This window comes from Strongylocentrotus purpuratus, unplaced genomic scaffold, assembly GCF_000002235.5.
Source record: "Strongylocentrotus purpuratus isolate Spur 01 unplaced genomic scaffold, Spur_5.0 spur5_scaffold_15, whole genome shotgun sequence".
In the NCBI taxonomy this organism is placed as follows: Eukaryota; Metazoa; Echinodermata; class Echinoidea; order Camarodonta; family Strongylocentrotidae; genus Strongylocentrotus; species Strongylocentrotus purpuratus.
The window spans coordinates 28,615,508-28,903,865 of NW_022145600.1; the positions used below are offsets into that span (position 1 = coordinate 28,615,508).

At 36.9% G+C, this 288,358-nt stretch overlaps 6 protein-coding genes across 7 annotated transcripts; all 6 read right to left on the reverse strand.

Moving 5' to 3' along the window:
* Positions 1–30,333: 30,333 nt before the first annotated feature.
* On the reverse strand, positions 30,334–44,706 carry LOC752055. The gene is made up of 5 exons (XM_001175508.4): positions 44,541–44,706; positions 37,152–37,348; positions 35,765–35,905; positions 34,055–34,244; positions 30,334–33,247 (listed from the first exon to the last, which is right to left on the reverse strand). Exons 2-5 carry the CDS (start codon positions 37,299–37,301, stop codon positions 32,145–32,147), a joined length of 1,584 nt encoding a protein of 527 aa, XP_001175508.3. The 5' UTR covers positions 37,302–37,348; positions 44,541–44,706; the 3' UTR covers positions 30,334–32,144.
* Positions 44,707–49,592: 4,886 nt separating this feature from the next.
* On the reverse strand, positions 49,593–87,940 carry LOC579462 (uncoordinated protein 58). Its single transcript, XM_011674287.2, has 4 exons — positions 87,857–87,940; positions 57,012–57,276; positions 51,740–51,968; positions 49,593–50,941 (listed from the first exon to the last, which is right to left on the reverse strand). The coding sequence occupies exons 2-4, from the start codon at positions 57,216–57,218 to the stop codon at positions 49,980–49,982; spliced, it is 1,398 nt and encodes a 465-aa protein (XP_011672589.2). The 5' UTR covers positions 57,219–57,276; positions 87,857–87,940; the 3' UTR covers positions 49,593–49,979.
* An 8,240-nt stretch (positions 87,941–96,180) lies between these two features.
* Positions 96,181–135,099, reverse strand: LOC115924212 (TWiK family of potassium channels protein 7-like). 2 transcript variants are annotated; one of them, XM_030986118.1, is made up of 5 exons: positions 134,752–135,099; positions 131,450–131,631; positions 126,465–126,538; positions 124,800–125,500; positions 96,181–97,559 (listed from the first exon to the last, which is right to left on the reverse strand). In XM_030986118.1, exons 4-5 carry the CDS (start codon positions 125,404–125,406, stop codon positions 96,721–96,723), a joined length of 1,446 nt encoding a protein of 481 aa, XP_030841978.1. In that variant the 5' UTR covers positions 125,407–125,500; positions 126,465–126,538; positions 131,450–131,631; positions 134,752–135,099; the 3' UTR covers positions 96,181–96,720. The 2 variants fall into 2 exon arrangements, with proteins under 2 accessions (XP_030841978.1, XP_030841979.1); XM_030986119.1 differs by lacking the exons at positions 126,465–126,538; positions 131,450–131,631; positions 134,752–135,099 and having other exon boundaries at positions 124,800–125,677.
* Positions 135,100–138,562: 3,463 nt separating this feature from the next.
* On the reverse strand, positions 138,563–143,642 carry LOC100892939 (protease-associated domain-containing protein 1). The gene is made up of 5 exons (XM_030986120.1): positions 143,476–143,642; positions 142,312–142,412; positions 141,741–141,850; positions 140,855–141,022; positions 138,563–139,246 (listed from the first exon to the last, which is right to left on the reverse strand). The coding sequence occupies exons 1-5, from the start codon at positions 143,549–143,551 to the stop codon at positions 139,129–139,131; spliced, it is 573 nt and encodes a 190-aa protein (XP_030841980.1). The 5' UTR covers positions 143,552–143,642; the 3' UTR covers positions 138,563–139,128.
* A 2,576-nt stretch (positions 143,643–146,218) lies between these two features.
* Positions 146,219–233,822, reverse strand: LOC757340 (slit homolog 1 protein). The gene is made up of 29 exons (XM_030986121.1): positions 233,733–233,822; positions 231,611–231,682; positions 228,387–228,458; positions 225,182–225,345; positions 217,284–217,422; positions 200,993–201,064; positions 200,344–200,415; positions 194,020–194,163; positions 193,223–193,294; positions 185,323–185,489; positions 183,307–183,457; positions 182,609–182,683; positions 181,808–181,879; positions 180,242–180,313; positions 175,318–175,389; positions 172,413–172,484; positions 170,370–170,533; positions 168,672–168,804; positions 168,288–168,356; positions 166,864–166,935; positions 164,497–164,568; positions 159,234–159,305; positions 154,425–154,588; positions 153,755–153,968; positions 153,025–153,164; positions 152,477–152,570; positions 151,204–151,934; positions 150,486–150,695; positions 146,219–150,034 (listed from the first exon to the last, which is right to left on the reverse strand). Exons 2-29 carry the CDS (start codon positions 231,649–231,651, stop codon positions 149,805–149,807), a joined length of 3,822 nt encoding a protein of 1,273 aa, XP_030841981.1. The 5' UTR covers positions 231,652–231,682; positions 233,733–233,822; the 3' UTR covers positions 146,219–149,804.
* A 34,857-nt stretch (positions 233,823–268,679) lies between these two features.
* LOC115924213 (slit homolog 2 protein-like) lies at positions 268,680–286,803 on the reverse strand. The gene is made up of 4 exons (XM_030986122.1): positions 285,628–286,803; positions 276,943–277,014; positions 276,407–276,478; positions 268,680–268,770 (listed from the first exon to the last, which is right to left on the reverse strand). Exons 1-4 carry the CDS (start codon positions 285,801–285,803, stop codon positions 268,695–268,697), a joined length of 396 nt encoding a protein of 131 aa, XP_030841982.1. The 5' UTR covers positions 285,804–286,803; the 3' UTR covers positions 268,680–268,694.
* Positions 286,804–288,358: the final 1,555 nt, after the last annotated feature.

A 288,358-nucleotide genomic window follows, 5' to 3' on the forward strand; every position in this document is an offset into this window, starting at 1 on the left:
CAGCGACCGAGCAGGCTACTGATCGGTCGGTCGCTGCTCTAATTTGTGACCATAGCTTAGCTATGAGATAAGTACGTTAGTTACTGCTATCCAATTAGTAACAGTCACTGTCCTGTTTGTATAATATTTCTTTGCTACTCATTTAAGTTATATACAAACAAAATGTTGATAGATAAAGTCAACGAAGTTCAATAAATAGTAGAATACAGTATTACCCTTAATCACGATCCACACAACTTTTCGCAAATCAATTCACTGTCATTTCAATTTGCCTGCCCATCATGTTCGTCACCTTATGGAATGTGAGGACATGACTTCTAATGGAAATACAATCGGCTAATGAAAAGGCACTAGAGCTGATTTCCCCAAGTCTTTGCGATCATGCTTTTAAAACATCCCGGAAGGAACGAAAGGAAACATGGCATCATGGGAGCGTGAAAGTGACGCATCTTCATGTCTGTCCTCTTTAAAGAAAAGGTTCGGTTTTGGTAAAGGTGAGAATTTGTCTATGAGCTTTCTCATTCTGTTCATGTCAGTTTGGAAGACATTGGTAATACAAATTTACCATTAAAGGAATTGCTCTTCCGTTGTCCTCATATTCTAGCTATGACACGAAAGAGCGGACGTTTTTGGACCAAACAGGCACAGTCCACTTTGTTTTACAAGATGCACCATCATCAACTCAACATGCCTTTTCCCACTCACATTATCCCAGCTACATATCTAGGCAGAAATGATCACCCTATGAAGTATGCAGTACCCCCCAGCTTCCATTGATAGCTTCAAGTACTCCTTCTATCCTCGCACCATCTGGACGTGGAACCACCTATCAGCTGCTGCGGTAATATCTCCAACAGTGACCATCTTCCAGGAGGCTGCTCTACCCATCATCAGAGCATTGCCTCCTCCTGTTGGGTCCAAGCTACTGTAGACTCCACGTCTCGGTTTTTACTTGCACGTCCACCGTTTTATTGTAAATAATAGACATCATTCACTGTTTTGAATTAATTCATGCACTGTCACTATGCCAGCACGTTGCACGGACATCCCAGTTTAGCTGTATGATAGCTGCCATCGGGATTATCTCTACAAGTAACAAGTAACAAGTCACATTGTGTTTTTGTAGTCCCATGTACCTGTTAGGTGTGCATATGTGCTTCATTATCTTTTCAATCAGATGATTCCGTGTGCTTACCGTATACAACGATTCCTATTTTGTAATTGCTTCCAGGCCGACAACATTCTTTCAAGACTGCTTCCAGACAGGTTTTTTCACAATATGACCAGAACTCGACTTTTTCTTTAATCTTTCAGGGGGGAGGGGTGGTAGTGTCACAATCACAACAGGGGTAGAATTTCCACCCGCAAGGGATACAGAAGAAATACCCATAAAATTTATAGAAACTAATACAGATGTTTTTTTAATGTATTGACGCGCATCCGCAGATTTCCTCAAAAAGAAGATTATACAAATCTTTAAATAGGTAGATAATGGATGTTTATTGTGTTAGACCTTGAGAAATGCTTGCAACGGCGTATATGTAGGTTTATAAAGCCGTCTGGCAGTAAGGAAACGAAAATGAAGGAAATCGATAGTACTTGGAAAGAGCCTGAAAACATCCATGTCTTTTCTCTCTCAACCTCCATTTCTCTTTTTTTTTCCCTCTCTCTATCTCTTTATTTATCTCTTCCCTCTCTATCTCACTATCTTCCAAAACCAAAAGTTGGTCCAGTAATATGAACGATTTTCCCCTGTTGTTCTAAAAAAACGCCATTTAATCAAATCGATTCAATCAAATAATAGAAACAACATGAACAATGTGTTTGATTAACCAACGCAGCGACAAACGGACTATTACAAAAATTTTCATCAAACATTTTGTCCACCAAAATATGTATGTATTGTGTTTATTCATATTGGAATATAATAGACTTGATATTACTGTATTCGGATTTTGAAAAAAATTACAGCTTGTGTACAGAGCAAGGAATTTCGATTTATAATTTGATTAAAATTGGGTTTTCAATATTGTCTTAACTCTTTATGAAACAAGTGTGAACGATTGTGGAACAGGGCATAAATGACATAAAGTACTTTGTCATGACTCACTTTTTGATACTGAGTTCCTCTTTTTTCTCTCTTTTTTTATGGTGACGCAATTTTTATAGTGTTTATATTGCAATTTCACAATTGAAGTATAACGAAAAAATTAAAACATGACTACCTCGCTTAACGAATATGATTGATACCTTGATTGAATAATTTCAGGTGTCGCGGTACAGTGGTTCAGTCACTTGACTCTCAATCCAATGGTTGAGGGTTCGAATCACAGCCCAGCACTAACGTCCATTGACAAGACATTAATCCACATTTGCTACTCTCTCCACCCAGATGTAAATGAGTATTAGACAATTCCGGGTTGATAGTGATTGCAGGGCCCACAGAAAGAACATCGTTGAAGCTGATGCGGCTTTTAGTTAGTAGACAGTTCATAGATGGTCAGAGACGGTTATTGAGATTAAAGCGGACTTTGAGGTGAAATTGCTGTTATTAAATGTTTGCTTGATAAATCGGAGCATCCTCACGACAACATTGTAGCCTCTACGTCTTATTATTGGCCGAGGTCCTCTCATATTGGCTCCAATGCACCCCCTGCAACGCCTGAAGGGCGGCCATCCCATGGGCTTGGACAACCGTGAAATTACCACCCCATCTTCCTCTTCCTAAATCAACCATTTTGATAAGACCCCCTCCCTCCTGATGTCTCTATCGGTCATGTTACCGTCCCCTTATACCTCGGTCACACCGCCAAATCGACTTCACACCGACTCCAAACCGGCCGATTCTTGTCCATTCGAGGTAATGTAATTATCTGTCTCGATCTGTGGTCGGTCCGGTGTCGGCCTCACTGGTGTGCCTGGGGTCCTGATGTCCGTCGTATCGCCCTTTGAGATTGGGTTTTGGTACACCAAAATTGATTGCATTACGTGAGCAAAACGATTCTCTCTGTCGTCTGCGCTCCATTGGTTAATGAAAAACGGTACGCGAATGGCGTTTGGATAAGATTAGATTTATTCAGGAAATTACGGGAAATTTGTTCATTTCGCCAGGGCCTCGTATTGTATTTCCTCTATTTTTTTAAGAGACGGGGGACGTTTTTAGTTAATCCTGCGTGTATCTGCTGGGTACAAGAACCTTTCGGGATGTGCAGCCCGCATGCAGAAGCTTCCTTGTAATTAGAATTTGTTGTTGTCTTTGCGTTTTCCATAAGTTTGTAGTTGCAGATTCGTAAGCATCTTAAATGGAATAGCTTCGCTGTTGACGTTTCCAGTTTTGTAAAGTACCGAGTTCTACACTCGAATGTATGTCTTTCTTATCTCACCTCATCCCTCTCTCTCTCTTTCTTTCTCTCTCTCTCTCTCTCTCTCTCTCTATATATATATATATACATATCTCTCTCTCTCTCTCTCTCTCTCTAACCCCCTTCTCTTTTCTTCTCTTCTTTTCACTTCTCTTCTCTCCTTATCGCTATCTATCTCCCTTCTCTTATGCCATCGTCCTTTATCTGTATTTCGCTGTTTTGTCACTTTCTCTTTCTCTCTCTCTCTCTCCTTTTTGTTCCTCTCATGTGTTGTTTTTTCTAAAAAATCCAACGTAATTATCCTCTCGAATATAAATAAATCATTATGTAATCATCTACACTCCTTGTATCCAGCCCTTTTTCTTGTTTTTTTCACCATGTAATTACATTGTATAGCTTATGCTGTCGCCAAACTCAAGCATAATTCACTGAAAATCGAAGAATGTTCTTTTGTGATCCCAAAAGCCACTTCAGATGCCTTGGCCCTGCTCGAGGAAAAAGTGAATGTAACTCAGAGTTTCTTGAAATAAGTCGTAAATGTTAAAACAAAGGCAAAGGATATTAAAATGAAGTTTTAAGTTTTACTCATTGTTTTTATTTCTGAAGGATATCATAATAGAAATTTCAACTGAAAAGGAGTATTCTTCAAAATGTCATCATATTAAAAATATAGCGAAAATACTTAAAAGGTTTCGACCTATCACTTTTCTGTGTGTGTCATGCATATGACTGAGTCAGTTTAGGTTCATTCAAATCATTTTAGAATATCACTGTATACATAACTTCTTAAGTACTCCATGATCAACCTTTCCTAATTGCGTGCAGACAGCTTCTTGCATGACTCGTATATACTCAACGTTTTCCTTTAATGCGTGTTAGAGTAATAACACATTTTTTTTAACCTGGTTTCTAATCGCTTCAACATCCAACTGACAAGGGTCTTATTTTTGTGTAAAAGAAGGAATAGTGAAGGATGGAAGATCTATATTTGATGAAAATATGCTCAGAAAAATCAGGCATCGGAGATTGAAAATGGAACTAATTTCCTACATCACGCTCTTATTCTCGCGGTCGCACGTCCATTAGCATGCTGATTTTCACATTTTATTTTCCTTGCGGGGTCGATATATGATAGCCATGCAGTCTGGTGCCCTTTTGACTTTATGTTTCCACGATGATTCAGATGTTGAAAATGATTATTATAATATAGTTGTTACATATCAAATGTAGTGCTTTCATATTTCATTTTCCTTGCGGGATCGGCGTTTGATTGCCATGCAGTCTAATGTGTCTTTGACTAATTTTTTTTTTCGCCAGCATGGACAAGATTCTGGAAATTATCAACATAATAAAGAGGACTTCAAATTTAATTTATAATAAATTTTCACCATTGTGTCGCTAAGCAATTACATTAACGATGTTCTTAAAACCAACATAATTCTTTTTTTCCACGGCCCCTTTCATAAATTGTATTTCTCCCCCCACCCCCGAAAAAAAGAAGAGAAAAAATAGAAAAATAAACGGTGGGATGGGTTAGGAATAGCAAAATTATATTAGTGGTTAAGATATTTACTTCCTTATCTTTTGTTCTCCTATGATACTTCTGTTGACCAAGTTCCCCACTCATTTCTTATTCATGACTTCCAGTGGTCGAGTGGTTTAAGGCGCTTGACTGGAGATGCGAAGGTCGAGGGTTCGAATCCCGACACGGCACTAATATCCTTTGGCGAGATATTAACCTGCATTTGCTACTCTCCACACAGGTGTTAAATGGGTACCCGGTAGGATGCAGCCTTCATTGTTGGTCAAACAGTTTTTGAGCGTCAAGTAACGCCTGGCTGGAATGCTCCCCAGAGAGTGGAGATTGTGCACACAGTGTGTGCGGGCAATACAAATTTGCAACATTGTGACGGTATTATGCGATCTTCTCTCCAATTCGCTGTGTACAGAAAGCGTCACAAACTTTCATTTTCTTAGTTATTTATGACGGAATAGATTTTTTTTCATACAGGACTTACATAAAAACATATGATGAATGACGAAGAAGAAGAATGACGTCCCCTTTAATGTCATTAACTTCACGGTACCGACATGACCGCCAGGGTCAAACTTGACCCAGACCTAGTTTCAGTATTGATTGGAAGAAAGTCAATAGTTATGTTTCAAGAACCTGCGCGGTACTGACTCTACTTGACCTTCTATGAGGGTTCATGAAATATATCTCGGGTATATTGCGTTCTGTATTATAGGAAAGTGGGTTACTGAAAAAATCTGTGCATTGAAAAAATGCAGAAAGAGAGGTTCTTGAGTAGAGAGATATGGATTTGTTAAATTACACATATGAACACACACACACAACCACACCCGCACATGTAATTGTAAATATATAGAATAAAGTATAGATGTCTGCTCTGAGTTGAGAAAATTCGCAAAAGTACAAGAAATAATGATGCTACGTAGACGAAGAAATTGTTTTACAAATGTTCGCCCTTTGTCAAATAATTATTTTACTTTGAAAATATTATTGATATGCATCAAAATATGCGCATAAAATGCGCCAAAGCGTCATTAATTGACAAAGCTCCAAGGGCGAAAATTTCTAAAAGAATTTCTTCGTCTATGGAGCATCGTTTTTTAATGTTCTTGTGTATAAATATATATAGGCCTAGGCCTTAATGAATTTATGCATTCGAATTTTTTGTATATGCATGCCTATTTATTTTGAATGTATAATAAAACATATGAATGAATAATATAAAGTATGAATGGTGTGTGTGTGTGTGTGTGTGTGTGTGTGTGCGTGCGTGTACGTGGGTACGTGTTTGTGTGGACGAGAGTGTTTGAGTGCTTTTATATCGGAATAAAATTGGTCAACCTATACAAACACCTCTCCAGCACAGCAAATTACCTTAACTGTTTTGTTATACTAAGACGTGTAAAATAGCTAACCATTGTTTATATTTGTAATGTTTTTTTCTTAGAAAAGAAAAAAAGACTTTACAGTCTTTTTAAAACTATTATGAAAACTCCATAACGCAAAACTCTTTATGAGATTATTACCGCCTCCTGTTTTAATTTAGTTATTTATAATTCGTACACAATGAAGAAGAAAAATACTTCCTTATAATTATAACCGACACGATGAAAAATAATTACGTTTATATTTGTATTTGATTGTTATTTTCATTTCTAATCTTTTTAACTCTCGTCGTACTTGCTTACCTAATATTGGGCTAATTCAAAAACTCAATAATAATAATTGTCTGAAGCCTCAGAAACGAGAAAGAAACCAAAGAAAATCATAAACAATTCAGACGAAATCAAAGTCGGGTTACGGATTTGGTGTCTTAAGCTAACTTCAAAAGGCACATCACAATGACGTACATCCTAGGTTCATTTCCAAGAAAATACATTGGATAATATAGAATAACGATACAACCACAGAAGCCAAGTGTGTCTATAAAAATAATTATTAGAAGCAACTCAAGATGCGATACATATAATTCAATACTTACGGCAATGAAGTAAACATGATTAGTCCGAGTATTTTCTGGAGTAATTTAATAGAACATAAATGTAATTAGGTGATTTGATTAGGTAGTCTTACCCATGCATATATCTCATCGGATATGACGTTGCAAGACTATATTCGGAAGTGCCAATCAAATTCTAAGCCTGCGTGGAGAATCTGTAAAAGCACTGGCTTAAATGTCTTGTATAGTTGTATCACAGTTTAGGTTTGTGATATACCGGAAGGATTCATTGTAATTTGAATTTAATGGTTTCTATCTCAATTTTTCAAACGTCAATCTTCATAAGCATGAAATGTGCATTTGATACAATAAGGTACGGTATACGTAGAAAATTTATAAAGAAAAAAAGGTTAATAAAAAATTATTCGGAATACATAATAGATTGAAAGATATAGAAGGGCTACATTGCAGCTCATTAGTGTAATTACAAGAAATAAGTAAGAAAGGAACAAGACAAACAAAATTTCAAAAAAGGCAAACAAATTTTCAAAGACAAAATGGAAAAAGATTTCTAAATTCATTGATAGTCACACGTGTTGATATAACAGGATACAGTCTCAAAAAGATAAGAAGAATAATGTTCCTCAAAGGTTTCTTTGAAACTTTCGCTTCGCGATCTTTTTTTTTTCGGGAGCAACATATGGAAACGTTGTATCATCTGCTCAATCTGACTTGCGTGCATAGAACAAATAAGCATTTTTCCATGAAAAAGCGAAGTTTTCTAAAATGTGCGTTTCTGTCTAGCATTGGGGCGCCCGGAAGTCACTCGGGTAACATTTCATAAAGTATAATATAAAAAGACCATATGCAAATTTTCTGTACTTTTGTCGGAAAAAATACATTTATCCAGCGCAATGTCGTCTCTTTTTGCGTTGGAGAAGAGCAAATAGCGAGTTTCAATCACACTTTGGCCGCTCTCGCAAGCTCTCACTCGTTTTACTGTGTTCAAGCGACTTTGGGGCAAGTGGTTAATGAAAACACTAATCGTTAGCTTTCTTCTAGTATTAAACTTGTTTTGATTGATTGTATAATTTTGTCGGAATAAAGGAAACAAAAAAGCTTGACCAATAACTTATCAGCGTCTGAATTGACCTTTTGACCTTGAATTCCCTGATGCAAGCGCACTAATGACGTCATATTCGCTAAATCGGTGTCTTTTATCGTAAAATCCTACACTTTCACAATGTTTATACATCTTTTTTAATTATAATAGTAAGATATAACATAATTTGTCTGATATCACTAAAGTTTTGGGTTTTATTTAATGAGTAATTTTTAAATAAGAGCCATTTTACTCTTTTAATTTACTGGATCGTATTATTAAAGTCGCAGGGTAGAAAGATGCATTTTCCAACCGCGCCAAATTTAATTTACGTTTCGACATTCGTGGGTTCGTGTTGTTAAGAATCCACTGCTTTCTGCTCCACCAAACGTCCACATGCAGAGTCGTTTATCAACTAAATTATTCAAATTTATGGATGCTTCCTTCCCAGGTGTTTGTGTTGTTGAAGCATTTCATTCACCTGCTATCATTCTTTGTACTCCAATTGCCAGAACGCAAATTACATTTTGGTTTTATAGTTTCATCGGAGTCGTTTATCAACTAAATTATTCAAATTTATGAATGCTTCCTCCCCAGGTGTTTGGGGTTGTTTATGCATTTCATTCACCTGTTATTATTTTATAGTTTCATGCAATAAGTAAGTCAATAAAAGAGTATCTTCTGCACAATAAAAACACAGTGTGTCCCTATTGTACAATGTAATGTATCCCCTCATTTTGTAATAGTTAATTTACCCATTCACATAATGGAACTACCTGCATGATGAAGCCAGTGGCCCGTGACCCCTGATCACTCAACACCGTGTGGGAGACAGTTGTGGTCAACTTCTTTTATGAGACATATGCAAGCAAACGTTTCCATATGACCGTAAATATCTTTACAAATTGAGACATTCGAAGCTAAATTTCGGTTTATTGACATAATATTATGGGCAGTATTATTCTTCGGGATGACCAAGACTTCAATGAATATGCAAGAAATCATACCAGATCATGACAAGGCGTTATGTAGTAATCGGATACATGTCAAATCGCAGTACCACAAGGAAACATCCTAGACTCCTTTGTCTTCATGACTATCAACCGTATCATATTTCAGATTATGAAAGGTAAATTGATGGAAATATGATTATGGAATGAAAGCTGATGCGCTGTGAGTCCATGACATTTGATAAACTCTCTTTAACAATACGAAGAAAAACAAGTTTGCTTTTTGGTAAACAAACACTAATGTTATTAGATGGATACGCTTCTAAACCTACGCATAACATAGCTTCATATCGCCAAGTAACTTTATTGTTTAAAGTTTATTTTACTTGTTATTGTAAAACTTTAAATTTGTAACGACGCTTCAGGAAAGAACCAAATAAAATTTAACCCTGAAACTTAAACTGCCCGAAAATCCTCAAGGTTTTCTTTGAAAATATTTGTTGGTAATGTACTTAGAATATCACAGAACAAACATAACACCAACTTGCAGAAGTCGTCCATATTTCGTGTCATAGCGGCGGAAAGGTAAGGTGAAAGTAAGTGTGGGTAATCCCATATGTTAGGTGGTGTAGGGTTGTACCAGACGCGGCCCTTGACAATTATATTTTTATTGAATCGAATGCCCCACCTGCGAAAGATGGCCAATGTTTGCCACTTCTCTTTAGCCCCATCTGTCTGTCATTCTCATTTTTCTTCCTTTCTTTCTTTCTCTTTGAGACCCACTTTTGTCTCTCTTCTTTATTATCTTCCCTTCCTCATTATTTCTTTCTCCCACCACCTCCTTCCGTGTTATTATCTCTATCCCTCATTCTCTCTCCCTCATTCTCTCTCCCTTATTCTCTCCACATCTCCCTCTCTCCTTCATTCTCTCTCCCTCTCTTGTATCTCTCTATTTATTCGTATTCATGTATTTAGTTGTGTCTCTCTGTCATTTCATTTTCTTTTATAAATTTTTAGTTGTGTCTCTTTTATTTCGTATATTTTGTTTGTTTTCTTTATACTGTATGAATATTACAGATACATGTACTGCAGAACATGGCCACAAATTTCCAGGGATACCATCGTATGTAGATTATTTAAATATGTTAAAGGTTATGTTTAAATTTGCAGTATCTTCACAGTGCTTTGATGCATAGACGGAGCAAGCAGCGTGGCTCCTACATCTAGCGTGTTCACTGAAGCAGAACATGTGTATCTCACTGAGCGGCGAATGCTTACAAACGTTGCGATTTTGGATTCGCCAACTTTTCTGACGAATGTTGGCGAAAATCAGGGTTCACCTCGGCGACATTTAACGAGTCTTAGCGATGTTTAGCGACAATTAGCAACATTTGAGCAAATGTTTGCGAAAGGCAGATGGCGACTATTACCGGCTTTAAGCAAATTAATGTTTGCGACAGTTTTTTGCGAAGATTAGCAACTATTAAACAATCCTTTGCCACTATCTGTGATTGTTTGGGATCTTTCGCTAACTCCTGATATTCAATGGGTCGATTTTATATAGGTCCATATGGTCACGTGGTCGCTGGCATTGGCGAATCAAAAAGAACTTCAGCGACACCGTCTTACAACCGATTGCAAAGGCTTACGACTGTTTTGCAAACGTTTGCAACTGTTTGCAGGAAAATATTTTCGCAAAGAAAAACTGTTTGCGACAATGAAAACTGTTTGCGAACTTCTCTTGCAACCTTTAACAAACCTTTTGCAACCTTTTACAAACTCTGGCAAAACTCCAAATTCGCATTCATCGCTCAGTGAGATACCCCCTGTTACGGAGGATATTCATCGTCCTACAAAACGGTTGTCTCCCTGACGGGTCGCTTTATTTAAACCCAAGGCATATTCATGTACAAACATGCATAAAAACAAGCCTACATATTAAGATATAAAATCACTTTTCGAAGAATAAGTTTGTTTACCAGATATTTTCAAGAAATGTTGACGAGGGCTATTTTTTCTTCGCTTGTAATTGCTATGGGACACAATATCAAGTTTTGTTTGTGTACAGGGCACTTTTCTGTGTCCGTCTGTTTGTGTTTATTTATTATTAATATTTGTTTGCGTTTGTACAATTATCCTCCCCGCTCTCTCTCTCTCTCTCTCTCTCTCTCAATGTCTTTGTCTCCCTACCTTTTGTCTGTATATCTCTATCATCCCTTCCTCTGTGTTTCTCTCTGTTAGTCCGCCTCTGTTTATCCGAACTTTTTTTTAAATACAAATCTAGTTTTCCCCATTCCTCTCTCTCTCTCTCTCTCCCTCTCTCTCTCTCTCTTTCTCTTTTCCTCTCATTCCATAAATCCCCTTCCCTAGCCGCCCCCCTCTCTCTCTCTCTCTCTCCCTCACATTCTCTCCCTCTCTCTCTCCCTCTCCTTCGTTTCTCTACTCATCTATCTATCCATCTGTCAACAAGGTGCGATCCAAAAGCTAATGTTTCCCGACATCATAATCGCAACTATACGAGATCGATAGGGCCGCCCTAGGGCACGCCAGGGATTCGCTTACCCGTCCTCTCGGCGACCCAACATAGCCAGAAAGGCATGCACCTTTCCCGATGTTCTAGCATCTCAAATGATAATACCAATTAGAAGTCACATCCAATAAAAACAAGTACAGACACTTTCGGATTTATAGGCATTCAGAGGCTAACAAATTGTTTTTCTTATTTTTATACAACAGGTTCACACGACATTCCTTCAAGTTTTTTCTTTTATAAAAGTTTTGGTAAAGCACCAATATCTTAGCAATTTTTGTCACCATCAAATTTCCAATATATTTGTTGAATGATAATTATTGTATGATGTTTTGGTGAATAATGTCATTTCAACAGTGTTGCTTTAATTATAGAAAGCTAGGCTAGGGTGAGGTTGTAGTGGTAATTAATGCATGAAACATTTGAGAAGAAATGAATAAATTAGAATTGCTTTCTATTGCCAATATTTAAAGATAATCAAAAAAATTGCAATACATTGCATCTGGGGAAAATTAATTACGCTCAAGTACAAGCCGTCTAAATAAATAAATCTTCAATTTACAAATTAGATGGTTTTATTGAAACCCGAAGAATGTCTTTTTTTCTACAGAACTGACACTCAGACCGTCCGACTGCGAAGGATTAACATTATAATTACGTTGGCGCCTCATGTTTAAGTATTTTTAAATTCAATCTGGTATTAGATGTCACAACCCATAAGTCTTTAAGGTCTCAAACTTTTTATTTTTCTCTCCTTTTCTTAAGATGTTCACTCTCTGAGGTTACCTACCTCTTGCCTTCTCCAATAAGAGCCCGTCCCATGGGAATGGTAACGATAATAAAATAAATAGACCCAAATCGGTCTCCTGCGGTTTATAAGGAAAATATATTGGATATCGATGCTCTCTCTTAATACCTCATAACCATCTTATCGACTTATGTTGCTGATGATTCTTCAGCGTGAAACTGCAGGGTCAGTGACACCTCTCGCAATGGACTTCAATTTGTTCATTCCTTCTCAAATGTTTCATGCATGAATTATCACTACAGGCTAACTTTTCTATAACTAAAGCTACACTGTCGAAATGACCAAATTATACCAAAACATAATACAACTATCATTCAAGGAATATATTGGAAATTTGATGGTGATGAAATTACTTCAGAAGACCGACATGCGGACAGTACATTACGTTTAGCTATCGTGATCGTATTGAGTCACGTGGGACCCGCGATTTACTCCTCCTTCCATCGATCTTCATCTCATCGAACGTCTCCATTATCATTAATAGGGACCTTTAGATTTGCGCGAACTGATACGCGTGACGTCCATTCAAGGCAGTGCATTAAAAGGACGTCGATCGTAGCGTAGACCTATTGTCTTCGTGCGAATCTAAAAGTCCCTAATAAGCACAGAGTAGAAATTGCCCAACATGAACATGGATATGATAGAGGAAATTACATTCTTCAGTTGCCTTACAAGCAAAGCAGATATATTATAAGCCTGTAACAGCGTATTGTTTTTTGTTTGTAACGTATTAATCTCACGTGTTTAGACTGTTTGAATTCATTTCCGTGTCCTTCGTTCATAATCACACATATATATATATATATATATATATATATTCAATCTCAATTTTTGATGCAACACGACCTATCCTCATGTTTCCTGTGTATTACATTATCAGATATAATATATGCAAACATTGGTAAGGCTATCTAGGGCTACACCATTATTGAGCCTGTAGTGTAGTATAAAGAGTATTTTCGTATACTGTGTCGTCAAATAATAAACGGTATTCATTACACAAAAACAACATGTTATTTTGTTTCATTATTATCACTTCACTATATAAACAAAAAAACAATCCCAAACGAAACTCTTTCGTAATAAATCTGTTTTGATGTTGTTTTCTTCCCCTTGATGCAATTTTTTCACATGCGTGATGGTTAATTATAGTATCTTGTTTGTTGAATACATCAACGTACTTAACCCGTTGGCTACTGAATTATCTAATTCCCATAGGCTTAACACAGGGACCCCCAGGTTCCAGTAAACAATGGGTTAATTTCAGGCACTGTGGCAAAGCTGTTGTTTGGTTAAAATTCGATTTTGCCCGAAGCTGTTGATACAAAAAAAGAAATCTCAGTCGCTATCAGGACTAGAGTACCTAACCCTTTTTGGACGTTAAAGATGTTGTGACTGCGTGACCAGAAAAACACTTGAAAGGCGCAATCCCCACGTCTAGACAACTTCGGAAAGGTCATTCATCACATTTCGGAAGGTGTACCTGAGTGGGGAGTAGACAAATAGCGCCTGGAGAAAATAATCGGTGTCCCCCCGCTCCATGTACACACACCCACCTGGGTCCCGAGCGTCTCAATTTTGTCACTTTACCGTGTCAAAAAAACAGAGAGCCACCCAAGAACCGATTTATCTATTTTCATAATGGTCTCCTTTAAGAGCTAGATGGATGTTAAACACGATCTCAAATACTTTGGGAAATTCAATAGCCTTGTCCATCACCATGTAAAGCCCCACTGCACTACTTATAGCTACTTGCGCCCTCTGTATAGCAAACAATGCCTAATCGGTGCCCATTGGTACCCCATGGTCCCCTTTTTCTTTTGTTAATTGAGAGCTGATTTGATGAGATAACCACCTGTCACTGACCTTGCAGAGAGGTCTAATCCCTCCTGGCCAAGCTAGAGCAAAGTCTTTGTGTTCGTGTTGCTATCCCATTGTGACGTGATATGAGCATTTTGCCTGTAACCTTCTCGATGGAGAAGAACAAATGGATACGCAGTCGGTTCACAACTGTATGCTTTTTGAGGGCCAGAAGGGAGTTTGCTCCATATGAAGAAGAAACAAAAGTTAACTAATTTCTGGCTCTCATCATTGGATACCCTGTTTTATCAGTAGCTCTCACGAGGAAGATATAAGGCTAAAATAAGTACAACTAGGCGTTGTGACGTGCGCCCGTAATCCAGCTAACAAAGGAAGTTACAAACTGATTCAGCCGAGGACGCAGGTTCGAAACTGAGTCACGTCTTTCGGATGGTGACGTTTAAAAGTCGGTCCCCAGACGTAAATATTCATATATGATTGATACACGTCTGTAAAAACCCAAAACACACACACACGCGCGTTGGTATTGTGTACTTCACGTTTTAAATATCTATTTTCATAACTGTCTGCTAATGGCCAAAAGGAAATTCGTTCTTTAAACAAATTTAAGTGAGTTATTGCCTTTCTGGCTCATAGCATATGATACATAGTTTTATTTTATTTTTGTTAACCCACTCGAAAAAGGAAAAAACTGCATAGATTTAATAGTGAGACTTGTTTTGACATGATTTTTGTTTTACCTTCATATCCCTCTGCTTTAAATCACAAGGTCGTAACTTCTCTTCGATAATGACACACGCCCTTCCGGCTCTAAGGGTGTATCGGTAACCCTCTCTTCAAGAGGAGAAACAAACCACGGAGTTTGCTCTTGACGTTTTGATTACGTGTGTCTTTCACATTTGGCGTGATACCTCGGGGGCGAAGGTAGAGAGAGAGAGTGTGTCACGTGGGATGTTTTAATATCTACTAAAGATTAATAATACCTTTATGAAAGGAACGTGATGTATCTATTCTAGAGGCGCGAAAAATCATCCATGAAGTATAAAAGGTCGACGAGTCTCGTGTAACGGATACGTGGGAAGCGTAGAAGAGCCTGAAAGGGGGCAACATGGTCGAAAGAGCGCACCTGCAGTCAACAAATATTATCATTGCATAAAAGGGTCGAGAGTAATGAGAGTGGGCGTGTCACTGAATTGTAGATGCCCTGTAAGTTATATGTCAAGAATTTAAAACAAAGTTTTACGGGACTATATGAGAATTCAGGTTAGGCCAAATGAAATGAATTCCTAGTGTTCATTCTTGTCGTACTCCTTTTTTCGACACGCATATTTATTTGTTTGATTGCTTGCAATTATTTTTGTTCGGAAATCATTTCGTCGCAGCCAAGAAATTGTAAACAGGTGTGTTGTTATGTATCGAGATAAATAGGAATACATGTCAATAGAAATAAAGAGATAGATAGATAGATAGATAGATAGATAGATAGATAGGTACGTAGGTAGAAAGATGGTTAGATAGAGAGAATGTATAGATAGGTAAGAAGATAGAGATGCATGGTTAATAATAAGGATGACATTAATAATAATATTATTTTGTGCTTCATGGTTGACGTTTTTTTACATGACTGCTAAGAAAGTATTCTTGAAAATAACCAACCGGGTGAGCGACGGCTTTATGTCTTCTCCGAGGGACTTGATTTCGAACCCGGGACCTCTCGGTTATGAGACCATTGCTCTATCACTGAACCATCGCGCCTCCTTATTAATTATAATAGTAATAATAACAATAATAATAACGGGCTCTTATAGAGCGTTCATGTCTGTCAAACTTGACACTCCTAGTTCACTATAATTATTAGCCCAGCTTTAGAATGGCTTCCATTATGGCGCCTTAGCATATCAAGTTATTGTCCAAAATTCTGGACGGTGTTATTTTATATCGCGATTGAAATGTATCTCCTACCTGCTGCAAGCCGTAGATGGCGTGATCCACGAAATCCGTACGCATCGATAATAATGCCCATATAATGGGCGTATAGAATCATGTCAACTGCGGATTGCAGCAAGCAGGGGGAGATCGCGGTGGTGAAGATTTTTGAAAAATTAAATGGGCCAGTTTCTAGACTAATCGGGACTTATTAAATCTTGCCAGGTCCCTCATTTACCTCACCCGGGTCGAGTGTGGCAAATGTAGATTAATGCGTTGCCAAACGACGTTAGTGCTGTGCCGACAGGGATGCAAACACCGTCCCTGTGGTTCAAAGTCCGGTGATTTATCCTCTAGACCACAACACATCTACGTGATAGACAGCACACTGGTAGATAGGTAAACAGGTAGACCGGTATATAGTAAGTAGGTGGATAGATGACAAGTTGAAATAAATAAATTATTTCGTGAAACGTCTGTAAATCCGAATTTAGATATATAAATGAATATATGATGGGTTTGTAGTTGGATAGATAGGTAGGTAGGTAGTGTGCAGTAGGTATAGGTAGGTAGGTAGGTAGGAATAGCTAGGTAGGTATACAGATAGACATACATATACAGACAGACAGACAGATAGATAGATAGATAATACATAGGCGGAGACGCAGTAGAGCTACTTTTCGCACGATTTGCCGGCTTCCCTGGGCTTTTGTTTACATTTACATACGCCTTGTTCATCTATAGCTCTTTTGAAGTTGTCAATTTTAAGAGGTAAGTTAAGGATCTAGCCCTTTTAGGCAGCTAAAATTATTCTAGAGTCAAATGTCGCTCTCTTGTAATCCATTGTATAACGATTCCCTCAATTCCTTCCGTCAATTTCAGAAGCGCAGACAGATATGAAATGGACACTTTATCAACAGCCACCACAAGTGTATTGAGGTAGGGAAAGGGGCAATTTGGCCCTCCCGATATAATTATTCTCGACCAAGAAAGAAACTCGAGCTAGATAATTATGTATATACTGATAGTTAGCAGATTATGATAGTTAAAATATTGTAATATTCTACCCAGAAATGCACGAAGACAGACACATTCTGAAAGAATTACATTATAATTGTGTCACTTGGTGAATACGCCCCCGCCCCCCCCCCCAACCCCCTCTCCCCAACTGAAACGCGAAACGGAACCCTCATAAACGGGTTTACTTTACTTCAAATGATGGATCATGGTAACCTGATGTTGTTTTGTCCCTCCCAAGTCCAAGGTTTTGATACGTCACTGACAACAACCTCCTCATGTTCAATCCTTATTTTTCTTCTTGAGGAATTACACCATCCATTTAATTACCCCCTCGCATAACCGAACGATAAAACAATAATCAATTGTCTCATTTTGACGTAGCATCTATCACAATGCCGCAAGGAACTACGGAATTATAAGTCCCATCTCTTCAAGGGTCACCCAAGTAATTCAGGCGCCCATTTATTCGTTTGTCAATTTGGAGTAGACTAAAAGATTATTATTATTAGTATTAGTATTAGTATTATAAACGCGGCTTATCAAACTCAAACTCAAAGTTTACCGTTTTGCAGACTGAAAAAAAAATTGAAATCCACATAATAATAGCCATCAATCCTTTCAAACTACACAAAGTATTGTTAACTTCAACTTAGGGGTAGAATCAAGAAGGCTCTGACTAGTGGAAATTCTGTACGCCCTTAAATTTAAAGAGGACAGTTACTCAAATTTCACTCGCCAATTAATATTACTATCAACTTTGTCCGGCCTCACATTATTGCATTAAGTTTATTCGGGCGACAGATGGCGCTAGACCATGGTAAAATCATTGGCCATTGATTGGGATAGAATTGTGCATTAGATGGCTATGATGAAAAACATTGTTTGTGAAGTAAGCAGAGCAGATGGAGGGAAAGAACACGGGGAAACTCCACATGGTTAAGCAAACTGATTACAATTCCAACAATTAATTAGCCCTCTTAAAATTGGAATATCATATTATGTTGTGTGTTAGCTTACAACGGCGTCGCTATCCTTTGCACAACAACAACAACATGCAGGTGGAAGAGCACCACTTTCACCATATATTGTTTAAACCGCAACCAACACTGTGTAAAGTGTATTCGTACAACGTTCCATGCATTATCAGTTAGACCAATACGTCGACAACCCCTTGGGCTACTAACGAAAGAAAATCCCCCCCCCCTACCCGCCCCTTTGACTGACATATTATCATAACAATTTTTCACACGATATACAACCTTTTTTCCTACGTGACCTAAAGTCACGTGTGAAAACTTTAACCAATCAGGACTTTCGACCCTTAAGACACGGCTTAGTTGGTAAACGCTGGTTGAGTACATATTACAATCACAAACATATCACTATCTTAACTAAAATAAAGTAAACTAAGACAAAACAAATTATTACGCTACCGGTACATTGAAATAATTAAATAGCACTGTTTAGGAAGAGATGGGTTTTTAGAGCAATTTTGAAGTCATGGAGGGCAGTTAAGTTACGGATATTAAGTTTTCTTCATGTTGTTTTGTATCACGTTTCATAGATTTAAATATATATATATATTATATATATATATATATATATATATATATATATATATATATATATATATATATATTATGAGTATTGCATCATGTTTATGTTATGTTACGTTTCATCAACGATGTATACGTCTCACATGCTATTTTATGATTATTTTCATGCAATTTCAACTTGCCTTATCAACATTGTTCATTTTTTTAAAATCATTTTAAACTTTATAATAAACAAAATGATTTATTTAACAAACAACATTGAAAAATGTTTTTTCCCCTCCCTCCCCCCCCCCCTCCCCCATTTATTACAGTGCCAATGCCCCCTGAATGATGGGTCCCACGCTACGCCAGTGGTTGCAGCGCTATCATGGTTGGATCTTAACAACTGGAAGTCCACTGAGTAAGATCCGCCAACCACTAGTGAATTTGATCTCTAGGACTGGCGATCTTAGAAACGTATGGGTACGAAGCGGGGTGGGGGCCGTTACCCTCAACCGAGAAAATATAAAGTGTAATTTTCGGGCATTCGTCACCTCAATTTTTGGACAGTGAGGTGGTCTAAACTATTCTCATAAATCTGAAATTACATGTAGCTAAGAATAATTTGATGACAACCTTACATTATTGTGTTAGGATTATTAGCGTACCTGTAGACTGCAGTCTCCGGTGGGTTTTTCGACTATATTTGCATAGGCCCTATACCTCTATTTGTTCTTAAAGGGACTTTGTAACATTCAGATGAGAGATAGTGGTGCTAAGGCAGTGACTTCAATGCTAGATGTACAATTAAAGATAATCTGAAAATTTGAGCGAACACGGACCATTATTCATGGTACAAATTGGAAAAAACTGATCCGATCGATTCCTTAATTCTCTCAACTATATTACAACAATTTAATTACATTTTAGGTAAATGGAATCTCACAAAGCAATAAAATGGCTCCACATTCCATTCCAGACATTTAAGTGTTGACAGATTTTTTATAGCCTGTTTTTATGGGGTTTTTTCATGGAAAAACGGTTGGGAAAATTCAAAAAATGGTTGGGAGAATTTAGATTCAGAAGCGCCGCACATCGACGCCCGTTCGAAAACCCGTTGAACTTTGTTAAAAATCTTCATATTGCGTGAATTAATTTCGGATTTGGGGCATCGTAGTTGGATAATCCATACATACAAACATAATTTTACGTGTTTTGCATCCTGGTTCAACAGATTTGTGAAATCAACCATCACAATGTTACTAAGTACCTTTAATAACTGATTATTTGAAAGTGTCACTGTTAGTGGAGAGAGATAGAGAGAAGGGGTGAGAAAGAGAGGGAGAAAGAGAGAGAGAGGGGGAGAAAAATAGGGAGAAAGAGAGAGAGAAGGATATATTATATAAAGAGAGAGAGAGAGTGGGAGAGAGAGAGCGCGTCTTCGGGTAAATTGTGCAACTCCACTGTTTAATATATAAACTGAAACGTGCAACATTTTGAGACAAATTAATGTATTCTGTTTTATGAATTTTTTTTTTCTCCAATCAAAACATGAAAATACAAATTACATAATTCAGAAATTAAATTCGTACATGTTTTGCTTCATCCAAAACAGTATGCTTTTATAAATCAAATAATGCTTTGTGCATAACATTATAATGTTTTTAAATATAACACAGTACTATCCCCTGAATATAGAGAATTGTTATAAAAAAAAACTTCTAACAAACACAACAAAACTAAACAAATAACACACACAAAAAAGACACCCCTCTTTCCACCCCCACATGTATACAACACACACATAGTCGCACACAACACCTTCATACGCCCCATTCTCATTACACTCCCCCTCCACACTTGACAACAATCGGACAAAATTACAAATGTGTATGAGCTCTCTAAACATTTTAAATATCATTTGATTTATTTTTATTTCATTGATTCATATACATTATTATAGCATCATCATCATACATACATCATCGATGGCATAATTGATTTATACATACACGGGCGGCCGGTCGTAACATTAATGGAGAGATACAACAAAAAGATTTATAATAATTATACTGTGGTAATTATGAACATATAGTGAGAGAAAAGGGGGCATATTAGAGTATATAGAATCAGAGATACAATAGACAGAGATAGAATAGAATAAAGCGTTGAATTCATGAACTTTCACCCCCAGCGTACCGTTTATTGCACAGCGCCATCTCATGGTCAACTTACCAGCAATGCGTAACCCCAATACAATGGACATGGACATGGACATGAAATGGACACGGCTGATATAATGGTCGAGATTCCCACAAAATGTAGGCATGTTTTAAGTGGGCGTTTGTGTGGGTGTCTGTGCACGTGTGTGTATGTGTGTATGTAAGTATTTTTTTTTTTTCTTTTTTTTTTTTTCTTCCCTCAAATGTCTTTTTATGTCCATGCCTTCTTCATGCATGCGTGTTTCATGCTTTATTTGATGTAAATAGCAAAAGTTCATTTGTATTATTTAGATGTGAATGTAAAATCATATTCTATATAATAATATTAACATGCAGATTATTTTATGTATTGATTTTGTTATTGTTTGTGAAAAGCAATGGAGAAAATGAAATATCATTGGAGAGAAAGAAAGAAGAAAAAAACTTGTCAAATGTGGTCTAGCGCCATCTTTTGTTTAAAATATTATAGGAATATCTTCAACACTCATTGCCATTGGTCTTTTCTGTTACAATATTTTAAAGTCGCAAACCGATGCAACTTTTAAGTTCTCAAAAGTTTAGTTTAGTTATTGCGTAGTATATTGTATGTAATGTTTATACCGTGTATACATGAATTACATAGGTGCACATTTATTTTTATATTGAATAAACTTGTGATCAAATGAGTTCGTATTTCATATTCATCTGAGTTGTCCATAATGCATCCAATGAAAAAAAAGAGATTACATGGACAAAATATTAGGCAAATAGTTTTTTTAAATATTTTTTTAATGCCTTTTTATGTTCATGCCTTCTTCATGCATGCATGTTTCATGCTTTATTTGATGTAAATAGTAAAAGTTCTTTTGTATTATTAAGCTATGAATGTAAAATCATATTCTATATAATAATATTAACATGCAGATTATTTTATGTATTGATTTTGTTATTGTTTGTTATTATAATTTTTGTTATTGTTTGTGAAAAGCAATGGAGAAAATAAAATATAATTGAAAAAAGAAAAAAATACAGTTTACCTGAATGCTATAACCAACAGTGTATCAGGCAGCGAATAGACCAGTTCACGGTTAGCACCTTACTGCAATGACCCCGAATATCCACAGAACTTCAAAACATGAAGAGGTCCCACTTTGTACATTTTGAAATAATCACTCCTACAGCGATGGAGGTGCTATATAAATAGCCTTTGTTCCCCCTTTTCAAAGAATACTCCCACCTGTGCACTGAATGTGCATGAATGAATAATGTTACATAACTTTCATGAGCACGTATCCAGTATTTCGACTCCGTGTATTTCAAAATTTGTTCTGCAATGACCTTTATCTGCTCATGCTCAGACTGCATCCGTGAACTGGCTACTCACCTGAGATAACGCTAGACGGAATTTCGCGATTATAGTGCTTCTTGTACAATACAAATATTTTTTTTAAAACGTTTTTAGCCCTCCATAGGCTATTTTATTGAATCAAACAAACATTTTTACAATTCAAGGAAATTAAGTCTTTCCTTAAAGCTTATCTGCCGTAGTTTACAGGAGGGATTAAACCGCCCTACAAGGTCACTGGACAGGTGGTTATCTCATCAACTCAGCTCTCAGTTAACATAAGAAAAAGAGGATCATGGGGGACCAATGGTCACCGATTAGGCATTGTTTGTTATATAGAGGGCGCAAGTAGTTACCAGTAGTGCAGTGGGCCTTTAACTCAAACAAAACAGAATACTTTCACATTTCTCTCCCTTGTTTTTCATACAAACAAATGTTGAAGTGCCTGCCATTTAGTAAAAAATGTGTTATACATACCAGATATAGAATGGATATATCTCTCGTCTTCATAATATTGAATAATTTTCTTCTTCAAAGAACTGAAATTTGGAATGTTGTTATTAAGCTTTTGAACAAATAGTTGATGCTTAATCAAAGTCACCATGCAATTTAAAGCATCGTTTCTTTTGTCTTCAAAACCAAAAATTACATTTTCTATATTAAACTCTATCTGTAATCGAGAACCTACATTTATCCATTTCACCGTTTCATTCCAGATTGATTTAATGATTTCACAATTATAAAAGAAATGTACAATATCTTCCAGCTCTTTTTTACAAAACGAACATTTATCGTTACTCACTATTTTCATCTTATACAGTTGCTTATTCAAATACAGAATCCTATTTACTATCTTAAACTGAAAATATCTTAAACCAATATCTGGAGTAAAACGAAATATCATTCTATGATATTTCTGCATTCTCAATACAAATATGGCTTTGACAGAAGTATTAAGTGTAGAACAGGGTACTCTACATCATGAATGTTACGTTACAGATTCAAGCAACCTGACAAAAGAAAATGACTAGAACTTCTTGATTTCTTCGATTACATAATAAAGTAACCAAGGTAACAGTGTATAAGAAATGGAGAGAAAGACAAAACCATGCAGTTATTATTCCTTTTCGAATTAATAATCAGCATGAAAATTAATTCAAATGCCCTCATATTGGCAATTCGAAATTATTATGTGCGATTCAATATTCAATTAACTTTTTTCCTCGACAAATGTTGTCCATCATTATGGTTTTTTTTCAGAAACAACTAAAGGATACCGACTAAAGAAGAAGGAAATTATTGTCAATTTAGCCCGTGATTTTTGTTTAATCTAGATACAATAACAACAGGTTGGGGTACATATGTTTTTTTTACATTATACAAACATTTTTATCATAAGTTAACCATGAATAATCATTTATGACATTTGAGGTAAATCGATTTGTTTCAATACCATCTTACTTCATAACAATAAAAACATACATGCGATGCCAATATTAAAATGAAAAGTGTGATTTTTTTTCCTCCATTTTATAGCTGTTTAAAATGTAATAAGAACGATTTGTGGCATGATCTTCAAGAACTTTTCATTTGGTTATTTGTTTTGATGATTGTTTCATCTGACTGCTCAGAAAGCATTTGCACGCTTGTAAGTAAGCAACCAGGGGACCAACGGCTTTAAGTCCTATCCGAGGGACTTGGTATAACTTAAGATCAATGCCTCACTAAAGGGCACGAACGCATTGGCTTGGTTTCGAACCCGGGATCCCCCGATAACGAGACCACTGCTCTACCACTGAGCCATCGCGCCCCCTCCTTAGGATAAAGACTATAAATATGATTTCCATTGACAAGTAAATATGGCACTCTGAGGTAAATATAATTTGTTTCGTGACCTAGCCACTTCTTGTTTTACCTGGGCCCCCTCTTATAAAGAGTTGATATCAATCGCAACTTATATGCGATTGATATCAATCGCTACTATGTACATAAGAGATAGGAGAATGCAAACTTGCGATTGATTTTGAATCAATCGCAACTCTTGATAAGACGGAGCCCTGATGATAATGACGTCACTCTGTCACTTTGTCACATGATATACATCCAGGTTGTCTGCATTGATATCCAGATTAAGAGGTAGCTGATTACTCCTGATGAAGCTGTAAAAGAGAATACAAAATATACGTGTAAGTTCCAAAGTAGGAAGAAAGCCATCAGAACTCAAAGTGAATTTCTTTGAATTAAGTTACCATGGTTACTGTATTATCAACATTAATGCTCCATTTCATCTCCGTTTCATCGCAACCCCCATTTACAATTCAAGGAGAATCAGATCAAAGACGTAAGTCTCTGGTCAGATCCAGGATTCTGTAAAAAGGGACTAATTCCAATCGATATCTCACAAGCAATTAAAAAAGCTTTTAAAGTCAATAAAATGTTAATCTACTCAAGAAAAATAAGACAAGTAAGAAAAAAAGAAAACTAAAGATTATCAGAGATAAGCGGAGCGTTATGAGTCTTGAATTTAAAGCCCCACTGTCCTACTTGTAGCTACTTGCTCCCTCTATATTAGAAAAAATGCCTAATCGGTGACCATTGGTCCTCCATGATCCTCTTTTTCTTATGTTAATTGAGAGCTGAGTTGATGAGATAGCCACCTGTCATTGACCACGCTGTGTGGTCTAATCGCTCCTGGCCAAACAAGAACACGAACACGGTCAAGTTGGTCGGCTATATTTTCTCTTTTGTATACCTTCTTTATGCCGCCGAGTTCATAAGAGGGGGTAAGGACCGGTTCCCCCCCCCCCCCTTCCTTCTATATCTTTCAGTGAATACAACCTGTACAAGAACATACCTCCTCGGTTGATACCATGGTGACAGGTGATGTCCGTGCATGCAATATCAAACGATTTTTCACCTTTGACCCAAAACCCTTCGTCACTCTCGTAGATTTTGGCGCAAATGCGGGAAAATGTGGAACAGTTCAGTGAACCCAGAAGCAGGTCACCCTTTACATTGTCGAATGTCAAGGTCGATGCGGTGTCCAGGCCCAGCGCTTGCTGTCTATACGAAAGCTTTGCTGGAAACTCGACTAAAAGCAAATAGAAAATGTTAAGTGAAATTAATATTGAAGCACTTCCACAACATACAGTTGGATAAGATGCAGAGGAGGGCTACAAATCTTGTCAAAATTGTGAGACCTTTAAACTACTCAGAAAGACTCAAAGCACTGAAAATCACCACTCTACAGTTCAGACGGAAGCGATCTGATAATTATGATTCAAGTGTTCAGAATAATGCACCAGTTTGACAATCTTCAAGAACAACACTTCCTCAGAATAACAAAGTGCAGTCGCATCCTAGCTAAAATGCCGGAAGACACTAACGAAAAACTCATTCAGGCAGAGAATAATCAATGTGTGGAATGGTCTTGTTGTGGAGAGTACCACTAATAATCGCTTCAAATCTGGACTCGAAAACTGGTTGAAAGATGACCCAGATGATTATGATGACAACCCCAACCAAAGGAAACCATGGATAGGAACAACAGTCTAAAGACTGAATAATCCTGGATCAAGTGAGTTCCAAGTGAATTTATGACCCCTTCCCTCCACCCAGCCGTTTTTAGGCTGGTTTAGCATTAGGGTTAGGGTTCGAGATAGTGTTTGGTCCACGGTTGAAGTTAGAAATTTGCTTCAGTCTAGAAAATTGGCTCCGGAGCAATCGTAACACTTATAAATCCAGTATACAAACCTGACAGCCTATGGTTGGTCGAGTTGGCGGCGAAGAACGTAAAGCGCCAGTTACGATCCCCTACGACGTAACCCGTTTCGACAAAAGTGCCAATTCGGATCTTTGCTGAGATGGTGATCATGTTTTTCTTTACGTTAATCCGTTTGTCCGCAGGATCGGTGAGCGTTACGCGATCTATGGCGAGATTTACTTCAGGAACTGTCAGATAAGAAATGCAAAGATTTTGCGAATGACATATTATGCAGGCCTTCTCAACTGGCGGCGCGCGCGCCACTCGTGGCGCTTGCGGTCAGTCAGAGTGGCGCGCGGCTGTTCCAAAAAATTAATAAAAATTAAAAATTAAAAATTAGAGAAAGAACAACATTAAAAAATTATATTTTAAAATAAAAAAACTCAGAAAAATTAAAAGTCGCAGTCGAAGTTGAGCCCAAAATGTAAGCAAGCCATTTTGTTTGTTTGATTTTCACTTCATTTTGACATTTTCCGTGTTTATTGCACTAAAATAACTACATATAAATTAACTTCCAGTGTAGATTTTAGCCAGGAATTGTACTAATTATTTTACATCATTATGAAATTATGATTGATGTTTTATGGAACAAAAAGGTGTTAAAAATGCCACCTCTTGGCCTAAATAAAAGCCCTAAAATCCACTAGCTTCCGGAGGCTTTGCCCCCTGGACCCCGGCCGGTATCGGCTCGGTCGCTACGCTCCCTCGTAACACAGTCACCAAACCTACAGGTTGGCACTTCAACCTCAATTCATTTTTGGGGGGGCGCTTCTAATAAACTAGTTGAGAAGGCCTGCCTTATAGCCTTTCTAAAGTGTTGGGAGCTCCAACAAATATTGATGGCAAAATGTAACCTAAATTGTATATTGATGTGAAAGAGGATGTCACTTAGCACAAACTTTCATATTAAAGGTACTATGTCCCTTTTGCAGCCAACCTCAAATTCTGTAGAACTTTGCAGGAATTTTGAATATGTCATGTATGTCCTATCTGTGAAATTTAAACGTTAGCAGTATCCTAATATTCAAACTATATGCAAGGAAACCCGTTCACTTGCTAGACTTCACTGTCAGACACTATTGAGTGACTGACTGGCCTTTTTTCTTCTTTGGTAATAACACACATGAAAAGAGTTGTAAAGGGTACATGAGCATTTGTCTACATCAATAACCCACTTCTTGTGATGGCCAAGATTAAACTGATTGAATCTTTGTGCAGCATAAAACGTATGACCATTCGGTACAATTGTCTGAAAATCAAGACTATTACTTTTGGGCTCTATAGCCCTAAAGTCGATTTGACAACTAATAGTCATTATTTTCCCACTTGAAGACATTTTCAAGCCCCACCATTTTTAGGGAAGTTCTAAATTAGTATTATCTTTCAAATGCAGTTGGAATTTAAATTTTTCATTTTGTTGGCCTGCAAATGGGACATAGTACCTTTAATATTAATAATACTTAGTTTTTAAGCGCTTCCAAACTTAAAGGGGAAGTCCACCCTGAAATTAAGTTAGTTTTAATAGGAGTAGAAAAATGAGAGAAACAAGTCAGTGAAAGTTTGAGCAAATTACGATTAAAAATAAGGAAGTTAGGATTTTTGAAGTTGTGATCAATCAAACACAAATTGGCAACTCTATGACGTATCATGCGAGCTCAACTTCCATTTGCTCAGTACTAAAAAAATCTAAAATTTTCATTTTCCCTCAAGAAAAATTTCAACCATACATGCACCCTAAATATAATAATTGCAAATATGTTTCTATACTCCCCCTGCAAGGAACAAATATATATTCCGTCATCAATAACGAAGAAAACATGATTTTATGGAATATTATGCACAAAGCAAATGAAGGAGAGCTCGTATAATAAGTCACAGAGTTGCCAATTTGTATTTGATTGATCACAACTTCAATAATTCATAACTTTCTTATTTTCATTCAGAATTTGCTCAAACTTTCACTTACCTGATTTTCTTATTATTCTGCCTCTATCGAAACAAACTTATATTGGGGGTGGACTTTCCCTTTAACGATTATTACCCTGGCTTTAGCTGTGCTGCCAATTACGGCTCTCTAGCATTTCAAAGAATTATTTCCTGCCAGGCAGGCGCGTACGCACGGGGGGGGGGGGGGGGGGGGGTTGGGGGTTAACCCCCCCCCCCCCTCCCCTTTGGTTTTTGTACGTATGTAAACCCCCCCCCCCTAAACCCCCCCCTAAAACCTCCTTTTGTTTTTTGTGTTTTTTTTATTATAAAAAAAAATTTAAAAAATTAAAATTATGCCGATAACTGACCTAAAAAAGATGACCTTACCCCCCCCCCCCCCACGAAGAAAAATGTCAGATATTCAAATTTCGAGACCAAAAAAAAAAGTAGTGTCCACTTACCCCCCCCCCCCCCCCCCCCCCACCTTTTTCAGAACACAATCAATACAATTTCATGAAATCAATGACCTTGACAAAGGCCGGGTTTTTCCTTTTACAAGAGGAAAGAGGGAACTTTCTTTTACAAAAAAACGTTGGCAACGCATCGTAATATCTTACCTTGGGCCGTATAGGTCTCGAACTCGTAGTAAATTCCATTTTCTTCCTCAGCGTGAATTACTGCTGCATCTAAAAATCAAAGATTACCAAAAGAAAATGGATGTCAATGACATGTTTACAATGCAAATAACAATTCAAAGGATATATCTTTATATCTAGTTTAGTCTTTTGAAATTTCAATTACAATTCTATCATTCCGTAAATTCGTTGTGTTTTTTGTTATATGAAATGTAAGTTCATGTTATTTGAATAATCACTGCTGTGACAAATCACCTTTAATAATTGATCCTTTAGAATACTTACCTCCTAAGTTTACCACCAATAAGAGGAAGGAAATCATCACAATACAGGAACATTTGTTCGTCATATTGTCCACGTTATATTTTCCACAAAACAAATTTTAAACATAATTCAGAATCTGTGTATTGAACTACACGTCTTTTCCTCTTAAATTTCTTTCAACCGCCCTCAATCAGTTGTGCATGTGTTCTCCTTGGTCCTAGTAACAATGTGGAACTTATCGGCTCATTTCTGTCCGTTTTTTCTTCATTCTCAACAAACAATCAAACAAGAAAATGTTCAGATTTCTCTCTCAAACGTCGCATATACACCGATAGACCATTCGGTTGCTTTCTGTGATTAAACATTATTAAGGCAATGCCATGACAATAGAGATATTACTATGACTTTATAATATTTACCCAAAAAATCATCAAAGTGAAATATTTCATATCGTCTTCTTCGCTTCCATGGGTACAGAGGTGTGACATCTCGACCTGTTTTGTTTGATTTGAATTTGTTTATTCAAGCCTATTGTTATGATATGACAGCAGTTTACGTGACATTTACAGAAAGAGGCAGAGAAGTTTATTCTTTACACCGTGCCCCTCCAGATCAAATCATCTGTTTAGATGGAACCAGAAGGACATTAACTCATATACTTTAACACAGAGATAACGCCCTTGTGGCTCTTAATAGGTTAATAAACCAGTTACCTTTGTTGAAAAAATAAATAAGTAGTGTTTTGTTTGATTATCAAATATTCTCTACGGTCTTCTAGCCGACAAATCGTTTTCGTTATAAAATGATAATAAGTATTTTGTTTTGTAAAGGTGTACCCCGTGTGATTTTTCTCAAGTCATTTTTTAAAACCATGCTTGCTCTCTCTCTCTCTCTCTCTCTCTCTCTCTCTCTCTCTCTCTCCCTCTCTCTTCTCTTCTCTTCTCTTCCCTTTCCTTCTGTTCTCCCTTCCCGGTCTCTGTCCCCATATAGGTATATTTGTCAGTCCCCTTGATCTGTCTCTCTCGTCCTCCCCACTACTAGATCCATCGATCTTTCTCATTTTAATTTTCATCGCTCTCTCTCTCTCTCTCTCTCTCCTTCTCCTCCTCCTCTCTCTCTCTCTCTCTCTCTCTCTCTCACTGTATATCTCTTTGTCTCTTATATACTCTCTCTTACTTCTTTATTTCTCTCTCTCTCCTCCTCCTCTCTCCTTCTCTCTCTCTCACTCTCTCTCTCTCTCTCTCTCTCTCTCTCACTGTATATCTCTTTGTCTCACACATACTCTCTCTTACACTGTACTTCTTTATCTCTCTCTCTCTCTCTCTCTCTCTCTCTCTGTTCATATCTCTACTTATCTCGTTTTACCTTTCCCGTTTCTTTTGCAACCTTTCTAGGGTTTTTTCGCCATAGGGGCATACTTTTGGATTGCCTAGACCGATGGGAGACATATTTAAGTTAATGTAGAGCAGTCATTAAACACTGGCTTTCCACTAAATGTTTTGTATACCAGGTCACAGTGACCGTCAAATCTGCATGTTTCTTTTTCATGTTGAATCATGTATCCCATAATGCAGAGCGAACGATTACGTGTAATACTACTAGTTTAACAAAAATGCATTTCCAATAAAAACACAATATTGAAGAAAGAAATGAACAAACAAGAGAAAAATCGTATAATTTGTATATAAATATTTTACTAAAAGTATTTTAAAATATATTTTACCAATAGTATTATAAAATATATTCTACAGAAATACCCATATTACGTCAAAAAAAGATGGCACTTGGTTGTACTTTTGACAAACATGATCGTTAAAAAGGCGTTAACAGATACGATAGTAGTTACCAACCAATCTTCCAGGGTAGGCCAGATAATGATTTATATAACATCTTGTAAGCAAAACTAGTAAGCCTCTTTCTCAAGTACACACTTATCTATCCCGAAGAAAGATAAGTATTAAAACACCATGTAATAACTTAGAAAACCTGATAACTAAATTAAAAATTAAAAATTAAAATGGTAAAATGGGTATGATAAAATGAGTATGATAATATTATATGATACTAACAAGACTATATTCTTTATTCCACAGATAGATCATTATTCTCAGAAATACAATGAGACCTACTAAAGCCTGACCAAAATATAAAAATAAGGCAGTTATAAAATTAGTATAAAAATATTTCCTTAAATCTACATTAATGTGATAATTAAGTGTATTTTATTTCCCTCTCAATGAAGAATCATTTGATACACAAAACATGTTGTGTTCATAACTACTCGGCTCTCCGCCTGATAAGTCGAATACAAGGAGAAAGTTTTGATTTATTTTAAATTAAAACATATGATAAAGTGATCAGATCTATAAAAAAAACTTTCAAGAATATTATTAGATGCAATGATACATATTTTAAAGGTTGGCCTTTATACTCCGTAACATTTTATATATTTTACAAATGGTAACCATGATGGTGATAACGGACTTTAGCGAGGGCATGTGGAGCATGTAGAATGGACGGTCTTGTTACACTGCTATGGTAGCATTAAGGTTTAACATTTTCTGTTGCTAAAACCAGCTACCGATTAACCATTTATCAACGATCTACAGTCATAATGCAAGCTTGAATGCGAGGCAACAATTAACATGTCCAAAAACGGGTGAAGGGTATTAAACTGAAGGTGCATGAGACTAAAAGTTCATGAGGCTTTTGTACGTTTATCTTTATAATGGACCACCAGTATCGTGAGTAAGGTTCACGAGAGAGAAAAATTTGGCCTCGCAATCATTCGGTCTTATGGGAATTCGATCTCGTAGACCTTCGGAAATTAAGAACATAGATACGGTCTTTTAAATCTTCTGTTTTATTAACCATAGGCCCTGTGAATCTTTGATCTTGAGTAACTTACGTTTGCTGTTCATGAATTTTTGGCCTCGTGAACCTCGGTAAATTCGGGCTCTAGAACTTTTCACTTAGTAAACCCTCGGTCTTTCGAAACCTCGACCTATTGAACTTTTTGGTCTTGATAACCTCGGCCTCGTGAACGATCAGCCATCTGTATCTTCGGTCTCGAGAACCATTGTCCCTGTGAACCTTAGCTCTTTTGAAACGTTCAGTCAACTTGAAAATGTCTGTACAAACTGATGCTTGCGATGAACACATTCGTATGTGGGTTATCTGCATGCTCCAAATGTAATACTTATTACTTAACTGAGGTTGTCCAACCTGTTCGAAACCCCTTAAAGTTTTCAAAAATGACATTAATATGATATAGGGAATTACAATGATTAACACTAACTGAAATACAAATGTAAAAAATAGTCTAAATAACATGAAAGGCTACGTTAACGCATCTGACATTCAGTTACTTTAATTTGTTACATGTATGATTGCTAATGTAAAACTACAGGCACACGTTGTGGCAATTTTATGGCGAATAGTCTCATTGGTCCACTCATGAGCAGAATGCATACATATTCAATGCTAACGTGTGGGTTTGTCCCTTTTCCTCTTCCTTTTCCGGCAGAATAGTCCCTCCCAACATTTCACAAAGACGTTGTCGAACCACCTCTTCATATTGTTGAGCGTGAAGGATTCGACGGCGAATGAGAGGAAGGCTGAGAGCATGAGCATACCAAGGATCATCGTTGTGATGGATACCAAAGTGGCGGACGTCTTCTGCTGCTGCGTCAGGGTTTGGCCTCTCGTGTAATAGAACATGTCCCCGAACCCTACCGTCAAGATGGTGATGACGTCGAAATAGAGGGAGTCAATGAAAGACCAATTCATTGGCACAAAGTTGGAATAATAAATCATGAGGGACGTCGAGCAGAGGTACGAGACAAAGAAAAGTGCGACGAACCATATCGGTACACCCGTTTCCTTGTTCCCTGAAGCGTTATCTCCTTCATCGGAGTTACTATTGCTGTTGTTTTCGTTGATTTCATTGTCCGAGACAACCGGACCATCGTCCTCCACCCCTGTCATGGTCGTGTCGCTCCTTTCGGATCCGTGATCGCCATGATTCACGGATCCGTTTACCAGGTCTCGCATCTGAGAAATGTGAGTAACGTGTTCCATTGACGGGTGTTCCCACTCTTTCTCGCTATCACCTCCTCCAGAGCTGTCCGTTTTGTTATTACCTCCGCTCAGCTTTGCCGTAGAGCGGTTCTGCGACAGCAACAAGCCGTTTTGCCTCGGTCTAATCGCGAGCTGGTGGGCGCCATTCATTTGTATTTCCGTATCAGAGTCCGAATGTTCCACGGCTCCGTTGATAAAACTGGAATTTCGTTTGTTCTTCCCCTTTTCCGCATTGTGGTTACACTGCTTTGTGGCGTTGATCCGGGTGGCTCCGATAATGCTCAAGGTGCTGATAGAGCGCGGTGGACGCACATCGACTCGCCTTCCGCGCTTCTCTCGACATGACATGCGGAGGTTGTCGAGGGACTGGTACGTTTTTGTGATGCAGAATACGATTCCTCTCCCAACCCATCCTATAAGGGTGATGTTGAGAGGGATACCAATTATGGCATACAGGAGGCAGAGAAGACGTCCTGTATGAGTCCGAGGAACCAGTAAGCCATAACCTGTGAGACAGTGCAGAAAGAAAACATATCAACATTTAGGAACCAATATTGTACGTTTCGTAGATTGTTTTATCAAATGAGTGAAAGGGTTGATTTAAATAAGGTATCATAATAGGGTATAAAATGTATGTCAACGTTAACTAGGGTTTAAATCGTTTATCATGGTTATGTGCGCGGTTTTATCTCGACTAAACCAATAGTACGCTGCCATTCATAACATAATATAACATTGTAGCTTCAAAAGAAGAATGGAATCGAGGTTTAGAGGTTACAAATACTTTTCATCTCCCTAAAAACTTAAAATGCTCAGTTATTTAACAGCTGGCAATACTACATTGAAGTAAGATCTTCAATACGGTCAGCACAGTTGCTGTCGGTCAGTTATATTTTGTCAAACGTTGAGTCAACGTTGATCCGACGTCAATTTGTCACCGTTGAGCTAACGTTTGCAAGAGGGACGAAAATGCATTGGCCTTACATTATATCTCTAACGTTGGGCCAACGAAAGAGAACACGTTGGCCAAATGTTGGCCAAAATGAGTATAGTTGCACACATCGATGTTTCACTACAATAAAATGAATGGACCATGAATTTAGGTCGTTGTCATAGTTTCTAGCAAATTTGCAAAATAAGCGAACCTCTAAACTTCATAATTATAAAGAGGGAACTGACACTGAGACATCACCTTACACTTTTCTTTGTCGACGAAGTTATTTCATATTGCACCTTGTGGGCCTAACTTGAATATACTTCGTCCGCATTACCACGCAAACAAGCATATATCAGAGCCAACTCGCTTAGCTTACCAATTGTAGAGACCACAGTGAGGCAGAAATGAATACCACCAAGAAAGCTCCATTCAAGGCCCTTATCCTGGTGGATCTCGCGCATTATGGTGTCGGCGAGGTCGTCGATTTGGCAGTCGGTCACGTTCGAACCATTCATCGCCGCGTAATTTGCTCCGCTGATGTTGCACCTCCGTCCCCTCTCCCAGGCCTGTTGGGGGTTTAAACAAAAGTAGCATCGGGTCAAGTTGGGAGTTCTAAACTACATGTAAGTTCGAGCTAAATGGTAGACTAGTTCAGAAATGTATTCAACTTGTAGACATGGATGTCTCATAATCATTCAGAATTAAATTGCTGACAAAGTCTCCTGGGCTGTCAGTCTGTTAAAACTTAGTATGACTTACAGAAGCCCCTTGAGCTGATGACATTGAATGTAGCTCTCGTAGGCTCTAGACATTGAAATGTACGGAGCATTGGTTGAGAACCATGTTCCATTCACATTTTACTTTTTTGGGGGGGGGGGTATTACAATAGACAAGATGGAGGTTACAATTGAGTGTGCTATGTCGGACAAGCATCTGACCAACTCAAGGTGCGTTACATTTACTGCAGACGTCTTACATATGAATCTTCGATAAACATACATTGTCTTATTCGAAGAGTTAGGGGCACATCCTGCCCCTCCCCTCTCCCTTCCCCTATTTTTTCAATTCCTAATCCGGTATACCTTATGTAAAACCCGATACGTGATGGAATAAACAGGAGAAGGTTTCTTTTACCTTATCAAGTATCTGATTCTACAACGAGGTCTTTTAGAGACTTCACACATATGTATGAAAATCACCTCGAAGGCCTCAGACTCAGACATGCAGTTAATATTGGTGTCAATACAGATGTAGATTACAGTTTCGTTTACCACCATAATAATTAATGTCATTGTCATAGGGGTGAAAAGAGATACATGTATCACGTACTTTTCAACAAATTTGAAGTGCGTATGGACTGTTTCATTGAAGTCTGAATCAAGACGATGGTTGAAAAGTTCATACTATTACAGTTTAGGATGATTTGATCTTACATGCAGGCGCGTACGCAGGGGGTGTTTGGGGGTTAAACCCCCCCCCCCCCCTTTGGTATTTTTATGTGTATAAACCCCCCTAAAAAATATTTAAAAAATTTTTAAAAAAATATTCCCATGGCTGACATAAAAAGGAGACCTTACCCCCACCCCCCTCCCCCCCAACGGAGCAAAATGTCAATTTCGAGACCAAAAAAAAAAAAAAAGTGTCCTCTTATTCACCCCCCCCCCCCCCCCCCCCCCCCCCCCCCCCCCGCTTATTCAGCGGCTGGCTGAGTCGAGTGCGAAATTTTCGGCCCGATTTGAAAATGTTAAACCCCCCCCCCCCCCCTTGAAAAAAATCCTGCGTACGCGCCTGCTTACATGTATGTACCCACGGGAGCCACACCATTGCCCATCCTGTGGTCCCTGCAATTATAATTACTCCATCATTGTCAAATACCGATGTTATACACCTTGATCGAGGGCGCGGGGTGGACAAAGGATCTTGTCGAAGTGTTAAACACACGGTGCATGGATTGAAACTCGTTACCTATCGTACGAGAGTCAAGGGTGTTCATACTCCCGCTTGGTATTCAAGTGGGCTCACATAATATCCATGAGTATAGCAGGAAGAAAGGGAAAGATTGCCCAAACGGCATCATGGTAGTTACCTCGATGACAAGATTGGTGAAGTACTCCTTCTCGACTTGCCGCTGAAGCATGAGATGGGGTCCCTCGATGCTAGTGAACATCCAGGCACCGCCACAGAGGTAGAGGACCCAGACTATGGCAGGGAACACCGTGATGGCAACCTGTAATTTAATAATTCAATTAAATTCAAGATTTGTTAAATACAGTCAAACCTGCTTTAGTAACCACCTGTCTACAACAAGCACATTTTTCGTTTCCCTTGAAAAGTTTCTCATTGAAACATGTACTTAAGGAACCTGTCCACAAAGACCATCTGTCTACAAAGACCACATTTGTGTTTCACTTGGGCGGTCGCTGTAGTCAGGTTTGACTGTATATCTTCGCAGCGAGACGGCGTATCTACATGTACATGTATTTGGTATTAATTTTTCCATGATTTAAATAATTCATGAATAGCATTGAATTTAAGATTCAGAATAGGGGAAAACCAGTCTTCAGCTGACAGAGAACAGCTTATCTTCCATGAGATCCTTGATAATACAAAAATAATGCATGCAATTCACAAAATATAACAAGCAAGTAATACTATTAGTATGATAACGTAGAAAATAGCATCAATATGTCTTATATTGTCATGATTGTAAAAAAAAAATGTATTGAATGTACACCATAATAAAGACGGAATACTAGTCTCTAGTATCTAAACAATCTAAATCTACAAAGATGTACGACCACAATCATCCTACACCATGTTATAATAATGAAATGAGAAGGAAGAAGCGAGAGGTGAAAGAATTCCTTGTGCACAGTTCTACAAAATGTATGATACTTAATAATAAGTATGTAGATTGTTCTTGACAGTTTGGATGATCATCGTAAATATATGCAAAGATTCAATACAGACAAGTACACTTAAATACTTATTATGGAAAATATCAATTCATTTTAACCGTCAATTGCGATTATACTTGTGCCATTTCATTAATGTAGGTTTCGAGAGATGGTATGCAAGGGATGACACTATCAGATAAGGTAGAACAATTAAAAGCATACATGATCCATTACGTCTACCTTTCATTTTATAATTGGTTTACATATACATGTAATACTATCTGTTTCTAGAAAACCATAATAAAGACGGAATACTAGTCTCTAAATCAAAGAAGAACTGACATTTTATCTGACGATTGTTTCGGACTTTATTTCGTCAAGGATATAGGGTTGCGGTTGCGAGTTGGGTATTAGTTAGATATAGTGATGGGTCCATGGTTAAAGTTATGGATTCGGTTTGTGTTGGAATTCATCGCGAACCCGGTGTCGTAGGACTATAAGAATCGTACAACCTTACTTCAAAGATATCGTTGTCACTATAACAGGTTAAAGATGATTTCATATTTTTCAGCTCACCTTGAAGCAGCGCCCTCTGGTGGTCTTGGACGGACCTTCGCTCATGGTGATGCCTCCCTTCTCGCTGTCCAGTTTGTCCTTCATCTCTGAAGATACAGAAGAGAGGGATGGTTCGACATCACTACATGATACACGAGTATCCGTTAACATCCGCTAACTTCGGCGACAGGGGCTAAGACGACTCTCCCCTGCAGTGACTGTAAGATATAAGAAAGAATACATGTACGTCGTGTTAAATGGTTTTAAATCAATAATTTTCAGGAATCAAGTATCGACGTCATTATTCAGAGCAGATAAATGAAATGGCTGGTAACTAGGGGTTATAAAGATAAACATGCATTAATTGAAACATAATTATATAGATTAGTAAACAGATCTATTAAAATGCTTCACAATATTAATGTTCCATATGTACATGTACTAGGGTCACTCAGTACAGTAGATCCCTTCAAAAGATCGGTCGAGTCAATGCATACATAGATGATGAACATCCCGTATCAATTACATGGAACTTTATGGATTTCTTGGACTGGTACACAGATGCCGCTGTTTGCAGGATCGGCAAAACTTTCACAAACTCGCAATTAATGAGATACAAATCAAAGTACAATTGCTTCATTTATAATCTAAACAAATTACAGGTCTAGCCCTGGAATAGGCATTTTCGAAGTGTCTGCAATTGTTCCATTGTATTCTAAGTACGTTTAAAATCAAATATAAACAATTTCTGTTAAATAAGTATAATAATCAGTATTAATAGCACGGCCGACTATGACACTTTTGTAGATTCAGTTTGTTAAACTCTCTTGCTAGTGTTTTTTTAAACTCTGATTGTACATGATAGTATGATTTAGTATTCTTTGTTTTGTTCTTTTGCTCGTGTTTCTTCTTTTTTTCCTGTACATGAATATGTGTGTTTTAGGGGTAGGCTTTCATATAAGGAATCCCTCCTTTCTGCCTCTCCCAAATACTGTCATTAATTGCCATTGTTATTTGTTATCACTATCTTGTTTTTTATCATTAAATTCTGTATTTGTATATTTAAAAAAGGGTTTATGACATATGGCTCCGGTTGTCTCATTTTCGCTCGCTGGAACATTGCCAGCACAAACCACTGACCTCTACCTCCTGGACGGATCATCGCCCATTCCCATTCACTATACGTTACGTACTAAAAGACTGTATTGTCTGACCGTTCATGAATATTCATGTTTTTGCTTACCTCTGCAAAATGTTTGCTTTTACTAAATGGAAAAATTACGGTGGGGGTTGGATGAAATGAACTAAATGAACCAAGCATAAGTGATCTATGATAATTCATGCTTCTTATCCTTCGTGCAATGACGAGCTTGCAACCTATTTTGATCATTAAAAGGAAAGAAAGAGAAAAATAAATTTATAAATACACAAGTAAAAAAAAGATCTAATGCGAGGTAATGTGATTTTTTTGTAACTTGCTACCTACTGTATCTATTCATCTAAGAAGCAGCTCTCTTCAAAGTCAAATGAATTATGGATTGGAATAAATACAATACTCGCTTTGGAGGTGTTTTTTTCTTCATGAATTGGTTTCAATGTTAGGCTGCTGACTCTGACGATAGGGGGCGTTGTGAAATGAGACTAAACGGAGCAATATGAAGAGTGTTGAATAAACTTTAAAATTGAATGCACATTTAGGATAATAAAATGGCAGTTCTACCCTTGTATCAAACTCATTTGTATGGAAGCAGAAAACTAAGATAAAAACAGAAACAGCAAAAGTTAAAAATAGATCGGATCGATAATCATGAATGCTTTAAACACGAGATCAATAAGTCTATGGGAATCTTAAACTGGCAGATTGGCAAATCGGTAAATGTAAGTAGATTGTGACGTAGTCGCGGTAACTCTTCCGTTTGTGGTGCACAAAAATATAATCTATTTCTCCTAAGTGTCTTTTAACACATGTTTATGTATAGTGATTCAAACTTTCAAAAATTCGTTGCATTTTCATTTTTATGTCCGATTTCATTCAATTTTTTGCCGGTCTACTTTTCTTAGTTGTCTATATTTCTCTAGAGTAGTTTGCTATCAAGATTGGATTCCCCTTTAATAAGCAAACTGAGATAATTGGTATGAAATAAATCGAGTAAGCCTCTAATTAATGCAAATGGCACGAATCAGACCGTGATCTTATTGGCCCGAATTCACAAAGGAGGTTTGTCGACAAACCGAGGTTTATGTGCGTCATACGACGCGTTTCGACACGTTTTTACAAACCTTGGTTAGTAAAAAAAAAAAAAAAAGGAGGTTTGTCGAAACAAAAGGAGGTTTGTCGACAAACCTCCTTTGTTAATTCGGGCCATTGGGTTTGTCCTCCCTGACAAGAAATCTTTGTAAACGTATGTTTGCTGTTATAAAACTTGAAAGATATTGCAAGATATCACACATTTAGTGAGAAACACTTGGCCTTGTTATTGATATTCACTATCATTTCTTGATGGCTTCATTCGGTTTTGTAATCTTATTTTTGCTCTTCCTCCGCTACTAACGGACATCGGCATCTCCAGAATAGACTGTATGCTGCAAAAGTCCTGAACGCAAGAATGGCCGCCACATAGCCCAGATAAGTGGCAAGCCTCTCTGTTATGTTTTTTCAAACAGGGGAAGACGGTTTATTGATTATAATTCTAAAAACATCTTTTGACAATTGTTGAGAATGCAATACAATTTCTACAATTTGAAATAAATTATTAATGAAGTGATCATTTGACACCAAATTGTACCTCAGAAAAATTACCCTACACAAGAATGCACTACATGTACAGTGCTTGTACATGGAAATTTGAAATGGATAGGAATAGGATGAAATACTTTCGAGTTATTAAGATTGGAATGTATAAAGAGAATAATTGGTCTTCATATCCAGAGCGATATGGGCAGTCAAGCTTGATGAAAGGGCACATTCTGAGAGGAAAGTTACAACCCTTTCCTGATGGAAACTTAAGTCAGTTTTTATATATTGTATAACGTACAGATTTGGTCCATGTTCCATTCATGTGTTGATGATACGGCTACCTTACAGCGTTTTTGTTTCGGGGCAGTCTAACAACCCATTCCGGTGTTGTTGATTTTTCATCTTCGGTTTATGTGTTTATATGTCGAAGCTTGGTAATTCCTGCAGGCAACATTTGGTCCATTACATGTTAATGGGGTATTCGACCCAACTTTGGGGTACTGTTTCTGAGGCTCTGGGGGCGGGGAGGGGGGCTAAACCTGACGGCTATATATATCTACGATCAAGCTGACTATGGCTTAGATGGTCTAGGTAACTAGGAGGGGTCAGATCTTGTCGGTTATCATTTTTATACTTCAGTCACACCGCCAAACCGATTCAAAACCAACCGATTTTCTTTTCTTTTTTGCCATTTGGGGTAATATAATATTCGGGCTGCATGCTGTCGGTCTCGCGTCTGTCTTTTTCATGTGACTTTGGTATTAAATGGGGCAACTATTTCGGAACAGCCTCCCATACCTACTCATAATGTACATGTATTTGAACAAATAATGAGCGTTTTGTCGTTGGATATTGATATTGACACAAAGCGATCTTGGCTGACTGTGTGTTAAAATGTGAATGAGATTTTTTTTGTGTTCTTTGTTTTATTGCGGATTTTTGTCCGTATTATAAATTAATCAATAGTACTATACTCTTTTGTAATTGTTTTGGCATCGCAAAAACGGTGCTGACCTGACTATGGTTTATATTGCTTCGAAACTCTCCATATATGATCAGATCAGTGGCAGACTCGACTAGCACATGTGCTATTTCTAATTTGTGCCCTTTACATGTACATCAACTGCAATATTCTTTGACGAAAGAGATTTGTCTACCTTTTCCAATATTTTCGCTTGATATTATGTTTATTATTGCTTGTAATATTGGTGTTTGTACCATATTGTCTGTCGTATATTTTATCGTTGATGATGAATAAATAAATAAAATCAATAATCAGTTTAAATTTACATTTTTTATGAAGATCTTCCTTTAATCCTTCTCATTCCAGACGCCTTGTAACGTCATGAGTACAACAATATGTTTGTGCTGTTAATCGCACAGATTAGCCTGGGGTTGTTTCGTAAAGTTACGCATGACTTTACGAACGACTTGTATATGAAAAGCCAAATGGGATGCTCAATCAGTATTAAATACATCAACTAAAGTTGAACTGTGCAGGTGAAGTTTAACATTCTTATGATAATAAACATTTTTAATGCAAAGTATATATTTTGCCATAACTTAATTGAGGTTATTGAAAATATCAGAAAAAACTTTGGGCATCCTATCTGGCACTTCATATACAAGTCGTTCATAAAGTCATGCGTAACTTTACAAACAGCTTTATGAAACACCCCTAGGTCTCTGATTTTTCCAATATGACCTCATTTTGAAACCAATTCATGAAGAAAAAAACACTTTCAAAGCGAGAATTGTATTTATTCCAATCCATAATTCATTTGACTTTGAAGAGAGCTGCTTCTTAGATGAATAGATACAGTAGGTAGTAAGTTACAAAAAAAATCACATTACCTCGCATTAGATCTTTTTTTTACTTGTGTATTTATAACATTTATTTTTCTCTTTCTTTCCTTTTAATGATGGCACTGTTGGAAACCGTTAGGAAGTGATTACGATTTTCCTGAATTCCTTTAAAAGTACTTTTATTTTAATAAATCAATGAGATTTGTTTTCTTCTCATAGTATTCTACTACTATTCAAAAAAGTGCTTTGCTAATAAAAAAATTAAAAAAATCCTAAACAGGACATTCGAAAAGATTCATTGAGTATTAAGAATTCAAACGTACGTGTGCTTGAAAACTATAAATATTCTAAGCTGAATGTTCTAGACAAGACACATCTTAAAAGTGGATTACTTTATAGCCGTAGGTGTAATTTTTTAACTGCAAATTCAATTTGACAAAAGAGTGTACATTTTGAGAAAACGCGATGGCTTAGGGGTAAAGCAGTGATCTCAATTTATACACTACATGTAATGCTCTTTGGTAAGGCATTAATCCTCATTAGCAATTCCCTCGGAGATGACTTATATCCGTCGGTCCCTGGTTGCTCATTTACATCTTATATGTACAAGCATGATATTCCTTTTTTAGCAGTCGGGTAAAATAAAATAGATAAGATAAATATAGATGAAACTTTACTCATTGCTCATTCCTTACAATGTGAGAGATGCTGCAAACTGATACATTAAAGAAAGTATAAACCTGACATGCACATACAAAAATAAACAGCTTTTACAAGTTGTCTATTTTTATATGTATATTATTCATTTTTACACTATGTAATGCCATTTTTTGAATAGGGTGGACATGTGGATTTAAAGGGATGGCTTGAGGCTTCAAACCCTGAGTTTTTTGAAAAGTTAGATCCTTTTAATGTGTTAATTTCTTGCCTATTCCTCTTCAATCCTTAAATGACTTTACATGCTACATTGTATAATGATTGTCCAGCAAACGAAAAATCGCATATCTGAGTAGTCATCCGTCATGCTCACCATCATTTAAGTTGTTGGGATTTGTATTTTTGGTATGTAGATCACTACTTGTTTGGCTCGCTAATTCGATGAAACTGGAATAATATAAATTCATATTTGTATAAACATAAAGATAAACATGATATGCAGAATACATAAAATATGGGTACTATTGTAACCCATTTTACAATGATGATTAGTATTTAAACGCAAGGCCTTCAAAACTGTTAAATCGTGTAATTTGCAAGTTTACCTTATTCATATCTAAACATAAGGCTTTAAAAATATTAAATCGAAAGGTTTACCATGTTTTAAGATGTTTGTTTACTTTTTCGATGATAACTACATGTAGTAATGTTTGTATTTTTCAATTATTATAGCCTTTCAAACCGACTAGATCATAAAATTCGTAGGTACATGTATACAGGTGCCTATATACATTTAATAAAAATGATTATTTTTGTGTACAAAGGAATCAATAATTGTTTTAAATATCGACAGATTCTGATACATCTATACATGTAAGTCTGTTAAAAGTTTCATACAAAAATTACGTGTAGTTAAGTAGTTATGATGCAAACCAAAAACGACTAAATTTCATATGATAATAAAGTTAAGAAAATTTTAATGTAAAAGGACCAATTTTAAATAAAATTTTGAAGAGCGATACATGTAGGACTTATGCGGGTGAAATTGTGTTACATGTATCTCTTCTTTTACATTTTTAATTTGACATAGAAAATGTCTTGATTTGTTTGTCTAATGGCTCATCTAAGGCTCAAACACTTATATTTCTTCCTTCTAATTTTTCTTTTAAATATCGACAGACTCTGATACATCTATAAGTCTGTTAAAAGTTTCCTAGCAAAGGCACGTGTTGTTGAGTAGTTATAATGCAAACCCAAAACGCCTAAATTTCATGTGATAATAAAGTTAGGAAGGTTGACATGTAGACAGACCAATTTAAATTATATGTCTTCCTTGTAAATTGAAGAAAATAAAATATCTTATGCTCAATTGAAACAATTGTGTGGGGGATGTCCAAAATAGTTTTTCTCACACGTTACCCCGTCTAAGATTTTACTATATCTGCGCATCATTATTAAATTAACAGCGCTACTAAAGTTTGAATCAGACGAAATATGGACTAAAATGAAACTGTTGATATCAATTTCAGTTCAGAACTGAGCGATACTGGATGAAATCATCTTCAGTATTGAAGGAGGCAGATTATCCAGCAGAATAAGAAGAAGAAGAAGAAGAAATACCCTGGATTAGCCAACATACATGTACATATTGATACAAGGACAGACTCACGAACTTATTTAAATAAACTTTTTGCTTTTACCTTAACTTCTGATAAAAAAAACTGGTATAAACCATCATTTCAGATGGATTTCACTGGCATATCACTATTTTAATGTATCTAGAAGTTTTACACCGTTGTGTAGTTATCTGCAACATCACCTGCTGTCACAGCATATCCCATCCACTTTACCTTAGAAAAGCTGCTTCAGGGAGTATCTCATCAAGGGTCAAAAGAATGGAAAACAAACTTTAACAAATATATTCTCCAAATGATTCCCATCGATATATTTTTCTTAAAAGAATAATCCCGTTTGAGACCTCCAATGTGATGAATAAACATAATAAGCAAAACCATTATTTCACTACGCCATTCGTATACATGCGTGATATTGACATAACAGTCAACTCGTTCGACGAGGTACTGTTTACTAAGTCACTTTAAATCTAGCGAAAAAGAAGCAGAAAACGACAAAACTCGCTGCATTTAATATCATTAGAAAGTAGATTTTCTTTCAAACCGATTAAGATTGAACTCGACTGATAGGCTTACCCAGAAACAGCATGCATTGAAAGTTAATCCTAAAGTATAAGTCCAGTGTATGTATTGGGAACAAAATGGCGTCGCAGTCTTGTACCACTTTCGATACACCGTCCGAACATTCTTTCTATTTTCTTTTGTTGTTGTTGTTACCGGCCTACTTTTACCCCCCTATAGCCGTATGAGGAGTACAAACGGAAAGCTAAAAGCTCCCTATTGAGGATTATCATAGGGGGGTATTCAAGCGATACCAACCCCCTTAGCTACACGCTTTACATGACAAAAGCACTCCGGTTGACGCGCAGTCTTGATGTTTGACCATTGGATCCCACAGAAGAGGGGCTACGGGGCTCATTACTTTAGCACTACCCGAGACTGTGGTGGCTGCTTTCGATTCCTCGGATCGATACGCAGATAGTGGGAGGAGAAAGGCGTAGAGTTTTCGATGATAAGCTTCTTGTTATTGATGTATCCAGGGGCACGGCGATCTATTTGTTTCGGAAACAATTCGGTGATGTCATCGTCGTCGGGATACTACTTATTGTGATGGGCTGATTTAAAAAAACAAGGGTAATAGCATTGTATACACGGTACACGAGTGTGACGAATCAGAAAATGAAGACGTAATGAAACTGAATTATTCCCCCTCCCTCTCTCTTTCACTCTGTCTCTCCCTCTCTCTCTCTCTCTCTCTCTCTCTCTCTCTCTCACTCTCACTCTTTCTTTCTTTCCTTTACACCACCCACAAAAACAGACAGGCTTATCTTTCCTTTCCTCTGGTATTGTATTGACCAATGGGAAACCAGTGCAAATACTCTAACTAGCCATTATCCAAAAAGCTAACAGATATGCAGATCTGAAATGAATTAGAAGTTAGAAGAAAACGAAGAGAGAGGCACTGACAAGCAAGACCAATCTGCCTCCATGTACAAATATGCCACAGAACATTCAAAGACAGACATCACAGCACTGGAAATAATGTCAATCTTAAACAAAACAAACGGAACGGAGAACTTTATCCTTGGACTTATATATATATATATATTATATATATATATATATATATATATATATTTATATATTTATATTCTCATAATCTCTTTCTTTCTTTCATACCCACCCACACAAACACATAGTCAGTTTCAATGCTCTCTTCAGTTCACTTTATACTTTTTCTTTCTTTTTTATACTTACTTATTTCCTAAAATTATGGTCCTTTTTTTTCATATACAAGCAAAGTTTCTCAGCAAGTTCTGTACGTTTTCAATTGTATTTTTTTCTTCAGAACTACTGCTTTCTTTCCTTAATATCTTGTGGCCTTTTTTTCGGCGCAATCTTCAACCACCATACTACATGTATGATAAATAAACTTGAAAATGTGAGGCTAAATTTGGATGTATTAACAAAGCTTTTTTTTTAAACATATCCGCATTTTCGATTGTTATTGTTTGTTGTTGTTTTGTCATTATTGTTTGGTTGTCTTTTATATACTTATATCCTTTAACATTGGGAGGTTGGAAAGAGAGAGGAAAAGGGGGCATGTCGGCGGATGGAAACTGGGGTGATGGGCAGACTTAGGTGTAAAATATTTTAATTTGTATTGTTAAAATGTTTCAAATAATACCTCCAACTGCATATTACATCAAACCAAGCATCATCCATTAACAAATTAAAATGACAATGAAGATGAAACAAGCACCTAAATAACTCATCATGCGGACAAACATATTCACGTTTTTGGCAAAGCTGTTTTATTTAAAAAAAATGATATGAAAATGAAAAGCAAATAAGTATAGACGATTCTGCATTTATAATTTCTTCATGCACAGAGCCCTTTTTTAAAACCTTGACTAAATACAAAAAACACCATGAATATCCGTGTTTATAATGAAGCTTTTCATAAACAAGCAAGAGCTACAGGCCTATCAACTTTAAAAGTTTGAATACTCGAATGCGTGCCTTTCTCTTTTTATGTACAAAGATAATCTCGAACTTTAAATCGAGAAAGGATGTGATGCTCAAATATAAACTCATTTATAGAGCCACTGATGAATAAATCTCTTTGTATATCATCGAACAAATAAAGTTATTATTAAGAAAACGCACGATTGTGCACACAGTGTGTGCGGGCAAGCACTGAATCCAATGACCGGGGTAATAGTATATATTTGTAAAGCGCTTAGAGACATTTGTATTAAGCGCTATATCAAAATCAAATATTATTATTATTATTATTATCGTAAAGGCTTTCGGAAATTCAACCAAAGGCATTTGCAATAGCCTTCTTCGTTAACGTTACCCATAATAAAATTACGAGAATTTCGAGAATGACATATTCCGGCACTTCATCAGAAGCTCTTTGAGATATGCAATATGATAATGGTACGGTAATTGACCTTGAATAGATTTTTCGAAAGTCTTTGCGATCGTGTCGAAATTAAACTGGATAATTACAGTGACCTCCCACCTTCTTCAAAATGATGATGGTGATGGTTTGATATTGACATCCACATTCGGCTCTAATCCTTTTTTAAATTCGTCGGTATACATTGTATACAATTTTTGTACAGCATAAATCGTGCTTGACTTCTGGATATTAAGTAAAAATACATGTGGTTAAACTGCACTGACTTTTTTCCAAACTTGACTCAAAACAATCGCAAGTATTTTCGAAAAATCAACTAAGGGCGATTTCAAGACCCTATTGTATAACCAATAGAAATAATGCGCGAATAAAATAATACATTTCAATAGGTGACGAACAAAGCTATTAAAATTGCATTACATTGATTTTTCGAAAGTAGTCGCGATCGTATTACTCAAAGATTAAAGGCACTATGGTAGCTTAAAGTGAAAGAAAAAAAGATGGGAGAGTAGGAAAGAAATGATTGCATAATTACCATCTAACAAATTTTATCTCATTGATTTCAGTAGACATTTCACATAAGACACTTTTTTCACGAAGAAATTACATGATATAAAACTGAATCTTTTTAACTACAAGCCAATAGTTGTAGAATAGTTCAACCATTACCCAACGAGTATTACTGAATATATTTTCGCACTTGAAATTACTAAAGAGTATCTTTGCAGATAAAATTGCACTTAACATGTCAGCTATTAGTAAGTCTAATAGAAAGTATCATTAATATAATGATTGGTACCATACCAGAAAGCTATTTTTTTTAAATTATTATATCTGATATGATTGTTCTTGATAAATAAAATAAAACCAAATTCCCATCAAATTATTGTAAATGACTAGAGAGTAGCTATCAAAATATTTCAAAATCAATAGCAATTATTCTATACTATTACAGTTATATTTTTGCTACAACTTCATGGACTATGTTTTGGGGGAGGCATTTCGATCACATCCGCCAGTCAATAGTACTTTCAGTCATGTCGTGTGTATAGCTCAAAATAGGCGGTGTCACACAGAGGCCAAAAATCCGGATTTTAGTTATTCTCTTAATTGCTGTCTGTCATAAATTATCCCACTAAAATTCCTCTAACGAAGCAAGAAAATTACTCAGTTTTTATATAGCGCTTATTTGAATCACTAAGCGCTTCCAAACTTGGAGATTATTACCCCGGCTTTAGCTGTGCTGCCATTGCGGCGCTCTAGCATTTCAAGGAATTAATTCCTGCCAGGTATCCATTTACATCACCTGGGTTGAGTGTGGTAAATGTTGATGGATGGTTCGGCTATTGCGTCATCTACATGTCATGGAATATTATTAAAACAGAAGTTGTTTAAAACACACGTCATACATGTATATCACACGGCAATGTCGTTACTGCGAAGGCATGAGAGTCGTATAAAAAATACCCTGATTAAATACTCAACCATATTTTGCCCAGCAAAATCTATACAAAATCATCTACCATATATAAAAATATCTTTTTAAAATAGTCCAACTTTTGGTCAGCAAGACAAATGGTAAAAAAGTAGGTGCATGATTGTGGTGAATGGAATGAGGCACTTTCGTAATTCTTAAATTTGATCACTCTGTTTCAATTACAGGTTGATGATTATCTTAAGATTTATTGCCTATAAACTCGCGATTGATTTAGTTGCCTGTCTCTTATTGAATTCACACATTGAGAATACTGTCATTAATTTTTAAAAAATATATTAAAAAAAGTAAAATAACATACACGCGTTATAGCCCAGCTCGTACTTCTCAGCACTATAGCATGTAAACCCGAGAGATTTACTCTGTTAATAGGTGTATCATCCGTTTATTCTAGGATTAAAAACGACCTCGATTTTGCAGAAAATTGAAGTAATTCAACGCCCCCGCCCCCCCCCCCCCCCCCCCCCCCCCCCCCCCCCCCCAATGGTAAAAAGCTCCATTTTGAGTATTTCCAATGAGGTTCATTTTGAAAAAACCTTACTTAGGTTGTTTAATTTGCTTCCTTCCCATATCAAGCACCGCACACTTCTTGCTAATCCGATCTCATCACAAAATTATCCATTTAATACTAGATTTTGCTGTGGTCCTCGAAATAAAGGCGGATGCCCCCCCCCCCCCCCCTCCCCGCGAGAAAAGAAATGTATCGCTTGTCCGTTGATTTCAGAAAAGTGATGTGTACTCAATTTTATGTAGAGTGAACACACTGGGTATACTTGCGAACTGCTGTTCCTCCATAATCTATAAAAGGCAAGGTTTCTGGCGGGCGATTCTTCTTCCCAAAGTTTCAGCCCTTCTTTACTGTATTGTCAAATATTACCCAGGCGGTCACGCGATCCCTCTCTTGCACTTGTTGTGAATGGCGTTCAGATCTCGCGCAACCTCGAATAACCCTTGGTGCACACATGAAGGCAAGAATGCAAGAGGCATGAAGGCATTCTAACAGAGAGGTGAGCAAATGCATTGTTCTGTGTGAATTATTCGCACTTGGACTCTACTGTAGGCATAGACACTATGAATATTACGGACAAAGAAAGCGGACAAAATATACAGTTCCTCAGGTAGATAAAGGAACATTCCTTCACTGCTATTATGTAAACAGGTGAATATGCATGTGACACCTGCTCTACACATTTTTACACGATAGCAGTGAAGGGATGTTTCTTTGTCTACCTGAGGAACTGTATATTTTGTCCGCTTTCTTTGTCAGTCATGTTCATAGTGAGATATGTGTGATAAAAGAACGTATTCACCTTCAAAGCAATTGACAGACGATTTTCTTTCTTTGTGTCTTTCACCCACCCACAAGTGCTTCCGTTATACTATAATAATCAGCGCATCAAACTGCAGAGAAAAAGAAGGCAAGAGGCATGAAGGCATTCTAACAGAGAGGTGAGCAACGGCTAATAGCCACTTCGGAAGAAAAGGAAAACGTTCATGATGTCAGTAACTTCACATTATTGCTAAATTTCAGAACATACTCTTCGATAAACCCTTTTACCCTGTATATTATCCTCAAAGCGAGGAGTCCTATTCAACCCTCTTTACATCGTGCATCTCTGCTTGTGGTGACGGAGTCATTCTGTTCTTCGATGTCTTTGGAACTTCTTCTGCTGTCCAGATACCCTAACACTCTCCGCCCTGCTCTAGAAACCCTGTCCTGGATAAGGGCTATGCACATGGATGTCACGGCAAGACCGAATACTGTGAAAAGAAGGCAGAAGAAGAACCGACTGTTTTCATACTGAACCTCAGGGACAATATCACCAAAACCAACTGTCGTAAGCGTGATGAAAGTGAAATAGAAGGCTGTCCCATAGTCCCAATTTTCTACCCAACTGAAAGCCAACGCGCTTATGCAGATATAAGTGGAGAGAGTACAAAAAACAAGTAATAACGAAACTTCGTCAGCAGGGTAGTCGTCCTCGTCATCGTCGTTGGCGAATTTATCGTTTTTACGCTCTCTTTCAGGATCTACCGTGGTGTCTTTGGTCTGAAGATGTTCCTTTTTCTCATCAAAGGTAGTAGTGCTGGTGGTGACGTTGCAGTAGGGTGTCTCGTCGCAGATCGCCGGACAGGACTGGTCGAGTGCTGAGTTGTTCGTGTTCGGCGATGGTGCATCCTCATGAGTTGTACCAAGAACGGTCATACCGATGACCCTGTCGTTGATCTCTCTTCGTTCTGAGGCATCCTCATGGTCCGCGCTAACCCGAACGGACTGCAAGTGCTTCATGGTGACGATTGGCATCGCGCCTCGGAATCGCCTCATCGGGGGGTTCTTTGTGGTCTTCCGCCGTTGCGTTTGCGTTGACTTGTTCTTCGATACCCTCTTCGTGCTTCGGCAGAGGTTGAACCATCGGATGAGCCTAATGAAACCTAAAGCCAGTAATTGACCGATGTCGGCAAGGAGGAAGAACGAATAGGGGATTCCAATCGCAGAGTAGATGACGCACACTGCTTTGCCTGTTACAGTCTCTGGTACCAGATCACCATATCCTGTCAACGGGAATGAAGGAAAAAAAAGATACTTTTAATAGAAAAGAAGCTCTCTTCCAATAAATAGTTAGTGTACATACGTTACCGGAAATCATAAATAACACTTATTACATGTATTTATCTTGCTGTCCGAAAAAACACGTATTTGAGCACTACGTCTGCTTTGAACTTCTAGGCTCAAAACAGACGTTGTTTAACCCTTACCCTGTTTTAAGTATATGAGTTAACGCATTCTAAAATTTAAATTAAAATTTAAAATTAATATTCATTATATATTCGGAACTTTGGTATGAATTCTACGAATAATTCATTTACAAATAAACATAATCATAAGCGGAAACAACATGGTTTTAAAATTTGCACGGCGATAACATGATAACTATGAATGGGGTATAAGTATATAATAATCAATTCTGGGCCCAGACAAACAACAAATTTGAGTATTTATTCCTATTCAGAATGGGCAACCACGATATTAAAACCTGAGGGTTTTGCACAGTGACGCCTTCAAAGAAAACCATAGATATCTTCGTGGTTTGAGAATTTTGTCAGGGTTTTTGCATGTCAGAGGGTTAGTACAGTACAAGGAATATAATAAGTAACATTTTATACACAAATTAAGCAATTTTTTTCATCAAACTTCAACGATGTTGCCGAGTCACTTTAAACTATCAAAAATGAATCATATTATCATAATCATTTCACAAAAAGAGGTAAGAAAAATTAATTCAAACTAGATAGGCAACAGAGTACTTCCCGGCCCCGAAAAATAAATTAGCGTGGTCGACGATGACGTACCGATTGTGGTGATGGTGGTCATCGAGAAGAGCATGGCGCTCGGGAACGACCAGTTTCGACCGTCCATCAAGGTCTTCTGTCGCCCTGCCTTCCAGTCGGGATGGTTGACGGTGTCGATGAGGGAATCGAGAAGGGCGGTGATGTTGCCGTCCTCGAGTTTGACGATCCCCATGGAAGCATTGTGATAGGCCTCCAGAATGATCTGCTTCGTACGTAATGCCTCTGCCATCTGCAAAACACAAATTGATAAATCATAATTGTTGACGAATCCAGGATTTTCTGCCGGATTTGGGGGCGTAAATCTTTAAACAACTCTGAAATGTAGAAATACGATGAACGTTTTTTGATCATTCATTGTACCTCACTGTTGTATCATACAAATAAAAAAAAAATTAAAAAAAAGCATGTGTATGCTTGTACGTAGGTAAGTAACCAGGGGGTCGACAACTTTAAGTCTCCTTCGAGGGAGTTGGTAATGAGGATGAATGCCTTACCAAAGGGCACTTGCGAATCGTTTTGGTTTCGAACCTAGGTCCTCCCAGTTACGAGACCACCGCTCAACCACTGAGCCATGTCGCCTCCTCACATTTACACTAGAAAGTTTTTTTCAAACCTAAAACAAACTCTTTTACAACCGTCTACAAGCAGAAAATAAAAATCCATAATTTGTCTAATATAGGTTTTATAGGTTCTACATTAGGTGCCTTTGGGGTATAAACAAATGTGGGGGCACTATAAGAGAAAATCTTTCACTTAATGCTTGCTTAATGTATGCTAGATTAGTTCCATTTTGCCGGAGGTACATGCCCCCCTCCCCCTTGATCCACAGGGGACATATTATATATTACAATCGTCCTGTTGAATTACATATTATACAAATATACACTGCCTTGAGAGGTTCTGGTTAAAACTATGCGCAAGAGGTGACTCCAATGGTACTTTTGGAGTCACCGAGGCCTATAGTTTAACCAGTACCTCGAATAGAAGGCATGGTATATTTGTTTTATATCCTGCATCAAAAAATTATTTTAAAAAAAAAAAAAAAAAAAAATTGGGGGGGAAACAAAATTTTAGAACAAAAAAATGTCAATTTTTATCTAAAAAGATTTAAAATATTTTGTTTTCATTAAATTAAGATTTGAAAAAAAAAATTGATTCAATTAAAAAAAAAATTCAATTTTTTTTTTCAACTCCAAAATAGTAAACCAAAATAGTACTCTCATATAGTACTTTCTAAAAATAGCTCAAATATTTTTGGTCATGTGACGAGCTCTCATCCAATCAAAAACCAACAAATTTTTGATGCAGGATATAATACATATTATATTGTGCATTATATATGAATAATAATTATTTAACAAAACATATGTACTACGTGCTTGTAGTTAAGCAACTCATTGAGTCCTATCCGAGTAACTCAGTAGGGTTAACAATGACCATAAAACCATATAACAGTAGAGCGACACCGGTTCTCTGAAACCATTCGCTTGATTGATTGGCTGATACACCGGTTGCTTAGTCCACTAATTGATTCACAGACATATCGATTAGTTAATTGGTCGATTGTTTCCACTTATCTGTTTTAATGGGTTCCTTCATCCATCCATTTATTCATTCATTCGTCCATTCTTTAATCGTTCATCATATTGACGTATTTCAAATACGTCAGCAATGGCCTTGGTTTGTTTCTCAAAAGAGCAAATATTTGAATGGTATCTAAACCAGTACTGCCCTCAAGGCCAGTATTCAGAAAAGTTTTTAAAGGAAAACAGTTATCCTAAAAAGTTGCTGTCAACAAAATAGCGATAAACAAGGTTTGAGGAAAATCAAGCACCAAAGGAGGAAAACTTAGGAAAAGTTTTTTGTATCAACAACTATATATTTTATTTCATATAAAAACTTATCGAGACCAAATACCATGGCCTTGTAACACAATGAACAAACAAAACCAATGTCATCATACATCTTATTTCCCATTTAATTATCATTTCACAACTTTATTTATTTTGTTTATTCATTGTGTAGATAGTTTACAGTTGTTTGTACAGTCAGCGTAATGCGATTCAACACTTGCCACTCCATTATTAGTGAATTAATTCAAACCAGATCTGACTCCACCTTTGTGAATAAGCGTTATCAATACTGTTCAGTTCAAAATTTAATTTGGGCAACGGTTTGTATGACGTTCTGGGTTGCCTGGGAAATTATCACACCGTCAACAGTGACGATGAGGGGGTAGTAACTCCGTGGTAATATAATTTAGAAATTCCTGCTTATTATAGTTACTGGCGTTGATTTGCCAAGGTTTTTGTCGATATCAACATTTCAGACATGACTTTGAAGAAAAAACTGTTTAGATAGGTTCTATAATTATATCTGATATTGAAACTCACGAGCACTAATGCCATAATGAGGTGCTATATCAGCGTTTTCAACCCTTTCTTATAATCATTCACCACAGAAAGATTCGTTTTGCATCACTCTGGCACTCTTCAAATGATGATAAATGCTGCAAAATACATGAATTTAAACAAAATTCAAGTATTCAAACACCTTGATACATGAATAAAAGGATATATTCCGGTACTTTGTTGCCCAAATGTGAAGGTATTCAGGCACATCGTTACCTGAAACCATCTTGTTTTTAGCTAACGAAGCGATCGAGTAAAAAGACACTCTATTATTTGTTTTACATAATATTTCCCGATGAATATAATACGAGGTCTCTAAAATTTTGTTTTCACGAAATTGACGTTATTAAACTAAATATATTTTGCCGCACCCCGGTGTGCTTTACACACCGCCTGTCTGTCATAGCCCAATCGTAAATTCGGCTCGAGGCAAAAAGCATGTAAGAAATCATCAATTATCAATGGCTTCTTGAAATATTTAGTTCATTTGCATGATAGTCAACTTGAATAACAATAGCGGCGACATTGATATCAAGGAGGAGAGCAACTACAAACAAAATTAGTCCTTGCCCTTTTTCTCGGAAGAACTAGGGATGCAGAATTCGACTAACATTATTTTTTGAACCGGCTATGGAATTCCGACCTTTTTTAGTTGCGCCTCGTTATATCATGGATTGGTGTTGGTTATCTCTTTTCAAACGGAACTAAACGAGTTTCCTCTTGGTCATGAAAAGGCTTTACAATCAAAAGAATGCTGGCATGGGAATTACTTAAGAGAACCAAGGATAACCCATCTTCAAGTTATCCCATTCTCTTAAAGGCAACCGCAATAAACAACAAAAATTACGAAAATTACGATCGTGATCAGAAAGATTTTCGAAAAATTAACTTGAGTCGATTTCGATAGCCCTGTCTAAAAAACCTTTTAAAATGCACGAACATTAAAGTGATGTTTTTCGTAATTCGGACGTGATATTTAAAAATGAGGGCATTGATTTTTTTTTTATTGATTTTTTTTTTAATGCGAAAACCATCGCGTAAGGCCATCACTTCGAGTTTGTAACGGTATTTGAAGACATTCCTTGGAGTATAAGTCAATATTCTAAAAATCCATTATTATCATATTAGCTAAAAGTGTGTAGTGTATCAAATGATGTATCAAATGTCAACTATGCCGACTCCAGTCTAACTCAAGCTTATGCTTTCTCTGGCTGCAGTCGGGTGTGCAAACCATAAAGCTATGAATTGAGTCACCGACCTGTTGAATGGCCCTGTACAAGTCTTTAGACTTATTGGTCGTCATCACAGGTCATTCAGGTAATTCAGGTAATAGGCCAGTCTCCGGTTATGCAATTCCTGCTTCCTGCGATGTTCGTATTTTCTGTTCATCCAGTCATTCATGTTTGTTTACGTATGTTCATTTTTATATCATCTCATGTGACTTTAAGTATGGTATAAATTGTTGGCTTTTATCCGTAAAAAAATTGTCAAACGTCTTTGCGATCAATTATTCAACTTCATATCCTTAATGTAGAACATTCTCGGGGAATATCTCAAATCAATGCCATGTATGACTGTGAACTTCGCCCATGATTCTTCAAATATTGCTTGCTTGTTTGAATCCCATAAATGCCATGAGAGGTAACCGATCTAAAAACGAACAATATACCCGAGACATTCTTTAAAGGGATCCGGTAACTTTGTCTCAGATTCTGAAACAAAATCCTGGATTTAGCCCATGCTGCAATGATAATTATAAACCTTTAGGTCAGTCAGGAACCCCATGACTTTTACAAGCCGATCGCCTGTCTGATTATCAATATATTAATGATTGGAATTACAAATTTAAAAAAAAAACGTTTGCCAAACGGTTTTCATTAAACTGTAGTCTATTGGGGAAAACGAATATGATAAAAACCGGTCACTCAAAGATTTTTAATTTTTTTTAAGGCACTTCTTGATTAAATTAAAGCGCGATTTTTGTTTTAGGGCTTCAATATTACACCATATCACAGACACTGGTAACACGTAGGGTCGTGCATCTCAGATTTAACGTTGTTAAACGATGCCTTTAACAATGTTCAAACGCTCACTCGGAAACATCGTCAAACCATTCAATGATGGCAATCTAATCTAACTATTGCCATTGTTTTAAGTTGTGTGCAGAATTTCCGAGTACCGGAACATTGCCAAACCATCATCGTAACTATTGGCATATAAATAGTACAATCATTCCCATCAAAGTGAATACATTCTTATACCTCCATTATGACATGCTGAAATGTACTCTTGACATGATAGCAAAATGAAGAAGACTATCGTCTATCAATTATTGTCAATCAATCTACGTTAGAATGTAAAGAATAACATCCTAGACAGTTTCTCGAAAAAAATAAACGTTCGGTTATTGAAGTATATTAGGAATGATTACTGGTTTCCTAACAAAAATACTACTCGGTCTGAGAATACCTCCATATATCACCATAAATATTGCAAAGATTTTCCATTGAATAATTGTCACCACACATGATAATCTTTCTTAAAGTGTTTTACCCCAATCTGCAATTATCATCAAATGAAAAGATGGTCGATATGATTGAAAACAAGTTCGGAAAAAATCAACTGAAAGTAATTTGATAACATTGGGCCTAATTATTTTCTTTTTTTAATTAGCAAACATTACAATGTCGCATTAAATTATCTGACTATGATTTATAAAAGCAATACGTTGGCATTTCAAATTACTCATAATTAACTCTTGCTACCAATTGTACATCCAACATGGCATGTATAGACAGGTGGCCTTTATATAAAGCTGGCCGCTAAGACAGGTTCAACTGTATTTGCAAAAATCGTCTTACCTTTGCGTTTTCTTCGGCTGAGAGCTGATTATACATCGGCGACTCCAAGACCGAGAACACGACACCGCCGATGGCGAGATAGAGCAGGTAAACGCTGATCAGAATGATGTGCGGAATCACGTAGCGAAAAGACCGCACCAGCCCTGGTCGTCTCCCGGATGAACCCTTCGACGATGACGACGACGACGACGACGATGCCGAGGCCATGGTTGGGCTGCGATACAGCCCTGCCTGCTGGCTAACCAGGTTGATTTCGGAAGAAAATCTGTCCATGAAAACAGGGGATAAACAATCAGTTTAGTTGCTACTGAAATATCAACGTTACAATTTGAGGTCTTAATCGTGAGTTCGTACGCACCCTTAATTAGACGAATTAAGCACTCGCTTGTTTGCGGATGTGCCAAAAATTTACTTTGAAAGCAGCACAGCCGGCATATTTAAGAAACTTATGAACTCTTTGCTCAAAGCCGGATGAGGTAATTTTTACTATGCTTGAGTCTGGTTGTCTTAAAATTGAGAGATCCGCTTCTGAGTAAACTGTTTCTGAAGGAAAGAAGGAATCAATTCTTACTCTCTGAGAAGAATGTGTAGCACTCGGCCAACGTTAACAGAATGAGCGTGCATAAGGAGTGGCGTGAAGCCATATCTAGTATTTATACCAAACAGGTATTATCTGGAAAGTTCTTATGTCATAGTGTTCTGTTATGGTACATTTTTTCTCTACGTGTCTTGGCGGAAAATCAAGATGATAGCGTGTGAGTTTACAATAGATGCTAATCCCAATCGCTCTAGATCTCTATTTCTTAAGGCTATACTTTAGGGGAAATAGTTCTTACATTTTTCCGAGGCAAAAACAATATTTCAACTGGTGAAAATCGGGCAGAAAAGGGACCGTAAGTTTTCTTATTGTCCGGGGGGGGGGGGGAGGGGCTAACGAGTATCGGTTGGTCGACATGTTTTACTTAGTCGTGTATTGTCATATTTGTTAGGTGGGGGCACTGTGCATCCCCTAACCCCCTGGATCCGCTATATATTTGAGAAGTGTTTACTTGAATCATGTCATCATAATTCGAATTTTATGTAATTCATGTTCGAGTACATATCTTCAGATATTTATCACACCCCAACACGTGCTCCTTTTATCGAAACAACAAAGCGAGACAATGAAAGGATTATATATTCGGCAGAGAGGTATTTTATATCAACATGTTTTCTTTTCGGAAATATAATGATTTATCATCAGGTTATCTCCGGTCTTGGTTTTGCACTGATTCCGAATTTTATGTAATTCATGTTCGAGTACATATTTTCAGATATTTATCACACCCCAACACGTGCTCCTTTTATCGAAACAACAAAGCGAGACAATTAAAGGATTATATATTCGGCAGAGAGGTATTTTATATCAACATGTTTTCTTTTCGGAAGTATAATTATTTATCATCAGGTTATCTCCGGTCTTGGTTTTGCACTGATTCCGAATTTTATGTAATTCATGTTCGAGTACATATTTTCAGATATTTATCCCATCACAACACGTGCACCTTTTATCTAAACGACGAAGCAAGACAATGAAGGGATTATAATTTTCGGCGGAGAAGTATTTTTTAACAACATCCTTTCTTTTCGAAACATTTTCTGTGACATAAGCAATTTTTCATGTTATTGGTTAGAATAAAGAAATTGTGACATAATGCTTTAAAAATCATAATTGTCTTCGATCAAAAGAGTAACCTATCAAAGAAAGTATAATCCTTACATCAATAGCACATCGTTAGATATGGATATATAGCTTCCATATTCCTTTGATAAATATCATGCCTTTGAAATAGCTGATGAGTTCAGTTGACAACATTATACTTGAAAAGGAGAACAACATAGAACGACTAGCATATATATTTCCTCCGTTTGACCACTTCAAAGTCAATTTTGTTTACGATATTAAAAAATATCTTTAATTCTTTCGATTACGAATGTTTATTGTCGTATATAACACATGAATAGTATTACATCGATAAACCAGGAATAAAAAGAAACCAAATTTGGAAAGAAAAATACAAATAGTGGAAGATTCAAGAGAAGGAAAGAGGGTAATGACTATGTTGGAGGGTACTTGCTCTTCTTGTTGTTATTAATGTCGCTTCTATTGTTATTCATGCCGACCATCATCTTCACAACACGTTCTGGATTCATGCACGAAGTAGTCACGTGCGATCACACAACTATTCTAATGATGCGTAGACACAATTGTGTTTTCTTATAATAATCAGAAGCGCTGAATCATATTACCTCAGCCAATTAATTTGATGGGAAGGGATGGGAAGGGATGGGAGGTGGAGCGGAGGGGAGGGGAGGGAAGGGGAGGGAGAGGGGAGGGGAGGGGAGATTCACGAGTCCAAACCTTGCAATCACTGATAAAGACAATTGGATACATACCCCCCCCCCCCCCCCCCTCGTCGTAACAAAAGGCTGGCTACACAATGGATGCGAAATTCTAGATGAAATCTGGCATGTCCAGGTACAGATTATCAGATATCTATCCCACCCCCTCGTGTGCATCTTTTATCAAAACGACAAGACGAGACAATAAAAGGGATATATATTCGGCAGGCATTCGTTTTTACTAACATACTTTTTTGTTGAAGATATGAGGATTTATCATCAGATCATCTCCGGTGTTTATTTGCATTACTTTTGCATTCTACCATAACAGCTAGTTTTCTTTGACACCGATTATGAAACCGCAATATCGCCACAAATTACTGCAACATAAGCAATTATTCATGATACTGGTGAGAATAAGGTATTTTTGACATTTTATTTCCAACAACAACAAAAAAATCATAATTCTCGTCAATCACTCCAGTAACCTATTGAAGAAAATATGACAAGTAAAACCCCTTTCAAGCATCAACAATAGCATACCATGGACATGGATATATGGCTTTTATATTTTTTGATAAATATTATGCCTTTGACGTAGCTGATGAGTGCAGTTGACAACATTATACTTCAAAATGAAAGCAGCATAGAACGACAAACATAAATATTTCATTTAGTCTGACCTTTTCAAAATGAATTTTTGTTACCAATATTCAAAAGAATCATTTTAAAGGTAAAGACCAGTTATGGTCATGCGATTGCATTGTGAAAGAAATGTTGTGGAATCGATCAGAAAAGGTTGATCATCTAGCATCTAGCATCTGCAAGGTTCTGGAATCATCAAAATGATAAGAAATTTGGCCCATTCTTCGTAAAGTTACAAGCACTATACACAGAAAGATGTATATGGGACTAACCTATATCTCTCACAGACCATGAGAGAAACAAATTTACAAAATATATAAATAAATAGGCGGTTTCGCAGCAATTTTTTTATCATCATGTATTAGTCAAAACATATTCTTTCACATGATTGGTAATGAGAGCTTCCATTTCATTTTTTTAAATTGGGGTGTTTCCAATACTGGTCTTTACCTTTAACTTGTGTTGTTTCTATGCACACGCATGATCCATTCATGCGAAATTCAGGAAATGAAAACATACTATGACAATTATCCTGTAGGAAAAGGAATCTCACGAAAGTTTGTTTATCAATTTCTACTGCTTTTGTAATCATATAAATGAAATCGAAACCAAGATTAAAAGGAAACTGAAGGTAATTAGATCGCGTCCCCATGACCAAATTAATTTTGAACTGCTTTTTATTTTACTAAAATCGAAATTAAAATCGAAGTATACGAAACTTGATGTACACTATTCATCAGCAAGCCCTTTCCTCCGCCGTAAATCAGCATAAAGAAGACTATCCGGTAGCGTATTGGTGCAGGCTGACGACTCTCGTATGAGAGTTCACATCGGTGCGATCCTTGCTAGGTTCTTATTATCGTTTGACAAGGTGTTTTACCCAATAAGTCCATTTTTATTTCTAACGTCCACCAATATATGGCAACTTTGTCTTTCTATTTTTTAAACAGAGTTTGGTATGTCTTTAAGTGATTTATTTGTACAGTTATGCAAATAAGACTACTTACGAAGGAAAATCTTTATCATGTTAATGCCTTGAAAAAAAGATCTTTTACCCCTTTTCCTTCTCTCCTTTCTTGTACGACGTTCAATTATCTGTGATAAAAAAATACCAGATACAACTTTGAACGAATTTATCAATGCTATAAATGTTACTGATATCTAAACTACTCGATCTTATTTCCCTGTCGTGACTACTTTCATTTTACGTATACCTTGGTGATAGTTGAGGGGCGTATCTGGACCCTTGGTTGTAAAGGGGGGGTTGACGCTCTTGTTTTAATTGCTGATCCATTGTTGACTCTGTAATCATTCTTTGTATTGATCTCTCATTGCATCTACATGTATACTCTGTTTTTCTTTCCATTTTTTTTGTAAGAATTTATTTATATCATCTTTATTTCTGTTGGAGTGGGTGAGTTGCCACTTCTTTCGATCGTATTACGTAACACATGTCTAGAGCCAGATCAATAAACCAGGAATTAAAAAAAAGGAACCAGATTTAGCAAGATTATACAAACATCGGAAGATTTAAAGGTACTATGTCCCATTTGCAGCAAACATCAAATTCTGTAGAACTTTGCAGGAATTATGAATATTTCATGTATGTTCTATCTGTGAAATTTAAACGTTATCAGTGTCCTAGTATTCAAATCATGCAAGGAAATCCGTTTACTTTCTAGACTTCACTGCCAGGCACTATTGAGTGACTGACTGACTTCTTTTCTTTTTTTGATAATAACATACATAAAATGAGTTGTAGTTGCTTTCTTGCTTTTTTGTAGTTGCTTTCCTTCTTTTCATTGATGTCAATGCTGCTGTTAATTGGTGTTGACTATCATCTTTAAAACACGTTCTGGATTCATTCACGAGGTAATCTCGTGTGCGATTACATGACTATTCTAATTATGAGTATACATTTTGTATGTTTTCTTTTAGAAATAATCTGAAGCACTGAATCATACTATACCTCAGTCAATAATAAGGTGGATAGGAGGGGATGTGGATTCGACTGATGACCAGAACTTTCCATATTTTATGCTAAATTCTAAGAAGTGAGAATCATTCTTCTTCTTGTTCTTCTTCTTCTTATTCTTATTCTTCGACTTTTCCTCTTCTTTTTCTTTCCTTTTTTTTCGTTTACAAATAAGCTCAAATTCAATGTTTCTGGAAAACAAATATATGCAGTGTTTCATGTTTTTGGCAAATTGCAAAATCATTGACAATCTATCTTCTTCTTCTTCTTCTTCTTCTTTTTCTTTAGCTGTTTGGCTGTTTTTTAATTGGGCCGTGCATATACGATAAAAATACAGAGTAATCATAAGAACAAAACCATATATCATATAAAGAATAACGAAATAGTAGAAATACTGAATTTACTTTAAAATAATACTGCAATCGTACGATCATTTCCATATTAACAATAAGCAAAACTGTTCGTGTTGGGATTGTATGAGGGCTCTGAGAAGGTCTTATTAAAGACTTTTAGATTTGCACGACGAGAACGTGGACTGCTAGGTGTGGCATCCTTTCAAGGCAATGTGACGTGATTTTAAGGCACTGACAGTGCCCGGCAGTGCCTTAAACGGTCCACGTTCTCGTCGTGCAAATCTAAAAGTCCCTATTGACATTCAAACTGCAACAAATCCAACTGCATTTAAAAAAAGTACAAGTGACCTTTTGAAAAAAACATGCATGTACGAAGTGTAAATAGACCATGTTGCAGGCCTTAATATATCTGTGCTTCGATGGAGAAAAAAAAAGAAGGAAATAGCCAATATCGTGTTTTACTCTCGATGCCATAATTCCCGGATTTTAAATGTGCTTTCTGCTACAACGACGTACTCGAAATCCAAAAGATGCATTATTTCGCATCTCCTCTCAATTCTTTCATTCATTACATCGAGATTGCAAAACCTGGGGTATTTTTTCTCTTTTCCTTTTTCTACCTCATTAACCAATTAAATCTCGACACCCATTTCTTCTCCATCGTTATGTTTTATTTGCCCACAATAAACACAATTTATTTGGGGGTGGCTTGTGAGAAGAAATATAGACTGCTATAGATGCACCAGATAATATGCCAATTTCACTACTTACATGTAGAGTACCACAATGATGGTGTAAGTTTTGAAATTCGGGTGAAATTTACGAATATTTGAAAGGTGAGTTCAGAACTACGTCATGATCTCGAAATGTGCGGGATGACTTACCCACTAAAAGGAGACGATATACTGATATGATTTATTACAATAAGATTTAAAAAATTGAAATGGAAAAAATGACTTACATTACCACGAACATGAACAATTTTTGAAAGCCGAGTCCACTGATATTTTTTTCCAGGCCTTTCTCTCGACGCACACCAATTCAAGCTCTATATACACATATAACCGCGGGGATTTATGATATGTTTTCGAAAAAGTCGTGAAAGAAAATCTCAGTGTAGACAAAGAGTCTGCCTTTCCCTTTGTGTCCTATTCGCGTTCTTGTATGAACTTCTACTTACATGCATATATATATATTTATGCATGTTATTTGTTTTAAAAACAAACATGTTTCAGGATAATTACGTACGTAGCGCACTCGACACCCGACAGGGGACGGTGACTATTATTAATTCAAGTTTCGCTATCTATACCTTCACCTCATATTTCATAACATTTCTTAAGCAGGATGTTGTGGCTAAAAAAAGAAAGAAAAAAAAGGAAATTCATTAAAGAGTGGGAAGATTCAGACGGCGAGAGGCGGAAACAAGTATCTGTTTTTATCTAGATAGCGTGCCGTGCACTGATTGGTGTTGTTTGCCCCCCCCCCCCCACCCCACCCCTCCTCCTCTGAACTACAAGCGGAGCAAGGATACCGCTAAGGGGAAGGGACCCTTAAAAATATAAGTTTTACTTTCATAATAATTATGTAGAAATAGTAGACGTACTTATCCAGACAATATTAAGTGTTGAGGAGTATCGATTTTTGTGAAGAGTTCTTGATGATCTCGGACATGGACATTCATTCATACTGATAAAATTAGTTCTTAATATTAGCCCTCTTGAACATAAGTGAAGAGCGTATACAAGTATATTATTGTTGTCACATGTTACACTTATATAAGACGAGACTTCTTAATATTAGCCCTCTTGAACATATAAGTGAAGAACGTATGAAGTATATAATTATTGTCACACGTTACACTTCTATAAGACGGGTTATTCGAGTAAATATAGCCTATCCGTACGAGTGCTCATTAAAGTGATTAGCATGCAAACAATAAGCTCAGGTTATGCTTTAAAAGTGTGTATTTCCTTCAGCAATTTATTTCCTTAAACAGGAAATCACCTTTAAACGTCGGGAGAAATCCAGATATAAGTAGATTCCTGCTGTTGTGCAGCTGCATACAACTCATATTTTGTTATTCAAACATCTAAATATGTTTCCTAGATTTTGAAATATTTTTGAAAATAATTTTCTCAGACCTGCTAGGCCCAACCCTAAAAAAAAGCTCCAGATCTCATTCATCTTGTAACATTATATGTCAATCATTAGTGAACTAACAAGAGACGGTGGTATGTAACTTCCCCTCAGCTCAGCACATGCTCACAGAAGAATTGCAATCATACAATACCTCCACATTACCTTTCTTTTCCTAGTGATGCTACATCACGTCTGACATAGCATCTCCTATGTTGGCATTGTATGGTCTATTGTAAACATGTGGTCAGCTCTGGTGAAGCTACATACACTATGAATATGACGGACAAAGAAAGCGGACAAAATATACAGTTCCTCATTCTATCCTCAACAATTGATGTGGTAGACAAAGGAACATCCCTTCACTGCTATTATGTAAAAATGTGTAGAACAGGTGTCACATGCATATTCACCTGTTCTACACATTTTTACGTAATAGCAGTGAAGGGATGTTCCTTTATCTATCACAGCAATTGTTGATGGTAGAATGAGGAACTGTATATTTTGTCCGCTTTCTTTGTCCGTCATGTTCATAGTGATACCACTGTATCGTGTAAGCTCACACGAGAAATTATTTTAAAATCTATAAAATATATTCAGATGTTTGATTGACAAAATATGAGTTGTATGCAGCCCTGCATATCAACAGGAATCAATTTATATGTAGATATCCCCCGACCTTTAAGTGTATTCCTTCTTAATACCGACAATAACAATTTTTAAAAGTTTGAAATATTTGTTTAAACTTTTTTAAATATCATACGGGCATTATCATGTCCAAACTGTACGTGCGCATAAACCAAGTGTACAGAGTATAACAGCCATTCAATAATCATAATACTAGTGACTTTTAAACACTTAAAGCCCACAAGACCGCCACAACAATGAAATACATGAGGAGAGTCAGAGAGCTAGCAAACTACAAAGGCACACGAGACCTAAAGTACACGAGACCTATAGCCTACGAGACCGACAACCAATGAGACCAACAAAATAAATAAAATCTTAAGGAAATATTGAAGCTACGCTGTAGTTTGTTCCACAGGTCCACGAGACTCACAGACCATAGGTCCTAAATCTCACAAGACCTACATTAGGGACTTTTAGATTTGTACAACGACAACGTGGATTGCTACGATCGACGTCCTTTTAATGCACTGCCTTGAATGGACGTCACACGTATCAGTCCACGCAAATCTAAACGTCCCTAGTAGTAAAGCCCACGAGACCACCACAATATAAGGAGAAACAGAGAGCTAGCAAACTATGCGGATCCACGAGACTTATATTAATGAGACCAATAAAACAAAGAAGTGCATTTTTGTTTAAAGGGATCCGATAACTTTGTCTTAGAACCTTTAAAAATAATCCTTGATTTAGCTCATGCTGCAATGATAATTATAAACCTTTATGTCAGTGAGGAACTCCATAACTTTTACAAGCCGATCGCTTGTCTGATTATCAAGATATTAATGATTGGAATTACAAATTTTGAAAACCGTTCGCCGAACGGTTTTCATAACACTACAGTCTATTGGGGAAATGAGTATGGTAAAACCGGTCACTCAATTTTTTTTATTTTTTGAGGCATTTCTTGATCATTTTGAAGCGCGAACTTTTTAGGGCTTCAATATTACACCATCTCACAGACATTGGTAACATGTAGGACCGTGTATCTTAGATTTAACAATGTTAAACGATCCCTTTAATACATTTTATTTGGTTTGTAAGTCTAGTGGGTTGTAGCCCTATCTTTCATACAATGTATTGTGTGTATCTGTGTTTTATAGCGAAATGATCACATTAGCAGAACTAAAGTCGATCATATGACATGGACATTTGTAATTTCTATAGTGTCATCAACGTTGTTAATGGCTATAAGGAAGTAAATTGTTTTCTCTGGCTCATCTTTGTTGGTTTAGACAGGTTTGATGAATTAGACCGTCTTCCTTGTGATTTTATTCATAGTCTGAGGTTACTCAATAAATCATTAACATATTTTCGTGTTTTGTATGTAATACATGTATTCTTGTATGTCCGGGCTTCGATAAGATGATTGTATACTGCACGATGTGACTGTCACGTGGTGCTTTAAAACACCGCTAATCGCTGACGCAAACCTACGTCAGCATATTAGGGACTTTTAGATTCGCACGAAGACAATAGGTCTATGCTACGATCGACGTCCTTATAAAGCACTGCCTTGAATGGAAGTACCACGTATCAGTTCACGCAAATCTAAAAGTCCCTAATTACGCCTCGTGTGCAACGGACACAAAGAAAGGAGTCACGTGATGCAACATTCGCCGGTAAGCTATTGTAGAGAGAGTATACAGGTTTACTCTCTAAACCGGAGGCCAAATTATCCCGTTATAAAAACAACAGCAATAACAACAAAATGACGAAATCCGCCCTGCGTTTGAAATCGCATTTTACAAAATATCAATATTGATTTGATAATTATGATATACTCACAACACTGGAAAATCCTCACATCCCACTAACAGGGTTGAAAACAAGATATGAACGTCTCTTTTGGCTTGAACGGTAGGCATGATCACATAATATCGTCCTGATGATCTCGATCTAATTTCAGTTGACCATAAATCACTATAAACAAACATGCGACCAACCCACCCAAACGGCCGAGTCAGTATGTGAGATTTCTGGGAAAGTAGTTGTGGGATAGCCCTGATAAAGCGGGAAGCAGAAAATGTTTCAGTTCGGGTGGCAGACACGTTTGTTGTGTAAAATTTTCCGCGAGTATTCATTGCGGAAATTGTGGAAACGTCGTTTCCGACACAGTACACGCCTAAAGGATGGTCTGGAAAAATACCAAACTTCCATTCAACAATTCTCACATAGTTCATGGAAGGTACACGGAGAGACAACATTAGGTCAGATAACAAACTTTTTCAGTACTCGTGGAGGAAGGGAACATGAGAGATCACCGCGAGATAACAAAAATGGAGAGAGAGAAAGACACACACAGAGAGAGAGAGAAATAGAGAGAGAGAGGGGGGAGGGGGAGGCGGGGGGTGAGTGAGAAAGGTTTATCACGAGAAAAAGAGAGGGAGGGGAACAAAAAATGCAGATTATTATCAAGACCCTTATTGCCTTGGCTTCAATAAGCAGACACGTCCTATCTGTGAAATTTAAACGTTAGCAGTGTCCTAATATTCAAATTATGCAAGGAAACCCGTTTACTTGCTAGACTTCACTGTCAGACACTATTGAGTGACTGACTGGCTTTTTTTTTATACATTTTTTGGTAATAACATACAGCTGTAAAGGGTACATGAGCATTTGTCTACATCAATAACCCACTTCTTGTATTAATGGCCAACATTAAACTGATTGAATCTTTGCGCAGCTTAAAACGTACGACCATTCGTTACAATGGTCTGAAAAATCAGACTATTACTTACTGGCTCTAAAAGTTGAATCGACAACTAATAGTCGTTATTTTCCCGATTAAAGACATTTTCAAGCCCCCTCTTCTTTAATAATAATAATAATAATAATAATAGCTCGTTCTTATATAGCGCTTTTCAGGACCGGAGGCCCTCACAAAGCGCTTAACAGATAAGTATATCATTACCCCGGTCATTGGATTCAGGCTTACCCGCACACAATGTATGCACATTCTCCACTCCCTGGGGAGTATTCCAGCCAGGCGTCATTTTTACATGCGCACACTTGCTAATCTAACCACATTAGCTTTCGCATCCTACCGGGTACCCATTTAACACCTGGGTGGAGAGTGGCAAATGTAGATCAATGGGAAGTTCTTAATTAGTATTGTCTTTCAAATGCCGTTGGAATTTAACCTTTTCATTTTTTTGGCCTGCAAATGGGACATAGTACCTTTAACATAGCCTGTGAATGTGATTGACATTGCTTTTTCAAATGCTCTTCCGCTGTCCATGCCCTAAGAGCCGTGGCGTCTTTAGGTTGGTTCTTTTGGAAATGGGGGGGGGGGGAGAGTAGAACTCCGACGGTCATGGTAGATCATGGGTAAATTATCCGAAGTAGGTGATTTGCTGCTGCGGCTATATCCCCCACTGGGGTAGCTAGGGCACACTTCACAGTTAAGGGGTCAAATTTTCCTGTGTAATGCCAACGGTGTCTCGAAGGGCATGGGCCGGTTGAACCCCCCGGCCCCCATTTATTTGCCACTGCTAAAAGTACTATCATGTATTTGTGGAAATGAAGATGGTCTATACGTAACCACCGGAAGCTGTTCCTGACCTTACGATAGAAATAGAACAGTAATTAAAGTAGAAATGTCCTCTAAATGCTACAAAATCTTTGTTTTATCTCATCAGCGCACAACACAATCGCAACAAAAAATCACATTCTCATGACTCTATTGCAAATAGAAACCACATTTAGATTGTGTAATGTATCATTGTAACGTCCGCACATTTCAAAAGGGGGATGAACAAAGCTTTTGAAATCGTCTTTGGTTGATTTTAGAAAGTCTTTGCGATTGACTATTTACATTTTTTATACTGAATTGGAGCTAATATTTCTCTCATCCATAAAAAGCAATTATTGATCAGATGGATTTTGTAACAGGAATTAATTTCTTCAAAGAATCACAACTGCTACAATTGGCACCCCATAGACATTAATCTCTTAATTAGTATCATTATCATTATAATTACTATTATTATCATTATCAGTACTACTATTATTGTAATCATCTTAATTGTTATCATCATTATTACTAATACTATTATTATTAATTATCATGATTATTATTATCATTTCTATTACCTACTATTATAATTATTTTATTTATTATTATTAATATTATTACTACAGTATTATTATTTTTTTACTATTATAATAACAAGTAGTAATAGTAGAAGTATTAATAGAAGTATTTTTTATTTTTGTGATACACGTTATTTTTCAAAGTATAATGCCGATTCATGTAATATTTCATGGCATGAATTGAAAAGTTCTGCAAAAGGGATTCACGACCTTAAACGCTATTCTGGCTCTCCCGGGCATGGACCAAGAACGTGCATGGCTCACCTTTAACCATGGTATTTCAATTATTACTTCATTAAGACTAAATCGATCGAGTTACGTATATCAGGAATACCCTGGGTTTATCAATGTATATAACAACCGGATACAGATAGCTTATCTGGTTAAATCACATAAGCGATCAGCCAAATAATGGTATATCCGACGACTTCCGGTTTGAACGGGTATAGAGTTTGGGTAAGTCATGAATGGACTGCCCTTAAAGATAAACTTGAGTTCTGGTGAGGAAAAAGAAGAAAATGAATTCTCACAGAATCAAACGAAACTTACACTGAATTTTCAAGATTAAAAATAAATGTCATTTGCCAAACAATTTTGGTAGAAAATGTATACTGGCTGAGTAATGAGCATAGAAAGATAAGGAAATCAAGGTTAGTAGCCCCGACACCATTAGTCCCATATACATCTTTCTGTGTTCAGTGCTTGTTACTTTACCCAAACTGGGCCACATTCATTATGATTTTGATGACTCCAGAACTGTGCAATACACACCAATACTTACATGTTACATGATCAACTTTTTCTGATCCATTCCACACCTTTTCTTTCACAATGCAATCGGATGACCAGAACTCAACTTTATCTTTAATATCTGATTATCACTGATTGAGAACGTCTTTGTGCTAGATGCGGAATGTTCCAGATGTGTCTTGTATGATTGCAAGTTTTAAATTTTTCTTTCGATCTCTTATGTGACTTGTCATTATGTTCCCTACATCCATTTTGTGCAGGTCTTACAGAATATCTAGATTCATTTTAAAGCCTGACTGCACTAGTTTGGCCAGGAGGGATTATGCCTCCCTGCATTGTCACTGACAGATTGCTATCTCATCAAATCAACTATCAATTAACATAAGAAAAAGGGATCATGGGAGACCAACGGTCACCGATTAGGCATTGTTTACTATATAGAGGGCGCAGGTAGCTATATTTAGTGCAGTGGGGCTTTAAAAGAGATTGAATAGACAAAAATTAATTATGTAAAGTCGAAGTGAGGTTGTAGTCTGCCTTGGACTGTTCCCGTATGTTCCGCTTCACTGAGCAACGTACGCAATTATAGATTTGCAACAAAATAGAGAAAATGTTGGCAGAAAATTAACTTTGGTTATATAAATGTGAAATCAAATTACCGTTCTCAGTCTTTAAAGGCACACTGTCCTACTTGTAGCTACTTGCTCCCTCTATATAGAAAACTTCCCCAATCGGTGCCTGTTGGTCCCCTATGATCCTATTTTTCTTATGTTAAATGAGAGCTGAGTTAATGAGATAGCCACCTGTCACAGTGACCTCGCTGGCTCGCTGGGCGGTCTAATCCCTTCTTGCTGAAGTAGTAAAGCCTACCTTTAAGTTAGACGTTAAGTAAGTCCCTACTAAAATGTTGCCCGATCTCCTATTTTCCTACTAGCCTATTCATTTTTTTTAAAATTTAGTTCATCATCTTTATCGTCACTTTCCACCGCTGTAACTTCTACTTCTAGCATAATAATGATAGTAGTAATAATAATAATCATAACAACAATACTATTAATCATAATAATAGTAACAATGATAACAATAATGATAATAATGATGATAATAATAAGAGTCTTATATAGCGCTCATGTCTGGCGCATTGCCTGGCGCCCCATTTAATATTTGTAAAATAACTATTCGAAAAGATGCATAGATTGTGTGTTGTTGTATGAATGGGAATGCAATGGATAGGAGTTTGAACATAATATAATAATAATGTATTATACCATCTCTAAGCGCTTTATAGATATTATAACCCCAGTCATCGGATTCAGTCACAAATAATTTGCACCGTATCCACTCCCTGGGGAGTATTCCTACCATATGGTCACCATGAGGGCATATGGCAATCACTACCACAAATGCTTTCGTCATCCTGTACCAGGTCCCCGTTTCTCTTGGGTATGGAGTGGCAAATACAGACTACTGCCTTGCCAAAGGACATTAGTGCCGTGTCTGGGATCCACCCCACGACCTTTGCATTTCAAGTCAAGTGCTTAAACTAATCGACTTCGACACCTCAATAATAATAGTCTAAACTAAACTAAACTAAACATACAAAACGTTAAATCCAAATACTGATGTCAAAGTCAAGTGAAGGACATCCAAATAATGATGTCAAAGTCAAGTGAAGGACATCCAAATAATGATTTACGCTAGAACAGTCGCGAACCGTCAGTCCGCCCATCACAGGTAGGGGGCACTAGCTCATGGAACAATAATGGGGGGGGGCAAAGTCTTACTTACAAGATAGGATGCGAAAAAAATACACGGCTTCTTAAGAAAGGGGTTGGGGCAAAGAGATACCTCTTTGGTTGGGGAGGTAGTCCACACGTCTATTTTCCTCGTCCTTTTCCCTTTCTCCCTTTCTTCCTTTCCCTTTCTCTCCTTCGTGTGTAATGATAATGATAATGATAATAATGATAATACTGATGATAATACAAATAATTACCAGGATAATAATGATAATAATGATTATGTTGATGGTAATAATAATGATGTAAATAATGATCACTTTACAACAGCAATAATAATCATTGAATTTATATTTCTCCCTTTCCACAGCATACAAGGCGCTCTCTTTTAGTCTATAAGCAAGTTACGATGGACCGTAGAGACATGTGTTTAGCTGTCATGCTTTTTTTAAAGAAGTCAAGCGAATTAGCACTATATCTAGGAATGCAGGGCGTTTGTTTCTAGAAATGCAGGGCGTTATGTAATGCAATTGAAAGGAATTGAAGTCAAGCGAAGCAGTATATCTAGGAATGCAGGGCGTTTGTTTCTAGAAATGCAGGGCGTGGTGTAATGCAATTAAAAGGAATTGAAGCCATTCAGTGGGCTGGGTTCGGTAATGAGAAGGGTGGGAGATAATGAAGATCGCAGTGATTATGATTTCTCCCTTCTTTTTTTTTATAATAACAAAAAAATCGGCAGCCGATGGGGGTGCCCCCGTGCCCCGTATATCTACGCCACTGGACGTGAAGAGAATACTATTGTCCATTAGTTCAAGTGCAAGGTTCATAGACAATGAATGATGATGATGCTAGGTGTAACTCGTGACCTCATTCCCGTTTCCTCTTGGATGAAATCCAAAGAAAATAGAATTGTTTCATCGTTATGAATGGAAATATTTATGAGTTCGTGGGGGGGGGGTGATATCCACGCCAGGCGCGGATCCAGGATTTCTTAGGGGAGGGGGCCCAACTTTTTTTTTTTTTGCTCCCGAAAATTTGAAAATCGCGCTGGCCGAAAAGTCGCTCAGTGGGGGGGGGGGGGGGGGGTACAGAGCAGAGCACAATCTTTTTTTTTTTTTTTTTTTTTTTTTTTTGCTCCCGAAAATTTGAAAAACGCGCCGGCCAAAAATTCGCTCAGTGGGGGGGGGGGGGGGGGGGGGGGGGGGGGGGGGGGGGGGGGTAGTGAGCACATTTTTTTTTTTTTTGATCCTCAAAAAAATTTCAATTTTGCACCCCCCCCCCCTTGAGCGCCAGGGGGGGGGGGCCCAACCCCCAAAAAAGGTAAAAATCACGTGATTTTACATGATTTTTTTCTCAAGGGGGGGGCCCGGGCCCCCCGGGCCCCCCCCCCCCCCCCCCCTGGATCCGCCACTGATCCACGCACATTTTAACCATTAGTCTACGTGTCGGAGCATTTTGGTCCAAAATCGTTCTCTTGTTATTGAATTGGCAAGTTATTGATTGAACAAAAACAGAATTAATCAGGATGAAGCAATTCAATTCCTCATGAGGAAATGAAGCATTCTGGTAAAAGACAAAAACACAAGCGTTTACATAAGTGTAAATGTTGGGCTACTTTTATGTAACATTGATGAGAATCACTATCAATTGGCAAATTAATGATGAAAAGCGAAACAAAAATGAGGAACGCTTGTCTTTCAAGTGTTGTTGACTTAGTGTGTATTTAGACTGAGATCCAATGATGAAAGACAAGAGAATGTTTTAAAATTCATATTTTCAATAGCAAAACTAAATCAACTGCTTCGGTCAAAGCATCCGTCAACTTCGTGAACTGTATGTTTTATGCAGGTTACAGCCGAACACCCGCTGTACACGTGCGTCATATTTCTGACGCAGTACTGCGCCATTTGTTTGACGCAGGAATGCGTTATTTGTCTGACATAGGCTGCGTCAACGACTGACGTTGCTTTCGACGCGTAATATAAGAGTGATATAGTATAGAGTGTGAATGCTGTATCAACAGTGTAAAAATTGCTTCTTTTTTTTACTGGCGTAAGCTCTAAACGTCTTTAATTGATAAGCGCAGGCAAAAACGCAATCAAAGAGACGCTTCGTGGGCAACGGGCATAGCCTAAAGAGTCTAGACCCTGCATGTATTTTTACGGAGCGCGCCTTTTTCTTCCTATAATAATTGTTAAGGGAGAGTACCCTCTTATTGCGTGTCCGACCCATTACGTTGATGACTTTGTCCAACATTTTGATCGACATTACTCTCAGACCAAATCATTATATAATTGACGAATTTCCCCTTTTGAGTCTTAATTATAAGACGTAAATGGCAATCTTATGGATATAAATATACCTGAATAATTCAGTTCACATTGTGTATCATGACAACAGTACGTGTACTATTTGCAAAGAATATAATAACCTCACGCAAAACATTGGACAAATAACTACATTTTAATCGATGAATTTAAAAAAAAATGGGAAATTCCTCACCCTTATTCAAAGAGTTTGTTTTGAGACATGGCCATCACTCTCTTCAGCGAAAATTATAGCGTTGATATTGTTTTGGTTATGATACGTTAAAACCACATAGCCTCCGGTTGGAAGGAAAGATGCAACATTTCATTTGGTAGATTTCACTTTTATGCGAATAATGTATACTGCCCTCATCGTCAATATCACATACAATTACTGCATGTGCACGCAATATATTTATAAAATTGTAAGTTCCAAACCTTGCCAAATAAGTAGCATTAAACATGCTTCGAGAGAAGGAAATAAAATCCCGTTTAAGACAAAAATACATTGAGGACTTTTTTTTGTAGTATTATTGCTGTTGCTGTTTTGTTCTTGTTGTGGTTGCGGTTGAGGTTGATTAAAATCTAGCAGTAGGTAAATGCTAAAGGGATAACAGAAAATTCTCTCTAGATTGAACAAAAATGATGAAAAATACTTTGTCCAAACACTGAATACAAATACACAAACTATATATTCAACGGTTTGAAAATATACTAGATTGTCGTGTAAGACAGATTTCTGCAAAGATTTTCAAGACAAATGTGTTTGAAGTCGAACATTGATTAAAGAATACACAATTTAGGGTTTTTGCGGACAAACAGAAACCCCAAATTATGTATTTTGTTATCAATATGTGTCCTCAAATATATTTGGGGGAATCTTTGCAGAAGTGTGTCTTATAAATGACATACTCGTTCACATTATGATACAAAATGTTGCCATCAAATTTTTATCGAATTTGGGGCTCCCATCACTTTAGAGGGGCTTTAACGCTGTCGTGGATTTGGGCACATGGTACACTTATAGTGCATTTATCCATATAAATGGATAGTCTTAAGTCTCCATTTTAATAGTGAGTCTCTTTCTCAGGAGATGTGTAGACTGGGCATATTTGTTTAGTGAAGGGAAAGATTATGATACAATTTAAGTGAAATTTGTGGGACTTTAACTCTTTGTAAAATCGTTCAATATATTATGCTTCACTCATAAATAAGCATGGTACATGTATAATTTCTGACTACTTGATATAGAACAAATCGGAGTATAGGAAATTACAAAAACTATACAAACTATTTAAAAAAAAAAGTGATTTAACTTCCGTAATAATGAATGCATATTAAGTGTACCGTGCGCCCCCCCCCCCCAAAAAAAAAGGGCGACAAATCTATGTAAAATCGTTTTTGTTACAAACATAAAAGTATATACAAACATGCCACAGTATCATTTCTAAGGCTTTGATAAAGAACCAATCGGAATATAAGACACTACAAAACTACACAACTGTTTAACTATTTAGCGAACATCTATCCTACATAATATATATCAAATTGCGCCAAATCAATATCTCTTTGTAAAACAAATATGAGATGATTGGTGATCTGACACTTGCTTCGACGACGACTCGAGATTTTATTTTGCGTTCATATTACGTTTAGGGTTAGGGTTGCTGTCGGGAATGGTGTCTTGGTTGAAGTTAGATATTCGGTTCGGGTAGGTTTGTAGGAGATTGGTCGCGGAGCAATATTGTCACATAAGCATAAACATAAATATGAGGAAAAAGTAGTATTAGAAGTAGGAGGAGGAGGAGGAGGAGGAGGAATAGAAGGAATAGAAAAAGAGAAGAAGAAGAAGAAGAAGAAGAAGAAGAAGAAGAAGAAGAAGAAGAAAGAGAAGAAGAAGAAGAAGAAGAAGAAGAAGAAGAAGAAGAAGAAGGATGAGGAGGAGGAGGAGAAGGAGGAGGAGGAAGAAGAGGAGGAGGGAGAGAAGGAAAAGAAGCAAAAGCAGAAGAAGAAGAAGAAGAAGAAGAAGAAGAAGAAGAAGAAGGAGGAGGAGGAGGAGGAGGAGTAGTAGAAGCAGGAAAGGAATTTAAAAAGATTACCTAGGGAAGCCTTATAAGCTTCAATGCCGTTCTCCCTTAATATGGCCCTGCATTACCCCAGCACCTACCAGCTATCCATTTACACCTGGGTGGAGAGTGGCAAAATGTGGATTAATGTGTTTCTAAAGGACGTAAGAATCTAGCTGAGACTCGAACCCTCACCCCTTGGATTGAGAGTCATCAAGTGAACAAACCACTCTACCACGACACCTCCATGAACATGTGTCCCACATCGAGTTCATAACGCCCTTCTGGCTCTCAGTCTGGCATGATCTTGCTGAATAAATGTACGTTCTACAAATCAAACTTGACCTTAACCTAACCTCAAACTCCATTATCTAAACATTAAACCGGGCAAAGGTGGATAAAACACTTGTGTGCAGTTTGAAGAGAAGATCGGGTTCTAGGGAGAGGTGAAAAATAATTTGTGAGCTTTTTTTATAGTTATTATGCAAGTGTGGAAGAACATCAGAGAAAAAATGTGCCCTGAAAAGCATGGCACTTCAAATGCCTTCATATTCTGAATGTTATGTGTAGCAGCTCACAAATGAGGATCACATTTTGGGCCATATCTTTGTGTAGTCCGAAAACATCTTTCTGTGTACAGTGCTTCTTAGGGCCTAATTTTACCAAGACTGGGCCAAATTTCTTATAATTTTGATGATTCCAGAACCTTGCAGTACACACCAGCACTTATATGCTAGATGATCAACTTTTTCTGATCGATTCCACACCGTTTCTTTCACAATGCAATCGCATGACCAGAACTCAACTTCATCTTTAATTATCGCATTAGAAGGGGACAAAATCACATTGACTTTATTTGTATTCTTCTTCTACCAAGCACGAGATTCTTCCGTTCTTATGATATGTCAATATTTGAGCCGACTGAGGTTATGTCCCTATTTCCGCATACTTTTATGATTATGTCGAGATGTATACATCCTTCAATTACAAAGAGAGTCGGGTTAATGTGTCAATACAATGTCAAGATATTATTTTTGTAATAAAAGAATCCTTGATTATGTCTGTATTAAGAAAACAAGCACTCAAAATAATGATCAAAGTCTCGTATTTATGTCTTTTTTTCTCCCTTGCACGGGGCACTACTCAACATATATCATGGATAGCATATTATCATAAATGTAGGTCTTCTAAAAAGAAAAGGCACCCCTGAGTCATGTTGTGTGTTTGAAACAAAATACAAATTGGAAAGTTGTCCGGCACTACGTCACAATGTACGTACATAGTGGCTATAACTTTCCTTTTTTTTTTTGTCCGATTTCATTCGATCTTCCATACTGTCTGCTTCTCTGATTCTTCTGCTTACTTTTAGAGTAGTTGTCTATTGAAGTGGATTTTCCTTACGCTTTGGTTAATACGGGTCATACAATATATGATTCGGCCCATGTTGTTATGTTGCTCCAGTGGTTCAAGAAATGTAGGGTTTGTAATAGAGCATTTTCGTAATGTAACCAAATTTAATGCATAAGTCTTTGTGAAGTGCCTCAATACAAATTATTTCATTCACCTGATAAGAATAATAGTATTTCAATAGACAGAATCCGAACTGCATACATTAGTTGTTGCCAGGTTGGACAAACATTATGGCTTGACCTACCAAGCAACACTTAATATATGCAGTTGCATTTCGACTATTGAAATACTATTATTCCTATCAAGTGAATGAAATAATATGTATTGAAGCATTTCACAAAGACTTATGCATCAAATTTGGTTACATTACGAAAATGGCCTATTGTAAGCCATATCTGTATTCACCTATGTATAAAGACACGGTGATAAATGTACTGGTTCAGTGAGGTTGCGGTAAAGCTAGTCACAAAAGACTGAATATTCATAATAGAACCATATGATGACGCACGTTGACAAATACTTTTGATTGTGTATTCGATCATTGTAATTTAGTGGTATTCTAACAAGAACTAGTTTTGTATCATATTTGCTAGGTTCAGCGCAAATTCGAGAAAGGTTGAGTCAGCAGTTGTGCTGCAAGTTGTATCATGATACCACCCTCCAATACGAAGACCACTGGCCAGTCGAAACGCGGGCGAATAGATAAATAATGTAATGCCTGGTGCTAATTCCACCTGTAATGTATGTTACGTTTATTAATAATTATAGTCATGATTTATGGTTTAAAGATCAAGTTGGATCTTCAGTTCATTGTGAAAGAAACCATCAGGTAGAAAGGGTTAATCGAGTGACACATCATTGGTCTTTATACTGGGAGGCTTTCGGAATCTTGAGGATGATAATAAAAGCACACACAAATGTGTACACATGGGACATCACAAGCATGTAGCATGAACCTTTGGTCCAAACATTCAGCTATTTCTTGTCATATTTTGAATAATGTGGGCGTTTTAAAAGCCATTTCTCTTCAGCCATGTTGGTGTATAAAGGGGGATTTTTTTTTTTGCTATGAAATTCTTCAACACTAAGATGAACACAAAACAAAAGCAAAGCTCACAAATTATTTTTCACCTTTCTCAGAACTCAACCTTTTCTTTAAGTTGAATCAATTGGACTAGTTCTTCATGTCCATTGTCTAACTAAACAAAACATTGCTCTAGTACCGAACAGGATCTACCGGTTTCAAAACCATACCCCTTAAATTCTTAAATTTCTTTGTAAGTTTACAACAAAGAGATTCGAAATGAACGTGATGAATATTTAAACAATCATTCGCGAACTTGTCAGATGTTAGCAAACAGTGTTCCACCATGCACCGTCGATAAATTATGTCATAAATACTCTGGAAGTGGGCTTGAAGTTCTACAATATGGTATCGTCATATACTCATGGAACGTCTGGTAATACAGCATATATATACAAAAGAAAATGAATCTAATTCTAGTGAACATAGCTCGCTGTAATAACTCCGTGATATTCCCACTGGCGTCCATGTAACTACGGGTGGTACGGGGTATGTGCCCTTATCCCAAATCAAATGGCAACAAAAAAATAGGGGAAGAGAGAAAATAAAAGGGACATAAAGGGAAAAGGGAAAGTAACTTGAAAAGGAGATGAGAAGACCGTCAACCCCTAACTTTTAGCATTGTTTGTCCAACTTTTCTCTACCTATGATCCATGCCACCCCCAACCCCCCGCCAATATTTGATGCAAGTATTAATTCATTGGCTGAAGCATCGCTACGCCACTGATCATGTATAGAGTGTAGCAGAGGGTGGGATAGGGAAGGGGGTATATATCAAATATGTGGCACGATGAGACTTGATCAACATTATTATGTGGACACATTAGACCGTTATCATGACTATTCCTGATACCACACGTGGAATTATATCCCTTACCAAAATGTCTTCGCAGTTGGAAAATGTCTAACTCCAAGACACACATGTATGGCAGTTGTTCAATAATGGGTAGATCCAATAATAAAATCTGTTTACACTGGTGTAGAAATGGTGGCTTACGTTTAGTGCAGGAAAACGGTTAAAACAAAACACAACGCTTGAAATATTTACCTATGACGATATACTGTAGCATAAGTTAAGACACTCATAATAATATGCATGTGATTTTTTATAATTGCATTTAATTCAGTCATGCACGGTTACCATACGTTAGTTTTGATTTTGTTCCAGATTTTACATCACTTTCATTCTCGAGGTTTGGTCAACCACAAAATGATAGCTAGGTATAATTATCATGTATACCAATCTCTGTGACCATCTGCTGTTGCCTTTAGACGGGACTTTGTCTTTGGAATACATGAATATTTTCGTTCATCATTGAAACTGTTCATCATTGAAACTGTTAGTCGTTGGAAGTATATGAGCAACATTATTACAGTTGCTTGTAATTCTTCAAGAAACATAAAGCTCTATAGCATCCCCATCTTTACACTTTAACGTTATACTCTAACTTTAAACATGTAACATGCTATACAAGAGTACAAGATCTGTCAACCGTACGTATTATATATACAGTGTGTATATATATATTCCATTGAGTGGTTTGCAAGAGCTTGACATTAAGGTCAATATTCCCATTAGGTCCTAGTAAATACAATGTTCGCGACTGAAGAGGAACAGAGCGTCGCCTTTCCTTGGAAATGTTCAGGAATGTCACCCCTCCCCCAAAATTTAGAAAATCGCCCCCAAAACCGTATAAAAGGAGTTATTTCTGTCTTAATCCATTATTGTATTTATTTAGGTATATCTAACTATCTATCTATCTACCAGGAAGATTTCTTTTAGTCTCATTTGAGTGATAAACGCACAAGGAAGCGTTATTCATGTACTGATTTTCCAATTGTCCTCCAATTCTACGCAAATAAAGGAGGAGAATGTCGGGATAGTTGTAAATAAAGCAGTCAGTAAAACTTCCTATGTTGTTTGTGAAAAAGTGGAGGGCAGGTTCCAAACTGCTTGTCCATGTGTCTACCTTTGAAATTAAATGTAGACGAAAAATTGTTTTGAGAGCTCTACGAGTACGACATTATTTTATACTACTACTCATACTACTACTACTACTATTACTGCTACTACTACTACTACTACTACTACTACTACTACTACTACTACTACTACTACTACTACTACCACCACCACTACTACTACCACCATACTACTACTACTACTACTACTACTACTACTACTACTACTACTACTACTACTACTATATTATTATTACTACTACTACTACTACTACTACCACCACTACTACTACTACTACTATTACCACTACTACCATCATCAATACTACTACTACTACCACTACTACTACTACTACTACTTCTACTAATCCTACTACTACAACTACTCATAATATTAATAATAATAATAACAATAATGATAATGATAATACAATCTCGCACAATGCATCCTACTGTTGCCGAAGATGCCCTGGCTTAGGCCAAGTTGCCTTAATGAATTGAGAAGCACTTCAAACGAATTAATTCCTACCGAGCACCCATTAACTACACCTGGTTGAGATTGACAAATAGATTAATGTCTTGACAAAGGACACTGGTGTCGCAGCTGGGACTCGAACCGCTATGTGTTATCTAGTCCGGTGACGTATCCACCAGACCACGACACCTCCTTACACAATGATGTTGGTCTTCAGGAAATCAACACAATCGACACAATGACATATTCAGAGAGAGGGAGTTATAACTGCTCGTGTATAATTTATCGTGATATGTCCCAGTTGCAGGCCCAAAAATGAACAGGTTAAATTCCGACGGCAATTGACAAATACTAATTTAGAACTTCCCTCAAAAACGAGAGGCCTTCAAAATGTCTTTTTGTGAAAAATAACGACCGTTAGTTGTGGAATCGAATTAAGGGATTGCGGTCCTTTTATTAAATAGTCTGATTTTCAGAACCTTGTACCGAATGGTCGTCCGTTTTGTGCTGCGCAAACTGTTCAATTAGTTTAATGTTGGCTAATACAAGAAGTGGTTTATTGGTGTAGACAATGCTCATGTACCATTTACAGCTCATGATGTGTTATTGCCAAAGAAAAAAAGAAGTCAGTAAATCACTCAATAGTGTCTGCCAGTGAAGTCCATAAAGTAAACGGATTTCCTCGCATAATTTGAATACTAGGACACTGCTAACGTTTAAATTCACAGATAGGACATAGTGACATATTCATAATTCCTGCAAAGTTCTCCAGAATTTGATGTTGGCTGCAAAAAGGATACACTACCCTTAAATGGCGAGCGTGAGAAAGGCACTCGAAACAATCATATTTAAGTCCTGTGCAAGTGACAAGCGAAAGAGCAACGACATATATCATCTATAAGCCTGCATCTGACGATTATAAGCAAGGTGTAATGGTGTTCTCATACACTTATATCACCAAACAAAGTCGACATTTTCAAAGTAGTTACAGTCATGTACTTACAATTGTCAATAATGTTCCACGTTGATGAGATGTATCTCTTTACTGATGTAGTGCACCTCACAAACTCTTCCCCGGTTGGTCCAAAGTATTGTTAAAATGTTTTCTCTCAACCTGTTTGGCTCTTTTATACAAGTACATCCAAATCAAGGATTTTCAAACATCCAATCCCAGTTCCCGAACTGTAGGGCATGCGGATTCTGCTGTGCACAGTGGTGTACAGAAGTTTGAAGGAAAGAAAAAAGCACCAGCTGAGACGGGACGATTTAACTTAAGAAATACCATGACGACGGAACAAGTGATGAAACAGGGGTCAAGTGTCATGGCGTTCTGTCAATACCCTTTACCGAGGTAGATCATATTTGTGCGTTTAAAAAGACTTGTGTGGGGTGACTTCAAACGTTCAAACAATAAACAAAAATCTTTAAATCTGGACTTGTACAAATGAGCTTTATTATTTATATTAGTGATTAACATGGGAGTGACAACGCTGGTGTTATCTGACTAACTGGGAAATACAGCCTTGTTTAGAATTCGCATGAATTTGAATCATAAGTATCAATCAACCCTGAGTCTGATGGTGTATGAACTTAAAATTGAATTAATAATATTGTCAGCCGGTCGCCCAATCATATTCGTTATTTCACAGGAAAGGAGATTCTTCTTCTCCTCCTCCTCTCCTACTTCTTCTTCTTATTATTATTCTCCTTCTTTTTCTACTTTTTTGTCTTCTTCTTCGACTTTTTTCTTCTGCTTCTTCTTTTTTCCTTTTGTTTCTTTTACAAGTAAGCTTGTATATCAAATTCAATGTTTCTGAAAAATAAATATATGCGGTGTTTCATGTTTTTTTGCAAATTGCAAAATCATTGACAAACAATCAAGGTCTAAGAATGTGATCAATATTTGATCTTTTCAAACGAAAAAAAGAAAGAAAATTCTCTCTTAGGCAAACACAGGGAGCCTGTCAAAAAAACGTGTAAAGGAAATACAGAGATCCTCTTACTTCGAAAGGGGTGCATATATTTATGCTGCCTGGTTTTTTTTTCATGAGAGGACATTGACTCATTGTGCCCCCTCCCCTAAATCAGTCGGCGGGGATTATGAACCACATGATGGACAGTTAGATCATGTTGCAATAAAATTGCTGACTAGTCATCTGTTATGTTATAACATATATTTTCCTCTTCTATCGATTCTTGTTTCGCTATATGGAAAATCTATGTTGGGGTCATTACAAATGAAGTCACGTCATAACAAATGAAGTCACGTACAGTCATATTATGAAGGCACAAAGTAGATTATCCTTTTTCTGGAACAAATCTTGAAAATCCGTCGCTGTCAGCGGAATAAAACTAATTTCACAAGTGCAGGTAACATTCCCAAGGAGGTAAACATATTTTTCATCGTTTATCTTTCTTCATCAAAGCAGTTGAATATACATTCCTGCATGCAATAGCGACAGTTTACGAGCGAAGCTAAGTCACGCCATGTTGTTTTCTTCCAAATGAATCTTTATTATGATGAACAATTATATTCCTACTCTTGAAAAGTACATAATTCCAAAAGTGTGATAAGTACAAAAGAAGATGACAAAGATCATGAATACAATAATATTATTGAAATTTGAATTTCTTTTCCGCAGTTTTTTTTCTCGATTCTTCAATACATGATTTATTGGTTGAATTGGCTAAATTTCTTAAAAGATCGTTATTTTCCACGATAGCGTGTAAAGAATATATGTTTGTTCATAAAAACAAACCTCAGAACGTTCTATTTTAAGTCCTTTCTAAGGAACTGGGATAAGGGGTCCGTGTCTCATGGCAAGGCTCCGTGACACCTGACAACTGGCCAATGGTAATCCTCCAGAATAGGGTTACTGATTCCACTAACTCTCAAGAAACAACAATGTAAGCTCAAATAAGAAAAGTAAGGATAGGGAAGGGGTCGTCCAGTGGTGGTATAGTTGCCCAACGGGGGTGTTTCACAATGATACTAAGTTGAACTTATCTCTAAGTTGGACTTAACAATTATGGAAAGCGGTTAGCATCATTGTAAATATTTTGTAAAAATCTTTTCAAAAGGCATACAATTTTGATTCCAATCATTCATATTTTCTTTTATCAAGGAGATTTCATGTTCTTGATGTGGAATTTATGAAAAGTCTAAAATACTTCATTTTTTTTGCTTTTGGAAATATTTAATTTAAGGCTACAAATGGCTCTCCATAATGTTTAGGTTCAACTTAGAGTTAAATTCGTCTAAGGATCTTTGTGAAACACCCCCGAGAGTAGCTGTCGCAGAGTTCGTCATCTAGGGGTAGTTTGTCGGCCGTGGCAGAAATTGTCCTGGCGAAATGGCCATTGGGATAGATGTTCAGGGGGAATTGAAGGGGAAGTTGTCCAGGAGTAGTTGTCCTATAGGAGGCCAGCTGTCTAGGGGTCATAGGTTAAGTTTTCTAAGGATAGTTGCCTGACTAGAATTTAAAAATATCGCTTTACAAATACTCGAATGCATAATAAATGAGCATCATTCAGATTTAACTAAAATTTGTTTCGCTTCTTAAGAAGTCAAGTTATTTTCATAGTAATAACATTTAATTAGGCGCCTTTTCATAAGATACCAATAGCATAAAAAGAACATTAATGAGAGGTGATACATTGAAACATTTTGATTGGCAATGATTTGAGCCGTGCCGCTTTGTTATATGGAGGAGGTGAACCCTGCTGGAAAGAACACACTCATTCACACTCATTCACAGTGTGAATCACACTGTGAATCACAGTGTGCTCCACAGTGTTAAATTGGGGCGTTTTCACATTGTGCTCGATTCGTTTCACACTGTGGTTCACAGTGTGGATAACCAGAAAAGGAAAGAACATACTCATTCACACTTATTCACGGTGTGAATCACACTGTGTTTCACACTGTGTTCACAGTGTGAACTGTGATTTCACACTGTGATTCACACTGTGAATGAGTGTGAATGAGTGCGTTCTTTCCAGCAGGGTTAAAGTGATATACCCTGGAGGGGTGAATTACAATAATGTAGAAGAGACAAAACAAGAGATATTAGGGACTTTTAGATTTGCACGTCGACATAGTGGACTGCTACGTATGACGTCATTTTATGGCACTGCGCCAATGCCTTAAAATGACGTCACACGTAGCAGTCCACTATGTCGACGTGCAAATCTAAAAGTCTGTATTGACAGCTTAGTGACATAAATCTTTTTCCAGGATAATCCCAACTCCCTGCTTTATCTAGGAACCTCCTATATTGTACTGAGGTTACGTAAGTGTAAATAATAGATTTAGATTCATTTGAAACATTATCTGACATTTTCATACGCTTGTCAAAGGTAACACTTAATATGCAAACAGATGGTAAAGGTGAAATGATTGTATGCTCGTCAATCGTAAAAATATACTTGAGTTATGGAAAGTATAGAAAACATATTCTCACAGAATCCAACGAAACTTACACTGAATGGTCAGGATTAAAAATAAATAACATGTGCCAAACAATTTTGGTAGAAAATGTATAGTGTATGGCAGGCGCGTACGCAGGATTTTTTCGAAGGGGGAGGGGGTTAAAATGTGAAATTCGTGAAAAAGGCGATTCCTATATGTGGGACACGAGCAGACGACGCGTGTAATATTATTTTAACACGTTATTTATGTAGCGCTTAATACATCGACGATGTCTCTAAGCGTTTTACAGATAATTATATTAATTTACCCAGGTCGTCGGATTCAGGCTCTCCCACACACACTGTTTGCACATTCTCCACTCCCTGGGGAGCATTCCAGGCGCCATTTTACAGACGCTCACATGGCTGAGCATACTATATACTTTAACGTTCGCATCCTACCGGACTGTACCCATTTAACACCTGGGTTGCAGATGTAAATGTCTTGCCAAAGGACGTTCGTGCCGGACTGGGATATAATTCGATACGACCCCTTCTAAAACGGTAGAAAATGTAATTATCTAAAAATGTACTATGTACAAATATGATAAAATACGGTTTAATATATTCAAAAAATGATTTCTTTGTCATAAAAAGTACAGGCAAATGATGGGTGTATCGTCTTGGCAGGTCTGGGCCCCGTCTGATAAAGATTCGATATTATTCGGAACCTATTTGCGATTGATATCAATCGCAACTATGTACATAAGAGATAGGATGCATGCGATTGATTGATTGATGTAGATCAGCGTTTGTCAACCTTTTTTCAGTCACGGCACCCTTTTCAGAAATAAAAAGTCTCGCGTCGACCCCAGTCCCAAATTCATCCCTTGGCAGAATATTTATTGTGCATCACTCTGAAGCTAAGTTAAGTTAAAGATGTTTTTTGTAATCAACACTAGATAAGATATACAATATAATTTATGCGGGCACCCGCCTCCAAATAAAAATGAATATGAAGGTTATCGGGCATTGTCTAAATGTTACGAGCGAGGGTCAGTTTCAGTTTATTATATTTTCGCACGACACCAAGTTCACCCAAAGGCCGTTCTTTTGCAGGTCCGTGCACGATAAAAAAATAAATATACAATTATAAGATAACACTTATCATAACATACAATATTATAAACAAATAGTGAACATAAGTATAAAGAACAAAAAAAGAAAATGTACAAACCGAGATACAGTCAAACCTGTCTATAGCGACCGCCCTAGGGAAACACGAAAAGTGGTCTTTGTAGACAGGTTAATTTAGTACATGATTCAATGAGAAACCATTGTCAAGGGAAACAACAAATGTGGCCTTTGTAGACAGGTGGTCACTAAAGCAGGTTTGACTGTATTACCATCCAGCCCCCCCCCCCCCCATCAGTAATTATTCTTCCAAACAGCGTTTAATTTAATTGTTTTAGTTATATAAATAAATATTTAAGCGTACGAAATATAAACACTATCTGTTATTCAAAATATTATAAAACTCAAACAATAAAATTGCATTTTATAACATTAGTATTTATACTACCCTTGATTTGAATACAGAGAAAGACATATTTTGTACGTTCGTAGGTAGCGGATTCCAAGATTTAATACCTCTATAACATAGACTTTTATCTTGAAGTTCATGTGTGGTTTAGGCAGTTTTTTAAAGGTTGGAGCGAACATGGCAAAATAGCGGTTTCTAATATTTGGTGTTTCACGAAATTGACGTTATTCCTAAATAATTTGTTGATGCAACTAAATTTCTCTCGCGGAACCCTAGAGATGTCTTGCGGCACCCCGGTCAAAAAACGCTGATTTAGATCAATCGCAACTGTTAATAAAACGGAGGGCCCGATGTGGTGATTTACAGTGCCCTTTTAAAAGGCTTCTACGTAGAGCTAACAAATCAAAGTGCTTCGATCTTTTAGGAGCTGGGGGCTCTGTGCCTCATACTTAAATAGTTCACTAGCTCACCAGGCTGCGAGTTTTGTATTTTACATCCAATTATAAAATTATATAAACCAATTACGCATCAATAACTCAGAAGCATACATCATGCGCTTGCTTACAAAACGTATCCAGGACAAGTGAACAAACACACCACCCTTGCATCTCCGAATCTAACAGAGGAAAAGCAAGAAGATTGAGAATTAATATTGATGTAATATCAATTCTTATAAACCTGATCGTGTTATAAATGTGGGTGCTTATGATCTATAGCGAGTATAGGACCGCCTACCTGTTGTTTATAACATGTCGGTCGCGCATACTACAATCGACTGTCGGTTCAGTAATAGGCCTACCAATTACTTCTCGAGTATGTAAACTTACCTCTGTTTCGCTCTTGAGGAGAAGATACGGTGGAAGTCTGGTCCTAGACATAGACCCAAACTTTCACCTAGACCCAATTCATAGTCCTACGATCCGATGCGCCCATTGTGGCCAATTTTAACTCGTAAAAGCAGTAGGATAGACGAGGAAGTTCCATATAGCCCTGCTATCGTCAATCGTCTTACCCCGGCGTATACTAAAAATCAGTTGAAAAAACACAGATTTGACCGGATTCCCGCACGTAGTTGAATAGAATGGTCCCAGCTCAGTGGGTCTCGATAAAGCTTTAATTGTTGCTCTGAATAGTCAACTCTTTTGTGTTTGCATATCGGGGGAAACGAACCGGGTACAGAACTCCCATCTCACAGAAAGTAAGCCTAACAGAAAGGTTCGTATTTTTTTGGACGACGTGAGTTAAAAATGGATGTCCCTGAGTCATGTATGCAGAGGCTAAATAGATTAGTAAACAATGTAGTCTGGAACTTTTTTTTCGTACGGCACGGGTCGCTATTATAAGCAGAAGGAATAAAGAACGATTGTGCCTTTTGATTGTATTGATGGACTCCTCTCAAATGTACTTCCATTATTTTATTAGGATAGTGCATTCAGTGGGAGCACCGTGATTGGAGGAGGAGGGGGAGGAGGGCGAGCCTGGGAAGTGGGTAATAAATATACTTTTGCCCCTTCTTCTTGAAATGGTAGTGACATTAATTTGATTCTTGAAAGATCAAATCGATAACTTCTTATGATCTATTAATCGATACAAGTTTTGGAAAGATATAAACTATATTCTATCAAGTATAAATCATATTGTCACAGTCATTTTAAAAAAAAAAGAGGGGAAAATATATTCCAACTCATGTTATGGGCAATATTTTAGCTTTGAATATGGGTAAAAGCTCTTTCTCTCTCCATTAAAACTCGGAAAATAATAAATCGGTTAAACAATTTTCGAAAGACAAAACTCAACCCAGCATAAAACATCCCTTGCAGGTGATGACTGGTGGTGAAAGTGGGGACACTATAACAGGGCCACCTCTACCCCAGTCCCCAGGGCCCCAGCCGTAGCTTATTCCGTTATATCTTTATCATTATAATTTTGATCACAACACTTATTTTGCGGTAAAAGTTGATATTCCTCTTACTTTAGATTTCTGGTTCCACCATTGAATCGTACATGGAGAAAGATGCGAAAATAAATTGAAGGATCGGCATAGAAATGCCCTTTTTCATTTAACATCCTCTCTCTCTCTCTCTCTCTCTCTCTCTCTCTCTCTCCTTCCCCCTTCTCCTCGTTCTGAACATTATTCTATTCTCTTTGTATTATTTTGTTTGCAAACGCATTACTGTTCAATGACACAGTCCTGAATTCCCCAAGGATCAACCTTCCACATTCATCATAATGACAAAATATCTTCATGTGCCAGGAAATGCTAATCCTTTTTACAAAGAAAAGGTGGTACCATTGCCTCCGGGGGGAACCTGGGCAGTGTTTCACAAGACCGTACTTATGTTATAATTACAAGTTCGTCGACATCTCCTTGAAACGCGTGTATACAAATTAAGACTCGTCATAATTGGATGATAGGAAGATCTTGTACTTATGACGGTTTTGTGAAAACGATGCCCGGATGATCTCTGTATTTACTATATATTAAGTCTATGGGAATTAGATAATTCCGCCTTCCACCTACTCCAACTAGGGATGATGCTACTCTATTTCGAACGGGTGCGAGGGGGCTGGGCGGGGGAGGGGGTAGGACCAAAGTTTCTAACACTCGGAGACCAAACGTCTTCCATCCACCCCTCTCCCTCCCCCGGAATAGAAAAAAGGTCCTCCGATTGATCTTTTAGCCGACAAAAACATGTTCGAGAAAGAAAAAAGGGAGTCTTAACCATTTTATTCATTTGTATGTGATTCGTCAAAAATAACATTAATCAAAAGGGCCGTCTTGTCGACAAAATGTATATAGAAAGGGTGCATTCCGGATGCTCACAAATATTCGACTCTATGTTTCACCCCCTCTAGCGTTAATCATGTGTGTAACAATGGTTGGTGTAAATACCTTGTTGAACTTTAGCATACCGGGCTATAAATTTGAAATTTATTTAAAAACATTATTGTAAATGCTTCACTTTTTGACGCATCGGTTATGACAAGCTGGCTAAAACATGTAGATAAAAATAAAGATTGATTGACGATGAAGAAATTTAAGATTAGACATACAAGGATTCATTTACCCCCCCCCCCCCCTATCCCCCATATCTAAAATTAATTAAGTCGTAATCACTTTCCACGAAACATAAAGAGCAAAGCGACTGGGCGGCAGGGCCTATACATTTTTTTTTTTTTTTTTTTTTTTTTTTTTTTTAATCCTCGAAAATACCATTTTCCCCAAGACAACATAATTATGGGAGCAGTGCAATCGAACGATAGTTTTGAATTTTGAATGTTCATAACGATTTTCTGTTCACTTCACCTCAAGGCTATATTATTCGAGGCAGAAAAACAACTGAGCTATTAAAGATTATTAAGCAAATAACTACCGTTGGTGAAGGTGATGGGACAAACTATCACTTCCGAGGATGTGGATGTAGCTATCTTTCCGAAGCGAAGCTGAGGAAAGATAGCGTTTACATTCTGATCGACGAGGAAGTGATAGTTTGCCATCGCCTGAAACAACAGGTGATTATTTGCTTTATATTCCACATCTAAAAACTATATAACTACAATAAGAAAAGGACGTGTATGAATCTACATGAAAGACACCAGGCCCAAATTCACACCAAAAAGGTTAAAAGTTTAACCCAACCCCTTGAGGGTACGGTGCGCGCATGTGCCTATTTTAGTGCGCTTTTGGATAATCTTCAGTGAAAGTGCGTTGCCCTTTGTAGATAGTACCTCTATCTTCAGTAAAAGTGCGTTGCCCTTTGTAGATAGTAGTACTATCTACAAAGGGCAACGAACTTTTTGCTTCTCCCATCAATGATGGGCGAACTATCTTTGATCACGTGATTTACTTATGACCAATCGTAGAGCAAGATTCTTAGTATGTGGAATATAATGCATTATAAAACCCTCAAAAACTCATTTATTATGCAATATATTGAGGCACATAGTTATAACCAATGATGTAATCATAATTTATCTTCCTTGTCTCCTTACTCTTTCTTTCCCTTAGGTTTTCTGCCCCTCCTCCGCCCTTTTACGTTTGGGGCCCCTTTAAGTGCCCCCGGGGTAAGTGCCCCTTCTGTCCCTCCCCCATACCTCTTCACAGGACTTGTTGTCGTTTGTCCCTTATCCTCAAGTTACCTTTCAATAATTTATCATTGCGATAGGACTTAATGTACTTGAACAACTTCCTCTGTGGTTTGAATTTCTTTCCACCATCCCATGAAGTTTTTGTATCAATAGAAGTTCAATGAATTTTATCAAGTGCCTCTTCGTACAATAATATGCCCAAGGGGTGTGTTGGATAAATCTTATGAAAATTTTCTTATAATTCGGCCTTCGTTCTTTCAGATCATTCAAAATGTTGTGACATTTTAAGCTCCTCTACATCCTCTTATTTAAAACATACCACTTGTTTGTGTACTAACCCCCCCCCCCCCCACTCTTTACCTTTATGTATCTTTTTATGTCTCTTTCTCTTCTCTCTCTCTCTCTCTCTCTTTCCCTCTTTATCTCTCTCTCTCTCTCTCTGTCGCTCTATCCTTCTCTCTCTCTCTCTCTCCCTCTCTCTCTCTCTGTCTCTCTCTCTCTCTCTCTCTCTCTCTTTCTCTCTTAAACCGAATACAAAATCATACAAGCCAGTGTATACTTACAGGCTCGTTTAGATGAGATAGAGCAAAGTTTATTTATCTTTAAAGAAGAAATCAAGAAATGTTATGTTGTGTTTGCTTTTCAAAGTATCATTTAATGATAATGTCATAAACAACATAAGTATAAAACTTGTAATTGTGATATAATATAATATAATATAATATAAATAAAAGCCAGTAGTTCTCATTCGAAAAAAAAGAAAAATTGATTGGCAATTATGCACAGTGCACACCTTTGTCTTTTGATTTGGAAGCTAAATGTATACCTTTGCAATTTGAAATCAAATCATAAATTAGCACGACATATAAAGCAAAATAAACAACACCAGTTTACACGAATATGAAAGGTGGCATTACGGAGAGCTTGTTCTATTTTCGTTCGTTAATGTACTATTTAGTACGTAAAATTAAGAATTCAAAAATGCGTATAGTTGCTTGATGATGATAAACATGCCATCTTTAATAATGTTATTACTGTAATCTTTATATACACTGTTGCCCATAAAGATGGAATAGTTTCGATACCTCTTTTCAAGAAAAGAATATGAGAGTATGATTTATTCTTTATAAATAAAGCATATATATCTTTGAAGAACTATAATCATCGATCTTAAGAGTTATAGAGGTTGACCAATAAGGCTCTAAAGAGTTAAACTATTAAGAATAAACTATATCTGTAAAGAATAAGCCATAATGTCACAATCATTTCATGAAAAGAGGTAAGAAAATATTATTCAAATGTTATCGACAGCGGTGTTTTTTTCTTCAACAAATGAGGGCGCTCTTTGTGGAATTGAATATCACATTATTGAAGACAGTACTACAAACTCGTCTGTACAACACTTACACCAGGGACGGACGGGTCACATCCGACACGTGCTACGGCGAAAATAAGCCAGTTCGTAAATAACTTCGGAACGCATGACCCCAAAATATCCACCGATCTTTTACAAGATGGATACGTCCCATGCACTTGTGCATTTTAGAATAATCACTGCCGAAGTGATGGAGGTGCTTAATGAATACCTCTTGTTTGCCTCTGAGATAAATGTACCATCGGTGGATAAATGAATACTGATTACATATTACGTTCATGAGCAGATACTATTCGTCTCGATGGGTTTTACAATTTGGGAACAAAATGACCTTTATCTGCCCATGCGCAGATAGTATTTACGAACTGGCTTATTACCACTCCGAGGTCAACACACTACACTACTAGAAACCGAATTCTTAACTTAACCTAACCATAACCATGAACCTAAACCTGGCGGAAAAACCAGATGCAACTCTAATCCCTATAACCCTCACCCTAGATATTACAAAGTAAAGCCAGTCGAACTTGTCACGGGAGTAAATGTTGAAACATGTCACTCCTTCCAAGCAGCGGCTCAGTTGAATAGAAACAAATCATTTGCATTGGTTTGGTAATGTTTATTGAATGGCGATTTATCAACATATTTCATCCTTTCTAAATGAATAGGAGTAGTTATCAAACTCACGCAAAAAAATATATAGTGAAATCCACTCTCGAAGAGTAATTTAAACCACTACTTTGGGATTTATTCCACTAATTTTTGAAAGTGAATTCAACTCTACAATGAAGTGATCCCAACATTATGACTCTTAAAAGAATGTATTTCTACTACTTTGTGTTATTGGAGTATTAATCAGCACATTGATTTCTTAAATAAAAGGTTAAAAAGTCTCAAATTTACAATTAAGAAATCGGACGCGTTTGGAGTAGTAAAAAGCATAAGTTGACCACAGCCTAAAAGATATTACTACCTGATCATCAATGTATAAAGGAGTAGGAACACGCACTGAAACCAACGCAGCAACATAAATTTTGATCTCCTTTTCATTAGTAAACTGTGTTTAAGTTAATGTTTTTGTTGCTGTGCTGTTGCTGTTGTGTAGCAGTTGTTGTTGTTTCTGCTATTTTGGTGGTGGTGGTGACTGTTGTTGTTTTTATGTTTCGAATTGTAATCGAAAAATAAAACGATCAAATGATAGTAATTAATTACTTATCAAAACAATTCACAAATAAAGGAAGGCACAACATGACAGTGAGTAGAAAGTAATACAAAGCTTATGACAAGAATTCAAAATTTATCAAATTTACAAAACTGAAATACTTTATGTATTTTCATATATATCTTTGGCAAGCTAATCAAATCAATAATTTTCTTTGTTTATATATACATGCCTGCGTGTATTGACTATACTATATTATACACTATTATTATATTTCGCAATGCTATAGCAGGAAATAAGATTTGAAAATACGTTTATGCTTTTATTTTAAAAAAAAATGATATTAACACATTAAACGCCCCTAGTAGACCCAAAAAGCGTGAGTCTATGAATAGAAAAATATCAAGAATGGTTTCATAAATATGAAAATATTAAATACAAGATCAGACCTCTTTTTTAAATTATTTTACTTAGATTCAATCGAACCTTTTGTAACATTTAAAAGGAAAGGAAAGGCATTTAATAGGTAAATCCAAATTTGTATCACTACTTTGTGAAAAAGATTTCGAACAAACCACCACTAGATAATTTAACAAATTAATATTCTTCATAACATAATTTAAAATCAAGTAATGAATAATTTTGTTGAAATGATTGAAAAATTTCACACACCACTTTTGGAGTTCTTTGAATCTTTTTTTTTCACTGAAAAGTGTAATTATGAATCTATGAACATGATGAAATACTTTTTGGTAGATTTTACGAATAATTACGACTTTTTTGCCGATATTTCAGCCTTACAAAAGGTTAACATATTATTATAGTGTCTTCGGCCATTACGTTAACATGATAAAGAAAATGTTCCACCAACAGTGGTCAATGTTTTATAAATATATAATTCAAATGTACAATATCTTTACCTTCTCAAAAATACACGACTCTGTATTTGTTATTAGATGTAACACGGATGAGGCCGAAATTTGTGTGTAAAATTACTTCCGTTAATTAGCAACATGATGTGAGTCCATGAGTTTATAAACGTTAAAACGGTTTAATTGACCATTAGGCAAGATTTTGGAGGCAATTATAAAGTTTCTATTACAGCTATATTTATCAATATTACTTTTGAACGGATATGCTCGTATGCAATCAAATAATTCTTTCCATAATAAGCTTTCCATGTCAATTGATTTTTCATTTAGCAGCTTTTTTTGCAGCCCGAGTATATATAGCGTATACTATACTAGCATTGATATTGGAAAGTAAATACATAGAAATTGATGATATGACTTGCAAAGACTTCGTAAACAATACAACAATAATATATTCAATAATTCAGCAATGTATGCATATGTATTATGCCAATAACAGACCATTCATATATACTATGTTGTCCGTAAAGTTAGAATATAATTTGTTTTACCTCTTTTCATGAAGTGACTGCAAATATAGGCATATTTTTATTATTGATAAGGTAAATATTTTCACAGAGCTTCAGTAATCAATCTAAAAAGTCATTAAGATCAAAAAGTGAAGTTCTGAGAGGATATGAATTTATATATAACAAAATAAACCATATTATCACAATCATTTCATGAAAAGAGGTAAAAGATTATTCCAACTTTAAGGGCAACAATGCATATGGTTCCGTTCGAAAATTAAATGGAAGCTCAAAAGCTCCATACAACATCCTTCAAAATGAAGTATTTCGCTGTATTAGTCGACTCCCGCGTACAGCAAGACGTGATAGCAACAACGCAATACAAGATCTTGAAACTATTGTAAAGGCAAGAGGCATTTTTAATATGCAACCCTGGATTTCAAGGATTCATCTCATTTGAGATAAACACTATTATGAAATTATTCGTCGCATATCGCCTCATCTACTCGTTTGTCCTGAAGATCTCGTCGTCTCGATTGCTTGTCCTAAATAGGACCGACTTGATCATCGACCTACAAGACCGACAGCCCATGTACCGACAGTATTGGTCTTGCGGGCCTTCTGAAAAGGTTTCTGAGGGTTCATGATACCGACGCACGGTCTGTGAAACTGACGTGTCTGTTTAGTAGACCTTCTGACAACTTTTTCGAAGGGTCACCAACCAAATGTGTTGCTTTCCTGGGCTGTTGGTCTACTCGGATGTCCCATTCTCGTATAAATCGGACTGCACAAGATCAGGAAAGTCGTCTTCGCGTCTCCTCGTCCCAAGTAATACCTCAATCACATCACAACGTGACCGACTACAGACCGGACGAGAAATTACACTATCCACAATGGTCAGAAATCAGTCGGTTTGGCGGTGTGACAGAAGTATCAGATCAGGGCCCCATTTTACAAAACTTTTCATCTGTAAAAATGACAGTTTTTTTGTTATAAGCTAGTGAAATCCTTGATTCTGATTGATTATCAGCCGATTTGTCACTGGTTGTTGTCATTTGTCGTTGAAAAAAGGGCTTGTGAAACGGGTCCCAGGAATCTTCTCTTCGTAACGTCTTGCTCCAAGGAAATCGATTTGGGGGAGATCCGTGATCTGAAGTTCTTTTTCTTTCGTCTTCTGGTTACGAAAAAGTCCACTTTCATGAAATCACTGATTTTTGTTTCTTCTTGTCTTCACGTGTCAGTGACACAGACCAACACGATGTTTCCATTTAACAAAGCTGTATAATAAAGTATGCAGCTTTCTTTTGCAGCTTTCCTTGCAAATAAGCGTCAAGGATCCAGCTGGATCTGAGTATTGGCTTGCAGGTTTCGTCCGACAGCGACGTTCATTCAGTTGGAACAGATCTGTTTTCCATCTTTCGAATGCATGAACTTACATCTTAAAACCTTGGATATTTGAACGCAACAGGTGAAAGTGCCTTCAAAGAACGGACTCGTTTTCATGGCAAATCTGCATCTGACAGGAAAAGAATCAAATTCTCTTTGATCATACTCGGAGGTGACCTAAAGCTGTCGGTCCTCTGGTTGCTTACTAACAAGCATTTGTGCTTTCTTAGCAGTCAGGTAAAATAACCACCACCACCACATTAACTTGCAAGTTATTTGATTCTAATAGTTATTCGTCTCAGCACAGACCAAGCTTCTTCGTTATCAACTGGTAGCCCCGCAAAACTTTAACCTGGACAAGTGCAATGCACATGGACATGATGGCGAGACCAAACAGCGTGAAGAAGAGACAGGGTATGAACGTATCAGCAGCATAGTGCTTCATGGGCAGAACATCACCGAACCCTATGGTGGTGAGCGTTATAAACATGAAATAAATCCCTGTGCCAAAGTCCCATCCCTCCGCTGAAGCCATCCATGCAGCGCCCCCACACATGTAGATTATCAAAATGGCGACTATGACGAGGAGCGGGACTTCCTCGAGCACGTCCGGCTTATGCTCGCACTGACATTGGTTCGGTGGGCAACCGCAGGACGGTACGCCCGCGCTCGACCCTAGCTCGCACACATCCGAACTCGGTTGCTTGGTCACGCCATGCGGTTGCGACGTCGGTCTATCCGTGGCTATCGATACCGAGCGTGTAATTGCGTGATCATTCGTATTCGCATCTGACGTTTTGTTTGCGTTAGCTCGATCGGCTTCTTTCTCTTTAGATTCATACGCAGGCGGTCTGCCGACGTTTTCCATCGATATCTCCACTTCCCCGTTAATGATTTTCCTCTGAGACGATGTTTCGGGATGACTTTTAGAGGTTCCGCGGCACCTTCGACAGCTAGCGCCGACCTTGTGGCGTACGACAAGACAGTAGTGGGTTGCCCTGCAGGTCTTGAGAGTGAGTCGGGCCAGGAGGTTGCCGATGTTTGCCAAACAGAGCAGAGCCAGTGGTATTCCAACGATGCAGTAGAAGATGCAGAAGATGCGCCCTCCGGTAGTTTCAGGAGCAATGTCTCCGTATCCTGTCACAAAGAGATAAAGAATAATGATTTAATCATGAACATGGCAAATACAAAGTATATGTCATAGTCGAGTGGTTTAAACACTTAAATGGGAAATGAAAGGTCGTGGGTTCGATTCTTAGCACGGCACTTATGTCCACAAGGAAGGTATTTTATCTACACTGCTTCTCTCCACCCACATTGTGAAATGGGTACCCGGTAGGATGCAAAAGTAGTTGCAGTTTAATGCGAACATCTGTAAAATGGGGTCCTGCTGGAATGCTCCCCACGGAGTGGAGAATGTGCATTCATTGTGTGCGGGTAAGCCTGAATCCGATGACTTGGGTAATACTATATCTGTAAGGCGCTTCGGGATACCGTCCATGACTTGTATTAATCGTTATAAAAAAAAATATATTAGGGCCTATGCTAAATGTGCATCTTGTATAATAAGGTGAATTGATTTACATAAGATATGGATGGCCTGTTAACAGAAAAGAGCAAAATGGTCTAATGCTTAAAAAAACATGAGAGGCGATATTATTATTACTAAAAGGACAGGGTAGAAGAAGGATGGTGCGAATTTGAGAGAGATATAGAGCAAACGTAAGCATTAATGAAACGCACGTCTAGTCGCAGTAAATTGGTGAGCCTGTATCAGTGATCAAAATTGATTATTGTGTGTTACACATTTTCTTGCAAAGGATAGTTACATTGTACAACCGTTTTAGAGAGCAATCTCATTCTTAGAGCAGTTTTTACTACAGTCGAGACGCGAGGTTGCCTAAAAGCTCTAATGTAATAATGAAATCTGTATGAACAAAATGGGAAAAAAACGTTAACTAGACCTATCAGACTATCGTATCTATCAGAGCCATCTAGACACCCAATTCGGCCAACTTAGTTTCATTTGGTCACAACATGGCGTATATTCTTATGTTTTGTAGTTGCCCAACAAAGTAGTATTCGCCATTATTGTACCCAACTCGAACCGGTTTGCCCAAACTCTCCTAATCAATGGCTCTGGTTTTTATCTGATTACGGCTCCCTCTATTGGTCATTAAAAACTGTATAATTTTACCTGCCGTAACGAAAATGCAATAGATCAACCACCAACACCCATGGATAATTCCAACTTTCCAGTAGAGTCAGTCAGCGTCATGCATAAATTTCCAGATAACCTTCTTATGAGAAATTTAGACTTGATTTCCTAGGAATATGAAGTCATGCACTATTTCCAATAAACCCTAAATTAGTACTGTAGTTGATGTTGGCATCTCTACATCTGATATCCAGAATTTTCCAAATTAAAGGAAAACTGTTGGGGCAAGCGAACTGTGACATCATTAATTGGAATCGGAATTTAATGAAAGCAATCTGTCTATTGTAATTAACTTGAACGTTAACTTACATCGGTGACTACAATTAGGTTGAGCGGCGTGGCCAATTTTTTTTTAGGGATAGGTAGTTAATGGGTTTATAGTGACAGAGCGTTCAACATGAGCTAAACAAGTTCATGATAATAATTATATTGCTCTTGCAGGGACCTTAGCCACAGTGCAAAATCGCATTCTGAAATTCTGGAAACTGGCATTGGAGTGCATTACAGAGCTGATAAAGTGTTAATGTAAGCGCTAATTGATCATATCCTATTTTTGGCATTTGTTCATAATTGTTGTGATAGAAAGAGCTTCCAAGAGCTCCTGTTCGCAGCAAGGTTAACACAAGGCTTGGTTTTAGCTTGGTCTAATTCAGGGACACACCTGACAACTGGACACCAGACACGCGGTCGACGTTCTCTTGTTCAAGTCGACTTCAGATCAATTTCAAAGAGAAATCAAACCCTTGTAATAATGTCATTTATAAATTATGAAGGCAGAAAGATAAGATGAACATAATGGTGAAAGTGTGAAATAAATCAGACCAATAATAAGAAAGTTATGAATGTTTGAAATATGATATGACTATATCTATGTGAATCTTAAATTGGTCAGGGGAATGAGGCGGAGTCGCGGATAACTCTACCGTTTCTCGTGTACAACAATGGCATTAATCTCCCATGAGGTACTATATATTAATGAGAGCATACTATAATAGCTTTTCTAAAGGGAAACGCTAGAGTAGTTTGCTATCAAAAATGGTGGATCCGGTATCAGACTACATGTATTATCTGCGTGGAACATGTCCTTTTTTTTTTAATTGTGTAATGTACAAGTTTACATCTGACATCATTGTCGTGAAACAGTGTATCATATTGGGCATAATTACGGTAAAGTGCACAAATTAATCTTGTCAGATTAATCCCGTCCATCGACGCATCAGTCACGGGGATATTCATACGGTGACAGCTTGATACAACCAGCGTCACACTGCGTGTGCTGAAGAAGCGTTGATCTGTTACACAAGTTTAACGATCTTTTTTTGCAATCTCTCTTTCTCTTTCTCTTTCTCTCTCTTTCTCTCTCTCTCTCTCTCTCTCTCTCTCTCTCTCTTCCTTGATCTACCTGTCTATCTATTTATCTTTTTCTCAATTTATTTTTATTTTTATATTTCCTAAAGTTTGATTATATTTTCTCTCTTTCTCTCCCTAATTGCAAATTGTTGTATTCTAGTCGCGATAAACGCGTCGCTGGTAACCTACATGATTGTATGTATCTGTGCAAAGTACACCTGCAAATGTTATATAAAATAAACCACATTAAGAAAAACGTGGGTAATAAACGATATAACTATAACATGATCATTACGGAGAATAAACATGAATTCGATAAAAAATTGTTTATGACATGGTAATCATGTTTGTTCGTGCAATAAATTATGGAATGCCAAAAAAGTATGTTCATCATAAATCAAATCGACGAGTGTGTAAATAGAGACAAGACTAAACATGTCTTATGATACTTACTTCTAGTTCCTCATTTACAATGTTTACTCCTTTGAAAATATATATAGAGAGAGGTTTTATTACTTCGAACAGTCATATAAAAAGAAAATCGGAATGCCGTTACCAAAGAAACTGGAATTTCCCTTTAAGATACAGATTGGTCTGGCATGTCTTCCGCTATGTACATGCCCTCGGGAACGTTTCCTGAATCACTAAGGCAGGCAACATGTTTACTTGAATGTGCTCTGAGAAAACATAACGGCTTATAAAAGCAGTGTAGGAATCATGATAGCAATTATTAGGATTATATATGTTGTTAAAGCGAGCTTTGACAGCACCACCCCCCCCCCCCTGTTAAGAAGGTGTCTGTCGTTCTCAAACAGTTTTAAAGGCAGAATAGTGTCATTAGGCTGCAAGCCCATTAGACTGAAAATGTTGGTCTATCCTTCTGAAAAATTTTGTTTAAGGTTCACTGGACCGACACTGTCGGTCTCGTTGATTGTCGGTCTACTGGGATGCCCCGATGTCATGACCTCTCAGTCACCTCCAAACTATTCCTGTAGCCGACCGATTCGTGGTAATAGGAGGTAATGAACTTGCTTGGAGGGTCTGTTATCGGTCTGGTGTCGGTCTCGTTGGTATAACTAGGGCCATTTAATGTTCACAACGCCAAACCGACTTCAAACTGAGTTCACGTGTATTGAGAGAACTTGCCATTGTTTGATCATTGTTGTCGGCGCGGAGTGCGTAGATGTGACCGGGTTATCAATCACACCGCCAAACCCACTCGATAACGACCAATTATTGGCCATTAGGGGTAATGGAGTTTTGAAATGGGTCGATTATCGATCTGTCGGCCTCGTAGGTGTGACTCTGTCATTAATCAATTCTGATGTCTGGATGACATGTTCACCAAAATGTGTTTGTTTCATCGAAGGCAGAGGTGTTTTGTCGCCGTTATAGAAAAAGACCTCATTTTTTCCCACAATAAAAAGAAAACCTTTCTGTATGTAGAGATTCGCTATACTATGTGGATATCGAATGAAACGAATTAAAACAATAATGGATAGAAGAATGAATGCATTGATGAATAAATGAATGGATGAATAAATGAAATGAAATGAATGTATGACGAATGAATGAATGAATGAAAAAATAATCAGGAGATTGTTATCGTTAATCTATTTCTGTTCAGTGCTCTCTCTCTGCTATGCAAAGTGTATTCGTTCACGATCTGTGTTTAAATGATTTCGTTTTTTCTTATATTTATATTGAATAACTGTATATATTAACTATTTATCACTCATGTTTGAATGAGTGTTAGCGGGAATCCTTAAAGGTAATGCAAAGTTTTGGGAAATTTCGAAAATTGGATTGATAGTAATTCCCTGTGGATGTATTATAAGCACGAGCAAATTGAGGTCCTAAAACACTTCTGCTTTCGAGAAATTGAATAATAACAAATTTACCGGTGCTCTCGGTAAATTTCAAATATTTCAAATAGCGACTAAGGCCATTCCATGGTACATGTAGCTGCTGCGACCATGAATATTCTCAGAATATGCAGCTCTGATATATAATTTCCAAACGGGAATAGCAAATCGGTCGATTGTAGTTAAAAACACATTGATTTAATTAATTCCTTGAAATGCAAGAGCGCTGTAATGAAAGCTAGGCTAAAGCCATGTAATATTAAGGCGCCTCGGAATAGAATTTCTAGATGGACGGCGCTATAGAAATACATATAATAATTATTATTATAAGGGCGCTATACACAACATAAGGAGTTTATTATTTACAATTTCAACACTTTAGACTCGATTCAACCGCGACAACGATCATTGAATATTGTAAAATATCATATGCTTCTAAAAATCTTCATTTGAACCAAATGCATGACCCCGTACCAAAACTTTGTAGTACCTTCAAGAATCTTCCATAAAATATAGTTTTAAAACTGAAGTAAAACAAAACAAAAAGCTTATCATGAATACGCGTATAAGGTACGTTTGGCACATTGTGCTATTATTGATTATTCCTTTTTAATTGTGCGGTGCTAAACATGCAATAATATTATGCCTGGTATATTTCATCACACTCTGAGCAATGATAAATGTCCCATGAAATTAAATAACAGATAAGTTGTTAACATTATGCCAAGATATATATTGACCTTGGGACTTTTTTCTATTACCTCAAATCGACCTTTCTTAGATTAATTTTTAAGAGAATGACTCTAACTTTTGCCTCGTTTGCTTCTCAAAATGTTTGTACTAAAATTAATCATGTGTGTCCAGGTTATAAAAGTTAGTAGCAGGTGCTGTTATGTTTTTAAAATGCAATAAATGTTATATTTGTACAGCGTGCTTCATTTACAACAAAAATATCACCCCCTCGCCTCCCCCGTTTAAAGAACTAATATCCTCGATGGATGAAGTGCCTGGCTTAGTGGCTTTATATGTATGAGAAGGGGCTTGAGGGTTGCAGCCCTCCCACTCCCAATCTAAGAATTTCGAGTAGACGTATACGGGCAGCGAGGTGCCCAAAAGTCTCATTTTTCTATTTAATCTAGTGTGTTTCGATGACAAGGTCGCGTTTTGACCATCATAAATTGATTTTTCTTTTTTCGTGTTGTTCAATGTAATTTAGAAACTATGGATATTCGGGCAAGAAGTGTCAGCCCCCTTCAACATGCTCGCATGCTTTAAAATGATTCGGAATATTATGTTTCTAAATTTCCTTGAGCGGTTCAGGATGCTCAAAAAGTAATTTAAAATCAATACAACCCAAGCTCATAACAATAAACTGTGAATAAATTGTAGTTTCATGTTGTTGGGGCACGATCGCGTATTTCAGCTTGGCTACCACATTCGATTTCCTGTATGCACTTCCTGAATGAAACATTAAATGAGGGGCCTCCGATTTACATTGGGAATAGATTGAATAACTCAGAACTCTGCAACCGAGCTTAATGGAATCCCGAGGCGATGCTTAATCGTCTTCATCGAAACTTGACATTTTCCGCTGCAGTCTCCAGGAGAATAATGTAACTAAACCGATCTGTCTTCTGATTAGGGTAATATAATCATGATTAATGATTGTAAATCATACGAGTTTCTTGACTTCAAGAAAAATCCCCGCGAAGATGATTTTTTAATGCATAGGGGGAAAGGCAGCCATGACATTCCCTAAGTGGGGCTATACCAAGGGAATGCAACATTGGTGGATAACATTAGTATATGGTTTTCATGGTGAGGAGCTATAAGGGTTTGCTTGGAATGGATAGGGTTTATGATACTTCCCAGTGACTGAACTTGGATAAACCGTTGTCATGGTAATAGGTTCAGGTGATAAACCTACTCCCATATGAAGAATAATAGAAAAAGAAAAATACGCTGTTGGTTAAAATATGTAAACAATTTTTCCTAACCTCTCTTCATGAAATGATTGTGACAATATGGTTTATTCTTGATATATAAAGTTTTTTATATTATCAAAGCTTTATAGATCAATCTCTATGACTCTTAATATTAATCATTTATCTATCAAGAATAAATCATATTGCCACATGTTTCATGAGATAATGTAAGGCCAAAATATTCCATCTTTATGAGCAACAAAGTAAAATGCCTACGAACACATGATGAAAATCTCGAATATTAGTTGTATGAAAATACCTTGTTGTGATGTAAGGCTAAAACATTGAAGGAAAGTCGATAAGCGAAAATGATAAATAAGTCACATAATTTGATACATCTTAATTAATATGTTAACTTCAAAATAACCCGAAACAAAACAAAACGAACAACATTCTTTTGGATTTCTAATATCTCAGAAAATGACAAATATGTGGCTCCCTGCCATTATTATAATAATTGTTTTGATGTTTTTTTATACAGAAACTTTTTCTTGAATCTAAAGCAGAATAATTATGTGGTGCATCAAACTCATTATCAAAGTGAACTGTGTTCGTGGAAATCACGAAAACTGTTTTCTTAGAAAAAAATATGATGACACCGCCGATAATGTGTCATTCATGAGAGAAGGAATACATGTATTGGTAACTAAAATGTTATTAATTCCAAGATGTTGCTCATCATCTTCGCTGAATGTTGGCATTTTCCATGACAACAGGAGAAACGGGGTTGCATCTAATTACTTTAGCATTCAACCATGCATGTTTTCGAATAATTTACACTGCGACGAGTTCTTGAGATTCCAGAGAGTAATGTTGGCACGTGATTTTGGTTCCAAGCAATGGCATGAATTTCCTTAATTTAAACCGTTAACGTTCGTCACCCAACGATAATTTGTGCTTCGTCATCTTTATTAGGGGAAAAGGATGCTGAAAGTTTTGTTTATATTCGTAACGGAAAAGTGCCCGGTATGAAAGTGAATTCTGTCCATACCTATAACAATGGTCCGAACCTCATATGAACGGATAGTTTTATTACCCCTACCCTATCATCCACCATCCCTCTCTCCTTCGAGCCTCCCCTCTCTCTATCGCGCTCTCTCTCTCTCTCTCTCTCTCTCTCTCTCATTCACTCCTACTCATCCTCTTTCTCCCCTCCCCTCCGTCTCTTCCTCTCCCTCATTCTTACCCTCTTCCTCTTCCTTCTCTCTCTTCCTCCCCTCATCCCCTCTCTCTCTCTCCCTCTCATCCCTTCCTCCTCTTCCCTCCCAAGCAACCCCCCCCCCCCCCCCCCAAGGTCTGACGCCATCTGTTTTTCATCTACCGTGAAAAACGACCTTAATACGATGGAGATTCGGTCGGATCACAGTTGGTCCTCTTCTTCTTTTTGACACCAATATAAATGACCACGAGGGAATAATAAACAAATTGTGAATGCGCCTCGTCTACCTGAGATATGAAAACAGTCATCAGATCAATAAGTACCGTACATCCCCGAAACGAACGCTATGACATTCAGGACTAGTCATGTCACCCAGCTGTTTTTCCAGGTATTTTCATCTCGTTTTCCAAAGTTGTCTAATTTTCTCACGTGTGAGGGCTGATTTAAATCGTGACACATGCGTAAACATTTCATCGTATTCCTTACATCGATAAAATCGAATGAGCACGAGCGACCAACGTACAAAGAAGTTCACTCCTCTTTCAGTACGGGATAGAAAACACACCATTAAGATAGTATTTTAGTATTTTTAAGCTGAACATGCTTATTAAACTTGTTATTTTATATAAATGTGTTCATGGAACCCCCTCTCGTCTTTTGCCCGTACTTCAACATCTGTTGCAGCTTTTAAGAAAAGCCTAAAGGCACACCTCTTCAAAAACTGAATAAATATTTATTTAGTTTTCTGAATTTGCTCGTTTATCTGCTTATTATCAATTTCTTGACATAAAACGAAGTGAGCAGTATGTTATTGAATTATTGGATTTTCACTATGTAAATCAATTGTTCGAGACATTTAGATGTTTATTTTTGTACCTTTACATTTACCGTATCACGAGTTTCATTTACTCTGCATGGAATAATAAAGAATGCTGAACCTTATGAACTTATGGGTTCTAGGAACATCGTGAACCTTAAGTTTCGTAGGACTATTTTATAGAACCACATCCAATATCTATTAAAGTCAGAAAGAATGAGACTGCAATATAGACTGCAACATGAGACTGCAAAATAAAAATGCAACATAAGACTGCAACATAAAACTGCAACATGACACTGCAACTACACTGGTTGCCCTACAAACGGGTTGAGATTGAGATTGAGATTGAGATTGAAAAGGTTTTATTAATTGCACTTCGCAGCCAGATGGCTGAATTATGAACAATTTACATTGGCAATGAATTATAATACATACAAATGTGGTTGACATTGTCACAAAGTATAATATACAGTATATAACAAAATTCATAACAAAGTTCATAACTAATATGACTAAGGCAATAACAGGCAAATTAAGTCACGTTTAAAATATATTTTGTGAGGTGACACAAGAGTGGGTCAAAGGATGAGCAAGCAGGCCCTTTGCTCTTCAATACACGCTCTCATTCCTATACTTGTTGTATTCAAGATTCTTATCATGTGTTTTAAAGCACAGAACAATCTTGCTCCATCTTATAATCACAATCCAGTACATACACTGCGATCATCATCACAACACATCCTTGCAGTACACCCTGTTAATATGCATACATGTACCTATGGATACGGATCCTTTGTGGTTTCCGCTCCAGCTCTGTGGAATTCTCTGCCCTTGACGATCAGGAATACATCTTTCCTTTATGAGTTTAAGTGAGCCTTAAAGATACACCTTTTCTTACAGTAGTGTAACAATTCCTGTGTTTATGTGTCGGTGTGCGTGGAGTGGTGTTATTTTTCCTCTTATATATCATGTCGATCTTAAAGCGTACTCTTTTCATGTAAAGCACACTCTTTTAAGTAAAGCGCATAGAGAATTAAGTGTTAATTGTTATGCACTAAATAAATCGAACATTATTATTTATTATTATGCTTGACACGTTCAATGGCAAAGAGAGAGAGAGAGAGAGAGAGAGAGAGAGAGAGAGAGAGAGAGACGGTAAGGGTCCACTTAATCACATGCATGCACATCCGCGCCGCGCCGTGTTCATAAATGCTGTGTATCGCACGCATGACTGTACATCCGTTCTTCAGCAGAAAACCATCTGTGTTTTATTATACGATGAAGGTGATACCTTGCATTAATATCAATATAATGAGTTGAATGAAACGAAATGAGGTTATTTGATCCATCCCTGCCTGCTACCAATTTAGAGATACTGTTTGAATCTATCTAGTTCGGTTAAACTCTCATATCCCTGGTTGCAACAAGGACAGTTGCCTCCATAATGATAGATTTCTTAATGACTGTAGCTCAATGTGACCATTAATGAAAATATAATCAATTTCCAAGAGGATTCTCGATTTAAAAAGACTTTTGGAAATGGAATACCAACACGTATACGCATGAGATATGCTTTATTCGTAATTACTGTTTCAGTTGTGTATCCGCGAATGTGTGCTTAGTAATTAATGAAAAACTATCCCACAACACTGGGCAAATTTACAGAATTCTACAGAACTATTGCTTTTAAGGATCGTCTTGTCATAGAAGATGGCTTGATAAGGCCATCTCGTGACAGCCGGTCGATATGAGGCGAATGAAATCGATCTTACTCGAAAAGACATTCCCCGCTGCAGAACAAAGACTTTGGGTTCGTTAATTTAAGCAATAGGCCTATTTGCCTAAAATTAATCATGTAATACACGATAACTTAATTGCACTTCTAAATTATACCAGCAAATGCTACTCATTTTCCTTTTCGTTTACTTGAAGATTCTTTGCACAAAATGAACCATGTAATACATGGATAATTTATTACACTTCGAAAGTACTCGTTTTCCCTTTCGTGACGATAATTTAAAAACACTTCATGACAAGTAAAACGAATAACAGTTCAGTGCAATAATATTCAAATTACACGCTTACCAACTAATAAAACGTGAAAAACGTGTAAAAGAAAAACCCTTCATTATTTTTTAAGTGATTTCCTCATGAGAATATTTAGCAGTTTCTAATATATTTATTTCTTTTTAATATAGGCCCTTAATAAATTTGCCTCGCATCACCATTGGTGATGGCACGTGGCACCCCAGTGGAAAAATGCTGCAATAACGCACTTAGGTATGGAGACTAGTGCAGCTCGTCTACCTAAGATATAAAAACAGTCGTCAAGGTGATAATTCGACTTTTCACCCAGGTGTTTTAATCTATGTTAAATGGAAATGTTAAGACATCATTCAAAATGACACTACGCCAATTTGATCTACAATGAAGTGTGACCTTCATTCGAAGGATTTGGCCAGAAGACAGCTGCCGTCCTTCTTTTCTTCTTTCGACACTGATGTGATGGAATAATAAACAGATTTGTGTGCAGCTCGTCTATATAAGATATGAAAACATTTCGTTTTCACGATATTGACGTTATTCAAAGAAATGACTTTTTATTACATAGGCCTAGGCCCTAACTAAATTTCTCTCGCAGCACTCCTAGTGTTGTCATATGGCTCAAGTATGTCACCGTGCTAAAATAAAATAAACGAAACGAAACGAAACGAATGTGGCACCCTGGGGTGCCGCAGCACCGTGGTAAAAAATAGCTCTTATATAGCGCATATGGGTAGGAAGAGCAAGTGCATTAGATTTCTAACTTGTCTAACCCGGTATTTATTTGTCGGAACATAATCTAATTTTCGAGGATAGCAAAAATGGGTTGATATGGGTTAATCCGAATTACATCTCACCGTTCTAATGTTATCATGAAGATCGACAGATCTTTCTATACAGACGAATGAGCAAGCTACTGCGGAGCAGGAAGCTGTAATGAATGGAGACTCCGTCTCGAAAGAATTTCCCGAGGAAAATATATCCAAGATTAACTTGGCTTAACAAAAAGAAATGTAACCCTCTCCAGCCATCAAATCCATCTACAGCTGTCCTTATCAATGCACAGTTTCCCTCTAGTATTCCAAATATTACGAAATGTTACGCAACGCCGTCTGCTTCCCGAAGTTCTCTATTCACTCGGTCGTAAAAATATGCAGGCATCGAGCTTTGAAGACATGCGTGGCACTGACAAATTAGGTCATGTTCAGTGAAGATGTATTTAGCTATAACATATAAAATACAGAATTCTCGACATATGACCAATGAAACTTCATTTTGGTTATCAAATGTTTTTTTCGTGCTGGGATAGCTTTACTGAAGACGAAACCATTTCAACCAGCAAAATCGACCAAGGAAATCGTGAGTTGGAGCGAATGTAAGGTTTTCATCATCAGGATTTTCTCATCTAATTATTGACATTTTCCGAAAATTTCCGAAATTTGTATATAGCTAGGAAGGTAGTCCAAAGGTTTATCTCCCTAAAGAACTAAATGAAATTGTGTTATATGTTTGCGCATTTGTTGGACGATGGTTAGAAGTTGTCAATTCATCACCACTTTTCACCCCAAGTACGGGCCGGCAACGCATAAGCCGCCGTGCTCGCTGGCCTGGACTGTTGGTGGAACGGGAGGACTTAGAGCCACTAGGGAGCTGTATGGTCTCGGAGAGGGATTAAGGGGATTACGGTAGGGGAAGCAAAAGACGCGCGGTGCCACGGATGGCTTCAAAGGGACCTCTTGGACGGGATCTCCATTCAATACAGCTTCCTGTGCGGAGATAGCAGCAGCTGTACAAATGACCCCAAATGTCCTTAGATCTTTTAAACATCGAGAAGTCCAATGCACCTTGTGCATTTTAGAATAATCATTGCCAAAGCTATACAGAGATGGTTCATGAATATATTTTGCTTGCCCTCTTAAAAAGAACACTTCTAACTGTGTATCAACGAATGTGCCGTCGGTGCATTAATGAATGAATATATAACTTTCATGAGCACGTATCCGGCATGGCATTCATCTCTGTGGATTTTAAGGTTTTCTACAAAATAATGATCTTTTATCTGCCCATGCGCAAATAGTAACTCCGAAATGGCTTATTCATCAGTTCATACATGACTCCAGCCTTTAAACAGGAAAATTCTCCCTAACTATTCCGTGTCTTATACTCTTTGATCCATTGGTATTTTCCATCAACATTCGATGGCGTATGTCACCTCATGTAAGAATGGCGTTGCTAAGAGGGAGGGGGCAAGCGCCCCTGCAATCGGATGGGAGACAAGGAAAAATAGGAAAGAATAATGAAAGAAAGGTATAGGAAGGGACAGCAACATGAAAATGAGACGATTTCACAAACCTGTCAACATTTCACAGACATAATTAGGAATGTCTCATGACGAAACTTAAGAATAGCCTATTTTGTAAAAAAATTACACGGACTTTTTCATGTTGTGGGAAGAATCTAGGGTTCATCACACGTGTTTGAATAGGCAGAATCATAGGAATAGAAATTTAAATGGTTGACAGCTGTGATATCACCCGACCTAATTATCTTCTATAGGGTGGTTGCGTTAACACACATTGTATTCACATAGTACAACCTATGCCCCCTCCGACCTAATTATCTCCTAGACGGTGGTCTCGTTAACACACATTTTATTCACATAGTACGACCATGCCCTCCCTGACCTAATTATCTCCTAGACGGTGGTCGCGTTAACACGCATTTTTATTCACATAGTACAAAATAATCATCCCCTCTCCCCCCCCCCCCCCTCACCCGATGCACAGTGCCCCATCAATGAAGGGACTACAAGGCTACGCAAATGTGATCTATCATGAAGTATGACCTTCATTCTAAGAATTTGGCCAGGACACACCCGTTCTTTCTCCTTCTTTCGACACTGATGTAAAAGATGAAGATGGAAAAATAAACAGATTTGTGTGCGGCTCGTCTTCCTAAGATATGAAAACAGTCGTTAAAGTGAGGACTCGTAGCTAGGTTTAGAGGAATGACTAGTCTTACACCCAGGTGTTTTATTCTGTGATTGGCTATTGCTTAATAAACGTCTTGGTCCTATCCTTTCAAATGAGATGATTTTGTTTCTCTCTCTCTCTCTCTCTCTCTCGACTTGCATGACACGTGTTTAAACGATGAGGTTGAATTTGTTTATATCAATAAAAACTGTTCGAGTGGACAAGATGCGAGAACGCTGTCACCTCGCGTCCAATATCGTTAATAAATGTTGATGTCCGTATCAACATAATCTGCATAGTTACTCTCTATACCAAATTCGTTAAATTCGTTTTAAGGTGCATAGGGTTCCGAAAATTTGAATTTGAATTGTTATTGTATATGCTTTTAGGGATGGGAATTTGTGGTTACATGCTATGATTATTATTAAATAGACATTCATACAAAAGAGACAAAGTTAGCTACGATATTTGGAGTTGGAGTGTTATACGTTGTATTATTTTGTAACCCGTATTTGTATGGGGTTGTAAATACGGGTTACAAAATCATACAAGCATCTTATTAACTGACACAATCGCTCTCGTGCCGCGGTCTATATTCCCGGCGGTGCCACGTCACGTTGACTTTTGGTACGGATGAAAGTTATACATATTTCGGGGATATTGGCGGATTTGTTTTCTTCTTCTTCTTCAAAGAATAAAATAAGTTTGCTCTAGGGCCTTTAACCCCCTCATCAAAAAGGAATAAAGATCTCCAATAAAGGTCTATTATATATGTTTTAATGAGTTTTTACAACCTATTCAGAATGCAAGCATTCAATCGCTAGTGAAAATAACAATCGATTAACACAAAATAATAGCTCTGGGTCTGCTTCAATCTTAAAGCCTGTCTGTACTAGTTTGGCCAGGGGGATTAGACTACCCAGCAAGGTCACTGACAGGCGGCAATCTCATCAACTCAGCTCTCAATTAATATAAGAAAAAGAGGATCACGGGGGACCAACATGCACCGATTAGGCATTGTTTTCTATATAGAGAGAGCAAGTAGTACAGTAGGGCTTTAAAGCAGGCGATGAAACCTTGAAGGTGGTATCACAACATACATCACACCAGTCAGTCAGTCATGTACCTCATTTATTTGTCATTAGTGGTTATCATAACCTACTTTCAAGATGTTTACACCTTGATGACTTGTCTCAACAAGAGACGCATGACTTCAAGTGACAGGCCGGCCTTCTCTGAGCGCTCTCTTTCGTTGTCTCCTCACGATTAGGCCTTTCCCTTTCTTCATATATATGTCCGTCTGTCTATCGTTTTCTCTCTGTTTCTCTCTCTCTCTCTCTCTCTCTCTCTCTATTTCTCTTACTCCCTCTCCTCGCTCTCTACCTCATATCCATAATCTCCTAATGATCTAGTCTCACCTTATGTCTTACTCCTCCCCTCTCCTTCCCTCCCCTTCTCTCTCTCTCTCTCTCTCTCTCTCCCCCCCCCCCCCTCTCTCTCTCTCTCTCACTCTCTCTCTGTCCCTCTCTTTCTCTCTTACATATTTTGTTTTAGTTTTAATGCCGATTTATATCTCGTCTCCTTTTTACATGGCAACGATGAACTTGTAATGGAATAGACGGGTGGATAAATATACAATTTTGTATTAACAAATAAGGGGTTTATTTGTTTGTTTGGTAGTTTTCCTTTTCATGTGTGAAAAAATACATGCGGAGAGCAACATACATTTCTGTGAGTCAGCAATTAACATAATAGAAAACAAAATAATACAATCTCAATCTCAATAAAACTAAAATCTGTTTTGTTCAACGTGAATGATAGAGCTAAACTGCAAATGAACTAGAAAATGATTACACGATCGCATCTATTTACAAAAACTCATGGGCCGTTTCATTATTTTCATTACCATATTGTTTGACCTATATCTAGAAATCATGTTCTGATTGCTAATACATCATCATCATGCTCGCACATTTCAGTAGGACTTAGGTGAAACACAAAGCTACGTATAGGTGATCGTGTTAAGTGCAAGGCAAGGGGTCATGATGTGTTGATGAATATTTCTGTAAAAGCGTTGATAAAATTGCACGTGGTATAAGGTATCAGCATGACTGGTTTAGTGCTGAGCATCTGTCATTGAAAGGTAGCTGAGAATGTTAAGACATGACATCACTAAAAATGACAGGACTGTCCTGTACGTCACACTGAGCCAGAATTGTTGTTCCCTCCCTCCCCCTCCCCCTTTCTCTCTCTCTCTCTCTCTCTCTCTAGTATACCCTTGATTTTAAAAGAGGCATAATGCGATATATGTAACGTATCAAATGGTTTCGTTTTTGTTAAGTCATTTCGAACTAAACTACATAAAGATGTATCAGAAATACTCATCAGAACCCTTCTGTAAATACAGCCGTAATTTTTGTTTACCCCATTTTTGTTTCTATCGCTTATCATTGTAATTATTGTTACCATCAATCAGTATTATGTTTACAAAGAACGTACAAATAATTATGTTCTTCATGTTTTAGAGTGTCACTAACAGAGTATGCGAAAAATGTATATTTAACCGCTGTCTAAATCTAAATATCAAACCGAATCTTTTGTATTGAAAACATCAAACACTGCATGGTAGCAATCGTTTTTGAAGATAAGCACAAAAATATTTCAACACCTTCTCAATCGCATTACTACATACATAAACTGAAAATGCACTAGTGTGTACGATGAAATGGAGCTTATTTCACCCCCTCCCCCCCCCCCCCCCCCATTTTTCCCCACCGCCAGCGGTTCTGCAATGTTAAACCATGTAATGACATCTGGATAGCAAGCCTCCCCGTTGGGGATTACGGAAGTGCATTCCACAGAGTACGTCATCTCGACTACTGAACCCTAGACGTGAACTTTGCAAGAGGATGGTTTTCAAGGGTGGCCTATATATTGAACAGTCAACTATAGTTGTCTGGCGCTACCTTGCATTTTTCATTGTTTGTTTGTTGTTTATTGTTTGTTTGTTTGTTGTTGTTGTTTTGTTTTGTTGTTGTTTTTTGTTGTTGTTGTTGTTGTTTTTTTTTTTTTTTTTTTTTTTTTTTTTTTTTTTTGGGGGGGGGGGGAGGGGGGTCTTTTGTCACTTTTTATGTACGTGATCAAGTTTAGCCCCCCTCCCCTCCTTTGGTGACTTTGGGTCTGATACCATACATACGTCTATGATTGATATTTGCAGCATGCGCATCCATCATACCAATAGCCAAAGATAACTTCATACATTAAATTTAGCAGGAAATGATCGACGTAATAATAAGCCTATGCTTTCCGGCCTACATCCGGGTTTCAGTCTAGTCCAGTGAACTCTACCCTCATCCAAACTTATACAAATCATTGACAAATCTACACGTTAAATCATTATCATGTTATACATGTACCATGGTTTACTGTGAAACAGGGGCGGCTTCAGGGTCCTATAAAAAGAGGGGGCACAATATTCCTCAAGATTTTTCTGACAGGTCAAAAAGGCGGGTTATAATGATTTTTCGATTTACTTTTACCCACAAGTTCTCTGAGAAGCAAAAAATTAAAAAATCACCAGCCCAAAGTATCTAACAAGCGAGAAGAAAATAGGGAATTACCCCCCCCCCCCCACACACACACACACATGTCGGCACATTGTTGGACATGTGTACTGACGGTATGCCATCAGGGTTCCAATGGAGGGGATACAGGCAGCCCCCCCCCCCCCCCCACCCCCCACCAGAATCCATCAGTGTCTGCATGTTGGATATTTTGCGGAATTCGTTGTGGACCAGCCGCAAGTCCAGTTTTGACCGAGGCTATATACATGTAATAACTAGTAAGTTGTACATTTTACTTTCTCCTCAATTCCTATCTGTACCAATTATTTGCTCCTACTTTCGATTTCCTTACTTCATGTACATTGGCTATACAAATAAACGTATTCATTCTAGAACGATGTTCTTACAGTAAAGGTGTCTTCATTTTTGGTTACATCGGGTTTCATTGACCTCCTGTTTGACAATTGTGTACTCTACTCTTTATTATAGTAAATCCATCATACCACTTGTAAGAAGGAAAACAAATATGAATTTTGATCAAACAATCAATAAAAATGCTGGCAGAATAAGTAATCACATAGCTACATTATTCAGGAAGTCAGTGACAGGTGAAATTTAGATCGTGAGTCATTATGATGTATACGTGTATGCCGTGGTTGATTTTGTGTGTACAATTATGTTTCTCATTGATCACATGATATAACATCTAAGGTCGGCGATTGAAGAGACTTCCGGATGTGAGTGAAATTCGCCCATACATTAATAATTCAAATCAATATTCATTTTTACTTTTCATTTTGTATTCACACTACTTTTGTGTACGATGTCCCTCTCTGAATGCGTCAAAGACAGCCCCAGTCATCGACGCAGCCCTGCGTCAGTCAGAGGACGCCCCATGTGTATCAGGCTTATGCATCCATACAAACAAGGGCTTGGATTTGTGTATGTCTCAGCATATAGTATAAAGGTCTGCCTTGAATTGTGCAGAATAGCGACGCCATCGATTCTGACATGCCCAATGATTGCCCTTAAATTTTAGACGCAACGTATTTCAGGATTCATTTATTACTGAATAAGGATGCCAATTGATAATAATTAATCAAACTAATTCGACATAAATCCAGTGAAAAATGTTTTACCAATTTAGTCGGAAACAGTTTATCAAAATTGATTAAAAAAACTATTTTTTTTAATCCGGTACCCTCCCTCAGCCCCCCCCCCCCCCCTCTCCTCCCTAGCAAAAGAAAATGAATTGCGAGGGTTACAGTTGCAGAAAAATTCAAATTACGATGTAAATTTTGAAATTTCAAATTCTATCATTCATTTTGTTTGTAATTACGGGGGAGAGGGGCATTTGATAGAGTGTCATTTCCCTTCCCACATACGTCCACCCCCCCCCCTTTCACACACACGCACACCCTCACTAATTTTTCACGGATTCTACCACGGATGCACGTATACCATGCCTGGAATGAAACTGATCCCAAAAGGAAGTCCCGGGGTGTCAAAACTGTATAAACAGGGAAGCAGATGTTTAAAATAAAAAATGAAATGGAATTTAATCTTTCCTTTAAAACAAGAAAGTAAATAAACACTCTGTTCAAAGTTCAATCAATGCAAGCATTTGTGTATTCTGGTAACGATGGAGATCCTTTGTTAGGGAATGAAGCATTTCTTCAGAATGAAACCCTACGATAATTGGCAAAGTGAAGTGCATTATTAAAGCGGTTTTCCCCGGCCCGCAATCTAATGTACCGGTATATTTATATCATCACCATAAACCATACATTTCACTGCTTCGGCAACGTGATATGTCCGAATACTATGAATATTGATAGTACACATTACCAATATTTTTTCTTCGTGTCTACTTTTTCTACAATATTTTACAGAACCTTGGTTATCAAAGACAGACTGACACGTATTATAGCATTACGTATACTTCAGAATATAATAAATATTTATTGTTAGAGACTGTAAGTTAATTGTCATAGAATAGATAACGCAACGTCATTCATGTTTGTACATGAAAAACCTGTTATACGAATAAAAACTAGATGTCTAGGTGTTATTTGACACAATTTTACATGTTATATTCCCTCCTTCTTCGTCTTGCTTTTGGTAAAGAACCTACTACGTTGATATATCTTTCCCCATAATTTGCATTTTTTTTTGGGTAAAGTTCACCGCTCTATGCTGTAGTTATCTACGTTCTAATCTTCTTCTCTGTGTGTGTCTATATGTATATCTGCACTGCAAGATGAATATATTTCTTCTCAGACACCCTTTACCTGCATGCTCAATCTTTCATTAAAGGTATAGACCAGTTTTGGAAACGCCCACCTCTCAAAAAATGAAATGGAAGCTCTTATTACCAATCATGTGAAAGAATATGTTTTGACTAATACGTAATGATACAAATTTTGCCGAGAAACCGCCTACTAATTGATATATTTGGTAAATGATTATATCTATCCAGTACGGATAGATATAATGATTTATCGCGTAGTCCCATATACATCTTTCTGTGTACAGTGCTTGTAACTTTACCAAGACTGGGCAAAATTTCTTATCATTTTGATGATTCCAGAACCTTGCAGTACACACCAATACTTATATGCTAGATGATCAACCTTTTCTGATCGATTTCACAACGTTTCTTTCACAATGCAATCGCATTATCAGAACTAGTCTTTACATTTAACATTACTTCTGCTACACGATCATTCGTAATGAAATTAACATTATTGCTATGTTACCATGTAATGCATATTCCAGCACTACATTTTAATATGCACATAAAGTGATGCACGCACTGCATCAAGCTTTAATGTCATCTTCGCTAGATCACAGGAAAAAATTAGAAACCTCATCTGTGGCACGTTATGAGATGAAATATTAAAAATGTATGAATAAAGTATATTGCCATATTGACTGAGTGGCCTGGAAACTGACAGACCTATCAAATATTTATGGGGTTGGTTTTCATGAAAAACCGCTCTATTGAAAGCATCAACGACACATTTTGCAGATAGTTTTGAGGCATGTCTATATTTTTTTCCAAATATTGTATATATTTCTTTCCGTTGCTGAATACACCGCTATAAAAGTTTAATCCAGTATTTCAAAGTGTGGAATATACCATTTTGCAAATTGTGTCACTCGTCGGTTACTTTTAAATGGTAGTTCACCGTTTTAGCTTTAAAAATAAAAATAATCGTGTATGTACTCTAAATATCCACTTCAATAATGCTTTAATCCTTATTTGTCATGACTCTAATAATATATCGGGGTCTTGTTTCTATTGTTATGTAATAATAATAATATTTTATATATTTTGTATACATATATAGAGAGAGAGCGTTTAATACACTCAGCAAAAAGAAGTCGACAATCAATAAATATTTTATATAAATTTGTTTCCATTAACATGAATACTCTTATATGCAACTGAAATCAAATCATTCATAGCCATTTAACAATAAATGATTCTCTGACAGAAAATTGTAAACATGGAGCATCTGGCCATTCAAATGTTGCTGAGCATTTCCATCTTGTCTAGTCAAATTAAAATAATGGCCGAGAAAAAAAATCACGAGAAACACAAAAGGAGAGGCGTCTTGTACTAACGGTACCATGCAGTGATGTTACTACAGTTGAGATCCAGGGCACAATCCTCCTCGTTGTTTCTCATTTATTGATTTCATTGAGTGAACAAGTCTGTGTTACAGATGTTCATCAGCATTTGAATGGATATTTGCTCTATTTTATAATTACAATTTTGACATTTTCTTAATCAGTCCTTCTAACGTTTAAATGGATGTGCCCATTCAAGGTTGAAAGTTCAAAACTTGATCTTAATTGTTGTTGGTAGAGTGGTATTTCCTTTTACTCTTATATTATGTTTCATTATATTTTATTTATGGTTTACATGAACAGTTTAAACAATGAAGAGTGTCCTTTTTTTTCCCTCCCTTTTCCCCCCTTCTATATCTTGCCAAATGACGTTATTGTCGGGCGAGGATTCGAACCGTCAACCTCTGGAGTCTGAGAGGAACCACTATACCACGACACCGTCAAATTAGAAGTTAGCATGAAAATAAATTAAATTTCATCAATAGTGATAATTGATTAGGAATAACTTAAGACTGTGACGGAATCGGCCAGTTGATCAGATCATAAATGGCGAATCCAATTTTGGTTTGTGATGAATGAATTTCCTATAATCATGGCAACTGTTTAAATATACACATCTTTTTCCATCAGGGTTTTCCCCAGACCGTATTGAGGGTTTGAGCATGGTTTGAGCCAGCAATGCGAGATTATTATCATTTGAATAGCCTGGTTGTTGTCGGAAATTTGCGCAATAAATAAATGTCTTTGAACCCCCTCCCCCCCCCCCTCTTTTTTTTTAGCTGGATGTATTAGTCACAAATCACTGTGGACAAAACTGTGACATTCATGAAAATTTATGATCGTTATTTTATGGTCATTTTCTGTGTGTGCATGTATTTGCATCAAAGCGCAATATTCCTTTTTGGTGCAGGAAATCGCGGTCATATACGTGAACTGCTTCCAGTGGTGAAGACCACGCTCATTATGTGTACAGCGGAACATTTCAGGATGTCAATTCTAATATTGATATTTAATTAAACCACATTTGTCTCTCTTTTTGTCACGGACGAAATCGCAGCTCCTCGATTGCTCACACTTAACTTACTTCATTTCTCTCTCTCTCCTCTGAAAGTAAATTGCAAAAATGGGGCATCTGGCCATTCAAATGTTGATGAGCATTTCCATCTTGTCTAGTCAAATTAAAACAATGAAGAAATAAATGAAGAAATCACGAGAAACACGAAAGGAGAGGCATCTTGGCCATGCTTGTCAAAACGGTACCATGCAGTGCTGTTACTACAGTTGAGATCCAGGGCACAATCCTCCCCATTGTTTCTCATTTATTGATTTCATTGTTAAACAAGTCTGTGTTACAGACACACATGTTCATCAGCATTTGAAAGGATATTTGCTCTATTTTATAATTACAATTTTGACATTTTCTTAGTTAGTCCTTCTAACGTTTAAATGAATGTGCCCATCCAAGGGTGAAAGTTCAAAACTTGATCATAATTGATGTTGGTAGAGTGGTATTTACTTTTACTCTTATATTATGTTTCATTATATTTAATTTACGGTTTACATGAACAGTTTAAACGATGAAGAGTGTCCTTTTTTCCCTCCCTTTTCCCCCCTTCTATATCTTGCCAAGGGACACTAGTGTCGGGCTAGGATTCGAACCCTCAACCTTTGGAGTGAGAGGAATAACTATACCACGACACCTTCAAATGTAGAAGTTAGCATGACAATACTTCAGTACCAGCAATAGTGATAGTTAATTAGGAATAACGTACGACTTTTAACGAAATTGGCCACTTGATCAGATCGTTAATGCCAAATCCAATTGTGTTTGTGAATAATGAATGTCATAAAGTATAATCATAGCAACTGTTCAATATAACCTCCTTTTTCATCGGATTTTTCCGAGACATTTATTGCTCTGTATGAGGGTTATTGCCATTAATGCGAGATTATTTTTAATAGCTTGGCATCGAAAATTGGCGCAATGAATAAATTTTTTGTCATTCTATTTTTTGCTGGATGTATTAGTCACAAATCACTGCAAGAAAAACTGTGACATTCATGAACATTTTTATGGCCGTTATTTAATGGCTATTTTAAGTGTGTGCATGTATTTGCATCAAAGCGCAATGCTGTATACGCTTTGTTGAAAATCGCGGTCATATTACGTGCACTGCATCTAACAGTGAAGACCACGCTCATAATTATGTGTACAGCGGAACATTTTAGGATGTCCATTCTAATATCCATATACAGTAGATGATTTCAATTGATATTTAATTAAACCACACTTCTCTCTCGTTTTGTCACGGACGGAATCGCAGCTCCTCGATTGCTCACACTTAACTCACTTCACCTCCCTCTCCTCATGATAGTCACTTTACCGTGTTCACTGGAATACTAATAGTTTGGATTGGTGGGGAAAGAAAGACATTAAACCTCTACGAGTAAACGCCCTTCTGGAACTAAACAGACAATATTGGATTTCGTTGCCAATTGACGATATACACGGTCTCGTGTAATCGTGGCAATACGCGCAGAGCTTGGGGTAATTTTGTGATTTGGAAGCGCAGAATTGATAGCAATCGGCTGTAATATAGGCCGAGTCCAAAATCAATCGGTTCAAGGTTGCCCTGCCGGCATATTCGTTTCCAAAGTATAAGAAAACAATAATAATAAATCATTACATGACTGAATCTAGGACAAAGATCGTACGATTTTGCTAATGCGTTCTTGATAATTAAACTGAACCTGCGATTTTGTTAATAATTCTGATTTCTGATTCGAAAGTGGGTCAGACGGTTATGATTATTGTTTAGCACAACAATGCAAAATTGATTATTTTGATGATGATGTGCTTTTGCTTGTAACTATCGAAATAATAAATGATATCTGATTAAAAACAGGTCATAACATTTTGATATTGGTTTAGATTCAGCAGTGCATAATTAATGACAAACCTGACTCCGTTAATCTGCTTATGGTAGGTATGAAAACAAGATCAATTGTAGTTGCCACCATTTACTTTATCAGTCTATATTCAGGCAAACCTTTGATACGACAACTCAAAGTGCCGCGCATTTATTGAAGAAAGTGTGTAATGACAGAACAAACAATATAGGCCTAGGTCATTTTTGACATCTGTCCAATGCATTTTGGTCACAATATCCTGTCCCCTTTCCCTATTTTTCGTCATCATGATTATGAGATAATGAGGAGGAAAGAGCAGCTAACTTCATCAATCATGGCCTATAGTGTTGAGATATCATTAGTTTCGAATTAGGTGTCTGACATAATAAGGACCCTATACATATAACCAGTGAAAAAACACTGTGGGAATACATCCGTATGTCACCTTCTGTCTTAATGAGCAATTACGTCTGTTTGTGGTTAGCTTCCATGGAAACATATTGGATATATACTCATCAGACACTCACGGAGTTCTGTTTATTGTGTAGTTCTTATCTTGAAGCGACGTTTCTCTCGTATGCTATTAATGATGGAAGAGCTTTCTTTTGTTAGTAAGACTGATACACTGGTAGGATTATTCCTTTAAATGCATTGTGCGCTGATAACGGCTGCCGGAGCTATAGAGCTAGGGTAATAATTTCCAAAGCTCTTTGGAAGCGCATAGAGACGTAATATAATGTGATATGCGCTATACAAGAACCGAATATACTTATAAGTATTGTCTCATTGTAGTCGAAGGTGTGTGTTTATAAAAAAAAATGTTTATAGACGTGTTTCAATCAGGGCCCCATCATACAAAGAGTTGCGATTGATCCAAATCAATCGCAAGTCCTCCAATCAATCCCAAGTTTGCTGTCTCATATCTCTTACGTATATAGTTGTGATTGATATAAATCGCAAGTAAGTTACGATTAATGTCAACTCTCTATTAGATATGATTATTTACGTCTGTGACCGACGTAAATAATCATTAAGGGAAATGCGCATGTCACTTTTCGATTTACATTAATACGGGGCTACAAGACATTGTAGTCAGGGTCATACGTAATAAGGGGGAATTCAAGCTTTCTATGGCAAGTTGCCTGAAGACAAGCAGAAAGACATGAGAAACCGTTTGTTGAATTTTGAGCGAAATTGGCTCTTTCCCGACCATTGGCCTTCTAAATCTTGAGTGCAATCGCAAATATGGACACCTTTAAAGTAAATATTCTGTCATTTTTTTTTCAAAATTATAATACTTACCAAAGATATCGAGATTAGATTAATACACCATTTCTCAGCCCGAATATGAGATGATGGTTGCTGGAATATAGTGGTAAGTAATTATTTTGAAATTATAATTATACCTATCAATGGTGCGCCGAATATAATAATGGCCGACGTCCACATCACAATTTTTTAGGAAGCTTTCTCTGTTGTCCTTCGGCTAGAATCAATATGTCTCCTTTCATTTCATTAATACATTCAGTTTTCAGTTTCAGTTTCAGTTTTATTCGTTTTCTTCACTCGATTCACGCAGGAAGTAGGCCTAAAATTAAAAAGATTTTGTGAATGATCCTCGGACAATATCGCAAGGTGAATAATAAGAAATTCTGTCAACGTTGACAGGCGTCACAAAGAAGTTAATCGTTGCTAGGATGTTCATGCCAAGTTGTTTGCTTTCACTTGAGAGTTCAAGAAGAACCCGGAAGTGTCTTCAACCAACTGACGTATACAAACATCGCCCAATAACAATAAGACAATGGTGATGGTGATGATGGTGATGATGATGATGATGATGATGATGATGATGATGATGATGATGAAAATAATAATAATAATGATTATCATAATAATAGTTTACAAATAAATGATTATTATTATATTCATCATCATCATTATAAACGACATCATCATCGAAATAATACGAAGAAGAAGATAACGAACATTCTTAATGCATCGACTATATCTCTAAGTGCTTTAAGCAGGGCTCCCACTTAGCCGAGTTGGAACATCGAGTTGTGGCGAGCTGGCGCGATCTTATGGCAAGCAGTTTGATCATTAAAACATATTTCTTGATATCAAGAATTAAATTCTTGATATCACGAAATCGAATTCCTGATATCACGAAATCGAATTCTTGATATCAAGAATTACCATTGCTTTACAACATAAAATTATTTCTTGATAACAAGAATTTATTCATTGATATCAATTAATAATAAAACGGCTTGCCATAAGATCGCGCCAGCTCGCCACAACTCGAGGGTTCCAACTCGGCTATAAGTGGGAGCCCTGCTTTACAGATATACATGTAATATAACCCCGGTCATATGATTCAGGCTTGCCCGCGCACAATGAATGCACATTTCCCACTCCCTGAGGAGCATTCCAGCCAGGCGCTATTTAAAATTGCTGAGATAACTGCAATGACCGGTTACCCATTTAACGACCGTGGGTGAAGAGTGGCACATGTAGATTAATGCCTTACCAGAAGACGTTAGTGGCGGGTTAGGATTCGAACCCTCAATCATTTGATTGAGAGTCAAGTGAACGAACCACTGTACCACGACATCTCTACAAAAATGATAATCATAATGGCATTGGTCATGAATATCATAGTCATTATGATGCTTTACATTATATTTTTAAAGGTAAAGACCAGTTATGGTCATGCGATTGCATTGTGAAAGAAACGTTGTGGAATCGATCAGAAAAGGTTGATCATCTAGCATCTAGCATCTGCGAGGTTCTGGAATCATCAAAATGATAAGAAATTTGGCCCATTCTTCGTAAAGTTACAAGCACTATACACAGAAAGATGTATATGGGACTACCCTATATATCTCTCACAGACCATGAGAGAAACAAATTTACCAAATATATGAATTAGTAGGCGGTTTCCCGGCAAATTTTTTATCATCATGTATTAGTCAAAACATATTCTTTCACATGATTGGTAATGACAGCTTCCATTTCATTTTTTGAAATTGGGGCGTTTCCAATACTGGTCTTTACCTTTAAGTGCATAATGTGAAAGTGTACACAAATCTAAAGTTCGCATCATTATTGTGGGAAAAGGCGCGAATTCCCCGATAATAAACGGATAAAGGAAACCACCCCTTCGTGGTCTTCTTTATATAGTAAACAGTACTTGATTTTAACGGATGCGGTTTATTCGTTCTCGGCTGAAAATCTGTTTTGTTAGAGCGAACTAAGTTAATATGGATTAACCTAGTTCGTTGACTACATCTTGTGCAAACCAACGTGTCAACGACCTAACTTCACACACAATAATGAAACTACAATTGACTAGTGTTATCGTGTATCCAAAAAATAAATGAAATTAATGAATTAATGATTAATGTCATTTCTTCAAGAATATATGGTAATTAATATGTTCGAAACCAAGACTGAAATGATTACGCTTAAATGTTAATCGGCCAGTCGTATATTATATTATTTGCAACATAATATGAGCCTTTGGTTTTACAGAGGAAACAAGTTTCACAAATTGATTGCTTTTGATTACCATTTTACCATAATGTTATAAAAAGGAAAGTTAAGTGGATATAAGCACTAAGCTCAATATTTATAAATTGAACTGTTAAATTTATATCGTCCCTCTCTCTCTCTCTCTCTCCTATCTATATCTGTCTCTCTATCTCGCTCTTTCTCTCTGTCTGTCTGTCTCTGTCTCTCTCTCTCTCTCTCTCTCTCTCTCAAACACACACACGCACACACACACACACACACAAACGTCATATGCAATAGAAAATGATGATGTACAAAATGCTGTATACTACACATAACTTACCGATGGTGGTAATGGTCGTCATACTGAAGAGCATAGCGCTGGAGAGATTCCAGGTTCGACCTACTAGCAGAGAATCCATCCTTCCAATCGTCATTCCAGAACGTACCATCTTCTTCATCACGACATCAAACTGTTCATCCATCTCTTCCACCATAGCGTCATCATCACAAGCTTCACTGCTTTCGTAAGGCGTCCCTTTGCCAGCACCCTTCGTGCTAGAGGAACTCGTCCGACCAATCGCATCTTGAGGAGGAAGGGGCGTGGACCCTGAAGGGGTGCAAGTTGTTCTATTGATGGCGATCCCCCTCATCTTCACCTTGGCTTCATCAAGCTCCCTGTAGCATTCGAGGGAGCAGCTGTTTTCCAGCGTGTAGAAGACCCACGCCCCGAAGCCCAGGTACACGAAAAGCACACCCAAGAGCACTAGGTGCGGGATGACGGCCCGGACAACTTTCTTCACCGCGCCCAGGATGGTGTGTCTCTCTTTGAGCTTGGTGATCTCCTCGGACTCGTTCTCCCTGTTCGTATTCTGCCGACGAGATCGTCTGGTGGTCATTTCCCGGCTCATGGCACTCATGGGCATGTCTGACATCTCCGGCTGTAACATCTTGGTGGTGGAGGTTCTTCCACTGGTTAATATATCTTTGGGATCTCCTGGAGTGACGTCTGTTGTTATAGTGTACGCAGCTCGTTCTTTATCTCTGTAGTATATAATAATGATAACAATTATTGATGATGACGATGATGTTAATGATGATCATGATAATAAACTAAAATAAAGAACAATATTATGAATGCTGCAGAAAACTTTCATCGATTGAAAAATAGTAGACAAGCTTCCACCCACTTAATAATACATGGACAAGCCAAGTGGTTCTTTACACAGTTTCTTGCTGTCTGCTGTCTCGAGATCGCAGGAGCGACGATAGGTAATAGTGAATAACCAGGAAGGATTTCTCTTAAATTGTATAATCTCATCCGGGAGTCTGGACATAACAATCGACGGGATGATGCCCCTACTATAGATTTTGTCTTGAACAAATAAAACACTTTGGGTCAAGAAAGTTTAAAGAATAGATTAATCCTTTACTGAGTAGAGTAAGTTATTCACTGCCAGGTCTGGTTATTCATTGTCGCCTATCTACGCTCCAGTGATCTCGAGGCAGCACACAGCAGGAATATGGCATGTGTGAAGATTCCCTTGCATTGAGAAAGTCCACAGGTCTGAGAGGATGAAAGCTTGCCTATTTCATTTTTCAGTTGGTAGAAACCTAAATTACATGTTGATTTAGGCCTACAAATACATTATTATATTAATACGTGAAGCGATTCAGGAACGGATTTCCAGAAAATGTAATGTTTGTGTTTCGAAATTCAGCATGGAAATTGCTATGCATGGGTGAGGCAAACCTGTGACAAGGTATTAGGCTTCAAGAAAAAGTGTTTATATAAATGCAAACTACAATTCAAATTCAGTATCAAATGATATTAAGTTTAAAAGAAACATAAACATGCATGTAGACGATGAATTAAAAAAAAAATCGTCATTAATATAACTGTCTAAAATAATAGGGTTAGGCATAAATCAACTCACAAAGCCGCAATACATGTTAGTAAGTACAAATGCTGTGTAAGGGTTAAAGTGAAATGATTATCGTCACTCACACACAGACAATGGTATTCTGGTTGGCACGTGATCACAACAAAAATGCAGACAACACGTCAAGCGAGGTCAAGGCCTGTGTAAACAAAGATTTGAAGAAAGAAAAAAAAACATATATAATATATAATCAATAAACACTTGAAAGAGTAACGCCTAAAATTGTATTCATCGCGACGGTATTGTGGTCACGATAATGAAGTTATGTATATATTGATTTAAAACGAAATTGTACAGAGTTTAGAGCGGACACACGGTGGTACTGGCCTCCCATTTGATACCAGGTGGATGCATGGTAGCTATACATTGTATATGAACCCATGCATTTTGTACATGAAAGGTTTCTAAAACGTTAAGGTAGTCTCTTGGTAGAAAATACTTGTTTGGTAATAGTAAAAGTGTAAAACACCCAACATTTAGAATCCACAAGATTACTTCAGATATCTCTACTGGGTGTTTCTTACACAATAGTCTTTGAATTTGGACAAAATTAGGATACTTCATGCATGCTTGGCAAAACCAATGTTTAACATTTTAGATCACTTCCAAAAACAAAAGTGTTTTTGTTAACCATAGCCTGCAGCTATTGTATTTTGAAATATGAAATAACTATTATGCTACTTTTTGTTGAAACTCAATAAAACACTAAATTAATTCAGTATAACAGTAAAGCGAAAAGTGAGGGTTAAACAAATATTTTGTAAAATGTTTTTTTCCCTTTTTCCCGAAATGTAGAGAAACAGGATATCATAAAAATGAATTGCCTTTAGGCGAAGTGTAATTGTTTCTTTTAGATAATGTTTATTTTTCAAAATTTTTGTTTAACATTGTAACACTTTAAAAACTATTCTCCTCCAATAATAATATTTTAGGATATTGCATTTCAATAACGACAAATCTATATACCGTATATGGATCACAGTTTATATTTTGGCGTTTTTCAGCTGATTTTCTTTAAAAAATAATTCTCTCATAAAAATGTTGAAATTGTAACTTTGTTCCCACTGATTCAAGCTCCATGTGCTTACTTTTGAAATAGTATACAAATATACACTGCCTTGAGAGGTTCTGGTTAAAAGTATGCGCAAGAGATGACTCTAATAGTACTATTTGCTGAGGGGCGCAGCCCCGAAGCAAATGGTACTTTTGGAGTCACCGAAGCCCATAGTTTAACCAGTACCTCGAATAGAAGGCATGGTATATTTGTTTTATATCCTGCATCAAAATTTATTTTAAAAAAATTAAAAAAAATTGGAGAAACAAATTTAGACCCCAAAAAATGTCAATTTTTATCTAAAAAGATTAAAAATATTTTGTTTTCATTAAATTAAGATTTGAAGAAAAAACAAATTAATTCAATTAAAATAGTAAACCTAAAATAGTACTCTCATATAGTACTTTCTAAAAATAGGTCAAATATTTTTGGTCATGTGACGAGCTCTCAACCAATCAAAAGCCAACAAATTTTTGATGCAGGATATAATGATGATTATACTTAGTTTGTTGATAATATTATATCTTATTAATATTATCTTTGTATGTTTTATCATAAGCTTTATGTAGTAATTATTTTAATATTGCTATTATATCTCACGTGCTGCTATTGTAAACTGAATGTCATTCAGCTCTCGGGCTGCTATTTTCGGTTTGTGTAATAAACCATTCAATAAATAAATAAATAGACAGCTTGAAAGTGATACATCTCAAGTACTTCATAATCTACTTTCGAAATCCCCGATTGAATTGCCTTGTAAGTACCTAATAGTTAAGTGCAGGATTAATGGTTATAATAATGTTATGTTTAAGGTACAATGTATTTTATTGCTATTGTAGTGCTATAAAAATTGTAAACATAAGTTTAGAATGAATGAAAATTGTGCCAGTTCGAATACTGATACCAGTAAAATTGTATACATTACGTGATCAGTTTATACACACGTAATTAATTACACAATGCTTCACGTCTTATAATTATTGTGTAAAATATATTTGTCTTCAAATATGAAAATATACGTTTCGAGTGTGTGATGTAAATTCATATTTTAAAGCTATCATCAGAACATAATCGCTATCATGATTATGCAATTTGAGCGACATAGATGATTACGCCATAAACTCTCGACGGTTAAGTAGGCATAAAGTTTAAAATAACATGAACATTAATTCATTTTCAATCACGTGAACAGTTTGAGGGCCCGGGGAAAGAGGAAACTTGAGGTACTTGAGATCGAAATTGTATTGTGTCCCTATATAATAAGTACCCACTTAAGACTGCTCCCGACCTATAAACCATTGTTTGTTTAATAATACATGATTATACATGTTATTATTGTAATTCTTTACAAAGCAGCAAGATACTTAGACCGAAATGACTCAGATATCGACGGTTGTTCCGCTGAGACTACATCTGGCTCCACTTTGAGGGAATGTTGTAAAATAAATGTCAGTTTTATTTAAGATTTCCCCATACCTGCCTACATTACTCTACATAGACGGTAGTGGAAATCCACTCTTTCAGGACTCATTTAGGTTTGGAGTGGAATTCTACATTCTACATAGTGGAATCCACTATCAGAAAAGAAGTCATTTACATTTTTAGAGTGAATTCAACTCCAAAACTGAGCGATGGCATCCCTGGTATCAAAATTATGATGACCAATGAAAGAGTAGAGTTCGACTACCCTTAATAAAGTGAGTACGCTACATTTGGGGAAACATTCGTGGTTGTCAGATTGCAGTGGAAAATTCCAAAAATCATTATGACGTAACAATAGACACATGTCGCCGTGTTCCGCGGGGGCGAACATTTAAGCATGTACAGATGTGGAGAAAAAAATTATCACAACGTCAATAATGACATTTGTGGTTTTATAAGGTAAACCGGTTATGATAGTGCATTATAAAGTGGCGTCAAAAGGCAATGGTACAAGTTCGAATTGTTTTTATTATGGTCTAAAGTCAGTTCAAAATAGATCTGTCCCAGTCAGGTCATTTCCTGTACATCATGTATACGTTAAAATAAGATAATTCTAGGCGTCAAAGTTTTGGGATTCATTTCCGCATGTTCCTAAAAGGTGACATTAGAGAGCCATTTATATCATTGATTTCAAAGTGGCTGAAGTGTAATGAATTGTTGTTAAATACAAAGAAATGTGAATTTATGCTATTTGGGTCAAAGAAAAAGTTATCATATTTTCAAAGAGCTCATGTTTTTATCGATGTAAAGTATTTAAAACGGGTTGATGAATGTAAATATCCAGAGGTTTCATGGTAACACCTTCTTTAAGTTTGGACGCCCATACTGCATCTGAGAAGAAAAATATAATTTGTAATTTACATTGTTTAAAAAGAATTAGGCTTTTTGTGAACAAGAAAACTGTTGTCATATTGTAAAAAGTACTCTTTCAACCTCATTTTGATTACTGTTTCGTCGTATGGTATAATGCTGGTATAATTTTAATCAAACAGTTACAAGTATTACAAAATTGGGCTTTATGCATTGTTCTGAAAGTTGATACCAGATTTAGCTCCCAGCTTTTATATACATATTTCGACATTGAACGCCTTGAATTACATTGGATCGTACAAGCTGTATGTTTTGTTTTTAAATTATTGCACGAATTCTGACCACATTCGTTATGCTCCAGAATTCATTTGAAAGAAAACGTATCCTATGTACATTCGTAAACCAAAAACAAATTGTAATCGATTGTGTAGGATTTATGCCAGTACCAAGTTATTTAATCATTATTGCCATGTCTGTTTTTTCACGTGCTGAACAAGATTTTAAAACAAATGATTAGAGAACTTGCGATTGATTAGGATCAATCGCAATTATTTATAAGACGGGGTTCTATAACCAAAGGATATTGACATCAAAATTGCCATTTCGCTTCCTACTTAGTTTTATGGGACCTTTAATAGATTACAGCCATTTTTTTATTTATTAATTTATTATTTATTCGGCAATTCACAAAAAATATAACAATGTAAATATGAGGAAACAAATATTAAGAAAATGTCAATTATAAATGCACAATCTTCCTGGAGGTCCTCTGAGTGCATCAGTTGGCTGCCAGGTAAGAGGAAAGCCATTGAATTAATACAATGGCAAGATATACTAAAATCCGTTAAGTGGTAGCTTGCATTTACCTATATAATTAGTGTTATTCACTGGATGTTGATGCTTTGAATGCAATCATAAATCACACTTGATAATTAGCTGCTTCAAAAATAAGTTTGATAGAGTCGATAATATTGCTTCATCAGAAACCTATTTTTTTAAATCAATTTCTTATATTTTATGAGATATGTGAATTTGGTTCGCAGTCACAACTGAAGTATGACCAAAACAAATATTACAGAAATCGTGCAAACCTCAAACAAACCCAAAAAGAGTGAAAATCTCTCTTAAAATAGAATTGAAAGATAATTATATAATTTTTTAAAAATAAATATTATTCATTTTGTGACCGTTTTCATTTGAAACATATAATTATACAGTCGGGGAAATCAAAATTTCTAAACACAAACTTGTGATTACAGACCTACCGGCAAAATCCTTTTTAAATCAATGCATCTTGGTCTGTTTCCGTCTGTAGTCTGAATTTCCGATATAAGTGTTTACATATTCTTCTTTGTTTACATTCACGGAGTCAATTCCCATTTGAATTAAACGAATCGATTGTAGTCTGTCTGCAAATCTTTATTGTGGTATTGAACAAAAACAAATTCATAAAAACAGGCAAATATTTATCTTCACAGCCAGCAGAAAATGGGGTTCAAAGGGCCCTATAAACCCCATATTTTGTGGCAAACGGCTAAACTATAGGAACTTTAGTTGAATTGAACCGTCTCTTATAAAATCTTTCCCTTGACGCCTAGCTGATACTACTTCACAGCAAAATGCAGGCATCGGCAGCAATGAAAACTGCACTCGGTTAAAAACACTCGGATAATAGAATTAGTAATGTGTATATAAAATACTCACCTAGCCATGATTTCGCAGAATATAACGGTACTATAGTTGAAACTTTTAAAATTAATTGGGCTTTCAAAGAAAAATTGAAGCACTGGTGAGAGTTTGCACGCCTCGAGCTATGTGTGAAGTCCTCCTTCAGAATTTGTCGAAGTCCGGTGCACCGTCTATAGCCGCAATCAGTCTTCAGTTGGCTGTCGAGTTGGAAAAAACAGAATAAATGAACACTTCACAGAAATTGATCGCCAATTAAGCACAAGATGGAGGCGGACAGTGAAAACACTAGAAGAGCACTGGGAATCTGGACACTCGAAAATACCATGTAAGGCTGGACGATTTACAAAAGCAGATTATGTAGTAGTTCGAACTTTTTGCATGTCATGTACCAATGACATGAGGCTGTGATGTTTGGAGTTGATACGAGCTTTGTATATCTTGTGAACGGATATGTGAGTGCCCTTTTCCTTCCTCTATTTTTGGAGTATTGAATGGCGTATAGCGTGAATTTGGTCAATGAGAGGGCAGTGGGGTATAGCGGCCGGGGGGGGGGGGGCGCCGGATGGAGGAATGGAGCTATCGAGGGAAAGGTGATTGCGTCATCTTCTTCTCTTCTTTCTTCCCCCATTTTCGTCTCTCTTGTGATCTCTTTCTCTCCCCCCCCCCCCCCCCTCTCTCTCTCTCTCCCCCTCTCTCTCTATCTCTCTCTCTCTCTCTCTCGCTTTCTTCTGCTTCTTCTTCTTCTTCTTCTTCTTCTTCTTGTTTTTCTTCTTGTTCTCCCTTTCCTTTTCTTTATGAAATTATTATCATATCATTATTCTAGTGATCCTCGAAGGGCTATGCAGCATATCACGAAGATGAACTGAAGATAGCAAGAGGTGTGAGGAAGATAAATGAGGTTTAATAGGATAAGTGCATTATATGCCTCAGGAGGAGTCTCTGTAAAGGTTCTCTGGACTGTCAGCATGCAGGCACTACTGTTGCTGGAAGGCTATTCTATTCTAAGATAGAGTGTTGGGCTTACTCAGTCGCTTCTGGCTTTCAATCTCTCTTTGTCTTTCTTTTTCTCTCCCTGTCTGACATCTCTCTCTCTCTCTCTCTCTCTCTCTCTCTTTCTCCCTATCTCCCTCCTTTTATTTCTCCTTTCTTTTGCAAGTCAATGGGGTGAACCTGAAGTTAAAGGTAAAGACCAGTATTGGAAACGCCCCAATTTCAAAAAATGAAATGGAAGCTCTCATTACCAATCATGTGAAAGAATATGTTTTGACTAATACATGATGACAAAAAATTTGCCGCGAAACCGCCTACTAATTCATATATTTGGTAAATTTGTTTCTCTCATGGTCTGTGAGAGATATAGGGTAGTCCCATATACATCTTTCTGTGTATAGTGCTTGTAACTTTATGAAGAATGGGCCAAATTTCTTATCATTTTGAAGATTCCAGAACCTAGCAGATGCTAGATGTTAGATGATCGACCTTTTCTGATCGATTCCACAACGTTTCTTTCACAATGCAATCGCATGACCATAACTGGTCTTTACCTTTAAAGGAACTGGGTATATAACATGGATAACATTCATGTTTTTAAATATTTTTGTATCTAATGATCTAATCCTACGGTAGCACAAGGGTGTTAAAAGAATTGAAGAAAACAAAGTTATTTATTTATTTCTGATATTTAGACAGGATGACTCATTATCACAAATTGTGGTGGTCTTCCATGAGGCCCTGTTAAACAGAATGAGGAACAATAGGTTAAAAATATATATAAGATAATAATAATAATAAAGTCATAAACATATATTCATAACAGCAATAAAGAATAAGTAAGAACATGACTTGTATAAAAATAATATATAACGTATTTGGCACCCTCGTAATGAATGAATGGTTTGTTTGCATAATCATCTTAAAGGGAGGCTTTACTACTTCAGCAAGAAGGGATTAGACCACCCAGTGAGCCATCGAGGTCACTGTGACAGGTGGCTATCTCATTAACTCAGCTCTCATTTAACATAAGAAAAAGAGGATCATGGGGGACCAACAGGCACCTATTTGGGAAGTTTTCTATATAGAGGGAGCAAGTAGCTACAAGTAGGACAGTGTGCCTTTAAAAATGAAAGAATCGAATCGGAAGCTTGTATGTACAAGCATAATGAACCAGGAACATTTCCAGGCAATATATCATCAGTACTTGAAAATGATTAGGGCTAGCTCGCAAGACAATGACTTATAAAATAAACAGCTCTAAAAATATATGACTAGGTGATTTACACCAATATTACCGTGATAACCATAACACACTTCAACGCTGTTATCTTCCTCTGCATACACAGTAAAAATGGCAATAAAATAACATAAGCGTAAACAATCGGTATCATAATTTTCAGAGAATTGATTTATCATGCATGTTAATTGATAGGCTGTGCAATAGAGGTACATTCCCGTGTGATGATAAACGGAAATAGCCAAAATAAACTATATACTTGATTGTAAATTTAATAATCGTAGGCCTATAGTTTTACTTTTTTTAACTATAGATAAATAGATATATAAATAAATATATAGATAAATAAATAAATAAACGAATGATAGAATACGGTACTTTATATCCACTTCTTATATGTTTGATTGTTTATCTGGGTTTTTTTTAAAGCATTTATTCACATAAGCTTCATCCACAGGCAATCGTATGCATGCATGGCTGAACAATAATAAAGAAAATGGTTATTATATGATGCAGATCATGAGAGCAGAGTCCATAAGATACGAGATTCCGGAATCGCTCGTTTCGCTAGGCTACTGAAAATAATCAATAAACGAGTCATAAAAGATAATAATTAATTTTGTGAATTTTCTACAAATCAATCCAGAAATAATTGTGTATTCTTGATGGAATGAATCAGATATACAAAACGCGTAACACATTGAAACTTCGATAGAATTGACAAAAGAGAAAGTTGAACAGTCTGTGTCTAAGAAGTAAGATCTAAGACGCCGATATTTAATAAGGTTAGGCTACGAGAGTTAGAAATATGAAATGTTATTTGTCATAATTATGCCAAAAAATGTCTTTCGCATTGAGTACTGTTTTACTACTTTGTATTTTTGTATTTTATTAACATTTATTTCCTTCTCAACAGCACAATATAAAACACAATGTATATATACATGATATGTGTAACAATTATTTCAACATAGAGTATACAGTAAATAATTCAGATATGGAAGGAGGCGAAAACCCGGAAAGCATAGGAAAACAAAACAAAACGAAGTAAAACCGGAAGAAAAGAATTAATACATGGCCTACTTACCCAGGGTTGCGTCTGGTACTAATAAATGCAATGTCAGAATCGCATGGACTTGATACAAAAACAAGTTAACAACTGCAATTATTTAGAAAATCCATATATAAAAGCAAAGCCACATCCATCAATTCTAGGTTTCAGTAAGGATTCAAGGAATGTTCGCTTAATTACTGCTATGGCTATATATCGCAGACGACAGTCGAAGGCGGTAAACTCATCTTTTCCACATTTTGCAAACTCAAAAGAAATTCCGACATTGACAACATTAGATGAGGATCGTTTAATTGCGGGTGTCCGGTGTCCAAACGACGTTTCATCAGTGCGGTTGCAATCACTGATTTGCAATACTGGAGCGATGGAGTAAATTGGCTCGATGCTGCGCTGGTGTCTGAGCTCTCTCTCTGACACGGCCAGTAGAGGGCCGTTCAGCCTAAATGTTCCCGATTCGTTCTAGCTTCGTTCTTATGTCTATTGAAGACGTATGGATGGTGGCGCGCGTGGCGACTGGATACATGCTTGGATGCATGGATGCGCTGGAGGGATGCACTCGCGATCGAGGAGTCCTATTAGAATTTGAACTGACTTGACAATGACATCATTGTATCGGAAGGATCGCTATTCCAGGTCTTTGACATTGACATATTTGGCTTGGCATTTGCAGCCAGGCACCTTTCATTTTTAACGGTTTAATCCACTCAAGCCATAGAGAGACTCAAGCACTCTTTTTTGACGGATCGTTGAGAAAGGCTGGCGCGAAGGATTGTGATGAAAATAGGCTATTGAGAATATGCCGGGTTTTTTTTTTTCTCTCGAAATAATGGGAAGAGGGTTTGATTTATACCCGGGATTTATACAATTTTTAGTGATTCTTTTTTTTCCCAATAATGTTCGAGTGCGACCCCATATAGTAGTGTAAAGACAAATGATGTATCTGCGGAAATTGTCACCATATTAAAATGCAGTGTCATAAATGCACAGTATATAGCTTATAATTCTCGATTATAACGTGTAAATGAAAAATTATGAACGCAGTTTAATAGAAAGGGCCCATCCGCATTTTTCTGCCGGTAGTTTCGGAAATTAAAGCACTGTCGTTGTGCCATTCCCCCCGCCCCCTGTCTGCGTTTATCTCCTTCTCTTGGTTATTCTCTTTCATTTAACTGTTTTTCATCTAGTTCTCTCCTGCATCTTTTTTTCATTTCTATCTTTCCTCCATTCTCCCGCCTTCCCTCCCTTTCTAGCCTCCCACTCTCTCTCTCTCTCTCTCTCTCTCTCTCTCTTTCCCTCTCTCTCTCTCTCTCTCTCTCTCTTCCCTCTTTCCCCGCACGTTTCCCCATCACATACGCCTTCACCTGTTTTTTCCGCCTATGATTGATCCTGTCTGCGCTCTTCGTCACACATTATAATCACATGTCAAATATCTAGCTTACTGGCGCTTCATCCAAACATCAAGAAAGTATCACCATTGGCAGTATATACCAGGATCCAATGATAAAGTGGTAGATCCAGGGGGTTACCTAAAGTACATACATCTTGTTTGTGTGCCAAAACTTTGGACCAGGCAAAATTATGCTGTTTTCATCTGTTTTTTTGTTTCTTTGTTTTTTTGTGTTTTTGTTTGTTTGTTGTGTATTGATTTTGTTGCTGTAGGCAAAATATTTAGGAATTTTGTCCCCACTCCCACCCGGAAGATAACCCCGGATACGCCAATGATGCAATTGTTTCAGAATCCTAATGGACCGACCATCAAATTTATTTAAAAAATACACCATGTAAGTGTCACTAACACAAATACCGAGTCCGAGCATGGCCCTAGCTATGGTCCGAGTCTCCCATATACCGTCAGAGATCGAATGGCCACAGACAACCATAAACTTTCACCCTGCACAACATTGCACTGGAACACTTTGTTTAAAAATCAAAATGTCATGGCACTTTATTGAAGTAGCATTTTATTGCAGTATCATATCATTGAACTCTTTCTAAAAAGTCAAAGAATGTGAGGATTATTTCAAAATTGAAGAAGAAGTTTAACATACAAATAGCATTCATGTTGGAAAAAAATGATGTTTTTAAGTACTTTTGAATTAGAAAAATGGAACAAGAAAATACAAGATGAATTACTTAAACTCTTTTTTTTCTCCAGCTACCTGAGTAATTGTTTAACAGAACAAAACAATTAATAAACTTCTGTAATTCTTTTGCAACCGCTGCATAATTAGAAAAAACATGACACATGAGCTGGTAAAATTGTATGCAATTACCATACATAAGCTTTAAACCATTTTAACAAAGTAATAAGATTTCCATTAACAAACCACATGAAATTTGAAAACTTACTTGAGACAAACTTTCTAACAGGCCTGAATAACAAACAAAACTGAAGCTGAATTTATGACACTTACGTAAATTTAAACATTTATTTTCCTATTAAATCCAACTTAAATAAAAGAACCATTGTATCTCAAACACACTTTTGAAAACTGGAAGACATTGGATCGATATAATCTATGCAATATTCACATAGAACTCACAGAAAAGAATCCTTTTCAAGTATGAAATCAACCTTTTATTTTGTACAAATTTCACCGATATACAAATAGAATAGAATTTAAACCCCATATTTCTGTTGTTGAACTGCAGACGACAAAGAAATACTGAAAGTAAAATTTAAATAAAATGGAATATAAAGATATTGATTTATATCACAAATGAACAAATGGAACAAATATATTCAACATGTGTAAAATTATGGAAGAATGAAGAAAGAAAAACATAAGCGTGAAATGTTTACTTTAAATGAGCAATTCATCTGCGTAAAATGCAAAGAATAGAAAAGATTGATGCACATGAAGCAGAAAAAAATAAAGCAAAAGTTATTCTACCATGTATTAAAAGCAGTTATAATGTAGGAAATGTGCACCAAAAATATATGTACCCCTTAACCAATTCTTTATTCCTTTATTTTTCACACTTCATTTCGTCTCTAATATGCGGTCATCCTAATCATATTGCATAATATTCAAGGCACATGAACAATCCACAGCCGAGTTGAGGGTAGATGAAAAGATTGAGGTTGTTTTAAAATACATATCCTCATTCTGGCTCAAATTCCCCACATAAGTGCAATTACATAAACATTTAATCATTCTTCAAAATGTTGTCTATTAATGTAGCCTATCTTGTAGGCTGGTAAACTTAACAAATCAAACAATCTACAACATTTCAGAAAGACAGGATGTTCAATGAGACAAACAACACAGCCCCCCCCCCCCCTAACCACCACCACCAATTCAGGGGAGGGGGCGGGGCTCAGCCCCTATTTATCAATTTTTGGTTACCCTCTGTGCCACAGGCCAAGTGACGACCTATAATTTACATACTTTTTACAGAGAACATTAAATTTTGAGGGTTTTCAAAGCTCAGTGATAATTGAGATTGAGCACAGGCTCAGCAATTATCACTCAGAACAATTCTTTACTGATAAGATAATCTTTACTGACAAGATAATCTTTACTCTTTAACAGAAAAACTAAATCTTTACAGAGAAGTATGTTTAAAGTATAAACGATGAGAATTAATGGAGAGTCTTTTTCCTCCATCCCCCCCCCCCCCTTTTTTTTTTTTGGGGGGGGGGTTACATTGTGAGATTTATGAACTCCTATACAAAATACATTCCAATATGATATTACACTTATTCAGCTGAAATAAAGAGATTGTAATAATCGACGCTGAAAATGTGTTTTATAATGTAGCACTTGGGAAGACAATCAATTTTAAGGGATTTATCTTTTAGTTTTGTAAGGTCATCTTCTAATTTTTTGTTATTTACAATCTCTTCTACATGTATTACAGAATTAGCTATTGATGCCTTTCGAGATACAGATGGTGAAATGGATTATGCAAAGAAAGCCTGATATTTAGTCTTTAAGATGATTTCTGAAGGTATTTTCAATTTGTTTTGTTTTGTTTTGCAAACATATTCAATGTCTGACTAAAAACTGTTACATTGGCCTTTACAGGACACCATAAAATAAAGATGGAGACACAACCTTAAGGAGCCAAGTAAAAAGAGTGCAACAACCCACATGAAATGAAACATTTAACAGATATCACCCTGTATGGGCAGTCTACGAAAATTAAAAATTAAAGCAGAACATATTTGGAAGCATTTCATCTTGCATAATTTCTTCTTCTATTCACACAACTTTGTATGAGTTACAAGGTCAAAGGTCACTATTCTGGTGAACTGCTCTTATAGAGACATAGCCATCTTCCAATACTTCAACTAGATAAGAAAAAGTTCACATATAATTTCTACATAAAGAATCTCTGAGGTTGAAACTTGAAAGCCCATTTTTGGAAGCAATCGGATCTGTTTTGTTACCAGAGCGTCCACGGAGGCCTGTGAAGGTGTGAGTATGGAATGCCGGTTGTGTTGACTGGAATGGCTATCTCAATGGGACCCTTGTGTTCCATGAGGTAATGTTCAAGCATATTTCTGCATTGGGTGAAAGATTATCATATTGAATAAATTATAATCATATTTAAAGATAATGCAAAGTTTTGAGAAATTTTGAAAATTGGATGGATAGTACAAGCTAAAGTTATATCAATCTTGAGAGGGAGCTGTACAACAAAAAAGAATTCATTATTTACAATTTCATCACTTTAGACTCAACCGCGGCAATGATCATTGAATATTGTAAAATTGCATATAGCTTCCAATGGTCATTTGACCCAAATTCATGACCCCATACCAAAACTTTGTATTAAGTTTAAGCCTCCTCCACACATGAAACACCACCTCAAAAAAAGAGGGAAATGTTGAGGCAAAATGGAAATAACATGACCACAGCTCGCTTAACATTCTTGTAAATTATACAACTAAGACAAGCTAGAATGCATAGAAGCCCATCTTTTACATGTCTAATTGCCTTTGATCTACACATAAATTTTCTCAGCTTACATTGACAGTGGCACTCATTAGGTATTTCCCATGCCATGGGTAGAGAATATATTTTGAATATGAAACAACTTCTCGGTTTAAAAGTTTCCCTGGATACTCTTGTACAGGATCATGAATGAAGAAGTGTGAATCGAGGCTGACACATACATTCAAATCAACAACAAAGTGGGAAGAGCAACTAGAGGGAACAGCAACAAATCCAAAGGGTACTGATTAAAAAAGACATGCACTGTGCACAACTACTCATTCTTCCACAGGACAGCAGCAGAATAGAACCTACTCAAGGAGGAAACAGTTATGTCTACCTCCAGTGTAGCCTTCAAGCAGAAATCTCAAATGTGTAACATCTCTCCTGCCATAGCACATACACAACCATACTAATCAAAACATTAGTTAAGTACAGTACATCCTAAGTATACCGTCGCAAACAAAACAGAAACAGGATAAGAGAGCCAACTGTAACAACAATGTGATTAATCGTTACTTTGTACATAAGGGATAGGGGACTGCAAACTTCCGCTTGATTAGAGGACTTGCAATCGATGTTGATCGATCTTTGGTATAAATATCTAAACATACTGGTGAATATCCATAATAAATAGACCATTTTCGGGATGTATATATGTTTAGCTAGCAATGGGCTATTGCATTCACCTGTTACATATCATTGTACCTCAATAGACAGAATGCAAATTGCATTGGTGCTCGGTCGGACAAACATTAAACAACAGGCGCTGACACCAGGTAATGTACATGCGGTTCCATGCTGACGATTGAAATATAATAATTCATATAAAAAGATATTCCTAACGAGCCACCTAAGTGTTTACATTACAAAATCATGAATGTAGCTCATGCTGCAATGATAATTATAAACCTTTAGGTCAGTCAGGAACCCCACAACTTTTACAAGATATTTATGATTGGAGAATACGAGTATGGTAAAAACCGGTCACTCAAAGATTTTTACTTTTTTGAGGCACTTTTTGATCATTTTGAAGCGCAATTTTTTTAGGGCTTCAATATTACGCCATACCACAGACACTGATAACACGTAGGGCAGTGCATCTCAGATTTAACATTGTTGAACAATGCCTTTAAAGCTTGATTTAACGTGTTTGACTACCCGTATAAACTTACCCATCTCTTCCCTGCATGAAAGCCACAGGAATACTCGTAGACCGTTTTGTATCATCGTCAATCATGTCAATGAATCTGTAATCATTTTTCTCATCAGAATCAAAGATAATCAGCATCAATGCACCAGCTCTGTCGGCGACAATACTTTTGGATAAAAATGAGCACTCCCTGCAAGAAAAGGGGAAAATGAGTTGTATTTTAATGGTAACCATGGAAATTAATGTATAAGGACAAGAAGTACTGGATCCCTAACATGTTTAAAAATGATGCTGCAAATATTTGCATAAGGATTACAAAATTCAATACATCATAAATTAATAGGACCAAAATACCACAAGGAGGATACAATTTTGAAGCCTGAAATTCAACTTTTTGGTCATCGAATGATTTGTTTCAATTTGGCTTAATATGAGTACCAGTAACCTTTTTGAATAAAGTCAAAAAAGGTTTACCACTAAAAGTGCTCAAAACTACACTTCAGAAGTAATTTTGTGATAAATAATTGAAAAACATATAGAGATACAAACTTTGCAACTTAAAGTTCTTGCAACCATAAAATTTTAGAGAAATATAATTCATATGAGAAAGGTAGATGTTTTCATGACCAGGAAATCCTTTAAAAAAGGGACAATTAGTGTGAAAATTATTCATAAAAGAAAGGTAGATTTTTCATGAAAATAAAATATAAGAAAAATGGGACAATTAGGAGAAAAATTCATCATAAGAGATAAGTTGGCCAACCTGTCACAGAAATATAAGAAAACAAGGGACTCTTTCATAGTTTAGTAACATTCACTGCATGCATGAGAACACTACGGTAATGAAAATGTAAATGCACTGAATCTCCAAAACCAGTGATAAATAGTAGATGTTTATAGGTGCTTACCCTCGTTTTACAAGAGCGACCGCTCCTCTGGTTTCCTCTGCATTCTGGATCTCTCCACACGCTTCTATAGGATCAGCAGCAACCAGTTGGATTCCATTGTAGAAGAAATTCTAGAGTGAAAAATACCATATTTCCAATATTAGCAATAGTCAAATTAACCCCTTGCCTACAATAAACGTTGATACTGGTGTTTGAGCCTCATGTCACATGTTATGTAGTAACTAACATGTAGGGTCATATTCTACTCAAATTTAAATTTGACGCTGGGCTTAAAGTGTACCAATCACTGTCAAATACAATTTGCCACAGTTACTATACACCTAAAATATAGAAAGTCAAAATCAAAAGACTTAACCCAACATTTATGGGCCAACGCCAAAAGGAGTATGAAGAAAATAAAGACTAAAATACATCAAATCATTTTTATTGTATACATGTTTGAAAACTAGATGGCACCATAAGATGCATAGACCATACTTTTCATTCAATCATAACGATGCTTAATGATGATCTGGTTTTGTAAATATTTTCTTCCTCTCACTGTTTCTTTGTATATAATGTAGGTACTTACAAATATTCCTCCAAAGTTCTTGGCAGGCCTGATGGTGAAATCATAAGCAATGTGGCTTGGTTTCAGCACCCTAAATACCAAATTTTCATTCACTCCGTGTCCTGAAAATTAATTGAAAGAGGTCAAGACAATGAAGTAAAAAAAAAAGTACATGTAGATTTTAGCTGTGTTTACAAAATAGAAATCTAGACCCCTATCTGATTAAATTAAAGCTACATGTATGTTACAAAGTTATAAAAAAAGTCAAATTTCTGCTGGCTCAATGCATCCATCAATCTACATGTACATCTATTGCCAATGGGCAATGATTATCTCGAATTGAGATAAATTAAAAACACATATCAATCACTACATTCGTCTTGCAATAAATATTAAATTACTTTACGATAATAGCAATTATTTCAGTGGGCAAAGGCGCACGCACCGAGTCCATTGAATTTAGGGAAATCCCTGCTGCATGCGCCTTTTTACACTACTCGCTATAGTTATAAAGTAGGGATCAAATTGGCAACACTAAATCAGCGTTTTTTTTCGCGTATACCGTATGTATTCACATGATGTAGGCCTACATGTATGTTGCGTTTGCGGCAGAAGTGAGAACCAACATCGCGAACTCTCACCATAGGCAAAAGTCAGCATTTTCATAATGTAAATTGCATGTTACTGCGTTATAAGCCGTTAGCTCATTATCATCAGGATCAACATGTGGAAGGTAAGCAAAGCAGTAGGTCTATAACTCGAGTGAAAAATGTCCACAGTTTGGGTTAAATTCGACCCATAATTAGATCTAGTCTAATAAATATTCATTTCAAAGTTATTTGTAGAGTCTAGACTAGACTATGACTGAGAGAAAGAGGCATTTATTTAGTAATGTACACTTTCAAAATAGCTTTGGCCCTTATATTACTTCGTTAACCATGCCATCCTACTTCTACTAGCCCTGGCCCTCGGCCACTCCTACAATGCATGAAGTCTAACCGTACTACTAGAGCAGAGTTCAGAGGCTCACGCTCCGTGTTCGCTCCCCTGCCCTACCGGTCAACACTGCGTAAGGTATAGGCAGTCCCATATGCTTAAAATGATGTTTCTAGACCGATTTTAGATTTCAGACAATCTCAAGTTGATAATATTACGACATGCCGTAAATAAAGAATTCAAACTTACCCAAAACTCTGCCTGTCAAATTTAAACACCAAACTATTACACAAATAACTTTCCAATCCGCTGGAAATGCCCTCATCTTCACTGTTCTTAACTCTAAAAATACAAAAGTTCACACAGTCACAGAGGTTCAAATCGCAGCAACCCGATACTCGATATCGATATTTTGCGAAAGAAATTTCCAGAAATATGCAGCCCTTGTGACGTGTATAAGAATGCAGATAGAGAGAAGAAATTGAAGAACAATGCACGGCTATACACATAATGTTTTCTTTATATGATTTTATTTTAGGGGTGGGGATCGAGATTATTCTATGTTTATTTCTTTGTTTTTCTGTTTGTTTATGTTGTTCATTTGTTTTGAGAGTGGGGAGCGGAGGGCGTGGGGGGGGGGGAACTATATAATCAGTTTTCTGAATATATTTTTTAATATCATGGGCCTCATTTTTAGTTCCCGCTTAAAGTTTTTGTTTATGGTATATCTTGTCAAGTATGTTGAATGCCTTTTATCATATGAAACTATTCTTATGTGAATATATAAACAAAGCAGCCGTTGATGTATACCGTGTGAGTCAAAAAAAAGTTTACACCTAGAAAATTGCCAATTATTTTAAAATTCATCTATGAACAGTAATTATTTTACATCTTATGAAAGAGTGTTTTATCCCAAATCATTTGGTATCATTTTTGTGTTGTATGTGTTCACGCTTGGATGAACACGAGGCTTTGTTTGCGAGAGTGCAAAAATCGACTTGCGCCAAAGTTATGCGTACAGTATGTATTATGTTGGGATTAGTGGAGTGAGAGAATGAATTAAATGTATCAAATGAAATGCATTGCATATGCTTTTTGCAAAGGGCAAAGTCACACTACCCACACACATGCGCACAAATGTTTGTTGATATTTGATATTTGATATGTGTGGCATGATTAACTTTGTTAGGGATGTTATTTGGATCTGGAAAGACCGAATTAATACCCAAATCCAAATTGTTTTATTTAAACATCACATAAGCAACTCAGTGGCGCAAGCCGTCGATTTTTGCACTCTCTCAAATAATTCCTCGTGTTCATCCAAGCGTGAACACATACCACACAAAAATGGTACCAAATGATTTGGGATAAAACACTCTTTCATAAGATGTATAATAATTTACTGTTCATAGATAATTTTTAAATAATTAGCAATTGTCTAGGTGTAAACTTTTTTTTTACTCACTCTGTACATATAGTATAGAAGACTGTTAGAATTAATATAGAGAAGGATTGATACTTTGTAGAATGAAAATGAAAATACGAAACATTGACTTGGTCTTTTTGGATTGCTCTCATTACTTCACTAAATTTTGTCCTATTCCCACAATCTCGATCTTTTTTCTTCCTCCTTTCCCTTACTCTCTCTATACATATTAATGTAGCTCCCCGGCCTGCTCTTCTTCTCTCACGAATATCCCACCTTTTTTTATCATTCCTGGTTGTTGTTTTTTTAAAGTTACTCGGTGATCTTCGTTTTCTCTCTAAGCTGCTCTCTCTCTCTCTCTCTCTCTCTCTCTCTCTCTCTCTTCCTTTTCTCGAGAAAACCAATCGAAGAGATGGGAAGGAGGGGGCCGAGTGGGAGACTTGAAGAGTGTGATCGAGAGAGAGAGAGGCCGGGGAGAGAGAGAGAGAGAGAGAGAGACTAGGAGAGGGAGAGAGTGAGAGAGAGAGAGAGAGAGAGAGAGAGAGACTAGGAGAGGAAGAGAGTAAGAGAGAGAGAGAGCGAGAGAGAGAGAGACGGGAGTTGAGGAATTCTCTCTCCTTCCTTGACGTACCCCCTTCCCTCTCTTTAATACTCCCCCTCTCTTTCTCTCTGACTCGATCCCTTCTCTCTCTCCCCCTCCCTCGATTTCTCTTCATCGTTCGTTATTTCCGCTTATATCAGTATCTTTCACAAATCCTTTCACATGAATAGAACATCTCTGAGACACTCTCCCGTACACCCCTCCCATAGTTATTGCTTTTATATAGATGACTTCAACATGCTCCACTCTGACCAAAATTCCTCCCGTCTTCTATCATCAGGGGTGGCGGTGCGTCCTTTAAAGTGGGTATTGGGGTGCATTAACATAAAAGGGCACTTTATGGGAAAAGGTGGAAGTACAAAGGGTAAACTCAAAGCAGGACAAAAAATGTAGACATTGGTATATACGCTTACATTGTATAATCTTCAACATGTTCTATTTTCGTGATTCAAGATACTGCTTCAGCACCATACTTTGCCGTTGCATGTGTGTGATTATCTGAATATTCATTTGTGAGAGATCAAAGCGTCTTATTCCAAAGGAAAAGGGGCACTTGTCACAGTAAAAAGGGGCATCTAACAGATTGGTTAGGGTCAATGATCAGAAGTGATAAGGGGCATTTATATGAAAGAGGGAGGGGCACCTAGTGGCAAAAGGAAAATGGGCACTTTTCAAAAGTGAAAAGGGGTGCTTCTCGCTACCAAAAGGCGCACTCATCAGAGGTTTTTAAAAATGTATTGAGAGGGAAAGTGAGAGATAGAGAGATGCACTGTACATGGATATCAAAAGGCAGATAGAGATCAAGAGAGAGAGAGAGAGATAGGGATAGAGAGAGATAGAGATAGAGATAGAGAGATGGAGAGGAAGAAAAGTAAAAAGATGGAAACTTAACCACATTCACTCTGTATGTATCTTAGAAACATACATAAGTTCAAACAGGAAAGATACAACAAGGCAAACAACCGTTTCAGTTTACATTAGTTTGTTTTAATAGTCTTCATGATTGTGGTAATAGCTAGCAGCATACTATTAACAAGCATAGAGTACAGTTACAAAGTTAAAAATTCATAAAACCGGACCTTTTGGGGTGAAAATATCAACGAGCGAATGTTTCAGTACCAGTAAAAGTACAACCACAAAAAAATAGATTTTGGATTTTGAGATGCAACATGATAGAAGGAGCATAATCATTTAATGATAATGGTAAGGGGTATCCGAACAACTTATCCACAAAATAATTATGTCACAAAACTCACTGGCATGATGTACAATAACAATAGTAGTAATGACATCGATAATAGTGATAAAAAGGACATGGACTTTGAAAAATTGTATTAAATCAAGATTTATTTCATCCACAATGAACCAATATGCTATATACATACAAATATTAAAATAAACCCATTTGTTAATAATGCAAAATGACGAGTATAAACAGAGCTTTGTACTTTTCAAAAAAATCTAAAAGGTTGCATATGAAATTGATAAATAAGTAGAATATAAAACTGATATACAAACAAAACAATGACACACAAAAATACAGTGGTCATATACTCACGCAAAGTGGACTTAAAAATCTTATAGAAAGTATAAAGACAATTCACATCCATGTAAATCAAACTAAATGGGGAATTTTGGCAATTAGAATATACTGGAAAAGTCTTAACTTCTTATGAAATGGATAGAAAAAAATACACTCTAGAAGGACAACAAATCTTTCAGGTAGTTTGGCAATTCTCTAGAACAAAATAGTTTGGCCACATGTTATGCCTTTTTGTAGCATAAATTTACCAATACAATACATGTATTAGAGATGGCATGAAAGAGAAAATTCAAAATGATTCATGACATGGTGAAGTGCTATATCTTCACCATTATGTCTTATGTATAACAATTACAGACAAACAAACCCTAAATAGAATTTAATTGATTCAAACCAGTTTTTGGTGAATATGTCTTGAATAAAATGAGAGAAAAAAATTATTTTGAAAAGTTAGAAGAAGATCAGAATTTCACCTGAATTTTTCAGGGGTATATATGTTTTTTATTAACAAATTATACTTTGTCTATGTCATAAGAAAGAACATTATATTGGAAAGTTCTTCAAAACTGTCTACTGGGCCATTTTGAAATCATTCAACTTTTGTCAAAAACAATGTTATAATTTCAAAAGTAAATAGTCTGAACTAATAGCCAGTATTGGTCTGATTAATAATGCAAATTAGGGGGTTTCAATTAAATTTGAAACTTGTCAAAAACATTTACTATGATGTTAACCAATTGAATACAATTTGATAGTTTTATTTTGGTATACAGCACTCACTTTCTGTCGACACACTCCCTGGAAAGCAAGGGCATTGTCATCATCACTTACATCTAATCGTGTGTTAAATGATTAAATATTTACATGATAAATACATAAAAATCAGAATCATATCAACAATTGAAATGCATACAAGTAGAATCTCATCTTCAAAATGCCCTCGCCACATTTTGTTTATTTTTTCTAATTTAATAAACCAATCCTGTTATCACTTTCAAGCAGTACATCACCAGTATCATTCTTACGCTAATACATTCTAATCATCAAAATGAAATATAAGCAATAAACATATTAGCACAGGTGTGTTTTTAAATAGATTTTATTAATTAAATCAATTTTGGGTAAGCCTTTACAAATGAGAGGAGTGAATTGTCCTAGCACTTTGCCTGTTGCATTAAACAAACTATCAGCAATGTATTTCACTTTCATTTCCTGAAAAGGCCAATATTCAGAGATTTTTTACAATTCAAATTAGTGTGAAAACCTTTTAGGATTAAAACCGTGATATCACATATGTACCGACAAAGTGAGGACTACATATTCATACATGTTTGTGTATCCTGCATTAGCTCCTACCCATTAAGTTTATGCACACATTTGAAAATCTACCTTCTTCTCATATTCTCTTTATTTTTTATGAAACCATTAATTACTACAATGGTAAAAATTGTGCAAGCAATAAATTCTTTTCATGATTTTCATCGTATGATTTCACTCAAACTTCAATACAATTAATGTCCCTAGTAGACAGGGATTCAAAATCGACAAACATTCAACAATTTTACACTAATGTGCGAACCTATCATTAGATTTTGCATATCTTTTTCAAAATTCACATAATTTTTCCTGACAATGCAAAAATATATCTTAAAACAAAAATATTACTCGAAGTTGCTCAAGTGGCACATATAGAATTTACAACTGGTATACATATTCATATTCACATTATTAAACGTTAGCATATTGTTTAATTTTTCGACTATTTCAAATATTAGATACTCCAACTTTCGTGCAATTGAGACAAATAACGTTTAATGATTCTTGTTTCAGGCCAATCATCTTTTATGACAGGTTACTTTGATGAGCACATGGAATTATCAATTTTCACAAATAAAAGAGTTGTAAGTAACAATGTAAAAACGGTCCCTGGCAGTGCGGAGAATTCCCTAAAAATACTTGATTCACAAGTAAATAATCATGGCTGTAAATCTATACAGACACGAGGCAATTAACAACACAACAGCTTTGTGCTCGACGTCACAAAAGCCAAGCTACACTTTATGTACAAAGAAACATTCTAGATAAATATACAAATATGCGGTGACACCATTCAATTTTTTTGTTTGATATACATGTACAATTATTTCACCTTTCTATATATACCCGCTTGGCCCCTAATACTTCATAAACCCTTGCCACACATAGTGCAACAATGGTACTAGTAAATTGTGTACTTCAGCGCTGTTCACGAGGAGAAACCGTTTCAAACTCCACACCAAAAGCACATATTTCGCTTACATGGTACAGAGAAGTTATCAAGTGCACACCTCAGTATCGCAATTCAGTGAAATGAACAATCTGGCCAAACAGATGTATACTTTCTTGTGCTTGTGTAACATTTAGTATAGTGTACAAATTTGCACAATTCTCAAATTAGACTTCAGGGCCTTAATAACGGATAAAAACACATATGTTACGAGAGTATTTAGAACAAATTAAGGAGTAAAGGTTTTATCCAGAATTAATGAGTGCAATAATGCTGTAGTAGTCCTTCAGAAACACTGGCTCTCCGAGGGATCAGTATCAATAGATGAATTGTGTCTCTCCTCGGTAACAGTGAAAACAATACCCATGCATATAGTGTGTACAAATAATTATAATACAATATATATTGGCAATTCATTGGGTACTAGTGTCCTCCTCGATCATCAGCTCCAAGCCCCTTGTACAACTTTTCCAGTATTCCGTGAATTCCACTCCTCGAGCATCACCACAGTGGATGCCAATTTGCTTCCAATGCTAGTCCTTTCATCCTTTGCCACAAAAAGTTCCTCGGTTTGAGTCACAGGATGCCTGTCACGCAAATATATAAACAGTTCATGAGGCATTCTCACTCCAACTCTAAGTATCGTACATGAGTGACGCTAGCTGCTTATGTAAAAGGAGGAGGAGGTGTGCGCGAGTCTAGATCGTTGTTACGTAAGGCAAGGGAGGTGGCGCCCTTCCCTTTACCCTCCTTCGCAACCCTGGCACGCACAATTCCTCACTATCTTGATCTCCTGCGTGATAGTCGTGCCATCGGGGCAGTGAAGCCTCACGTTCCTCATGTGACTTCGGGCCGGCTTGCAGCACGATAGGCCGCACTCACCGGCACACGTTGCGTTCCGGATGGGCCGTAGCGTTTGGCAACCGTCCATTTCATACGTATTGTTGACCTTGATACTTGTGCATGTTGTTTCTGTAAGGGAGAAGAAAAAGAAAGGCACATTACAATAGGATATAAAGGTGATGCAACATTTGCTCTAATGGGGACTATTAATCCTCATCACCAGGTGCCTCAGAGAAGATGTAAAGCTGTAAGTCCTCCAGTTGCTTAGTTACAAGCATACAAATGCTTTCTTAGCAGTCAGGTATCACAAACAAACATCAAATAGAAAAAGATGAACATATTTACAGGTACAAGGACCCTATTTAAAGCCCGTCTGTACTTGTTTCACCAGGGGGGATTAGACCTCCCTGCAAAGTCACTGACAGGTGGTTATCTCATCAAATCAGCTCTCAATTAACATAAGAAAAAGAGCATCATGGGGGACCAACAGGCACCGATTAGGCATGTTTACTATATAAAGGGCGCAAGTAGCTATAAGTAGTGCAATGGGACTTTAAACAAAGAAACACCGTGAACATACCTCTATCGCAGAATGTACCCATCCAGCCGTCCTGACAGTCGCAGCGGTACATGGATTCATCTACGTTGTGGCAGAAACCGTTGACGCATCTGTTCTCAAGGCAGGGGTTGGGCATGTCGTAGTTCGGACAGCCTTCCTTGACGCTCATCCGATCAGAGGCATCACTCAGGCGCTTGGGCTCATTGTTGACGAAGAAAGCTCGGATACAACCTGAGAGAAAGAATGAAAGGGAAGAAAGGTGGATTAAATGACCATGATCGATAGACAGCCAGGGAGTTAGGGAGGTGTCAATAATATAGAGAGGATTGAAATTAACACAAGGGGATAGATGCAGAGAAATGGAGATGTAGAGAGCCATTGAGATAAAGAGGGACAGAGACACAGAGGGTAATTAGTGTGAGAGAGAGAGATTCTCAATTTATTTGTTTTTCAATTCATCTTTCAGAAATAATATTGCAAATGTTTCCCAAAATAAAATCTTTGACAATTTCAATGCATGTTGTATATTTTGTATCATGATTGGAGTTTCCAGTGTGCAAAATTTATAGCGCTATTTTCGCAAAATTTCAACGGGCAATATGATTGGTTATAGACAGCTTTTATAGTGGTGATCTGGATGAAATCATTTTAGAGGATAAAGGATTATTATAGGTCATGATTTTCTCATGTTCCACACAATAACAATTTCATGCCTAGTAACAGTCGATAGTCCGCTCACCTTGGAAACTGGATCTATTGCGTATATGCCACTGATTAACAGCAAAGTTCTGCAGATGCCTTGGCAAGCCTCCCACATACATGGGTTCGTCCACCTGTAGATACTCCTCTTCTCCTGCATTGGTCTTGGTTTGCCAGGGACCACCGTCAATGGACATCGATACGTTGCGCCTGTAGAGGACCAGCTGCAGCTTGTGGAACTCGCCGTTGTTCAACTTCTTCTGGTTGAACATGGTAGCAGCTGGGAAGTTGCCGACGTCGTAGCTGACGCGGATACGGCCTCGGAACAGCTCCGCCGCGATGTGGTTGATGTTGCCCAGGTAAAGCAGGACTCCATTCTCAATGGTGGTGGCAAAGATGAGAGTAAAGTTGACTATCTGAGGATTATTAGGTGCAGGGTACTGCACGTACACCTCTTGCCCTAACCTGAAACTCATGCTGGTTGGAATCTCACACTTGGTGCCATAGAAGCCCGGTAAGCAGCGGCATTCCTCCGAGTCGGTGACGTTGTTGTCGTAGCACTGTCCGTTGTTGAGGCAACTGCAGGGGGTGTCGCTGATGTAGATGTTGGCGTTCATCTCACAGGTCTGACCGATGTATCCCTGTGGGCATCGGCAGGCAAACTGGTTTCCGTCCTGCTCGCATTCTCCGTCGTTCAGACAAGGACGCGTGCGGCAATCTTCATAACCATCGGTGCAGTTGATCCCTCGGTAGCCTGGTGGACACTCGCATCTGAAAGAAAATGATGTAGGTAAACTTCTTGTCAATCTTCTGTGTATCTAAATTTCATCCCACATTCTGTCATGAAATTTTTTATATCACATGCTGTCTAGTTATGTAAAGCAAAATAGCACCAGCTATTGAAATTAGATTTCTACACAGAATATTAGTCAATAAAGGAGACTGCTTGTACCAGGGCATGAATAAGTGAACATGACTCTCTTGGACTTAAAAGAGGAATTTATAGTGAGAATTTAGAGAATGCGCCAGGAAGAGAATTTAAGGTAAACAGTTGAGAAGTTGAGAAAACATATTTGGAGAAGTTAATCATATGGAAAATTCTCAATTCTGACTATAAGAGTAGTTTTTTTCCTGCTGAAACAAAATTGTTCCAAATTGAATAAACCAAAAAAGGAATCAAAGGCCAAAATCAGTCATATCTGTATTGCTGGAAGAAATGCTTGAATCAAGTACCTGCACTCTTTTTTCTCCCTACATTACTGGAAAAACATGAAACATTACAATGAAGAAAAAAAGCTCAGCTAATTTCTTACCTGTATGAGTGGCCAAGGTCAAAGCAGACACCTCCATTTTGGCAAGGGTCACTCATGGGGTGACAAAGGTCAATATCCACTTCGCAATAGTCACCTGAGGGACAGAGAAATAAAACAATTTAAAGAGAGGCCGGTTGAAGATTATGTAGGCAAGACTGTTTAAAATGATGTCGATTTTGGATATGAACCTTTGAACATCATGTCAAAGTACTGTTGGTCCATTCACTTGACTCTCAATCAAGAGGTTCCTTTATAGAAAAGACATAACTTCAGTTCTTCATTTTAGATGAAAAATGGACACAATTAACACCTATTGCTCTGATGCATTCATTGTTAAAGGTTGCCTGAACTAATGCAATGGCAGATATTCCCAAAGCAAATTGCAAGTCAGCAAAGTCAGTCAATTCTATCTATATCAATAATCTGTCTGTACGTGGTATATACAAAAGCTTAATATATAACTACATGTACATATCTTATGCTAAATTCTTTCATTCGTATTTTCAAATATTCATCTTTCATTTGCTCTTCTACATTGGTGGACCTACCCTTGTAGCCCTGCGAGCAGCGGCAGGTGTAGTTGTTGATGCCATCCACGCAGGTTGCGTTGTTGAGACAGAGATGTGCCTTACAGTCGTCGACGTTGACCTCACACATGTCACCGGAGAAACCTGTAGAACAGTCACACCTTAAGGGAGTAGAACAAAGATCAAGATGAGTACTGCATCACACATGACTCAAACAATCTGTACAGTGTATATTTTCTGTATGTAAATAATCATTTTTTAAAGGGAAATCCAACCTTGATAACAAACTGCTCTAAACGAACCCTGAAAATCAGAGAAGTAGACTAGAGAAAGTTAAAATGAAAACGGACAAAAAGTTATAAAGTTATGAATTGTTGAAAGTTGTAATCACTATAGGTATGGGGTTCTTCAAATAGGCTGGAACAGTTATGTGTCTGTGTTGTAGTGGATGGCGACTTTCCCATTTGTCCCAACACAAACAAATATATAGAATTAATCTTTGATCCAAATTGATAAATGCACGCTGTAGTTACTGAATGACTTATACTTCTTTCACTTATTGCTAACTGAACCATTTAATGGGAAATGGAAAATTCAGTAGTCAAATAATTAAAAACAAACTGGACAAAAGCAAGTAATATCCTTGCATGCAAGTCATATCCTGATGAAGAAAGTGTTTTTAATGAGATCTGTCATTAATATTCTTTAGTATATTAATATATTAATACTGTTAGTTTAACCCTTCACTAACCTGAAACCACCAGCCAAGTTCTCGCAGACCCCTCCGTTCATGCACGGCCTCTGGTCACACTCGTTGACCTCCGCCTCGCAATGTTGACCTTTGAACCCTGCCGGACACTGGCACCTGTACCTCTCGATGGGGTCGGTCAAACACACTCCTTCGTTCTCACAGGGGGCTGAGAGGCAAGGGTCACACTTTGCACGAATGGAGATGTCCGGCTCCTCTGTTCAACAAAGATCAAATTTCGCAGATTAATTAAACTTCCTTTATGTTTGGATATTGATGCTGATTGTCATTCACAATGATATCATACTTTCACTTTGGGATCTTTCAAACTAAACTTTGAGAAAGAAATTTCACAGTATTTTAATATTTTTTCCACCACAAAGCAACCTGATAAGAGTTTCTGAATAGGATTCACTTCATGTAGCAATTTGAAAGACTGCCCCCTCTTGGTGAGATCTATATAATCATGATAGAAAGACAATATAGAATATGGAGAAAAAATACAAGTACCATGGGTGATGTTCTACTTTTATTTTCTTTGGAGGGGGGGGGGGGGGGGGGGGGAGGGGGGTGGGGGAGGGGTTACCTACGATGATAATACATGTAAACGTATGTATTAAAAACAAATATAGTTTCCTCTAGCAGTTCAACATCTACCCCTGATGGCCCGTACCTGTACAGAGAAACTTCTTAGAGGGCGCTGTAAGGAGGAGCTTTCCTCTGAGGATGTATGGATCGGCGCAGCTAGCAATGCCTGGTTCCTTGAACCCATCTTTGACCCAGTCTGACAGCCAATGCAGGTGACAATCACAGTAGAGAGGGTTACCACCCAAAGCCCTGGATAGAAAGAACAATCACAGAATGAAAACATTATTTTAAAAAACATTTCATTTTTCCATGTGCTTTTCTTCTTTGCAGTACGACTTTCAAGCTTGGTACTATGAAACATTCTCTAGCAGTAATGGTTTTGCTGTCAAAGTTTGCAATTATTCCTCACCTTAGCCCTTGTTGCAACCCTAACCAAAATATGAACCCTCTTTATGGTCGCCTCAGTAGATTTGAGCCCTCCTCTAGAATAACATTTTCTTTTCTTTTTTTTTTCTTTTTACTTTTTTTTTCTTTTTTACTGTTGACATACATGTAAACTATAGAAATTGACATTTTGATTTCAAATCCTTGGTTTCATTGATAGAACATCTTCCATGGATGAAACATCTGGAATGCAAAAAATATTATTAATTGTTGAATATTAATATTCTATCACAAATGACAAGGATCTGTTGGCAAAAAAATAAATTACCAACTACATATAGTTCAATAAACAAATACAATCTTCATGAAACATTGAGACAAAAATACTATTCATGTCATTGTCATCATCATCATCATCATCATCGGTATGATCATGTGATGGCTGCACGATATGTGTGATACAGGATCACATGACACACATACATGTATTATGCTCAAATCGAGCAAAACATACAAACTTGTAACAAAACATGAAAGGAACCCGTCAACAGATAAGATTACTTCATGTTTCATCACCAGACTTTTTCCTCCTCTCACTGGCAACTAATAAAAAACACCCCAAACTGTTTGCGGATGTTTAACTTCATGACTCCGTTCGTTCCGAGTTGAACAGGAACATCCTCCTCACACATTCGTTGCAGGGAAAAAGCCACTCAATGATCGAGCAGTAATTCAGTTGATTTCATGTTTTATGAGCTGTCATATCAACACTGTCAATAGCAATTAAAAGGGGAGCAAAGTGGAATTTAGAATGAACTATGAATAGATTTAAAATTCCTAATAAAAACGGTTATTTTCCAGTTCCTGTCAGGTAGACTCTCGGGAGAACAAGTCTTCCCTACATACAGTAGTTGTTTTTTCCCTTCCTCTGTTTGTCTCTGTCTGTATCTGTCCATTTGTCCTCTTCTCACTCTGTCTGTCTGTCTCTCTCTCTCTCTTTCTATCTCTCTCTCTCTCTCACTCTCTCTCTCTCTTTCTCTCTTATACTTGCATTGTGAATATTAATATGTCACTATCAAAATTACTCCTGTGAAATCTACATTGTAAATGAAACTTTACCAAACGAGGAATATTCTTGTTTTCTCTCATCTATCAAAAATCATAGTCCTGAGCCTTTTCAAATGTATATCACAAAAATCCAAGTTGGACAATAAAGTTCTATAGCTATAATTTCTGGAAAAGGATTAATCTTATAGGAAAATATCAAACTTATTCTTTCATCAGTCAAGCAATTAAAAAATCATAATAAACCTGATTTATTTCTCTCCAAATCAGCGCCAAAAATATGACATCCTTTATTAATTGGTCCAAATTATCTTCATCAGCTCATAATATTTTCATCACATCATCTCGTTTCTTTTTGCTCTGAAATCTGCCGCAATTATTTGGCCGACATCTCCATCGAGGATGGAGATAGAACCTGGTCTAATCGGAGGAAACAAGACTAATTGGTTGAAATTTCCCCCATAGACTGACCCCAATCCATACTAATTTTCTTCTGGATGCATCACGAAATGGCGATTCACATGACCAATCCATACATGTATCTCACAACGATTCTACATAAAATTGATACCTTTTTGTGGAGAGTGATGGCATGGAGCAGTTTTTGATAGTAAATCTTTCAAAATTTGCAATAATTCCTTCAATATGAAACTAGAATCATTAACTTCCTCCTCCAATCTAAGTTAACTTATTTGTTAATGTATTATCATTACAAACTCTTATCATTTTCACTTTATACTTCACTTAACAAATGGTAAATATAAATAGATTTTATATATTTGTTCAGTAATTCATATAGTTCAATCTTAATATTTGTCGACACCATATTTTATAAGCATTATATTAACAATGCTTTTTGTCATTTTTGTTGTTGTTATTGTGCTGGTGGGAAAAGGATTTAGAAAAAAGGAGCAATACAGGTTTTAGATAAAAAGTGATGAAATATGTAAGTTAGTCATGAATTCTAAGGGGCGGGGGGGGGGGGGGGGGGGGTGAACAAAATTTAGAAAGGTGAAGAAAGGAATTTCCTTAAGAATTATAAGTAAAATATGAGGGGAAATAAAAAGAAAGAGGGGGACATGGATTGAGAGAGGAGATGAGAGAGAGATTGAAGGGATGAGTTCCCGAAAGATAGAGGAAATATGAAAGAGGCAGATGACAAGAAAGACAAACAAACTAAATCAGAGACAGAGAGAGATGTACTGGCCGCAAAAACCAAAAATTTAAATTAAAACAGCAAACACTAATATGAACCAGTCCTAATTAATTATAGGAGGGGAAAACAGGAACAGAGTGAAAGGTAAACTTTAGTGTGAAATTAGGATATCTGGTTCTATTAGAGTGCATGACACATGGTAACCTTTGCTACATGTATTGTGTAATAAGTTACCGTACTAAAGGTACATGTATATCCTCATAAATGTGCATTTGATAGTAACTGGCACCACATAAAGTGTGTTTCATTTTCTTGAGATAAATTTTGGTAGTTCATTATTGTACAAAAAAAATTTATCTAAAGATCATAATGGTGAGAGCAACCAGTAAACACGAACAGCCTGTCATAGTTAAGTCCAACTTTAATAAAGTCGATCTTAGTTTTTGTGAAACACCTCCCAGAACCCTTTGTACGGTGTGAACTCTGTTATGGTGACACACTAGTTAAGTTGTAATACTGAGATCATAAAGGACACGTTTGATGAGTTGTGATGATGACCATCCCAGGAGAATGATTACAAGGAAACACAAGGAATTCAAAACAGATGGCTGCACTGAAAACAGATGGCTTGGGCCCTTTTGTTTCCTAAATTAGTTCAGGATTAAACTTTAAACTTTAAAGATAGCTTTTACTTAATGAAGAAATTTGAAAGGTAGTTCCTCTTTTAGCTATGTATGGAACGTCTTAATTGAGAAACATGTTCCTTTGCCTTAAAGTAGCTGTCTCCTAAATTGGTTTACCTATTTTTTCTTTCTTAACAAACGAAACAAAAAATTCAATAATTTTGTTTCTGTTTTGTTTGACAGATATGGCAATGTAAAAGATACTGTTATGCTATTGAGACTGTGTATCTCAGTCGGTGAAAATTTACCTCCTGTCAAATTAAAATATAATTAATAGGATATAAGTCCGCTCCTTTTTTGAAAGTCCACACAAATGATATTGAATTTTATTAACCGAAGAGTCCTTTGCAAAGAACAAATAACAAATAAACATCCTAGCTTCCTGTTATTTTACATGCAAGAGCCTTTAATGGTGGATAATCTTCATGTTTTCCTTGAAACAGAATAGCATCATATCTGTCAGGATTAATCTGGGACATTTGGCCGGCCGAGTTCAACCTATGTTCGGGAAATTAGAACGGTCAGGAGAAAATCAGAAGCGTCCTGCCGGCGGTATAGTGAATGGAAGACCGAAAACTGAACAAAAGAGAAAACAGGAGAGGAAAAAGGCTCTTGGAGCCACATACATATATGCACTTGAACAGAGGCCTAAAAGCATCACAACATTTTGCACAGAAAGAGATACATGCAAAGAGTAAGAGATAGAGAGAGAGTAAAATAGAGAGGGAGGGAGAGACAGAGAGAGAGAGAGAGAGAAAGAAAGAAAGAGCAAGGGAAAGAGAGCAAGAGAGAGAGAGATATACAGAGTAAAAAAAGAGAATAAGAGAGAAAAAGAGAGAGAGAAAGAGAAAAAAGAGAGAAAAAAGAGAAAGAGAGAGGAAGAGAGAAAAAGAGGAAGAGAGAAAAAGAGGAAGAGAGAAAGAGAGAGAAAGATAGAGAGAGAATATGAAAATAAGATTCTGGGGAAAGAGAGAAAACATTGACTGAGAGAAAGAGGAGAGAGAAGAGAGGATAGAAGATCCAGAGAAGGAATAAAGCAGACAAAGTAAAGAAAGGAGAGACAACAAGAGACACAATAATTTCACTGTGATGAGGAGAAGAGACAGAGGAATAGAGAAAGAGGTAAATTTAATAGAACATGCAAAAGAGCTCAACACATAGGGAGAAAGGAAAGAAAAAACATCCACTATGTATCACTAACTAGATTTGGCATACTTTGGAGCTCAAATATGGTTCAAACTTCTGCTCTTTTTTTTAAAATTGCAGGGGAGTGATGACTGGGAGTCTAAATCAGTAGGGACATTTAAAAGAGGCTCTGCCACAAGTCGTCTTCTGGTCTTGATACTGCCATGGCGCTCTAGATATTACTCATACCGGCCCACAGCTGGCTTGTATGTGCATGTACTTTTAAGCACGTGTACACTAGATACAACAGCTAGTCAAACAAAAGAACGGAAGTATTTTAAACAGCCAACTTCTGAATCTATGCTAATGAAATGATTTGTTCATTGAAAGGATATTTTTAAAGTCATATTGCTTTTGACCTCCCTCCCTCCCTCCCTCCCTCCCTCCCTCCCTCCCTCCTATAATCCGTGATAATACTTACAGGTGAGTGAGTGATGTGAAGTCTGAAAAGGAGCTTTCTGAGATGATTGAGATGTTGTTACCATGGAGAGACCTGAAAGAATCAACAAAGATTTCAAGAATTAGAATTTTCGGTTTTCATGTCAATAATCATACATACTTTGTGTCCCTCAAATCTGTAATTGACATTTTGATTGATTGAAAGAAAGGAGCAAAACAAATTGTTTACAAGGTGCAATACATTTGTAATTAGCCTGGTGGTCTCGAAACCCCCAAAACTCTGTTCTAAACCACATATTTTGCACACAGCATTTATCCTTTGCAAAATACTTCAGCACTTCCCCTGGTTGGTGATCTTTATACATTTGTACAACCGTTGACTTGCTTTATTCTAATACAACCAAAGGCACTGATGCAACTTTTGAGTTTTAAAACAGGTGGTAATATGGCATTGATTATCTAGAGTATAGTTGTTTAAAATGCATGTTTAAACACTCTTTAGAAATAAATGCTGAAACTATTATGCAGGAACGAGATATATTCAAGAGCATGTAATGTAATACATTAAACTGATAAAATCGACTTTCACTTCATTTTTTTCTCTTCTCGGAAGAGATCAATTTAGCACTTTTCTCTTTTTCTTCTTCTGAGTAATTCATGTTGGCCCAACACTTCAGGAGCCTCTGTGAGAATTAAAATTACATTTGGCTAGAAAACAATAGCCAGCTCCATAAAGCTTGCCAGAAAATGTCACAACTCATTCTGAACTAAGTGGATCTTCTCAGGCCATTGGGAGTAATATTTGAGTCACGCACAGAGTGTATTTCCTTTCATTAGGACCATCATTCATTCAAAATATGAAGTACACAAGTACATGTATCATAATTTGGTCATTACAAACATTATAGGTTCAATACTTGTTTTATTCTTAATTAATCATTCGTTCATATTTGTATTTTATATTTTGTTTTGCTCAGTATATACAGGAAAAGTGATACATGTTAAACTAGACTGATTGCAAAACCAAATCACAATGACCGGTATAAGTTGAATTCTTTTCATTGTTACATATCAAATTTGCAATAAATGAAATATCTTAAATCATTTATTCAATACATAGCAAAAACAGAAAAGTACAAATAACAGACAAACAATCCCATCCTGGTAAATAGCTACACAAACAACTATGTCTATTGCAATGCAAGATGGATATAACTGCAGGTCTATGACCTGCCAAATCTTTCGGTACCATTCTCATACATGTAGTGTTGTGTCTGAATAGAGAACAAACCGCACAAAAGTCAAGACAATTACGCTGAAATGATCCTTCTTGAAGTAATATCAGCGGATTTTCTACATATTTAAAGCATTACTCATCTTGCAATGCCTCCAAAAGACCAACTTCTTTAGTTACATCTGTACACACCCAAGTCATTGCCCCCTCGCAACCCCTAAAGAATTATTTCTTCTCACACTTTCAAACCTCCACGGACCCCCTCCAATCCAAAGTTTCCCCTCCGACATAAGTAATGTATTTTTTCCTCCTTTAAAAGCATTTGTTGTGCACTCCTGGTGAGGCTAGACTTTTGAGATGTAATACGTTTCAAATTAGAGCTGACATTTCTGAGTTTAGTCATCTATCGTCACTGTATGGACTATGTGGTGATCAGGAGCGGCGGTGAGCTTGGAGTTCTAGGAATAATCAAGGCATGAACTCTGACTAGATTTCAACCAAAATATGATTTCTTCATACAAATCATACCGTCGTCATATGCTAAACTACATTTCATTGTCAACATTCTCCTTACTGGTACCATATAAATCAAAATAACATAACGTAGGCCTATATTGCCTTAAAAAACTGACTAGAAACATTCACTTATCAATGCTTTGATCGATAAAGAGATTTCAGGATTTATTCTGTCAGGATTATTCTTTATACATGTTTTTCCAATGAATATTGCTACTGTTGAGTTAAAACAATATGTCATGTACCAATAATGAAATAGCTGCCTCACATTAAATTTTGAAATCATTCTTTCATTCTATTTGGAATGTACATTGTACCCTTAAAATAATGATCACTAATTTCTGAGATACCTGTGTATCAAACTCAAAACATCAGACTGGATTAGATTAAGATGATGTGACAAAAACTATGTTAGGAAAAAGAAAGTTGGCTCCTTCAAACTTTAAACGTGAAAGGGCAAACTCTCTGTATCAAACATAACTTCACCGATCACACAGGACAAAGTGTGTCACTGTGTCATATCAATTTTCCTCTAATCACATCAAAATCTAGCCTTTTTCATTCAGAACATCATTATAGCCACTGGATCCAGAGGCACGTAACATTACTGCGTTGGCGTCTCCATTCAGGGTCATGTGCACTGCTGCTACCATACCCTCATTCAGACCGACAAAAATTGTGGTATAGCTACAAGTATTTGGTATAAGGAATGAATTGTTTATTGTATAGCTACCGTACATGTATTAGGTATAAGGAATGAATTGTTTATCAGTGGTATTTAACTACAATAGGTATAAGCTATTAATTGATATTTTTTTATAATACTGCAATTAACCAAACTTCATTTTATAGAACTGGGGTTTGAAACACTTTATCAAACGAACACTACAGGTGTACATGTATATAACTGACCTGATGTGATGAGAGGGCTTTACTTTTTACACTCGAGCAATGCCCGGCCCATGGCGTAAGCCTATAGTATAAACCGCCCTTCCATACACTAGCTTCTTCTGTGATGTTCCTTTGTATGACATTATTATACCAAGTGCAAATGCTTTTTGCTGCACGTATATAAACATTTTTAGAGGAATTTTGTATATATTTTTTCTTGTGTGAATGACCCGTTACCTACGCAAGCAGACGGCATGGGGAGAGGTGACATCAGGTGCTGATGTGTTCTGACATTGAAAGGGTATCTGGAGCAGGTTTTCGTTTAGGAGGTGAGTCATGGCAGCACAGACAACAAACTTTGGGTCATGTTACAGTGGTAGGAAAGTGTCACGTTTCCTTAGATCGTAAAATTTAGAATGGGAAGAAACTTGAAACGAGCACCTGACTATAAAATGTTCCCAACTTCACCAGACACTATCATCTACCCAATCTAATTTATCCTGTTTTTTTCATGATGAAATAAAAACCTCTCCATTAAATCTAAATTGCCAATGCCTTCTCCAATTTCAGTTGAAACTAACAATGTGAGGTTGACGAGCTGAAAGGGCCGGTTTCACTGCATGATAACTCCAACTGAAGTCAAACTATGATCAACCTAGCTATTTCATTTATGATAATTAAATTAATATTCCCCTTGTGTATCAGATTTCTTGGGGAATTATTAAAGATAATGTAATACACCTTCATCAGATTTCAATGTTTAATATAAAAAAGATGATTGAACCAAATGATGCATAATATGAGAAAAGTTAAACCTATGCCTAATCCTTTTCTGGTGAATAAATGATGGTGAATTGTAGATGTATTATTATTCCCAAAATAAAATCATATGCAATGAAACTGGATATTATAACCAACATTAAGAACATCAAGACACACCAGTACAAATTCTCTCTCTGCGTTTCAAGAACCCCATAACATGTGACATGTGCATTTTATGAAAGATCATGAAACTTTCTAGATTATTTGAAAAGCCAATTAAGTAAATTTGTTTGATCTTTGATAATGGAAACAAAAACTGGGATACAACCAAGAGCCACTATCCCAGAAATAAGATTTATGATTTGTTACAAAAAACCTACATTAATATCATCCTAAAATTTCCACAATTCAATTATGCTGGGGAAAAAACATCCATAAAACATTTCCAATCAAGTTTGGCATTCAACTTCCTCGATGGCTTAACCCGTGATCTAATTATCATTCTCGAGGAGTCTTTTTTATATTAACCTCTTGACTACTGAATTATAGTAAATGGATTAACTAAAGAAACTGATACACCAAAGGCCTGTTTTCATCAGACCGAAGTGGCAAAATAACCCGCTATTTTAACTAGCCCGATCTCTAATTTGTGTTTTCATCAGCCCTCAGTTGCAATTAGCCGGCTATTTGGTCGAGAAAATATCCCAAGAAATCTTGGTCTTGTTTCCAAAATGGTGGTGGTGGTTGTTTTACCTGACGGCTAAGAAAGCATAAATACTTTTAAGTAAGCAACCAGACGGCCAATGGCTTTAGGTCCTCTCTGAGGGACCTGGTAATGATGCCTTATCAAAGGGCACTAGCGCAGCGACTTGGTTTCAAACCAGGGTCACCAGATTACGAGCCCACTCAGTCTACCGACTGAGCTATCGCGCCGGCTACTTTGCGCCCGTCCAAGCTAGTTTGTGATGAGCGTATCGGTCTGGTGGAGACGCAATTTCGAGCTTCAGGAAAATATCCCGAGTCTGAAAATAGCGGGTTATTTTGCAACTCGGTCTGATGAGGACAGGCCTCTACAGATACTTCCCTTTCTAATCTTTCACAGGTGAATATCAAGACTCATTTCTCCTCCTTTATATAGCTACGCAAACAACATTCAGATTACAATACGGGTCATCTTACCTTAAAACCTATACAGAAATTTATTCATAGCAGATGGTAGCTTAACATATCACATTTTTATTTGACTCGGAGGATGACTTTCGATATCTGTTTCACTTGTTCTGCTAAAATAATCCAGCTTTACATGACGAGTTTATCATCTAATGATTGTCCCCTCCCTTCCTGTGAATTCTTCCAGAGTTTGAAGACAATCATTGTTACAATGGAAATGATGGAAAGGAAATGATACATTGGAGAGTCTGGCGATGGTTAAGGTTGTGGAAGAGACCCAGCGACCAGGGAGTTCATAAGTTTGAGCGCGTGTTGATGGCACGGAAGGAACGGGGAGCATCGATGAACGTTTAGATGTTTGAAGCTGATACTAGCTTTATGCAATGTTAATGCTTTCTTTCATATCACAGCTGAAGTACAGTACAATGGGCATTATGTGTGGTCTCTAATATCTTCATATCCTTTTGATCAACCATTTATTACCAATAGGATTTCAAGAATGTTTGGTGATCCACCGTACCAAAGTTCACCATTTTTGAGCCAATTGTGAATTTTAAGAAGAAAGACATTCCTTTCTTACCGTGTAGACCCAAATTATGAGACACAACATAAGGATTTGGATGGCTAAAATGTTCTACAGCACTCAAAGTGTCTACTTCAATAGTTTCAGTAAAGCTTGCTCTCTATATCCCCTGATATATCATATACTTACAGAATTCTGAGAGAGTTGAGACCCATGAATGCTCCATCTGGAATACAGCTGATACGGTTATAACTCAGGATCCTGCAGAATAATAATAATAATAATACTCAGTTTTTATATAGCGCTTATTACAATCATATTAGAATAAGAAAGAAGATTAAAGCAAGCATATGATGAGATGACCAATGGACTATAAGTGTGCATCAGTACACCTGACTTTATCGCTCTCTGTGCATTTTTTGCATGATCTATAAACAGTCAAGCTCACATAGCATACATTCACTGCAAATTTTACCGACAATACAAGTGCCAAATCAATACCGGTACTCATTGGTTTTGACACAGAAACAGGACTATGTACAGTGATTCAAATTGTTTCTTAAAGTGATCTTGGGTTTAGATTTAAAAGAAAAGGGTTTATTACAAGGGGAAAATGAATCAGAGAAAACAAAACAGAGAAGGGCTTTAAAATATCAAACTGAAACAAATCAGCTTAGAGAACATCTAAATATAACCTTGTTGGAGGGAAATTAGAAACAGGGCAGGCATTACAGTTTGGAAGAGGACAGAGTACAGGGAACTTCCACAGATATGATAAATGCCACCTGATTTAATCACCTCTCCTTGAAGGTGGATACCACAAGATCCTAACTCAATTAAAAACCCGCAATCTACGTAAAGGGGACAGGACCTTCGCATTTCTAGACCTGAAACTCCCCAGGAAAGAAGTTGAATGCACTGATTGTGGATAGTGGTAATTTGCTTTATATTTACAAAACCAAATTAGAAGGAATTTCCATTTTACGAAACTGACCGAGGAAGGGAAGTGAGAGAGTTGTCTGTCTTTAATGACATATCTCTTTGAGACTGGACACTGAAAAATCGTTTTCCCATAATGACCATAACCACTTCAATACTAAACCAGAGATTACTCCAGCAAGTATCTATGGAAAATGCATGTTGTATCAAAATCAAGTTGTATCTGAAGGATTAACCAAAATCAAAACATATACATGTATTACCAAAGATTATCTACATATATATGCACTGCCTCTACTAGGAAACAAAGCATCAGATGAAAGCAACAGGACAGTCTATGGGGGAAAACTTAGAATGGCTACATTTTCTTTCTGAAGCAGAAACATTTAACCCCACTGTAGAATTCATTCATCGACTCTTGAAGATAATTTGTGACAAATGACAATAAAACATGGCAGTATACACCAAAATCCCTTAACTCTTGAAAGAAAATACACGAAAGCTGTTCATTTGACCCCACTGTAGAATTCATAAACTCTTGAAGATGATTTATGACAAATGACAAAAACATGGCAGTATAAGCCAAAATCTAACCCTTCAAAGAAGAAAATACATGAACGCTGTTCAAAAAAACGTGTTTGGCACGAATGAATTCAGGCAAATATGTATTTGTGTAGAAGCAATTTTATCCTTGACGCAGGACTTGTTGAGAACAGTTCTTCATTACTGGACAAGAGACGCTATAAGAGGAAGGTATGACAGGACACAACGTACAGGACGTTGAGACGGCCGGACTTCAAGGTCCGATAAGAAAAGGAAGGTGGGTTGGGAGTGAAAGGGGAAGCAGGGTATGTCTATTCCTACAGAGTGATGGAATCAGCACCATAGGGGTGCGGGTATGCACCCCTCCTCCAGCTCTTACTCATACCAGAGGTGGAAATCCTCCCCTCCTATGGAGTGTCTCTGGAGTTTGGCGGTTCAGTCAGTGATTATTCCTGCTGTCAGCACCCCTAATGAGGTGTGTTGTATTTCCCCTTTGCCTGGAGCTATATCCCAGGAAGCCTAAAACCAACCTTTGTATTGCGCTTCCCCCCTCCTTCAAAGCCAGCCATAGTCATTTGTAGTAAACAGTAGACTACGTGTTCTACAAACGTTTTCTACAAACTTTTTCTAGGAATGTGTTCTATTTAGACAGATATGATTCACCTTAGCTGGTTTACCATAAGCCTAGTTCGAGGCATTTACCTTATCAACATGGCAGACGTACCATTTTTTGCTCACTACAGTGAATTCACTCTAGTTTGAATCACTAAAGAGTCTCATTTAATTGATGATGGAACAATGAGAATATTTTTCTTGCAAATCTGGTAATTCCTTTTTACTGATGAGAAAATGAAAAAAGAAAGACTTTTTCTCATTCTAGTGTACAAACATTCCAAGAAAACATGACATGAAAGAACAAATACAGGAGAGGGTAGAAATGTAAAATGTCAGTGCCAGACATACGCAATCAAGTCTGTCTGTAAAAATCAAGTTACACGTGCACATCAAAAGAGGGAAGATGTGAAGATGTTTAGGAACTTAAGAAAAAGGGTGTTATTGTATACATGTACTTACAGAGTCGAAAGCTTGGTCATGTTGGCAAATGCAAAGTCTGGTAACATGGCAATCTGGTTCATGCTCAGGTCTCTGAAAAGTAAATCAAATACATTTATTAAAAAAATCATTTACACAACCACTCTTCTCTCGCCAATGCAGTAAGAATATTTCTCTGTAACAATAAAACATCATTCTTTTCAGAAAATTTGTGTACAGTTAACAACTAAATTATTCATACCTCTTGTAAATTTGATTTGATTTTTTTTTTGATTTTTTTTGGTGGTGTTTTCGTAACTCAAGAATGAAAGGTGGATTGGTTGCATTAGGGCATTTGTTGAAAACTTTTAGATTTAAGCTTTGATCTGTCACATTCTCAAGAAACAAATATAGGGACATATCAATTTTCACATACTTGGAAAAAATACAAAACTTGGTAAGGGTATGAATAATTTTAGTTGTTAAATGAAAATTTATATTACTTTTGCGATAGAAATCAACTATAATAAGGGTCAATATATATTTTAATACAAAGGTAAAGCTTAAAAAGCATTTAATATCTACAGCAACCTCCAGAAACCTTATTATGCCCTTGTTCGTGTTACCCGAGGATGGTATCAGATGCATCTCTTTCAACATTAATTTTCAAGGAAAATGATGGCGACACGTTTGTCTAACATGCGATTCATCTAACATCCGTCCCCTTAAACTCACATAACCCTAACTTTAACCCTGAAATGAGCAAAATATACTGTGTAGACAGTGGATGACAGCTCCCAAACATCTCTTTCCTGATTATGTGTAATTCAATTAAATAATCACTCAAAAATAACACGCTAGACCACAAAACCATGCTCTTCGTTTAACCAATCAAAATCATGGGCGCATCTTTCCGAGGACGAAGTTGGGAGACAAGATTGGACTTCCTCATAAGCGAGGGATCGTGAGAGAGAGAGAGAGAGAGAGAGAGAGAGAGAGAAAGAGAGAGAAAGAGAGAAAGAGAGATCGTGAGAGAGAGAGAGAGAGATAGAGAGAGAGAGAGAGAGAGAGAGAGAGATAGTTAGGAAGTCCATTCATTACTGCTGATGTAAGGGGATGCGCATGAATTAAGATTGGAAGGAAGAGAGGTATAGGATCCTGGAAATAGGCCCTGTGGGAATTTAGACTAGGGATCAGATCCGAGACAGGTTCAATTAACCTTCTTCAAAAGACCATAAACTGGTATCACGATGGGAGAGAGGGTTACAACTAATTCTGATCGAGAGTACACGTAATACATGTACGTCCTCGATTGACAGATTTAATTGAAGGGTAAGCGTTGAGAAAGCTGATAAGTGATCTATAAGATGTCTGATATGCTGAATTACGATGTGGAAATAAGTCACGGTAGAAAAGTGGATTTTTAAAGAAGTGTTCTCATATGCTAATTCAGTTTTTTAACTCACAATGTATGAAGACTCTTGAGACTGCTCAGCCTCTCTGGTACAGTGATCATCTGATTGGAATCCAGGTACCTGAAAGAAATCATTCAAACTTTGATTACTACTTCTATAAATACATGTTATTATCCTATACTTACGGTATCCATTTTATTATCAAGAATGTAAATGTCTTGATTGGGCCATGACAAATTATTCTTCCTGGGATAATTAGTCAATGGTCTCAGCATAATATTTTCAAATTACGATGAAATAAATTGACAAAATACTTTATGTCATAGGCATACACAGCTCAGAATTAACCCTTCCTTCTTGGAAAATTAATTTTCAGTCTGTTTTCTCTTGTGTATTTCTGGTCGGGTGAGAGGGGGGAAGGGGCGATAGACTTACAGCTCAGTAGCCCCCGTTGGGATGAAACGAGGGGGTAGTGTGAGTTCTTTGCGGCTACACCTGACCACCGTGCCACTGCAGGCACACTCCCTGGGGCAGGCTAGGGATGGGAGGCAGCTGTTGTGATCATTCCCTGCAAAGTTGTCAAAGAAACACACAGATAGAAGTAATTATCAAGACAATAGATGATATAGTGGTGAAAAACATTACATGAATGAAGATCTAGATTCTCTCCTTTGGTGGTCTAATGTACATGACTGTTCTCTTATTTTTTTCTCAAATGATTGAATATTTCCATAGCTGAAATTCTTTAGAAATTCTAAGTAACTGAAACTGCTTTGAAAAATCATAACAAAATCCCTTAAACCACTAATTAACAATGAGACCAATATGAACCTAAATAATATTTCTTGATTTTATTCCTCCTACACTGTATTTTCCAACATAAAAACCTAATAATTCCAAGTTTAAAGTATACTTATGACTTCTTCCAAAAAACAGCACACACATCTTTACATATATCAGCTTTCTTCTAGTCTCAGTCTCTTCTTTACATTATATATATTACAATAACTTAGTTATTCAGATCCTTTCAGATGTGTTAAACCTTCAATTCTTATAATGAATATTATACATGCCGAGTATCAAAGGTGAAAACACATTGTGAACTGAAATGACCTTAAATGATGCACAATGAACTGAAATGACCACTGGTTGACTGATATACGCAATCATCTTGCAATCCGTTGATGAGTCAGAAATAATTGGACAAACATGTTTGCAATCTCATCCTCAATCTTGCGATATGAGGAATTCATTCAGTGGCCAGACAGAATGACAGAGGAGAATCGATGAACCTTTCAGAACATGTTTGTTAAGTACGTCTGAATGATCCGTCAGATAGTATTGCCTTCATTAGACATGATGCAGGATATAAAGTGGATGTAAGATTCTCAGACTGTGGAAGTTTCTATTTGATAACAATAATTATAATTGTCTACAAATGTCTAGTAAAGCCTACGTAGCTGCAAAATTGTTTTAATTCTTTAAAATTTTCATATTACTACTATGCATTTGATCATCAATTCATCATCCTTATCATCCATTTCGTCATCAGATCATTCATTTTATCATCACTCATTACATCATCATCATCATCATCATTATCACTATCATCATCACTATCATCATCACCATCATCATCACCACCACCACCACCATCATTTATCATCATCATTATCCTCATCACCATCATCATCATCATCACCATCACCATCATCATCATCATCACCACCACCACCACCATCATTATCATCATCATCATCATCATCATCATCATCATCATCATCATCATCATCATCATCATCATCATCATCATCATCCTCATCACCACCACCACCATCGTCGCCGTCGCCATCATCGTCGTCGTCGTCGTCGTCGCCGCCGCCACCACCACCACCACCACCACCACCACCACCACCACCACCACCTCCACCACCTCCACCACCACCACAACCACCACCACCACCACCACCACCACCACCACCACCACCACCACCACCATCATCATCCTCGCATCATCATATCTTTAAAAGTCAGGCATCAATCTGCTACACAATCAACAATCTATATAATCATCAATACTTGTACCACCAGCACCACTCTCTCTCTCTCTCTCTCTCTCCCTCTTTATCTCACCTTCACAGGTGAACTGGTCTCTCTGGAGAGTCTGAATGGGTGTGTCCTGGAGTGTAGAGGGCTCCTGGCAGCGTGGTTCACCGGTGATGATCAGACGAGCAGACAGGTAGTCAGGTAACCAGGACAGATGGCAGTTACAGTTTAACGGGTTTCCAAGCAGATTTCTGATACAATAAAGCCATGCATACAATGTATATGATCAATTTGGAAAGGCTCAATATTGAATGTCAGATTTGTAGGATCATTCTTTTTTCCCTACCGGTAATTTTATTTAAATAATGAGGATGAAAATGATGTAATCATAGAGATAAAACTGCATAACTAAACTGATACTGGTATCATTCTGAATATGACAATATTTATACCACATATTGGTAAGTACATCCATACATGTAATTTGAACATGTATTGTACTTGGGATATTAAAATGTCAATGACTGAGAATACAGAAAGACATAATCTATCTAAGGAAAAGCATCAATCAATTGGAATGAAGATATTGAGATGTGTAATATCATCTTTCTCTGTCCTAACCTCACTCCTAACTTTCATGCCATACATATATATCTCGTATCATCCAAATAACTATAACTGGGGTATCTCCGACACTTGCCTATATCAGAATTCAGATGAATCAGCAGAAGATATATTTGGAAGTCTATAAGACCTCACATGAAGGAAATCTGTCAACATTTATTGACCACACTCCCCCTTTCCTTCTTAGGATCAGATTGCAAACCATAATTCTAGCTGGAAGTGGTAGCCACAAAGAGAGTCAAATTTAGGTCAGAAAATGGATGTGTGGACGCATGGAATCTTGGCAACAGGTTCGCAAAGACGGGGAGCAAACACAGAGACATGTTTACCAACATAGAGATCAGAGAAAACGAGTGAGAGGGAGAGGGGGACAGACAAACACAGAAAGAGACAGAGGGAAGAGGATAGAATGAGAGAGTGGGGGAGAGAGAGGGGAGAGAAAGAGAAAGAGAGAGAGAGAGAGAGAGAGAGAGAAAGTGGCTCACAGAAAAAGTGACTTACAGAGAAACTGGAAGAGAAACTGATTGGAGGAAAGAGAAACAGAGAGAAAAAAGAGAAACAGAGAGAAAAAAGAGAAACAGAGAGAGAAAAGAGAAACAGAGAGAAAAAAAGAGAAACAGAGAGAAAAAAAGAGAAACAGAGAGAAAAAAGAGAAACAGAGAGAAAAAAGAGAAACAGAGAGAGAAAAGAGAAACAGAGAGAAAAAAAGAGAAACAGAGAGAAAAAAGAAACAGAGAAAGAAGAGAAACAGAGAAAAAAAGAAACATAGAAAGAAGAGAAACAGAGAAAAAAGAGAAACAGAGAAAGAAGAGAAACAGAGAAAAAAAGAGAAACAGAGAGAAAAAAGAAACAGAGAAAAAAAAAGAAACAGAGAAAGAAGAGAAACAGAGAAAAAAGAGAAACAGAGAGAAAAAAGAGAAACAGAGAGGAAAAAGAGAAACAGAGAGAAAAAAGAGAAACAGAGAGAAAAAAGAGAAACAGAGAGAAAAAAGAGAAACAGAGAGAAAAAAGAGAAACAGAGAGGAAAAAGAGAAACAGAGAAAAAAAAGAAACAGAGAAAGAAGAGAAACAGAGAAAAAAAGAAACAGAGAAAGAAGAGAAACAGAGAAAAAAGAGAAACAGAGAAAGAAGAGAAACAGAGAAAAAAAGAGAAACAGAGAGAAAAAAGAAACAGAGAAAAAAAAAGAAACAGAGAAAGAAGAGAAACAGAGAAAAAAAAGAAACAGAGAGAAAAGAGAGAAACAGAGAGGAAAAAGAGAAATAGACAGACAAAAGAGAAACAGAAAAGAGAAGATGACAAGAGGAAAACAGAGAAAAATAAATAAAAAGAGAGTAATAAGGAAGAGAAAAAGAGAAGAAAAAACCACCCCAAAAACAGAAGGAAAGAAAAAAAAACAAGAGAAAAGAGGAGAAAACAGAGAAAGAAGATACAGAGAGAACATAAATAACATTACAAAAGCATAAAGACATACATATACATGTATGATGCAGAATAATGATACTTACAGAGTTGCCAAAGCTTTCATAGAATCCAAGGAACCAGGCATAATGGTGCTGATGGCATTATCATACAATGACCTGAGAACAAGAAAAAAAGAAGAAATACACTTGAAATTTAAAAAAAAATGGAATAATTTTAATTACAGGTTTATATGGACAGTTGCCTAAAGAACTTGGGGTACAGTGGGGCATCCGCCCCCCCCCCCAAAAAAAAAGAGACAGGCAGACAGACGGAGACAGAGAGAGATAGAGATTGAGAAGAGAGACAGAGAAGGGAGAGATTACTTTTAATCTAGCAACTTAATAATTTCTCATGAAATGAAACCATTCATGTGCATGTATCCATTGTATTAAAGTGAATGTGCAGACGCTAAATGCTAAAATTTACGGCTAAACAAATGAATTAAAACAGATCCACATAACATTAAGTTTATGGCAAAGAGATCATGTCTTTTATGTTTATCTTCTTCTCCTTTTTCTCAGGTGTCTTGATTTCAGTAAGTTTAATACTGTACCAAAAAGGCTTAGCAGTCTGTAAAGTCATACATATACATTGTGAGTTGGAAAAAAAAGTTTGTTGGTATTTATGAAATAGACAGCAAATTTTGTTGTTTATGACCAATCTTTAAAGACGATATAATTATGGAGTTACAACTTTGACCCTGAACCTGACCCACATAGGAAGAAGTCATTATATGCTCCTTCCTTTTCAGCCAAATTGACTTAAAATGCCAACTATTTCGGAGACAGAATTTGTTTCCGAAAAATGATAAAGCAATTTTCGGTACTAGAAATCTGTCATAGACTAGAATAACAGCATGTGATGAATAATCATATTTGTCATTTTGTCATTTGACTTCATCGTTTTTGGAAGATTCATTCCTCCAAGTGAGATGGGTTTTCTTTTAAATCATGATTTTTGTGATACAATGAATCAAGTTTCCAATATTTCAATAAACATTTAGTGTAGCTTTTACCTGCAAAAAATGCAGTGCTCTTTGATACAAAGTTAAATTTTCTGAGCAGATAAAGGAAATACAAGTTTAAGTTAAAGCAAACTAAATTTTAATCATTGACTGCAAAGTTTCTCAATTGTTTATTCTTTACCAACATCAAAATGATTTCATTTATCACAGAGTGTAGCAACATATCCCTAACTGTCATAAAATGTTTTTATTTTTTATTGAGCATCTACAAAAGGATTTGAGGAGACAGTTCATACACATACTGGGTGCCTACTTTCAAAAAACAATATCTCCTGACAGATAAGGAGTTACAAAGACCTATGACCTAGGTGAACTTCAACTGTTGTGGGTTAACAGATTCTTTTCCAGGTGATTTTGTCAAGTGGCATTTTCTCTCGACATCCAGACAATAAATCAAAGACAGAAAGAGATAGGAAGAATGGATGTCAGCTGAGAGTATATATATGTTATTGTGATCACTTCACTTTTATTTTAAATATGATCATCCTTAAGTTCAGGATCTCTTACTATAATGAGGAGTAAATGCACAATCATGTGCACATATTCTGACCCTTTCCTGTACTGGATATCACAAACTTTCAACTATAGGAATGTCATCTTCTTTTCTTAGTATGTAGGTGCATATCTTATTACTGGAATTTATGTATGAATGTGGAAAGGTATGCATATTCATATTTGAGATCAACACATATAATGCAAATAATCAATATTCTCTGGCTGTAAAACTTTAGAAATGGATCGCTCTTTTTCACAACAAATTGATTACATTTTAAAAAACTCATAAATCTTTGAACTCTGTGACTGACAATGCTTGGCACTGAAACTAAAAGTACAATTATAGAAATTTCAGGATTTAATACTCATAAATCTTAAATTTGAATTTTTGTGGCTGACAATGGCTGGTAAGTGAAACTAAAAGTAAGATTATAGAAATTTCAGGATTCAATACCATAAAGGTAAATCTTAAATTTTCAAAATTTTCAGTGAGAGGAAATGAGTAAATCCCATGCTCAGAGGAAGATTCACATCCATACACATGGGACCTAATCCTAATATGTCATCAACCGCCTGAATATCTTTAGATTTGAGTACAGACTTTAATCCATAGGGGAGGAGGGGGGGGGGTGCCTGAATACCTGAAAGAAGAAAAACCCTTGTAGTATCTTAGGGTTACCTATGAGGTCAGACGTAGCCATTCATCAAACATCTAATTGGCAACGACAAACTGGAGATTCAAATCGGAAGTGGACATCGGAAGTATCATGACATGCTAGAAACTGCGATCGTCCGACAGCACCGGTGAGTGATGCCAATTTGATAATCATCAGACGTGTCGAGATGACATTTTGTCCACTTTGGCATGCATCAGATCTCATAATGTTTGCATTCTACTCAGAGTATTTTCCCCTTTTCCTTGTTTACTCATCAATCTCTTAATTGAATGTGATGTATCTCACATACTGTACCTCCCTCCTCTATTTTAAGCTCAACCACTGTTTCAATCTTTTGCTTCCTACCTTGTTCCTTTCAAATATGCAATTTCTTTCTTCACTGTCTCTCTTTCATCCATCCACTTCCAATTACTCTTTTTGACCTAAAATAACTCATTTTTGGAATCTATGGAAATTGTCTGTTATATCAAATTAAATCATATCCAACAATCAGACTTTGGGAACAAATTATAATTTTCACCTCTACTATATATACCCAACTTTTAAATTTTCATACAACTCCTGAAAATCTATGTGCTAAAATATGCTGCCAGCAAATTAAAATTTTGAACTCATAAAAACATTTAAAGGGAACCTTGATAGCAAACTTTCCAGAGGAAAACAGAAAAAAAAAAAGTAGCCTTGTGAAAGTTTGAATGAAATTGGACAAAGAATGAGAAAGTTATGAATTTTTGAGGAGACCATAATACTTACAGAAGTCTGACTGCCTTGAGTCCAGTGAAGGTCTCATTGGTAATGCAGGAAAGTCTGTTGCTTCGTAACATCCTGCGTACATGAAGAAAACATGAAACATGCATTACTAATATACACATGATAGGTTCCTTAGCTATCAATGTTGTACTGAAAGAGCTTGATGAGCCTTCTTTGGTAGAACTTTATGTTACCATTAAATATTTCTTTATGTTCATGTATCATGTGTTTACTTATTATGAAGGAGTTACTTGTATTACAATGATGTATTCCATTTTCAAGTTGTTGATTTTTTTTTAAATAATAAAAAATAAAGAAAAAATATTCCTTAAATTAAAATGTGTTTTGTGACATTGTTTTTGTAGTGTAATGAGGAAAATACATGTACAATATTTAAATACTGGTATGTCATGTATGTAATAAACTAATTCCCAGTTGAAGAATAAGACTAATTCTGCAAGAGACAGAATAGAAAGAGAAGGAGAGATAAAGATAAGAGTGAAAAGAAATTCCAACCCTGAAAAACATGGCGAGGATCAGAGTGAGAAGTTTATAAGTTTGCCTCAAACATGTACATTTTTAGGCGTACATGTATGTGCCAATGTGCTTCCTAAGGTTTCAAATGTCTCGTCCCACTGAAAAAACCCACAGACCTTAGCACACCTGTGGACAGACACTTTAATTCATCTCCTTGAAATATTTCATCACACTGCTTGCTTTTGTACAGGAAACTGGAGGGAGTGTTTGAATATCCCTCCTCTTCAGGCGTGTCTTCATCAGCTTGAGATTGCCAAATAGCTCGCTATTTTTGATTTGGGAAATAATCCCGAAGTTACAAATCGCGTCTTCATCAGCTCGAGATTCGACCTTGAAACTTGAAACTCGACCTTGAGTAATTAGCCCGAGATATTTTGCTCAGCGTTCGCGCATAGTGCGAGTCTTCGGGCTAGTGAAGACACACAGGACAAATAGCGGGATATTTTGCAAACTATCGCAAGATATCTCGGGATGATTAACCCGACCAAATATCCCGCTAACTGCAACTTTGGGCTGATGAAGACACAAACTAACTGGATAATTTGCGATCGGGATAGTTGAAATAGCGGGATATTTGGCAATCTCGAGCTGATGAGGACAGGCCTTTTAGGACTGCATCATTAGATGGATGATTTACGGCCATGTTGATAGGTCCTTCAACAACAACCATCAAAGGAGGCTAAATATTTTCTACTTTTTCTTAAGTATGAACCTGTCTACACTAATTTGAAAATACCCAAGTCAAATTGGTGCCCAAGGATGACAGAAAGTCCCCTGTAAATAGTATTTAAAACCCTGTCAAGATTGATAGGTTTTGTGATGGATTGATGGTCATGTTTAGCTTTTGGGGTTTGTATGATATCCCCTGCTTTATTACATTCATGGAGATCTTTATGAAGATATTTATGTATATTTATAGTATAAATCTTTGTGTTTGTCAATGAGCATGGAAATTAATGAAATGAATTATATTTTTGGTCCTCCACCCCTTCCCCCGAAGAAATCAAGTCACATTTTGTGGTAATTAAATAAAAATCATATCATAATCTTCTTGAAACACATCAAAAATTTAATTTTAATATTTAAATATTTAATTATATTAAAAGTATGAAATATACATGAAATCTAATGTAAATTATATGTTAATTACATCCAACATGCGTCTTGTACACAAATTTTGACTTTACATTCAAACTTTGATGGAGTATTATGATATGACATTATGAAAGTTAATGACCTATGAATATGAAATATATATCAAGATGAAAGGCGATTGATGCATGTCCATGGATATAAATTTTGGTGAATGGATATTAATAGATGTTTGATGGTAATGAATAGCTTGTATATCATTAGTTGCTGAAATGTTATTACTTTTAATGACAAAATGAACACACTGTAATGAAATATGATATTTAATGATGAATGGCAAATATTTTAATGGAAAATGATGAAATATGATAATATTAAGCAAATGTGATGAGAGTTTAATACCAGAGACTACTGGATCAAGCTTCATGTTATGAATGTAGGACTTAGAATGATGTATGTGTCATGGAAAAGATGAATATTTCATGAAAAATATGATGAGTATTTCATGAACAAATGATGAGTATTTGATGGAAATATGAAATACAAAAAATGATGAAAAATGAAATCCACGCCTCCTGCTGATTGCAAGTAAATCTCCCAATAATGCGGCACCTATTCCTTCCAAATTCCTTTCTCCTTTTCTTGCTCCGTAAACATCAGGTGGACGGACGCATTTCTCACAGCCTTGCTCGCTCTTCCATCATTATACAGAAAGGGGATTGTCTGGCGCGCAAACAATCGCTGCGCAATGTTGACGGAGGGTTTAGGGACAACAATAATTATGGCTCGAATGTTTAGAGCAGCGTAATCTAAACTCACACCCGGGATTTTTCTTTCAAACACATGCCATCCCTTGTTCCGTACTGGGAGCTCTTAGGGTGCGCGGGGAAGGGTTCTGAGTTGGGCCCCCGCGTGTGCAGATCAAGCCGAGAATCCCCCTCCTACCACCTTGTCACGAAAGCAAAGTGTTTGATTTTTCTTTCCCCTGCTCTGTTTTTACTCTCCGACTTTATACACATGGAGAGATCGGAAGCATATGAAGTGGTGTTGACGGAGGGGACTTAGATGTAGTCCCGTGAAAAAACGGGGACGGGATCGGGTTGGGGAGGTGGATTTTGGAGTGATGTAAGGTACCAAATGAGACGAGAAGGAACAGGTGGAATGGGGAGGGGGAAGGAAAGACTCACATGGTGTACTGATAAGGGTATGTCAAAGGGTATATAGAAGATCATTAAAAAAATTGTCTGTATCGTGGAACTAAATATGTAATAATAATTTATTTTGGATTTCAAGATAATATTTTTCTAGACAATACCAATTTCATTTCAATTGCATATCAGCTTTTTGTAATTGCCTCAGCGTAATTGACTTGAAACCCCCATAGATCTTTAGGAGCACTTCAGAAATATGTTATTTCTGCTACTCTTTTAGTTCTCAGCATTTTCTGTTTACCTATATGAAAGAATGCTTAAATGATCATTATATTTTAAATTGTATCTTTGCTTTTTAATCTTTGTATTACTGATATCCATTCAAATGTAAAAATCTGTTGTAAACAACTTTTTACAATAGCATAATAAAAACAACTAGAATATGTACAAACATCAGATTTGGGGGGGAAATTGTGGGTGCATGTACAGACAAACCAGTATAATATAGATGCATATATTTGGAAAATAATACTGTTATAAATGGCATCTCCAGTGAGCATTCCATAATCTGATATTTGATGAACAATGTACTTTCATCATGCAAGTGTTGCATCTCAAAACATTCATAATAATTCAGTCAAATATTGGAATATCAAAATAAAAGGAAACGGTAATCATAAATGAAATTAAAACATTCCATTCAAAGAAAAAAAGAAGTGGTGCTGCGTGTTGTAAAGAGGAGAAATAAAAAGGAAAAAGGGACGATATTTCCCTCCTTTACACAGCCTGATACAGTATAGGTATGCATTAACGCCCTGAAAGAGAAATGAATCATGAATTAGCCGGTGAAAGGAGACAAAAAGGGGTGTTAAAGTGACGAAAGAACAACAAAAATGTGATATTAAGTGAGCAGTCCTAGGAAGAATAAAACATGGCTTGGTTAAGTGGTTAAAAGGTTAGGTGAGTATATATGCAAGAGTGTTAGACCTGGTTGGAAAGCTGTGAAAATAAATGCGCAATCACACCCTGACGGGGATCGTTAATACACCATGCACTGCATCGACCAGCCAAGTAAGTGAACCATGTGTGTTAGCATACTGTGATACATGACGGTGAATACCAAGAATGACGTCTTTATTTGTCGGTAAACACTTCACTTTATTCTCCCATCATGTCCCAAGTCATTTGTTAACCCCATCCCATTTTGCACGAGGGTCGCATTAACAGATTTGACCATTCATTCAAATTCATCCTCATTTTCACTTTTGAGGTTCTTGAATGTTTTATGCAAAATTATTTAAATCCAATTTGATTTTCACTTTAATCTTTGCAGTTTGGTTGTATTTATCATTGTTGTTGTTAAATGAGGTGATTTTTATTTTAATTTCCATGAAAATATACAAAAAGATGACTTGATTGCCTGAATTTTATATCTTAATCCACTCAGAAAACCAAACAACTTTTTTTTTCAGTATGCAAACCGTACAGTCAATTCTCACTATGGGGTATAGCTGACAAAATGGTATGGAAATGTTAGTGGTTGATTAAATATTGGTGATATATTGAAGAGTTAGGAAGGTATTAATCTTTGGGAATTGGTAGAGAATCACTTTAAGATAACATCTCGGACTAACAAGTCTTCAGGTTTAGAATTACTTTGATTGATTTCAACTAATTTCAATTTGATCATATTCAAAAAGGTTTTTGTGAAAGTTTGTTCAACCTTTTTAGGGTTTAGTGTAAAATGACAAAATTGATTTATGTTGTCTGTTGCCAATTTGATAGCCACAAAGGATTGAAATTTGTATAAAATAAAGATGCAAATATGGAAAAACATGAACAAATATTTCCGGATATTTTTAAAGACACAGTCCTTAGATGTTCATCAAATTGTGATTCGTCTTTCCCCAATGATTAAACTGTTATTAAAAATGAGATTAAATAGTTGAATTACAAATAATTAAGAAATGAGCATCCTGTTACCATGGTAGTTAAACTAAAAGGAAAGTTTCCAACCAAATGAACGAACAAAAAAAAGAATTAAAAGAAAATAAACAAATGGATGAAATCTCGTGCGCTGAAAATTCAAGAAGTAAGATGCCACGATGCTTGAAACAGGCTGGTGGTTTTTCGATCGTTATACTCACAGCGTCCGCAGGTTTTTGAGTCCTACGAAAGAGCGTCCGGTGACATTACTCAGTTTGTTGTTCGTGAGCATTCTTCATATTCCAAAAGAGCACAGAACAGAACGAGAGATACAGGGGGAATTGACAGAAATAAAAAAACAAACGGTCAACAACAGAAAAGAATATTATGGCACACATGTAACAGAGGCCTTTTAACAGACAAGAAGCAAGGGGGCTTTCACTAATCTTTTTTATTTTTTGTTCAGAAGGAAAGAGAACATACATGTAATTTGTCCACATGAAGCATATTACAACAACTAAAACAATAAATTTTAGAATTGAATTTTAGAAAACTAAATTACGAGTCATTACTCATTTTAAAAAGGCGACTCTTGGAATTGTGGTTGATTGAAATAGAGTACTTGCAAATAGGGCATTTCTAGATCACTACAAACCAAATCTAAATATAGAAGAAATCATTTGCATTTGATACAACAGTATGGTATTTTGGCTAAAAGTACAAATCTAAACTTTATGCTAAAAGCTATCTTTTCCTGCCTACTAATATATTCTTGAAAAAATAATTGCTCAAATCGTAAAATTCAGAGGTGATGACATAGAGTTTGCTATAATTTGAACAAATTTGGGAAAATATAAAGTTGTAACTATTGTTTAACAAAATATAAATTGTTCAACAAAGCTCAATAATTAAAACCAACATACAATGACTGATCAATTTCATGGTCCAAATTTATTTGTTTTAGATTATTCTACTGCATTCTGCTTTGTTGCAATTTCAAAATATCTAGATGGATGTAACCAAGCAATTAATAATTCTTTCTTTACCATCTTATAAGCATGCTTAATTGTCATACATGATATTAGCAATTACCCTTAAAAAATAGATAGTGGGAAATTAGCGCATAAGCTGGGTATAGTGCAAAGATTAAAGCCTCAGTTTACAACCCTCTGGTAAAATACAAGATACATGTAAAAGCATGCACTAAAGCACTGAGCTTTTAGAAATCAAAGCATTCAGTTATCAATGGGGAAAATATTTTGGGGAAGGAAAAAAGACAGCATCAACATCAATCAAGAATCAACAAATAAAATGTCCTATGATAAAATTAAAAAAAGAATGAGAGGAGTTTTAGCTAAAGAGGAAAGATGTATCAATCTGTAGTTTTATTTGGATTTACTTTTATGGGAGAAATAAAGGTAAGCGACATGACTGGCTGTTTGAAAGATCAGAAACAATAAAGGGCAACTCTACATTATGCGTGTGCACATGTTTGTTACACAAACCAAGTTTATTAATTCAGTCACAACGGTCTTTAAAAAGAAATACAACCCTCAGAATCCCCCCATGAATCATGCAATTATCATGCAACATCTGTAATAGCCCAATTAAGAATTATCATTTATCCAAACTATTAAAGTATATAATAATTAACATTTTTGTCTGAATTATTATCATTAAAGCTAGAAACAGAATACACACATGCACACTCTAGATACACCAAGAATCTGATTAAAACAAAAAGGAAGGGGTTAAAGGTGAGAGAATAAAAAGGAAAAAATTCTTACAATTCTACGAGAGAAGACGCTCCTTGGAAGGCCTCATCCTCGATGACCGAGATGCGGTTGTCACGGAGATCCCTGGATAGATGGATGGATGGGGAGATGGATGAGAGGGATGATGAGAAATATATGAGGATGATATATTCAAGAGATAATGATTACTTGATGGCTTATGAATATTTTACTAGGTTCAGCTCGTATTTCACCTGCTCAGAGAGCGAGTAACAAATCGGTGAAAGCAAACGATAGCTCAGATTTCTTCCCGTTGATAGCACGTCACAGTAAATACAAACAGATATCTAATAATACGTGTACATTATGGCTGGTTGTTCAGATAGTGTACACATAATACTTGCTCTTCTCAAAAGTTCATTAGGAATTTGCTATTGAAGAGTGAGATTTTTCCATATGCCATATATATATTTTTTTTTTTTTAATTATCCTTTTTTCCAGAATTAGTTTTTAAGCTTTGGAGAGGGTTAATTACTCTCCACCAGCCCCAACGTTTATCGTATCAACTAACAGATACAATTTTAATTGTAATATATACTCTGTATAATACCATTCAAACTTCGTATTCAGTAGAATAATACATGTGCTGTAGATACAAAACAAAAGTATACAATATTGAAAATATAGGGAACTGAAGGATAATGAAGGTATAATTGCAATTGAGTCCTTCAGAAACTACAAAATGAAAATATGAAAACATATGCACTGTTTCAGAGTGTATGAAAGTCAATAAAAGCACTGGAAGGACTGCAAGAAACATAGATGAATATTCTTCTTTCTGATAATCATACTTACAAGATTTTGAGATTGGGCAGATGAAGGAACTTCCCGTCCGCAGAAATGCGTGAAATCTCATTTCCATTCAATTTCCTAGGGAGAAGAAGATGAAAATGTCATACTGATAAACCAGGAACTTTTATGAATTGTTAATGACAGCTTGCGGCAAGAAATTTCCATGCTCTGCAATGATCCATGGCCGCAGCCAAGTTCTTTTTTGAGTTGTGAAGCTTTCAGAAAAAATCTCGCCATCCTTTGAAACTTACAAAAGTTTCATCGACTATAACAAAATGTGTGAATACTTGCAGATACATGTAAGCCGCACTTTTTGAATGTCAATTAAACTGCGTTAAAAAGAGGCTAAAACCTTATCAAACTGTAATTGCAAAGTTGTACACTGTACAGAAGAAAAAAAAATTGTAAATTTTCATTAATGCCTGACATGAAATTAAAAAGATAGTATGAACTTCATGAAATTTTGAGAGAAAATTTTTTTTCAGTAAAGAAATCTCAATTTGATGCCCACTCTCCTGAGTCTTTGAAGTCAATCTTTGACTTCTGTGCCGATAATTTTTTTAAATTAATCCTTTATTGTTTCTATCAAAATATAAATATGGTTTGGTGTACGAAAAGTGTATTCACTCCTTGTTCTTGGGAAATTAATATTCAATATTTGTTCATGATAATTTCTGTAATATTGGTAGAATAATACTCACAATTCTGTTGTATATGTGGGAATTTCATCTGGAACAGTTGGTAACCCTCTGTTAGAACAGTCTACAATACTTTCATGACATGTACAAGCATCGGGGCAGTCATGATCAATAAAACACTGGCCGGCTTGGGCAGTCCTGTAATACTCGGCATCTGATGATCAAATAGGAATCAAAAATTTAAACAACATGCATGCAAATTAATTTTAGTCCTATGGAAAACAAAATTCTAGTATAGTCCTACAAAAAAAATTATGTCACTGAAATAGATTAAAACATTAAAACAAAAGCAAAAACAGATATTGTTTATCTTCTCCCAAATCTAGGAGCACTTTGGAAGCTAAATGTATTTCTTCCAACAGAAAGGTCATAAAACGTATTCATTCTTTGCAAGTTACAGAAATTAAAAACAATTTTCTTTAAAGTATTTGCCTTTTAATGAGAATTTTTTTCCTCAATTATATCTACTATTTTATCTATTTTTTGAAACATTTTCTCGAAAATATATATCAGTTGTAGAAATACAGGTATCGCGCAAGAATTGAAATATATAAATATTTCTATCATTACTACAACACTGGATATCTATGTATTCTAAACAATTTGTTTGACATCATCAATTACAACAGAGATATTCCAAAGTCCTGAGCATGTTTCTCCATATTTTTACTGGGTTCAATAACCTGAACATTATTAACACACCACATTTAGGAAATAAATCATTTAAATAACGATTTGCACCAATATCCTTAGAGCTTGTGGCAAAGACTACCCATCATTTATACAAATGGCCCCATTGAAAGTTTTTTCCCTAGAGATATAAATTATTCCGGAGAGTAATATTGAGACCTACTCGATCTCCCGCTCGTTTCACCAGAAAATTCATCATTCAGAAAAAATGTCTAACCGTGTCCATTGACTTCTGCTGAAATCTCTTCTCTACAAATAGGGACCCTAGATGTGCATTAGCGGTATTAGGCCGTAAGCCCCCTTCCCAACATAAACCCCTATGAATATAGATAGAGTATTGCCTGCTTATGGAGAAAGCACCCATTTAGAATATCTTCTTTAAATGTGAAACGCACCAGGCAGGGAAGTAAGATGGAGACGCATTATGGAGGAAATGGTCTTCCTATCCCTCTAAATGCAAATCATTTCCTCTCTACATCTCCAATCTTCGAATTTTTTGGCTATGATTGTCAAAGAAATAGCCCAACCAGGGCATATGGAACGGAAGATAGACTTTGAGAATAGCTTAGAGTAGGCTATCTACATTGGTGGAAAGAACATTCTGATAGTAATACCTGCATCAGTTACATACAAGAAATGGAGATTGCTTTCACTAGCTCCTTATTACAAAAGCATATTCATCAACTTTTAATGGCTTAAATGTAAAGAGGAAATTACTTTTAGACGACATTCAAATTAGAAGGCTTACATTAGCAGAAATCAAGGAAATGCAAAATGTTTCATAAGTCATATAGACAACAATGTCCTGTAAAACTTGATTTTTGTTGTTTCTTGAAGGTTTATATCTTTTTCCAAAACAGTAACATTTCCAGTAAATGTCTATCTTACAATATATGTCTATGAAACATACATTTACATGTTAATTTTGTGCCAAACTTATCAATGGAGTGAAGCAGCAACAACAGTAACAACAATAACAATGGTCCTAAAATATTACTACTACTACTACTACTACTACTACTACTACTACTACTACTACTACATGTACTTCTACTACTACTACTACTACTTCTACTACTACTACTACTACTACGACTACTTCTACTACTACTACTACTACTACTACTTCTACAACTACTGATAATAATACAAGAAGAAAAAGAAGGAAGAGGAGGAGAAGAAGAAGAAGAAGAAGAAGAAGAAGAAGAAGAAGAAGAAGAAGAAGAAGAAGAAGGGGAAAAAAGAAGAAGGAGGAGGAGCAGGAGGAGGAGAAGAAGACGAAGAAGAAAAAGAAACGGTTCCAGAAAGAAATACTTCTGCATCACATACCTTTACACTTGAACTTGACGCTCTTCATGTTAGTGATCCGCTTGCGTTCCATTCTGACGGGTCGGGCACAACGTGCACCGCTTGTCTCAACGACCGGATTGCTTTCAAGGTACTCTGCGATCCATCTCAAGTTACAGTCGCAGATGAAGGGGTTGCGGGCCAAATGTCTGACAAATTGAAATGGAAGATTATGGTTTTATTCAAGTATGTTTTCAAATAGGTTTGGTACAATAAGATTTTATCATCTTGTACTTAAAATACTCTCAAGCAATAACTGTACATCTAGTGTGACATTATTTAACAAATGGATATGCAAATAACAAAATATATTGAAAATAATATCGCTAGTGATATTTGTTTGTCTCGCAATGTATGGTCAACAAGGGATCTAAAAGATCATGACGTTTTGTGCGCCGCTGCAATACTTCGTCAGGTGATAAAATATATTGTGAGCAAAAGTGTTTTATACCATACCATACAGTACATTGCGAGACAAACGAATATCACTAGTGGTACTATTTTCGATACTACATCCGCAATGAGTAATATATTTAGCATTAACAAAATATATATTCGCATCATAGAAACTACACTTGACATGCCTATGTAGAAGGAACACCTTAACCCATTTACTGCTGAATCTGGTTTGAAACTCTCACATTTTTTGATGTAGTTAGTTGCATGTCACATATTTAGACAAAGCATAGTTTGTCTTTCTTCTTAAAATAAAGTTGTCAGATAAAAAAAAAATTGTCAGATATCATTAAAGACAGTCTATCAAGATAAACAATCAAAAGAGGAAATATATTTGAAAACTACTTTCTGTATTATAGGGTTCATAATGATTGAATTTTATAAATTTAAAAATTTTCTTAATGAACGCAGAACTAGTATTCCAACCTCTTTAAATGATATAACATACTTAGCATTTCAAGAAAGTATCACTGACACAACTACAATCACAATGAGATATGTTATGAACAAAAAAAATTGCAAAGCCTATTCACGAGTTGCATAATGGGCAAATAAAGAATTGTACAATCTTGAGATTACTGAAGTCAACTAAAACACCCAACATCTTTGAAATGTTATATTTTCACCCACGCACCGGGTCTCTATCATCTCGTTCCCTTTCCTGCTCCCATTCCTTGCCCATTGACTGAACCAACACATTAACCCAAACCAATTAATTCCACCTGAGTTGACAAATTGGTCTAATCTGATTCAACAACTGGCTTAAAGCCATATGAAACCACAGACAAGGTGTTTTTCACCCCTTTTCAGCGAAAAATTTCACACCCCATAGCTTCTTCAACAAGTGATCTTAATGAGAGAAAATATGCTCCTTTGTGCATGTTGTTAGAAAAAGGATGTAGAAGTGTGAAATTGGGATATAAACAACTCTTGAAGGATAGCGGTTATGTAGAAAAAAAATACCTCCTTTTGTTCCCATTTTGCCTCTTATTATGTCATTGAGGTCATAAAATGTAAGAAAGATTTTTTTTTAAAGAAGAGAAACACATTCCTTAAACCTTCATATGTATGTCTACAAAGGAAAGAATCAGATACCAATGCATTGTTGTGCACTTTTCAAGATTGAGCATTTCAGCTGGACACTGCAAATCAGATGAATGTCTCTTCTTCGTGTCTCTTCACACACGTTATATTGAACATGTTGGAAATTCAAACTGATGATGTACATGAATCTATACATACACAGAGACACGTATATGTCGATCAACTAATATAGTTTGCCACAATATATTTCATTTTTAGAATTGAATGATAATAAGCTCGGACAAAATTTGACTGTGAATCCATCATTTTATACAAAGCAAGGCAAATAATGTAACCCTTGAATTCATATAAATTTACATGTACCATGATGTAGACACACACTAACAACAACAAAAACAATCTCCCCCCCCCCCTCCCCCCACCCACCGGCCTCCTCCCCACAAAATAAAGAATTAAGCACAGTATGTTGACTTGTTTTATTTAATCTCCAACTTTAATAAAGGAAAACATAAACAACATGCATGATCTACTGAAGATGTGGACACACCATAGATAAACAATCTATTATTTAACTGTGTTTTGAATAACTCTTCCCAAAGTGGCTTGAAATTTGATACTTAAAGAGTTCCCATTACAACAACCCAAGAAAAACATCCTTAATTGTATCTTTGCAAAGGGTAGAAGTAAGTTTTTTCTTTTAAAGTTCAGTCTAAAGTCATACATTCAGACTCCATGTAGTGTGTTAAAAATTAACGAGGGTTTATGCCTGCAAACTCCATGATTGGTAGCCCTCACACAAAGCAATGAATCTAGGTGACTTTTTCCCTCGGTCAAGAGGCTTTGGAGCTTGCAAAAATGTGAGAAAGTACATGCATTGCTATGGTTTGAAGCCTAAGGCATTCTTCACAGCTTGGTGTGATGTGCCGCAGAGAGACAGGTAAAGAGAGAGAAGGGGAAGGAGAGAGGGGAGGAGGGAGAAAGGTAAGGAGAGAGAGAGAATGGGAAGGTATAGAATGGGAAACCAACATGGAGAGGAAGGAAGGGAGAGAAAAGAAGAAGGGTAGGGCAGGGGAGAGGGAGGGAGAGAGGGAGGGAGGGGGAGGGAGGGAGGGAGGGAGGGAGGGAGGGAGAGAGGGAGGGAGAGAGAGAGAGAGAGAGATAGAGAGAGAGAGAGGAAGAGAGAAAGGGGGAGGGGAGGGAGAGAGGGGGCAGGGGATAAGAGATAGAGAGTGGGGAGGAAGAAATAAAGAGATAGATAAAGAAAGAGGTAAAGAGAGATAAAGAAAGAAAGAGAGATAAAGAAAGAGAGAGATAAAGAAAGAGAGATAAAGAAAGAGAGAGATAAAGAAAGAGAGATAAAGAAAGAGAGAGAGATAAAGAAAGAGAGAGATAAAGAAAGAGAGATAAAGAAAGAGAGATAAAGAAAGAGAGATAAAGAAAGAGAGAGAGATAAAGAAAGAGAGAGATAAAGAAAGAGAGATAAAGAAAGAGAGATAAAGAAAGAGAGAGAGATAAAGAAAGAGAGAGATAAAGAAAGAGAGATAAAGAAAGAGAGAGATAAAGAAAGAGAGATAAAGAAAGAGAGATAAAGAAAGAGAGATAAAGAGAGATAAAGAAAGAGAGATAAAGAAAGAGAGAGAGATAAAGAAAGAGAGATAAAGAAAGAGAGAGAGAGATAAGGAAAGAGAGATAAATAAAGAGAGATAAAGAAAGAGAGAGAAAAAAAAGAGAGAGAGAAAGAGAGAGATCCAATAAAACAAGGAGACAGAGAATGAGGGGACGGATGTAGATACAAGATAGGCAGAGAAAAGGTTACACGTAAAAGCAAAGCCTACGGAACACACACAAAGGAGAAGGTGATAGATGGGTAACATACTTTCAAATATATACATTGTATAAGCGAGAAATTATTAAAATGGGAAAGCAAAAACTACCAATTACAAGAAAACAGACAGAGTAACAGGAAAACAAAAAGAAAGGAAGTATTGGAGAGTTCAGAAGAGAGGGCAAATTAGTAAAGCGAAAGAGAAAGTGTGAAAGTTACAGGGTACTAGAGAGAAATGTCAAATCTTAAGGATACAGAGATAAAAAGGAAAAGAGAACGTAAGTTTGGACCAGAGGAGAGGGGTTGAATATGGGTCATCAGAGGGCAGACCAGGTTCTCATCGAGGGGTCCTGATTACGGCAGTGACCCGTGAAGTATGCCCCTTGCCTCTATCTGTCTACCTCACACGAGAATACCCCCTCGGTGACAAGAGCTAAACAGTTATCTAGCTTTTCATATCTTGCCTGCCCCCAAAATATGCTGGAATTTATGGATTTATTGATACTTACAACTAAGTTACAAGATTTTGAGGTATTTCAATCCAAACTTAGAGGGTGTTTGTTCCACTGATTCAGACTAAAAAATATGATTTGATATTTTGTATTTTGTTACAACCTTGCTGACTCAATATATGCTGGAAGTCATCATTGCTTAACAAATTCTATAACATAACAATCTCAACTCTAATTATTAAATTAGTGTCTAATTAATTTCTACCTACATGTACTCAATGTTGAAATGAATAGTCTACAAGGTGACAGAGCTACTAATTATCTATTAATTAACTAAGCTGGAATGTACTGGAATTCCTTGACATTTGTAAGAGTGGCATTATAGTACTTTAATTTCCACAATTGGTGTCTCCCTTCCTCTGCATCAGAAAAAGAGGTTATACATAAATCTCTAAAAGGCTTTCAATGAGTTCATCTGCTTATACCTACTCAATATCAAAATTAATTAAATTAATTGATATATAAGCTTTGAAGTCCTAACACGTCAAATATCAACATTTTACATCAACAAAAAAATGAATATTTCTCATTATAGTAATGAGTTAGTCTTCCCTAAGTGGGTTCAAAATCCTACCCAATGTCTAAACTCCCTCTCAACATTTACATCCAAAGTTTTACAGGTGTTCAATGTTTTTTAATTTTCCTGTTGGAAGATGTGTGACGGAGTAAGGTGTCTAGACTACTATCCTGTCTGTCGCACCTTTCTTCAATTGACAACTTCCAGGAGGACAAAATTAAGAGGAAGAATTGCTAAACAAAACTTTCAAAAAAGAAAACTGATCATGAAACAGGGTGATTTATGGAAATATTGCGAATATAATAGTTTTTTCTCAGAAATTTCTTCAACTTGTCTTTGTAAAGACGCAGTTGAGTCATAGCCATTCGGTGTGATGCATGTTTGTTCAGTCCTTTGTTAATCCGGTGTCAGTCTCGTTATAAGGACAAGGGTATACCTCTAACAAGCATCCATGATTTATAGAAAAATATTAGAAAAGGAGTTTTGCTTTTGTCACCATAAAGACACATATTTTCAAAGAAAAAAACATAGTGCTGACACTTCAAGACAAGTATAAATACACACAATCTCAAAGAGAAAAAAGAAAGAAATATAAGAAACAGATAAAACTAGGTAATTCTACCCAGAGCCTAAGGATATGTTAGAGAGAAGAGATAACGTAAATACACAGACTAATGATGGGACTGCCATATTTACATCAAATACCAAGATTTACATCAAATAACAATTTTTAAATGTCAGTACTCCACAGGCAAAGATAAAGAGGAGATTTGTGGCATGAAGGGATATAACTTCCATTAGGAGACACATAAGGAGCTTGGACAGAGTTTTCTTCTTATTAGAAAAGAGAGTACATTTCATCAGAAAGTATCATCATTTGTCAGATTCTTATGATACGGCGTGGATTATAGACAAACTTTGAATGTGCTAAGTAGAGGAACAATGCACCGAATGATGGATGACCGGTAATATAGCGCAAAGTAAAAGTTTTGCAAAGCCTGGATTGGAGTCCATTAAAAACTCATTTTTCATTCAATGAACTTTCCATGCTGTCCTAAACACAGCTGAGTTGGGTTTAATCCCAGTACTTTTCCAATGTTTTCTTTTACAATACCTCGCCCCATTTCTGACGGCTCAAGAATGCTCGGCCGGCTGGCCTCACCTTCTAAAGCCAAGCCGGCAAGGAGGAGAAAATTACTTGCCAAAAGCGCCCGCGTCTGTGATTGAGCTGTGAAACTCTGAATATTTATGAATTTATCTTAGCGAGTTGTTGTTGCAAATGCGGCAGAGATTTAGCTCGCATAGCGGGCGAGCTCTGGCGTGAAATATGACCCAGATTTTACACGTGCAGACTTGTTGATCGATGGATTGAATAGCGGCTGCCTAACACATCAGGCACAATTACAAAGATTGACCTGAAACAGGGGGTCAGGATTCTTAAGGTGCCAAAGAGCCTATCACGATGTATGTCAGACTAAAGGCTATCTTAAAAATTAAATAATGAAGAAGGTATTCCTCAATACCATCTATTTAATTACCTATTTATTTCAATCCTTCCTCATGGGCATACATTTTTTTTTGTATAAACTTCAGGCATCTTAACTATTTGATACCTAACTCTAGACAAAGTTATTCAACTGTTACTAAGATAAGAAGGCATAAAATGTCTTCTGTGAATGGATGAGAAAATTGCAGTATGATACAAATACATATCTTGAATCAGGACAGAATGTATGTGTTAAAGATACACACAAAACATTAATATTCTTGAGATGAAATATCAAATTGTAATGCCTTTAAAAGTTTTCAGAGTAAAGATCTTTTGAAAATCAAGGAGATAAATGGGTAACAAAACACTTGTAAAATGCTTTACATGTACATCTACGGTTTGTAAGTTTCACACCCTGCTACTTCACCACCAAACTCTGAATTATTCAAAAAACCAGAAATTTACTTGTTCATGTAATGTACTGAAATGTAACACAACCGAAATGAAACACCACTGAAATTCCACTGAAAACGATCTGCATTCACCGATTTTCCTAACACCTGTGGTTATATCCGTGTTCAGAGAATTGTTTTGCTTCCTAAATACCATCCCTGAAGATCTTCCCATTTTGCGGTATTTTGATACCATGTGGGCTCACCACACGGATGTCTTCCACTGAAATCAATCAATAATTCACATGTTCTTGGTGGCACCAAAGAACTAAGATTACATCTCAGCAACTATGGTCTAGATTAGATTTCAAATAAAAGTTTACTCTTTGTTTATACAAGAAAATAGTGCTCTTCTTTTGATGTTTAGCTGGTAGAAGTTCAAAAGAATGGGGATTTTGTTTTTAGACTTGTTAAAGTGGATATATTTTTTTCCTTTTCATTTGTTTAGAAAAAAAATCTTAAAGTATGTTGCAACTTCACAACTACATTCAAAACTTGTCAAAAACTTGTGAAGTGAAATGCTAAAAGGGTTATTTAAACGTCCTGTTTTGAAACTAGTCCTTATGCTCCAATTCTACTGAATATATAAAGCTGAAAATGAAAAAATTCATGTACCTGTTGCAAGTTTTGTTTTCTTTTTTCTTTTGTTTTCTTTCATTTACTCTGCCTATCCTACATTTATTTCGAACGATCTGCCTCTTCAAAAAGAGGAAATATAAAGGGAAACCAGATGATACATCAAACAAGAATAATTTCCCCTCCTGTCCCCATCTTGGTAGGTTACTGCCTAAATTGGATGGGAATTTCTAGGTAATCATATTTCCACCTCCCCCATGTCCTGGGCATGTACTTCTTCTTTTGTGGTTTCCTCCGTTAGTGGGACGGATCGACCCCCATCATGTAACATCTATTGTGCAAGCTTTGATTACTAAAGGTGCTACATTTCACATGCCTTTACAATCAATCATACAGCAGGTTAACACTGACTAGGTTGACATACGGGTGCAAACAGCTCTCTATTCTAGCTTTAAGAGCAAAAATGTATTCTATTTCTTTATTCTTTTATTTTCTTTAACAGCTTTATGTTTTGTTTTTCTGCGATTGGATGATTTTGTTCACTGTATGATTTTGTAAGTATTTTAAGAGACAAGGCAAGAAACCTCTTTTAAGTATTAAGGAAACTAAATAATAATAATAATAATTTCAACAATTTTGTAGATTCCTTTATAGGGCATTATATTCAAGAAGTTTCTGTGCACTTTATACACAAAAGAGTAGAATATTGACAATTTTTATTGCAGATATGGATATGTTTATGTTATGCAACATATAAGTAGGAAAATGCTCGAAATACAAAGGTATAAATGTAGACTTCAATGATAATTGTAATGGATTCTGTTATAAGTCATTTTTCATTGATAACTAAAATGATTTTAATCTGTAATGTTATTCATCTCAAAAGAGAAGAGCCAACAAATATACGGTTGTATGTGGCCAATGCTTCATACACATTACATACAATGCGCAATCACAACTAAGCAAAAAACATAATTATAGTGAATGAAATAATTTTGATAGAGTACTTACAATGTTTGAAGAGATCTGAGTGAATCAAATGTTCCATTTGACAAAGATCGAATGTTGTTGTCATAAAGAGATCTAGGAGAAGAAAAAAGAAGAAGAAAAAATCTCAGAATACAATCATCATATCATCACCATCATGTTCTGCATGAACATCCTCTTCCTCCTCCTCCTACTCCACTTCATCATCATTTTCTTCATTGTCATTGCCGTCGTCCTCCTTCTTCTCCCCCTCCTCCTTCTTCCCTCCTCCTCCTCATTATCATCACTATCACTACCATTACCATCATAATCATACTCCTCCTAATGATCGTAATGACCATGATCATCGTCATCACCATCGTCAATAGCATCATCATCATCAACACCATCACCATCATCCTAATCACCATCATTATCATCATCATCATCATCATCATCATCATCATCACCACCACCATCATCATCATCATCATCACCATCATCACCATCACCATCATCATCATCATCACCATCATCACCACCATCACCATCACCATCATCATCACTACCATCACCATCATCATCACCATCACAATCATCATCACCATCACCATCACCATCACCATCACCATCACCATCACCATCACCATCACCATCACCATCACCATCACCATCACCATCACCATCACCATCACCATCACCATCACCATCACCATCACCATCACCATCACCATCACCATCACCATCACCATCACCATCACCATCACCATCACCATCACCATCACCATCACCATCACCATCACCATCACCATCATCATCACCACCACCATCATCATACTTACAGAAGATGAAGTTTGACGAGATCCCTGAAGAGGTTGATGCGGATACAGGTCAGCCTGTTGGCGTTGAGGAGCAGGAGCTGGAGAGCTGTAAGATCTCTGAAGATGGCTTCTGGTAGATCAGACATGTGGTTGCCATACAGGGTTCTGGATTGAAGATGAGAAAAATTAGAGAAACATTAGCATATGTACAACTAAATTCATATCACAATAATGATGAATTATGGAAAAGTTCAATTAGAAGATTCTGAGTCCAGCAAGGAGACATGGATTATATTTGTCAATTAGGAGAGACATAGAATAAAGGCAAACAAAAGACAGTAAGGAATAATCCATGGTAGATAAGAAAGAAAATGATATAATAAAGAAGAATAGAAGTATAGATAGATGAATGCTAGTATACAAAAGAAAGGGGGGAGCGCAAGTAGAGAATGAAAAAGAAAAAGTTTGCTGAAGTAGACAGGTAAAAGAGAAACAGAGATAGAAGTAGAGCAGAAAAAGCTTGATGATTACATAAGAATTACAATTTGACAGTTGATTTCATTTCAGTATATTCATATTTAAAACAGCAACAAACATCAGACTTTTTTTGTAAATCAGTGAGGCAGAAAAGAAAAAGAGAACCAAGTTTGGACAATAGCAATATTCACGTAACCCTATCAGTAAGGGCAGCTCTAAGTAAGTTTTTGTATCGATTCTATATATGCTTCATTTGATAAACACCTCATACAATTTAAGGGGGAGTCCCTTTCTGGCTATATTATATGACCTCACTAGTCGATTCCTAGTACACGAATGTTGCACCAAAACTCTGTAACTCAATTGCTTACAAAACCATGTAAAAAGTCTCTTTGCTGTGCTCAAACAAGGTAAAAACCAAAGACGGATCACTCCTAATCGAAACTAGCAGCTCATAGACAAGTGCTTCGTATCACTATGGCTGCGTTCATGCTTAAATTTTGAAGACAGAATGAGCGATCTGAAACGCTCATCGTAAACGCTCATCGTGATCGCAGTTCCACGATGTAGTGTTCATGCTTACTTCTCTGGCTCCCCCAGGCAATTCTCAGTGTGTGGCCTTAATTGGTCTTCCAGCTGGATTCGCAAACCTTCACTGTGCATGCTACGTAGACCCACTAGAGGTCAGTGCGTTGACCCCATTTAAACGCGTTTACAAATTGTAAACGCATCTTTTTGTGAGTTTACGATCGGCGATCATGATCGCCGTTTTTCGGTGATTCTACAAAAGTGAGCTAAGACGCAACCGTGTTTTAAACTAAACGCGTAACAGATGCCTGATTCTGGCCGTCAAAATCAAGCATGAACGCGCCCTATAACATACGATAAGAGCAACTCTTCTAGAAACAAAACTCGTGAAGCTGTTTCCAATATCCCTTGCAGACAAAGAGGTATGATAACCTGGGCAGGACATGGGTGTTGAGGGCCAGCTATGCAGGAAAAAGACGTTCTCCTTTTGATGTGTTCAAACAGGTATTTTTTGGCTTGTCCTGCTATTCAGTGAGGGATTGTTTGCATAAGGTGAGGAAAGATTGCAGGACACAAGGGTTTCTCGTTTCCTGGCACAGCCAGGTGAGGTATCAGAATTTGTGTTCATCTCACAGCTTGATTCATTTAAGACACCATGACCTCACAAATTGACAAATATTGTCTCCGTTCTGAATTACATGGAGAGTGGAAACTGTGAATTTGCATTTTGCAATACGTATGCTCAACAATAACTTTATGGTATGGTATAGATTGGGAGTAACCTCAACATGAAACTTTGCTACAAACAAAACGTTTCATATGTATATTGTCTCTGTTTTGAATTACATAGAGAGTGAAAACCGTGAATTTGCAATACGTATGCTCAACAACAACTTTACAATATAGATTTGTAGTAAACTCAATATGAAACTTTGCTTCAAAACAAAACGTTTCATATGTATATTGTCTCTGTTCTGAATTACATGGAGAGTGCAACTGTGAATTTGCAATATGTATATGCTCAACAATAACTTTATGGTTTAGATTTGAGTACACTCAATATGAAACTTTGCTTCAAACAAAACATTTCATATGTAACTAAAGATTTGCAAAGAATATTCCATTATTCTACCTTAATATGCCTGCAATGGTTACTTTTGTCGAAATCATACAAATTGCAAAAGACATTTAACTTAGCCGTTGTAAAAACAAACAAAAAAACAACAAAGAGTGGAGATAAAATGCATTATAACTTATGGAGATAAAAATGCCTTGTAAATATAGGCTCCCTTACATTTTAACCGGTAATCTTAAACACACCATAATAAGGGTCTGTACTTTCAGAAGAACATAGTCAACCATCTTTAATCCACTTTAATCTCTCCACCGGCATTGTGCATTTCCTGCTAGAAACAACCTGAACGAAACTTGCTTCACCTTGCTACAGATTCACATTTCCCTACACCACACCCTCGATGCTCCCTGTAACCCCTTCATGAAACTGCAACAGTATATTTAAAGAGAAGGTTGAGTTCTGGGAAGAGGTGAAAAATAATTTGTGAGCGTTATCATTCTTATTACGCAAGTGTGGAAGAACATCAGATAAGACATGTTCCCTGAAAAGCATGGCTCTTCAAATGCCTTTATATTTAAAATATGTCATGTAACATCGTAAAACTCGGGGGGGGGGGGGGGGGGGTAGGTTTTTTATGTCACATGTTCATGTAGTCCCATATACATCTTTCTGTGTACAGTGTTTGTATCTGTACCAAGACTTGGCCAAATTTCTTATCATTTTGATGATTCCAGAACCTTGCAATACACACCAATACTTATATGCTATAGATGATCAACCTTTTCTGGTCGATTCCACACCGTTTCTTTCACAATGCAATCGCATGACTAGAACTCAACTTCATCTTTAAAGGAGACAAATCACTTAAAAATAATTTGCGTACAGTGTATACGATTAACCAAAAAGTTGGTTAGGAGGTTGGTTGAAATAAGGGTGTCTGTTGAGTTTGTAATGTGTCATGTCAAATAGTTTTAATTTGGTGTAATTATAGGTGAATTGGTTTACTTTCCCCCAAATTTTTTTTTTGTTATTTGCCTAACTACTTTGTTATTAATGATTATGTTGTATAAATATTCTCTATTATTATTATCAAAAAGTGAACAAAAGTAACCTGGCATTATGCTTTGGATCGATAAGGAGTATGAAGGAAATAAAGGATATAAAAACCCTATCCACTGAACCTGAGATGGATTTCACGAGGAAGAATGCCAATGTGGGTGCATCCAGTAGTAAACTCACAAGCACTTAACATGAATTTAGAGAGTATATGAATGTGTATTTCAACGTGGAATTTCTCTTTTTTAAAACAGAAGAAATACATGTATTTCAAGCTGATATTTTTGATGTAGTAAATCAGAATCTAACAAACAAAAAACTTAAATCTGAGTGATTTTGAGTGTGTGTGTGCGTGTTTGTGTGACTGGTTCCCTTTAAAATCACCCCCTTAACCTGCTAACAAGCATTTAGAGTAGCTTGAAGAGACCCCCAAGCCCTCCTCAATCAAAAGAAAGGGTCTCCCTTCCGCCATGCCTCCCTGCTGCAATAACTGTGTTGCTGTTCTAATAGAATTTCTTTTCCATCTTTTTTCACAGCATGCCCATACCAACAGCTATTACCACTGTTTGTGACGGGCGGGGGTTGGCAAGGGGTGTGGGTGTGACCCTCCCTCCCTTGATAGAGGTAAGAAATCTGGTAGAAGGTGGATTTCCTTGCCCATTGTTTTTTCTATTCAAGCTTTTGTTGTTGTTATTGATATTGTTGTGCTGAAATGTTTTAAAGGTTTTATGACAGAATACTTTCAACGACCTTCTCCATTAACAATCAGAAGCAAGTTGACAAATGTATTACAAAAAACTTTTCCCCTTCTTGGTAAATTTCCCTGTATACCTCCCACAAAGCAGTGGAATTGTTTGACTGTTGCATTGTGGTCTTTTTCTTCCTGAAAAATAATGCCCTGTTGGAGCAAAACAAGCGGATGCATACTCAGTAAGGGAGCTGCTGACTTTTGACAGATTTCCTGATCTCTATAAGTGTTTCGATCATCTCAGCTATTTTATCTTATTTCAATTCAATCCATTTTAAAGGAATATTTGATTTAATAACATACCACAAATATCCATTTATAGCACACTGCACAATCTATTTAACACATTAAGCCTCCTAACTTGAAAACAGAGAGTGTAAACCTCTTGAATTTCCATATAAATTTGATATAGATAATTGTCTGTCATTGTATCTTCTTTTCTTCTCTGCCTCTAGTTTGCCAGCTATCTCAACCATTTTCTATATTTTTCTTCATTTTCAACTTTTATTTCAATCCCATTTCAATTCTAAAGAACATTTCCTTAAAAACATAAAGTTATATGGATCTAAAAAGATAATTGCAAAAATTAGACACTGAATCTAGAAAATGAAGGAGGAGTACAATGATTTGAAATCCCTCTATCCGATTTGATAAACACATTTCCATAAATTTGTCTTTTTGTCTGTTTATATGTCCCCCTCTCTGTCCTATTATTTTAACCCTTTTGTATTTTACTTTCTCTTCTTTTTACATAATATTCTCCACAGCATATTGTAAAATAGAGTGTGTCCTTGTCGTTTGATCTTACTTTCTCATCACTCTCATTATCATATCAATAATTCAATGCATAAATCCACAAATCGCACAAATATAATGTGCGAAGCCTCTCCCGGCTAAGTAAACAGACAAATTTGGCATCAGCAGCATCCTCGCATACATGTGTTCGGTACATTATCGTATCACATATCAGAGTGAGAATCACAGATTTTCCTCTAACTTTCAACGTCCGTCATCAGCCGTTGGCACAGTACTCCATGTGGCCAAGCAGTTAGATTTGAAGCTATTCAGCATTGGCTTCGCACATCATTGGGAGTGTCATGTACCATTATATAGAACCTGGCTAGTGGTCTGCTGTCATATGCCGTTGGGAATTAAAGGCTTAATCATTAGAGCCTTGATGACACACTAACTAATATGCTGACAATATAGCTGGGTCAGCTGAATAATTGTATGTAGAGATGTAGCTGACATCTGGTACTTGTTTTACTTTTTGTATGTTTAGAGCTTGTAAACATCTTTGAACATGCTACCAACTTCATATTCTTGCAAGTTTCTTATTGCTTTCCTACATTCAAGACTGGTTGAAATTTGCAAATCTAGAATATGAGACCTAATATTTAAATGTACCTAAGATAGTAAACCAATGTTGTTAATGGTCATGAATTTGGTAAATATTTGTCTTGTGAACTAGTGCATCTTGAAATATTCATATTTCAGAATGCAGTAATACACTGCATAAATATAATTTCAAGGCAGAAGTTAAGCCATTGCCAACCAATAATGTAGGCGTATGCTTCTACCTTTAAAACATGAATTTTAGCAGAGGCATATCATGGGCCCAGCCAATGAGGGGCCCAGCCAATGAGGGGCCCAGCCAATGAGGGGCACTGCCACACTGGGGTCATGGGGGGGGGGGTAATAATAATAGAAATATTGGGTTGATGAAATGGAGAGAAAAGGACACAGAGTGAAGGGGGAGTCATATGATCTTGTTTTCCCCTCTCCCCTGTTTCATCCTCCATCTTATTCTCATTGCACAGATTAAGGAGGGGGAGGGGATATGTCATCCCCTTCCATAGCCTATATATCCCCTGTTTATACCTAAGCCATTTAATGTCAGATAGACAGAGATTATCCAATTACTCTCCGCATTCCTCTTCACACCCTGTTCTTTTGCCTCTCTATAGCATTGGAGCAATTATTCTTGTCTTCATCAATCAAATAGCAGCCAGTCTTTCTAGCCTTCAAGCATTAAAGGGGACCAATACTACAAACAAAAATACTCAGATTGTTCTAGGTTCCATGACAGTACTATGATAAATGTATCAGCTTCAAATATTACATCTGCAAAAAGAAGTTTTAATACGTTCTAAATGGAGAGGAAAGCAACTTGTGAGGATCGAGACTCCTAATTAATTACTCATTATTCTTAAGTATGATTTGAGGTGTTCACACTTGTACAAGCATTGCCTTTTAGTGGACCCCTCTGTTTCCAATATGTATTTTCTACATTTGTTGTAAATGTTTATAATTGTTTTGTAATGTTTTGTTGGAAACATAAATAAATTGAATTGAACATACAACGTAGCTGTAAACAATCTTTCTTTCTTTCTTTCAATTCATACTAGATTTCCACATCCATTGACTGAAATTACAGATTCAAACAATTTGAAATACTTACAGTGAGTTGAGTGTCCTTAAACCACTGAAGGCATCTTCTGCAATGGTCTCTATTAAATTGTTACTCAAGTCTCTGAAAATGAAATTTGGAGAGAGAAAAAAAGATGTATTAATTATCAAATATTTTGTTTCATACGATTAAGGTGTACATGTAACATTATGACTTTTTCGAGTATTATGAAAACTAAATAACTTTCATAATAAAAATATTTCATTAGGTACACTACAGTATAGGCATATACTTTAGAGAGACGTTTCACATCTGTTTTTAAGTATAAGTTGTCATTTTTACCACATTGTAAAGTTGGATAACAATATTGAAATGTCATGCTTCACTATTATACATCATGTAAAGTGGCTTTTGCAATCAAAACCAATAATATGAAAATTTTAGCTTTTATGATGGGAATGTATGGAAATGCAAAGGTTGTACGTTCGAGCCCTGCACCGGCACGTGTTATCCTTGAGCAAGGCATTTTATCTAAATTGCTCCTCTCCACCCAGGTGTTAATTGGTATTATACAGTAAGCACTTTGGTCAGTTAATGGTAAAGCACTCTTTAAAAAACCGGTATTACTATTACTATTATTATTATTATTGTAATTACTATCATCATCATAATTATTATATTTTGTGTCCTTCATACTTACATCCTCTTCAGTTTCTTGTAAGGTGAGAAAGCCCTTGGCGGAATCTCTGTGATATAGTTCTGCTCCAGTCGTCTGAAAGATATAAAAATGAAAAATAACAAAAGATTCAACTTCAAGTGTAAAAATTGCAAGTAAAACTATATCAATGTATGATTCCAAAACTAGAATCCTGCAAAAGATGGTACAATTTGGAAAGTAGCATCTTAGAAAACATAATCTCTAAGCACCACTGATACTGTTTGTATAATTTGATTTTCACAGTTGTATATCAGTCAGATATAATTATTCATGCCTGCGTACCGATCTGTAACATCACCACTCCCAAAACACGACTCTGTTTCAAATCAATGTTCATCAGAGTTTCATCAGTGTCAGTTTATATAGGATAACAGAGAGCTGACCAGGTGACTAAGACCCCGTTCTCACTCACTTCGTTGGAGCGCTCTGGAGCGCTCTAAGACCCGTTCCTCAGGAGCGGTTCTTAGGTGAGTGAGAACGGTCAAAGTGGTCCAGGAAGTGGACTTCTGGACCGCTCCAGGAGACCACCTTCCGAGGTGGTCTTGAGGAGCGGGTCTTATTAAGAGCGGTTTGGAGCGCTCTAACGTGCAATGTGAACGGAAGCGTACTTTGAACGGAAGTGAGCTAGTGACCTTTGGTGCGAAACATGTAGTACGATACATACGGTTTGTATTCAGCGCGCGAAAAAATTGACCTGCTGACCTGAGCTGCCATAGCAACAAGACCACTTTGACTCGTGGAGCGGTTTGAGCCATAAAAAACTGCTCGGAGTGTGAACGCTCGCAAACCGTTCCTCAAGACCCGTTCCTCTGGAGCGGTCTAACTAAGACCACTTTCAAAGTGAGTGAGAACGGGGTCAAACTAACATCTCCCTAATGTTTCTCCTCCTCTCTGTTCTGTCTCGTCTCTCCATCTCTCTCTCTCTCTCTCTCCGGCCTCTCTCTGTTTCTGCTTCTCTCCTTTATATTAGTGTATGACTATGATATATGAATAGATTTGTAAGACATTTTGTGTTTTTTGTGATCTTACTTTGTAAACTCCATGAAATTCTGCCCTTGGACTTCCATATGGATTTCATAATAAATACCATTTCAATTCAATTCAATACTATAATGACACAATGAAGAAAGAAACAATTTATGTCTTTTTACCCTTCCTTCAAAGCACAACCAGAAGCTTACTTGTAAGTGGTCAAATCTGTATTTCTTTCAATTTTGAATTGTTTCTTCTAGAATCATGTAAAGGAAAGTTCAGATAGTTTTCAATTAAATCTATAGCAAGGCCCATGCACATGTGGCCATTGAACCCTCGATCTACAGCCATTGCCTGACTCTCCCTAATATTAAGAACCTGGCTTGCATCAAGTAAATGCACTGGTTAAGAGTTTCCACATTGTTCTTTAAACTCTTCTCAAAGGCTACCAAAACACCTCTACATACATTCATAAAACTTTGCTCTGCCAAGATATACACCTAGATTGTTTAACAGGTGAAGGGTTAGAAATATATGATTGAGGTTGCCTTCCTCTTCTGTTTAATAAGCTAACAAAAAACTTGTCATAAACCATCAAACAATTTGCTTTATTCTTAGATCTGATGGATGGAGAGTTGGGGTGGACTATATAGCCCCCCTTTCCTATGAATATTCCCTGCTGAACTTGTCTCAACTCTCGCTATACAAAGGCTACGATCTGTAGAGACTTCTTCTGTGTACACACTGGTGTTGGGATTGACAGGTGTGATTCAGCATTATGAGAGCAGAGTAAACTTCCAAGGGATGTGAAGGGTACAAAAGTTGAACACAAGAGTAGCAATGTGGTAAGAGAGAGAGAGAAAAAAAAAAGGGGGGGGAGAAATTGGGAGAGAGAAGAATGGAGAAGCTGAAGAGAAGGAAGAAATAGTACATGAACAGAATTTGAAAGAGATAGGGAGGAACATAAAGAACAGATGGGGTAAAGAATAACATAAATTCATGAAGAAAAAAATATTTTTTTAAATAATGATGGTGGGTTCTTGTATACCGCTCATGTCTGTTGGACTTGTGCACTCCTGGCGCTCCACAATATATAGAAAAACATACATCACTTATTATCATCAACTAATTGAGAGAACTGTTTACATGATTTACTCTATGCAGTTCATTATTGATAAATCAAACCTACAGGTATTTTTTTAATGAATGATAAGATAATTTTCTGAGAAATTGTATGCTGCTCAAAGAAAACTTGGCATATTGACATACAAGTTACAAATGTAACACAAGAGAAAAAATACTATTATGGATCATCCATTCTTCTGTAGATATACTTTATATTTATCTCATGAGTTGTTGTGAACTCCGCAGGAGTAATCAACAACTCCACGGGATATCAAGTCAGGGTTGAAAGTAGGAAACCACATTTGCGTGACAACTTTTCCAGGTATTCATCTCAGGTTCAAGTTTAAATTTCACTTAAAGAGTTCGAAATTGTAAACCTGTACACTACCCCATCCCCCCTCCCCCCCTCCCACCCCACACTCACACACACACTATTGAGCATGTCTTTTTATATGCACTGTTACAAGACATGCTTATGAAAATATCTAACAGTTGCTAACATTGGTATTTTTTCCTCCGGTGATGGATTAGACTCCAAAAAAATGAATAATTGAAAACAGCTCAGGGTGCTCTCTGTTTTTGAAATCATACCATTTTTTTGTGTTCCTCTCTAAAGGAGAGCATACAGAAACTGTGGTTGGTTTTGCCTACCGTAGAATGTTTCTAAAACATAAGAGAGGAAATAGCCGGCTCCAACGGACTAACAACCAGGCAGAAATGTGCTGTAGAGTTACTTTGGGAATGGCTCGAGGGGCTGTCGTCAAAAGCTGAATGTCAATATTTTTCCGCTGAAATATGAAAACATTTGGGTTTTGTGGAAAAACATTGGCACGATTTCGCCCCCTTCTCACAAAAGAAAGCCAGATTTTTTAAACAAAAGTGTAAAATTTTCTCCTCGAGATGCCAGGGGATTTTTAACATGAAGTTGCATGTGATAAATCATGTGTTGTGCAGTATCCATATCTTTGGTTAGTAACTTGAAGCTACAACTAGAAAAAAAAGTCAAGAAAATGTGTACAAGAATGTGAAACGAAAAATATATGTTACGATCATTTCCTCAAAGGAGACATATAAAAGATTTCTCTGAATTTATTTCCAATTCTATTCATATTTTGTGATTTTTGTGTGTGTGCAATAGGGATTATGTTTATATGATATGTACATTAAACATTATTTGGTATTATGTAGATATAGAATGAAAGTGAACATCACTGCTTTCCCCATTAAGATTTGTCACAGGCATATATATTTCATTTCACTTTCTAATAGATTTACCAGTGAAATGCATCAAAAACAAATGGCAAAATAAAAAATGAGAATGCCAATAAAAAACACTGCAATACATCTATGTACATACAAAATACTATGAATAAACTTAATGTCAATGACCGTGGGTAAGACCTTGCATAGCTTATAAGCTCAATCAGAATTTAGCCTAGGCAAAAATATATGAAATTAGGTCATCTTCATTTGCAAAATGGAGGCTGCACGATGTCAAAATCTGCCACCAAATTGAGACAGATATGACTTTGATTACTCCCCTAATAAATGGTCCATTCATGAAGATAGACATGAGATCCCATTTTAGTCAGACTGCACGACTAGAGACATGATACCTAGTCAAATTGCTCTGCTATTGTCAAATTTCTCTCATTTCCCCCCATAACGATGCCATTTATGATCCTCGATCCCCGTTTGTCCACAACGGAACTGTCATTTATAATTTCATCTGATTAGGAGTATCAATCTCCATTAGGCGCGACGTGGTATTATCCATTGTCGTAAGAACAAAGTGAATTTTTACTGCATTTTTTCCCCCTACTGGGCATCAGTGAATCAGCCTTGAGTTTCAGCATTGTAATCAATGTCAGTTGCAGGACAATAATAGATCAATCTAAAAGAATTAATTTGTTTCCTGACGAGTAATAGCCCTTGACATTATTATGCTACGGCTACTATGTACCGGGTATGTGCATGGTTCCATGATGTGTTCATGTACTAAGTGTTCATACTATTCTGTTACAACTATCTCTCTGTCTCTCCATTTTTACGATTCTGTTACAACTATCGATCTCTCTGTCTCTCTATTTTCAAATATAATGCATGCATTTTTCTCTCTCCACCTGACATAAAAGACGAGTCCACGTCTGTAAGATTGCATTCCCTTGTTAATGAAATGTAAAAATTGAATTCAGATGAAATATAGGCAAGCATTTCATATTTCATAACAACCTCTTCACATGTAGAGGTGTCGTAGTCGAGTGGTTTAAGCACTTGACTTGAAACGCAAAGGTCATGGGTTCAATCCTCGACACAGCTCTCATGCTCATGCCCAGGCAGGGCATTAATCTATATTTGCCACTCCATACCCAGGAGAGTAATGGGGCTCCCGGTAGGATGACAAAAGCCTTTGTATTGGTATTTGCCAAATGCCCTGACCTTATAGTAGGAACACTCCCCAGGGAGTAGAGATGGTGCAAATTGTGCATGATTGAATCTGATGACAGGGGTAATAATATCTTTTAAATGCTTAGAAGCAGTATTTTGTATTAAGCGCTTTATATCCAGATTATCATAACAGCGTATCCCCACTTGAATTTGAAACTGTAATTCCTTGCTTATGATATAAATCCAATCTGCAAAGATCCATTATGATCCTGAGCATGCATGCACACCCCTACTTCTGCACCCCACAAATGCAATTGGAACAAAAGAATGTCAAAAGAAACGTTTTCTAAGACTTGAAAGACACGTTTCATTAGCATCCCCAAGCGACATTTGAAGAAATTCGCTGGGATCCAGGCTAAGCCGACGAGAGAACCGTTTGAGCAGACCGCCGTAATAAGATTTAGAAAGCAGATAGCTTAAATGCACAGACAATGGGCAAGAACAACAACTGAGGCTTACAAAGGGGTCATAATTCATATTGGATTAGGATATATCAACTTGATTTGATTAATATCAATTTTCTATTGGGATTAAGAGTCGGTTTAAGGGCATGAATTTCAATAAATAAGATACTTCTCATGTGAGCAAAGAAAGAAAGAAAGAGGGGGTCCGTATGTTTTTTGGGCAAATGCAATTGGGGGAACTTAGCTTTCTTGACTTTATGTGACAACTTATCTTGCCATCACCCCATCAATAATTTCTAAAGAAAGATATCTCAAGTCAAATGATAGAATCTTATCCAATCCATACTAATTCAACAAAAGCAAGATTTCATATACTGGGTACATGCATTTTAGACATTTTAAGTTCATCCTCTATAAAGTGTGACTAAATTTGCATAAAAAGAAGTAAAGGTGTATCTACCTTAAAATGGCCACTGACTGAAAATAAATCAATATTATTGATTTATGTGGTAATATGGTAGTTTAACTATAATTAAAAATATAGAGTCAGGTTAAAATTGCATAACAGAATCAGGATATTTCAAGACTGTGATTAATCAAGTAGAGAAAAGCGAGTGTAGATTTAAATTATAAAAAATACAACAGTTTTGACATTTTCCCAGTACTCCACATCGTTCAAAGGACCACTTTCTCTTTCATCAAAGTACTTTGATCCTTGCAAGCACCAAAGTAGGCCTGTTTTCATCAGCTCGAGTTTGCCAAATAACCCGCTATTCCAACTATCCTGTTCCCAAATTAGGCAGTTAATTTCTGTCTTCATCAGCCCGCAGATGCAGTAGGCGTGATATTTGGTCGGGAAAATATCCCAAGAAATTTTGGTCTTGTTTCCAAAATATCGTGCTATTTGGTAAATAGCGGGCTAATTTGCGCCCGTCTGAATTAGTTTGTAATGAGCGTATCGGTCTGGTGAGGACGTAATTTCGAGCTTCGGGATAATATCTCGAGTCCGAAAATAGCCGGTTATTTGGCAAACTCGAGTTGATGAAAACAGGACATTTTATGAGAATTGGTATTGGACCTGACCTTGGTCCCACCTCATAATGATCCACATGGGGATAATATATCCCAGAAAGTTTTCAGACTTTGGTCTAGGGCCTCTTTGAAGATGATATATTGCTTGGGGGTTGTTGGTTAATTTGGTAGTTTTAAGAACAGGGGTGGTCAGGAAATGGTTTCCCAGCCATTAGGAACTATTGGTGACAATGACCCCCTTATATTATAAATACATCCTTTCCTCAACACAATTTTTGTTCACCATCTCCCCCCCCCCCCCCCCCCCCCCCCCCCCCCCTCCCCCACCCATTTTGTTTTCCATTTGGTATCTCCAATGCAATGCTTGATTCCCGGGTTATTTTACTAAAAAAATTGAAAATTGAAAGGGTTTGTGTGCTAATGTATGACTATGAGAGAAGTTTAAAAAGACAATTTCAACAAAAAAAGTGAAACTCATTTCAAACGTTCTATCAACTAAAATCATCACTCCAAATGCAATCTAAATATTGCCCATAGAATTTTAGGAAAATGCATACAGATAGGAGCAATATTTAAAGCCCAAAATGATGTTCTCTAATGTAAGACAACACTTGACATAATGTTCTCAATTATTACTCCAATTAATTAAAACATAATTAATTCCTACATTCTCCCTTTATGACATAACTACAAATATATGTGGAAAGTACAAAGTGGAAATTAATATAATCTTGATGTCAGGCAATAAATAAATCAACGTTTTCAAACTTGCAGGTATACAGCAAAGAACAAAAAAACAGAACATATACAGGAGTCAGACATTACCATTTTATACAAGAATTTACCATACACAAACATTTACATACTATACAAAAAGTGTCACCACTTATGAAAGGATCATTAAGACACATATAAATGTCCGTTACATTGAAATGTTACATACAGTATGCACCATGGCTGTGTGAGAGCTACGAAGAAAACGCCAGTCTTCTTCAGAGCACTCAAGATATAGACCAAGTCAATCGACAAGAAATTATTCAGGCTTTTAATTGTCTTTTCATGATCTTCCATGCAAAGCCAGCTAGCGCAATTGGGCCACAAACAAACCAGCAATTGGTAGGATCTATGAAGCATGTAATTGGCCGTCTGCAGATAGAGATAAAGCCATGGCGGTGAGGAGTGAGCAGTCGAGCCCACAGGTCTTGGATTTCGGCGAAGTTTCTCATCGGGGTTTACGGAACAGGAGCAGAGATTTGGAGTGACATGTTGGAAATGGCAGCAAGGATTTCTTGGGATTTTGTTTGTCTCATGAGAAAAGCATTTAATGCCAGTTTTTTTTATGGAACTAATCACCGATATTATGATCTGCTAAGAAAAGCTACCGGTAAGCATGTACTGGGACGCATTTTTATATCTGATTATAGCTGTTGAATTTGTCAATAATTATTTTAGGACAGCAAAAATCATTTGTAACTTTAAAGTTTCTTTCCTTGATATTTCAAAGGATGGATATTTTGAGGGAAAGTGTCAGGAGAAAAGGATAAACATATCACTTTTAATTATCATCCAATCTCACAATAAAATGAACGAAAAACGGTTGAGTCTCTCGATGCTGTTCCAGTGTAATTTGACATGTTGTCAAATAAAAAGGTAAACACAATATGATAAGATCTGTAACATGAGCCATTTCAAATTTGTTTCTTAAAACAAAATCGCAGGATAAAATCTCGCCAGAATACTTCAAGCATGAAATCATCATTACATTTATCCCCAGGACAAAAAGTCTTGGCAGGATAAATTTTCAGTTGGCCTAAGAGAGCATCAAGGTTTCAATGATTGACATCAGATGATAATGATAATGATAGCAAAACATTAGGCAAGAATTCCCTAGAAGTTCTACTCTTGAATCACAACAAACACAACAGATACCTTACACAACAACATGTGATTTGAAAAAGTGTCGTATCATGTACCATTGTCTGATCGTATTGCCTCTGAGAGAAAACATGTCACGTTTGCTCTAAAAGTCTAATGCGTTTATCTCAACTTTCCTGTTTTATGAGTTGGCACATTTACTGATTCATTTACAGTTCATGTGAATCTCAAGCCAGATAATGTTCTTGTGAAATGTATTATAACTGAACACAACTGCAGAAAATAGCCAATGTTCTTTGTGTTAATGAATCATCAGAAGAAGGAAGAAAAAACTAGATGGAATTCGACTGCGCGCAGTCGAAAATGATGCCTCCGTCATAGAGCAATTTTACAAACCAAAACAGAAGAAATTTTTCAAATTCAAGTTCAATTGTAATCCATTAACAGGTTCTCAGAATATCGTGATTACAAACAATTTCTCATATACATATATGACCCTTTGAACTTTGACCTCATGATCCTAATATCTACTCAGCTCATTGGCTCTGCAAGATATCCAGAGTTAAATAGTAATCCATCTGTCAGTTCTAATGAGAATGCGTTCACAAGCTATTTTTGCATACATAATGAGCCCATGACCTTGGACCTTATGAACCAAGAATCTACACAGTTCATTGGCTCTGCAAGATACATAAATGATCTAAGTTTGGCAGGAATCCATCAATCTGTTCTAATGATAACGCGATCACAAGCTGTTTTTGCATACATAATGGGCGCTGTGACCTTTGACCTTTGACCTCGTTACCCAAAATCTAATAAGTTCATCGGCTCTGCAAGTAACATACATGACCTAAGTTTGGCAGGAATCCATCAATCGGTTCTTGAGATAACGCGATCACAAGCTGTTTTTGCATACATAATGAGCCCTGTGACCTTTGACCTCGTGACCCCAAAATCTAATCAGTTCATTGGCTCTGCAAGATACATACATGACCAAAGTTTGGCAGGAATCCATCTATCGGTTCTTCAGATAACGCGATCACGAGCCGTTTTGCATACATAATGAGCCCTGTGACCTTTGACCTTTGACCTCGTGACCCCAAAATCTAATCAGTTCATCGACTCTACAAGATACATACATGACCAAAGTTTGGCAGGAATCTATCAATCGGTTCTTCAGATAACGCGATCACGAGCTGTTTTTGCATACATAATGAGCCCTGTGACCTTTGACCTTTGACCTCGTGACCCCAAAATCTAATCAGTTCATCGACTTTGCTAGATACATATATGATCAAAGTTTGGTAGGAATCCATCGATCCGTTCTTCAGATAACGTGATCACGAGAACGGGACGTACGTACAGACGTACGTACAGACGTACGGACGGACGGACGGACGGACAACCCGAAAACATAATGCCTCCGGCTACTTCGTAACGGAGGCATAAAAATAATCTTGATTATCAAACAAATTAAAGGTAAAGACCAGTTTTGGAAACGCCCCCCTCTCAAAAAATGAAATGGAAGCTCTTATTACCAATCATGTGAAAGAATATGTTTTGACTAATACATGATGATAACTAATTTGCCGGGAAACCACCTACTAAATGATATATTTGGTAAATTAGTTTATCTATTGGGACCAAATAGATAATACCCACGTGTGCGTAGTCCCATATACATCTTTCTGTGTACAGTGCTTGTAACTTTACAAAGACTAGGCCAAATTTCTTATCATTTTGATGATTCCAGAACCTTGCAGTACACACCAATACTTATATGCTAGATGGTCAACCTTTTCTGATCGATTCCACAATGTTTCTTTCACAATGCAATCGCATGACCAGGACTGGTCTTTATCTTTAAGAATTCATACCATTATTTCTATAACACAAAATTCCTCATCACCGCCTGTTTTGCTACAAATTTCAAATCCTAAGTCTTTTTACCCTCTCTCCTCTACATACTATTTATCTTCTGAAACTTTCTTTCATATTTCCTCTAACTCCTATGTCCATTTTTCTTCCACTAGTAACTCAACATCTACTACTGCTAGTGCAACCCCTACTTGTGGTACATATACAATTATAAATACCTATATTACATTTCTCCCACTTTTCTATTCTCAACTTCAATATTTGTTCCTATAAATAAAGCCACAACTGCCAAGCTAAATATTAGCTGGAAATATGAATATGACTTAATGCCGTCTTAACAGGTAGCAACACAAATAATTCCTTCCATTAAGACCTTTTAATATGACCTTTGAATATAATAAACCTTACAAAAGAGAATAAACAAAGAGGCAGTTTGGAGGAGTGTTTTCAATTTGACCCCGTGATTGGTTATTTCCTTGAGCAGACCAATTGAAACTGTTGCAGCTCTAGATACAATACCTCACCCTAAGACGTGTCACCTGAGGTCATTGACCTCTCGTGACATCATTAGAGCGTAATATACAACTTACACATCTCCAGTAGATGACAAAACTGATGAAGTCCAGAGAAAGGGCACAAGGGGAGGGAGGAGGGGGATGAATAAAGAAAGGTACAAAAAAAAAGAAGATAAAAGAAAGGAAAGGTGGACATATTGTCTCCTTAGAGCCACAAGAGCATTAAATTAATGCCCTTCTAACTATTTAAAGACAATAAAAAACAAGTATATTAATTAATTATGTGCAAAACAAGAACGAGTGAGAGAAAGATGAAAGTGTCTTGGAGAGAGAAACAAAGAAAGATAGATCAAGGAGAGTGTTCAAATGTGAGACATGAGGTGAAAGATAATGGCAGGAGAGTGAGACATAGAATACAAAATGAATTCCACAATTCATTGAAATGATAGGGTAGAGGCATCAATCAGCAAAAGATAAAAGCCAACAAAACAAAAAGGGGATGTCTTACAGTGCAAAACATTTGAAGGAAAATGAAAAGACGGATGAAAGACTATTTCAAAGACCAGTGGTTGATGAAGCAGAAATGACAAGCAAGAAAAATGAAGGATAGATGGACAAATAATCCAACCTTCCTTCCGTAAATAGAAACATCACTCCAAGTTCAGACACCAGAAAGTGACATCTAAGATGTTCCTTCACTTGACCATAGCTTGGGGGAGTTTGACCTACGACCCTGATAATATACACAACATTGTTTTCAATTTCACTCAGCTCAGCTCCACTGAAGGCAAGCTAGGGCAGAAACTATGCTAGGGTCACATACTTGGCTAGATGTCACACTTCTTATCTGATCCAAGTTTACTCCCATGAATTTCAAAAGATTCCACTTCTCTTTTTCGCTACTTTGTACTCGATTTGTGCTGTCAAAAGACACTGTAACCGAGTACGTAACCAATGGACCTGTCAATTTTCATGTAATCTATAGCTCTATTAGTCTATTTCAAATTTCAAAGCTAATCATGGTACTTTAAAATTCAACCTCAAACTTTTTCTGATCCCAAAATTTGTTATTTGCTAAGAGAACTGCTTTATACATGATTTGGTTAAAGTGTATTTGTTGTTTTAAATTTATTACTCTTCCACGGCTCTCTTTCCATAGGACTACAATGTAAGAGGAAACAACATCCTGAATACAAAATTACATGAATCTCAACTTTTTTATAGCAAGATAAATCTTCACTGAACAAAGAAGGAAAATGAAGTATTCATCAAACGATTTCTGTTGACAATTTTTTCTTCTAATATTCCCTACAAAGCCATAAACATCAACGTCTATACATGCATAACTCCCATACATGATTTGCAATTGCACTTAATTTACATTTTAAGAAGGAAAATACAAGAACGAGCCGTTCTTCCTCACCCCCCCCCCCCCCCCCTCTTTCAGAACAAAAAGGGGAAACTGTCACATGAATTAGTAGACTTCATCAGTTAAAATTGCCAGGCTTCTGTTGCACTAACAAGTGGGTCAGAGAGAAATAAAAGCAGTCTGGCACCAGGGAGAAATAAATAGGAGCGATTGGAGTGAATGAACTTTTTTAAAGAGATTTTATGAGCGGAAATGGAGGTAGAGAGGGAGAGAGAGAGAGAGAGAGAGAGAGTGAGAGAGAGAGAGAGATGGAAAGAGAGAGAGTGAGGAAGAGAGAGAGAGAGAGAGAGAGAGAGAGTCAGAGGGGGAGAATAGAGAGAAGAATGGAGAAAAGAAGAAGAAAGGAGGAAGAGGAGGAGACGGAGAATAAACATTAATGTAAGTAAGGCAGTGAGAGCTTCAAGAATTATTAATGAAAAGAATAAATTTAGTAGGAGAGAGTGGGGAGAGAAAGAGAAATAGGCAGAAGAAGACCATCTATTGGAAGGATGAGAGATATAAAAGAAGAGCCAAAACACAACAAAAAAGTGGAGAGAAAGTGATCATAAGAACAAGAGAGATGGGTGATACAAGTGAAAGAGAAATAAGGAAAAGGAAAGATACCTTGTTTAAAGAAGTGTGAGTGGGGAAAATAACATAAAAGCAAGAAAAATATGACAGATGATGAGAAAATAAGAGAGAGAGAGAGAGAGAGAGAGAGAGAGAGAGAGAGAGAATGTGTGGTTGATAGAAATAAATTTCGAGAAAAAAAAAGGGTGGAGAATTTTTACAGTACCACGCCACTGATCCCCAATGAGTTGAAGTTCATTGAGAAAGACCGCTATTCCTTTTTTTGGAAACTTGTGAAAGCCGATAAAAACCAACGGTCAAAATTGCCCCTGGACATTGGACATTCCCAGTCTCTGGAGAGAGAAAATCAGCAACAAAAGAGGGGCTAGCAATAGGGGGCACTGTCCCATCACGGGGCTATGAAAATTAATCAAAACGTGATTAGGGGGGGTTATACAAATTTGATAAAAAACCTTCTTTGCAGATTTGCGTTCATTCTTGGGGGATATGCTCCAGGCGAAACAGATGGGGCGAGTTTAGGAGGTCAAAATAACTTTTTGGACTTGACCCTCTTTCTTCAATGTCTCCTCTCCCCATGGATCTATAAATAATTGTCGAGAGTCGATCATTTTTCATTCATTTTTCTTTAAAAGATTGTTATTAAAAAAAAAGTAGAGATTTATCGATGCAGAGGAAATTGGAATCTTCATGTTCATCCAACATTCCAATCTCCCTTTGAAAAGCATGATGTAATGAAACTTTGAAAGACGGAAGTCACCAATGAAAGGATATTGTAACTCATAACATCGAAAATAGCCTGTATTCCTTAATCCCATTCAATTCTTCCTGTACTGCTTTTCTGCTCTTTCAGCATTTGAAAGAAAATGACAAAGCCGATCCTGGAAATATAGATCATGATAAAACATCATGAAGCGAACAGGAAATTACATCAAGCGACTGGGACAGCGTCCAACACGCTATTTTAAAACAATGGGGATCCTTTTCTTGTCATGAGGGTGAAATTGCAAAATATTTAATGTTTTAGCATTTTCTCTAGACGTGTTGTGCATATGTAATGTATTTCCTCATAAAAAAACAGAATTCCTTATAAAATATTTTAACCCTTTCAAAGGTCTTTTTAAAATATCAAGACTAAAATTTGTCCTTTTTTTTTTAATTTTCTTTTTTTGCTTCATTGTTAAATTGAAGTTAGAAATTAAAAATTCAGAAAAAAAAACATAAACAGAAAGAAGAAAAAAAATACATCAAATCAAAGTGTGTCATTTTGACAATTTTTCTTTTCTTTTCTTTTCTTTAGGAGAGCTGCATAACATCTTTTTATGAACACAATGTCACAGTTCAACAATTCTCAATAAAATGTTATCCTGCCAAGAAAATATTTCTATGACTTTAATCAGAGTTGAAATAACAAAGTGTCTTGACCCCATATCTTGCTAACACTTCTAGGAAATTGATTTCTATGATTCAATACATGCTGCTGTTGATGATACAAATGATGAACCTTCCAAGTTTTATACTGACAAGCCAACACGTGAGTCACTTACATAAGAGGATGATGAATGCAGGAAATCGTAAAAACTATCACATTATAATGTAATGTTCAACATCAAATTGGGAATACAATGGCATTGCTCATCTATGACAAGCCAAGATGCAACTCAGTTACATTACTGGGATAACTTATAGGGAAAATAGTAAAAACTATGACATTATGATATTTTATACTAGGCCTACCTTGATATTAAACAGGTGGATTTTCCTTTAAACTGATGGAAATGATGAGTGATGTCATATTTCATGTAGTGACGCTATGAATAATTTGTACTTTGGAATGTCACTTGTACTTTTGGAACAAAACTTCTAGGGTACTCTTGTTAACAGCCCCCACCCCTTCATATGATTCTCCAATTGTCAACTTGTTTGAATACTTTCTAAAATGATGAAGCTAGTTTCAAAATCAGACTACTAACATGCTGATTGTGTCAACTGTGTTTTCGGTCGTCTTTTGTCAAAGTTGATTACTTTTCACATATCAAAACTTCCTACATCATTCCGGGACCTTTTCCTCTTTTTCGCTCTGTCACACTTCTAGGAAAGACGGTTGCCTAGCTCACACTGCTGTTCCCCACAGTTTCAATTAGAAATGATGGAAGAACATGAGTGTCAAGTTTGACAGGATAGATGGAAGAATCTATAAGTGCTTCCGCACCAACCCCAATCGCAACTGTGGCAACTTGGAAGTCCCACCCACCGGCCGAAGGGTACACATGCTGTTTGGAGGGACAGGTGCAAGTTTGCCTTGTGGAAACAAAGAATAAACCTCCTTTCTCTCTATTCTTACCCAATATTGCCATTTCCTTCTGGGATATCAAAACCAATTTGCTCTTACCAAAATTATATACACACCGAGCAAACAGGCACTCAAGTTCACGGCCAAACACTTTGCCTGTGACTTGTCAACAGTTGTTCCCCAGTCTTCCTCATTTCTTAACAAATTCAAGAGAATTTTCGATATTGACTGACTTTGCTCAGCTTTTCCCACTTCAACAAGATTCAAGACCCTTTCCTATAATTTTTGGTGGATTTCAATCAATTTGCCTAGTGCTAATCTTACGATTTGTATTTTCCTCCAAGTCGTCTAATTCCCAGGAATATCACTGCTCCCTTGAAAAGAATGAAGAGGAAATATTTTGGGGGCTTGTTCAAATGTTTTCACAGTTGTTCAAACCACACCTGGTGTTTGGAATTCTCAGGTGAGCTCCAGGTATACAAAGACTCTAACAAATATGTCTACATCATAACAAAATCAAGTTTTACATTTATATTTCTCCAATCCTGTTTTCTGTTCACACATTCGTTTCCTTCGTAATATTCATGACGGATCAAGTTCACAAGTGCAGGAAATTTCTAGCTGTTCTTGGTAATGGAAGAATTGTGTTCTTGGAAAAAGTATTTGAACAATATCTTGTCAAAAGATGTTAATGAAACACTAGAGCCAATCCCTGCCAATTAACCCTGCAAGGCGGTTCATGCCAGAAACATTATTTATACATAATTCTACAGGTGGTCCATGATATAACATTATGCATCTTTTTGTATTTATTCTTTCCATCAGCAGTATTTACAACCGCTATGTTGGCTCAGTCAGTAGAGCGTCCGCCTCACAAGCAGGAGGTCGTGGGTTCGAAACCCGGTCACGTCATACCAAAAGACATTAAAAGATGGGAGTTGTTGCTACCTTGTTTGGCGTCCAACAATAAGGGATAGAGAAACGTCGATCTGGCGCTGCTCAGTGGCTGCCGGGCTCACAATCAATTGGGCAAAAAGAATTTCTGGTTCGGTTCAATAAAATTTGGAGTGGACTTTAATTAAGGTTATTATTATTATTATTATTACACAATATCTTAAATGATGTTGCCCCTCTGAGAGCCAGAAGGGTGTAACTCTTCAGTACCCAACAAAATATCATACAAGTTTTATGCCCTTCCGGCCATTGATAGATGGATGATGAATCTATCTGCTGAAGGCCAATGTTAAAGGGACAAGGGTGATGTCTCTTTGGAGCCAACAGGCATTATCTCATATGATTTAACAAAGAGTTAATTAATGCCCTTTTGGCTCTAAGCAGTCAATATCTTGTTTCTCGCTTCAAGCAGATGAAACATGCATTTGATAACTAGAAATTAATGAATGAATGAATGAAAGAATGATGATGGAGGGGTGGATGGAGGGAGGGATGGATGGGTGGGTGGATGGATGGAGGGAGGGATGGGTGGGTGGGTGGAGGGAGGGAGGGAGGGAGGGAGGGAGGGATGGAAGGGTGGGTGGGTGTATGGACGGATGGATGGATGGATGGACGGATGGATGGATGGATGGATGGACGGATGGATGGATGAATGGATGAATGAATGAAGAAAGGAAGGAAGGAAGGAAGGAAGAAACAAACAAACAAACAAACAAACAATTGAATGAATAACAAATAAAAAATTACACATATGTGAAAAGATAAAGAAAGAAGTACTTACAGTTCCATCATATGATAGGGGAAGGTGAAGGGTAACTCGGTGAGTCCTCTGTTCCTGCAATCCACTGACTTAGAGGTGCATTCACACTTCGCTGGACAAAGCGGTTCCACTTCACACAATGCCTCATGGTTCTCATTACCTGTCAAAAAAATAGCAATAGAACTATCAATTATCTAGTAATAATATCTTTATTCAACAGAATGGCTTATCATTGTGTCACAGTTTAATACCTCTTGGATGAGTCATACAAGTAAATCTAACAACATACATTTATCAGAATTCTTTAATGTATCATACATCTTGATCATAATTCCATGTCAAAAATGACAAAAACATCTATCAAGATTAAAGATAGTGTATGTTTATGTATAATTATGGCTATACATTTTCATTCTTTTTCCTGTGCAGAAGAAGGTAACTGAAAAGAGTAACGAGCATGGGGAGGTTTTATAGGCAAAGAAAAGAAGACACATGTCTGCAAAACCACATTTTCTGTTTGACTTCTGAAAGCAACAAATTCATCTGAAACTAGATTATAGCAATGATGTTTGACAATGATTTTCATTAAAAAGAAGGATTTGAGGTAATAGACATGATCTATTTCATCCATGAGAATCAACGTAGCTAAATATGGAATGCCTGCCACTTGCATTTGACGAAGGATAATAATTTCCCCAGTCTTCATCAGGAAGACGTGACCGGGAAGAGAGAATTTCATGTTTGCCATGCTTAGTGGGTGGAAATCGAGAGCGGTCCGTTCAGCACGTACCCCAGACACTTCCATTGTTCTCCGCTTACAGCGCTTGGCCAACCGCAAATCTCATTTCATTTTAGAAACATGGTATCAAGAACACGTCTGATCAATACAAAAAATCCTGACTCCAACGGACGATGTTTGTGGGTTCTTTTGTGAGGAAATGAGAAGATATGCAGAGTAAACTTTTAGAAAAAGTGAGCCATTTTTTCCTTCAATTTCTCGAAAAGTAAGAGTAATAACATCTCTGGCCTGATTTCTTTGTACATTTGCTTTGCAGGCAGTCGCTACTAACTCTAAAGGATGTCAACAGTTCTGGGTAACAGTATCGCTCCATTCATGGGGATAGTGTGAATTTCGCAGCCCCAACGATTAACTTTCTTGTTTTGCCACAAGGCGAATGGATATCGGTTTCTACTGCAGACAGGGCTAGCTAGGGCACACATTTTGAAGTATTGAAAGAGAATAACCAACAAACGCATGCCAGGTACACACTAACAGGTCGACACACTCATATACAGTGAAGGGACAGACTACAAGCAAAAGATGTATTTTTTTAACAAATGTTTTCTTTGATTGAAAGATGGTAATTATATTGTGACTCTGATGGTTTCATCCCAAACTTACCATGGAAATTACAAGATAATGATTACACTAAAATATACAAATATAGACTACTTTGAGGGTCACGGTCACTACTATTTCCCAATACACTGATATCATACTGAAACATAATTCAAGAATGTAGGTGTTTCTGTTTGACTCTGAAAGCTGCAAATAGGAGATATATTTGAAGATAAAAACTGTATATTTTGAAGTATGCACATCCTATAAAAACAGCCCTGCCGATTTGAAACCCTCTAAATGGGCAAGCAAAGGAATTTTTAAGAGAGAAGAAGTTTCCAAATATTATGACTAACAGTATGATTCAAAATATATAGAAGTGTCGGTAAACATGAAACGGAAGACAGAGATATGAAAATTGGATCACCTACATAATACAGGGTGACAAAATTCTGGGTAGACAGAAAATCTTGTTCAAATACATGAGTCATGTATCAGTAAGCAACAGCAAGAAACAAGAAAGAAAGGCACATTAGGAAGAAAATCGATGCCGGAATAAAATTGTGAACAAGAAATGGAAGATGCATCAATGCTGAGATGCATGGATGCATTTAGAGGTGTTTAAACTCGGGGAAAAGATGAATAGAGGAGGAAAAACGGAAGACCCATTACAAGTATCCATGACGATGAGTATCATACCTCATTCCATTGATTCACCAGCGAGCCCATACATGGATGCTGGTGGTGGAGGGGGGATAATTTTCTACCCTCCGAGGTTTCTCCGCCTGAGGAGAGCCGAAGAGGCCGAGGCGAGATGGCAAAATCAGATTTGAGCGGCGAGCTCTTTTGTAGAAGGTGTTACTGAATCGGTGTCTGCCTCCAAGCTACGATTTCACATTTCTCGGTAACCTGTACAATTGGATTTGTATTCATCTATCTCTTTCTCCGTCTCTCTCTGTCTGTCTCTGTCTCTCTGCCTATCCTCTATCTTTCTCTCTCTCTCTCCCTCTCTCCCCCTCTCTCTCTCTATTTCTCTTGGATATCATTTTATTGAATTCTTTCTATTCTGTCCTTTTCTATTTTTATCTTTCTTCTTCATCATTTTAGCTGGATTGAATAATGAAATAGATGTTTCAGAAATAATTTGCTCCCCGTTCCAAACATTGCACACATATTAATCTGTCATCCTATGAGTTTGTATGATTAATTCTAAATATTCATAGCTTTGTGCACTGTTCAAGCAATGCAGTTTTATTTGACATTTATAACCATGTCCCTCTAGTAGGATGCAAATCTGCTGGTCCCCTGGTTCTTTACCTGCAATGTATTATTGTACTCAGGTAAACATGAATATTAATCATAATGAAATCAACTAAAAATGGATGTCAAGCAGAATCATAGCATATGTCCCTAGCTGCTTGCGTGTGTTACTCCCTTATTATGAGGTGGAGAACTTTGGAGGAATTTCAAAATCAGACTTGGGTGTGACAGTGAATAAGCCTTGCAGATGAAGTCTGTATAGACCTGTCCTCATCAGACCAAAGTTGCAAAATAACCCGCTATTTTAACTAGCCCAATCTCAAATCAGCCAGCTTTTTTGCATCTTTATCATCCCGCAGTTGCAATAAGCGGATTATTTGGTCAAGAAAGTATCCCAGGAACTATTGGTTTTGTTTCCAAGATAGCCGCTAATTTGCGCCCGTCCAAGCTAGTTAACGATGAGAGTATCAGTCTGGTGAAGACGCAGTTTTAAACTTCAGAGAAAATATCCCGTGTCTGAAAATAGCAGGTTATTTTGCAACTTCAGTCTGATGAGGACAGGCCTTCTGTCCCTGCATCTAGACGGGCATCAAGGTGATGCAGACATAGAGAGAGTCTCTGCGTCCAGACTAGCAGGGCTTGTCAGCCCCATCAAGCCAGGTGCGCTCCAGATGAGACCCGCTGGAGGCGTGCATGGGGAGGGTAGAGCGGGTTAACCTGCCCTGACCCCCTCTCTACTCTTAACAAAAAAAGGGATCCTTAGGGGTGTATACCCACTACCCCAACTCCAAAATTTACCCCCAAATTACATACCTCAACGGAGGGTAGATTGGGTTAACTCGCCCTGAATCCCTCTTCTTCTACAAAACACAAGGGATGCTTAGGGTTGAACCCACTACCCCTACTCTAAATGTGTAGACCTTAAATCGCAGACATCCATTCATGAGGTATCTACAACAAAAAAAATGTATCATTAACAGACATATTATCAAGACAGAATTTTTCTCCATATGCCTGTAGTTCTCAAGAATTTAGTGAGTGGTCCAGTTTCTAAAATTTCCATATGTTAAATTACAGAATTAAAATAGAAATTTGTTCAATTTATACAAATGTCTTGCCTGTCATATCACCAACATTTCAGTCATGTGATTAGAGTCCAATTGGTCTATACCATCCCCCACGCCCACTCCCCTTATTCAGTTCCAACCTTTGCTGGAGATCAAAACTTAAAAGAGATGGTAGCTTACAGGCGGGAGGGGCTGCGCACCGCACCCGGTTGGTCTGGGAGGGTACAGGGTGGAGCCGAGGGAACGGAGCTTTCCGGGGAGCAAGAGGGGTGATGGTGGAGAGGGGAAAGTGATTGGTGGAGATTGAGTGCCAAGTGCCTGCTTGCTTTAGATGGCTGGGTCTGACAGGTAGGTATGCCGAATACACTGGGATTTCGCCTTCACTCCGCTAAAGAGATGCTGACATAGGTAGAACTACAGGATCGAGCTAGGACCAGTCTAGCCCACTCTCATTACTTTTATAAATGCTAAACTAAATGAAATTATTTATGCTGACAAAGGAATATCTATAGGGAGGACAAAAGTAACTGATTTGTTTAAAAAAATGAATACATGTAATTATAAAGATCTAATATTTACATCTATCCAAAATCTATCCTTGAATAATCAGGAAAACAACTCTTTTCTGTTCTTAAGTACATTCCTTTGGTGAATTCAAATCTTAAGGATCTGAAAATTGAAATTGGGAGTCAAATATAGCACTTTCAATGACTTATGCCAATTCTAATACTTTATCTTAGTACATCCCTCACCTTTAATTCTATCATCACGGTAAGAATGCTAATTTGAGCATTCAACAGCCATTTCCAAGTCGTAAAAGTACTTCCACTTGACGAAATCTTGATATTTGTTAGGAAGAAAACATTAAGTTTGGCACTTAATTGCCACCTTAAAAGCATTTTTCATTCATTTTTTGAATTTGTACCTTTCTTTATGATCATAATAAGAAAGTGAAACCGTCCATCATTCACTTAAGTGTTGGCAAATTGGCAACATTTTGACAGGTATACACACAAGGTGTCAAGGATGGTGTCGGATTATCAACGCAGGTGAAAGGGATAAAGAGGAGCGGCTCTGAGGCTCAAATTATATTTTTGAGAGGTTTTTGAAAAGATTAGACTCCAACATAAAGTATTTTATGTATTTTTTTTAAAAAAGAAACAAGATTGTCAAATGTTCAAAAGCTTGGGTCAAACCTATTCTATATCAACCTAAGGCAATTTTAATAGCCTTGTGCGTCACCTATTGAAATGTGCGAACATGACAATTGACATGTGTAATACATAATCTAAACATGATTTTTATGGAACATACAATGGGGTTTTGAATTGCTATCATGTTTTTACCTTGGCATAAATATTCACAAATAAACAACAACAACAACAATATCATTTTTTTTTTCTTTTTTTTTCTTTTTTCTTCACCCTACTCCTGTGAAAGATGTATTATTTAAATGCAATATTGAACATTTTGCGACGAACCTGTTTTGCTTTTATGAAACATTTATTTTCATTTCTCTTTTTTCCTTGACCTTATCCTATACAAATATGTTTTACAATGAACGTTTCAATTTTAGACCTTTATGTTCTATGAAGATATCTTCATGTATATAATATATGTGCAGACTACGCCAATCTGAACAAGGCCAGCGCGGGCCATGTGAACAGGGGTCTATGATTAAGAAATTGATATTTTAGCACTTTTCAACACTTGTGTATACAATTAGCCCTGGCATTAAATCTTATATGTGATTCAGCTGTGTCTAAAGCTTATATGAGAGAAAGTAATATATCTCAAAAGGCCAATTCTATAAACTTTTATATTCCATGTGAGACCTTAGGAGGCAATAAAAGTGGTCCCTGTTTTCAATCATATGTAATGACTTGTAACAATAATCTGCTAGATTTATAATAACCCAAACCCATAAAACGGCCATCACTTGTATACGGGCTTCCTCTCAAGATCATTGCTACTTTAAAATTAAAGGGACGCCATCACATCTTTGATGCTTTATTCCACTCTTGAATCACCAGTGTGAGGCCCACAAGATGTGTAAATCATTCGATAAAGTGATATGACAATTAATGTCTCACTAACAAGTGTTGAAGTGAAATATGGTGACGCCATCTAGGGGTGAAAACAAGTTTCTGATGACTCTTTCTGAATGCAAGCTCTATTGGACAGGTATCCCTCTTAATACAGTGTCTCAATTTTTCCTCCAGAGGCATTTCCTCGTCAAAGACATACATGTAGGGGCAGGGTTGGGGGTGCAATTGAGTTTTAGGGTAGGTTTATTGTTAGGGTTGAGGGCAAATTGTAGTGTTTGGTGAAGGGTTGCACTTAGAAATTCAGTTATCGTATGAAAATTAACTGTGGATCGGATTTCATGAGAGCATGAGTGGAACCTCCATAGGAATATTAGAACATGATCACTGCCCAGCCCTCGTATCACCCCTCCCCCAAAAAACAACAACAACAACAACATAAAACCAACAAACAGGCACATGGAAATGGGAGAAAAGGCTCTTTGTCCAACTGTCTGCTTCATATGTGAACCATGTTGGCTGTACTACATGTATTTCTCTCACACACACTTGCATTAAAGAAACATGACAATTAAATTATTATGACTCTTACTCATCAACTAATAGCAAGGATACAGAGGTTTTATTAGCCTTGTTAAAAAGTGGGAAAGAGGGGGGAAAAGGGCTCAGCATGACATGGAGTGATCGATTAAAAAAATACAAGACTTTGTGAAAATATATTTGAACAAGAATGATGGAGAGAACACTTGAGGGGGGAGGTAGAGAGAAAGAGAGGAGAGAGTTGGGACAAGAAAATGAAAAAGAGGTTGATGCAAATATTTTCAGAAATGAAATGGGAAGGGGAAGAACATAAGGAGAAAAATGATGAGAATACTGATGAGTGTAACAAGTACATATTTCCAAACACAAAAGAAGATGGGGGAAGTAGAGAAAAAGTATGGGGCAGAGGGAACGATAGAGGTACAGATCAAGATAGGGAGAAAGGAGACAGAGGGAGAATAGAGGCAGGAGTGGGAGAGGGAGTGGGAGAGGGTAAGGTGGAGAGAGAGAGAGATGGGGGAAACAAGTATTGCACTCATTTACATACACCATCATATTACTTCCAGACAGTTAAAACTCAAAACAGTCCAAAGGTCCTACACCCCTGCTAGTCCTCCTCTTTCTAAAAGTGCCCCTCAACCCTTCCCATCCACAGCTGCTCCTAAACACACACATTATCACTTAGAACTCCTCTTCAGCTCGGCCCCAGCCAAACTCAGTAACCATGACAACCGAGCACCGCCATGCAAGCGGAAATGGGTTGTATTTCTACCTTGCATTATACTTTAGTCATGAATTCCCAATAGCTGGGGCCAAGTGACACCAAATTCTGAAATTCCTCTGATATCATTTCATGGGAGACGATGATATATGAATCATAGCTTTTGTTGGGAATTTCGGAGCCAGTTTTCTTTCTCTCTCTCTCTCTCTCTGGCAGGAGTCAAGTTGGAACGATTTCAAGGTTAGAATTGGTCATCAGTCATCAGCAAGATAGGTTTTGAAATATTCATGCTTAAGCCCTGCTAGGCCACAGACAGCAGAGCAGGCGTGGTAATTGCCAATAGCGATTTAGGGTGAAGCTTTCTAATTTTGTCACTTTGAACCTCGTCACAAACAGGTGATGATATACACCGTAGAGTCTGTTTTCAAACTTTCCTACCTATCGCTACATGCAGACAAATACTGTAATACTCAGGAGTCAGGCCCACAAGCTTTCCAATGTAATACAAAATTTCAAAAGTGAAAAGTAACTAATCTTATCCATAAGTAAGTGATTTAAAATGTTTTCAATAATATTTCAAATACTTGTTGATGTTGTTTTACTCACAAAACAAAGGGTTGAAGAGGAAATCAAAGAAAGTAAACTAACCTCTAAATTTAGCAGCAAAAAGTTTGTTTGTTTAATTCAAAATCATCATTACAATTTAAAATGTTAGGCTTAAAACAAAATTAAGAGTGGTTTTCATATATGCTCTGGATGCTATTGGTCTCACTGGTGGTGAAGAGACCAAGATGGATGTTAGGTCTTAAACATAGAGCAAACCAACTTGCCAGCATTGTCATAATCATCATCACCATCATCATCATCATCATCATCATCATCATCATCACCATCATCATCATCATCATCATCATCATCACCATCATCATCATCATTATCAATCATACCTGTACATCTGAAGTCACTAGTCTGTAGTTCAGCCACCTTGAGTCCATGAAGCTGTCGAGGGGTCTCGCAGGTGGTGAAGAGACCAAGATGGATGTGGGGTCTTAACCAAAGAGCCAGCCAACTCAGATGACAGTCGCAAGCCAATGGATTCTTGGAAAGTCTCCTGAAGTAGTCAAAAACAAGTTTAAGATTTAAAAGTAAAATATGAAAAATCATGCTAACTATCCATATTCACTTGACCTATTGAACAAGAAGCTGGGGAAAACTTGGACTGGATTCTTTGGGAAATACATGCTATATGGTATATAAAAATGAAATTGTATCCAATTGATTAAATACTACTTAAGCGTTAAGTCGAAAGGTAACATAAACTGATAGTGGCATACTTGTCTTTATGTTCACAACAAACTGAACATACTAAATCCAGTTTCAGTTCTATTGTTAGTGAGTTTGAATATAATTCGGCCACCTCAAAAATAAAGTCTACTCTTTCTTTTTCTTTCTCCTTCAATTTCATGTGAAGACAAATTAACACAATTTTTGAAAAACCTGGAAATATTCAATATTTATTTCAGCCGATTTACCCACAAGTTATCATTTGTGTTTTGCATCATTTGGAACTAAAAGTCAAATCATCCAAGACCTCCTTATTTCTCAAATCATTGCTTCCTTCATCTGACAAAACAATTCCAAATTTGTGTGCACTGTTTTCCCTGCTCTTGTCTCTTAATTCAGCCTGTAGAGATAGCTTTAGTTTCAAGGAAGACTTCTTTTTACAACTTGTGAAATGAAAAATATTATCTTCTCTGTCTTGAGCACGCACTTATCAGATGAATGTCTTTACCGATCAGTTGCTACACGTTTTCCCCATGCATTTAAAGCGACTATTCTTCACTTCAATCATCATGGTGTTACACCGCAATCAAAGGTCGGTGACCGTGACCAAGCTAATAGTGTTTTGTCTGAACAGGTATCTATCCTACTATCGCATGGAGCAATTTTCAACAGGACTATCATGTGACTTCATTCACCGACTCGTTTTCATCACTTCTCCTAACCCCTTCGTCCCCCGTCCAATTAGGGTACGGTTTCGGTGACGTCAAAACCAAACAAGACAACTAAAAATCCCCATCAGAGTCGGAGGTGGCATTGAAATTTTATTTATTCCCTTGATCTGTTCTTAACTACATGCAAACGTCACAGGTCTTTTTATCTATTTTCTTTTCTTTTTATTTTGTAGAAGAGTGCTTACAAAAAAGCCTTGATGATAATTACTATCTCACTAAAGTACATGCAAGAACTGAGATGACATTCTAAATTTTATTCTTATGGCCTTAACGGTAGTACGCAGTATTGATCATGGCCATTGATTTGGTGGAAAGTTTAATTTTCTTGGTGCATCTAAGTTTTCTAAACCTAAATCACTACACTTGCATTACCATAAATGTATCAAATGCAGAAGTACTTGTATCTAAACTTACATGATTTCAGAGAATCATGTTGTATTCTAACCCACTGTTATTCAAAACATTGTCAAAACTCTCCTCAAAGTAGTTCAATATAAAATTACATTCAAACTTTTTTGTTAATACTTTCACTTATTTCCTACCTTGACTGAAATTCATAACTACCGTTATTCTGTAAATGTAATTTGCATTTTGACACGTTTCGACATAAAAATCAATATTGTATATCATCCATTTCCATTTCCCATTTGAGGCTCAATTTTATCTCCCATCTTCATTCGGAAAGTGTCAAAGTTTTGAAACATCAAACATAGCATGTCCAAATCTTCCTTTCCTCGATAAATATTGAAAATGAAACAGAATCATATTCTCTAAGTTAAGTCGAACATGACATCAGCCTTGATGGAAACAAATATAGATTGATTTAGATAGTGCCATAATTTTGAAACATCAAACATATTTGTCCAAATCGACCTCTCCTAGATATATATTAAACATGAAACAGTATCATGTTCTCTCACAAGACATCTGGCTTAATGGAAACAAATAAAGATTGATTTAGAAAGTGTCATAATTTTGAAACATCAAACATATTTGTCCAAATCTACCTCTCCTAGATAAATATTAAACATGAAACATCCTGTTCTCTAGCAAGACATCAGGCTCAATGGAAACAAATACATGTATAGATTGATTTAAAAAGTGTCATAATTTTGAAACAACAAACATAGCGTGTCCAAATCTTCCTCTCCTCAAATAATATTGAACGTAAAACAGATCATGTTCTCAAATTTAAGTCAAACATGACAACAGCCTTAATGGAAACAAATATAGATTGATCTGCAAGAGAAGACATTGATGTATGTACATGTGTATCCGAGAGATGCTTAAATTACCCAACACAAACAGTGGTTACCCATCGCGTTCTTAGGAAACAGACAAGACGTTTGGGAAGGTATATTTTCATGAAAAGAGATTTGCAGAAGAAACCTTTCAGTTTAAAATCATCTCTCACACTTCAATGCTGATATTGTAAGTGAATACGACACCCCAAACACATTTCCATTAAATCTACCGCTTGAATTAGTTCAGACTTCACAGCATACAACATCAAATCATATGTCATGATATTGTAAGTGAATAAGACACCTCAAACACATATCCATTAATTCTACAATCTGAATTAGTTCAGAGCATACAACATGTATCAAATCGTATTTCATGGAGTACAGTGATACATCTCAAACAAATAAAAAGCATGCCATATCTTTCAAATTTCCCATCAAACAGTGATGTTGAATATATATATTTTTCTTTTCTGACACAGCAAAAAGTGAAAACAAGACACTATAGAAGTAAACTATCTCTTCACTCAATCTCACTTCTTCTCAATATATCAGATTCTTACCATTCAGGTAGGACAAGCTTCAAATTCTAATAATATCACCATTAAATAATTGTCAGCTTTTACAACTACTTGATTAAAGGATAGCTAGAATGACAATCAATATCTTCAACTCTTTAAAAGTTACAAAAGAAGTTTGGAAGACTCTTTTTTTTTTAATACCAGTATAAAAGCATATATTCATTTCATAAAAATTCAAACAGATTTCAAAATACTGTAAACCATTTTCATAAGTCATAACCTGAAACATATACATAGTTTTTGTTCTTTATAATGATCATATACTTTTTAAGTGTATAAGCAAATTTTTAAAATAAATAATAATCAACTTACAGTTGTTTGAGGAAACTCATATGTGTGAAGCTGCTACTGCTGAGCGTTGTCAAATTGTTGTCATTCAGATATCTAAGAAACAAAAATTGAGACAGAAACATGATGAATTCTTGTGCGAGTATGCATTTCCTTGTATTGCTTTTCAAAATATTTTGAAGAAAATAACATCATCATCACCATTGCAAAAACCATTGCAAAACCCTCTGCGAAAACTTAAGATTAATGGTTCCTCTTTAAGAAAAAGGGATTATTGCACCATTTTCAATTGGATTCTTTGTTTTATTATTAAAGGAGAGTTTAAACCTTAGAAAAATCTAGAAATCTATTTTTATCAACGTTTTTTATTTCAAGAACATTTTTTGGGTAAAGTTTGTCACATACTGGTATAATACCATGTACATCAATGGTAAAATGAGAAGAAAAAACTTGCTTTGTCAATAAATTGAAATTTCATATTTCTAGTAAACTGCTTTAATCATTTTTGTGAACAACGATCATGAATTGATCTATCCTTCAGACAGGTCACCAATGGAACCAATTATCCATGTTTCTGTCAGCTCTCATATCCCAGAATTCTCTGACCTATCGATTACCTTCCACGGGAGAGAGCTAGACAGACTCCTAAGTCGATGAATGAGATAACTCGCACAAATTAGACCGTGCCCTCGTAATGAACTTATTGAAATTTGTCTCCTTGAAGGTTAAAAGGATAGACCGGGAGCCTTCTAGCGGATATAGTCATTGGACCATATTCCCATCTTAACCAGAATTATCATTTTAATTGAAATGAAGATGATGATACCATTAAACACGGGACAAAATTTTACGCATCGTGAAAATAAAAAAACAGCAAACACACCCTGTCCCTTCTCAATTATTCAAGTCTTCATTTTTATTTCAGGGATATGCACAAAGTAGGAGTGTTACAATGCAGTAATTCAAAAGGTTTTATTCCAAAACTAAAATGCACTTTGAAGCATATGCCTCTAAGTATACACTGGGTATACAACGGAATAGGTAAAACTGGGAAATGGACAAAGATATAATTTTAAAAAAAAGAAATTTCAATCTAATGACCATTATGCACTCGGATATTTAACAAAGTAGCTCCATTTCCTACTCTTTTATTATACAGCAAAATTCAATGGTTAAGGAAAGGACATTACAACTGCAACTTTTTGATACAGCAGTAACAACCAAATCCAATTAGAATTTCTACTATCATCAACTCGGACCACGTACTACTGATCTTGTCTAAATTGTGTCTTGCTTGTAGCAAAGTTCTTAATTCAATTAAGTTTTTAATGCAATACATACACTACATGTGAAATTTCAAATGTGAACATCCTATTCCTTTAATTTGCTATATTACAATTATTGTTTGCACAACGACAGTCTCGAAATTGAATTACCATTAAGTTAAGAGCTCGCTCTTTTAAATCAATAAGGGAGTCAATATGTCCTTTGTGAAATATCATTATAACACTGCCTTAATTACATCCCTATCCTTCCACTCTAATCAATTGATTTCCGTCAATAAACAATGGGGTTTCTCCCATCATTCCCGGGTTGTTTCAATGAGATATGGATCATATTCGGGGGTGAAACTGAGGAAGGTATGTTCACACAGCTGCGAAAGGTGTGTTCCCATAGCTTTGACAAAGTGACTGGGAAAAAGGACCAAAGAACTGGGATACAAGTTTGTAAAAACTTTAAAAGAAATAACTTCAGAGTTATTTCATTGCCATATTGTATTACCTACATCATCATGTTCTTATTACATAATGTCATTGTTATGTTCACACATCGCAATAGGTGATGTTCACACATCTATTAAAATTGTCACAGGTTGATTTCTTGAAATTGTTTGTGATTGTGTTTAGTGTGAAAGAAACATCTTAATGGAATCTTTAAAATCAACTGAAAACATTTTCAGAAAAATCATCCTGCGTTTTTACAGCAAGATATCACTTTCAGCTCATTCCTTTGAACATGTTTCAGTTCCTAAGCATACATTTATTTATTTATTTATTTATTTATTTATTTATTTATTTATTTTAATAAAACTGGAAATGAATAAATAAGTGTTAAAAGAGCTTTCCCCAATCATAATCCATCTCACCATTTTTTTCTTTCGTGAAGCCAAAATTTGATGAACGTTATCATAGCATTATGCTTTACAAATACAAGTAATCAAAATCATAACATTCAAGTGATTGACAGTTTGCCTAACCATCAATCACTTCTTCTTCATGTGAATGTTGTACAAATAAACCATTTTGAAATATATAGCCTGGTGAGGGGTTGATGCAATGTGTGAGAGTGGTGGATTCCAAGATATGCAGTCCAATGAATTGGAGTGAACATGGATACGTGTACATTCCCCTTCTGTTATGTTTGGTGATTATGTGCAATGTGTATTTGGTTGGGGAAGGTTATTTAAGAGCTTGGTATAATCGCCAGCCCATTAGGATAATGAAACAATTACCATGATTACAAAGTAGAAACAGCATGAGCAGTGACTCACTATACACCGATTCGGTTTGGGGGTTTTATGTACCTGCCCGCCGGTGGCGGCGCTATAACTGGGGGGCTTCTCCGATCCAGCTGACAGTACAGAGAGCTCGAGAGCGGTTACTAGCTAGCGGAGCAGCGACCCTGGCCGGCCTGGGCGAGGTTCGGTATAGGTATAGCATACCCGTTGCAATGTAAGCTAGCTAGCTGCAGTCAGACGCCCCCCAGTTATGGCGTCACCTTATGAAGGCGCACTTCCACCAGAAGTCGCCCGAATCGGTGTATAGTGTAGGAATGTTCCTCAAAGTCTGTGGTGTTGGTATATACATGGCAATACCGTAATGTACACATGTAGGTTACATACTATGGGGAGATGATGAAGCTCAGATAAATGTTGTCTTTTGGGAGGATAGGATTGATCTTAAAGCCCCTCTGCACTAGTTTGGCCAGGAGGGATTAGACCTCCCTGCATGGTCACGGACAGGTGGTTATCTCATCAAATCAGCTCTCAATTAACATAAGAAAAAGGGGATCATGGGGGACCAATGGTCACCAATTAGGCTTTGTTTGCTATATAGAGGACGCAAGTACCTATAAGTGGTGCAGTGGGGCTTTAAACCCTTGATTACTGAATTCATTCATTCCCATATGCTTAATACAGTAGCCACCCATTACCAATAGGTAAAGGGTTAATATCATTCAATACTTACAGAGTTTCAATGAGTTTGAGAGGTCTGAAGGAGCCACTCATAATGCAGAGGATTTGATTGTTGTGTAGCCGCCTGTAGAAGAGAGAGAGCAAACAAAAGTGGATTAATAAAAAATGATTTCTCAATAATGATTATTTAATAGACAGTTGGAATTTGATGATTGACATTGGAATTGATATATAACCAGTGCTTCATTCTAGTGAAAAATTGATTGGAAATAAATAACTAACAAATTTCTATTACATCATGAAGATGAGTTCGCTTTTAAAAATTGAATAAACTACAATTTTCCCACCTGATTTGATTTAACTTTTTGTTTTGTAATTCATACTTTTTAGATCAAGAAAGACATAAACAGCCTTTTGGCTTTTTGGGTCATATCTCTCTCATTCTGTCTATGATAAACCGATCTCCTTCCTTTTTCTTCTCCCTCTTTCCCTGACACCGCCCCCCCCCCTCCCCCCTCCAGACTCTTTCTGTAGTACCCCTATTGTGTCTATTTTACTTTGTTCCTGTCTCTCTACAAGAAACTGTGTAGCCCGATTATGGAAATAAATCAAACAAAACAAACGGAAACAAAATGTAGAAAGGTTTGTAAAGCATATATCTGGGAACTCCCATCAGATTAAAATACAATAGTTTTGAACAGTAATTATGATAAAAGTAGCTTTTCTTCTATTCAAGAGTATGATTTATTTGCTTTCAAGGGATCAACATTTACATAGTTGTGATAAATAGGAGGTAATCTTTTATAAAATTATTCTTTGTGTTTGAAGGAGAAATGTGACATGAATGGTCTTCCGCTCACAAAAGTCGTAGCTAATCTGGACTACTCAAAGTGCAGAGTTCAATTAATCTTGAATAATGTCAAACATACTGCTGATACATTCTTTGAAATGTTTATTCCATTAATCCTGATTGAGATTAATCAACCCATTATGAATTGATGGGAAGGAGCTTAAAACGTTAGGGCCCTCGCTGTTGCATGAAACTTCCCATTGATGGAAATGTTGCCATTAATGGTAACTTCCACGGAAACCTTGATTTGAAGATGCCATGATAGTTGATATTGATGACAAAGTTAACTTCACTTGTAAGTTTTATTAAACAGGGGCCTTAATATATTTAAAAGGAACTAGTCATCAAAATACCTCTTTAAAGAAGTAATATTTAAAGATAATTCTTTGAAATTTACATACTGACAAACCCCAAAATTCAGGGACAGATATTTTGAGCAACTGGTCCCCTTTCATATCAATCATGGAATCATATGACTTCAGCCGGGAATGACCAAACAGACATGCAGTGATGAAAATCTATTTAAGAATGTCCTTGGAATGCTAAGATATCTTTCCTAGGTACCTCTTTGCAACCTTACATGAATCGCAAATTTGCATGACGCAAGTATATCATACTAATTGCTATGTCTTCCCATTGTTTGGTATGTATGCTGGTGGAACTGAGCCCTCCTTATTGTAAAATATCAAGCACCGGTAAATCCTAAACCTTTTAATCGCATTGTATACAAGATGGGGGCAGTAGCAGAATATCAATATTTAGAAGGTAATTACAGGGTAGGTCCTGTCAAGAATGGCATCAATACTGCTTAATTATGTATGCTTATGTGCTAATGTACATAAGCTCCTATTTTAAATCTCATTGAAGAGGCTGAATTGTATTTTGATCTATTTGAGGCAGGGGAAAGTAACATTTTATAGGATTTGGGAGGTAACATTTTCTCTTTCACTAATTCTAATTCCACAGTTGGTGAATGCATTTTGGTTAGCCTTGCAAAACAGAAAAGAAGCCAGAGAAAGGGGGGCTTTGCATAGTTGAGAAAGAGAAAAAGGAAAGAAAAAGAAGAGAAAGAAGAGAAAAAGTGAGAAAGAGGAGGGACAAAAGGGGAGAGATGACATCTAGCATGTTAAAAATATCATATTACATGTACTAATTTGACATCTTTGTCACTCCTCTGTCCTTTAAATGTTAATTGAACATTTTAGTTTTCATAAATGATATCTTTCAAACATGTACCTTTTGCTTCTCCATCTGTATCTCATTTCTTCTCATTCCTTTTGTATCATTTTCAAATTAAATTGAGTAAATTAATCGTTATACTTACAAGTCCCTGAGTAATGAAGCTCCACGGAATACCTTTCGGTCAATTTTCACCAGCTGGTTATAACTCAGGTCTCTGAAAAGATAAGAAAAGAGAAAAAATATTTTAAAGAAAATTAAAATACTTCAGATTTTGTTTATCATGTCAGTGATGTAAGCGGAGGGTGTACAATCAGCTTGAGACCAGTCTGGCCTAAGTAGCTCAGTTTCAAGGCTCAGTATAACTCAGTATATTCCCAGTATAACCTATATAGTTAGAGGATGTGTCAATATCAAAATAGGACATCCTATTGAGTCAAGCCTACCAAATATAGTTTCAAATCTCAGTCTTGGTAGCTGCTACAGCGCTTGACAATTAAGGATAAAAATACAATACATACATGAAATATGTCTTGGATAGAAAATAATAATTCATAAGGAAAATTTCAAAAGATACTGGGCATGGAAGTGAGGCTATACATCGGATTTGCACAGGGACAGACCAAATCCTGATATATTGCCCAGCCGATGATAAGATCAAGACAAAATTTATCAATTCACAACAGAACACAGATTCATCATTTCTTCCTTCCCCTACAAAGGCTGGCGTACTAGATCACACTTCCACATCTCCCCCCTAAGTGAAAAAGGATCATCGATGGAACACTAGAGGTACTAGCCAAACGCTCTGGGGTAAAAAGAGAAGACCGGTATGGCTGGCGTATGATGGATTACGCAGCGAGCTCGCAGGCTCATAGAGCTTTATAACCAGTGGCTTTCTTTCTTTTCTTTCATGTCCTGAGAATGGTAGAAGATAGATCTCGTGGCAGATACATTCAATAAGATTTATGGGTTGGTATCAGCTTGAAACATAAACATCTTGCATGAAGTTACAGTTAAGTGAAAGCAGTTGATGGATGGGTTTCTTTAGAAAGGCTTTGTACTACATCAAGATTTGATCACCATAATCACAATCATGTCTTTTGTGACATTTATCTTTTTTATATTGCCACATATACATTTCTTTCTTCCTACGACAATCATTCCAGATCTTTTACTGAACTCAAGCACGAATGGTGGATCTATGTTAGAATGACGATGAAGAAATACAAAATCTTGACAGTGTCACATCCATGTACATTCAGGCTACATTCTTGAATGAACTTTGAAGCTAACTGTACTTCAGAAAGTCTGTAACTGTTCATGACTGAAAAAGCATTTCACTAAATATTGCTCAGAGAATACCTTTTTTCCTTGTGTACAAATCAATATCATCATTAATTGGAATCATGTTTCATTCAAGCTGTAATTCACTACCCATACTATTTCTCCACTTTCATCCACTTATTAGATAATTTTATTGATTCATACTAATCTTCAAGATAAGGTAATATACACAAAGGTGTCTGAATCTCACTTATTAAAATACATGCACAAAGTCACTGACATTTGGGTTCATTTAGGTTCATGGTCAATCAAACCTATATCTACATTCATCTAGATCATACTTGATACTTGGGGGGGGGGGGGTACTTGCATCACCCAAAATGCCCATCCGAGTACAGTATACCCTGCCATCCCACTTAGGAAGTGCAACAGAACTTCTGGAAAAAAGGTCTTCATCTTTCTCCAAGAAATGTTTACATACATTCTCTACAGAGGTCACAGTCCATCATGTATTTACCAAGATATGGTGCTTCATAAATATTTGTATACAACCTAGAACTATATGCATGGGGTCGGCCTGTCCTGTCATGCCCCCATTCACATACTGTACCATGCTATATAGACAAGGAAATGCTACTTTCTGAAAAGCAACTCTCTCTGAACTGCATCAGTGCTGCAGTGAAGCCAACGGGGGGGGGGGGGGGGGGGGGGACTGGGGCAGTTGGCCCCTTTAAAATTCTAGAGAACCCCTCCCCCAAAAAAACTACAGGACCAATATCAATACCGCTACATAGGCCTTTAGAAATATTCTTCTGAAGTATACTTCAAAAAGACAATTCTAATACATAGGCCTTATAATACTCTCATATTTTAAAGGATAGTTTTTTGAGTTAAAATAAATGTTCAATAATATAAATACATAATCCTTAATTAAATTGTAGATTAGAAAATATTTGGGAGCAAAATCTATGAATTTACACATAGATATATCCAATCAATCATAGACCCACGGTGCATCTTCGCGATTAGAAAACGATATTATATTTTTCATGTGAACAAGAACCAGGTATAAACAGCGGAGCTGTATGGCCCTCATCTGAACCCCTCCCTCACTCCGCCCATTCCACTTGCTGGTTGTTTACATTGCTGTATTCCCTTCGGGATTCATCTTTAGTTTATGACACTGTGTTTGCTATTTCAAATTTGGATTGTTAAAAGGCTTGCATATTTACAGAGTGATTGTACTTTCCAAGGTAGATGGATTTCTCCACGTTTCCCTTAGCACATAGAGTCCCGGGTTGTTGCATTAGTGCCACCGCAAGCAAGCAACCACGCTGCCAAAATCTAAACATTCAGTAGCTGCTGGATCTACATGATGCCTACTCGACTTTCGTACATGCCTGCCATCTTGTTATTGTTTTTTATTGTAATAAATGTTCAGGAATGCCAAACTCTGTGATGCATGGATGCAAAAAGATTTCCACAGCTTCAGTTTCGGATTGGGGCCTTTGAACGTTGCTCATGTGAGCTGTCAATGGAATTTGGTAATAGAAATGTTTTGAAATAAACCAATAAATCAGACACATATGTGTCAATGAAAATTGCCTTTCTTTCACTGATATTAATTCATGCATTCTGGGTAACAATAATTATATCTCAATGTAATACTGCTTACTTTTTGCCATTCATGTACAATGATTGTAAAACCAGTGAAAACAAAATTCCTGAATGGACAATAAATGGCAATTCAATTCAATTTGCAGGTTAAATTAAAGTCAATAATTTTGATGTGGAATGTATTCTATACAATACTTTTCACATAAAAATTATTGTCAACTTTTAACCATGTACCCTACATGTACATTTATAAATCTGCAAAATCTAAAAATAACAAATTTTACTGACTGCAAAATCTAAAAATAACAAATTTTATTGACAGGAAAGAGTAGAGTATGTTATTTTACAAAAAAAAACATGTACATGTAACTCTTGAAATATTAGTCAATACTAAAGACTAGATGATGACAAGGTAAAAAAAATATGAAATATATACATTTTTGAAAGACATGTAACTCCTGAATTATGAAACCTATATTTCATATTGCCCAATGCTGAGGAGGCACTAGCCTTGATTAAACTGGGTGTTGTTTATCCATCTCTTTCACTATTTGGAATGATAAGAAAAAGGCAAGCCAACATAATCTGCAAAACAAATTAGACTTCCACATACTCTTTTATCTTTTCTGAATTGAATATCTATGCACAAGATGTCCGTCTCCACCCACTATTAAAGCTCTATTCATCTTGTTGCCCACGGACAAACATGAGCTATGTTAACACGGGACTGTCGTTGTTTAAATCTGTAAGTTTCTAAAATCTAAAATTTGATTTGATTTGATATATTGATTTCTATATCATATTTTAAACATAAATAATGCCCATCAGTGTGATATAATTAATTGATTTATCAACCATGATCCATCAATGACGATGAGGGTTGAGACGGCACCAAAACACTAAGTATAAATGAAAGTTTAAAACTACAAGCTGAGCATGCAAGCAGTCATTTGAACTACAACTTCCAAGCTGGTGTAACCTCTAAGTAAATTGCATCTCCTCGACATGCACATCATTCGAGTGAGGATCCCTACGCCCCTGCTCAGAGTTATCACGCTACTCTCTGGTTGTTCCTGATTTATAACTTTGAGAAAAATCTCTTACCGGTATAGTTTTCTAACAGGTGTGTCCATACGATCCCTAACTACAACATATCTTCAAAGTTTAAAAGCACAGCCTAAACTTAAAGTTAAAGGACTGCCATGTGAACCTACTTATAAAGTCATGGACCTTGTATCTTTAGACTGAAATCCCTCAGAGACAAATGAGGATAAAGAGTTAGGGGGAAACTTGATAGACATCGGTCTATAGTACATATTCCTTCCCCTTTGTGACAGAAATCAATGCACTTCTTCCTTGCATCATGCTTTAGTTTTTGTCACAGATAACTGTAACTGCACGTGGCGAGAAAGCCGGTTTGTGCACATAGTAAAAAAGGCAATTCAATTAAATAGCATACTCCTCACCCCCCCCCCCCCCCACAACCACTTGTGCCCCTTCTCTAAACTTTTATTTACATTACGATTTATATTATCAAAACCAATTTGCCCATATTTTACTATAATTTTAACCAAACACTGGGCTAATGCTTGATCTACAGATGAGTTAAGAAAAAGAGAAGTTAGACAGCGGTCTAAGTTTTTCTCCTGTTGGATTTAAAGTGTATCTGTAGCCAAATTACACAGGTAGGACCAATTGATCCTTAGATGATGTAAAATTTTGCTTACATGAGTCTGAAGAATCCACATATTTATAAGCCTACTCTGATTACTTGAAAGTAATGATGGGTCTTCATGCCCTATTTATAGAAAAGGGGGAAGGTTTATTTATCCCTCGTCACAGCAGATTGATTACCTACAATTTGAGGTTTCCAGACTGCAAAAAAAACCTGAGCAATCAAGCTAGGCAGGCTCAAATAATAGGCAGCTAATCCTCACAGACATTTAACTTTTTTTAAAGGAACAGTTCCATTTACTGGAAAATTTGATTTCCCCCCCCTCCTAAACTATCACAAAAACAGAGATTGCTTGTCTTTGAGCAAATAGCAGACTCAAACAGGCTCACTTTATCCAGTACATCAATGTCAAGAATTTAATACTTTTGAAGAAAAAAATAATAATTATTTTTTTTATTTTTTTTTTTAAATTAAAAAAAAAATCCAAAAAAAAAAAAAAAAAAAAAAAAATCAAAAATCAAAAATCAAAAATCAAAAATGGGGGAGGGGTTGGGGACTTGGCTAGTAGCCTAGTACAGCATAAAACTATGTTAAGCATAATAGTGACTACCTCTTTCCATCGGGCATATAATTCTTGAACCAGATTGAGAAATTTATTTTGAATAAGTTGTGATTATGGAGTTCTACTATCCTTTAAGTTTAAGCAGAGATAAAATGATGTATAGTCATGACGTTGATCATTACACAAATTCCTGCTGATGCAAAGACCCCATCTCCATACATGCACACTATAAGCTTCTGGTGTAGAAAGACTTAATCCCATTCCCCAATTAGGATTAGTGTAGTGTGACACTTAAGAAGGATGATCTCAATTAAACCATCAGGGGATTTCAGCTCCCTGGCTGCAGGAGATTATGTGGCTCCATGATGTATCAGGAGATGTACGATGAGGGAGAGCGGGTGGGGGAAGCGGGTGAGAGGGGGTGGAAAGATGGTATTCATGCATGTATAACTTTACCAGATCATATTCAAGGTTGTATTGAATAAATATGCATGAAAAGTAGGTCAGAGTTCTTGATAATGACCTAGTTCATACTTTGGCAGGCACCATTTCTTTCGATCATATCACACCTCATTCTCTTCCTAACCTCGTAAACTTTGTTTCCTACTTGAAATAAATTTTTTTAAAAACATCATTTTCCTTCTCTATATGCATCTTCATAGAAAACAAAACTACAACATTCTTTCAAATCCAACTGTACAGTCTTGGTGAGAACTACAGTAAATTTTAGTCATTCGAAGTTACTCTTTCTTTGCCCTAATCCCAATCTCAAGTTTTGCCCTCTTTCTCCCCTATTTCTCCCTAAACTGCTAATTTTCTAGACATCAACCAATCTTTCAATCTTCACTTTATCTTCTAAAGACACTCTTCCCTTCTTTTTTCCTCGAACATCCATCTTAGATCCCACCATCTTTCCCTGTCCATCTGCGTCCTACCCCATCGCCTCCTCACTCTCTCCCCTCTCGTCTTGCTCTGGTTCTGTCTGTGCGTGGATTATCCGCATAGTTTGCATATTTCAGAAAATTAGACCATCTAGAGCGAAATGGATCAGGGGAGAATAAAACTTGTCACTTACTCAATGCACTTGGCCTTCTATAGGGCTCTTGAAAGATGTAATCCAAACCATAATGTTTAAATTTGAAGTTGTTGTGTTGGCAGGATTGGAGCCAAAGCTGGTGGAGTACACAAAGTTGGCCACGGTGCTGTTTTACCCTGATATTCAAGCTGGTACTGTGTATATTTAAGATCGCTGGTGTTGCTCAGTTCCAATAATATATCCATGATTGCTATTAAATCTACGTCTATTTTTGTTTATTCACCCTTATCATTTGCAAGACCTAATTGGAAATATCACCAACAATCTCATTACCATAATCATGACATTCACCATTCACAGGAAAGTGCTAAGAAGAGAAGTGAAAATCAGAGAATAGAAGGGAAAGGACAGAGTATAAGTGTCCACATGTATTGACAGCCAGATAAGGATAAAGAGAGGAAAGGAAAGGAAATTACTTGAGAAAATGTTGAGAAAAGTACAAATTCCATAAAAATACTACGATATATTAGGCAAAAGGCAATAGCAATGGAGTTAGAAAAGGATACAAAAAATTATCATCAAACTGTTGACCCTGACAACTCTGTCACCCCTCAAAAACTTGACATACTTCACAGCTGACGTGACATGCCATGTGATAATGTGATAATGACATCAGATCAATGTGCTATATTATCCAATGTGATACTAGGAATGTCAATTACATTGGCAGCATGCCTTTTACCTAGAAGGTGGCAGCGGTGGGCTTGACAAGTTTGAAAAAGGGTCATGCTGGTACCCCAGGTAGGTACCTACCACAAATTGCGTTGAAAGGTCTCGTCACACAAGTTCTACCACAAAATATGTTAAAAGAAAAAAATCCAGGGTAAGTTTCTATCCATGTAGTGTGACAAAACTACTCCAAACGACATTCAAACAAAAAAGTGGTATGACGGTCATCATGATACAACAAAACAATAATAATATATTTACTTCCAGTGATCAAGAAATGCACAGGAGGACCATCCTCTCCGATTCCAATTGAATTTCATCAAAGCACAACTTTATTTCTTTAGTATGAATTAAAGATACATTTATAAAAAACATCAGATAAGAGTGACCATGTGATAATTTAATAAATGAGGATCAATGTGCTACAATATTCAATATGATACCAGGGATGTCCATTACATGTCAGGATGCCTTAATGAAAAGTTTGAAAAGGAGTGCATGCTGGAACCCCTGGTGGGCCGGAGCCGAGTGACCCTACCCTCCACAAAGGTGGCAGCAGTGGGATTAAAAGCTTCACAAGGGGTGCATGCTGGAACCCATGCTGGAACCCCTGGTAGGGACCCGAGTTACCCTATCCTCCACAAAGGTGGCAGGAGTGGGATTAAAAGTTTAACAAGGGGTGCATGCTGGAACCCCTGGTAGGGAGCCAAGTGACCCTACCCTCCACAAAGGTGGCATCAGTGGGATTAAAAGTTTAAAGAGGGGTGTATGCTGGAACCCCAGGTAGGGACCAAAGTTACCCAACCCACCACAAAGGTAGCAGTGGTGGGATTAAAAGAGGGCTGCATACTGGAACTTTCCCTGCATTCTGTAAACCTTTGTTTTGAAGTATTTCACCACATGAGTTCTACCATAAAGAAAATATACACTTCAAGGAGAGATTCTATTCATCTATAAATGTTATGTGATTATATTTATAGATTAGATCCAAATAAACTTATTGCTATGGAGGGCTATGTTTATAAACTACTAGAAATGATAATAATGAATAATAAATGCAACAAATCAGAACAAAAACTAACTTCCAGAAGCCACAAATTACATGATTGTGGCATCTTTTCCTGTTCCACTGCAAATTCGCCTTTAAAAAATGAACCTCAAAACATTAAAAAATCAATTGCCAACAGTGGAGAAGTTCCATACTTCCTTTCAATACACAGTAAAAGCAAAGCGGATGACGCCAAGTTTTATCTATTTGAAGATACAAGTAAAACTTAGAAAAGAATTTATAGTACAAGAGCAAGAAATGTCCACCTTACTGGCTGGCCTCAAAGACCCTCAAAGAGCATCAAAGCATCATTTACAAATGTCCCCTTAATCGCCAGTTTACTAATTCATGTTATCCAAACTACCTCATACCCTCATTAAACATTTAAAGATACTCGTCACTTATTCAGCCAACGATTTGCTTGTGGACTTCTGCCCTCTGGTGAGTGCATAGCTATTGCATTCCCAGGCATTGGAGCCGAGAGAGCAACCAGAGTGATTAAATATTCACATGCGGATATAGGAAGCGTATTAATTATTGAATTGGAAGCGGTGAAGCGGGTCTCCGATCCCCAATCCATTGGGATACTGTGTGTACACAACATGTGGTATCTGATCTGTGTAGACTTTAAAGAGAACAAATAAATCCAGGTCAAATGAAGCAGATCGTTCCAATTGAGTTTATTAGACTATCTGTCATTTGATAAGCTGAGTTAGAAAACAAAGTGAACTACATGTATTTACACAGTCTTACTGTGAATCTAAATGCAAAATAGAGTGTTTCAGCAGGCACTTTTGTTTCATCTTTCTTTTCTGAACGCTTATCCCTAAAAACCATGATAAATGAATATAGTTGAAAGGAAGTTCATCAAAAATGAGGCAGAACATTTCCATGAGGTGAATGGATTTATCTTCCTTTTTTTCCTTTTAATATAGCAAATTACTGTACTTTGAGGGTTGCTACGTTCTTAGTCTCTAATGCAGTAAGCAAGTTTTCAAACTAACCAATTTTAATAACTACAATTTTATCAAGTTACATTACAGACGAGGCACATCGGTTTAAAAGAAGAGCGAAATATAAAATCAGAAAACACGAACTAGGAGAAAGAGAGGGAGAAAGGGAAGGAGGAGAGGGAAGGAGGAGAGAGAAGAAGGTTAATCAAAAATAAATTGAAGCATCTGGTTCAATGAAAGACCAAGAAGAGTGCAAAGGGCACTTGAGACCTTCATAACTTAGAGTGACAGGAACATGAAAGATGATATGACAAGAATATTATGTGAAGAAAAAGTCCTCCTAATAGAGTATACAATTTCACATCCATGCAAAATTATGAAAAACTACAGAGTGTCTTTATATAGTTTGATGTCCATACACTGCTCTATGTATGTTGCTACTTGTTCATCCATTCTCTGGCCCACACAACAGGCTTAAGAAAGCAGTGGTACCTGAGACAGTTTTGCTTCCTAAACCCTAATATCCTGCCCAGCCCTCAGGGGAGAAAGTTAGCAAAATAGCTTGGCCTTAGGGTGAAGAAAGATGCAGGGGCTCCGGGACTTTCTGGGAGTTGAATGTTTCAATGTTGAACTTGGAAGACAACCTGTGTGCCTTGTAAGCAGGAAGGCAATGACCCTAAGAGACAACAGAGTAAGTTTAAAATGATATCATGCTCCCATTCTATCCCGATTTGTTTATCTTATTGGGAACCAATAAGAGAAGAGGGCTCTTTGGCTTTTACTTCACCATCATTACAGATCATTTTCCCTAAAAGAGTTCTTAATTTGGAAACATCTTACAATTCTACAGTTCTTAAGCTTTGTGGCTGATATAAATATACGATAGGCCTAACAGTATGAAAAATGAATGAAAATAGCATTTTTATTATTCCCCTGCAAATGAATGAAAATTCCAACCCAAATTTTAGAACCCCCCCCCCCCCCTTACATAAAACAAATGTTTTGTTTGTGCACACCACTTAAGGAATTTGTTTGGTGGTAAAATACATATTTTCTAAGGACACTGGTTCAAGTTCCCTTGGCTTAGCAGTACAAAAAACTTTTCTGCTACTATTCATAAGCAAGGTTCTTTATCAAATAATGTCTCAGGGCATTTAACAATCAAAGAGTGGGATCAAGACCAACATTCCGAATCTTATCCACTTATTAGGATCATAATCGCATAAATTAGTTTCAAGGTAGCTTTCATGCTTTAAACCTGAAAGGCCCCGAAATGTAAACATTATAAGCAAACAGTTGCACTTTCAAGTAGCCAGATTAATATGATCAACCTGAACTGAATCTAATCACAGAAGTGTCAAATTAATTATATGATTTTCATCGAGTAGCGTACTCCACTCTACGATGCTGTTATCCTTTGGATAAACATGCAATTTAATTGAGCGTGCGCAGGCCGAATAACACCACGATCCGATCAGAAGGAATTCCATTACCAACTCCAGTTGACTCCATTTATGAAATCTTAATGATCCGTGACCATACTTGTTATAAAATTGAAAAGCGCACTGAAAAGCGCACTGAAACGCTTGACAGGTTTCCGAATCCCCTTGTGTTCAGGCACAAAAGCATAAATTTAGAGCAAGGCTGTGTGTGGAGGGCTTTTAATACTGTTGCCAGTTTTCCCTAAACCATTTTCAGATTCTCTATCTTTTCTGTTAGGGTTCCATGCACAGTCCCAGTCATTTTAACAGATCCTCACCTTTTCTTATTTTTTAAAGCTTTTATGATGAGATATAATTGTTGGGGGTATAAAAGCATTATTTCTGGGAGGTCTGATATATATGTAATTGTTACACATTTCTGGCTACATGTCGCAATGTATACAGGAGGGTGAGGATTATGATGACAAGGGTTTAGTTGCATCATGACGCCATCTTAAAGGGAACTTATGTTTGCCAATATTATAGTGACTCCCTCTCAGTAAGTTGGTTTGAAACATTGATTGATTCTTTGCGATAGATCATATCAACCAGCATAAAACATTATATATTATTTTTTTCATGCATTACAAAATTTGTTTCCTTCTAATCCTCCATGAAGTTACACACTGTTATAACTTACAGCCAGAATCAATCTTTCCGAGGCAATTAAAGAAGCATAGTGTACAAGAATAAGACTATAAGAGGAAGCTCAATTCTATCGATGGCAGTTGGAAAAACATTGCAATAAAAATTAATCAATTTCTGTGCCATTTATAACGTTGCATATTAAGATGACAGAGTCAATAAGGCGGAGACATTTGGGCTTATTTTCCTTTGCCGAGAGGAGAGACAATCTCGTTCCAGTCAGTTTGGAGGATGTGGGTGGTGCTCGGCTTGGCCGTCATGGCGTGATTTCACACCCCGAAGGTCTGGGGGCTCCATGACGTCTCCTAGCCCCAGACATGCCATCACAACGACAATGGCGCAGTGAAGAATGGAGGGTGCGATACACATCGCGCACGAGAAAGAAAGAAGGAAGTCAAAATGAGAAGGGGAGAGAGAAGAAGAAAAAGGTTTCAGATAGGAACTGGGAAGATTATTAGGTCAATTTTATTTGACAGGCCCCTATTCATCCAGCAATACGCAGAAATAACACCTCAGGGTTCTCCTACTCACTCCTGGCTCTCTCCGTCTTGCCTCCCATTGCAAACGAACTTGACGCAGAGTAACGTTTGGCTGTAGCACCATGTCAGAATCCATTCAGGTGGTTTATTGAAAACTCATGGTGGGTTGCCAGGATTTATACCAACTGTTTAGACAGATCCTCTTGAGTATTTGAGGGATAGAAGAAGAAGAAAAAAAAGTCCTCTCAAATTTTTCGCTTTCTTTCTTCTTGAGTTTAGTTTAGAAAGAGAATGCCTGCGTGAGCGAGGGGGGGGGGGGGCAATGCCACTCCACTGGCATTCCTGGTTTAATATGTTGTAAGAGAGAATGAAGTTTCTTTTCTATGTATGTGTGGTAATCATTGGGGAATTATTTATTCCAATGCTTTCGACCTCACTCTGCGTAGAGATCAACCATGGATGAGGGAACATGTTAGCCTTCTCTTCAGGCAAATGTTACAATGTTTTAACCTAAACCAGATAGCGGCATCGTCGAAATCGTATTATATGTCACAACCATGGCATCTGGGGAACAAGACTATCTAGATATGACAGCAACAACTCCTTCAATCTACAACATATTCTACGAGTTTTCGGACAGCTTCTTAAGAAAGAAATTGACAGATTTAAATGGACGATCCTTGACATGGGAGAGAGGCTAGCCCAGCACATCGAGCAAGGCTGGAAAAATGTTAGTCTTGAAGCAAGAGATGGAGGAAATATGAGTTACCCAAAGGTCCAACATCTTGAAGCAGTGAACCTTATAAAGCGCGATCCTAACCCACTGGGTAATCTCTTGTTTGAGTTTGATCAAGAGAGATGGATCATGTGGGAATGATGGCAGTTCTTACATGTACATACGAGCATGCAGATTTCATGATGCGAGTATACAATTATCAATGAAGGAAGGTCTTTGAGAGCCTCTATGGCCTCAAGAAGTCATTGTACACTCAATCACAGAGCAATTATCAAATGCTGTCTAAAACATTAAAACTATAGTAGGCCTATTACTGGTCATATTTAATGGTGCTTTATCAAATAAGTGTCTTAAATTAATTATACTTATATAGGTTTGGTCAAAGACATTTAAGATGCCTGATAGTGCTGGGAGTCAAACCAATTCAGGTCTTGCAAACCTTCTGGTTTCGGCTTCCGGGCCAGCTCCGGCAGGAAGTTGAATTTGTGAAGACCAGAAGAAGAAATACAGAACATTTTTGTTCAAACGCTTGTGTCATTGACAGCAATTATAGCTTAAAAAGCCTCAGTTTTCTTTCATTAATGGTTATTATGAAAGTAAGTATATTAATCAATTTATTTCATGACTAAATAATAGACCAAAAGAGGTAGTGTTGTGGATCATCTTAATCTTCCGGATTTCATTAATTATCAGACAATTATTCATCAGCTGATGGCAATTATAACACCAATCTCAATGCTTTCTTTCTAAAAAAATATATGTACCGGTACATTCATCACATGCAATCATAAGTTATGATGTAACTTTTTTTCTCTTTAACAAAAAAACTAAAACTGTCAGTCTGTGTCAGCAAAGTCAAACACATGAACACTCAGGTCCACAATGTCTTTATAAAATATAACTGTATGAAATTTGACATTTATAGCTTGTTTTGCAGGAACATTCCAGTCAAGATCAACATGTCTGAGTTCATGCTGGCATGGGCCATATTGTTGGGTTCCTGGTGAGGTGTCAATAAGATCAAGCACGGCACTTTACCAGCACCTCCTCATTACCTCACTCTCAATCTCTCTTGTCTAACATTAATTTGCTGGAAGAAATATTGGGATAGGGTGACAAAGAGGAGGTGTACGTAGCCGAGAAGGGCCATGAAAGTTGTGAAATTAACTGGCTGTAAAGCTAAAATTCCTATTCAGGTATCAGTGGTGCTCTAAATTGAGGTTGACAATATGCACAGCAGGGTATAGTTTGTGCACTCTTTGGAGCAAAAAGAAAGAAATTAAAGAGAGCGTGAAAGAGAGAAAAAAAGAATTATAACCTCATCATATTCAGCAATGGAATGCATAACAAACAATATTTCAACCTTGGATTATTTTCAAAGAGTGGGAACTTTTGAGAGAGAAGTAATTGCGAAGGAAAGAGGGAAAGAGGAAGAGATGAGGTGTGGCAGGGAGATAGAGAAGGGAAAACAGACGGGAAGGAGATAAAAGAGAAGAAAAAAAAGGATATTGTTTTAATGATCCCTTTATCAAAAAAGGATACATTCCCAAAGCTGATACCCTTGCATATCTTTTATCAACATAGGGAAGGGGATGGATGTTCAATCATCACCAGAACTCTGAATTAGTGAATATTTCCCACTTCTAGTACAAATCACTCAACAAATTCACCATGCACAACCAACCTCTAGCTCTTCCTACTCCATATTTCATTGTTGCCTGAATTGAAAATGAAAAGAAGGCCAGCATGCAAATGATTTACAAGGACCCTTCCAGCTTCACCATCCCGGCTGTGACTTTAACATTGAAACTTCAGAAAACCTGGATCAACTAATCATTTCACTTGACACAGCAGCGAGTGGGTCTTGTTTGTCACCCACCTGTGGCCAGTCGTAATGTTGTGGTTATATAGCTCCGCACACTGACTGGGAGCGGGTAACGTACAGTGGCAACTGTGTTTTGTTCTTCTACAGAAACATTAGACTAATTTCTGGTGATAAATGGGTTACAAATAATGCCCTTGATCTCCTCTAAGCCACAAGCATCTCTCATACAAAGAAATATGCCAGGAAAATGAGATTTGAACTGTTTAAGAAAGACAGTACCCCCCCCCCCCAAAAAAAAAAAAATATATATATATATAATTTTTTTTTTTTTTTTTAATATATATATATATATATATATATACCGGTATTTATCATAAGATCAATATCTAGTGCATATGAAAATGTGATTTTCAAGAAAGAAAAAAAAATCAAAATATCCTGTTAATAGCTAGAAATTGTGCAATGTTGCAAATGCCACCTGACTGGATCAATTGAAAATTCATTCTCATTCAACATACATGTACAATTGTCCATTGGGTTTCGTCCAAAGTCATCTCAGACTTACTATCCAACAGTTTACACAGACCTTACAAAGTACTTCACAGGATAAGTAAGATAACAGTGAGATTTAAATGTCAATATCCAGATTAATTATCTAGTATGAACAAGGCTACTGTTTCCCCGTGCTGTCCTAGTACATTTGGACTTTCACTGGAGGTTGGACCTGTACTTGATCTCTAAAGATTGATCAGTTCCTGTACAACTAATCCTATGATGACGGTTTGATGGAGGGGGTAGGATTTCAGGCATGACTACGACCTGTTATTGGTATTAAAATGGAGATCAATTCAGCTTATCAAGCACCCCATATTGTTCGTTTAAAGTTTCATGATCTCATTGTGGGGAACATTCCACACATTCTTCGCAGAAACTGGAAAGAAGAAAAAATACTCACAAACAATAGACCAATCATCAATTTCACATGTAGGCCAACAAAGACAATTATCATTCAGGCTTGCAGCACGATGGTGATTGATCAAAGTCAAGCTCTATCTTAAAGGGATCCGGTAACTTTGTCTTAGATCCTTTACAAAAATCCTTGATTTAGCTCATGCTGCAACGATAATTATAAACCTTTAGGTCTGTCGGAAACCCCATGACTTTTACAGGTCGATCGCCCGTCTGATTATCAAGATATTCATGATTGAAAGTCGAAATCAAATTTAGCGTTTGCCAAACACTACAGTCTATTGGGGAAAACAAGTATGGTAAAACCGGTCACTCAAAGGTTTTTACTTTTTTGAGGCACTTCTTGATCCTTTTGAAGCACATTTTTTTTTTAGGGCTTCAATATAACACCATAACACAGACACTGATAACACGTACATGTAGGGCAGTGCATCTCAGATTTGACATTGTTAAACGATCCCTTTAAGGACACCAAGCCTTCGTCACAAGCAATATTGAATATTTCATGATGGAAGGAGTTTTGTGTTTGAAGTTTTGAAGTTTTTTCCAAGAATCATCACTTATACTTTTATCCTTCTCTACATCGAGATTATTTCTTTTGTCTTGATCTTCATCACATTTTTTGGTAACCGTAATAACTTCTTTCTCTTTTCATTTATTTTCAACATGATTCCAAATATCTTCTGTAATACATTTGGCTAATTTCATTGCCTGCTTCCCAAACCATGTCCCCATACCATCCCATTATTCAATAACCATTTAAAAAATTGCCAGCAATATGTTTGATTTTCTTTTGTTCCAGCAATCCAGCCTCATTCCAAACTTCTCAAATTTCATTTTTTCATTTTATGACTATTTCCAAATCAAAACCATTATCTTAATATTCCACCCTCCCACTGTTTAGATACTCTCTCCTCATACCCCACTATCCAATATCACATGTCCCTGTCCATTCGTCCCTGTCCATGCAGTGTCAACTCATTCTCCAAGACTCCAACGTCACTACCAAGGAGCTGACATACAACATCAATGAGCACCTACTACCTACCACCTCATGGTGATGACTTGTCACCAGAGATGCATGCTTCTTGGCAGCTGGTAAAACATCCCAATTAGCCTTGAACCAATCCTCCATTCATCCTCCCTTGATGGATGTGGACACTAATGACCATCCCAGACCACTCTGGGGATGAACTTGACCTAAGAGGTAGCTAGAGGAAGCGGTTGGCACGGAGACCACTGAAACCCGCGGCATGGGATGCCATCCCTGATGCCTTCATGAGCATCTCGATCAACATCACCAATCATCCTCCATTCCGCTCGCATCATCATCTAATCATCCTCTCATCTTCTGCTCCCACTGGAATGCTAGCTCTTCCTAGCTTCCTCCACCAGCCTGCCAGGCAAACCTCATTTAAAGCATCATCAAGGTTGAGGTGTTGCCTGACAATGTATTTAGGATTTGGGGTCACAGTAGGTATGTCCTCATCAGCTCGAGATTACCAAATAGCCTGCTATTTCTGATTTGGGAAATAATCCTGAAGTTACAAATCGCGTCTTCATCAGCTCGAGACTTGACCTCGAAACTTAAAACTCGAGCTTGAGAAATTAGCTCAAGATATTTTGCTCAGCGTTCGCACATAGTGCGAGTCTTCGGGCTGGTGAGGACGCACTGGACAAATAGCGGGATATTTTGCAAACTAGCCCAATATATCTTGGGATGATTATCTCGACCAAATATCCTGCTAATTGCAAGTGCGGGCTGATGAAGACGCAAATTAGCTGGATAATTTGCGATCGGGATAGTTAAATTAGCGGGTTATTTGGCAATCTCGAGCTGATGAAGACAGACCTAATTGGCAGATGGCTGTGCTCTACACCAAATACCCAATAAGAAAGTAACAAAGTTTCTGCTTCTTCTATGAAATTTAAGCTTAGTACTAAAACTAGTATGTAAAAGTCAGGTCAGAAAGCAACATAATTAATATATCATTTTTGCTACCTCTCTCAGCACCTGCTTGACCCTGATACAGTAACCACTTTATTCTAGATACAAAAACCTGTCACTCTGAAAGATATTAAAATGAAACATATGAACTTGGTCAAGAAATATAAAAGAAACTGATTTCATATTGACATGATTTGTGTTTGCCCATTGAAGAACTTTGTTAGTTGTAAAGGCTGAAATGGCTGGCAATCGGTGCTACATGTACGTTAAAAAAAGGTGCAGAATGGACTTACTCCATCCACTTTAACCTACTGGTAGACTAAAAGGAGTACACATTTATGAATCAATTGAATACCAGTCTTGAACTTGCCATGTGTGAAGTTTGTGTCCAAGAGATGCCATGTAGAGTCTTCTATCTATCCCATCTTCAAGAGTGCTTCGCTTCAAACTTGGCCTTGCCCCTCACATAATGGCATCCTATATAGAATTTCATTTTTTTTTCATATTCCACTACGGAATAATCTTTCATTATCAGCTTTTGCTGGATCAACATTCCAGGCTTGACTTGATTAGGGTGAGATCTTGGGTCATCCCCCGCTCAACCCACATTTAAAGGTAAAAACCAGTTTTAAAAACGCCCCTCCTCTCAAAAAATGAGATGGAAGCTCTTATTACCAATCATGTGAAAGAATATGTTTTGACTAATACATGATGATACAAATTTTGCAGAGAAACCGCCTACTTACTGATATATTTGGTAAATTATTGTATCTATTTAGACCTGATAGACATCACGCACATGTCACGCACGTGTTGCGTAGTCCCATATACATCTTTCTGTGTACAGTGCTTGTAACTTTACCAAGACTGGGCCAAATTTCTTATCATTCTGATGATTTCAGAACCTGGCAGTACACATCAATACTAGATGATCAACCTTTTCTGATCGATTCCACAACGCTTCTTTCACAATGCAGTCGCATGACCATAACTGGTCTTTATCTTTAAACATTCTAGACTATGGGTGACCCCATTGAAATACTCCAGCTTAGTTAAACCCCACTGAAGTATCACTCAATCTCAAAAAAACAATTTTGGTGAGATGTCTGAAATTTAGGACAACAAAGATCACTATCAAATTGAGAGTGGGTTTTTTTTTCTCAGGTCATGAACAAAGCAAAAAGTGAGATATTTTCTGCTTTGAATAAAAAAAAATCAGTGACTGCTGGTGTCAAGATTATCTCTAAAGATATTCCTCTAATTCTATTTCACTTGTCAAATACTGGCCCATATCTAAAAGCATGACATACCCATGTAGTTTATCAGTTTTTCATCACCTGATCCTGTTTGTTTCTCTTTTTCTTTGGTTATTTAATTCATTACCATTGCCATTGTAAAACAAGATTCAATACTCTGATCTAAATCATACACAAAAGTCTTTCAAATTTCGTCTAAGGAATTAACAATTGCATTCAAAAAACATCTTGCAAGATCAAATTCTGGTTATTGATTTTCAGATCATTGATGTCTGCTGACAGCCAAAAGGCATTAACAGAGTTATGTTCTTCTGCCTCTCAGGCAAGATGATTTCTGAGAGGATGAGAGGCACAGTTTAGAAGATGCAGCCTATGGTGTTCTCTCTATCCAGATATGCATGTACAAGTAGGCCTATGTGGTTTGCTACAAGCCATATGCATCAGCTAAAGGACCAACTCACAATACTTTTACGAGAGATAACGCCTTTCTGTCTTTAAAACAGACAAGATCATCTGTTTTAAACCCATTTCTGCCTCTCAAAAAGACGAGATGATGTACACGCATCTCACTTACAAGAGGCAACCTCACCTTGACCGACTGTGCCATGTTTACAGAAAATAAAACACTTCAGAAAGACATACAGAAGTTTAGTATTGAGCTGAATTCCACTTTATCTCAATGTTTGCTTCATAAACTCGTTTGAGTCATCCCAGTGATAAATTAAAAACCAATGGAATGCCTGAACAGAAGTCCCTGGTGGGTTTAAAGGTTATCTCATAATGGAATCACACAGGGAGGCTTAGAAGTTAGAGTAGGACTCCAAAGAAAAACGGTCACCACACATATGTATTTTCAAGTTTTCATATGAAACCGTAGTGAAATTATATATGCAGGACTTACATTATATTCAAATTAGAGGGCATCTACATTTAGACATGAATAAATTAAGAGTAATCATTTTCTTGACTTAAAGGTACTATGTCCCATTTGCAGGCCCAAAAAATGAAAAAGTTTAATTCCAACTGCATTTGAAAGATAATACTAATTTAGAACTTCCCTAAAAAAGGTGGGGCTTGAAAATGTCTTCAAGTGGGAAAATAACGACTATTAGTTGTCAAATCGACTTTAGGGCTATAGAGCCCAAAAGTAATAGTCTTGATTTTCAGACAATCGTACCGAATGGTCATACGTTTTATGCTGCGCAAAGATTCAATCAGTTTAATCTTGGCCATCACAAGAAGTGGGTTATTGATGTAGACAAATGCTCATGTACCCTTTACAAATCTTTTCATGTATGTTATTACCAAAGAAGAAAAAAAGCCAGTCAGTCACTCAATAGTGTCTGACAGTGAAGTCTAGCAAGTGAACGGGTTTCCTTGCATAATTTGAATATGAGGACACTGCTAACGTTTAAATTTCACAGATAGGACAAACATGACATATTCATAATTCCTGCAAAGTTCTACAGCATTTGAGGTTGGCTGCAAAAGGGACATAGTACCTTTAATGGAATTGACTATGCATTCACATCACATCCACATTCACCTACATGTATACAGCATTTTCTTAAATATGGATGAAATCTGTTAAGTATGGTAATATGAGAATTATTGAAACAGCAGACAATGTATGCTCATTATGACTTCTTAATGAACTCACTAACTACCAAGACTACACCTATTTACACTTCAATATGTAATTATTCAACACAAGCTAACAATGGAGGTAATTACCCAGTATTCAAACTTGGCAACACAGTTGCGTATACATAATTAACACCTGAAGGTCTTTAAAATACCTTTCCATTGTTATCTCTTGCTCTTTAATTACCATTAAGCAAACATCTTATATCTCATTCCTTATCAAACTGACTTTAAAACTTACTGTTGATACATCACGACCATACCATCCCTGTTCATCTATATTGGCCTAGTCCCCCTTGTTGGTTCTGAGTAGAACACTAAATATTGGTTTTGGTCAGTGGCAGAGGCTTTATAAAAAGCGTAATCGCTGATAAAATTGTGAATTGGGAGCCTAGGCTGCTTTATTTACACAATCGCCCTTTAAGAACTAATGAACTGCTCAATCAACGATTCATGAGTAATAATGATGACATTGCGTTCTTGTGCACTTGTATGGTAGTTACAGAACCTACCTACATACTTTTGTTATCAAAGTGCAGCATACCCCAACAAATAATTTTACATCATGTTGCAGTTTTCAACTGAGAGACACTTACTTTATACAATGCTCTTCTTCTGTAAGTCCATGCAATATTTGAAATACGATATGAAATATATTTCTAAAAGTATAGAGTTGAGACATCATTTGAGACTATTCAAGCAACATCGTACTTTCCATGATGGTAAATCCTACCAGGTACCCCACAACTGGGGCATGCAGTTTGAAAATAAGCATCACTTCTGACACGGCAAATGACACTTTCCACGGATTGTCAACCATCGAAAGTCACCCATCCACCTCTGACAAGATTAATATCTCTTTATCCCTGGAAACAAAATATACCAACACTACACTTATAACCATAAAACTTGCTTTCCTGACATATTTTCAACAATCTAGCGGTATGCCTAAGTATCAAACCATGCTCTGATGGACTGTCGTGGCGACGCCCTTTGACACCACAAACCTGGCAGCAGAGGAAATCATCAACAAACATTCCTCTGAGAAGTTCAAGAGAGCCGAATGCAATGCCAGGATGCCAGGGAAGATGACAGGAGAGATACCTACTACAAGTTTACAAAAAACTCTGCATTAAATGTACATTTAACATCTGAATTATTCATACCCCTTGTAAATTTGATGTTTTTTGTGACTCAAGAATTAAAGGTGGACCGGGTGAATTAAGGCCATAGTTGAATACTTTTAGGTGTATGCTTTAGTAAATACATGTAGGTTACATTTTTTAAGAAACATATTTCGGACCAAATCAAAACTACAAAACTTGGTAAGGATGTGAATAATTTAGTTGTTAACTGCATGTTCTGTGTGATTGTGAAGTAAATTTTGTCGGCTACGAATCAGAGGTGCATTAAACTCGTTTAATTTTATAGAGCATGTTCGAGTGCCCTTCTGTCTCTCAGCAGACAAGTTGTTTTCTGGTGGTAGGCCAAGTCCTGCACACTTACGTGAACAAAACAATTCAAATTACAATGAAAAACTGTATATTTGCTATATATGCTACAAAACTGTGTTTGAAATACATACAGTATTTCTTAACTTTAAAGGTAATACAAAGTTTTGGTATGGGGTCATTAATTTGGTTCAAATGAACATATTGGAAGCATATGCGATCCTAAAATATTCAGTGATCGTTGTCGCGGTTGAAATCGAGTCTAAAGTTATGAAATTGTAAATAATAAACTCTTAATGTTGTATAGCTCTCTCTCAAGGTCAAGATATTAATTAAGCCATAAAACAATGTTTCTTGACCAAAATCGACCAATTAGCTATTCCCGTTTGAAATTTATATATTACAACTACATACTCTGAGATTTTCATGGTCGCAGCTACCAGTGTATAGCCGTAAGCGCTATTTGAAATTTATCAAAATTTACCGGGAGCACCGGTAAATTTTTATATTCAATTTTTCTCGAAAGCAGAAGTGTTTTAAGGGCTAAATTTTCTAGTGCTCATAAGACATCCACAGATGCATCCAAATATATCAAAATTGTAAAGAATCACTATCAAGCCAATTTTCAAAATTTCCCAAAACTTTGTATTACCTTTAATGTTAGCACTTTACATTTCACATTCAAGGTAAAACAAAAATTTGATATAAAGTTGACCCCACTTGTAATGCCAAATCCAAAGGTCATTGTCATGTTCCAAGCCATTAATTCTGTCTGTTTCAAAAGCTGTGGTAGTATATCACATTATCCATCACACATAATGAGCTAAACTACCTGGAATTGTGTGGTAACAGCACCAACAAAATCTTATGATTTAAGACCCATTAATCCTGAAAATGGATGCATGTGAAATAAGGCTTTTCTAGTAGGCCTACAGCATATAATCAATCAATTCCTTGGCCCAAATATAAACTTTAGATTATGGCAAGTGAGTGAATCAGAGATATCTAGAGGCATGGTTTCCACATTATAGAAATCAAATCACCATCAAACTGCACTATACAGTCAAAGACAATTTTCAACCATTCTGCACCTGAAAAGCTTTTGAAATAGGAGTTGGCAGTATAAGGCAATCATTATATACAGAAGAAGAAGAAAATGAACTTTCATGACCCGAGGACAAGCATTAAACTCAGACTTTTTACCAGCAGATTTGCCCACTTTTAAGCCACACAAAAAGAACGCTAACACGCACCATTGGCCATCGGCTGCTGCCCTCTTTCAAACCAACACAATGTAACATTGCCGAAGCTGACTGGAGGAATTATTATGCTGGCCTACATTAAGCTTTGCAAGGGATTTTCATTGTCAAACCATTTCTCAGATACAAGTCATATTGGTACAGTTGCATTATTTTTCTTTGGCTGTAACCACAATAGAAAACAGGTATTCAACAAAAGCGCAGGCATTGCCGCTTCCTACACTTATAAGCCATGTCATGTATTCAACAAAAAGACAGTCAATCTCGCAAGGTATTAGAGTAGCTCTTTCAGTTAGTAGCCTTTCTGGTATGCTGCAGGCTTTGGTAATTTTCACAGCTGAAGTCCTGCCCTAGAAAATTAATTTCGAGCCAATAACAAGGTATAGGCCTGACGGGATTCTTGTGAATAATGTTCAGGGCAGGAGATGAAATTGGATTGGGTTATTAATGGACAACCAGAATTCTTATACCATCTGTCTACAGACAAATGTTCATAAAGCAATTTATCCAAGAAAAGGAGAGGCATCACATAGCCTCTATGATTACACGTTTCCATAGGCCACTTTTACAAGAAGAAAGTATTTTTTTAAAGAAATTAAAACATTTATACAAAATTAAAGGGCAGTTGAAGGAGGAAACCCAGACATGGAAGTGGAAGTACAGGGTGAAAGAATATGGTAGTTGAAAAATGTAAAATGAAAGGTAGAAGTAGATGTGAACATAGTAGAAGTAGATAAGGAAGTAGAAATAGAAGGTAAAACTGAAGAAAAAAGAAAAGGAGGAAAAGGAGGAGGAGAAAAAGAAGGAGAGGGAGAGGGAAAGGAAGAGAGAGGGAAAGAATAGAGAGTAAAAGAAGAGAAAGGGAAGGGGAGTGGAAGTAGAAGTAGCAGTAGCAGTAGACGTAGATGTAGACAAAGAAGTACAAGTACTACAAGTAGAAGTAGTACAAGTAGAACTGCAAGTAGCAGTAGAAGTACAAGTACTATTAAAAATAGATATAAGTAGACATTATAAACATAGACGTAGAAGCAGATGGAGTAGACCTAGTAGTAGTAGTAGTAAAGGTATCAGTAGAAGAAAAGGTAGAAATAGCAGAACTAGATGTGAATTAAAGGGGTATGTAGAATAACATAGTAAGCAGAAGTAGTCTTAAACATCTACATGTACATGTATGTGGATGTAGATGGAGAGGTACAAATCACATGCAGATACCGAAATAAAAATGCAAAAATTAGTGTAAAACTTGAGAAAGACACAAAAAGAAATAGAGGTATGGTAATCAAAGCTGGTTCGCAAAAGTAGTAGGGTAAAAATCAGCATGGAGAGTTTCAATAACTAAGGGCGCGTTCATGCTTGATTTTGACGGCCAGAATCAGGCATCTGTTACGCGTTTAGTTTAAAACACGCTTGCGTTCATGCTCACTTTTGTAGAATCACCGAAAAACGGCGATCACGATCGCCGATCGTAAACTCACAAAAAGATGCGTTTACAATTTGTAAACGTGTTTAAATGGGGTCAACGCACTGACCTCTAGTGGGTCTACGTAGCATGCGCACACAGGTTTGCGAATCCAGCTGAAGGCCACCCAAGGAGAATTGCCTGGAGAAGTGAGCATGAACAGTGCACCGTGGAACTGCGATTACGATGAGCGTTTACGATGAGCGTTACAAATCGCTCATTCTGCCTTCAAAATCAAGCATGAACGCGCCCTAAGTAATCCTGCATGCCATTAGCGATAGAAATTTAGCCTACTCTATGTTCGCAGTTTGCAACCTAAAGATGAACCGCAACTCATCACCATCATCGAAACAACCATTACGAACTAAACCCTTCCCAAGAGACCTATTAAAGTTACTCTCTGTTCCTCTCTATCAGTATCATTGGTACCTTTAACAAATAAAACATGCAACTGGGTTGGAATAAGACGCTGCGAGATACACCACTACCTCTAGAATTACTTGTGCCTATTCTTGTAAATAGTGGTGATGAAAAAAGCGAAAGAGTATAACTTGATGCCTACAAATAACCCGATGCCTTTCCGAAACAGAAAAAAAACAGTGGTAGCAATACTGAAAGACTTTTGACAGGTGTACAGCATGAGGCAGAGATTTACGACTTACGTGGAATTGTTGTATCCTCATTTTTTCATATTGTGGAGCTGAAATTTGGTTACTTGTGCACAACGCAGACCAATGTAAAGGATGAAAGAGGGAATCTTCTATGTAATGTTCATTTATCCTGGGTGTTATCTCCTGTCAAGATGTATATCTTCATTTTCAGAACTGCTTAGAGTACTTTTCATGGCAGCATTGATTTTTCAAAGGGTCACTGATAAATTAACCCTTACATAAATCAACACCATTATTCTTTAGGTCTGTAGCCAATAAGGCAATAACCTTTCACCCCTGTTCTATTTTTCATCGATTATTTAAAGTAACTGTCAACATTTGACTATAATTGGTAGTCAGACTTTACTACACAGATTACTTATTTAAGCAAACACACAATTTCTTAGCAGTTAGGTAAAACAAACAAAGATTTTCATGTGCCTGTTGTGATCACATCAAAGGCAGACACACACAAAAAATGTTATACAGCAGAAACTTCCTTGAAAAATCCTTGAGGAAAGCCCAAAACTTACATGGGGACTGGGGAACACACAAATGTGAAATAGTGGTAACATCATATTTGAATTTAAATATTTCCCACCCTAACTATGAAATTAATTTCGTCCGACTATTTTCAAAAATCAAAATATGGCAATTTGGGAGATGATACATTTGTATTGTACCTAGAAATATGTTTAATAACTGCAAATGTGTGTCATTTGAGTTTTGATGAGGTATTCCCTTTAATCAAAAGACAGACAGAGGTCCCGTTTGAAGGATGAGCTCCTATTCTTGATTAAAGCGATAACTTACTTTTCCACACTCAATGAAAAGGGATCACATCTGAAGAAAAGCATTGTTGATCTTACCTACTCCCAAAGATGGATTGATGTAAATTGAGTGTACACAAAAACCACTGGTATTATAATCTCCCACCAAAGGATTTCTTTGTCAATACTTTGTTACTGAGGTGAGGAGGGTAATAACCCCGCCCGATTGTTCCCCTTTCTACCGGAGTTGGTAAAGGCACTTGGTGGAGGGCAAGGTGATGGATGGCACTCGGTATCAAAAATGATTTTTCCCTCTTCAAGCCCATTTTCCCTTTTTTTCAATTTCTCATCATACACTGTAAACGTTGAACTGCAGGCTGTTGCTTTTCTGGGTACAGAAAGTGCAAATGCTTTTTATGGATTGGGCACACATTTAAGAACGGAACAGAAATGGCTTATTTTGAATTAAAATATATTTGTCTTTTGGTTTTTTATAGGTATGGTATCGTTAAACTCATTTTGGGTCTCTCTGGCTAGGCAGATGATAGACCCCATTTTCAGTAGCTCAACAAAATATAATTGTGGTTTCTAACACTCTTGTAATCCATCTATTTTCTGAAACTGAACATGGAAAGAAATATCCTATAACTATTGAACCCAAGAGTAAACCAATTCATGTTCCACATCTGCAAGAATGTAGAAACACTACAAAAAATCATTAAACAAAATAGCAAAATCTAGCCACTATCAATCATAGCCCAGAAAAATTAATCTTGTCAATAAGCTAAATTAAAATAGTACATCTCGTGCAAAAACATATATATTTCTAAGGTTTTTGTATATAAGTGCCATGGGGTCATGACGTATGAGGAACATTGTATATCAAAAACTGGAGAGCAATGACCCTTGGGACACGTCATACCAGATAACTTGTATCATATGCTTGAAGAATCAGTAGGCCTGTTTTCATCAGCTCGAGATTGTCAAATAGCCCGCTACTTCTGATTTGGGAAATAATCCTGAAGTAACAAATCGCATCTTTGTCAACTCGAGACTTGACATGAAACTCGAAACTCAAGCTCAAGAAATTAGCTCAAGATATTTTGCTAAGCGTTCGCGCATAGTGGGAGTCTTCGGGGTGGTGAAGGCGCACCGGACAAATAGCGGGATATTTTGCCATTTTGCCAAATAGTAGAATATTTTGCAACCAAGCTCAAGATATCTTGAGATGATTATCTCGACCAAATATTCCGCTAATTGCAACTTTGGGCAGATGAAGACGCAAATTAACTGGATAATTTGCGATCGGGATATTCAATTAGCGCGATATTTGGCAATCTCGAGCTGATGGAGACAGACCTAGGATTCCCCTTGTTCAGAGAAGTGCCTCAAAGTTGGCATGAGCCATCCGCTATCTGGAGGAGATCACCTGAGAGTTAATCACACATCCAGGCAATATAAATTCATTGGTGGCAGCTCTACAATAGGCATTGGTATTTATGATGATGATGACATGTTTACTCATCTCTCTATCTATGTTTCCCTTTTCCTTCTTACTCTTTCTTTTCCTCCTCTCTCTCTCTCTTCCTCTTCTCTCCCCCTCTCTCTCTCTCTCTCTCTCTCTCCTTCTTCCATTCTTTCTCTCTGATCTATCTTTCGCTTTTTTCCCTTTATCTATCTCTACTTCTCTCTCCCTCTCACTCTCTCCTCCCTCCCCTCCCCCTCTCTCTCTCTCTCTCTCTCTCTCACTCTTTCTTTCTCTTTCTCCACAATAAGAATAATAATCTCCTCTTCTGTATCATACCTTCCTCACACATTGCAAGCATATTATTTAATACTTTCTTGTACACAGTATGTTTGAGGGTTCATGAGCACAGTATGAAGGCCACAGTATTTAAAGGGCCTCAACGCCAGTGCATGATCGTTTTTTTCTTTAAATACAACTTTAACCTGCTTTCACAAAACCAATTGTTATCACATCAATTCTTTTCTTTCTTTTCAAACCTGGTCAACGCCTGAACCTTACAAGATAACCATCTACCAAAGCAAGCTGTATTGTTCCACACTTTTTCTGTATAAATATCCTGTATTTTTCTAGGATAAAGTCCAATCTATGATTCAATTTGGTCAAGGTTATATTTTATCACTATTCCTTTGAGACTTATTCCAAGTTTTCTTTTCAGATTTTCTTATTAAAGACTTCTTGCAGAAAAGGCAAAACTTTTAGAGGTTCTGCCACAGCCCATGGGCATATTATTGTTACTTTTATTCTTGAATAGGAAAAGTGTAACCACACAACCTATAAATCGATGTTAGTGTATCAGTGAATTATTTAAATACAACCCTTCGAAGTGGGGGAAACCTTTTCCGATTTTGAATTGATTGAAATATTCTGGGGAAAAAGTTTGCATACATGTACATTGGGGGTAAAAGTTGTAAAAATATTCATATGGGCACTTGTTTACGAGACAGGCAAAACTTTATTTTCTTCTTGTCGTCTCTTTTTTAAGGCCATTTCAACATTTAAGAAAAGAATTTCCGTTTCCAAATGGTTTCAAGAATCACTCTTTATTTTTCTTTCCTCTAATTCACTGCAAGCACAAACTTTTCCTCTCTTTTACAGATTTGTTTTCATATACTGTTTGCTAAACAACTGAACGGAAACAAATTAACGGATTTAGAGTCCAATGATTGGCAGGTCAGAGGGTCGACTTATCCCCGTATCCAGTACCACTTCAAGTGGATTTCCAACCGAAACAAAATCATTTAGTCCACCCCCTCCCATTTTCCTACCACTCCTCGTGTCCCCGTTCCCAGCCTTTCGGATCAGCCTTATTTAACCACCCCCAGCCGACTCCTGAATCAACACAATGGGACTAAAGGAGGAGACACTGCACAATAGGTGCTGATCAGTTCTTGATTGTCGCATTGTTTGACTCTCGGATCTTCCTCCGGTCTGAAGTGGGGAGGCTGCCGCCAGGGATAAATTCCTCCCACTATAGTACTCCAGGAAAATATGAACAAACGGAGACTGGAAAGGAACATGGCTCTACAGAGGGGGACAGTGACTTTAAACACGGTTCCTTTCTCCCGATGTTTACCCCTCCGATTTTCACTACTGAAAGTCTAGCTCTTCTTGTGGACTCAGGTGGATGCTGGCTAGAAAATTCCCTTGCTCATTTTCAGGGAGGCTCAAAGGATGAAAGAAGCTTGTATTTTCCCCAACCGTAGTGCATTCATCATAGTACATCATATATGCATCATGTTTGGAAAAGCATTACTAGACAAATGGGCACACATGTTTTGGTACAATTTTATTTTATTATTTCTTTTTTTCAAGTTAGCCTGTTACAAAATTAGGCATCTCTTCCAAAGGAGCTACTTAATAACCTCAGGAATTCTGTCCCCCTTACATACTCTTAACTAAAAGTAATAAGTGAAATCAGTAATGAATATACAGTGAGATGTATAAGTACAAGTACATGTATAAGTATGTGTACAAGAGTTCAAAAAGTGTAAGCTTGCATCGAATGCTCAAAGATTGCTTTGCCCTCCTCAATGAAAAATAACCTAACATAATCAATTGAAACAAATCCTGTTTTTACAGCTTCAGTGACTGAGTAATGAGACTCCAGTTTACTTAACATCTTCATCAGATCACACAATATATCAATTACACCAGATCCTCATGGGATCATTAGATCTTTAGCAATCTAAACATAATTTGCTTCTATTCCATTCTAATGGATTTAAACATTACACAAACATGAGGGAAGGTAGCTTTAGGAGCTCTGTCCATGCAAGCAGGGCCAAGCTTTCTTATCCTTAAGAATAGACTCTCCAAACACTAGACATCATCTCCTACTAATGAGCTTAGATATCAATGACATGGAAGAATCTGTAAACATAGTTGAGATCAAATCAACAAATGAGTACCATGTATGTAATCAGCTTCTGGATGCTGCAAGGGGAAGGCCCCCATTGTGGGGTGGTTTTTAACTCCATTATGTCTAGAGAAAGAGGGGAGAGGGGCACAATGGCGGGCCACAAAGGAGGGGGCTCCTTCGATTGACTTAACTCAATTGACTTTTGGGATGCATCAAAGGGCTTAGCAAGGACATAAGCCGAGATGCATACATTCTGTGGTATGATGACCTCCTCATTATGTCCAGAGATTTCTGGAAAGAATGACCACACTAGTCATCAACATGGTTTGGAATTTGTGGATCAATATAAGTTAATGAAGATATATATCTATGTCTCTTTCATTCTCTTCTTCATTGTGTCTCCAAGGATTCTACTGACACATTCACAGAAAAGCTTAATTTACATCCATTGTGATTTTCTGATTCATTCTCCAATAACTCTTTTTACTTCTTGCTCACTAAAATTGCAAAATACGTGATTACTAAATTAGGGCAAATTGTTATATTGATGTGTGTGACTGGTGTATATTCCGGGCAGCACTCGACGTCTCAAAAACGTCTTTAAATTTGGCACATATGAATATGACCTAGGTTCCAAACCTACATCAATCTTCAAAGCTTAAACAAACCTGACACATAATCTTTTTCCACCATTTCTCATACGAATGGCCTTGTACTGACACCAAGTACCTCAAATTAAAAAAGCAGCAGTGTGGAATTCTTGCATCTTTTGTCTTCTAAAGTAAACAATGCACTACAAATACAAAATTTCTCACAGTAAATTCAATCCTTTTTCCTTTCCTAACAAAAAATGACAAAAATCCCTAAAATCTTGTGGGAGAAACTGGATCTCCATAAGGGGACAGAAGCCAGCTATTTCTCAGGTGTAGGGCTTTATGAACAGAAAGCAGTGGTTAAAAAAAAACAGGAAGAAAGGGCGAGAGGAGAGAGAGAAACTGTGATTGAATGGTGTCCCTGATTTTCAAATAGTCCTGCCACTCGATTCTTAGGAGGCAAGGAAGCCCAAGGGTTTGGTTATCTCAGGAGATTTTCTGGTCCTCCTTTGTCTGACTTGACACCTGGGAGATAACTAATGGGTCTAGCTTGCTTTTCAATCTATTCAGGCCTCTGCTCCTGAATGCCTGCGATGTCAAACGGGGTCCTTCACTCCGCATCGTCTGAATCGAGCTCCGTCATCTTTGTAGCTCGACTGGACTGGTTTTCTATGCAAAGCCCTACAATGTACAGCAAGCTGGGGAGTTGATGTGGCTGTGGTAGCCAGAGTTTGCTCGCTGCGCTGCTATACACGGACTGTGATGGTTCCAGGCTCAAGTAGGAACGTCCCATCAAACAATCGCACTTTAAATTGAAACCTATCAGGATTTAATTAGCTTTTAACCAACTTTGTTCTTCTCATTTCATGAAGCAATTCGAATTTCAGTCATTTATCTTCCTAACCATTTTAGAGGAATGATCATATCAAACAACACAAAGAAACGTAAGTTCTTCTGAAGCAGAACATTTTAGCTCTGGACATTAAAAAAACATTTTGATTACCTGTAACTCAATAAAATAACCTACTCTTTCTCAATTTTAAAATATATAAATGGGATAATGGATCACTAGAGCAATGATGGCCAATTTTCCACTTATGTCAGACTCCCACATAAACTCTGCATGAACCAGCAACCATAGCTCAGCTGTATTTTCTCAACAGTAATGCAGTTCTTTGCTTCTACACTGGACTCAACAGTAGTTCTAGTTACCTACATCCCATCCATAACCCAGTAATGACTTTGGCTAGGAGCATATATGTTGCTATGTCAGTTGATCAATGTAATCTACATTATATTAATCTACATTAGCCACTCTCCACCCAGGTGTTAAATGGGTACCGGTAGAAAGGAATTCCTTGAATGCTGTGAGTGCCAAAATTGGCTGCCTAGCAGAGTCGGGGTAATAGTTGGAGCGCCTTGAGCACCATGATTGGTGGATATGTGCACTATACAAATATCCAATATTATTATTATGTACAATTCACCGACATATAGGAAAGCTCCTTTAAAAAGATCTGCAGGATCTATCTCACCTTCATCAAGACATCAAGATACATGATGTCACCTTTGATACTCTGAGGAAAACGCTAGATCAATACCACAACGTGATTCCCTGTCTTCGAAGGAGACAAGATGGTTCACATCTGTCAGATATAGCTAAGCACAGAGATTGATGAAGATGACATGATGCTCCCCGGAATACTTGTCCCTCGGAATGTCGTCACCATCACGCTTCGTGTCCGAATGGTTGTCATTAAATCACTCTAGGTTGGAACCCTAAGCGGCTCCTGGGTCAGAACAATCTGGTAACACTTTCCAAGATTCATGAGCAATGCTCAAAGGGCATCTGTATCGCTACCAACATCTGTATGCTGTATGAACCTATGTTAGTCTCCAGGAATGACACAAGTACCGTAGACTGCACTGGAGGACAATTTGAACTCTTAGGAGGAAGATGTTACCTACTAACCATCAAAAGATCTGCTAGATAATTATGTTAACAATTTGAAATCATGTATTCATTTATTTACAAAGAGGCAAAGAGCAATTACATGTACTCATCAACATCACCTTAGTCCAGGTTCCTCAAATTGTAAACTTTTAACAAGGAGCTCATGCACACAGCACTTGGAAATTGCAATCTGAACCACCTACAGAGAAAGCTAATGTGCTTAGCTTTCAAAACTTTTTTCAATTCTTTCTACATTAAGAATAAGAAGGAAAAAAAAGTCTAAAACAAAATATTTTGTAACTAGTATTGCTGGTAACCTCATGGTTACTGAACTAATATGGTTCAAGCATTGGGAAAAGCTCAATAAATACAATTTAAACATTATGCTTAGATGATTACAATACAAATCTTTGACCACAGTGATGAATAGGATTATGTTCAATGTATTCATCTTTGGACTTTAATAATTCAATATCAAATAATGTATAATTGGGACAATCAATCAATTGATTGATTATTCTCTGACTCTGACTCTTCCATTGGGTGTAATTCTCAGTGGAAAAGGGAGGAGTTCAAACTCTGATAATAGGATGGATGAACGTAATTACTGTATTGCCTTTTCTCTTTCCTTTTGTGATCTTTGAAGGTTGTACCTCAAATTAGCATCCCGACTCCCAATGCTGATCTTGTAATAATCATTGACTTATCGTGATGACACTTTGTCAGACAGAGAAGAGATCAATAGCTAATGGCGGTATGGTGCTTTGATACCAAGTTCCAAGTGGGGGATCTATTCTATAGGCTCATTGCTTTCTTAGGATCCCGATTCCAGTAGCGTTACGGGTGAAGAGTTATCAGAATTTAGAGGATAATCTCCAGTAAATATCTCTAGTTGAACAACTTGTTGAAAAAGGAGGCTAATTTGGTGCTTCTTTTTTTGGTGTGTATTCTTATAAATCTGCTTAATGATGTAATATTGGGTTGTTTAAGCTGAAATGAACTAGAAACCGTTTTCATACAGCCAGATAAACAAAATCCTGTTAATTTGTGGGGTATGAAGCTTAAAATCCCCACTGTATAATTATATATACACCGGTATATATCTCCCTCTTTCTCTCTCTATTCCTACCTCTTCCCTACATGAACATCACTCCTTCCTTCCCTCCCTCCCTCCCTCCCTCCTTCCCTCCCTCCCTCCCTCTCCCTCTCTCACTCCCTCTCTCCCTCACTCCATCCCTACTTTCCCCCCTTCTCTCTCAATCTCTCTCCTTTTTCCCTAGCTACAATAATTACTTCTCCTACCTATTGTCCTTATTATTCCTTAAAGCACTTTCTCTTTCCCCCATACTAGTGAAACCCACGATAACATTTTAGATGAATTGTCTGTTTGTTCCAAGTTGTTATCTATTTTAATTTGTATTAATTCCCTCTGTGTGTCCCGGTTACTACTCATCTCTCTTTTGAATACTAACAGATTTAAAGCTCATAAGAATTTAATGCCCCGATTCACATGAAAACAAAGACACTCACCATCATAAGCTTAAAACCACCATATAACGATTACTTGCAAAGAGTGTTGTAGTTTGGTCTCGAATTGGTCAAACAGAATGAATGAAGCTAGTTAAATCACTGGATTAATGTCTTGTCATTCTTGTCCAAGGAGCTTTATTTGAACTGATTAATATCGATAATCTCCTAATTCTTTAATTCAATACCCGTCTTCTGAAGAAAGAGAAGGCATACACAGTGTCTAGACGACCGACTCCTTTGGGTAATTTGTAGGTGGTTTAACCCTTAGCCTACTTTATATAAATACTATCCTGGTAATTCGGGAAAGAATCAGCTTTGGGGGGGAAAAAACACAAGAACTACCTGTACATCATGACTCACACACTATACAAAATAATATGCTTTTGAAATAAATAAGCTTAAAATTTGTATTTCAAATTCCTCTAATGTATTTTATAAAATTATAAGAATTAATTATGAAGCTCTGGTTGAGGAGTTACAATTAAGAATCATAGATTCTGCAGTAAAAAAAAAAATATATGATAATATCAAATGAAAAATAACAAGCAAAATATCATTTAGGGGGAGGGGCTTTCTTGATTTGATCATGAAATCAATCCCGTTATCACAACAAAGATTGGAAATCTATTCCTGAGAAAAGTTCCTATTTATCCTGGTCAAATAAATCTCATAATAACAGCCAACTTTGAAAAAGAAAATAAAGGATAAAAGGAAACAGAAGGGATTGTCTCGGTCCTATGATGAAACAGCTTCAACCAATAGATACTGATTTTTGTCATTACAAAGTACCATTTCTCGACCTTGAAGAAGCCGGTCTTTCTTCATGTCACTGATTAGACAACCAAATCCTCTAATGGGGGATGAGATTTCTTTACCCCAAGGATGAGAAACATTTTGGTGAAAATACAATGCAGGGGTAAACAGGGGTAAACAGGGGTAAACAGACACCCGTTTCATCTGGATTAATCCCAGAATGTTTGGGCAGTTGCATGACTAATGTGCTTTGCATTTAGATGGTTTTCTCTCCAAAACCACCATGGTTTGTGAGCGAGGCAAGTCAAATAGATCTAGGTATTTCTCCAAAGTACAATCACTGAAGAAGAACGGAGATGTACAAGTATACAGACAATCATCAAGTCTTGAATGAATTAGTTTCATGCGATGGCTCATTAGCTAATTTCAACAGGGGTGATGAGATTTTTTATGATGTACATGTTCATGATCTGGTGACAATTGCTCTTCAGTCGGTTTCCTAGACTAAAGAAAGTCCTCACTTCAGCACTAAACCAAACACTATCCCTAAACCTGAACACACACCAAACAGTAAAACTAATCCTAAATCTCTACCTCTGATGAAAGAAATCCAGGAACAGATGTCACAGGGGCAAACAATGAGTCATCATCGAAAGGGCTTGTGGAAGTTTACTGCAATTCATTTACAATATAAAGGTTTTTTTACACATCCTATCCTAAGGACATGCGGAATACAGAGGACAACCTCCTCCCTTGGCACATACACTTCAAACAGACAGACAAATGCAGTCATCTTTAATATTAACACAAATGCAGAAGCTTCTTTTTCATCAGCCAACATTGGTTTCAAAGGAAAGATGAAGAAAATAAAGTTGCCTGAAATGGAAAAAAATGAAAATGGAATAGTCAACTTACAGTTTGTAGAGATTCTCCATTCTGGAAAATGATAATTCTGGCAAACTTTGGAGCTTGTTGTTGTTCAGGCGCCTGTGAGAAATAAAACAGAATTAAAGCAGTTAATAAACTATTTATTGCTACTTATTTTTAATATGAAAAGCTTTTATCATCTTTATGAAGAACAGGCTATAATCCCATGTATCAAATAAAAAACATGTATCAAATCACACGGGGGATTTTGCTTTCATACATTATTTCATGGACTATTTTCTTGACTGGGAGTCCAAACCAACTTACAAAATATAATGAAAATCTGTCTTTTTGAGTGTGTGTGTGTTCCCACATATAAATCTTAAGGCAGTACCCCAAAGGAAAGATCGCAGTCTTCAAAAATAATAATCATTGGCATTCACCTCTGGTTCACACTTGTTTCATGCCACATCAATCTTCGTAAAGAAAAACCCTGAGCAGATATGACCGAAAGGATTCCAAACATAGAATTCTTCAGGGGGCATTTTTCACCATTTTGTGACAGAACCTGCTCACATTCCTCATGTTTCCATCAACTTTTCTGACATTTAGCGCTGTAAGCGAACCGAAGCCTGGACAAATTTGAAACGTGCCGACCGACCGTTTGGAACTCCTGCAGTCACATAGAGGCTGTTCACACCGGCAGAGATAGCGCACGCTAGACCGCGCTATCTCTGCGTTTTGGAAGGTACAACATCGTTTCGGTCTGCCCAACAGCGAGCCATGGCGAGCCAAAACGGCGTGCCACTGGAGCACCTCTTGGGGGTGGTCCACGAGAGAGAGCGCGGTCTAGCGCGCTAGAAAAAAGGGGGTGCTACGATAGACCGCGCTATCTCATTGCAGTGTGAACAGCCTCATAGACTCTTTCATTTTTGATGAGATTTGGTATCGTTTAGCTCCTCCAAACTCCTGAGGATCGCTAATAGCCTCTCCACATGGAGATGTCAAAGATCGTTCCTGCTGACAACTTGCAGGTGGACAATTCACGGGGTTGGCCCTGTTTCCCTTTGATCTCGCGTATCATGTGTCGCAGCCAATTTGTAACCTCCCCTCCCTCTCTACCTCCCCTTGTACCAAACGATGATATTCCAGCGACAAAATCTACCAAACACGTCAGCACATACATTTACATGGAGGTTCTGATATTAATTTGTTTAATCATTCTTCTTATCTTCTTTCACTTGTTACAGGAACATTCAAATCCTCAAGAAAAACTTCAAGATAAACAACACGATTGATACCAATGATAGATTTTACTAAAGAATAATGCTGATGAAACTTTTTATTCCACTTCCAACGTTAACTTCAGGTAATTGAAATTCAACTCTACTTCTAAACGAATTAAAAATGACATTAAAACTAATGGATTTTATGCTTCTGAAGTTTCGATTTTCCTGTTTTAGCAAGAAGCATGAAACAAGAGCCATTTATATGATGTCAATGTTCTAATTTTCTTTGGATACCCTGTACTAGCATATCTATGTCCCCCCCCCCCCCCTAGAATTACATCTTCACCCCACCTGGATACTTAACCTGCTTTCCATAGTGGACTTTCATGCAGTGAAACCCATACCCAGATACCTTTGGATTACCTGGAATGGAATCTAGAAGAATATCAAGGACATTTAAGGTTTTACTCTTTTATGTCCCTTTGTCCATTAATTATTCATGCTTTTTATGATGTATTTGATAATACCAGCAAAAGACAAGTCATTTTTGTCAATGCCATATTCCTCATTAAATAATATTTTAAAAAGTGTTTTCTACAAAATCAAAGAATAGCAAGAGACATGCTAAACTTCTTTGTACCATGAGTACAAGATAAAAAGCTTTAATATTTCTGTATTTCCGTATTACAAAGTCATCAACTTAGGGCGTTAGAAGTGTATGAAACAGAGAAATTACCATGAGGATCAGCAAAAAATAGACTACTAGAAGTGCACTCAATTTGAAATGCATAGAATCTCACACTATAAATCCTTGCTTGACACGGAATGCAATGCAAACGAAGGCAAGTATTTCATCGGTACTGATCACATGACATTAGATTGAATCTGTTTCATGCATGAAATATTTCATAAAATTGTAATTATTGACCTGCGATCTGTAAAAAAAAAATAAGGGGGGGGGGCTATTAATAGCATTTCACCTTATTCATCATACCACATCTACATGTATATGCACTGCTAAATTATTCAAACTACAACATTCCTCTTTATCTGAAAGCAGGCATGGCAGTGTAAGCTAACAGCTTTAACCCTATATATACAATAGCTACAGTGTTTGTCTCGAACTGGGGTCAACAGAAATTGTGTGTTATACTATTCAACAATGAAATTGAACTGGTAGAAAGTGATATTGTGCGCACATAATTTAATTATTTCACTTTGTTTTTAAAGCAAGGATATTTGATTTTTCTTGGAAATAGCCTTTAGATTGTCAAGTACATAAAAGGCTAAACAAAGTGTCAAAAGTTTGACACTTTCAGAATAACAACCTACATGTAATGAGGTCATATGCAATCTAAGTGGAAGATGCCTGACAGAAATTTTAAATCTTCACGTCTCTCCTTCTCCCTACCAATGCTCCTTCACGTAGCTCTTGCTTCTCGTTTCACTTATATCTCCCTTATACTTTAACCCCCCCCCCCCCCCCCCACTTCTGTCTATCTCTCTAACAAAGTGAAAACTACTGATTGCAATACATCTACATGTATCTAATTCTCTTCATCCTTTCATATATAACTGCCCCTCCCACTCCTGTTCTTGTTTCTGCCTGTTTAAGTCAGCCCCAAATCACTGATAATGACATCTAGAACTACAAAATCAGTCTCCTGGACAGAAAAAGCATAAAAAGAAGCATAAGAACCAATAAAATCTGGGCTGAAGGCTTATTAGCACCAATGAGCTACATGTATGTGAATATCCCATACCCTTTCCACATAAAAAGAAAAAGGGACCAGCCCCTTACTCTTGTCAAACCCTCTTCTGGAATGAACCAGTCCCTCCTGAATCTCAAGGATCTAGGAGATGAAGACCAGAGCACTAAGCTCTAGTCATGGGGCAGCTCTGGGGTGGGATGGTTGGCAACTATACCCAGATGTCTCAATTAACGATGGATTGAAGTAGAATGGCTACTCAAACATACCATGTGCCATTTATCAACTCGTCATTGATTTCGAGAGGTTAATCTTAATTGAAGTTGTTATACAATTCACTTTCCTCCTCAACTGCATTGAAAAGATTACTGGTAACAACCTATGTAAAAATGCATGCTCAAGTAAGATATCTCCCCAAATCAATATGTTTTACAAATATTTGTTATGTCATATTGTTCATATTTCATAATTCATTCCATTTGATGAATTTTTCATGAAATGTATTCACCTTTTCATGAATTTGTTAAGCTGTAAATGGCTGTTTCAATGGTCATATCTTTGATATTCATACTCATTCTATACCGGTGGCTTGCATAGAACAGTCTACATCTAACTTAGATAACAAAATTACATTTATCATTTTGGCAACATGTGACTAAAAAGATAAATGTATACCATGTCATTTTAAACCTTATGGAAACGGACTCAAGTATTAAATCATCGTCAATAAAAGCATTGAGATATTTCATTACATTTTATAATTAATGGAGGATTGATAACAAGAGAAAGATATGACAAGTGCAACAAGTCATTCATTGGCATTATACGATGCATCAGTACGATGCAGTTCACTACATAACGAGTCATGTTATGTCACCGGACACTGATTAACGGATGATACAAATTGCATACAAGTTTTTCCAGGCACCAAAATGTCTACCTGGTAGGCGGGAGACCTTGATTAATTATATTCAATGTCACTGATGGCATACTATGATAGCAGAAAAAAATTGACAACAGTTTAAGGTCGGGTCTGTATGGAACGCAAATGGGTGGAAAATCAAATTATCTTCTAGGGGGCAAGGGGAAAAAGGGATCATGTTTATCTTTCAACGAACATTCCTGGGATGAGTAACAAGGAATTATCTCCATGTGATTCAAAGTGAACGACCTAAGCGTCGCCTTTTACGGCCGAGTCTCCCATGGCTCCCTCTACCCTCGCTGAGTGGCCTCAGTAACCCCAGTATTTACTCAAAGCGGTCCCCGGTTCCTAACTCAATTTACAAAACGTGGATCTCTCAAAGGGGTTCTCCTAATGAAATTATGCGCTAGATGACTATTGATCGGCGGCCTGCGAGTCGCTTCCACGGTTACGTTAATAGCTTCAATGCATGTGTCCATTAACCCAGCCCTGCGAGAAGTCCGCTTTTCCTTTTATCTGCCACGCTGTCTGAGAACAAGAGGTGGTTTGAGACACAGCATGGGTTGCACCAGGCTTTCTTTTTGAGACACTTGCAATCTTACACCTCCGCTTGGTTCGCAAGAAGGCATGAGGCAATCGCTTCCATTTCCCTAGCCTGAATGCACTGTAGTTTTCAACGAAATTGGAAACTTGTGCGAATTTCCGTGACACACAGACCTCTTCGTTTAAGCAAGATGATTCACAAGACAAAGGATGCAGACAATGCCAAAGAATCTCTTTATTATTCGCACCAGAACTTCCCCTTCTCATGCTGTTTAATTTGTAAATTTGATGCACATTTTGGCCTCTCTTTAGAAGCAATGACTCAACCTAAAAATTCAGAGAATTAAAAGACCCTCAGCATACTTGTAGATGTAGGTCAGATGATTCTGTCAGCAGTGACGCAAGAATACACTTAACTACAGCCTTGTGTTAAATGGTTTCTTGTGAATGAGATTTTTAGCTAAACTGTATTGCTACTGCTAGTTTAAATTAATCTAACAATATAAAAATATATAATAATGAACTGATTGAGTGTTGAGATAATAACCAACATTTTATAAGTTGAAAAGGGCATTGAAAGCTTTGGAATCACCAGAGACTGGCATCAGTCCAGAGATACCCTATCCATTGGTGTTCTGCTGTTCATTATTTGCACCAGGGATTTACATATTTGCCGACTGAAGTGCCCCCTTTATCCCCAGTCCTTGAAGCGACAGACACCCATTCTCAATGAAATAGTTCCCTTAATGAGAATTTGCAATTCAATTCCAGCAGAGTGAAAGCTACAAGAACGCCCTAAGTTGCGTTGATGACTTTGTAATACGGACTAGCAATGCAAATCTGCTAAGCGCAGTAAACACGACAGGGTAAACAAGGCTCTTTTTAGAGTTATGTTAAGGGTTTCTCTAACACTCCATTGATCTTTCTCTATTTGTTAGCTTCTCTCAATCCCCCTTTTCTCCACCCTTCGTTCCCCTAACTGCGGTTAAGCCCACCCTGCAAACTTGCTCCAAAGTTTGTAACCCAAGCACAAGAGCATTGACAGACACTAGAGTACCCTTTGAAAAAGATGTCAACTTCAACTGAAGTGGGAATAGGTTCCTGATGTACATTATTTCCTATATTATTTTTCGTCTCTCCTTTCCCTCCGTAAATTTTTTGAATGGCAGCATGTGTGGATGGGTTTCTCTTTCTCCTTAGGAATGTGAGCTAAATAAACTGCTGTTTCAACAGAGTCTCAGAGACCTTGAAACAAAAAGAAAGTTCAACTTCATCACCTTGAAAGCAGCACTTGAACTGGAAGAAGAAGAACCAACAATGGCATGGCCAGTATTTGGGGGTTGCGGGTGTAACCAAATACACACACATATTCAAATATAACCAACATATCAAAAGTCACTGGACTATTAGATTGACATGATAGTTTGGAAAATGGTATTTCATGGCTCTATTTGGGGTAGATCACTTTCAAAAACTGCTTGTTTTTGAAATAATATAAAATACACAAAAAACACTATAGAACTATAAAAACATAATTATAGGGTAGATCTACTCTACTCTGGTAGTACATGGTGTACAAGTAGACTATAAATAGTCTACATGTAGGCTACATATGAAGTCAAAACTTGACAAGATCTAAATCTAGGGTCTATTTCTAATTTTTTTTTCTCTCAAAGTAACTGGTAGTGGCAATGGTATTGTCATAGGAGATACAATTTCTTTTTGGTCCCTGGCTTGTCAAATTTTTTTCTTCTTTCTTTCTAGATCTAGACAAGATTCTAGAAAGAATAGACACTAGATCTAGACTATTTACCCAATTCACTTTTGAAAAGGGATCAATCTATGAGGGGGGGTGTTCTGTTTTTGAAAACTTAATGATTTTTATAATCATTTCAACACTATCTGATTTAAATAGAGAGTTCCTGTTTGACGCCGAGCTTCTCGGCTGATTCCGCACGACAATGGGATGCGATAGGACCGGGATGAGAGTGGAAGATGATGGGTGATCACATGCAGCACAGCCACACGAGACCGGTATAAAATCTCAACACCAAAACGAATACATGGGGCAAAACATTGTCATTACCTCGCCGATCAGAATACTCTCCGTTTCACACAATTAATTTACAGTCTTAAGAGCATTATCATTGATTAATCTCGCAAACTCTCATTTTGTATCAAAAATCTACATTTGAAAAGCAAGTGAATTCGTAAATTTAGCAAACCTGGCAAACAATCCCCCTGTTCAGCTCAGTCAAGTTAGTGAACAGCTGTATCATGACGTCACGATAAATCTTATTTTAGCGATTGATCCATTTGCGAATCTGAGGGACCCATTTGGATAATAAATCAACTAAACTACGATCATTTCACCGATAAGTAATTGTATCGATGAAAGTTTTATATCATCAGTTGAATAAATACTTGAAAAACGAATAAAATATCCATAATCTGATGCTAGCAAGGCATTTATAGAAATGTAACTGCAAACAGTTAAACACCCCTGTAAAGTAATCGGAATAGTCCAATTAACTTTTCACCAACAGGTGCATTGCTACACAGCGTAGTTCTTTTGAAGAGCTGTGAGGATTATATTACAACGATGTGTTTTAAATTTCTATAATTTGTCTCAATAATAGAAGGCATGTTTGATTCGGATTAAAGCCAGCCACCGTGCAATATTCTGCACTTGAATGAAGAAATGGGTTCTGCGTATCCCTATACATGTAAGCTCATTTGGAACACGAAACACGATTGTTAACAATCAGCAAATTCTCAGTACTCATGATGCACGGACGTGTTCATAATCTTACTCTTTCCGACAAGTATTGGTTCATTTATCTAGGGCCTTCTAGGGTATTTGACAGTGGCGTATCAAGAGCTTGAAAACGGGGAGGGGTGGCAAAAAGCACAGGGACTGTCCCGCGAGTGGCATCTCTCGTTCAAAAACATAAAATATATGTTACTATAAACAATCTTAGAAGGCACTAATTAACACACTTTAACAAACTCACTGTTATGTTCAATACATAAATCAAATACGAAGCAAGTTTACAATCAATCTATAAATCAAACTGTTCAATGTTTACATACTTGTTACCAAATATAGTTACTATACTACTGCATCCTCTATTGGCGATTCAGTGAAATTTATCTTTATTCTTTCACCGAAATATGAGGGGGAAAATACCCCGTTTTCAGCATTGTCTACTGGATTGCTTTATTTGATTATCATTGATTATGAAGAGAATTGATCATTCTTTAGGAGGTTAAGGAAATTCATGTAAATTGATACGATTTTTATGTCGCCGTTTTACGTGCTATATGTAGATCTACATGACTTTGATACTTACATGCGTTCCACAGTGATCAAGTCTGTGAATGCTCCTCTTTCGATGTGAACAATGTAGTTGTTCATAAGGTGTCTAGAATAAGAAAACAACGACAAAGAAACAATTAGAAACGGTGACATAATATCCAAGAAAATGCATTTCATCTATTCCCTCAATTCATCTATTTCATCAATTAATACGCTATTCTTCCTCTGTTGTACTCATTTTTCGTTCGTTCTCGATGTCTTTCTATCGTTTTCCATCCTAACTACCTTTTAGAATATTAATTTACACTTTAAAAAACTCTGAGTCTATACATTGCGGAAATCAATAAATATTGTAATCATCGGCATTGCACACAAAAAAATCACTCATACGACCGACACCACTGCCGAATAAATCAGTTTTATAAATAAACATAAAAATGATTCAACATGCTTTCTTCTATCGAACATCAAAGAGTCATTTTCAAATCTTAAGACAAAAATAATAAACAAATAGAACCGTATAAATTAATGGTTACAAAAAATGTAGGCTATTCAATCTATCATACTTACAATGTACGAAGAGACTGCAGACCATCGAAATCTCTCCTTTGTATTACCGTAATATTGTTTTCACTGAGGTATCTATAAATGTGGAGGAAAGTAAACACAAAATAACATTACTTAATTTAGTTTAATCATCATCATTTTCACCTTTGCCATGGAAAGATGATCCCATTTAACATTCGGATACATTAAGGATGTATGGACGGAGTATACTCTTAGACAATGTATGTGTAAAGTAGCATTGTCAATTTTGTCATCACGTTTTTGTAAAATTCTTTGGTTTATTTTAAATGTGTATCAATTCGATGATTGATACCCTCTCCCCCGTCTTTTGAGATATTCAAGTTATTATTCAAAGCGTATATATTATAATTATGTGATATATTATTTTTTGATGAAATGTTTACATTCTTTAACTCTTTGGCTCCCACACGAAATGCGTATGAATAGCATCTGCGTGTACAAGAATGAACCTACTAGGGCTAATTCGCACCTGCAGCTCGGAAAGGGTTAAACCAGGGAGGTGAGACTTTAAAAGGGGGTTATTTTTGTACATGGCTCAAAAAGGGGGAGTGGGAGATGAGTAACATTTCTGTATTTACTGCAAGATGGCAGTTCCGTTCACGGTGCGATGCGTTCATTGTGTTACACACGATCTAGCTCCTCCAAAAGCATCAAGAAAATACAAAGGCAGGAAAAGAGTAGGCAGAAAAGCGATGGGCTTAACCAATTTCTCACTCACCCGATTTTCACACTTTCGTCAAAAATGTAAGATCGACTTTTCACCGTGCGCTAGGTGTTCCGAGTAAACAATCTATGCAAATAGCTCATGGAAATTGCTTTCTTTGTGGTGTTGGGCTTTTGGAAACAGTTTCTTTGCTAGATAAATCGTCTTTTCCTTTCGTTTATATCTCTCTTTTCATATTTATTTTAGTGGGAAGGTATTGGGAAATCACCGCGCGGTGAAGGTATTGACCTTTGAAGTGGAATGCACCGTTTCGTAATTAGACCGTCCTGAAGAAGAAAAAAGTGTTTCAAGAAGGAAAGATCGTGTTTCGGATTATAAGAAGGAGCAGACTCTTTTCATACCAGATTTTTAATCTGCAGGGTTTCTGACACCCGGCAGTGTTATGTACAGTTACTTAACCGACCACCGCCCATATTTACAAATAACAACGAAATAGGAAACAATCTCTTCAATTGGGCGTGGATTTAATTCTGTATTTTAAAGTTTCAGATCTCCTCAAAATCTGTAGAGAGCAAATCCTTCACATGGATTAGCTTGTGTTTATCTGCCCTGGCTTAACATTTTAATCAACTAAGCAACATGATCGAATAGTTATGGGCCTGAATAAAGGCATAATTGATTTTCACAAATTGCTTTTCATCTACAGGTTCAAAGAAAACCAATCAGTAACAAAAATGATAATTTCCGCCGAGTGCATCCCACACAATGGACTAGATAATCGACGTAATATATAACACGCATACTGTCATTTCGTTTTGAAATCGCAATAAAGTGATATGATTTTGGTTCGAGGAGGGTTGTATGTGAGTGACCTGGCTAGGTTCAGTCATGTTGCAGTGATAAAATGAGTGTTTATCTCAAGGCACTGCTTTGCTTGCAGGAAGGTCAATATTTAGGGAATGTCTCCCAATTTAACCCCTGCCCTGCCATCGAGAGAGGGAGAGAAAGAGGGAAGGGATACGGAGAAACAGAGAGAGATACAGAGACAGACAGACAGACAGAGACACAGAGAGAGAGAGATGGGAGGGGTGAGGGAATTTGAGACTTTCACCATATCGTAGAGACGGAAAGGGCGAGAAAAATAGGATCGAGAACAACAGAAAAAGGCAAAAACAAAAGAAAAATGGGATACTTAGAGAGAGTGAGATGCAAATAGACACAACGAGGGAAAATAAGAGAGAGGGGGAGTGTACGGGCGTGTGTGTGCATTGTTTGTGAGAGAAAGAGAGAGAAATAGAGAGAGAGAGAGAGAGAGAGAAACAGACAGAGACAGACAGACAGACAGAGAGGGAGAGAGAGAGGAGGAGGTGAGATAGAGGGGGGAGGATAAGGAAAACAAGGTGGAGAAATAGACAGATAAACAGGGAGCCTGGTATACGGATGGCAAAGACACAGAGAAGGGAAGAGTTGCAAAAGAAGGGACAGGTTGATACTAGAATGAAAAGTTTGACAGAAAAATGAGAAAGAGACATCTAAAGGAGAAGAAAGAGAAAGATGACACCAAAAAAAATCGAACAATGAGCCTTCAGACATGGAGTAATGGTATCTTGTCTTGGACATACCTGTTGTTTATAATGCTCTAACTGTCACATACTAACCACAGTGTATTCTATCGGGTTTCATTCAACATCTTACATCCTTTTTATTTTTATAAGCCTTTAAAAAATTGCCTTTCATCAGGAAGGTAAGTGAAACAACAACAAAAAGGGAGTTGTATCTATTATTTCCGATATTCTGCTTGTTCACCTGTACGGGCAGGAATGTTACCACACTAACCCCCCCCCCCCCCCCCCTCCCCCTCCCCCCTCCCCCCTCCCTCCCCCCCCCCCCCCACACACACACACACATTTCTTATCCTGTGTCGTGTTTTATAAAGCCTCTTTGATACTGTGGTATGAATAATGAAATGTAATAAATCACACGGACTAGTACCAGTTTCACATAAGACTTAAACATAAATGTCCTCGTATAGATTAGCCATCGGGTTTCATCCCAACCTGAAAAGTTTTTAAATAAATGTGTAGAATACCTTACATTTGACTGAACAAATTGAAACACATCTGCCTGCCACTATCAGTACATGTAGACTATCACGGGATTAATCAATTTCACAATTTAATTGATTAAAAAACGCAAAGGATTTGAGGCTATAAACATGCCCTTCACGCCCCTGTCAGATGCTATACATCTTTCACATGTATTGTTCACTATACTACTGGCCATGTTGGCCGTCGATAAGTTTTAACTCGTTTTTTTTTGTCAAAGTAAACAGGCATTGATCGCTTCTTCACATCATTAAATCGCTATACTTCACTTTGAAAGGGGGTGTCAACTATGGTTTTCTTCACGGCACAATGAGGGATTATTACTTTCGAGAAGACCTTTAACGGTTGACGAGAGATATAAAGAAAAGCAAGGAGCGTTATTACGGCACGACGTTTTAAAGATACATCATAACTGGCACATGCTCGGGCCAGAATTGCTCTATGGCCACTTTCCTTCAATAAACGATATCCTAACCTAACCCTAGTCCTAACCCTAATATCATCTCAGATTAAACCCTAAGCCTAACTAGTAACTACACTGTATCTTTAACGAAATAAAGCCTTGAGCAAAATGTCGGTTCGCTATGGTGGTAATAGGCAGATGTACGGTTTGAAAAGATGGAGAAAGAAACCGAGGAATACTCATTGAAGCGCATTCAAGACTTCGGAGGAGGAAGTTGGAAAGTTTCAAAAACTCAAAGCAGTTTCTTTATGAAACAACATATTTGGATACGTCGACAGATTTCATCTGACTGCGCAAACAGCCTGGTGTGTGCAAAGGCGTAATATCAATTGAATATAGACATTATACTATATACGACTGACCGTGCAGATATCATTACAGTATATTAGTACCATACATCATGATATCGTATATTTTTTGTGTCAAAACATTTTTAAGCATGACTCAAACTGAGCCAGAAATTATATTTTCAGTAATATTTTTCAAATGAATTCAGCATTAAATGAGTATTTGCGGCTAAATCTGAACAGTAATACTAATTTTACTTTTCTATATTTTGTAACAAAGTAAAAGTGAATGATTCTTCATTTAATACACATCTTGTTATTGTTGTTATAACTGCGCTCATACGGGACACATAATCAAAATATGATGAAATCCGTTCATTTGGCGATAATAATTTATATACCTTTAAAGTTTAAACTGTCACAGGTTTGTAGCGTGTTGTGGTATATGTTTCCCATCGTTTGATCAAATAATTGCCATGTTGGGAGGATGCTATACACCAATTAATTGCTTTATCATGTTCCAAACTCAAGCGCAATCAGGTGTGAAAGTCATGAATCCCCATGGCAACGGAAGGTGGAACCACCTTAGCTTCCTCCGCGTAGCGGGACCAGCTCACGATAAACACTGATAAATGACTGCAATTTGGAACTCTGTTCCCAAAATATGGAAGTACTCTATAAACAGATCGAGGTTATTCAATCAAGCGTGGGTATTGCGATAATTTGTAGGTTATTAACATACAATTCATGTACCTTTGCATTTCATGTGTTCCTTTCTTAATCAGTGATATCACTGAAAATCGGTATATTGGTGTAGGTTGTATTTTGGTTCATGTGGTGTATACATAGGTGACCTTTGTGGTATAGTGATGAGAACCTTTGACTCTCACGCTAGAGATAATGGATTTGACCCTGTGCTCAGTGCGTACATCATTGGACAGTGTGTTTTATCCACACTTGCCTCTCTCCATCCAGGAGTATCAAATGGGTACTTGACATTGCTGGGATGATGAGAATTTAACAGGGCCATCGAGAAGAGTGGTATCGGTACTTATGAGGCTAACCTTGGTATACATTATTTAAAAGGTACAGTCAAACCTGTCTATAGCGAGGAGTTAGCGACTGCCCAACGGAAATACAAAAAGTGGTCTTTGTAGACAGGTTCCTTTAGTAAATGTTGCAATGAGAAACCATTTTCAAGGGAAACAAAAACTGGAGTCTTTGTAGACAGGTGGTCACTAAATCAGATTTGACTATAGTACCGAATTATACGTGTAAGGGCAAAATATCGTTTCGCATCAGAGAGTAAATTTACAAGAACCTCTAGAAATTAAATTAGATTATGCTTTATAAAATTGAAACTGGCCTAGACCTGATATCTTCACGTACGTTATTTGGGTCAAATGCACATTATCGAAACATTAATTGTCAATTTCAATTCCTATATTTTCTTTTGATATGTAAGACTTTTTTTATACTGGAAATAATAATATTTATCATAAACTACTATAATAAATACAATATGAATTCGACGTAGTCAATATTTAAACAGTATATTTGTTGAGAGTGGATGGCAAAAATGCGTTTGATTTTTACACCATGAGAAAAATAACTTTGTACATCCGCCTGAAAAATACGAAATCGGTGAACCGACTCGCAGCTCATTTTGTCTACCTCATAAGATCTCATCCGTTCCATAAAATTATATTTGCATAGTTCTGCTACCTTGGACACATCCAGTCACCATTTCTAATATTTGTTTTCATCTAAATCGCCCCTTTTTGTCAGGTTCAGGATAATTACTGCAGTATTGCATGACGTTTCGATAATCGCTTTTGTAATGTTTTTCTCTTTTAAACGTTGTGGTTTTTGGAAGTCTTTGATTTGGTAAACGATTGGGAGGTGGTGCATGACTTGGCAATTCGGCAAAGAGGGGGACTCCTTTTCAAGGCGAGCACGACATTTTGAGGTTAACTTAAATTGAACAAAGTTTAGACGTCGTGATCTACATCGCAGCCATTGGCAAAATAATTCATCGATGTATTTGCGAATGATACGTGAATGCTAAAATATACTTTGCCAGTCTTTTAAGTGATTATACTTTTATGACTTTCTGGTTATTCATGCATGCCGCATGTTACATTTTTATCGACTGTACATCTACTTTTTAAGGACAAAATAATATATGTTCGAAAAAGTAGGAAGTCGTTGAAATAACCAACAAAAAAAAACAATAACATGAATGTCGTTTACTGATTTTTAGCCATCTTTCTCAGACTCACGTTTATCTTATTAAAAGAAACATGACAACTTTTACACAATAATGCAATCGTTACTTTATAATGCATAACTTAATTATTTAGAAAAGTGAACTTATCATCGTGACGTTAAATATAACTTGAAATAAGACAATCAAAACAATACCAAATTGATATATAAATAAACTTTTCTAGTGATTCTATTGATACCTTCAAACTTTAGTCAAGGATTGATTATGAGCTCACATAAACTTTATATTTCATTTGAAGTAACAATCTATCAATAACGGTTTCATATACTGCCTTTCTCTGATGTACATTAACGAACATTCAAGATCCTTATTCAAATGGCGATAACGCTGTAACTTCGTGGAGATTTTTGAATTTGGTTTTGCGTGTCTTTAACTGGTCTGGTACTGATGAAATGAAATGAGAGAATTAATGGATGAAACACCCTCGTTGTATTTGTCAGCAAAACTACTCTTTGAGTACAAAAAGAGACAAACGGGCGATAATATTAACACTAACAGAGAAATGTATACGTTCATTACGTTGTATATTATGACAGTTGCCCCATATATGATCGTGCCTTTTTAAAACGCCCATTTTGAAGGATGCTATATACATAAAACCTAAGGCTTATGTTTTTTTCTATATGGTGAAATACATTATTTGATTTGAGTCACGCTTGAATTGAAATAACTGTTCCAAGCCCCATGTTTATCGACAGGGACCTTCACCTTAGTATTACCCTAATACATACGAGAGGTATTATGCATTCGCAGCTCATAACATGGCTAACAACTACCGTACAAAACGTTGGGCATAAAAATTTACTTTCCACCAATTTCAATTCATGAAAAACCTTGAAAATTTCCTTTCATCCAATTGTAATCTTTCTCTCCCCCTATTGTTGGCAGGATCCAATTCAACAATCAACTTGAAAGACGAAGAGAGAGACCCACCGCCTTTTTTCTGCTTGAGAATTTGACGAAGATATATTGTGCGAACTTTTGCCGATTCTTTTTATCCCTTTTATAGGAGGTCCTTGTATTCTAATGATGCATATTTGTAATGAAAACAAAGTTTTGTTTGTCGGCACACATCACAAACACCAAAACAAGGCCTAAGAAAGGAGACCAATCTTATTCACTCTCCCATGCTATTTCTTTCTTCTGGCTGTTTTCTAATATGTTTAGTGCACTGGCTCTTGGTTCATTTATGGTTAAAGCTCAATTTTCCACTCAAGAATGGGGACTGATACAAATCAACAACACGTTTTATCGCATCAAATCCTTTTCAGTGGATCAAAGCTGGCCGAATTTGAAGACCTTCCCTGTAGATGTAAGAAAGAAACCATACCTCTAGATGTTCTTTAAAGTGATTTATTGCTAATTGCATCGCTTCTAACGCCGTAGTAATGCACAGGTATAACGACCAAGTTCGAATACCTCTGCAATAATCAGAAAATTTAATCAATAAAGATATGACATTTATTACTTCAATTATTGCAATAAAAATATACTTTAAATGTTAATTGCAGTACATGTACTTTATTGCTTATAACAGCATTGTATATAAAACTTGGAATGCAAAATATGATCGATATCGCAAATGGATTGGTGTGTGTGTGTGTGTGTGTGTGTTTTTTTTTTATTACAGGATCATCTTAGTATTTAACCCGACCACTCAACCCGTTAGAGGTAATTTGATCTGTTGGTAGGCACTGATGGGAACGAGTTAATCAACTCTTCATTCGGCTTGTATATTTTGAGAAAGGAGAATAGTGATCTCATCTTTCCAGTGATGCAGTTTGTCTTTGTATTGTCTTATGCCAAGGATGATCAATTGTTGTGGTTTATACGACTGGCTTTACTTTTTATTTCATGACGCGAAAAGGGAAACGAATAATAGATGGTCCCGTACAAAAAGCAACTAATTCATAAAACAATGTGATATTACTATTGCAAGTTATAAATGTACTGTTGCAAAATGTTTCAGTAGAAAAAACAACATTTATTTCAACATAAAAGTAAACGTCGACTCGACGACGTATGTGATCATAAAATTATACCACTACCAGGAACAGAATTAGTATAGTAGGAGGATGAAGGTTACGATTACGAGGTACATTTGTATGTTGTATAGAAGCAGCAGCAGTATTACTACTAGTAGTAGAAGTAGTATAAGTATACTGTAATAGTAGTGGTAGTAGTAGTAGTAGTAGTAGTAGTAGTAGACTTGTAGTAGTAGTAATAGTAGAAGTAGTAGTAGTAGTAGTAGTAGTAGTACATGTAGTAGTAGTAGTAGTAGTAGTACATGTAGTAGTAGTAGTAGTAGTAGTAGTAGTAGTAGTACATGTAGTAGTAGTAGTAGTAGTAGTAGTAGTAGTAGTAGTAGTAGTAGTAGTACATGTAGTAGTAGTGGTAGAAGTACATGTAGTAGTAGTAGTAGTAGTAGTAGTAGTAGTAGTAGTAGTAGTACATGTAGTAGTAGTAGTAGTAGTAGTAGTAGTAGTAGTAGTACATGTAGTAGTAGTAGTAGTAGTAGTAGTAGTAGTAGTAGTACATGTAGTAGTAGTAGTAGTAGTAGTAGTAGTAGTAGTAGTAGTACATGTAGTAGTAGTAGTAGTAGTAGTAGTAGTAGTAGTAGTAGTAGTAGTAGTAGTAGTACATGTAGTAGTAGTAGTAGTAGTAGTAGTAGTAGTAGTAGTAGTAGTAGTAGTAGTAGTACATGTAGTAGTAGTAGTAGTAGTAGTAATCATATTTGTGTATGCTAGTACTAGCAGTAGTAGTGGTAGTCATACACGCTAATTAGACCTTACTGCTGTATGACCAACGATAATAGAAAGACACATTTATATAATTCTACAGTTTAATCATATACTTACAATCTTTCTGTTCCTGGTGGTATTCCTCGGGGCACCTCATGAAGCCCCCTATCTCGACAATTGACGGTGGTTCCATAGCAATTACATAGTCTTGGGCATTCACCATCACCAATGCCTTGAGCACAAGAAGTGCCCAGCGCCACTAAAACAATTCCAAACACAACAATTATCTTCATCTTGCCCTCGAAGTATATATATGTTTCCTGCGTATATATTCACATGTATAATATCCAAGGGGGTCCTTGCGTATTGAAGAAGCGAGGAACAATAAATAACGACGTTTCGTTTAAAAATCCGTACTCCTCATTCTGTTTTTTGTGCGGTAAGTGAAATATCCACAAATGCCTAATCGTAAAGATCACAAAACAAGGATGTTTTATGAGCGATTAGGTTAAGATGAAGAGGGGTATATATAATTCCTGGAGTGGAGACGCCACCCCTGTCTTTGGTTGACCACTGTCGTAATCCACCAAGTTTTACTCGTCGCCTGATGGGCGTACCAGCAACCACCACATCCCTCCTATAAAAGCGTAGACAAGCGAACCCTTAAAAGTTTCCACTCGCCACTCGATCGGTGACGGTATACTTGGGTTTCCAAAAGTATTTCAAAAGAGTGGTGACACGAACAAGAATCAATTATCCCTTGAAAAAATATCACAATACTGAGGATTGATAACAATATACCATGATTAGGCGATCCTTGAAGTCAAATAAGCTCCAACCCAAACTTGGCATCCAATATTTCCGATGCTGACAAGTTTAAGATAAGCCAAACTGCGACGGCTGTCCTCCAAAAGAGGTGCAGAAGAAGAAGAAGCAAATCGAGGTTAAAGATGGAAAGTCCATTCACAATCGAACTTTTGTGGAACTTTTGAGGCTTTGCTTTTTGTGGCGACGGGGAGATGATCAACCTTTGCTTATCCCAACTAATCGGCCGCCGAACCACTGCGGCTTCCCTTTAGACAAACAGCCACAATAAAAAAAAAGACCCTATGACGCTAAAGTTGGATGTGTGTATGTAGACACGGCTAACCCTCGCCTATTCGCTCGGGTTGGAAGTTAGAGAGGGGACCGCTCGTAAGGCTTCGCTAGAGATAACTGTATGCTTACGGACGCAGCAAGAGAGAGCGGGCTTTAGCTTCGCCGAGTCTCACTATTCTGGTGTAAGTGTGCGAGGTTTTCAACTAAACACAACCCCATTCGATTCACATTCTGCAGTGTTCTAACTGAACGACGCCACGAGCGGCGAGAGAGCGCGCTACAACGTAAAGAGTCACAATTCAATTAGTTTTTCATGCCATTGGGTCCTTTAATTTGAAATGGCCTATGGCTCAAGCAACGTCACTTTAATAAATGTCATCAACTTCTAGTTGATGGCTCAATATCAATTATATTGTTTTGTCCAAATTTCCATACCATTCTGTCCCATTATCCCCATCTTCATTATAAGTTCTCTAACCGAGCGGAAATGGAGCGATGACGTCATCAAATCAAGTTTTGTTAAACCAATAATATTGTTCCCATTTCTTAGAATCATCATTGACTGATATTACAATGGGCATTTTTCAGACATGATTAATGGCCTAAGAATGAATACATATTCTGTTTACTCGTATTATTTTTTAATTTGCCATAAATTTATGAAAAACGTGAAAGACCAATGACCTATATCAGAAACATGTAACATTAAAGTACTCTTTCCTTTTCCTGCTTGAGCGGTCCCGGGAGGGTTAAGAACAGTATTTAGCATAGAGGTTTGAACACACTTTCGTAAGGATGGGGGATGACGTCTCCAAATATTACTTCACTAGTTAGCAAATTTTGCAAGCGAGCAGAGCAAGCGAGTCAACACGTTAAAACTTTTTTCTTTTTACTGTCAATCCTAATTTGTCATAACTTGCTGACAGCTGCCCTAACGCAATTTCTTTCGGTGATAGGGGTGAACAGAAGTTGCTTAATTAAGTGGTCGCCCTTGATATTCTTTCTCAAGTCCGACTGTCAAAGCATAAATGCTCATTATAAACATACAATGTGCTTTATTTCTCACAAACCTATAGTCAAAAGACGGAATCAATAACATACTAAAAACAAACCTTCTGGCCAAATTTTGTCGATTTAGCGGTGGGTTTGGGGTCGGTTTGACCATGGTTTGACGGTGTGGTTGTGGTGTTTGTTCGAATAATAAGAGTTTGGCATGACATATACATACATTCTTTTCAAATTCTTGTATGCACATGCCCAATCTTAAAGTTTTATATGTGTATCTCCATGTGTGCCACCCCCAAAACAGAACCGAGCGATCCTTATGGCAACATTTTGTCGATTTAGCGGTGGGTTTGGAGTCAGTTTTATGACGGTGTGGCTGCGGTAATAATTTGTTCAAGAAACAAATTGATGAAATGAAACCTGCATGTAAAGACCACTCAAGTGAGACAAGAAAAGCGGTCTTTGTTGGAAGGTGGTTCCCCTAATACACGTTTCACCGTGGGGAGGTGTTCAAGGGAAACATCATTGTGATCTCTATTAAAACAAAATTGTATTTCTCTACACGTGAAGCAGGTTTAACTGTCTTCCATATCTGCAGGTCAAATTGTTATAGCGTATTTATTTAATTACTTCTGATAATAAGAGTTTCGCATAACATACATGGAGTTCTTTTCATATTCGTGTATTCACATGCCCAATCTTAAAGGTTTGTATGTATCTCCATGCCCCCCTCCCATCTTTGTAT

What these genes read in the sequence shown, in the direction of transcription:
- LOC115924212 (XM_030986118.1), bottom strand. Translation starts at nt 125,406, where the DNA reads ATGTTACAGCCGGAGATGTCAGACATGCCCATGAGTGCCATGAGCCGG. An exon ending in GACGACCATTACCACCATCG is followed by an intron (nt 97,560 to 124,799) that starts GTAAGTTATGTG and finishes TCTTTGTGACAG; the next exon opens with GATACGGAGACATTGCTCCT.
- LOC115924213 (XM_030986122.1), bottom strand. Translation starts at nt 285,803, where the DNA reads ATGAAGATAATTGTTGTGTTTGGAATTGTTTTAGTGGCGCTGGGCACT. An exon ending in CTGCAGTCTCTTCGTACATT is followed by an intron (nt 276,479 to 276,942) that starts GTAAGTATGATA and finishes TTCTTATTCTAG; the next exon opens with ACACCTTATGAACAACTACA. An exon ending in TTGATCACTGTGGAACGCAT is followed by an intron (nt 268,771 to 276,406) that starts GTAAGTATCAAA and finishes TATTTCTCACAG; the next exon opens with GCGCCTGAACAACAACAAGC.
- LOC752055 (XM_001175508.4), bottom strand. Translation starts at nt 37,301, where the DNA reads ATGTTAACGGATACTCGTGTATCATGTAGTGATGTCGAACCATCCCTC. An exon ending in CCAGAGGGCGCTGCTTCAAG is followed by an intron (nt 35,906 to 37,151) that starts GTGAGCTGAAAA and finishes ATTAAATTACAG; the next exon opens with GTTGCCATCACGGTGTTCCC. An exon ending in TCACCAATCTTGTCATCGAG is followed by an intron (nt 34,245 to 35,764) that starts GTAACTACCATG and finishes AACCCCCAACAG; the next exon opens with GCCTGGGAGAGGGGACGGAG.
- LOC579462 (XM_011674287.2), bottom strand. Translation starts at nt 57,218, where the DNA reads ATGGCCTCGGCATCGTCGTCGTCGTCGTCGTCATCGTCGAAGGGTTCA. An exon ending in CAGCCGAAGAAAACGCAAAG is followed by an intron (nt 51,969 to 57,011) that starts GTAAGACGATTT and finishes TGTGTTTTGCAG; the next exon opens with ATGGCAGAGGCATTACGTAC. An exon ending in GACCACCATCACCACAATCG is followed by an intron (nt 50,942 to 51,739) that starts GTACGTCATCGT and finishes TCCCGTTGACAG; the next exon opens with GATATGGTGATCTGGTACCA.
- LOC757340 (XM_030986121.1), bottom strand. Translation starts at nt 231,651, where the DNA reads ATGAGTGGCTCCTTCAGACCTCTCAAACTCATTGAAACTCT. An exon ending in CTGCCCAATCTCAAAATCTT is followed by an intron (nt 181,880 to 182,608) that starts GTAAGTATGATT and finishes CCATCTATCCAG; the next exon opens with GGATCTCCGTGACAACCGCA. An exon ending in CTGCTCGCAGGGCTACAAGG is followed by an intron (nt 152,571 to 153,024) that starts GTAGGTCCACCA and finishes TCTGTCCCTCAG; the next exon opens with GTGACTATTGCGAAGTGGAT.
- LOC100892939 (XM_030986120.1), bottom strand. Translation starts at nt 143,551, where the DNA reads ATGAGGGCATTTCCAGCGGATTGGAAAGTTATTTGTGTAATAGTTTGG. An exon ending in AGAACTTTGGAGGAATATTT is followed by an intron (nt 141,851 to 142,311) that starts GTAAGTACCTAC and finishes TTTTCACTCTAG; the next exon opens with AATTTCTTCTACAATGGAAT. An exon ending in TTCATGCAGGGAAGAGATGG is followed by an intron (nt 139,247 to 140,854) that starts GTAAGTTTATAC and finishes CACCCAATGCAG; the next exon opens with AAATATGCTTGAACATTACC.